The sequence below is a fragment of the Lampetra fluviatilis genome, chromosome 37, assembly GCF_964198595.1.
Source record: "Lampetra fluviatilis chromosome 37, kcLamFluv1.1, whole genome shotgun sequence".
Classification (NCBI taxonomy): domain Eukaryota; kingdom Metazoa; phylum Chordata; class Hyperoartia; order Petromyzontiformes; family Petromyzontidae; genus Lampetra; species Lampetra fluviatilis.
The window spans coordinates 3,685,198-3,966,503 of NC_136311.1; the positions used below are offsets into that span (position 1 = coordinate 3,685,198).

Consider the following 281,306-nt stretch of genomic DNA (forward strand, 5'->3'; position numbering starts at 1 on the left):
GGCAAACTCTGGGCAGCCCAAGGAGTCCTCGGTGACCTTGCTGTAGGGCCGGTGACGCCGCGTGCACCCAGTTCCGAAATTTCGGTGGTCAACAACTTGAAAACGTCCGTCCGGTTCTGACGGGACGAGGAGGACGGAGGGAGGAAAGGGGGGGGGCAAACGCAGTTTGTATGGGCAGAGCAGGCGAATCAACCAAAAAAACGCGAGCTCTACCTCTACCGAGCAAACCCTCCTATTGACGCTAAACCCCCACCGGCTCTTAGTAAGTTATTTTAGTTCCGTGTGTGTGTGTCTCTCTGTGTGTGAGAAAACGCATCCTCAGTGTGCGCTCACATGTTTAGCGGCCACCTGACCTCAGCCCGAACACGTGTTCCGTTCTGCTCACTCGCTTCCGGGTCGCAGGGCGGAGAGAGGGTGGGTGGAGTCCCCTGACGGGATTTTGGGGGGTGGGATCTGAGCCAATGAGAGGCCGGGTCTCGCGGTAAGGGGCGTGGTCTGATATAGAGGGGCGTGGTTTAATGCAGGAGAGGGGGGGCAGTGCCCGAAACGTCGCCAATTAATATTTGCAATACATTGCATTTATACACACATTTATGTGTTATTTTCTAAATTATTTGGTGACGCGGCCGTCGGCAGTGGTGCACAAGCACAATTAACAAAACAAAAGTTATATAAATAAATAACAGTGCCTATAAAATAAAAACTAAATTCATAATAGTCGAGGTTTGGGGGGAAAGGGGAGGGGGGATACCGATATCAATAACCCCGCCAATTCGCCGCTAAGTGACCGTGACCTCACCACGGCGACTGTGCCAGGCTGGGTGCACTTTGAGGTCGCCACGTCAAGTTGTCGAAGGCTCGCGCTGCTGACAGCAGCAGGAGGAGGAGGAGGTTCTCGGGGCCAGCAGCAATGGCCCTTCTCTTTCGCGAGCACATCTCGACGAACGCGCGTGAGTTTCGTTGCTAATAGGAATTGTTGTCGTTGTTGTTGTTGGAGTTTCCGAGTCGGAGCGAGCGAACGAGGTTCGTTGGGGGGGGAGGGGCCTCTTGGTGCGGAAGAGGCGGAGCCGCGGCTAATTTACATAAATAATTAACAGCCCAACCGGAAGTTGAGGGGAGGGTGGAAGAGAAGGGGGAGGGAGGATGTGGGGGGTGGTGGAAGAAAGTAGTCCCGACGCCGCGTGGAACACCCCCCCCCCTTTCCTCCTCGCAGAACGCAAACCGGCGGCGGCGGATCACGCGCCATTGCTTCGTGTATCGATTCATCGATCCGACTGGCCCCCGCATATTAAATCGATTCCTATCCAGCACGATAACATTCATCTGAATCGCGCGCGCGCGCGTGATTGGATTTATGATCGATCCACCCAAAACTTTATGCAAATTGTCTCCCCCGATTGCCTCTTGTTCCTAGGAACGAGAGGGATAACAAACGGGCAGAGAAGACGATCCGTGTTGTGACACAACGCACGAGATGGCGACAACAACAACAAAGCTTCGCGTATAAGAGAGAAACCCCAATAGCACGGACAATAGGGGAAAGGGATAACAAATGGACCCGTGGCACAATCACTCATAGCTGTCACAAACCCGCACTTTTTAACCTTACGGCGTACAGACTTTTCAAAGACGTCGTCTATTTGTGTCTCTCCCTTGTGATGGAACTTTATAGGGTGAACGTTGAGACTGATAAGGGCCACGGGGTGACCAATAAGGTCTGAATTGGCCTATAATAAGGTGGGGCACTGATACACAAACATGGTATACTAATAGGTTATTTGATTCTAATTGGGACTGTTAATCATTGCGTAATTAATGTCCACGATCATTTACAAATAATGTTTATTTAGAACGTATTTTTAAAACCCCGGTGTTTTTAACTCAGCTGTGGTCAAATGAGTCTTCTTCTTCGTCGTGTCCTCCTGTTCAGTCCATATAGTCGTGGAGCATGGATTAAACATTTAAAGTCACCCCTTCATCAGATATCCCCATGTAGGAATTTCCACAAATCGCAGGCACGAGGTCGAATCAACAGTTTGTTGTTGCTGTTGCGTGGGAGTCTCGACAGATTGCGACTATTCCATGGACTCGTTAGGGGGGTTTAATGTTCTGCAGTGGTTGTAAGCATTGCACCCAGGGATCGATTATTAACACCCACGAGTCTGTTCACATGTAAGGTGCGCCCTAGACGTGTCCTTAAATGCCTTCTTGTTTCGATTTAAAGCTTTCGTGACTGCAGGGATTCATATTCTTCGTTCTTTCGGTAAAGCCACGTATAAGGCAAATCATAAAGTAATAAAAATCAAACATTAAATTTCTAACGACGTTTCGATTGCAACACAAGCAATCATCATCAGGTGTGAAAACTACAGCCAAAAATGTTCTTGCTGTAGTTTTCACACCGGATGATGATTGCTTGTGTTGCAATCGAAACGTCGTGATCATCTTTATTATGTTTTATTTTGTATTACTTTATTATTTCCCTTCAAAGTGACTTTACCGAAAGAACCAAGAAAATGCCTTCTTCTTGTTGTTCCACGCTTCGCCACTTCTCAAGAATGGCCATGGATCGAAACGTTCTCCGAGTCAATCCCCTATTGCATACCAACCCCTAATCAGTTGCCAACCTTATTACAGATCAATTCAGATCTTATTGGTCACCCCGTGCCCTTATAAATCTCAACGTTCATCCTCCAGTCCCATCACAAGGGAGAAACACAAACAAATAAGACACAAACATCTTTTTTGTTTTTTTGACCGCATGGACCTGAAAAACTTATGGGTTTACAGGTTTTCTATTGTTGACCCGGCGTGATTGATGAAGAACGTGATGCAAACGTCGACACGCAAATAATTTAAACTTCATCATGAGCCATGATCAATCCACTGCTGGATTAATTCAGAATTCAGGCCCTCCCCCCAACCCTACCCCCATGCCATGCGATGTCACAATCCATCTGGCGCCTACCACGATTTCATCACTCCATCTCCATCGTAGACGATGTCTCTTGGGTGCCTTCTCTCATTTATCTATTTAGCCCATCGTCTCTTGTAGCCGTGACGTGTCTTAGCCAAGCCCGCATTTTTATCTTGTGGTTAAATACAATGTACCGTTTTTATTGACCGATTTAAAATGCTGAACATGTGCGTAAAAGAGGCGTATTGGTCACGGGATTCCTCCCGTATAAATATATATTATGATTCTGAATGACGTAATTAACCTGCTCATTTTTTTTCTAATTCGCGTTTTCCTTTCTGTATCTCGGTGATAATCCCAAGCATGAATCTATTCATGCCACCCAATAACCCAGTTTTTAAAAACTGTTTACTTTTTCACGTTCCTTTATCAAAAGTGGAAAATAAGTAGGTCACGTTTTTTGGGGCAATGATCTTTCTTCACAGCACACGGGCCGGGAGAGGTGTAATGAATACAACACAATGCTCTTTCTCTTGCAGCTAACAACACCCCCTTAAGTAATGCCTCGGACGGTCACACTCAAGTTTTAAAACTTTATAAAATGGTTTAAAAAAATACTTTTAGTTCCAGGCAAACGCTGCCATTATGTAACTCTACAATCAAAAGCGGGCTCACTTCCCAGACTACGCTTAACCCTTAAATGCAATTACATCACCTTTAAGTTTGTGTCGACCTTGTGCTGTGCCTGGTGTATATTTGTAATACGTATTTACTTTAACTTTACGGGACGCGAGGGAGGCAAATGGAGGGCGTTTAGTTTCATTACGAGCCCCTATGACGAAACCCATCAACCTCGTGCGAGACTGAATACACAACCTCGGTTACTCATTACCTACAGACGCCCGTCTATAGCCTGAGGATCGGAGGTTGCAGACGTGGCTTTAAAACTCGTGTGTATTCAACGGGAGCCACCGCTTGGTTGAAGGTTAATAGTAATAATTGTAAATGTTGTGGATTTGCTCTCCAACGCACCGGTTGATGCTGTACTAATAACGAATTGGCATGTTCTGTTTACGTGACTGAGACCCTTACTAATTGGCCGTCGGGTGGTGGCGGATTTCACGACACATTTATATTCACGCGATCTAACCCAAAATAAGTAATATATATATAAAAAAACACTTTTTTTTAAACACGCTTTAATTAAATGTACCGTACTAGTAATGGAAGAACTCCACGACTCGAGGAAGTGGCCCCGAAGCTTGCCATAACGTAAGGCACCGTGGTCAATTAGACCCAAGCCGAAACATAACATTTAAAACCATTTTTTTACAAATATAAGTTTTAGATTTTTTTTATGATAGAATATAGTATTGTCATCAGTATGACATAAGTATACCAAGTTTGCAGTCGATACCACATTGGGAAGTGGGTTAAAATTGAGTTACAAGATTTGAGGATACAACAACAGAGTGAGTTAAATAAAAGCGTAGAATAAACTAATTTATGGAAGAAGAAGAACAGCAACGGCGGGCTCGTTGTATATTTGCAATACAGAGGCGCATTGTGAGTTTCGATCTCCCGGTGCGGCATTTTAAACAATGGGAGTGAGTATTATTAGTATGCACTTATTCTTGGTTCTTTCGGTAAAGTCACGTAGAAGGGAAATACTAAAATGAAAATAAAACAATAAAATTCTCACGACGTTTCGATTGCAACACAAGCAATCACCATCAGGTGTGAAAACGATAGCAATACACTTTATTTATTTATTTCAAGTTGCACGCAACCAGTTGAACGCAACCATGTTGTGTGCAACTGAAAAGCTGTGATCGTGATGATCCTTGATTTCATTTCTGCAAAAAAAGTCGATAAACAATAAACGAGTTGGCCATGATAGTTGCACGACGATTTCGAGATAAAATTTGGTTGCGCAACTGATCGCTCGTGTGGTTTAAAAAAAATTAAATGTCCCCACCTGAAGAAGGACGCTTGTGTTGCGCCCGAAACGTCGTGATTTAATTTAGTTGTTTTCATTTATTGTATTTATTACCTACGTGACTTTACCGTTAAAACCAAAGAGTAGGAATATTTATATTTAAAATATATATTTTTAAATAAAACACTGTATAAGATTACATCTCTCTACCCACTCCCCCGAGATGAACCCCAGCTGAGTAACAAATACCCCTCAAGAGGGGCTCTCCGTGGCTCCCTCTAGTGGAGCAGCAATTCGTTTTTAGTTTATTATTATGGGAGCTGCTGCTGAAGCGGCGAAATGTCCGGCTGTACGATTTGCTTTTGTGCGGGCCGTTTAAATTTAATGGCATTTCAAGACGCATTGAGGAAAAGGCGGAGAATGAGAAGAAAAAAAAACCCAACACTTGGGTAGAAGGGAAGGATGGAGGTCAGGGCAGGGGAACGCGAAACTTGGCTGGGAGAGGAGAGAGCAACACGCAGTGCCACGAGCAAGACGAGCGGACGGCACGAGTTTCAGTCTAGACGTAAAAGTAATCAAAGTTAACAAAACTAAAATTTTTATTCAAAGCTTTCGTGACTGCAGGGATTCATATTCTTGGTTCTTTCGGTAAAGTCACAAAGAAGGGAAATAATAAAATAATAAAAAATACAAATATATTTATATTTCCCTTTTACGTGACTTTACCGAAAAAACTAAAATTGGTAGTGAAATGGGTTTGGGACGAGAGACGTTAAGGCGGGTGGGTCCACGTCTGAGCGATTAGTTGCGCGCAACCAGCTGCGCGCAACCAGCTGGACGCAACCAGTTGCACGCAACCAGTTGCACGCAACCAGCTGGACGCAACCAGTTACACGCAACCAGCTGGACGCAACCAGTTGCACGCAACCAGCTGCACGCAACCAGCTGCACGCAACCAGTTGCACGCAGCCATGTTGTGTGCAACTGAAAAGCTGCGATCGTCTTGATCCTTGATTTAATTTCTGCAACAAAACGCCGATAAACAATAAACGAGTTGGCCATGATAAAGTTGCACGACGATTTCGAGATCAAATTTGGTTGCGCAACTGATCGCTCGTTGTGGTTTTTGAAAATTTCAACGCGGCCTCTGTTAGCGGCCTCTAGTGGCGTCACGTGAAACGGCAACTCTCACGAAGATTCGTAGAATTCGAAGTTCAACACCGCTGACCATGGATCCTAGAGGATCGCTTTCACCGGCGCACAGTTAGTTAACAACCCTTAGAGGATCGCTTTTGTCGCGATCGCCAAACAACGTCGCGGTAAAACTTTAAACTTCTGAGACAAGCAACTCGTCTCCGTGTCCCTCACAACGTCGGCGGTCGTGTTTCAGTAACACGGACAAGCGTTTAGCCACAGTCCAACACTTCAATTCGCGTTTCATTTCTTTTTAGCGGGAAACCGCTCCTCTCTCGCGATATAGTCCCACGGCGCACGCGGACGCTTACAACCGCTACGTGCTGCGTGCGCAGGCCCCGCGCTGGCGAGGGGGGGGGGCAGCTCGAGCTGGGGGGGTGGCGCCGTGCTGGCAGATGGAGGAGGGCGGGGCTCGGGGGGTGTGGGATGAGGGGCGGGGCTCGTGTATCCTTCCGCGCGGCGCCTCCATGTTGATTCTCGAGGAACCGAGCGAGCGGCTCCCGGTAACAGCGTCAGCAGCAGCGGCAGAGGCGGCGGCGGCGACGACGACGGCGGCTTTATCATCGTCGACGGTGAAAGAACTCTTCAGCGATTCCCACAGAGCTCCTAGCAGCCCGGTGACCGACTCGTAAGCGTCATCGCTCACGATCAGCGCTCTAGTTTAGCCGTCGTAAGTGTCCCGAGCGCGGCGTTTCCTCTCCTGAGATTCTCTCGCGAACGAACGAGGGGAAGTCGACGAGATACTTTAATCATCATCATCGTTAGTAACCACCGTGTCACTACGTATTATCAGTAATACTGTTATTGTAGTTGTGGATTATTGTTTTAACCGCGCGCTAGTTGAATTTCGTTTACGTTCGGGGCAGTAGTGGTAGCAGTACAGTAAGTGTACATTAGACACAAAGAGAGGCGGTCGTGAGGCGCGTCGCGAGTCCATGTAGGAGGAGGGAGCATGAAGCCCGCCAGCGCTACCGCGTCCAGCCGCAAGGCCGGCACCTCCAGGCCCACGCCCGGCAGGTGAGCAGCACCGCGCACCTCCCCCACCCCCTAAACAACGTGGCGTCGTCGGAATGCCGCGAGTTTGTACGCCTGCCTGCGTATGCGTGTGCCCTATACTATCTGAGTGGCAAACAAAGGCGCGCGAGACTGGAGAAGAATGGCAAAATAAAGAAAAAATATTTAATTGTTTAATTAAATAACGTGTTTGGGGCCCACGGGCTAGGATTCGGCGCGCGTTGTATTTCGTAGACCGCATTGTGTGCTTCGGTTTAATTGGCGCTTCGCGAGTGGTGGCCGCCGCGCACGTGATGGGCGAGGCGGGCTCGTGATTGGCCGAGGGGGGAGTCCGGGGCCCAATGGGGTGCGCGCAAGCGCGTGTGCACTGGGGAATGTGGCGCCGCGCCGACGACCTCTGCAGAAATGAGGCTGCCGATTGCCGCCCCATAGCGGCTTCCCCGCGGGCCCCCTGACGCCGTGGGGGGGTGGGGGGCCGTGCCACGGTGCCCCCTACTAATGGGGCTTGTGGACAGGACCATTATATGTGATCTCTTTATACGGGTCCGCTGTTGATGGGAATTGTACGTTGGTGGGGACCCTGTTGTATCTGGCGGCTCGCAAGTAATGGGGCCGAACACGGACCCCTCTGTATGGGACCCCCTACATGCAAAATCCCTACACATGGCACCCCTGTACTACGGACCCCCTGAGAGTGGTACCCGGACAACCAGAATCCCGAAACGCAGATCACTACGTTAAGGATCTCTATTCATATGGCCTTAGTTCATGGTACATGGGATCATGAAACATAACCGCTCCCAATACGCGGAACGCCGGTATCCGGAACCCCTGCACCCGTTTCATCCCAGGACTCCCAACACTCGGGTCACTTAGAATCCCTCGGATAATTTTTTTTGCCAGCCTCCATCCCGGAAACCTTTCGACATGAACACCCAGTGCATCCATTTTGGGGCCCTCTATCCCTAGTGACGGTGACGCTAGATTACAGATACTGTACTAGATTGGGATATAACTTGAGACTGTTGTATTAGCCTCGCTACGAACTCGGTCTCTCAAGTTAGATTCCTTTCCATGGCTAATGAGCAGCCAGTTATCTGAACTGGTCTTGCTCCCCCCCCTCCCTCGCTAATTGTCGTGGTGAAAATGGTCATGCAACCAACACGATCGACAAGGCACAGAACCGCCTTCATCCAGCAGTGGATTGATAAAGGACTGTCTGAGTTTTCATTGTGTGAACCCGCCGACTTTTCCGCCTCCATCCTGCTACTCGCACATATTCACATCCCGACCACCGGGCCAGACCACCCATTGGCAATATACCGACTTGGGCCTGAATTTCAATTACACTCGGCTACCCCTGATGCCGTGGATGGGTTACAGCATTTACGTATAATTGTAGGCTGTTGCCTTTTTTCAAACGAGATACGTAACAAGATGATTCCAATTCGGTTACTATCCATAATTTCCCAGTAAATCCATCCCACGTTTTGTACCCCCGATACGCAAAAAAGGCATAAGATTGCTACACCCGGAACCTCTAATCAACGAGACTCCTAAAGCATGGGACATTTAGACAATATACCCCGTACATTCGGAGTACCTGAGCTCAGAACTCGTACATACTGGATGTTATGGGATTTCTTTACTCTGGGCCTCTACACTTTAGAATCTTACACACGGGACACCCCCCAACACCTGAGAGCTCCCTATGCATTTACAGGGATTCATCCCAGGTCCCTCCGTGAATCTAATAACTCGGGCCTTTCTATGGTTGGACGCAGCAGTTTATTGTTGAAATGAAACTTGCAGTGACTAATTAAATGTGAAATCTCTACATTCCGTGGGTCAGCAGAACATTGGCGTTGTATTTGTTGCGTGGCGGACCATTACATCTACTCTCCGTGTTTACTCTTTTTCAGGGGCCGTGGAAACAAAGGTCCTTCCCACTCGCCCGTAAGTTACTAGTTAGTAAACTCATGGTGATATGCTAATTATGATTCCTTGCTTTGGTATGAACGGCTCATGGTGGATTAGGCTGCTCTGAAATCCCACAGTGACCCCACTTGATGTGCAAATAGATGTTTCTCCTTCGTTGTTTTCCTTGGGATTGTAAAGTAAACGGAGGCATGGTTTTGTTCACACAGACATACGAAGGTGTTTACAACAATCCTCGCATGGTGCATGTGCTCACGTCTGTAGTGGTGAGTAGTGATGCAGCTGCATTCCATTTACTCTGTGACTATCCTGAATAGCTCTGTTTCAAATGAATGTGCTAGTGGTTATTTATAAGAATACATTTATTTGGGATGTACACACAAAACATTTGAGCAAGACAAAAATAGTAATCGTCATGTGGTATGTGTTCATCCACAAAGGAAAGCCCATCTGTAGTGTGGACAGTGTGCGATAAAAAATGTTCTTAAGCACCCTAAAAAAAGTGCCACCGTACTGTCCAGCTGGGTATCCGGCAGTCAATAAGATGAGCTGAGAAGCCAATTAAGCTGTAATTGGGCTTTCCAGCAGCCAACTGATAATTTGTTTCCTGGCAACAACATGATCAATGAGCCATGACATTTTAAAACTGTTTACTTTTTCACGTTCCTTGATCACAGTTGTGTTTTAGTTGAAGGTGTTTGCAAACCACAGATGATTGAGGCATGACATGATGAAAGTGCTCTTTGAAGGATAATTCAACTAAGTTGTTGTAGACCAATGGTAGGATTGTTCATGTATACAATTGTCATGCTACCTTTCTTAGGGTGCCAAGTGTGAACTGAAGGTGAAGAATGGAAAGGTTTACGATGGGATATTTAAAACTTTCAGCCCAAGGGTAAGCACTATTGTTTCTGTTCCTTATTCTAAATATAATGATTAATTAGAGGGTCGCGTCTTGTACCAGTAAAGATTGCTGCACATCAATATGGTGGATTTTAAACTGTATGAACAGTGGCTTTAAGTGATGATTTACAGAGTCTGGGAACATGGGCTTTTTGGCTTGGTGGATGGTCAATAAACATACAGGCTAGCACCCAAATGTTAAACCTTTAAGGGTTTTTGTTGGCTTTTCACTATTTGAAGTAATTTGTGTATCCTTAAGGATTTATAACAGTCCGAGTCACGCAGAGATAATTTGGAACTTCAAATATTTTCCTTCTAATTGTCTTGATTGGATTTTTTAATATCCTGTGTTGGAACTGTATATCTTTCCTCCTGCTATGTTTACATACCAACTGTGTGCATGGTGACCACCACTTACCAATTAAGAGGTGTAACACTCTAAAATACATTATTAATTCAGCCAGGGGGTACTGTCTAAATTTACACATGAAGTACATGGATTGCATTTTAATACTAATGCTCTTTAAATGCATTTAAACTGGTTATAGATTTGTGCTGAGTAAACACATCTGGTTGTGACAGATTTAAGTTGTCGTTGATTGTTTTTTTTGAGACGTTCGTGATGTGTGTTTCTGGGAATTAGCTGGAGCTAGTGTTGGATGCGGTGCATCTCAAGAGCCAAGACTCTACTGAGGTGGCGCCCAGACAAAGTGACATACGCCCGTCCGTCGTCTTCCACCACCCTGATGTGGTGCTGCTTCATTTCCGCGATGTCGACCTTAACTTCGCCGCAAGAGGTTCTACACGCACTCCGTTAACTCTTCACCACCGCACAGACGGGCACTCTGCTTGTTGCCTCCTCTCTGGGGCCATTTTCCTTCCTATTGTTACATTTAACAAATCAGGTTAAAGTTGTATCGTGTACAAATGTAATTTATCAATTTGATGAATGTATAGGTTTTAATATTTAAACTAAAATATTAAGAATACATTTAGTTTTATTCGTCAAAGCTGTGGTTTAGTCCCTCTTTAAGGACTGAGTCGTGTTGTGTTACATGCATGGGTGGCAGGAATTCCTCGATTCTTATGCCAACCTTTTTGTGTTCCTCTGTTTTGTGTCATTTTCCATCAGTGTCGTCTGACACAGGTAACACACTATGCCTGTGTCTCATTGCACTGCATGAATTTATTTGCTTTGTGGAGGATCACTCTATTCAACAAATCTATTGGTGAAATCATGATAAACATTTGGTATTGTACTTGATCACTTCACTAATTTTGATATTTAAAGGATGATTGCATTGGTTGTTTCCATTGCCTACATTTGCAGTTCACAATTGTCGGTGATTAATCTACAATTTTCCTGGTTGTTTATAGAGAATAATGAACGAGGTAATTGAACAAATATTGATTTCATTGGTTGAATTGCTGCATGTTTAGAAAATGAAATGAATGCCTTTGCAATCCTGTCTTATTTACTCTAGATACACCAACATTCGCGTTATCTTAGAGGCTGTAAGAGCAGATGCTTGGCTTTATTACTTGCCAGCCTTCGCATGCTTATTGACTTATCGTTTTCCTGGAAATAAGGGGTAAAAGCATTGGCAGGCATATCATGATTGATATGCTTGTTTATATTTGCTGCTATTTTCCATAGTAATAGCACGTTTTTGAATTTGTTACGTGAACTTTGTTCTTGTTCGGTTTGTAGACAACTTTACGGATGCTGGCATCAGCGGCAAGCTCAACGGAGAGCACAAGGAGCGCGAGTTGGAGCCCTGGATGGGTGGGGATAACAACAATGATGACGTCGCCCTTGACACGGACATGGTACATTGTGGGAGTGACCAACACTCATTATAAAATGTGCACATTCTTACAGGCTCCAATAGCCAGCAGTTTTTGTTTTCCTATCTGTGTGGTTGTTCGACTGTCGGTTCAGTTACCAGCTTTCTGGCATTCTCTTTGCCAATGAATGGAACAGGGACAACAGTGCCATGTGGTTGGATAACTGTTCTTGAGCACAGAATTTGTAAATTGCACAGACGTTAACACTGATGAGGTTTGAGAACTTTGGGATTTAAGTTACAAATGCACTTTTAATTGTGTGTTCAATCCTATGCTTTTAATATCTTTTTTTCACACCGGCATAGTTTGTTTATTTAATTGAACACAATTTCATGTTTTATGCCGACCTTTCAGTCAAATGGCTGGGACGCCACTGAGATGTTCCGCTGCAACGAGGAGGTTTATGGTGTAAAATCAACATACGACCACAGCCTTTCCAACTACACGTAAGCTTGCTACTACATGAATAGTAATTGACACCTTTCACTTTACTGCTGGATGAGGGTGCCTCCACAATATGATGGTCATGATGATTGTTTGACCCATATTTAAGCAGATTTGTCAGTTCTGGTTTGGCGGGGAGTGGGTGGGGGGCAAGGACCAGTTCAACATCTGAGTTGATAGCACAGTGATGTAACCCCTGTGCTACTGCTCTGCCAAACTATTTTTTTTTCTGAGACTAGTGCTGCCCACGCATTTGTGTGGGATACACAGCCGGGTGGGGTTGGGAGCAATGGCGGAGCCAGGATTTTCAGGTGGGGGGGGCAACCCCTCCAGCAATGAAAAATTATAGTTGTAAGTAAGGACTTGTCCCTTGCTTTTTATTTGACACGTGTGCGGCGATGGCACAGCCATCGATCGAGGGTCGAATTCGAACCGTGTGTGATCGGTATCACGCTCGGTGAAGGTATTCCTTCAGGGAAGTCGTGTACTGTATACGCAACTGCGCACAATTCTGTGAGTCACTTATAACTGCTTTGCCGTTACTTATTGCCAATTATGGACTCGGACTATTGTCCTATCATCTCATAGAGTCCCTGGCACGTAATAATATGCTACACAGTCGCAGTGGGGATCGCAAAATGCCGATTTATTACTAATAAACCCCAATGATCCGATCGAAATTATGGATTTCGATCGGATCATTGGGGGGGCACGTGCCACCTCACCCCCCCCCCCACTGCCTCTGCCAGTGCTTGGGGGGACATGCATGAACCCAGCTGAACACTTTCCCACCTGTGCAATAGTGTGATTAAGGAGGAAACTAAGAAATACCATTGGCTGATTGTGATCTAAAGCTGTATATTTAAATCCTACATTCTAAAGTGCTATGTAGGAGAAGTAAGCAGTTGTGTGAATTTTTTTAATGTTCACGATGTTTGTTGTCCAGCACGCCACTGGAAAGGGACGAGTCTGAAGAGTTCATGCGGAGACAGGCTCGCGCAACTCAACTCGCGCAGGAGATCGAATCGAACCCATCGTACCGTTCACGCGTGTCGCTCGAAAATGACGAGGGCCGCACGGAGGAGGAGCGCTTCAGTGCCGTACACCGGAACGCACCACCGCAGGGTGGCGAGCGTCCGCCTTATCGCTCGCGCGTTGTACTGCCCGTCAACGCCGGGGCGGATGGAGAAGACGGGCGTGCGGACGAGGAGCGGTACCCGTTGCCTCCGCGGGAGCGGCAGCCATATCGGTCCACCCGTAATCCCAACGAGAGCGACGACTGCCGGCAGGACGATGACAGATATGGCTCCCGGTCAGATCGACCCGGAGACCGCGACAGCCCAGGCTTTAACCATAGGTGTGCACATTTTTACAGTGGTAGCAACGCAGTTTCACGTATATCCCATTGAAACGTCGCACTTTTCTGTTTTATTGAATTGTACTTCTTCGTAGATTTCTCAAGTGTTTTTTAAAGTGTTAATTTGTACTTTAGGGTGAGAAGTTAATATACGGAGATTTGTCTTGTGAAGTGGGATGGTTATCACAAGGTGTGAGGGCATACTGAAACTGGATGTTTTTGTCTTTGGTGACTGCAGGGACGTAAAGTTCATGGGGCAGAGGCACCGGGACATGGCACGTGGCGGAATGAGGCCAGGCCAGTCACGTGGTGGGAGGCCTGGGCCTGCGCCACACCACTCGCCCAGGGGCAGTCCTTATCACCCACACAGCTACCCACACCCAGATCCCATCACCAGCCCAGGACCCGTGCTTAATGGAGGTAAGTTCTCCGCTCAACATGCATCTACTTTTCTGAGAGTGTGCATCTAAACCATCCTCTCCTGTTATGATGTGGTGTGTTCCCACAAACCCTTCTTTGACCCTCATCCTTTTCAGAAATTCATCACATTTTGCAATTGTATATTCTGTCCTTCACATTCTGATTGTTACTTTCCAAACAAATGCTTGTTTCCTTGCATGTACTTTTGCATTACATCCACAACTTCAGGGAAATCCCCCTTGTGTTGTGCATCCTTATTTTCTCTTGGTGTATTTTTAAAACATTTTATTTATTTATTTTTTGTTTCTTTCCATGCTGCTTCATGTCCCTTGCGCCACCCTGTCCCCTTCTCTCTGTGTCTGCGTTGCTGTCGAAACCCCCTTCCACTCCCCTCCTCCAGGCGTGTCCCTTCCTGCCCCCTGCCCATCACCCTCACGCCTGCCCGTACGCTATCCGGCAGGGGTGAACTCCCTGCCCCCCCGGGCACCCACCCCCTCTCGGCCCCCTTCACACCCTTCTGCGGCCGTCTACGGCCCTCCTCCTCCTCCCAAACGCGGCCCTACAGAAGGTAGTTAGTGCTTTTGCCTAGTGTTGTGGAGGGAAAAAACATTGACTCTACACAACAACACATTATTGTAAAAAAATCGAACTATAGTTTGACTTGGGTGAATAAAAAAAAGAAGCGGGTTTCCAAATATTAAAAAAATGTAGAAATGGATAAAAAGGGAAGTTAGACCTAAACCCAAGAAGTTGCTGGGTTAGTTCTGTCTCCAAAATGCAATAAGGCCATATTAACATCACTAAAACATTGCATGTGACAACTTAATGAGAGCAAGTGCTAGAAATTCTCAAGAGGCTCCATCGAACTGAAAATAAATAATCAATGGTTTCCACTAAACCTTTTCCATATCTCTACTACGCTCAATACAAAACAGTGCATTCAGTCCCTTTTCTCAAACAAGTCTGGCTTCAACAAATTATACATTTCTCAAAAAATCCTCATCTAATTGTACGCTGAGCAATGTTTTTTTGTGTTTAACCTTAAGATGGACGAATTATTCATGCAGCGAAGACAACCTTTTACGTTTGATTCCATAACGATTAATTCTTGCTGCCATTTGCTCTCAGGTGCACGGATGTCTCCAAAGGCCCAGCGTCCGGCTCGTTCCCTCCGAGGCATGGGCGGCCGGGGAGGGGGAGGCACCACACCCCCCATGGCAGGGGATCCTGGCCCCCACGTTGGCCTCCACGCGGGCCCGCACGTGGGCCACCACGGGCCCCCGGCCAACGCAGATCTCCCTGTGCCCTCGCAGCAGGGCCCCTCGCGGGGTGGCGCCAGCTGGTCTGCTGTCGTCAGCGGAGGTAATGCGCCCTATAAGTGGTAGCATTTTTCATTTGTACTCATGAGTAGTAACATGTTCAATTATAGAGTCAAACAACATGATGGAATTAATTTTATTACAAGAAATCGCTAGTCATTTTGATTTTTAAAAATCGGTTATTTTTCTCTCTAGTCATAGTAGAGCCTCTATTGGCGGCAGGGGTCATGCATATTATTGATCAAAAATAATAGATTCTCACACGATTTAATGTAGATATTGTGACCATGTAAATTTGTTTAAATAAATGAATATTTGCATTGTTAAATACCTATTACATTTTGTCATATTTATTTGTGCGTAATTACCTTGTTAAATAATGGGTCAAGTTGGTTAGAAGCCAACTAAAACTCCATGTGTTTTGTGAGTGCATCGCTCACCAGGATGGCCGTGCCGTCCCCTCCTACAGGTGCCACAAACCGCACGTCTCCCAAGTCCTACCGCCCACGCTCTCCCAAACCCGCCTCCCAGCCCCCATCCGGCCCCGCACCCAGTGCCCCCCAGGGTACTGTGACAGGCGTCCCCTACCCACCTCCTCCATCCCAGGGGGTGCCCAATGCCCCTACAGGCACGGCCACGCCCACGTCGCCCCCCAGGACAGGCCCTTCTGCACCATCTGCCCAGGAAAGCGGTCACATCCAGACAGTTCCGTCCTCTGCTCTTCCCAGCTCTGTTGTCCCTTCCGCAGTGCCCGTAAGGTTTGAAGGCACTGGACCCGAAGGTGAGTGTGAGATTCTTGAGAATTTCCGTTCATTTTTATGAACTAATTTACTGTTAAGGTGCAAAGCGTTAATGCTTTAGCTGTGTGTTTGTTATAATGGGGTCATAATAAATATTGTAAAAAAGATCAAATATGGCGTTTTATTTTATTGAGTTGTGTTATTAACAGTTCTGTAGAAATCGAGCTATATTCATAGGAGAGTTGCCCAAAACTTGGCAGATGAAAAAAAGGAAGAGCCTTCTGGGCCAAGGCAATGACATCACGAACCATGCATGCCTCTCGCCTCCTATAAACATATCTTTGGATATCCTACACTGTAACATAATTTCTCATGCTCAGACGTTAATGTTATTCATCTATTTAAATACTTAGTACGAAAAAAGCATGCTGTAAACCTTTAAGTTGTCCATGCAATGTACGTTATTTTTCTTGTCTGGGTCCCTTAGTTTTACTTGAACCTCGTGTATATTATTAATCCAGAACAGGTTTGCTTGCATGGTTGTGTTTGCGAGGTCAGGGGACTGCTGTACCTATCTGAAGCTCATTACGCAGTGTCACAGTAACCATCTGTATTACATGTAGATGCATCAGACTTAATGTAATATATTTTCCCAGGTAAGCCTCGCTTAGTATCAGATACCGTTTTTAACAGAGTTCAAAATTGGGATTTTAGTCAAATTAAGGAGTAATTTTGCTGAAGTTGATTTTTGTCTATAGATAACATCGGTGGAAAAATTGTAAACTGGTACCTGCCATCCTTCTCGTCCCTCTTCACGTTAAATAACCTATGTACACACTACGTACACTGCTGCAGTGTACATAGGTTATTTAACGTATTTACCGCCATGGAATGGAACAAAATATTCTTAACTTGAGAAATTCCTGTCGGGGCACGGAACTTAGTTCAGAAATAATTTTGATTGGCAACGCTTTGTGAATTATTATTTTGCATGTTGGGAGAAAAAGCAGTAGCAAGAGAAAGCCCATGCATTAGGGGGATAATCATCATCTGCCATGAGTTCTTAACTTGCTTTGCCTTAATACCATCCGACTACCTCGCAGCTCAGTGTTTTTTGTAGATTTGCAAATCTAAATAGACCACTAACCCTTGCCTTCAAAATGCTGGATAAAGCACACGATGCGTTCGTGATATTAAAATATTTCATGTGTATATCTTATATTATTTTTGTACCATCTTTTGTATTTCTGTAGTGAAAGAAGCTAAGCTCCTCGAACAAAGGGTTGTGGCAGTGTCTGCTGCTGTGAGCAAAGAAAATGTAAGACCCCCAGAGCAAGCATGCAGCAACCCTCAAGCTGGCTTCTCTAAACCACCCCCAAAAGGTATACGCACGTGTACGCTTTTCCCCCAAAACCATTGGTTACATTTCTTTTCAAATATCCAGTAATACTGCAGAGACGATGTATTTTAACGAATTTTAACTTGCGTCTTCAGTGGTTCCTGCACCTCTAATGCATCAAGACCATGACAAGAGCCGCATTCAAGTTAAAAAGGAGCTCAAAGAATTCCAGACCAAGTTTATCGTGAGTAAAACTGTTTAAAGTCTAATCATAATGTAATTGTCTTTCACCTTGAATGAAACGTATTTGCCACTACACTTACATCTTTGCCAAATGCGTACAATTTAACATCAACTCCAATGCTTATTGTGCATTCGTTCAACTCAAGCTGCATGCCATTAGTTGTGCTATGTAGCTCCAGGTGAATTCCTGATGTGTGGTTGTTTGTCTGCACAGCTCCAGTCTAGTACTGAAACGGAGGTTGACGCAACTTTGAGGGACAAGAGCCAACAGCCTGGCTTGCCTTTGGCAAGTGAAGTCAAATCTCAGCAACAACAGCAGCAGCAACAGCAGCATCCTCCTCAACCACAGCAGCAGCTGCCACCCCAACCACAGCAGCATCCGCCACCCCCAGGCATTCCTTCAATTGACCCCAGTGCTTGTGTGGAGACTGGGAACCCGAGTGGCCTGGCGAGGAGTGCTGAGGGAGTCAAGGCTGTTTCCATGGGGCCTCCTGGTAGCGCCACAGAGGACAAGGAGTGCAAAGTTGTGCCAGGGGCGACACCTGGTTCACTGGCATCTGGTTCAGTGAGCGACAAGATGGATGGCGAGGAGGGGGATAGGACAGGGGACGGCATGAATGAGTGAGTGCTGGAATATATGCTGGAATATATTTGTTAACTTTCATGCTGCTTAAATCTATCTTTATCTGCCTTATAGTTTATTGTACTTATCAAATGCCTGTAACAAATTACAGATTGACATTTTTGGTAAAGGAACAAATTGTGGTGAAGTGACCAGCTGACGTATTACAAACAATTTAGTATATAACAAATTTCATAGTTTTGGAGAAGGTAGTGGACATATATTTTTTAGCTTATGTATAACTACGTAACTTTACCGAAAGAACCAAGAATATGTATAACTTTTTGTAATTATTGATGTTCACAGCAATTCTGTTAAGAAGTCCACACTCAATCCGAATGCCAAGGAGTTTGTGCTTAACCCGAGTGCCAAGCCATTCGTACCTATGGTGAGTACCTCTAATTTGACTGCCTCTGCACGATCTTGCAGGAATTACTTGAATCCCAGAATATTGACCACCTCTTTTTAACTTCCACGAGCTGCATGTGAGAAATTAATTTGCTGAAAAGGTGCATTCATTTCTGGAGATTGGCACATTTCTGAGCAGTGTGTTTGGTATTGTTGTCGAGGTTAGCTAGTTGTGTGTGCTGACTTGATTCTTCTTCTGTCTACCAGACAAAACCAGCTACAACGCCAACTCCTCCACGACCCCAGACGCAACCCAGCCCCTCGGTGCTGGTGCAGCCGATTCCCGGCACGCCCGTTTACAGCCAGCAGCCTACACAGTACCTGCACTTCCCGCATACCATCCCTCCTGGCATGCAGGTCAGGGGACACACTACTGGGGGTGTGGTTACTGTACAAACCATACCTAGACAAACCCCTGTGTATTGTTGCACTCACTGTATTTCCACCACTGTCTCTTGAGGCATTTATGTTCTTGCTTTGTGAATTAAGTGCGTACGCTTTTGTAATTCCATAAAAATGCTAATCTTTATGGAAAATTATATATAATGGACTGCTTATCTCACTTAACAGGTTATAAACTGCTCCCTGTAATAACAAGCACAGCAGAGAAGCTCTTAACGTTTAAGTTACAAGTCATGTACATGTCTATGTTGATGCTTCACAGTAGAAATGTGGTATAATGTTTGTTGAGTTGGCAAGTGAAATGAGCTGTATATAGTAAGAGTTTGTAGGTCTTCCACCAGGGTGGATCCCTCTACCAGTACCAGCTGCCGCACTCCGTGCCCGTCAACCAAAACAAGCCGTACAGGACAGGTAAAGAGTTTGGGATGATGGGAATTATATTTTAAGAACACTTCACCTGAGGAGATTGATGGATTAATTACTAAATTGCATTAAGATTGGAACATATGCCTCGTGATGGTTTGTGATGTTTTGTTTAGGATTCAGAGTGTAGCATGGATCTTGCGTTTGATACATGTGCATGCATTTCCAGGGTCTGTGTCATCCCAACGGGGCGAACAGCACCATCCTCCCCCAACTGTCATGGTGCCGGCGCCGACAGCCAATGCCGCTGGGCCACCCCTGATTTCACCCTCGCCCTACACCTCCTACATCCAGTACCAGCCACAGTTGGTGCAGTATCCCTCGCAGGTACCCATGTGCATGGTGTAACCAGTCGTTACTACGCGTTTGGTTTTCAGCCTTTCACGATCATGTTGTGAAAATGTTACCTTTGTCTTTTAAACTATCGTGGCGTTTGTGAACTTATTTAAAAGTCAATGCTGTGTCTTTGCAGCCCGCGGCAGTGTACGGGCCCGTCCTCCAGGGTAACACGCGCCTCATGGCGGGGGCGGGGCATGGCCAGCCATCTCTGGTCTCCTCGGCACAGCAATACCAGCAGGCCGAGCAGCAGCACCCACAGGCAGTCTACAGTACGTCCTTGGCTCTCGCTGCACGACACTTAGGGGCCATGATCCACTGGGACAATTTCAGGGCAATCGTTGCCTACAATCATCACCAACAATGCATGAATCATGAGTGACGATGGCAACTTGGGTGGGCAACCGAAAGGAGAGTGACAGTTCTCTGTGAACAGTGTGTATGCTGAACGATTGATCTACAGACTGTAAATTAACCAGATGTTTAGTGATGGAGTAAGCCTAGTACCTAGTGATGATTTAAGTAATTCCTTTATGCAGTCCATTATTAGCAGACAGCCAGTCAATAAAATACTTATCAGAAATTCAATCGGAAGGCTTTTCTGTTCCATCCTCTAGATCCTAATTAGTGCAGGATTTGGAAGACACCATTTTTTTCAGGTGCAGAAAACATGGTGTTAGAGAGGCACGTGTGCTGTCTCTGAACTCATTCGAAGTTGTGCAGGCCCATTTCCCATTAATGGGCAGCTTGAATCCAAATCATTCGATTTTGGAAAGTTAGATTTTTACGATGGGAGATGCTTTTAAACAATTGCCAGTGATGATTGCCCTGAATTTTTTGTTCTGGATCCAATGGTGTCCAAGAAAGAACAGGACTCTTAGCCTGCTTTGAGTTTTAATAAAGTATAGATATTCTCAAGCATATAATGATTTGTATTCAATTGAAAGTCATCTGCAATATCAGTGTCGGTTGGGAAGCCGCTGAACTAGATAAGTTGATGAGTAATTGATCCTTATGGCGGTACCCCGGGGTAGCAAATAATACAAAATGGCCAAGGCAATTAAATATTTTATTTCTGGGACACACTTTCCAGGGGTGTACTTAACTCCGCGACTGGGGTACCAATCAATCCGAAATCAGTGCTACTCCGCGATGTCGAAACGAAGCGACGACAATTGCGCTGAAACCCTGAACGCTCGTATGCACCGTAGTGCGTCGTGTACAGCTCGTCGAGATGAGTCGATTGCCGCATCGTCGACCACCAATAGACTAAAAATTACTGCATCACGGACATTGTGCAAGAGCCGGGGTACTATGGTACCCCGGGGTACTGCCATAAGGTTCAATTGCAGCCTTGAGGAAAAAATGTATTTGGTGTATTACCTAATATTAGTTAATGTAGCTATTTTTATGTTAATTGTGGTTGAGGTCCTGCTAAACATGATTGATCAACTTGGAAAATAATCATGACTGCTGCGGACACTGCATGAATTTCAATTAATAAGAAAAAATTATACCACAATGCAGTAATGATAAGGAATTAATAAACCAATGTAATATCCTAATACTGTAAAAGTGTACTGGCATGATAACTGGAAATGAATGATCGTGACACACACAAACTTAATTTCTTGAATATTGTTATTATTCGCAGTACGAAGTGTAGATAATAATGGTGAACATGTAGCCTCATGTACCCATGTAATGGGCTCTCATTTTTTTTTTATTTTACACCTGTGAAAATTTTCCAACGATGATACATTGTTAATGTTTTTTTCAGTGTCTGGTCCAGTCCCTCAATCGTACCAACATGGGCCGATGCACCCTCACCACCCACAGCATCCTCAGCCCCCTGCCACCCCTACAGGCCAGCAGCCTGGTCGCCAGCACCCTGGCGCTCCCAGCCCTGCACAGGTAATCCTGCAGCAGTGCCAATACACCTTAACGCAGGCCACGATGCAGCACGGTTTAAATCAAATTTGAAGAGCAACATTGTGTTCAGTCTTTACAATTTTAGTCGTGGAGTCGCAATTTTGAAGAGTTCTTATTAAGTGTAGAGACTATTGAACATTTGAGTTAAGCTGTGATTACTGCTCTTCCTTAGTATTGGTGACATCTGTAAAGTGTGAAAAAGAGAATAGGGTGGTGCATCTCTTGTGAATGTTTGCCTAATAATTCTCTGCCTCTCTCTGACGGAATGCCAAACAGCACCCCTCGGGCCAGCCTCCTCCACACATGGGGAATCCTCAAGGACAAAGCATTTACCACGCAGCCCTGACCCCAACGCCACCCTCACTCACCCCAGGACCCAGCCCGCAGAGCCCCCAGACGAGTTACCCTCCCTCGCAGCAGCCTGTCTACGCCCTGCACCCTCAGTCCATGGGGCATCAGTACGCTGGGCACCCCCCACCACCACCACACATGGTATGGCCAGCCAATGAATGGATGGTAGTCTTCTGACTACCAAATTGTATGTCTGTTCGTCTGGCTTGTACGGGTGTGTGTGTGGTATGTGCGGTATTGAAAAGTGCTCTGAAATGTTCAATTTTTAACAGAATTTATCTCGAAATTGGTGGATAGTCAGCGGGTTGCTTGCGGTGTGGGTAAGTCTGGGCAGCATGGACGCAGCATAGAAGAGTAGGCCAACATATACCCCCTTTACTAGAGGCCTTTCTGCCAGCAATTACATGAGCGGAGGGGAGTAATGGATGTTTTGCGAAAGATTATTGAGGTGTGACCTTTGGTGCAAGCTGACATTTTTAATGTCTAAAATTTGCTTAAGAAAATATGGAAAATCTCTACGTAATTATAGCAATGTATCTGTGTCAATCCATGTGTATTATGCATTGATATAAAGCCAGCTAATGTTGTTCTTGTTTGGATTTGGGGGGTGTTGATTTTGCAACAGGCACACATGCAGGCTGGCATGGGCGGTGGACATCCCCAGCATGCGCATCCTACCCATCCTTCGCACCCCACGCAGGTCATGCTGATGCAGGCCAATCAGCACGGGGGTCACGGGGCACCGCCTTCAATCCCCGTCTCCTCCACAACGCACTACGCATATATGCCCCACCCTCAAGGTGTGTATGTGCTCCCGTACAACACAGCAACCAAATAATTAAACAGGTGGCCAGCTGGCATATGTATGTAAAGTGGTTGTGATGTCCAGAAGAAATATCACTGCTTATTCACTGCAGTTTGGTTCCTTACCAGGCTTTATAAAGAACTGAGGTCGTAGCAGCTTTAATTCGTATAATTCTAGAAAATAAATGTACGGATTTTGTTTGCATTACTCTAAATAATGGATGGTAAAGTGAATTCAAGAATGTTTCCTGGAGAGAAGCTTTGATGGGTCATGTTGCATGTTGATATTCCTCTATTTTTACTGTGCGCTTAAATTCTTTTCCACAGTGGCTCACCATCAACAGCCACAGATGCAATACCCACCCAGCCAGTAAAACAATGAACGGAAAAGTCTGCTACGTGAAATATTAATGACTACGTGTTCGCATAAACCGGCAGCCGAAGGACACGATTACGGACCTTAGAAGACGTATGAAACGCCACCACTGATGATGGAACCGAATATCCGCCAATGATGGAAGTTTGCTGGAAGTGAGATACATTTATCTGAACCTCAGCAACCACTAAGTTCTTAAGAATATGTTTATCAACTGCAAGATGCGTACCTTAGTGAATACATAATCAAAACCGACTAAAATGCCTCCTGTCCAGCTTTTGATTTAACTTTGAAATTAAGGGCCGTCTAAGAGTTGGACAATATGCAAACGCAAATGTCTGTGCTTCATTAGTTTGGTGGAAAGAACTTGGTTGAAACTGACACTAAAACTGGATGGTCATTCTTTTTGTTCGACATTTAATCATGTTCAGTTTTCGTGACAACAGAAAGCCTCGGTTTGTGGCCATGCATCATTTACAGACATCTTGACATCTCATGCCAAGATTGACAGAAAAAAAGAGACTTATTTAAACTACAAGGCCTGCAAATTGAAGGGCAACTCTGGAACATAATTTGGTAGCACAATTCCTCGGCCATTTTCATAAGAACAAATGATGAATCCGTCCAAAAATGTTTTCCAAGATACATGCAAAGGCCTCGACACGATGATCACAAGAGTTATATTCCTATGTCGCGAACACACTAATGGTTGACTCAGATGTTTGTATGGCAAGCTGTGCAGAGGCCACAACTGCGCGCATTGACGTGGCTAGCGATAAATTGCGTTGACGACCCCTTTTAGAAACTTTGCAGATTGTGGAAGCTGTGAAAGTAGACCTGTACAGAGCTTCTAGTTCTTTTCTGCTGCATAATACTAAAACATGAAACTGGAGTCTCATTATGTAGTAGGAACTGCTGGAAAAAAAATAAGTGCGACTGTTGCTTTTTTGGCATCCCTTCCCCCATGCTTGCTGAGGTGTTGTCCTGACACGCCTCCTTGTCGGTGTTGGAAACGTACTTCTTTTAATTGAAATAATTTCAAGGGTCTAAACGTAATCAGCTGTTACTTTCTTTTTTAGCAAAGTTGAAAAGCTTTCGCATAACATCCCTGCGCTTTTAACCAGTGTTCACTCGAGATGTGATAACCTACGTGGCTTCGAGCCGAGGGAGGTTGGAAAACATGTTTTTAAAGGACAGGCCGAGGTGAGAATTGTGCACTTTAAATCAATGGTTGGATACGCAGATCACTCTTGAGAGAGAGTGCTGCTTGTGGATGATTTTTTTTTGTCTCGAGTAGCCCCTAAGACTTAGGTCAGAGGATTAGTTATGGTCCTGCAGGATTCTATGACGTTTCCACCGCTGCTAAGACGACGTGGCGCTGTCAGGTGACTCGCTGTACTGTTCGTGTTGCTTGGCTTTTGCACTCCTGGCGCTGCGAGAACCTCGTGCTTCGGGAGGCTAAGAGTCTTGCCGGTTTGTGTGCGTGCGTGTGTGCATTGAGATGCTTGAAGAGATTTGATGCAGACTTGACAGACTTCTGACAAACAGTAGTAACTTGAAGCGAATCAGACTTTTTACGATGGGACGTTTTACTGCAGTTGAGGATAGAAATTAAAAAACTTTAAAAAATACCTAAAAAATCGAAAAAAATAAAATCTTAAACATCCCAACCAATGTGCATTTATTTGTGGTCTTTTGCCTGTTTGTAGCACTGGATTTTGAGTTTGCATTACTGGAATCTGCAGGACTATCGGAATATTCAAGGAAATGCATTACAATACAGGACAAGTTTCCTTTATTAAAATGTAAATTACACAATGCATGTTTGTATAAAATGTACAAAATCACCATAGATCACCTGCAGCTTTTTTGCACCTGTTTATGTAAGGTCACTTTAAAGCCAGTATGTGAGGGGCCAGTTCTGTAGTCTTCCGTTAACAAATGCATCAGTTTACACTTCATTGCAAAAGTTGTACCTCTGCTTTACAATGAAGACACTAAATGATGCTGGAACCTGTTAGGTATCCACACTTTCCCGATCCAAGTAGTGATTTAAGCATTTGCAATAATCCATACGAGCTTTGACCATACTAAACTGGGCAATGGGACAACTGAGAGGGCCTGGCACTTGGCTATCTTTAGCACAGATGTACAGTGCAAGCACCAGGCATGCAGATCCAATACATGCTCGAGCCCATCACTCGCTGGCCTTTCAAGCCAAAGTTAAGAAAAAATATAATTTCACAGTCAAATCCGATGCACAGCTGTGGCTAAACAATTACATATTAATTTCCTTGCACATGCAATACAACTTGAAACACCAAGAGCAAAACTGACTTTACACATTCACAAGAACAATACTCTACAAAGATAAAATAAAGTTCAATTACATGTTCCAGTTACAGGGGCGCGAGTGAAAAGTTTACATCTAAAATTCTCTTTCGTTCACTTGTTACTACAATGGATACATCTAAAGAATGTTTAACTACGACTACTGCTAATTGGGTGTTGGACACTTGCTTTGATTTTACACACGCAGTTTTAGCAAAGGCTTCTTCATTGCATAAGGTTGCCTCTGCCAAATGTAATGCGAAATGCACGTCTGACACCATAAAACACACGATGCGGTATTTGGCACCAGCACAAATGGTGACAGTAAGTGAAATTGAACAAAACTACACATTTAAATTCTGAAAACTTCAGAGCATCTGTGAACACTTCACAAATTAAGACGATGGGGGTTGCCCTTATGGTACTTTACACGTTTTCTGCAGATGCCTGAATGTATGGTGCTCCACTCAAAACAGTTAAGGCTTATTTCAGAAATGAGATTCATTTTGTTCACGAGTCTTCGTAACTGCAGCACAAGAGACTTGATTCCACAGTCCGTGGTAGTCGTCAGCTGAACTACTGTCTTTGGGGTGCAAGCAAAGCCTTGCCGTCACTGCCCTGCAGTGCATCCCCCCCCCCCCCCAGTCAGAACAATGCTTGCCCCTAGGTCAAATTACATTTGTAAACCATCAAACTTTGCTATAGGGTAAGTTACATACAGCTATCAGTTTTCTTACATTTTAATCCCTAAACTATGTACAGTCATCAAAACATTACTTGCAAATATGGCATTAAGCATTTTTTTCCTCGCGTTCTTTTATTTAACAAAAAACTCTTAGGAAAAGAATAAATACAGGATTCGTCCCCAAATTGGGCTTAATTACAACATGTATGCAGCAGTGGTAATACTACCATAAGGTGCTTGGATTTCAATGGTAACATACACGGTTACATACCCAAAAGCATTGGCTCTACTGCTGCTCATTACAAAACAATTTGGGCTAAAGTGCGTCACTCAAGCTTAAACCCTGGTTCTCCAGTTGAGCACAATCGCAGGCAAATACGCTCCATCTTGGGTTTTTGAAAGCAAAACTATAAGTTGAGTTTATGCCACTGTGGTTGATTATATTTTGAGCTTTGCCTGCAAATCCCCGGTTGGAGAAGATGGCTTGCTGGAAACACAAGTGCTACTCCAGAGGACACTCGGTAAACCTTTTACATGTTACCTGGGTTTAAAAAATGATGTTTTCCCATTTACAGATGAAGAATTGTACAACTGATGTCTGCCCTGATCAAAGCACCCAATTGCTCCCTCCGATAAGGCGTTACCATCGCTGTTACATTGGTCATCGGAGAGTGGAAAATGTGACAGCTGGCAGACACCTGCTGTTCCCAAATAGATAAGACATTGCAGCCTTGGTACTGTATATACAAGGGTTCGATGTTCATTGACATTAAAATGAAAAAAACACCACCGAGCTTCAGTCCAATTGTAGGTGCCACAACAACGGGCCAATGTGAAACTGGTGGAGGCCTGCACTTGTTATTCTGTATTGCTAAACTACAGCAATCACCTTCACAGATTGAAAACGAATTTCTTTAGAACTGCTTTTTACAATTCGTTTGTCATTTCCTCGCACCTCCGATGAGCATGGTTGGCTACGTACGGTGCGAAAGAAATTCAACGTATATACTAACAAATGTCAAAAAATCCAATGCAAGCTACCGCCTTATCGATATTCATTTTCCAAAAACGAAAGCTAAACAATGTATCGTGAAACAGATGTTATGGACGGTGGTTAAAAAATGGCAAGGAGAAACGTTTCATGGGTCAGGACTCGGCTTTCTGAATGCTACAACTGCCCTTCCACTTCACCTTAGCCCATTAAAGTATTTTCTCCACTGTCACCCACACTGTTCTTTATGCCCTTCGCCACATACACGACTCCCCAAGGATGGGCACTTTCAGGTCCTGAAGACGTGCACTGCCCGCACCACGTACTGCCGGCAGATAGGGCACTCGCTCATGCGCTTTCCGCACTTGGTGCACGTGACCATGTGGCCACACTCGAGCAGCACGCAGTCGATGGGTGCGTCCATGCAGATTTTGCAGGTGTTCTCATCCGGTGGCCCTCCGGTCAAGCCTGGAGTAAGGATGCAGCGGTTTTAACCATGGGTACATTATCCAGGGCTTCCACACTGCCCACGTTTCTCGTGTTAGCATTGTTCCAGACATCTGATGAAATGGCATGCAGTTGAGACATTCTTCACAATGCAATGGAAACTGCAAACAGCAGAGTTATGTAATACTTGACAATGAGAGACTTGTGAATAAGCTTCAGACTAGTCATGAAACTATTCATCCCCCCCCCATCTCGTTTCCCTGATTTTATTTTTCTGTCTTGTTATTACAGTTTGCTCCATTAGCCCACGTGTACCATTACTTTGATGTCTCATTTGTGAAAACATTTTCACAGGCATTATTTGATGCGTGTACCTTGCACAAATGCATGAGCAGAATTAATAGAACTATCATTACATGTCTCCTCATTAGCGTGATGAACAGGGGCACAGATTTTTTTTTCAAGTTTGCAGACTACTTTATCCACCACCTTTATTTCACCCTCTAGATCTGTTGCACACATATTTACAGACATCACTGATGACCTCGTTCAATTTGGTCCCAAGGTCAGAATTCACATGCAGACACAGAGACCAACACCACGCTGATTTACCCAAGTGTTCCTCTTAAGATTCGCCATTTCAATCAGTCATGATTTGCCCAGAGGAAAAAAAAAATCACAGCAGTTGGTTACAGCAGCAGAGTCATGCACGTAAGCCCACTCACCTAGCACTGCAGTTCCAACCTCCCCCGCTTCTGTTGCCAAGAATAAAAAAAAAAGAAACATTTAATGTACAATTGCTGAATTATGTATGAGGCCAAAAGTGTGATCCCCAGTGTAAAGGATAAGGATTTGTTTTTGATATAGCACTCTATACAGTGGGGCATCTCAACAGTGCTTTACAGCATGTCCCCATCTCACAAATTTGAAAGGGCACCCCTACTGGCAGTTGTCACTGAGCATAAGGTCACTCAGCACCTGGCCTGCAAACTGGCATTATTCTGCCAGTAGGGGGCGATAATTGCTGTCTAATTCAAATTAAATAATTGGCAGGTAATATTCAAATATGGCAAATTCTAAGTATAATATTTTATTACCACAACAATCACTGCTTTATACTTAAAATAAATGGATCAATCAGTCTTAATATTAATCCATAGAGATGAGCAAACAGCCCTATTAATGTCTATCCGCTCCACTAAACATCAAGTTCTGCAGGGATCATCGTTTTTCTACTCGGGTTGCGGTATGAGTGACCACCAAAGCTATAGGTGGATGATTGCTGGGTGTGGATAGATCAGATACGCAAACCAAAACAGTTGTAATTGCCAGTCAAGTCCCATGTTGATGTTTAGCAGGAAATTAATTATATCCAGTGGGTTACGGAGGTTGTATTTTGGCTTTGGTCCGCATCACACCGCGACCCTTTTCTTTTTTTATCACCGACTGAAACCGCAAGTCTGTCCACGCTCTCAGGCGGTCGTAGTGAGGGCGGGGAGGCTTGGGGGACATTACCTGTCTTGTCGAGTTGCCGGGTGTCGCGGTAGAGGCGGCGCACACGCTCCTCCAGCTCCCAGCGCTCGCAGCAGCCCTTGTAATCGACAAAGTTGCGCCGCAGCAGCGTCTTCATCTCGCGCACCGTGAGCGAGGCGGCGTCGTCCTCCATGGAGAGATCCGACAGTGAGATGCGCAGCAGGCCCACCGGCATCTGTGCCATGCCACACACGCAGTGGCAGTGGGGTGGGGGGAGAGGTGGAGATTAATTTTTCTTATTCCGGTTTTCCAAACGAATTCAAATTATTTGTGATGCTAACTTTACAGTGGGTGCATAAGCACAAATAACAAAACACATTCATCAACGACAGTGCAGTAAAAGTAAAAAAAATTGATACAATGAGCTTCTTCATAGCACATATAGAGGCGAGAGATTAAGTAAATAATCATTGAAGACTGCACATTTTCCGCTATACATAATGGGCCCTGGGAGAAATTTTATTTTAAGAACATTTCCAGATGAACAGTTTTAATTTAGTATATGAACAGACACCAATGAGTATTTAGAGTAAATTTCACAACCACTAACAAAGACACACATCCCCCATATAGCCTTAACAGAATAATTGGGCAAGTGCTGTTACCAAACATCTATTAAGGCCAGAACTACACAAGGGACTGGGTGGCCAGCACCACACCAGGCCGCCTTTGTCTCCCCAGTGCTGATGTTTACAGACCACATAATGCCGAGTCAACCTCGTGGAGGCCCAGGACCAGTACAGATATTCGCCACTTATGTTGGGCGGTGAGCAGGAATCTAACTTGCAGTGTGCCAACCACTAGACTACCAGTCCCCAACACATTCACTAATACACATACACACCTGTGTTTCTTCGTCTGCATCAATGTCTGCCACCAATGCATCTTCATCCCTCTCCACAGGCTCCTCCTGCCCAGTGCAATTCACAGGATATATGAGGGAAATTCCACTGTACAACTCAGCCACACATGGCTGGTTCGGCACAGCCCCGGCTAATACGGTGAAAGGTTATTTTTCAGCTACAGAAACCCAAGCTATGCCACTAATGTTACAGGCAATGAAAAAGTAAAGTTGCACGTATGTGACATGGTAAAGTTGTATCTTCATCAAAGTGTATTGATTTTTATTTCGATTTAAAGCTTTTGTGACTGCAGGGATTCATCTTCTTGGTTCTTTCGGTAAAGTCACGTAGAAAGGAAATAATAAATAATAAAAATACAATAATTCTCACGACGTTTCGGCCACAACGCAAGCAGCCGTCCTCAGGTGAAGAACAGGTCTGTCGAGAAGACAGCGTCTGTCTTCAGACAGCGTCTGTCTTCGTCGTGAGAATTATTTTATTATGTTTTATTTTTATTATTTCCTTTCTACGTGACTTTACCGAAAGAACCAAGTAGAAAAAGTGTATTGACTGACGTCATATATAATGAATGCATCATTGTCCCCACCCTCAGCCGTGCTTGGTCCTGGGCAATAATTTAATGTCTTGTGAGGCCAGAATATCACAGTTTGGTTTGAAAAATGGGTCAGTGTGATTGACAAGTCATGGCCAATCCAATCTCTTTGGTTAAACTCCCCTGTATTCATAAGCCAAGATCTACCGCTATAAAAAACATTTCAAAGCCACCTCTCCCAGGGGAAGCGCACCTGACTCGGTAGAATATTTTGGGCATGGAAACAAAAAGCAACCTATGATTTCAGCTGCCACTGTTAATATTCCAACAGAGGAGAGCACAATTACAGTTCAGGTTGACAATATGGTTCTATCCAGTGAATGTATCAGGTCCTTGAACCGATTACTTCTCTTCCACATTTAAAACCTAGCCATGCTGGGACCATGCTGGGACCATGCTGGGACCATGCTGGGACCATGCTGGGACCATGCTGGGACCATGCTGGGACCATGCTGGGACCATGCTGGGACCATGCTGGGACCATGCTGGGGATACGGATATTTTGTCAGGCCAGAGTAGCACAGCTTGGTTCCAGCTCAGCATGACAAATAGCCAGTGGAAAACTACCTGTACTGAACTCGGTTCGGATGTGCAGTGGAAAATGGTTATATACAATCCTGGGGATGTAGTGGTGGGCACCTCAGGCTGCGGTTCTACGTGTATGAAGGGCTGAGTGCTGGCTGGCTCCGTCTGCCGCACTGGCAAGGTGACCTGCTCGTCTGTTGCCGTTGCCGGCACCGGCGCAACTGGTCGCCGGTGCTGTAGAACCAGCTCCACCAGCTCTTCCTTCTCTCGACACGTCTCCATGGCGATGCCGTGCAGAGAGAGGTAATCTCGGAGGTCTTTCACCTATACAGGGACCAGGGGCACACGGCCAGAAAGTCTCTCGTTATCTTGTGTCATTTGGAAAAAACAATTAATTTACAAATGTAATGGTACCCTTTTGCTGCTGCTGTACTGTGGGTTTTGGTTGTTGCTTGTAAAACATAACTTTATCAATCAATTACGTAGTTATTTAAATGCATTATTGTAGCAGTATCCATTAAAACATGTAAACATTTCCTTGATAAAATGGCGTTTGTGAACACAACAGAAAATGTATACGTTTCTAAAAGTACCAAAATTATGACTCTGTGCTCACCTACTTGACAGGTTAACAAACTCGGTGATTACAGAACAAGTGTGCTGGATGGAAGTCAAACCTTTGCCCTCATGAGGTTATCCTTGCTGAAGGAGGTGGAATAGAGGAGGTTGCATGTCTGACAGAGTAGCCCGCACGCTTCCGTCTGCTGCAGGCAGTCACTGCAGAAGGAGTGCTGGCAGTCTGTGCACGCTTGCTGCACACAAAGATGTCCACTAAACCCTCGATTCAGCAGTTATAGAAGGCTTACATATGCGACGCACACAAAAAACATCACAGATCACCCCCCATTCAGCCTTACAGGGTATTAGCACCAGAAATCGAATTGAGGGGGTGGCATGGCCAGCACCACACCCCTGGCAACCTGTTTCCCCAGTGTTGACGTTAACACAGCAATTAATTGTTTAAGGATGAGTCAACTTCTGAGACAATGAGGATATGTTTATATTCCATTGACACTGTCAGCGAATTGTCAAGTGGAAACCAGGTTACACGAGGTTCGGAATCCGGTGTGCAAACCACTGTGCCACCACTCCCCAAATACACAAATTACATGATGAGGAACGACACTCCGTATGCCTCTTGCCAATCCGAAGCAGCACCAGTTAACAGGTACATAATCATCATCAGTCACCATAAATTCACTGGAGAATAAAAGCCTCCCCAAGCCATCACCATCTCTCATGGTACTGCAATACAAAAATCCACCTAGCTCCTGCACATGAGTCAATTAAATCGCTCCATATTCTTGGTGGACATCCAACAGGTACACTGCACACACAAATACAAGCGCTGGCCAGTACACACCATCTCGGGACCTATCCGCTCACCGTCACCACTTCTGGCACACTATCGACAGGTGTCACGCCACGCTATTGCGTCTTTTCCTTAATTTATCCGCGGCTGACCTGCATGCCTTGTTGCCGACACCTCCGGCAGCCGGGTGGCTGGGGAGTGGTGGCGGGATGCGCGGTTGGCGCAGGTGCGAAAATGGGGTTCTGGCACCCGAAGCGGCGTGACGACGAGCGGTTCATGGGGTGCGGGCGGACGTGCGGCGACGGGAAGCGAGTGTCGATGACTTCCTCCAGCAGACCGCAGCACGATGCTCCCATCTCGGCCCTCCTGTCGGACAAAGGATATTACCGCTTAGCAAATACAAAGGACGGTTGTCATCATTTGTCACATTAACACCGGTACAGCAGTGTGATTCACTCCATCGGGTTTTTCCCTCACCAGTAAAACGATTATATCTTTCATACTGGTTAACGTTTCCACAAAACTATACTTCCTGTTTATACCATTATACCGGTCGGTTGTATCGCATACTATCAATTTATTCATAAATCTTAAGTGAATTTAAATGACTTAATTGCAATTTCTGACCACTACAAAAAACACACAAACAGAATCACTGGATTCTGTTGCACCAGAAGCCACCATCATTGGCTTCCCCTGACAAAAATAAAAATCAATGAAGTCTCACAGCTGACAGCGACACATTGTGAGGGGGTCCCTACTGCCAGGGTAACAAGCAACAAAGTCCTGTCATTGTGCTCGTATTTGGCCCGCCACACTCCACTCCGACCTTTGGTTATGATAGACGTATCCACAGTGCCCAGGAAACAAGCACAACTCTGGCGTTCTCTCCAATGTGAGCTGGTGTGGATTAAGTTCTCACGTATGTGGTTTCACATCGTCCTGATCATCCCGATTAACTCCACTGTATGGTTTCCCTGGGCTCTATTACTCTATTAGCCAGCTTAGTTTGACCACAATTTCCACAGGACGCGGAAGGCTTGGGACGTAATTCGTCAAGCAAGGCCAGGTTCAGGTAAAAACCACCCCCCTGTGATACTGCAGCAATGACTGGAAAATCCAAAGACATTTAACCCTGGCCTGAGGCCGGGTTGTAGTAATACCCTTGGATGTTACACAAGTGCAGTTCACCGTGTACAATCGTTTTTCACAGAAATAAACTATTATCTGATATCGATATACACCGTCCTGTTTACCGTGCCAACTGTGAGACTGTCGTCACAGCAGGGTTAGATGTGCTGTGTCTGAGGACTTCCCCTAGCCGCTTCCCCTGTATTTTCGGTGATGGTGAATACAACGAGAAGACAGGATGACAACACATTTCCTGCGTGGCTGAGGATTAGTTCCACAGTCACTCGGGCTACACGGCTGCAGCTAATGCTTTCACCCCCCCCCATTCGCAGATGCCATTTGTGTGCGGCATCCTGTTGTCCTGTTGCGTCAGGTGCGACACAGGTGAAATTAGAGAGATCTGCCACAACCAGCTCGCACCGGATCTCATCGCCAGCTGGAAGTATGTCAGGTACATAATTGGGTAGGACGTAATTCAGACTGGGGGGTAGAATGTAATTCGGACTGGGAGCTACGTTTGTAGTAATGAAAGTCAAGTTAAACATTGTGTCAATAAGGCAGAGTAAATGAAGATGCATCAAACATGGAGTCAGACTGGAAATAATTATACTGATAGGGAGTCGGGCAGAGTAAGAGGATTGTGTAGGTATTATTTGAAGTGGAAAGGGAGGTAGTGACCATGGATGTAAGGTGAGCAGGGAGTCGAGAGAGAGAATCGGGGATTGTGTTTGGCAAGGAGTAAGACAGACTGGGAGTCAGTCAGGAACAAAGTAACTGGAACAGGTCATAATTGAAGCAGGGAGTTAATGGATCAGAGCTTAATTAAACAGACTTAAGCTGACAATAATTAAAATGGGTGAGGTAGGGGGGGTTAAATGAACAAGGGAGTCAGACAGGCAGGCAAATAAAAATTAAACTAGGGAATAAATGAAACAGTCAAGCAGGCAGATACCAGAAGCAGGGAGTTATTGAAGCAGCAAATACATTAATTAAAGAAGTAAATAAAATGGTTAATAATTTACGGCGGGGGAAGACTGGTAACACACTTTAAGCATGCCACTGTTTAAAGAAGACCTTCGGCAGATAACTGAATCCGGTTGACAATAAGTGAGGCAGGCAGGTGGATAGATAATTATTGAAGTTGGGCGTTCGTGACGCAGGGAGAAAGGCACGTAAAATTTAAACAAGCAGTGAATAACAGCAAGACGTTAGGCAATAACTGAAGGAGACAGACCAGCTATTATTAAATGACAATGCTGGGAGTCGTTTTCTCTCTCATAACCACGGCTTCCATGGCCTGTACGAGCTTCCCCTTACTACACCCGCAGCTACTGGGGGGGACCTCCCAACAACAATCACAGCAACAGCCACTACAGCAACAACACGATCACCACAACGAACTGATCACAATCACAGCAACAACCACCACAACGACAATATCATTAACATAAACAACCACATCTCTACAACGGCAGAAACAACCCCGACAGTAACTACGATCACTACTATAACAAACACAACAATAATCACAACATCAATGACAACCGCCACAGTAACAAGCAGCACAACCACAACATTCACAGCAACAACACCAACCACGACCACCACCAGCGCCACAGCAACAACAATCTAGATATCACGGCTAATAACCACCACCACCACAATCACAGCGATGACCACGACGAACCACACGAAACGCCACAAGAACAATCACAACCACACAACCATCACAACACTCGCAACAACCACAGCAACAATCACAACCACACAACCAACCGTCACAACGACAGCAACAATCACAACACAACCATCAACACACAACCATCAAAACACAACCACAGCACCAATCATAACCACAACAACCACAGCAACAACCACAAAACCAACCGTCACAACAACCACAGCAACAAACACAACAACCACAGCAACAATCACAACCCCAGAACCACAACAATCCAAACCACAACACTCGCAACCACTACGACAATCACAACCCCACAACCATCACAACACTCGCAACAACCACAGCAACAATCGCAACCACAACGACAATCACAACACTCGCAACAACCACAGCAACAATCACAACCACAACAATCGCAACCACAACCATCGCAACCACTACGACAATCACAACCACCACAACAACCACAATAACCACAATAATCACAATAACCACAACCACAACAACACTCACAACCACCACAACAATCACAATCACCACAACAATCACCACAACAATCACCACCACAACACTCACAACCACCACATCACAACAACAACCACCACATCACAACCACCACAACCATCACAACCACCTTTAACCGCGTTCGTGTTTAGATTCTCGCCGCGTCAACTTCCTCGTCTGCAGGCCCGGGGCCTCGGCTAGGCCGCTTCAGCTCTACGGCTCCTTCACCACCACCACCAAACGCCGTCACTCGTCGTGGTTCCTCTTGATTATTGTGTTGTTGCTGGTGCTGGTGATAGTGGTGGTGGTGGTGGGGCAGGGTTTGACGGGTGCCCACACCGCCTCTCACCTGGAGCCGCGGAGCGAGAGGGTTCGAGGGCGAGAGACGGAGGAGAGGCGGCGGCGGCGGTGGCCTCCAGCAGGAAAACCCCGCGGCGTGACGTCACGCGGGGCGGGGGGGGGTTGCGGGGGGGGGGTTGCGGGGGGGATTCCGGGGGGGGGGGTTGCGGGGGGGGATGACAATGGAATGAATCGAGTTGGGGTGATGGAGACAATGGGATGAGTTCGGGTGATGTGTGGTGGAGACAATGGGATGAGTTCGGGTGAGGGGTGGTGGAGACAATGGGATGAGTCGAGTCGGGGTGATGGAGACAATGGGATGAGTTCGGGTGATGGGTGATGGAGACAATGGGATGAGTTCGGGTGAGGGGTGGTGGAGACAATGGGATGAGTTCGGGTGAGGGGTGGTGGTGACAATGGGATGAGTTCGAGTCGGGGTGGTGGTGGAGCAGTAGGGTAGCGGTTAGTGTGCTGCACTCCCAGACCCCCGGCAATCCGAGTTCGATTCCCGCTCACGGCCAACACCGGTGACGATTATCTGAACACGGTCTGGGCATCCCCTAGGTTTACTCGGCCTCAAATGGGTACCCGGTGCAGTGTATAGTAAACATCGCCACTAGGGAGACAAAGGCGGTCGGGCGTGGTGCTAACCACCCACCCCCGTCGTGTGCGGTGCCGGCCTTCATAGGTGCTGCTCGCTAACAGCACTTGCCCCAACAGTCTGATAAGGCTATACAGGGGATCTTTGTCTTTGGTGGCGGCACTAGTAGGGTGTGATGTTGGTGATGTTGGTGATGGGGCTGTGATTGTAATGGTGGTGGGAGTGAGGACGGTATGGTTGATGGTGACTGTGAAGAGCTATGTTGCTGGTGACAAGGAGTGATGGTGCGGGGACTGGTGGGGGCTATAATATTTGCGGTAAAACGGTGTGTTGGGGATGGTGATGGGGGTAGAATGGTAGGGGTGGATTGTAGTGATAGGCTGTACTGCTCGTGGTGGTGATGGGTCTGTGATGGTTGTAGGGATGATTTATGGGGTAATGATCGTAGGGCGTGGAGATTGACGATATGGTGACGTTATGATGACGATGATGGGGGTGTAATGACGCTGTGCTGGTGGGGTGATAGTGTAGTGGTGGAAATAGAATGGTAGGAGTGGATTTATGATGGTTTGGTGGTGATAATAGGGATGTGATGATGGGGCTCATGGTGGTGGGACTCGGGTGGTGATGGGACAGTAATGGGGCTGGTTATGGAGATGGTGATGGGATTGTGATGGTGACGGTGGTTGTGGTAGAGGTGATTTTGATGGTCATAATGGAATTGGTGAGAACACTGCGATCAGAGTCATGGTGTCGTTAATCCGGGTGATTTTATTCAATAACTGAATTGTGACTCAGTGGTTGTTGGGGAGGGGTGAGATGATGTCTGGCTCATGTGGGTCATGGGATTGCACCAGTTGTGGGTTTACAGTCAGTCAATATGATGCATCTAAAATAAACCCATTGGGACGCATGACAAATCCAGTCTTTTGCAAGGGGGACATGGGATTTACAATGTCCAAAGCAACCCTTGGAATGGCACCGACACACACGAGGGTAAAAGTCGTTACAGCTCTCTTAAGGTCTCACAGGTTTTATGGCCTACCCTAAAACACATGTACAGCACAACCATGTAAACCTACGTAGTCATACGTGTTTTTAAGAGGCTTGCTATTCACTGCAGCAGACAAGGTTATGTATAATATCATTCCGTCGTTTGTACAGTTATAGTGCATCTAGATACATATTTGCATTATTACAGTTGGGTTTATATGTGCTACACATCCAAACTATTGTCGTAAAGGGGATTTCCTGCTCTAAATGAGCATTACTGTGGTTCTCGTCTCCTGATTACATGACGAGGCGGCTCAGATGACGGAGATGTGAGGGTCTTTCTGAGCCAATGGTGGCATTTCCTTATTCATATGGCGGGGGCGAATTTATCCATTTCACCACTGTCAACATCTACACAAAGTGGTACTCAATTGTATTTCACTGGCACCTATGTTGCATAAGCAGGTTAATAAACAGGGCTGTGGCATGAACGTATAGAGATGAACGAGGTCATAGGACAAGAATGTGTGGAGAAGACCAGGGAAATATACCCAACCATACTGGGGAAAATTCCAGGAAGAAAAATATATTTATTATTGAGTCAAGCTAACTTGATTTGAAGCTTTCGTGACTACAGGAATTACTCTTTGGTTCTTTCGGTAAAATCACGTAGAAAGACAATAAATTAAATTTGAATACGACGTTTCGATTGCAACACAAGCAGTCGTCATCAGGTAGAACTAAATTTGAGAGACAAAACAGACACGAAGACACAAGACAGACGCTTGTCCGTGTCTGTGTCTCTCTCAAATTTAGTTCTGCGCGATGACTGCTTGTGTTGCAATCGAAACGTCGTATTCTATTAAATTTATTTTCTTTCTACGTGACTTTACCGAAAGAACCAAAGAGTTGAGTCAAACTACTTTACTCTGCTGTGGTAATCCAATGAATGCCCCCATTCGCGGCAATATGGAAATTCCAGCCTGCCTCAGGGCCGCCAACATTTTGACTTTGCTGTGCTGGCATTGTACTGTACAGCTGTTGTCACCGAGGTGAAATACATGACCGTACAAAATCCACAACAGGTATCGAGAATGTCACAACGCAATCCCATGCACGTGTAGATATTAATTTGAGAGATCCATAAGAGGTTTTTTTTTGGTTAAATCACGAAAATATAAATGTGTCGTGAAACCCGCCACCGCCCGACAGCAAATTAGTAAGGTTTGTCACGTAAACAGAACATGCCAATTAGTTACTAGTCCAGCTAACCGGTGTGATGCAGAGTAAACCCACAACATTTACTAATCAGTTTCCCTGGTTTGGGAGGAGGGGGGAGGGCTTCGTCTAGCAGTGAATTGACCATGGGCGATGACCTTAAACGTGCTTCAATCAGGAGGCGAGATTAAACAAAACTATAGAATCGTTCCAGCCTGTTATTTGAACACATTATTTGGTGACACTGCTGCTGCTGCGTTGGTAGTAGTGCACAAGTACAAAAAAATACAAATATATCAACACCTTCGTCAACAACAAGAGAGAAAAATATATAAAATAGGTGACGTTTCAGGCAACAACAAGAGAGAAAAAAATATGTAAAATAGGCGACGTTTCAGGCAAGCATCCTTCTTTATGGCACATCTGTGGTGATGAATGTCATCACCACGTGACGCACAGCTGACGCCTCGCGTGAGCTCGTCACGTGGCGCGACCCAAGCGGCGCATGCGCACTGTGTGCCCCCCCCCCCATCGCCCCCCCCACCGGTCCCGTCGACTCACAAACACTGTGCGAGCACCCCTACGAAGTCGCACACTTGGGCATCGCCCAAGTAGTGCGCTCGTGCCATTGGTCGATTGACGTACACATCGGCGGATCGCGTCCAATCGTGCGCGAGCTCGCGGGTCACGTGCGCCGGCGCCGTCAACTAGAGCTTGCGCCAGGGGGGGGGTGTGGGGTGAGATCCTGGACGCGCTTCAAGGCGGAGGACGAGGAGGTGGCGGTAGTTGGGGTGGCAGCAGCGGCGGCGGCGGTATCAGCGAGGAGGCGGCGGCGATAGGGGAGCCTTGAACCCGGCGGCATGGCAGATCAGGCGATCGGCGGAGGGAACTGCGGGACAAATGTGGACGGTGAGTAGCGGGGGCCGCGGCGTGACGTGTAACCCCCTGTCATTCGCCCCAGCGCCCCTCCCGACCCGACCACCATGCGGCCTACCGCGTCTCGGCCGGCCGAGGTGCCCCAAGACCCGGCCGCCCCCACTAGTCCAGGTCGGTGATTCACCCCGGCGGTCGGGATCGTGTGGGTAGACCCGTGACCCGAGCGTAGTGCTCCGCGTGCTGTTTTATTTCCGGTTGTCATTCAATTGTGTTCTTTAAACATCGACCTTTGAAACGTTGCCGAGACGAAGCTCTCTGCGTCTAGTGGTATACAGGACATGGTGGATAAAAGCCGATACTGGACATATATGCATAATGTATTACATTTTCTATGTTATTTGACGGTAACGTTATTACTAATCGAGGGAATCTTCACCCAGTCCAAAGGCATTTGTGGAGGTTCCTTCTGCATTGCGATGTTTGGCCGGTTTCATTATCCGTTACGACTTTCGCTTCGTGGTTGAGGAAACCGGGTTACCTGGAGAGTGAGAAAAAAAAACTCCCACCTCTCATTCCAGCGAGATTTGAGAGTCTCACGATTCCCTACCTGGTCCATCAACTCATTCTGCCAAAGTTCTGAAATTGATAGCTCAGGCGGCAAGCGATTGCTGTTGCTTGGAAGCGATTCATGATTCGGCATCAGCCATGGTCAATCCGCTGCTGGATTGAGGCCTCCCTAAGCCATCTCCTGTACAAATACACCAAATAATCCTGCATTGTAAATTCAAGATTCAGGGTCTTGGAAATTATTAGATTAAGGCTCGAACTAAGCTAATTTGAGGCAATGGAAATAATACGCCGATTATAACCCAGCAAGATGCAAGACATTTATCTTGTACAGTACTCAATTCATGACAAATGTATTGCCCAGGCAGTAGGTGATGCTGTAGGTTTTTTTTACGCCAAAAGCTGAGACTGCGAGGTTCGTGGTCCAGGTGGTGATCAGGTCAAGCCTCGTAGCCTCACGTGGCAATTTAATGCCGATATGAATACTCGTCGTGCGCGGACGAGGGATATTCTGGGAGCTACAGGGAGACATCGGCAATCCACCATTAACTGCACCCACGTGTCATCGAAATATCAACTCAAAACGATCATGATGTGTGGTATGACTTTATGATAGTTTTTTTTATATGTTTCTTGTAGGGCCTTTGTAAACTTGAACTTGGAAATGTGTGAACATTTTGGTAGTCTGGTGATAAGATACGTTTCTTTAACTGCAGGGAATCTTCATGCAGTGTGGTTGCCACTATTGTAGGGCGGGGGAGTTTTGCTGTATTATTAAGCAACTTGCGAGGTGTGCCTTGGATACAGGATAATTGGAGCGAGGGTGCCGAGTTACAACGGCCAGGCAGAGTATATTATTCATGTCTGTAATACAGCACATGGTTCCAGCCACATTGGGGGGAGTTCACAGATAAGCAAGGTAGGACTAAACTTGTCTCAAGCCTCTCGAATAATGCCTCAAGTTTTGAATAACGATTCAATATGAAATGTTCCGAAAATCACAGAGCCTCTTCTTGGGGTAATTGCTGAAACCAACAATGACACTTTACAATACACAATGGAAGTTTATATTTTTAGCTCTTCATTAATTAATCATTGTATGAGAGACATTCGACGCTGTGTCGGTCAGAATCCTTGTTTGACCATATTTCACGATGCCAGTCAGTGCAAGTTGGTGAAGGGGTTGGGCCCAAGGGCTGGTGCTGATATCACGTTCCACTGATATTGGCCATAGCTGGGAATTGAACTTGGCTCCCCGGGTACATAGCACGGTGCGTTAACCACTGCGCCACTACCTTAATACTCATAATGGTTGTGTTATGTGAGGAGTCATTATGAGAAAGTATCAATTCTCTCACTGCTTTGGCGAGCGTGGGACAAGCGCTCATCACCATTGGCATCCCTGAGCCAGTGGTGGTAGGTAAATCATTTTCCTTGGCAGGGGCTAATCTTTCTATAGGACTGGTTGAGTTGGGGAGGCATTTCCTAACTGGGAGCTGAATAGCACTTCCGTATAGGACGTCAGGCAGGCAGCCACACTCAAACATGAACCTTATCGTTATAAAACAATAACTAACAATGTATATGGTTAACTTTTAGAGGTGACTGAGCATGCTAAAATTATAAATACAGTGTTGTCTCCTCACATTCCCCCACCTACCCAATTATTGCAACTCAGGTACTTGTAGTATTGATGGATATCATTTACAGGCCGTTTTGAAATGGTAGACCTAATGTTATCATGGGCTGGAGGTTCCCCACCCATTCTGTTTGTGTTCAATTCTTGTCACAGCCGTACGTCTGCTAACTATGATAATTCATGCGAAACGGTCAAAAGTGAGCAATCGGAGCAAAGCCAGGTTTTCACTGGAATTGTAAGAGGAGAGAATGAATGGCCCAAAGGCTCTTTGTGTTATAACAGATGATTTAGAACGCTTGTGATGCAATCATTATCTCGCGTCACGTCAGGACAAGATACTGTAATGTCAACAGGGTAGAGCTTTTTCACTTTCTCTTCAGCTGTAGCCAATGTTTGAGGGCAATGCTGCAGATTATTTAAAAGTAGGACACAAAATTAGCTTGGGAAAAACATTTACTTGTGAAGAGTGTAAGCAACTGGGGACATGTTGTCTTGTTCACTTCTGAGTGCGTATGACTATATGCACGTGGTTGTTCAGTTTTGTGGGATGAACACTATTAAAGGGTTATGGTTCTACTATGTATAACCACATGTTACCATTAATAGCAGCATAAGAGCTGTATATATCGCTTTACTGGCAAGGATCGTGTGGGTAATTTGCAGTGCAGTGTGTGTTGTTGGCTTGAGAGGCTTGTAGGGCAACCCTGTCCACAGTACTTTGTGTTTGAGCACAGCTTTTCATTCCTACAGTGAAACCTGACATGAATACACATTACAATGTTGATTTGTATATCATCTAAATTTTACCACTTCCCAGGACACTGTACAGAATGTTTGGCATAGTTATTTTATAGAGATCAAGAGTCGTGTCGTAGTCAGAAGGGAAAACGGCAAGATATTGATCTTGGACTGGAACAGGGGCAGGGAGTCCAAGGGTAACATTTACTTATGATGTGGATGTATTGCATGTAAGAATCGATAAATCATTACATGCATAATAAACCGAATACAAATAAGATTAACACACACTGGCACAACAGCAGTTCCATTTCCCATTTTACTCAATAATAACTTGGAATTTAACATTTTTATTCTTTGGTAAATTATTAACTCGTATTTCCATCCCCAACTCCTTTTGGCGTTCTACCCTGAACCCGCTTGCCCGGCGTAGGTCACGACCCCTAGGTGGGGTGTAATCAGAGGAGAGCCGCTCGGTGAGCCCTCTTTTGGAACCGTGCTGCTCACGATGGGAAATAAACCCAGACGATTGTGACAAGGGCCGTCTCATTAATTGACGATTCTAGAAACGTGTAGTGGTGTAGGCTGGCGAGTAGGGTGTGTGCTAGTCGACGCAGTGGATTGCTGCGTTTGCTGGCTGTGGGTGGATGTGCCCCTAACAATCGGTAAATTGCACTCATGGCCACAGCTAGACAAACCATTAAATAATACACGTGGCGTTACGATGCTGATGTAAAGTGCCTGCCCCAAGGCATGAGCATTAGACTTAATGTAATGGTGGGCCTCTGGTAACATGTAATGTGCAATTGATATTGGCTCTTAAACCATCATTGAAGATGATGAAAATACTTTTGGTTACTGCTTTTATGGCCCTGCCCCCTGTAAGGAATTTCATTAATTCGTGTGACAATTTTTGAACTTCTGGCCACGGTCTGTTATTGAAAATTGTTCTGAATATTTGATTATCTGGAAGAGAAAGTGTGAGTCGAAGCCAAGAGGACATAAGGACGTCAGCCAATGAGACGTAGTTAAGAAATCGGCTCATGTAAAGTGGATTATTATTATCTCAGGATCGTGAGATTGTGGGTATTGGAGGCCTTCATCCAGTGGTGAATTCACCATTGCTGCTGCTGATGATGATGATGAGAAAGTCCTCCGATGTCTTACAGTCTCCTCATATTTTTTTGTCTGTTAACTCATAATTGGAACATCGGTGCTCTAGAGAAGTCATGGCTGCTGCATAAGAGGGTGTTCGGTCTAGTGAGGCTGCCACAGTTTACTAGCCACAAATACAATTCAGCTGTTCGTAAAGCTGGGCTTGTACAGAACACCTGGTTAGTTGGAATGATGGCCGATGGTCAAGAATAACAGGGCAGTGGCAGTCAAGGAATGCGACGCGTCAGAGAGGACGTCCATCCGAGGATATGGAGTGATGAAGTCTGCTTGTGTACATAAGTGCTCGGTGGATTATTACAGTACAGAGATGGCGATGGTTTAAGGAGGCATTTATCCAGCAGTGGATTAACCACGGATGATGATAATGATGGTGAAATCAAACACACTCGGCATGTTCATTAACACTGCAATAACAGAACTGTATATACAATAGGTTGACATTTCAGACGGTGGTCCCTTTTTTAAAGCAGAGGGCAAAGAGACTGATTGGCATTGATGGAGCCTGCACTTTGCTGAACGTTGAGCCTCCTCGTAATGAAACATTCATGAGTGGGCCAACCAAGCTATACTCTTCGTAATCTAATCAGCCTGCTGAGTGATGATTTAATGCAGCCAGCAGAGCTTCTATTCAATTGCATCAAGCGCTCAATTCTCACACCTACACATCTGGGCACTAAAGGTATGCGAAGCATTTGGTAATTTTGAAAGAGTTATGTACAGTGCAGCACACTCGTCATGTCAATATCATAATCGTGAAATCCACTAAGTGTATGACAGGCCGCATAGCTAATGTCAAGGGTGTGCGCCTCGACAATCTGGTATGGCTGGATGTTTGGGAATGATGAGTGGGTGTAGTGCCTTGTCAAGTAGAGGCAAGTGTAAGTTCTCATGCGGGTAGAGTGGGTAGAGAGCTTCTCAGATTGTGCACGACACCACCACTTTTCCACGCAATACCACAATTGAGCGGGGGTGGCCGGTGATCAGTGAGCACTGTTGGGTACACTTATCAAGTTTATTTATTCCAGAAAACTGGACAACGGAGCTCTCGGTGCTAGATTACAGCAGTGAGAATGACAACATAGCAATGTTGCCATTCATTCTCTTGGGTCTCTCACAGCCAGCCCCTCGGTCATAATAAAATTCTGGCGGTCGGTCTGTTTCAGCAAGTCTAAGAGCCAGTTCACCGTGAATACATTAAATAACATCCACGCCAACGAGGTCTTTTTCTTCAACACTGCTTCCTCTTGTGTTCGTTCAGAACCGCTAAGCTGCTCGTGAATGCGCGGAGCAGAATTCCAGAGGAGAGTGCAGTTGGGACCGTAGAGCTCTCTGTTGATGGCTGCGACCAGAGTTGAGCTTTTCCTTGGGTTCAGGAACACCGTGTGATTGTAGACTATTCCCGAGCGTAGCAGAGTTTTCAGATGATACAGTGCGACCCACTACGGGGTTATTATTTATGTCGTTAGTTCAGGGGACACTAACCGCCAGATTGTTGGTTATGAAGTAAAATATCGCCATGGACGGAGAGATGTGCTGTCCCTATAATGCCCCTAGAGATGAGATTTTCTGAAGAATAGAGTTGCATGCCCTAGTCCTATCTTGATGGGCTGGTTTTAATGCATGCCTATTATTATGGAAAGTGGAAATGCCTATGCCACATGTTAAGGTGTGGATAGTAGGCATGTAATGATTCATTATGCTCATGATACATATATCGGATCATTGTGTAGTGACATAGTGCTAGCTGTTGGCGAAAAAGGGGAACTGCGGTGTACGGCATAACTGAAGTCAGCAGGCCACGATATACACTAGAGGGGGACATCTAGGGGAAAGGTCACAGAGGGGGGCCCATCGAAAGCCTCTGGAACCCGCGAGTAGGTTCCAGAGAGGGGGCGTGGCCGGGGCGGAGCGAGGCCCCGTTGAGAGTAAAAGAAGGGCCCCTGTGAGGGACCTCGGGGCTGTTGCTGGAAGTGGGATCGTCGTTACGATCTCGTCGCTGTCGTCTGGTCGCCATCGTCGCTGCCGCCTTCACTCGATATTGCGCTGCTCGATAGTTGTTGGCTGTCTCCGTTCAGCGCCGTCAGTGTTAGACGGTTAGTGTTGTGTGTAGGCTAGCAACAGTAATAGTGTGTACCCACGTAGAGTTGTGTATAGGCTAGCGACTGTAGAGTGTGTACCCACCTAGGGTGTATTATCCGGATGGTGATCATTAAATAAAAGAAGTGCCTCCAAGTTTTCCTGTCTCCGAGTTGAGTCACTACATTGGGCGTCAGAAGTGCTAAGAAAAAGAAAATTCTGATTTAAAGCTTTCGTGACTGCATGGATTCATATTCTTGGTTCTTTCGGTAAAGTCATGTAGAAGGGAAATAATAAAATAATAATAAAACATTACATTCTCACGACGTTTCGGCCACAACACAAGCAGCCGTCTTCAGGTGAAGAACAGGGCTGTTAGAAAGACATTCCTCTGTTGATATGCAAACTCCTTTGTCAAGGCTCTCTCCTCCTCCGACCCAGCTTAAAAATACGCTGCCAAGCTTAGCAGTGTTCATTAGGATGCTGTCTTTCCGACAGCCCTGTTCTTCACCTGAGGACGGCTGCTTGCGTTGTGGCCGAAACGTCGTGACAACTTTATTTGATTATGTTTTATTTTTATTATTTCCCTTCTACGTGACTTTACCAAAAGAACCAAGAATATAAAAGAAAATTCGTCATGTTAAAAGCAGCGAAAAGGAAGAGCCCACCGGTAGTGTCCTCGGAAGACGACGGGGACGTCACCCCACCAACAACCCCGGCATCCGTGACCCCGGTCATCTGTCCCGAGGCTGCGGCACCTGCGGAGCAGCGGGAGCAGGACACTGGCCCCTCGCTGCCGCCAGGCCGACAAGGGGTGGTGTATTATCCCGATGGTGATCATTAAATAAAAGAAGTGCCTCAAAGTCTTGCTCTCTCCGAGTTCGGTCACTATAATTTTATGGGAATCTATTATTTAAGAGGCATGCAAGTAACATTAAAATTTTATCCGAACTTTACGTACCAAACATTTCAAAAAGAAACCTGGTACAAACGAGTCTAAAAACAAGACGTAACCTGTTCTTGATTTGATTTATGACCCAGAATCACTTTAGTTCCTACAATAGCACTGAGGTTGGGTGCGGGAAGGTAAGTTGTCACAGGCCTCAACATGCCAAAATGTGAAAACTTAGTCCGTGTCTTCACTGTGACTTGCGACATGTGATTGAGTTTTTATCATTATCGGGGACCACCTGGGTCTCTCAGTCCCCATGATCACGGTCGAGATAACGGAACCCGGAGCAAAACGGCTCGAACAAGCCGCCCGTGCGTGTGTTTGTGTAAAACACACGGCCTCCTACCTCCCCTACTCTGTCGGTCTTCTCCGCCATATGAGGACAAAATGAGACCGTGGCTTCTCTTTAACTTCACGAAGCGGCCACTTTGAGAACGTCACCGCGTTAGACCCAACACAGGCCGCAGGCACTTTGACACGCCCAGGCTTATGCACTGCAAGCTGCTAGGAATGTGACTGCTCATGGATTTGTCATTTAAAAAAGGAATTTGAAGATGCACGCACCGAGCCGTGTTTGTGAGAATATTGTTTTATGAAAATTAAAACTGTAAAAGGAAGATAACCAGAGACAGAATATACAAATGCGATAGTGCAAGCAATACAAGAAGCAGTTAAGTTCACTTGTGCCCTCAAAATTGTAACAATTTGAAATGTAAAGTTGCATCATTATTCATTTGAACTAATTGTTTTGCTCAAGATACACGAGTGGAATTGTGCATGTGAGAATGTATTCTTGAAGATTTATGAAGATCATATGCAAACAATGGACATGTGTTATACTCATAAGATGTTTACGCTTATGGAGCAATATAAGACTTTGCAAGGTACAAGAATACACAGATGACAATGACAAATGATCGTGTAAAACACGATATTAAAAGTAATAGATCTGATCATTCAAAAGATTGCGTTGTTGGGTCAATTGTTACGTCCCAAGTTACAAGGCGTGGAATCGCCAGTCAAGGAACGCAGGTATCTGGCAATTGAAGACTATTCTGAGCCCTTGTGCTCTCACCTGGTTATACAAAAATAAACTTGAAACATGAACAATGGGTCAATATTTATATGCCCATGAGAGCCGCCACTCTTGAGGCTGCTCTGCGACTGAAGTTGTTTTTTCGATGGCTGCGAGTTACAAGGAGCCCTCCGCTGCCTTCACAGAGCTCCAGCGGCGCGTCCGCGAGCTGGAGGAGAGCCAGGCGTTGCTTCTTAAGGAGAAGCAGCAGCTGGAGACCGACTTCAGCCAGAAGAGAGCCAAGTTCAAGGAGCTGTACCTCGCCAAGGAAGGTGAGCAGACGGCATTAGACAGAGATGGCACGGACAGTGGTGGCATAGTCTGCTTTTCTGGCCGTTAAGTGGGGCCGCATGTTTCACCTTGGTACTGCACACAATGGAAAACGCATGACCTACTCACCCGTAATGCGCCCGGTATCATCTGATGCTGGAAGCTAAGTAGGGTTGAGCCTGGATAAGCGCTTGGAGGGGCGATCACAGTGCTGAACGGGCATTGTGTGCCGCGGGGGCCTATGCTTTGGGTAGCGAAAGGCAGAGTGGCACATTTCATTGTTGTATTCTACTTCTCTGCTGCGACGTCTATGCGATCTGCCTGTAGGGCTATATACCCCCCACAACCCGCGTGGTTTGTGGAGGCCGTCATCCAGCAGTGGATTGACAAAATGGCTGTATATGTGCGCACACTGCTCAGTGCTCGAAGTGCTAATTTTCCAAAGATTAATGAGGTTGAATATGATGTAAATGCATGCTCCTGGAGCCGGATGGTTGTAGTGGATGATCAGACAGTGGAAGTCTGCTTGTCAACTTTACAACAACTTTTGGATCCAGCAGAAGAAAATAAATGACGGCGAGGCATCGTAAAATCACCAACCATGTCCAAGATGATGTCTTAATATTGATATAACCTAATTTGGAGGCAGAAGGCTTCTAAGCAACAGCCAAGAGTGTGTAACCGCTGGCCGATGGTGACCAAGCACGTGTTGGTGTGTCCGCCGCGGCCGGCACACAGATGAACTGAAGCACAGCCAAGCACAGCTGACGACCGCGCAGGAGGAGGTGGAGAACATCAAAGCGGTCGCCACGGTGACGGAGAGCACCAAACAGGAGGCGCTGGACCACGTCCGCGGACAGTGGCAGGAGGAGGTGGCCTCGCTGCAAGCCGCCATGAAGGGTGAGTGTGTCGGAGCGTCGAGCTGGCACCGCCGAAATCCTGGGTTAAAATCCAGGCAGTGTGGTGAGTCCATGGTTTCAGCCTAGTTACAAAACACACATTACTAGATTTTTTTTGTTCTGCACCTAATTTGACTAAAACATATTAGTATGTCTCTCGTATGGTAGAGCTGGTGCTGCTGGACCAGATGTCACTTGAATGTTTTTCGGAGGTATCTCTGATATCCGTTTCTGCAGGCCGTTCTCGAACAAAGGGTTGCAATGCCCTGGGAGAGGAAATTGTAGGATAACATATTTTAGTGTTTTTGTAAGTTCACCCTTTGTGGCGAATGGTAGCTGTTGTTTTTCCTGTTATATGGGTGCTGGCCACACCACTTTCGTTTGTCAAGCCAGCCTTGATAGATGCTCGCTTACAGCACTTGCACCAACATCTTACATAGCTGTGGGGGAGATCTTTGTCTTTATTTGTGTCGAACTGGTCGATAACGTGGTGCGGGTGCCGTGCTGTGCGCGCGCCACAGAGACACTGGGAGACTACGAGATGCAGTGGCACGCGAAGCTGGATTCGGAGCGAGCGTCGTGGGCGCAGCACCGAGAGAGCTGGGAGCGCGAGCTGGCGGACCTCCGTCGGCAGCTGGCTGAGAGCACCCAGGAGGAGAACCTGGAGACGGAAATGAAGAAGGTACAATGGGGCAGGGTGGGCTGCAGGCACGCAGGTCCAGAGGGAGTGGGGTACGGGAGAGAAAGGAAGTGTTATATTAATTGTTAGAAATGCTATCCCTTGCAACCCATTGTCAATCCGTAGAGAGTATTTGGCTGCTATACATTTCCACGTAATATGACACTGTTGAGCTATCATTTGTGGCCAGGGCACTTCTGCAAAAGAGCTATCTGTACAGCTCAGTGGTCCTAACCTGATCAAATAAAAAATAGTTTCAAAGTTAAATTTACTGCTCGATTAAGGTCTCCCCATGCCGTGTCGGGGGGGGGGGGGAGGTTTGCACATTATGCTAACCACTCGTATCATTTAAATGACACAGCCAATGAACGACAGAACGTGGACTGAAATAAATGATGATAATGCTGCTGGTTATTTCTACAAATGTGGGGAAGGGTGGATGTTAATTAATCATAAATGCACTATTCAACAGAAGGAAATAAGCGATGATGAGGTGTGGTGACATCACCAGCATTGGGCACGATGATCTCTTCAGCTTATTGGTGGTGACACAGGAGCGCGAAAAGTGTTTTAGCGCCGAGGATGATGGTCGGCTTTACGAAGGGCAAATGAAGGAACGTTGACGATGTTGGCAAGCGGCGTTAATGGAGGGGGTCCACGTCTGGGACGTGCTCGTGGGAGGCGGATGACGAGAGCTGTCACCGTGGCAACCGCAGGCGCAGGAGGATGCGGAGAAGCTGCGCTCGGTCGTCATGCCGATGGAGCAGGAGATCTCAAGCCTTAAGTCGCGACTGACAGCCGCCCAGGAGCACGCGCGTCAGCTCGAAGACTCGCGGGTGAGCCCCTGTCCTCGTGCCGAGAACCCAAGCCCCCTGTCGTGCCATGGGATCGATGGCAGAGCCTGCACATAGGCACTGTGTAAGTCCCCGCTGGCGAGACAATTTGAGCTTTGTGCGTCGCTGCGCTCCAACCACTGCCCATCCATCCCCAGGTATCGCAGACAGCGTCGCAGGCGGAGGAGGCCGAGTCTCGCGAGGAACTGGGCGATAAGGTGCGTGCTCCGCTTGCTGCTCTCTCTACTTGGCCTGCGCGAGAATCCGCGCATTTTACTCACCGACTCTGTGTGCGCGTCTGACGCCGCCCGTAACTCCTTCCGCTGGGGCTGCCCCCGCTCTTTGTCTCCTCCTCGTGCGCCGTGGCCAGGTGAAGGAGCTGAACCATTACCTGGAGACGGAGAAGGCGTGCCGCACCGACCTGGAGATGTACGTGGCCGTACTCAACACGCAGAAGACCGTGCTGCAGGAGGACGCCGAGAGGCTGCGTCGCGAGCTGCACGAGGGTACGCATCCCGACACGCCATTTCGTGTGGCAGACGGCCAGTCTGACAGTGGTGTCGTAGTTGAACAGTCGCGTAATCGCGTCACCGTGTTCTAAGTATGTTGCTTAGCACGTGATTGCCAATGCTGGAATCGGCACACGTTGGGTTTGAGGGGTAACTCGGCTTATGGAGAGGTGCGTGTGTGCGTGCCGCGCAGTGTGCCGTCTCTTGGAGCTGGAGAAGCAGCAGCACGCGCAGCTCAAGCAGACGTGGCACCGTGCCAACGACCAGTTCCTGGAGAGCCAGCGTGCGCTGGTGCGTGACGCACGGCGTCTGCAGGCGGTGCTCACCGCAGAGCAGCTGCGGCAGGTGGAGGTGCGCCGGCGCAAGGAGCAGGTGCTGCCACCACCACCGTTGTTACCAACATCACTCTGCCACTGCCAACAGTGCTGCCACCGCCACCACCACCGTTGTTACCAACATCACTCTGCCACTGCCAACAGTGCTGCCAACGCCACCTCCACACCACCACCATTAACACCATTATCACTACTACTACCACCTTCACCATCATACCCACCATTGTCTCCACCATACCCACTATCATCCCCACCACTATCATCCCCACCACCATCAACGCCAAAACCACCACCGCCAATACCACCTCTACCACTGTCACCATCACCAATGCTGTGGTTACCACCATTACCACAATCACCACCACTACCATCATCACCACAGTAGCACTTCCTGACTTCCCATCTGGGAGGTTTTCTGGCAGTTGGGTCTGGTTAGCTGGTTGGCTTAGATTACTGTATGTGTGTGGGGCTACATTCTGGGCAGCAGAGGGCAGTATAGCGGAATCAGTTGTGCTGTAATTTCATGCACTCATGCTCCTCATCTTCCCCAACCCACACTGACAAATCTGATGAAGTATGGTCAAATTACCCCCACCACCCGGAGGGAATGATTAACAAGTTACATGTAGGTCTATATTCAGATTAGTTTACCAGAAAATAGTTGAGTTGATGTGTGGTGGATTACTTCAGTGCCACTGTTAAACTTTCTGAGTTCACTAAACTGCGGCCGATGGTCTCTGCTCAGTGTTTCTGCAATCGCACGCTCGGCCTTCTTTGAGTTTTCCACTCTTGAAGGCCGTAGTGGGCGGGTCTGCCGTGAGACGTGCAGATGCCATTTAATGTGGACCACAGTGTCCAAGGTAGATTAAATGCCGGAGGTACTTTTGTGAGATTATGTAAACACTTTGATTGACACACAAACAGACCTTACCTGTACAGGTTAAGTAAACTTCTGAGAGATTATTGGGCCTTAACAAGTGAACTTTATTTAAATGATGCCCCCTCTGCTTGCGAGGAGCAGTTATTATTGAGTGTTTGCGTGGTCACGATTGACTGCCTTTTCATAAAGAATCAAAAGTCAAACGTGTTATTCGCTTTTTCGCGTGGACACGTGGTGCTATAAGCGTGCGTGCGTGTGCGGCCGTGCACGTGTGCAATGTCAGGTGGAGGAGAAGAGGGAGCAGGAGAAGAGGCAGAAAGTTAAAGCTGCTGCGGCGAGCGTCACCAATGAATCCCACCCAAAGTCCAGCCTCTCTGCTTCTGTGGACGACGTAAGCTGCCGGGGCGCCTCACACGGAAATCCAAATGTTTCATATAATGACTGAAAATGAGTCCGAAGTCTCTCTCTCAGGGGGGGGTCTTTTATTGGGATGTTTGGCCAACGCCAATGACATTGTAGGTTTTGAGTTATGGGAGGAAACTGAAGAGCCCAGAGGAAGCCCAGGCAGAACAGGGAGACGACGTACAAACTGTGCAGCGAAAATTCCGGAGTCGAACTCGGGTCGTCCTTGCTGTGAGGCACAAGTGTTAGCACTGCGCCACCCTGCCGCCCTGCCGCCCTGCCACCCGAGTACAAATTCACACATCCAAACGACCTGACCAATGAACCGCCCGCACCCAATGCGGTATTTGTGCTTGGTGTAACAAATTTTCACTTGTATAAGAATCTGATGTAGGAAGTACTGTATTTAGGCACCACTAATTGAAGTACAGTAAAACCTTGGATTGCGAGCATAATTCGTTCCGGAAACGTGTTTGTAATTCAAAGCACTGGTGTATCAATTGTGATCACGTGACGCTCGGCAGACAAAGCGTACACACGTACTACTCGTATTGCAAGACCTCAATCGTTTATCAAATTAATATTTATTTAAAAAATTGCTCATCTTGAAAAACACTTGCAGACCAAGTTACTCGCAATCCAAGGTTTTACTGTACTTTAAAATGTAAAAAAACGTGAACCATATTCTCCCAATTATAAGATGCTGTGGGAGAGCAAGACATGCTCCAAACTTGTACCCAGTGTCAAGAAAGTTATATAAATGTGGTCTCGCACACACACACTTACCAGATTACAAGACGCACTTCCAACTTTTGTTTTAAAATGTGGGGGGGGGGAATTGTGTCTTGTCATCTAGAGAAATACGGTAATATTTCACGTGTTACAAAATCTTTACGGTTGATTTGACAGGTGCGAACGCCGCTGCCGCAGTCCGCGAGCCCGGGCAGCGACGGCTTGCGGCGCGTGCAGTCGTCCGACAGTCTGGGGGCGAGGGTGGTCGTGGAAGGGTCAGAGGCCAGGGAGCACGCGTTGCCACCCCCGGACCCGAACGGCGCCCAGGCCGCCCTTCCCCACGAGCATCTGACGGCGGCGGAGAAATCTGGCTCCGACAGCAACCTCGACGAGATGGACTTTGGCCCCATGGTGAGCGCCGACCTGGACCTCGAAGGCTTCGACACTTCGTCCGTCACGTCCGAGCTGTCCAACTTCATCCCGGACGGCGCTCACTCGATGATGTCGATGGCGCCGCACGTGGAGGCCCTGGGTGCCAGTTCGGTTGACGGGGGCGCTGCCGTGGTGCAGGGGCCCGCAGGGTTCATGCTGACGAGGGCGCAGGAGCTGTCCATCAAGGCCCGCACGCCCGAGCAGGAGGAGACCGCCTCGCTGCTCTCCACCGTCACCATGGTCTCCACGGAGACACTGTGCGCTCTGCCTGATGGGTACCGGTTGGTCAGCGAGCGGGAATGGGACCTCTTGCAGGAGGAGGTGAGATCATTGCGCCTCTGCGTTCGTGGTTAATCGCCCAATCTGATTTAATCGCAACACCTTCATGATGAATGCCCTATCGGGCATGTTTATTTTTTTGGCTGCCACTGCTTTCAGTGATTCGGCTTTCGCAGGACACATCGCTAGATGGGATAATCCGGTGGAGATTTTACGATGAAAGCATCTCTGGTGCAGGTGCTGGGTGGCAGCAGGATTGTGAGAGATGGCAACTGATTTAGCGAGGTCTTCACCCAACAGTGGGTTGATCACCGCTGATAACGCTTGTGTATAGTAGTTGCGCTTGACATGGTTGTCCTCCCCAAGCCGTCGCCACTACCTCTCACGAGCCTGGCAAGCTGAGCACTGGAGCTCTGTGTGGGTCCTGACGGTGTGGTGGTGCCACCGTGCGTCTCTTCGCTCCGGCTTGCAGGTGCAGAAAGCGGCGAGCAATTTCGGGCGCCCGTGTGACATGTGCTCCAACTACGAGCAGCAGCTCCAGACCATACAGGCGCAGGAGGCGGACACCAGGGACCAGGTGTGATGCCCTCTTGATTGGTGGCTCTAAACACAGTACTTTTCCCTGTAGTGCTCGTGGTGTTGTATTTGTGCCTATTTCCTTTTTCCAAATACACGTTACCTGTCCCATTTGCTGCGAGACCGTTATCCGTGCCTTCATCTCGTTTTGCCTAAACTACCGCAACGATCTCCTTTTAAGGTCTCCCCTATATCTCGCCTCAACTCAATATGATGCTCCACAACACCACCGTAAATTTCGATCACACGGCCCATCCTCGGATCCCTCCACTGGTCCCCAATCCATTCAACTAGAAATTGGCCAGCAACATTTTAAAGATCGCCCAGCCTCGGTGAGCTTTGCCGTCTCTCCGGCAGCTCTCGCCCCCGTGCAGTGTCACTCGCCCGAGGACGACCGTGCCGCTCGCGGCTCGTCGCGACGTCGCCCCTCGGGAGGCCTCGTCGACTTTCGCGTGTAACCGATGGCGGTGGCTGTTTACACGTTGCAGTTGAAGAGACTGCACACCATGCTGCGCCAGGCCAACGAGCAACTGGAGAAGGTGGGCAAAGAGCGCGACGAGCTGGAGGACGCATCTCGCCGCTCCGCAGAGGATTGTGCGCAGCAGGTATGCCACCTCGTTGCACCTCTTCTGAGGCTGTAATGCACCGGAGCCCGTGAATGATGCCCGGCCGTGATAGACCCAACGCAGAATATTCCTGGGTTTGATCTTCCACGAAGCTTATCGTTCACTCTCAATCGCATCCACTGCACAACCATGGCAGATGCAGATACCCGATGCACAAATTGAAAAGTAAAAAGTCTCCAGTGTGCGACGGTGGTCATCCAGAACGGACCGTACAACATATAACAACACAATGTCCGATCCACAAATACAAAGGAGACCTCAGCGATACGATCTGCTGCTCCTGACGCGGTTGTCTGGCTTGAGCACCTGAATGTGAAATTGTAGTTGTTGCTCTGCATCTACATCAGCCACACGAAAGAGACCAAAGTCGGTTAAGGCAGTTGTCGTCGCCACTTGCGACCGTTGCTGCCACGTTTTTGGTTGTAGCAAAAATGTAGTTGCCCGTTTCTGTACAGATCTGATTGATGCTTCCCCCAGATGAGAAGAGGTCACATAACCACCCCGAGGTTTTTGTGCTGTGTAGACCAATAATTGCTCATGGAATACACTCTTCAGCATCCCTGTGTCAAGTTTCCAGAGTTAATTCTCATGGTAAATGCCCCTGTTGATGACCGTTGCTGATAACGACTGGAATCGTATTGCATGAGTGTGTTAAGGCTTTTTTTAAGGTGCCTAATCTCTGCACTTTCGTTGAAATATTAAGTTGTGTACTTTATTGAAAGCTGAAACAAATTGTAAAAAAATGTTCATATTGAAATGGGCAATTTATGAAATATACAGCAACCATTTGATTTCCAGGAGCAGTCCTATGAGAGGTTCAGATTTGCCGGGACAGATAATTAGCAGGTCGAGTGCTGTCATTTGTTGGGCGTGGGCTTAGCCCATCCTGGTTCTTGCTATTGCTGCAGGGTCAAGTGTCAATTTTATTTTGTTTAACCTTGGCAAGGAGTCAAGAGGCCAGGAAAGAGGAGACTCATTCGCATCGTGACCTGGGTCACCACCATGACAAAAGGAAAAAAAAACTAGTTAAGTACAGCAATGGAGCAAACAGAAATGAAAACAAAAACAACTTCATCACTGAGGAAGCAAAAACACTGCACGAACACAAATCAATGCCACATAATTAACTCCCTGCAGCGAAAGTAAGCTGGGGCAGATTATCCCTTGACTGATCTGAGTACAGTTACAAATAAAGTTACCGAAATATTAAACGAACATAAGGTGACCATTGTACTAACATGTAAACAGACAAGGATATGGCGCTGTTGCTGATGGTGCTACTGGAGCCACTGACTGGGGCCCCTCTTTTCAGATCGTTGCGCTCACGGAGCAGTGCCGCACGGCGGAGGCTCTGCTACAGGAGCTGCAGCAGAAGTTTGTGGAAACTCAGCAGAAGGCCTTGGAGCAGCTGGTACGCGCTTACGGGACATGCCGAGCAAACGCACTTTACTCAACGCGCTTAAGATTGACGATGCACTGCGTGAACTGAAGGCATAACGAATAACGAAATGCAAATAATTGTCGCGATTTATGGTGGCGATTCGATTAAAGAATCTCACCATTCCACCCTTAGTCAAAACATCGGCTCGCCGAGCCTTTACCGACCGTCTGACCCACAGAATAGCAGTTAAACAACTCGTCCCTGTAGAGCGAGAATTCCACCGTGCCGTCGCTCAAGAGGGCGCCACCACGCCTCCCCGTGCTCTGTGTGCCCGGCAGGCGGTGCTGGCGAGGTCGCGCGAGCAGGTGGCCGAGGAGCTGCGGCGGCTGCAGGCGGACAACGACAGCCTGCAAGGCAAGCACTCGGTGCACCAGTCCCTGCTGCAGGCCGAGGGCTTCATCATGCCATCCGTGGTGCAGGTGAGCAGCGTCGAGAATGCGGACGAAAGGGGGCGGGAGCGCATCGTCGCCCATCAGCCTAGATGACGGCAACATGCCGTAGTGCGATCGTGATATGCCGGACAGCCCCTAAAAACCCGTCCGTGCATAGCTACACATTGGTAGTCTGATGAAATGGCCACACATCTTTTGAGCTGGTGGTCTGTAGAAGACTAAATGGTTATGCGCTTTTAAATATAAATTGAAAACTAATTTCTTAAGAACTACTTTGTGTTTAGTTAGTTGTCCTTCCCCCCCCCCCCACCTCCGATTAGCATGGTTGACTACGTACGGCGCGAAAGAAGTTGAACATACGTACATAGATAAGTTACATCCTCCACTGAGCAAAACGGTGGTTCTGCCCCGTGGGTGTAGGAGCTGCAGGCGCTGGTGTCGCAGTACCGGCGGGACGTGGTGGCGGTGCGCACGGCGTGCGAGCATGCGGAGGAACGGCTCCGCGCAGAGATCCTCTTCCTGCGCGAGCAGCTGACGGCCGAGCAGGGCACCAAGGACAACCTGGAGTCGACACTACAGCTCGAGATCGACACCTACAAGGAGGAGATCGGTACCGTCCGCTTCTGTCCATCTTGTGTCATCCACGTAACTGAGGGTTGATGCCCATGACAGATGCTTTCCATCTTGGCACTGTTCAGCGTCTCTCACGGAGAGTCCCATACAAGGGATCCTTTTCCTCCCCTTCCTCTCTTCCCTTCCACATTCCCTTGCAAAATCATCTTTGTCTTATCTTCAACATGACCCTCTTCGGATGTTCAGCCATTCTCTATCAGCGGATGCTTACTGACAAGTATTAAAACAGACAGCGTTCCCTCGTGTAGTCTACACAGACTGTTGGAGAAAGTGCTCTTGGTGAGCACCGATGAAGGCTAGAATGGCGCACGAGGTGGTGGTGGTGGTGGTGTGGCCAGCACAGTCCCTGGCCACCTTTGTCTCCCCATTGCTCATGTTCATACCGCGCACCAATATCACGAGGCGGCATTCTGAACAGCGATCTCAATTTCAAAGTGATTAAAATCTAAGGGTGCTGCATGTGGGCTGTTCGTTGGATGGGGCAGACTCGTGTATAGTCTGGTATCATGTCGGAGGAGGGCCTCTGAATTCATGACTTGACATCCCTTAAAATTCATATTTTATCCGTTTTAATAAATACTGAAATATTGAGATGACAAAAATGGGGCTTAATTTGTTGCTATCCATCGCGTGACACTTAACGTTGCCTGGAATTCATTAAAACTACGCGTTCCAAAGAACCACAAATACTGTTTGCGCCTGTGTCTTTGTCACCCGGCCGTTCTGATCATACTGTCCTTTCTTCTCGCCTGTTCTTGCGTTCCTTGCTCTCTGATCCGTATGGATTGGCCCAGATGTCTTAGAAGGTAACCACGGAGTTTCTTTACCTTTGCTTTTGCAAGCGGCAGTGCTCGTCTAGCCAGGCGTGCCTGACCGTACCCGTCCATGTGCTTTTTCGCAGCCTCCATCACGAGCATCCGCACCGAGGTGGAACGACTAAAGAGCTTGAAGGAGGAGGTGCGTGTTCACACAGGTGCCATGCACGGTGACATTGCCTTGCCCTGGCCAGGCAAAGTGTGCCATAAAAATACACCGGTTATAAACGGGACGCTGCGCATCCACGCGCGTCAGTTTGAGGACACACTGTTATTACCACGTGGTCCGGCATGTCTGTCTGTCCGGTGGCGTTGCTGCAGTCGTCGAAGTTGTTATATAAGTTGTCGTGGCGGTGCCGTGTGCGCCACACAGCTAGAGAAGTCCGTGCAGGAGAAGAGCCAGCAGCTGGAGCGGCTTGAGCAGGCGCGGCGACAGCTGGAGGGGCAGCATCGCGAGGAGCACGCGCAGAGGGTGAGCGACGCACTCGCAGATACACACATCGCGGGGAGCTCCAGCTCCGGTGGGTGATACGCACACTCGGAGCTCCACACTCCCTGGGAATGTGATGCAGGGGTCAGTGGTAGCCAACCGTGCTGATTGGAGGTGACTTTTAAAAACCAAATAATAATGGTCTAAAAAACACATTGTGGTTTCTCCCCCAAATAGACATCTTTCAGTTGTTAATTTAAAGTGCAATAACATTTACTTTTTGTACTTTTTATCGAAACTTTTAAATAAAATGTACATTAAAATATGAATGACAGGGCCACTTCATTGACGAAAAATTATGACTATAGATCCCAACTTGGCAAAACAATATTGAACTTTGTCAAACTGGAAAAGATAGGGACGAGAGGGAGGGGGGAAACGAATAAACTCGTGACAGTGTAACCCGTGAACGCGCAGCCAATCCTACCCGCTTTACCCAGAATGCACTTGCGCGCGGGCCTCTGTCCACAGCTCAAGCTGGAGGAAGTGGTCCGAGAGGAGAAGAGCAAGACCCAGCGATTGCAGAATGAGCTGGACACGAGCGAGCAGGTGCAGAGGGACTTTGTGAAGCTCTCCCAAACACTACAGGTGAGACTGAGCATGCCGCCACACGCTGCTGGCCAGGCGAGTCCAGGATGGGCCTGTCGTGAGTGAGCTCCGGTCTCTCCCGCGTTGACCCTTGGGCCGTGTGGATTTTGTAGGAGTCCAGGTGGGTGAATTCGGTAGAAACAAGCGACAGTTCTTATCACACACGACGTTGGGACACGAGCAAGTGGCCAGTGTCTGAAGGGGCGTGCGGTGAATGCATTTATTTAGAATTGTCCTTTCCCCCAAAATAAATAATACGGTGCAATTTATAGATGCTCTACGATACAGTGGGGTTAGAGTTGTGTCGGAGACGGTCATCGGTAGAGGAAAAAAAGTAAGGTCTTGGAAAGGATGTTCAGCAAAATGCGTGGTTCATTTTTTATGTATTTTAGAAAATACAATAAACATGGCAAATGTCTCGAGCAAAAAGATAATCGTGAAAGGTGCTGTTGGCGCCGCACCATAATAATTGTTTCTGCCGTGTTTCCACGCAGGTGCAACTCGAACGGATCCGTCAGATGGAGTCAATGGAGCAGGTTCGCGAGATCCTAAACAGCACTGACCTGTCGGACGTTAGCCAGCTCCCCGACACGTGACGCTGTGCTCGCACCCCTCCCGTCCAGCACCTCCGTTCCGGCTCGTGAACCCGGCCCTCCCGCGGTGGCGGCGTGAGTCTCCGAAAAGATGAATCTCGGCGAAGCAACCGGACTTGGGTGGTTCCCCACTCGCCGATGACCTGGACTGCGATGGGACCTTGTTGTTGCGCGAGTGGGCGGGCGGGCAATATGGAGGAGCCCGAGTCACCGACCCCTGCACGCACTTACACTAGACTGACCGTGCCGGTTCTGCCACTCAAGTCAGCCCCATTAAGGTCGGAGGAGTCAAAGAAACCCGACGACAAAATTCTCGCCTTGGCAGTTTGTGGCGGTGACGTTGGGAGCACAGGCCCGAGAGCGCTGCACTCATTCTCTGCGTGTGGTTCCCCTCTTCGGCCCACCTGCCTTGGCCCCTCTTAAATACATTTTCCTTACCTCGTGACATTATTGGGAGTAGTGCGTGGGAAGGATGGTAAAACTGCTATGTAATTTATTTAACTCTAATGATGTGTTGACGCGTAAAACTGATTGCTCTTCCGCTCCATCGCCGAAGCCAACGCACTCTGGCTCCGTCTCGTCTTAATCCGGCCACGAAGTCAGCGTCGTGACATCGCCCCGGTGCGCACGTGTGTGCGGCAACGTTTGCTCCACTGAGCAGCGTTTTCGGTGAATGTGAAGCTCATCCTAACGATGCTGCCGTTCTTGTGCAATTCGGACGGTTTTCCTCGACTATGCGGTGCCCCAGTACATCCGTGTTCCCTGGTGTAGATACTGATTGTTGCATTTGTGGGGTTTTTGATGGAACGGCATTGACAGCACTGTTAAGAGTCACTATACCCTATTGGGCTAAAGGCCACAGGCACTTAACACATGGGTGTGGTGGCGGTCAAAACGTTTGGAAGATGAGAAAGTGAGCTTCACCGATTCTAACGTTCAGCTAAATTTAAAGCTCCGTATTCATGTAACAATCGCACAGTTCTGCATGACCATGAAGAGGAGCGTCTACAGGGAAATGCGTAGTAATAAGTGCACACAATATCACACAAGGGGTTGTACAAAGGTTTTAAATGCAGGGCACTGGATGCATTCGCCGACTAATGATTTAATCAAGTAGCCCCAAGCCTCGTCGCTTGTTCTGTAATGTGATTCACACGCACGAGCTTGGCACAAATGCAAGAAGGCGATTAATCATATTGTCAGTTTGCCGTTTTCTAACCGCGTTGACCGCCCTTCGTGGGTCCCGTGCTGTTAAGAGGGGGGGGTAGGGGAAGCCGTGTGTAGGGGTCAGGTCTTGACCCTTTCGACAGGCGATTGTGTAACCCATGGACGCCCTCCCCCACTGCACATGCTCCCGTGCCCCCCAGGGAGAAATCTGACAAGTTACATTCAGATAACCCATGTTTTGCTGAATTGGTACTGAAATATGTAAAAATGGTATCTGTAAGTGTCCTGTAGTCCTCGCAAGAAAAATAAACATGTACCACACATTGCATGTTGGGTCATCCCAGTGCCGAAAACTGGCAGTGATGAGTATGTGCAACTCATGTCACAGGTTCACGCCGATGGTGGAAATGATTGTTTAATCTCCTCTTGTTGCTAATTAAGGCATCTGCACATTTTATCCAAAATCAACATTCAACTTAACGCACCAACGCTTGATTTTGGGAACCTTTTACCCTACCATTGGTTTTCTATCAATAAAATATTTATGGAATCCGATTCTGCTCAGGTCCTCGTTGGCATCGAATAAAGTCCGCTTCGTGATGCGTGTTGATCACTTATCGTGGTCTTACATGTTGCATGGCGGTTCGTCACGCGACAAGAATTGTTGGAATGCACAGCACCACTTTGGGTAAAAGAGGTCACTCGAAGTGGTCTCTGAAGTGTGTACTGTATGTGACAATACGTCCAAGGGCCAAATTCTTTAACATGGTGTGTTGGTATTCTGCGAAGTCCCCAACGGACACTTCATCTCGTGTCACAATGCCAGATTTTAATCTGGAGCAGATGTCTAACTTCTAACACCCAAAATCACCCACACTGGTGCCAGGGGAAGGAGAGAGACGTCTCCGAACATTACGTTCCATGCCAGGCGCGCGCACACAAAGTGGTGGTCGTGGCCGCAAGGCGTTGTTTCGGAACGGGGCGCCGTTCCCATCCCGCACGGCCTGCGTATCCTGCAGATGCGTGGGCACTCGAGCGAGTCGTGGTGCGGCTTGAAGCCAGTGAGATTTCACAACTGGCTTGGGAAAGTGAACTGTTTGCTCAACTCGCTGTCGCGTGACCCACGGTGATAGCGCAGCGGAAGCTGACCCCAGAGCAGCCATGCAGCACGTGGCCCTGGACACCGCGAAAGCATCGAGTCACTACTGCTGACGGCCGGATGTTTTGCCATTTCCTTCCCTGCCACCCGCATGCTTTCGAATAACAACCATTGGGACACTGCGCAGATGCGGCGGCCGCTTGGCACGCGACACTGGTGAGGCAACGATGGTGAGAGTTGAACAAAAAGGTCGCGACCGTTACGTGTTGTATAACAATGTTCCTTGTTTTGAAGGATTAGGCAACAGCGCTTCTCGCCCCGAGAGGCATGGGAGGGAGGGAGGGTGGCGGCAACGTGGACACCGTGCAGGATCAATTTCAAATGGGCTATGGGAACGGACAGCATTGTGTCGCAGTGACAGAAAAAAACACGACTGCTCTGCAACGTGAAATGCGTGGCCAACGAACAAAACACTTAAGACGCTACGTGAAACCAATGCCTGACTGCAAAGACAAATGTCCCCCGTGTAGCCTTCACAAACTTTTGGGGCAAGTGCTGTTAGCGAGCACCTATGAATGCCGCCACGGCACATGAGGGCGGTGGGTGGCCAACACCACGCCCGGCCCCCTTTGTCTCCCCAGTGGCGATGTTTACACCGCACCAGGTACTCGTTTGAGGCCGAGTCGACCTAGGGGGGGGGGGGCCCGGGACCGGTTCAAATAATCGTCACCGGTGTTGGCCGTGAGCGAGAATCGAACCCGGGTCGCCGGGTTCAGTAGCGCACCGCGCTAACCGCTGCACCGCCGCTCCCCACAAAACACTCGGACGCGACATGAAACGTCGGACCAACGGCGCGTGTTTGGAATCGTTGGGCCCCCCGCATCCCCCCGCCAACGCTCCACGCTTACCGAGTTACCAACACGAACCAACTTGCCTGGCCAAGCAACAACTGAAAGTCGGTGTAACTTACGTGCCCCTGCTTAATTTGTCTTTCGATGATTTACCTTTAAAAAAAGTCTGGCCGTGTCTCGCACCCCCCCCCTAATCCAGGGGATGTGTGGATGAACTCGAGGTTAAAGAGCCACTGGCGTAGAGTTTACAATGGGCCTGGCGGGATCGGGGATACGTTTTCCGAGTTGTGCCCCCACGTTTAGAATGGACATCACGTGTTGGGGATATTTAGATTATTTGGCTGCTATAGATCTCCACGTGATAAGCCACTTCGTTGAGCTATCGTTTGTGATGACCAGATCGCTTTTGAAAGAGACGCTAAGAGCTATCCTGTGAGATAAAAAAATTTGTTTACTTTTGTTTGTATATTTTTTAATGTTTACATTTCCTATACTTTGCACTCCTGTAACGGGTTCCGGAGACATTTGTAGAGGTAACTTCTTTATTACAATACAACACTCCCAACAGTCCTGATACTCTGTTACAACCTAGGTACACAGCCTAGGTACACAGCCTAGATACTCTACTCTGGCTACGCTCTGGAACTCGCCCTCACAAGGTCGTAGAGTCGGGAGTTCCAGAGTCCCACCACTGGCTCTCACAACATCCCAGGGTCCTCAGATGGCTGGTCTTGTGTCTTGGGTCTTGAGCTACGACTGGCCCTGATCGTCCAGGGAGCTCCCCTTTTATGCCTAGTCCAACGAGGGGTGGGGCCGTGTGCGCCACCAGACATCCCACAGAGCACACACAGCCCCCCCCCCGTTGGCGGCGCCAAGAGGCTTAAGCGCCTGGGAACCCAACGCCTGGCGCCAAGAGGCTTAAGCGCCTGGTCCGCCCAGGGTCCCAGAGCCCCCAGCAGCCCCTCCCTTCTTATGTCACTACATTACTCCCCTCTATGTAGCCTCCAGCCGACCCGGCTGTCAAAAAAAAATACAATTGTACAATAAATTATTTGTTAACCATCAGAATGAGTGTGTGACAAATCAAGAAAAAAAAAATGAGAAGAAAGCGCCTCTCCCCCTCCTGTGGTCACCGATGCAGAACAACACTGTATAAACACATAAATGCAGGATGAACGCACGCCCCAATCGCCCACTATACATGATGGCAAGGTGAGTGGTGTCGCATTGGGACGAGAGTTCGTGGGCGGGGGTCATGAAAATCGTTTGAGTTGAGCGAGTCCGAGTGGCAGGTCCATCGGTCGCGACGGAGGCGGGAGGGGACCGACGACCCGCTGTTGCGCTTGTGTCCTGGGTCGCTGATCCCGCGGGCAAGCTTGTTCCCGCTGGGTCGGCCGTGGCGGGTTTCATTCCCAAGCCACCTGAGGGCGGAACAGCGGGACCTGCCCGAGAGTTAGAAGCAGCATCATCGCGGCGCGGCTCGTCAGACATGTCGCGCTCTCGGCCCCGGAGAAGTGAAGGAGGTGTGTAGGGTTGAATGTAAGGTTTTAGACGTGACAGGTGCACGAACCAACGTCGCTTGCCATGCTGGATCCTGACACACTGCGGGCGGAGAACGCGAATAATAACAACCGGGCCTCTCCAAGGCTTAAGCAGTTTTGAGGAAGTAGCCAATGGTACCTGCGGGCAGTGGAGCCAGGCGCGATCCCACTTCTGACACCAAATGTAATGGGTTCTGGAGACACTTGTAGAGGTAACTTATTTATTACAATACAACACTCCAACAGTCCTGATACTCTGTTACAACCTAGGTACACAGCCTAGGTACACAGCCTAGGTACACAGCCTAGGTACACAGCCTAGGTACACAGCCTAGGTACACAGCCTAGGTACACAGCCTAGGTACACAGCCTAGGTACACAGCCTAGGTACACAGCCTAGGTACACAGCCTAGGTACACAGCCTAGGTACACAGCCTAGGTACACAGCCTAGGTACACAGCCTAGGTACACAGCCTAGGTACACAGCCTAGGTACACAGCCTAGGTACACAGCCTAGGTACACAGCCTAGGTACACAGCCTAGATACTCTACTCTGGCTACGCTCTGGAACTCGCCCTCACAAGGTCGTAGAGTCGGGAGTTCCAGAGTCCCACCACTGGCTCACACAACATCCCAGGGTCCTCAGATGGCTGGTCTTGTGTCTTGGGTCTTGAGCTACGACTGGCCCTGATCGTCCAGGGAGCTCCCCTTTTATGCCTAGTCCAACAAGGGGTGGGGCCGTGTGCGCCACCAGACATCCCACAGAGCACACACAGCCCCCCCCCCCCCGTTGGCGGCGCCAAGAGGCTTAATCGCCTGGGAACCCAATGCCTGGCGCCAAGAGGCTTAAGCGTCTGGACCCGCCTGGGAACCGAGCGCCTGGTGCCAAGAGGCTTAAGCGCCTGGTCCGCCCAGGGTCCCAGAGCCCCCAGCAGCCCCTCCCTTCTTATGTCACTACACTCCTATCGTGTTTTTGCATGTGTTGTAACATTCTGACCTGCCCCACCTGGACATTTGTGAAAAAGAGCTTTATTACTCATCGGATTCCTCCAGTATTCTGATTCAGTTCTATCTTGATTTGAAGCTTTCGTGACTGCAGGAATCCATACTCCTTGGTTCTTTCGGTAAAGTCACGTAGGTAGAAAAATTATAGATCAAGACGTTTCGATCGAAACACAAGCAATCGTCATCAGATGGGACAACCACATCAAGAAATCATACATTCACGGGACGGGGACGAGTCTATTCGCAGGACAACAACTGTTGATCTTATGAGTAACGTTGTTCTTCATCTTGGTATTTTCCTTACCACACGTGGAGTCTGCTCTCCTGGTCCCAAGTTCTCCACTAAATCCCCTCCCTGGCCATCTCCACAAGCACCCCAGAGCCCCGACGTATCCTGGTCACAGTACTGTGCTCGTAATGGAGGAGAGGTGTGCACTCAGATATAGAAGAGAATGAAGATGCACTTCGCCAGTACACACAGGACATGATTCGAGCCCACACGCCGCTGCACAAGCTACACTTTATTTGTGTATTATTCAACAGTCTCAATATATGTTTTGCAAGCGCTGAGCGTTGTTAGCCTAACACATATGTACGGTAAACGAATTATTAAACTGGAAGACGTATTATTCTAAACCTTGTCCAGGATACGCAATGCAGAGATAACCTGGGTAGACCTAAGTGCCATTGATGAAAGGGAGTTGCTGTTCATGTGAAGTGAAGGTTTGGGAGAGTGAGTGAACTCACTTAGGACTAATTATTTAGGTGGGCAAGGCATGTGTGGTGTCGGCGCCAGAACCAGCAATGCTGATGCTCACACACTCCACCATGTGAGCCTAAAGGCTTGGTAAACAAAAATGATTTTGTATTTGCGCCATTTTATCGCACCAGGCTATTACGAAAGAAGGTGCTACGTTCCACAGGCGGTTCGCAGTAGGGGACAATGCCGATTTGCGGGTATTTTTTGCAAAATTTGTCACATTTGAAGAACGGTGACGCTGGCAAACAGCATAGGGAAGGCCCAAATCGGGCACAAATTTCAGCTATGATGATGCCCAACATACGCATTGATATGACTGTGATCAATGGCGTCATAGCTCAGTGCAACAACATTTTTGCTGACGCTTTCCTTAGCTGCATGAACATCTTGGTGCCAGGTATTATCAAGAGCGGATGGCAAATACCCATAGTTCAGTGCTTCGGAGACAAGGGTACCCACATGAAGTAGACACCGCGTGTACATTTCTGACTTTAGCTTTATTTTGCCAAGTGCTAGGTATTTAATCCTGGCCCACGCTACATTGTCCCCATAGATGGAGACATCTTTGTTATGATAGGTTGTTAGACTTAAGTGTACGAGTTCAATGCAATGTATTTATCGTTAGAAAGTATTGTTATTCAAATCACAAAGCGTTAAAACAATGTTACATTAGTTATGCAAGTACATACAATTCCTGTAATAAGCATTACGCTGTATAAAATTAAATTATTATCGTCCATATTATTCTCTGGACTTTTTCTGATGTCGGGAGCTTGACTGTTTCCTGTCACCCCATGTGGTTCGTGTTGTGTTCACCTCCGTACCCTGTATCGTGTCCGTGTTGTGTCTCTGGTGTCCTCTCTCTCGTTAATGTTGTGTTCACCTCTGTGTTGCATCTCTGCGGTGTGTCGTACCAGTTCTGATGCTCAATGTGGTTCGCAATGTTCAGTGTTTAGAGAAGTAATTTGCACGAATTAAGCTAAATTAAATTGAATTATTAAAGTTGCACATCTTGTTTCATTGATAATAAGGCAGAATCACTACAGTCCTTCCCATATCTCATTTACCTCCACAAATACCTTGTGGCAATCGTAGACATGTCCGGGTGCTCGTTTAGGAAATGTAAGGAAGCGAATGAGAGGCCCTGCTGGCAGTCTTCCACCGCTAAATGTGATCACGGCCCACCCCCCCAAGCGGGCCTCACGGGGGTGAGGAAGGTCTGGCCTTGGTCAGCAGCTCCAGCTCCTGGCACAGCGTCTCGTGGCGGAACGCCACGCGGATGGGTGCCACGTTGCTCTTGGTGGCGTCGTTCCCTTCGGGCCCCTCCTCCAGGTACTTGTCGCCCAGGAACTCGCGCTTTTCCTGCACGGAGTCAACAGCAGATGTCTTTACGTGTACAGTACAGTATATCACGGTCGCTGAGCAGAGGGCCCAAAGGCCCAAAAGCCCTTCCTGCGACATCAAATTTTCGGATCCATTCCAAACACATTTTTCTTGGATTGTACTGAATGTGCTGTTGTGTGTGGGGGACTGCTGTGCCACGTGCTGCCATTTGCTGAGCTGCCGTGCCACGTGCTGCTCTGCGCTGGGCTGCCGTGCCACGTGTTGCTGTGTGCGGGGCTGCCGTGCCACGTGTTGCTGTGTGTGGGGCTGCCGTGCCACGTGTTGCTGTGTGCGGAGCTGCCATGCCACGTGTTGCTTTGTGCGGGGCTCCCGTGCCACGTGTTGCTGTGTGCGGAGCTGCCGTGCCACGTGTTGCTGTGTGCGGGGCTGCCGTGCTACGTGCTGCTGTGCGCGGGGCTGCCGTGCCACGTTCTGCTGTGTGCGGGGCTGCCGTGCCACGTGCTGCTGTGTGCGGGGCTGCCGTGCCACGTGTTGCTGTGTGCGGGGTTGCCGTGCCACGTGTTGCTGTGTGCGGGGTTGCCGTGCCACGTGTTGCTGTGTGTGGAGCTGCCGTGCCGCGTGTTGCTGTGTGCGGGGCTGCCGTGCCGCGTGTTGCTGTGTGCGGGGCTGCCGTGCCGTGCGCCGCTGCGGTTACCATGTGGGAGAGGCCGCTCTGCCGCACGCTGTTGCTGGCGATCTCGCACAGGTCGCACGTGCTCAGCTTCCAGAAGTGCGCCGCCGTCGCGTACTCCTCCACCAGCGCCTCCTGCTCGCGCCACCGCACCCCACACCCCACACCCTCGTCATTGCCGCTTGGGCTGATCTCGCTCAAGCTTGTAACCGCCCCCTGCTCCCTTATCCTCGTGCGGCTCGTCGTTACCATGCAGGCCACTTGTTGCGTTAATTTATCGTTATGCCGCTCATCACCACCTGGGCCACTCCGTAAAGCTCATTACCATTTGGGACGCTCCCTGCTGTTCATTGCTGCCATGGATAAAATTGGTTTGGAAAGCCAATAGGCCGATGGCCTAAACGTGTATTTACGTGTGGCGGCACAGAATAGAGTTATGCGTATATTTATTTTCGTCAATCACATCGGCCAGTGTTCGCAGGCCACTGGTGGCCCCTGGGGGCCTTTAGTGCGGCCCCTGACGTGCGGCCCCCGACAATACACTAATGGTGAACACATCCCATGCAGGCAGTGTGGCGGCCCTCACACTGAATGTGCCCCCCCATTGAAAATTAGTGAAGAACACGAACATTCTCCATCAGCTGGCAACCATTACAATTGTGCAAATGTCACCGAAAGTTGGTTTGTTAACGATTCTTGAGTGACGAGGCCGTAATTGCCTCTGGTTTCTCTGGAAAGAGCTGTAACATCTGTAAGGGGCGGCCGCCTGCGTTACCTGCGTGAAGTGGAACTGCAGGGGGTCATCCGAGGACAGGGAGACCGTGAGGCCCTTGTGGTAGAAGTCGAGGAAAGGGTTGCGCGAGTACTCGAGGAAGAGGCTGTTGTTGCTGATGGGCGACATGGCGATGGGAATCTGGCACAGGTAGTACAGGTACTGCAGCACGGGACTCTGCGACGGGGGGGGGGGGGAGGGGCGGGGGACAGCGGGTGGACAATCCATCCGTCAGTTCGCTCAGACAGCTGGGGTCCGCAACGACCTCTGCTTGTGACCTCGTCCCAAGTCTTATTGGCAGGAGCGGGCATGGAGCAACTGATGTATCCAGCAGAGGCGAGGTCTCGACCAAGTCGGTGAAGCACACAGTAATAGGTTTTTACCCTTTTATCTGGCAACAAAACTGGTAAATGCTTACCCCGAGCTCTCAACACTCTGATGGTGCGTTGTCTTTGAGTTGTGCACCTTTTAGCGTCATCTGGTCCAACACCATGTGAGACTGGGCTCTAAGAAAAGCTGTCTCGGGTGTGGACCAATCAATTTCAAGGACAGTGCATACATTATCAGAGTTGTCTTTTTGTTTGCATTTTGACCGCAAGTGTTGTGGTTAATGCAAAAATGATCCCTTGTAAAAAGGTTTCAGTTTTGTTGCCAGATAAAAGGGTAAAAACCTATTACTATATCTTGCTACTGGCAAAGGAGGTCTCATAATCGGTGAATCACGTCTGCCTGATATGCCCTCACTGCTGAGCGTGAGGGCTGTATGATCTCAGTGGTGAGCAGCGAGAGCTTCGTGAGCAGGGGTAGATTCGTCCCGAGCGTGCGATGTGTTGTTGTCCGAATTGCACGTCAATGTCCTGAAGCCCCGTCACGTCGTTCTTGACAGCTGTCCACCCACACAGATCCGTGTGTACAAGTGTGCAGATAAATGTGACGTGCGCAGGGTGCTTTTCTTCAGCTGATGGTTAGCCAAAAGACTGAGCAGAAATTTTCAGAGAGTACAACAAAACCATTGTGTGTTTTTGTACATCGATCGCTTTGAAGTGGCATCAGTATCGATTTTAAACTTGTTTCCAAGAGAAATGAAGACTTCGAGTTGATATTGTTTAACCAGGCACGAGTCTCGTTTGCCAGAGTGACCTGGTTGTTCCTCGGAGGTGGAATGTGGGGTGGTTCTGACCTTGCTGAGGTTGATGCCGTGCGAGATGTTGTCGGAGGTGAGGAAGGAGTCGGCCAAATGTGCGACAGAGCCAGCCTCACCACAGTGCGGCCGGAACACAAACGTGTTCATGTTGCACAGTCTGTTCGCACAGCAGCAGTAGGGGTCATGTGTGAGCAGACATCATCTATACACGTGTGTGTGTATGTGCTTATTATGCGTGCGAGTGTGTTTACGTAAGTAGATATGTGAGTGGGAGGTGGTGTATAGGTTTTTTTAAGATCGCGTAAATATAAATGTGTCGTTAAACCCGCCGCCACCACCCGACACAGCCAATTCGTAAGGTTTGTCACGTAAACAGAACGTGCCGATTCGTTACTCATACAGCACACCGGTGTGTTGTAGAGCAAATTCACAAGATTTACGTTCTGAGATCTGAGTACGACGTTTCGCCAGTAATTACAATTAGCCTCATCAGGCGACAGCCAGATTATGTGAAGAAATCCTGTTTCCATCCTTAAATAGAGGGGTACATGTGATGACATCACTTGTGAGCCCTTCATAAACATTGCAATGGGTATCCATTGCCGGTTGGTATTATTCATATGGTAATCAGTGTACATTATTCATGTTCTTTTTCCTCCTGTCGTTTGCGTGCATTCAAATAGCAGTATCTGTTAATGTCTGCGTACACATAATCCCTATTGATGTATGGTGACCTGTATGGTGGTGTCATATTTAGAACCCGAGTTAGATTCCTGCTAATGGCCAATATCAGTGGTCATTATCTGAATGATCCTGGGCCTCCCCTAGGGTTGATTGACCCTTAAAAATGAATCCCAGGTGCGCCGTTTAAACATCAGCATAAAGGCGGCTGGGCGTGAGACTGCCCTAACCCGTCCTGTCATGCTTCGTGACCACCTTTTATTTTCCTTCATTTTTTGTTCATGAATGAATGTAGTCATGATTTAGAATGTTTGTTTTACATTATCAACCAGTTCCCTATTCCTGTAACCTGTAAAGCACATGTACCGCTACTTGCTGTTTGTATCGTGACCTATGAAACCACGATTGTAACTAAGATCCAGAACTGTACGACATTTACCGTCGCAGGACGCTTCTTGGACCCTTCCTGCTGAAATCTGAAAAGCTGAACAAGATCTCACTTAACTCTAGATTTAAAGTTTTCTTACTCTTTGGTTTTTTCAGTAAAGTCACGTAGGTAAAAAATGTAAATAAATTAAATCACGACGTTTCGGAGGCAACACAAGCTTCCGTCTTCAGGTGGAACCGTCACAGCAAAATTACTGATACAGTAAAAAACCAAAGAGTAAGATCTCACTTACAGCACCTGCCCCACCAGTCTGTAATGGCTACCTGGGGGACCTGTGCCTTTTGTGTTTTGTGCAGCAAACGTGCACGCTCGCTTCCCCGTTTCACCTCCCACGCCCCCCCGCCCCCCCGCCCCCCCCACCTCCCGCCTGCACCTGCGGCGCGTGACCCTGTCGCTCGAAGGGCACCGCTCACCTGCGCAGCTGGTTGAGCACGGCCACGTTGGCGAACATGTAGTAGACGTAGTAGGAGTACGGGGGGTTCTCCGCACTCGTCCACTCCTCGGGGGCCGGGCTGTCCGGCAGGAACAGCCCCTCGGCCAACGACTCGTCGCTCACAGAGTCGAACCCCGTCACCTGCGGTTCACGAGCGAAACGGGAGACTTCTTAGGCGGTGGAGGCGCAAGCGTGGATCAAAGTGGTGCGTGGCGGGATGGTGGGCGCAGTGGGGATGATTGTTCCTCGCGCTGAGAAGGGCCCGGGTTCGATTCCCGACCGGGAAACTTTCCCCCTGCTCTGCATGGATTTCGTTCCCATAGGTAAAAGAACACACAATGCCACTAGCAGTGACAAAAATATCACAATCCTGAGAAATGTCGTGCAAACATCTCAATTGAGATGACACACAGCAACATCGCCCCCCTACTGCGAGAACTTGGCAGGGCCCCCATTAAAAGAACAATAAATATATAATAAACGAATACGATTCACATTAATTTGAAGAATCTAAAAATTAGTGCCGATATATGAATATTTGTACGACCTTGAAATATATACTTTTATGTATTTGTACATGATCTGAAAATTCAGCAACCCTTAAGTTATCCTTTTTTTATTCGAAACTCATCCCGAGCAGTAACTAACAACAGCTGTTTTTGGAATGTAATGGCAGTCACTTTTGGTCTTGAGGAAAAAATGATTGATGGCGGTAACAGAACTCTACGGCAGTAAATAGGGTTTGGTTACGGGGGTCTCATGCATCGGCCTGGAGCCAAGTGGATTTTCTCTTCGCCGCGCCGGTCGCTATGCAGCGCCACCGCTGCCGCTGCTGCCGCTGCTGCTGCGGAGGAGGAGGAGGAGGCACGTACGTGCTGGAGGAAGTTGTGCAGGGTCGGGTTGGAGTCCGGGTTGAGGGTCACCTCGAACAACGGCAGAAAGATGTTCTCCAGCATCGCCCCGAAACTCGGGATGATGCTCCTCGTGCGGAAAATATGACTGCGAGCGAGCACAGCGAGAGGTGAATGATTCAAACAGCCCGGCAAGCCGGTGCATTCGAGGAGCCTGCCGTTTTACCAGGGATTAAAAGACAAAAATAAACGTTTCCGTGGAAACACGCACGCACAAGTACCAACGGACAGACGTGTCATGCCTGTACTAAAATGCCGATTGTACTAAATGTTATATATATTTATTGTTATATTGATATACTTTTGAATAGTATTTTATTGCCAATGTTGGACAAAATATACAGAGATCTGAGCATTGGTACTGGTGAGCCGTGGTGAGTTTATTAGTGATTTGATGAGGGGTTTTGTATTTTTGTAGAAACACGTGCAGTGCCCATGTACAGATGGACGGACGGACACACAATTTCCTCGCAAAGCAATAAGTGGCCTGTCGGCTCCATTTAAAAAAACAGGTGCGATATTTACAGACAACAAAAAATAGGGTTCCTTTCCTGTAGTCCAGAGGTCGCCGGAGTTGAAAGGATGGTGCAAGTTTCTTAATTCCCCACCGATGACTGTCCACGCAGCAATTATAAATGGGTACACCAGAGGAAGTCGATCCGTAGGTCACATGTGGTGGGCAAAAGTGTGGGTACTCTCACCTCTTCTAAGTTGTCGAGCCACCAAAGAAACGAGGCCACTCACGAGAGGGACTGAGCAGTGGCATGAGTAATAAATTATAGGGCTGCACCCTTTTCTTTTTACTGGAGTCCAATTCTGCATATTACACTGGGATCTGAGACATTGCTGAGAGCATCGTACATGTAATGCGGTGGCCACGTAGCATGCATGCAAGGCTTGTGGATGGCAGTCGTGCCTTCCTGCTGTTTGCGAGCAGCACGCCTTTGCGCCAAGTTAAATAGAATTGTTTCCAACCTGCACACATTCTCCTGCTGTGATGGGGTTTCTCATCAACGCAAAAAAAGTGTTGTATCTTGAAGTGAAACGTTATTTCGTACTCAAATGAGCATCGAGGCTGTGTTCTTCTCCTCTTTAGGTGGCGCTCATTAAAATGGCACCAGCCACTCTGGAACGCTATGCCACTGCACACGCACAGCATCCAAGCACAATCTGCTTTCAAGCGGCAGCTCAAGACTCTCACCTGTTCAGGATCTCACCTGTTCAGGCAGTCACTTATGTTTGGCTCACCCGTTCAGGCTCTCACCTGTTGAGGCTGCATACAAGGGACGTTGTTGACCTCTTGACTCTGCACCTCCCGAGTTCTCGGTCGAACATTGCGTCCGATTCGCGAATCATGCGCGTGCTGATTGCGTTTTTCTTATCATTATAAAGTTATACTTCATGTTCGCTGTGAGAGTCGACGAACGAGCGAGGCACCGAGCGAGCGAGCGAGCGAGCGGACGTACTAGATGCGCGGAACCTGGATGACCCAGCGCAGGTGGGGCGAGTAGACCTGGTGCTGCTCGAACCAGCCGGCCAGCTTCTCCCAGTCCCCCCGCGAGCGGCCGTACACCGACATGCGTGGCTCCGCGTACTGGTAGCGGCTCGCCTCCAGACGCCGGCCCACATTCTGCGGCGTGGCCCCGCACCAAGAGAGACGGTAAAACAAAAAGTAAGTCAAAGCGATTTCCTGCTCCAGCGAACACCGAGGCATTGGTGCTCAACCTAGAGCCCCGAGCTGTTGGTGGACGTTCCTAATTCTCATGGCGGGGGCGAGTCTATCCACAGGACAAGCACAGTTGAATTCCCCACAGAGTGTTACTCGTTCAATTAACCGCAGAGGAAAGATGATGGGCTGAGTCAACCCCTCCCCCCTCCCAGGATTTGAACTCGCAACCTTCTGATTGCGAGCCGCTCACTCTATCGCTGGGTTACTTAGTTGATACGACAGCATGGATGGATGAGTAAGAGAGAGGGTGTGTGTGTGCGCATCTGTGTTGGTGTGCGTGCGATCGTATACTTGCTGCTTGTACATCCAAAGCCTGGTGCTCCATGTACATATTCCTTTCTAGGATTGTGCCCTGCCCAAGCCCACTTCTTTTTAAAATCAATAATAATAATAAATATTTTACAGCCGTTTATCAGCCCACGGGTACACTACAGGTGATTTGGTCACAGGCTACTACTGGCGAAATGTCTCATTGTCAAGACGACGCGTCTCCGCGTGCGCCGCCTGTGGTGTCGTGTGTGCTGTGCGCGAGAGTCTCCGTGCCTTCACGAGCATCGCAAAGTATTTTCCGCTCATGTGGTTGTTGGTCTTGAGGAAGACGTTGCGCAGCTCGCTGGAGCCCAGCGGGTTGTACTTGTCATTGAAGCGGTCGAATCGCTGGAACGTGTCGCGGTCCTGCGCGAGACACGCCAGCCGTCGCCGCGGTTCCGTGATTCCCCTCGAGCACACAGCGTTGCTCATCAACTCCCCCACCAAATAAAAGATGGTTAAATTCAACAATTCAATAACATTTATTTACACGAACCAATATTAACCAGGGCGACTGCGGGCCGAGAACGCTGAAACGTCTGCAACAAAGCGGCAAACGCTCTCCCGCTCGGCCACGTCGACACCCCTGCTTAAACAGTTTGTTGATGGTTCATTCATTAAACAACAACTTGTCAAGAGAGGCTACCATCCGTGCGCATGTGTACCGCACCACGTGCACGTCCAGGTTGTCCAGGTCGATGGAGTCGCTGCGTAGGTGCAGCTGCGCGAAGAGCTCGGCCAGCGTGAGCTCGCGGCCGTCGGGACCGCGCGACACGGGGACGCCCTCCTCGCGTGCGCTCCGCATCATCTGCAGCAGCTCCCGCGCTGTCATGCACGCCGCCGCGTGGATGTGCGTGTCCACCTGCCCCACAGAGACAAAGGCGAAGAATGATCGCCCATGTAGCCTGCACAGGCCGTCGGGGCAAGCGCGTTTGCAAACACCTAATGAAGGCTGGCATGGCGCACGAGAGCGTGGGGTGCAGCCAGCCATAAACGAGGTGCTGTATTCACTTAAGGCTGAGGCGTCAACCTCGGGGAGGCTCGCGATCGGTGCAGATATTTGCCACCGATGTTCGCCGTGAGCGGGAATCAAACTCGGGCCGTTGGGTTCAAAGCACTCACCACCGCACCACCGCTCCCACCTAGCCCGCACACAAACAATGCGACTGCTCAAGATGAGTGGCAGGCGGATACGGATGGCCTCTACATCAGTGATGGTGTGTGCTCAGCATTGGCCCTGGTTCAAGGGATTCAACTCCCCCTCCCCCTGTTCATATTCGCTCCCCTCTTGGTAGTCCGGTGCCCGAGCCTCCCCAGCCCTTGGGCTATGGTGCAGTTGTGCGGCCTGCACCAAAGTACAAGACCACGAGAGGGTGGGCACCGTACCTTCACCACGTTCTCAAAGTCGCGGCAGCCGTCCACCTTGAGCTGGATCATCTCGGCCAACTCGTTCGTCATCTGATGAACCTGAAACTTGGCGGCCAGGAGCTTGAGGCGTCGTTGGCAGAATGTCTTGCTGCAGACACAAACACGCAGACACAACGGGAAGGAGAGAAACATCTCCGAACATCAAGCCCCATGGCAGTGCAGCACACGTCAAGTGATCTCGCCGTACCTCGCTGATCTCATCAAGGGGCACAAACCACCATCGTGCGGAACTCCGGTCATCCTCGCAGCATTGGCTCTTGGCTGCTGGCCATCGAACAAAGATGGCCGCCACGTCGTGCGCTTTCAGATGCGCTTCTGCGGCCGTCTGGAACGCTCCCCCTTCCGATATTAGGAAGCCACTGGAGCTATGCACTTTTAAATCATTTAGAGTGAAAACTAATTTCTTTAGCACCGCTTTTTGTGTTTAGTTTGTTGTCCTTCACCCCGCACCTCCGATTGGCACGGATGGCTGCGTACGGTGCAAAAGAAGTTCAACATGCATACATACAAGTGGCGTCGGGGCTGCAGGCGTTTCAGCAGGGGGTGACGTTCCCATTCTGCACAGTCTGCATATCCTGTAGGTGCACTGGCACTCGAGCGAATCACGGTACAGCTTGAAGCCTGAGAGATTTCACAACGGGCTTAGGGAAGTGAACTGGTTGCTCAACTTGCTGTAGCGTGACCCACGGTGGTATCGGAGCGGAAGCCGACCCTAGAGCAGCCATGCAGCATGTGCCCTGGACGCCTCGAAAGCATCGAGTCACTGCTGAGGCCGGATGTTTTGCCATTCCCTTCCCTGCCACCCATATGCCCTCAAAACATATAACGATGATTATTGCAAGCAGTTCTGGTGAGGCAATGGTTGTACCAATTAATTTAAAACCGAGTGCGCTGTCATGGAAATCCTTCATTGAGGAGTGTTATTCTATACCCTTGTGTTGCTTTGGCCGAGGAGGGACATTCTTATCGCTGAATAACTATTTCTTACAAATGGACATTTTAGACCTGACACCCAAAAAATAATAACCTCCTCTTGTGAATCATGTCACACTTTTAAGCCCGATTAAACAACCGTTTCCTCCGAAGGGAACCGGTTCAATACCAGTATGGGACTCAATTGTGTAACATCTTTAATCATCGATGAAACAGTATATCATTACATATTTTAAAATGTGTATATTTTATACGGTATTTTATTTGCATTTTTTACAAGGTTGTTTTTATCCTTACATAGTTTTTGTTCCTGGAATAATTTCATTCTCTTTCAAAAAATGTAATCGGAACTGATTTACTGCTGCCATCTTGACAGCACCCTGTGGGAATTGCTACGTGCATCTCAAGGGTGTGTGCTGGTAACATAAAAGATTACTAACAAATAGGATTGTTACACAGAGAGAGGGTCACGGGTGACTCACAGGGGCCCATCCTGCACAAGACCGAGCAGCACCCCCAGGTCGCTGAGGTGGGAGGACAGGCCGATGGTCGCGTCGCAGGGCAGGGCCCAGGCTTGGCCGTCCTCCTGGGCCTTCTCATCGGCGTAGAGGACGGCCACCCCACGCACCATGGCCACGCGGCTCGGTAGGGTCAGCGCGGCCGGGGTCACTGGGGACGGCGTGGCCGCATCGGCGGCCTCAACCGCCGTCATGTCCACCGTCGCGAAAGCTGCACAGTTGTTGAAATCATCATCATCATCATCTTAATTGTTATCACAGTACTGAAAGATGTCCACTCTAACTTTATACTGCTTATAACTCGAGAACAAAAAGTAGTAGAAGGATGAATGAGCCACCAAACATTTGCAAGCAAAAAATCCCTCCAAAATGCAACGTGGCTTTTTGAGAGGAAATGAGCTAACTTTGACCTGGAGAGCAAGCACAAATGTTTTAAACCAGTGAAAAAATAACTCTGCAACGACCACCTCACTGCCATCTGCCAGTCAAGAGATTGAGTGCACAATGCCGTGTGCAGGGACAAGGTGAGGAGGGAGATGAGGGACTGTGCTTTCTGCGTCCATGGGACCATTCCTTTTAAATTAAAATGAAGCATCAAGTAGGTTGTACAGACATGTGCGGAGTGCATGTATATAAGCAATCCCCGATGCGAGGCCGATGCCCATCCAAGCACAGTCTGGGCCCTGCTGAATGAACTAACGAGATTGGGTGCATTCTGGGTGATTTGAGCATCGGCTTGTAACAAGCATCTGCCTGCAGTGCCAGTCCCCATTCAGCTTGTGTGTCGGGCAGTGGCAAGGAGACACGGTGGCAAATCCAAGGGCGGGGTGGGGAAAATTTCCTTCCCCCCAGAAAAAAGATGCCTTGATTGTTTTTTATGAGTGTCGAGCCCTATCGTTTTTTTAAACCCAAACATTTCAGGTCCGCCCCCCCCCCCCACTCCACTGCCATCTTGGGAAATTTCAAGATTCATGCCCGGCGCTCAACCCTGACGGGGGAGCTCGTGCGATGCGGACCGCAGGCCTCGCCGTGCGCACCTGGGTAACCGTTGGGCAGGCCGTCTTCCGTGCCACAGCCGTCCACTTTGTCTCCCGGCGGCCGCAAGAAGCGCGTGGCGGTGCGTGGGAAACGCTGCAGTGAGGCCGCCATGCGCTCCTGCCGCGCTCGCATGGCTCCCATCAGCTTGGCCGCAATGTCCTGCAGCTCGGCTGGCCTCACCTGGGACAGGAGAGGGCAGGTGGTGGGCACAGAGGACTTCTGTGTGAGCAGACAACTTAAAAGAGGCCTTCATCTAGCAGTGGATTGATCATGGCTGGTGACTGTCTTTGCGAGCAGATGGTCTGTAATCAATAAAGTCCCTCGGTATTCATTCACAGTTGTGTTTTCCACTGCTGTCCCTCAAACAATTACAGTATTTGCCTTTGTTTGGCAAACTTGTGAATGACTCTTTTGCTCACAATTCCCTCTTACCCAACTGTCTGCCTTCTCCGTTATGTTCATCGATTATTAACTGGAGTTATCGTTCCCATTGCTGTAATTACGGTCATCAGTAAATCCTAAGTGGTGAATATATTACTCGGTTATAGTTACCATCCACTGTACCATGTTCAATCTGTGTATATTCCTTGCTATGCCACATCAGAGACATGGACATTGATGAAGCAAACGGAACCAATGCTGAGGGTGGTGAGGGTGCCAGGATGATTGGAGTCGGTATAACTATTAAAACGAAACTTGTATTTATTTTACCAGGTAAGGCCCACTGAGCTATGTAGCTTTTTCAGAAGCGATCTGGCCACAAATGATAGCCCAACAAAGTGGTTTATCATATGGAAATTTATAGCAGCAGCTATGATTCGAAATGTGGAGGGAAAAACCGGAGGACCCGGAGAAAAATCTATGCGACCACAGGGAGAGGGGAGACATGCAAAATTAAAATATACAGGAGTCGGGGTCGAGATCGAACCCACGACCTCCTCTATACCAGGCGAGGAAGTTAACAACTCCTTGTCACCGTGGCGCCCCTGTATCCACACACAAAGAACCTCACCTCTCCGTCTCCCCGGGGTGAGACCGAAGGGACTGAGTCAAATATGTACATCTCCTCTGCCTTGCAGGGATTAAATCAATAATAATGTGATTTATCGGAAATGTTTTGAGATTGTGTTCTGGGGTATGAGGACGAAACGGATTTATTTTAATGTATTTTCTCAGCGATTATTTTTCCCTGTTATGTGCATGTTTCTCGTTATTTATATATTAACTTTTTTTTATTTGCGAAGTAGTGGGGTTTTATTATTGTATCTTAATTTGGAGCTTTCGTGACCGCAGGAATTACTCTTTGGTTCTTTCGATAAAGTCACGTATAAAGATAAAAATAATAAATTAAATACCAGTATTTTTGTTGTACGGAACTGGATAAATCCACCTTTGAACTGTATTCAGGTGTGACTGTTTCTCATACTCGAGTCAATTTGAAATATGAATTTTAATCAAGGCTGCCTAAATCTCAAATCTAAAATGATTTCATTGAAACGCGATGGGGGGGGGGGGGGAGTGGGGAGTCTGCTGCACCAACCCAGGTAACATCCGCGGCGCTGTCTCCCGTGATGACAACCCGGTGGAAAGACGTGGTGGACAGTGACGAGGAGGGTAGACACAGGGATGCGGAGGAGGCCTCGGGGTTGATCGTGTCTGGCTCATCCCAGGTATTGGACTTGTGCTGCAGCAGGAAGCTTCTCGCCTCGCTCCCGGGGAAGTGCTCCTGCACGGGTTGCAGGGAGCAGCCCCCCGCGGCCAGACCCCGGTACGCGTTTGTCAAGGCCGCCCCCGTGTCCCGCGCCTCCATCGTGGCTCGGTGGGGGATTCTGGAGAGAACACAAGAGACAGACGGAGGGGATGGATCACCGATACGGCCGAGTGGGGACTCGCTTAAAACAACTGAGGTGTGGCTCACCTGTGCAAAATGTGGGCTCTTGGGGTCTGGATTCTGAATGAAGCCTGGGCGAGTCGAGATGGAAGTTACCTGTAGTTGTGCAAGCAGGGGGTGTCTCACCTGTATAGGTGAGACGTGAAGGCTGGCCCACCTGTGCAGGTGAGGGCTGTCGGGGATTCCACGTGAAAAGCCATCACCCCCGCGTCATGTCTAAAAGACGCTACCCAATACGTGGGGGCACGTCAAGGCACGTGGACCTCACATGCCCGTGTGTGTGTGCGTGAGAACCACAATTGGGGGCTTGTATTGTTTTGACAGGCGTCAGTTGTGTACCGTATTGGGGCTGCTGATGATGCTGTTATGTGTTCGCTGCTGTCTTCTGTGTGGTCATTGGTGTTGTTTTCAGTCTCGTGTATGAATGCGTGTCATGCGTTGTATGTAACTGTGTGCTGTGGGTGTTGTTGAGTGTCTTGTGTACAGTATTGCATTGTGTTTTGTGATGTGTTGCGTCATCTGTATTTCACGCACCGTGCGTGTTGCATCGTGTCTCGTGTGTGTATTTAAAAAAAACACTTGGGCTATGCACTTTTAAATCTAGAATTGAAAACTAATTTCTTTAGAACTGATTTTTCTGTTTAGCTTGTTGTTATTCTCAGCACCTCCAATTAGCACGGTTGGTTCCGTGCGAAACTAGTTCAACAAACACAATCATGCCCATTGCAATGCGCCGTGCGTTGTTCGCATCGCGTGCCTTGCGTTGTCAGGCGTCGCGTGTTGACTTGCGTATTCGTCGAGTACTTGCGCACATTGTGTACATGTCAACCCCATGGAGTTCAATTCGGTGGTTTCACTGGCTGGGAAAAATCACCCCCCCCCCCCCCACTTGGGAAAAATCTCCCCCCTGGGAACCTCCCTGGGAAAAATCCCCCTCCCCCCTGGGCAACCCCCCCCCCCCCCCCTTGGGATACCCCCCCCCCCCCTGGAAAAAATCCCCACCCTGGGAACACCCCTGGGAAAAATTTATGTTATTATTTCTATTATTAAAATTTTTATTATTTATTTTTTCCTACGTGACTTTACCGAAAAAACCTAAGAGGGTGTTTATTGTTGCTGTTGTCCAGCGCAATCGCATTGAAGCGCACGCGCTAGATGCGCGTCTCGTGTCACGCGGTGGTTCGTCTCGGGTCACGGCTGTTTGTGTTTGTTGCGGTTTTATTTGTTTTGGCCTCTCCGCGAAAAGTTGTTTCGCTCAGGCCTTCTTGATCACTTCTCTGTCGTAGGGATCGTGTGCGAAACAAACAAAACGCTACACCAGCGAGCTGGCAGGGAGCCGCAGCGAGGCAAGTGCGCCATGCGGTTTCAATCGCGCACGTCGTCATTCGGCGACAGTTCTCTGTACGCTCATTTAGATTTTCTGTACGCCGATTTCATTTTCTTTTGGAATTTAGTCTCGGGCCTCTGGAAGGACAGAGGGGCGCTGCTGATGCGTTGTTTGGTGATGCCGTTGCGATGGCCGTGGTGCACGATTCAGACTAAAAAAACCCCGACTCAACACAATCGCCAGTATCACGGTATTGGCGATTGGCTTTAAAGGGGAAATACTGGCCTTGAAAGGTACAAAAAACGATAATGTACACACATATAACGAACGTGTCTTCATCGCACATACATACGCACGCTTTCTATTAAAGCCACGGCGGTCTAACGCAAGCAAGACTCTGGGCCGGTTTCGACATTCCACGTTTCATCAACAGCCAGGGTTGAACCAACGCTGTGGAATTGCAAAATGTCAAGGTCCCTTGCCTGTGCTAGATGTCAAACATAGAGGGGGGGATAAGTCCTCGTCATCCCCAAAATTATACACAACAATAGTTTCTTCACCACGCTGAACCGCCGATTGACAGCCATTAGATGAAGTCATCTGTATTAATAGAACGCTGCCAATAAGTCTGGGCCATAAATAGTGCCTGCAGCTAGTTTAGCTTTAGCTGAGCTAACTTGCAAACGACGCGGATCTCACCTCGGAATGCCGGAGGAAGTTGCGACGAGATTCGTGTCCTCGTTTCGCCGGTTGCGCGCACGCACGCACGCACGTGTGCGAGAATGGAGTCAGCTGTGTGGGGCTTTAATAGCCGCAGGGCGGTGGAAGTTCCTTCTCTGCGTAGACCCCGCCTCTTGTACCAGCGGAGGATGAGAGACACAGATGGACTCCCCCCCCTTTCTTATTCTCTGTTCCTCCAACTGCCTTTCAGTTACAGCTCGCGGTGTGGTCGCGTGAACCTCGTTGTCACCCACCCACGGTGGCGGTGTTTGAATGTTCGCCGTGGTTTTTGTCACCATGGGCCGTGGTTTTTGTCACCATGGGCCGTGCCCGAGAAAGTGTTTTTCACTTGAGGAGTACGCCTGGTGGGTATCTGAATCGTCGCGGGAGAATCCACGAAGCGGTCGTGACTGTGTGGTCCGTGGATTGAGATACAATACACGTACAGCACAAGTATATACACATGAACTTAATACATCATGTCAACCCCTTATCAGTGGCCCCACCTTATTACGGACAAATTCACAGACTTTATTGGTCACCCCGTGCCCCTTATACATCTCAAAGTTCATCCTACAAAGTCCCATCACACGGGAGAAAGACAAATAGACGATTTTTTAAACTAAATTTCCCTGTGCAAGAACACGTGTAAAACTGCATGGGTTGACAGGTATGGAACTTAAGAGGTTCATACACGGAGATCCGCAAACATAAGCACCAATTTCATCACATAGGGCCCATCGACCGGTTGCATAAACACACAGCCTCACAGAACGAGACACCCATAGACTCACATCGAGATCCGTTGACTTGAAGACTTCTTCCTTTGTACGGCTGGGAGATGATCAACAAATCTTATCCAGAGGTTGGCCAGTGAGCCCGGGACACGGCTTCTTGGTAGTAAGTAGCCTGGTGAACGGTTGCAATGCTGCCGGCGAATGATGGTAGCGGGGCAATGACGCTGCTATTTGGTCTGTGGTTTGTAACGTGTTGACCCACACTGTAGGTTTATTTTTAATTTTTCCGCACAGCATCTGCCGGGCCTTGGCTGAGGTTACACGAGAGAGGGGCTCACGGTGAGTGAGGAGAGGTGGACGGGCGATGAGTGTCAAGCGACGCTGCGTGCTGATTGAATTGCATTCCCGCAAGGACTTGGAAGAGGGTTGGGTGGAAAAGTCGTAAAACCTGTCTCAATATACAATGCCATGTTGATTTACACAGCGCTGCCTAAACGCGCCCGCATCTCTCGACGCCGCACAGATACAGTCGAGCACGTTTACTTCACAAAGATCCAGGTAACTCCGCCCCAGGTAGAGGGGGGGGAGGTAATGACTTGAATAGGAGTCGGAGGTCGGCAGCACGGATGGCTTGGGGGGGTGGTAAAGGTAGTTCCAGGCAATGAGGGCAACAGAGAAGAACGACCCTAGGACTTTAAGAGAAAGCACGTGGAGGTTGGTAGATGAGAGAGGAAGAGGTCGGAGAGTGCGCAGAGGGGAGTAGAGCGAGATGGGAGGCTGGATGATAGGAGTGGAGTGAGATGAGAGCGGTGCGGTAGGAGAGTGCGCGGAGTAGTGAGATGAACGGGTAGGCAGGGACATGCCCTAACCCTATATACATACTACGTTTGGGTTGCATGCGCATACATGCAGGTATAATTGTTTTTGTACATAAATCTGAGCAGCGGGTCGACTCAAGTCTACCATCTTTCCTGGATCAATAATGTTAAGTACTGTACTATTGTGTAACGTTATCGAAAAGAATGTTGAATTTCCACTCAACAGATGAACGCTCCCCCTCACGCTCACTTGAGCAGGAAACCACTTTTACTGAAAAAAATATTATATAAATGCCTAAACATTTATTCCAAAGGGAAGTGGCCAAGATGACCAATACTTTAGTTTTGAAAGCGTTGTGCTATGAAGGGCAATGGCCCAAAAATTGCCGATTGTAACCTTTTAAGGTAATGTTATTGACAAATGTAGTTTGTTGTTTCTGGATAGATTGCTATCTTTTTTTATTTTGCTAGGTCAGGCCCACTGAGCTCTATAGCTATTTTTCAAATGCAACCAGGTCACAAAATGATAGCTCAATGAAGTGACTTATGTGGAAATGTATAGCAGCCAAATAATCTAAATGCATGTTTCCAAATGTGGAGGGAAAATACGGAGAAAAATCATCACGACCATAGGGAGAGCATGCAAACTCCAAATACACAGTGTCAAAAGTTGGGATCGAACTCCCGACATCCAAGTTGGGATCGAACTCCCGACATCTTGCCTCAGCCCCATAACCAATGACTGTACAAAACCCCCCACAATTTAAGTGTTTCACTTATATTCAAGCTCTGTGAAGTAAAACAAACTTTTTTTTATTATCATTCGACAACCAGTTCTTACAGGACATGTGAGAAAGTGCAGCATCTTGTGTAGTGAAGAAGCAATTGTTGAGACCCCAGAAATAGTTGTGATGTCAACTTCCAAATTCCATTACATATGCTTCACCACTTTCGACGAAAACATTTTGCAAGTGGAAATGTGTCTCTTCACATGAAGTACGATGACACTGTTACCAAGTGCGAAGGGGAGAAAAAACAACACAAAACCCGGTGCTTGGGAGAAAAGTCATTGCCATAAACGGGGTAAAGCTTGTGAAATTCGATAACTGTAACGATTGAGTTCAGAATTCAATACGAGTACGGACTCTGGTTTCAGGGTTTGTTGAACCAGATATTACTGTATTATACAAGTGAACCTTATGGCGGTACCCCGGGGTACCATAGTATCCCGGCTCTCGCATAATGTCCGTGATGCAGTCATTTTTAGTCTGTTGATGATCGGCGATGCGGCAATCGACTCATCTCGACGAGCTGTACACGATGCACCACCACGGTGAGTACGAGCGTTCAGGGTTTCAGCACAATTGTTCTCGCTGCGTTTCGACATCGCGGGGTAGCACCGATTTTGGATTGGTTGGTACCCCAGTCGCGAAGTTAAGTACATACACCCCTGGAAAAAAATAGTGTCCGAGAAATAAAACATTTAATTGCCTCGGCCATTTTGTATTATTTGGTACCCCGGGGTACCGCCATAAGGATCATGTATAAAATACAGTGACAGGCTTGTCAATGTTTATTTATTTAAAGTACAAGAGGTCATAAAACCGTTACATAATTGCATACTTGAGACTTTGAACTCGTCTAGGAAAACAACAGACTTATGTTGGGAGTAAACCACTCATAGCTGTAACATACATTTTATTCAGTGCCATTTTGGTCACTGTTACAACAATCACATCAGACATTCCCAGATGGCTCAATCAGGAGCTGCCATTCTCAACAGCATCTGACGCAAGAACACAGAGTGATAAATGTGAAAGTGTTCGTTAGCCTTGTACACAGTAGGGGAAAGTGCTGGTAGAAAGCAGCTATTTGAGGTCCAAACACAACCCAAAAGGTTCGATGGTAAAATAAAAAAAAAATCGATTTATACATATATACTTTATAAGGCTCCCATGTGTTCGTTTTTCATGCTCCGAATCTTCCAAATACTATGCAGAACATTTTCACGGAAGGGGTGGGGGCAGGCACGTGCCGTGGTTGTGCTTATGGTTGTGGTTAGAATGCAGTTATGGCTGCGATTATGATGTTATTATGGTTGCAGTTGTGGTTAAAATGCCCTTATGGTTGTGATTTCGTCCCAATTTTTGTTGTCATGGTTGTGGTTATAGTGTGGTAATAATTGTAATGTAGTTATGGTTGTGGTTATATGGTGGTTGTGATTGGATTGTGATGGTTGTGGTGAAGCTTGTGGTTATCAGGTTGTTGTGATTATGGTTATAGTAACAATGTGGTTGCAATTATATGTTGACTTGTGGTTGAGCTTAAATTGTAGTTTTGCTTATATTTTGTTTATGGTATGTGGTTGTGATGAATGTGGTTACATTTAAAAACATTGCATTGACAAACAGTAACGAAAGAGGCTGATTAGGACTGGTAAACATTCGTTCTCCAACACAACACTGGTACACTCGTGGGATCGATGGCAAAACTTCAGAATTATAATCCAGCCTTGCCTTGGCTGGGCACACAATTCAGCAGCGACAGTTTGAAGTCTACGTAATGGCGTATATTACCAATTATTTGCCATCACATGACCCGCACATCGATGAGGTCGCCATCCTCCAGGTCGAGCTCGTGGGGCGTGCTGGTGCCATCAAGGTCCTCTCCGTCAAGCAGAAACATCAAACGTTGCTTGCCCGACCCCACCGACGCTGTGTACTTCTCCATCAACACGCTCAGGGGCTCCGTCTGGATTTAAGGGGTAGGGATGTCACCACCAAGGAATTTATCTTCAGCTTTTATACAAGGGGAGAAAATAATGCATACTCGCACATTATGTACTGCTTCCCAACTTAATCTGGTGTTTAATTACCAAAAATGAAGTTAGATATAAGCCGCACAAGATGGATTTGTCAAGCATCATCCGCAGTGTGATGTCAAGAAATGTTGCACGAAATTACGTCATCGCCTTGGTCACCAAGGATAATCCTATTTGCACTGGTATTTATAGCCACAATTTTATAAACTACTAGCAGGAAGTACCCGGCGTTGCCCGGGGGAAAAATATATTACAAAACTTGTCTTCTCTTAAAAACATAACATATACAAATACTAAGCTATTGTGAAAGCCCGGCGTTCCGTTTGTCCATTTGCCCGTCAACAAAATTATAAGCGGCTTCTAGAAGTCCCGAATCAAAAATAATTAGAAAGTGGGGGGTAAATAGTTGATCTAAAAGGTTTCCGAAAATTGTCGACCCCCCCCCCCGTAGGCATATATACCTACACACCCTATATACAATAGATTGAGTAGTATATACTGACTCTATAGTAGTATCTGCAGACTCTGTAGTTGTAGCTACTAACTGTAGTGGTATCTACTGACTGGAGTATTATTGACTGACTATACTAGTATCTACCGACTCTACGGTAGTATCTACCGACTATAGTAGTAACTACTAACTCTGCAGGAGTATCTGCTGACTATAGCAGTATCTACTGACCGTAGTAGTATCTGGTATCTGACTGTATAGTATCTACTGACTGTAGCAGTATCTACTGACTATAATAGTATCTGCCGACTCTATAGGAGTATCAATCAACTCCATAGTATTAAATACTGACTCTATAGTAGTATCTGCAGACTCTATAGCTGCCACCGCATTCACTTGCAATTGCTGTGGCAAGGATTGGCCTTCTAAATAATTCTAGGCGCTGGAAAACCTACAGCTGACCTCATAAGGCGCAAAATAATTGTTTCTCGAGACACAGGCCTATTGATTGATTGATCGTAGTAGTATCTGCTGACTATAGTAGTGTGGCGGTCAAGATAGACACACGCCCCACAACCTAGGGGAGGGGTAGGTACCGGTCTGAACCGGTCCGAACCGGTCGGGCAAGAGGCGGTTGGAACCGCTCTGAGGGGAGGGGGCTGGCGAGAGCTGGGGGCCCCCAGAACCCCCGCCCCTCAGAGAGAGGGAGTATATAAGACGGCTCCCGGAGAGCGGGAGTTAGTTCATCTCAAGCTGAAGCAAGAAGCCGCTCGAAGACCCTGGACCCCAAGCCACCGATGTCCTCTGACAGGGCCGGGCTGAGCGGGGTGCCAGTGTGGGTTAGCCTCCCCTAGGCTAAAGAGCCGTAGGGCTTGAGTAGACAGTGTGGTTAGAATAGCCCGGAGGCTGTACCTCCCTAGGTTGTGGTAAAGGGGCCATTCCCCAGTGTGTCAAGATGTCGTAACTGTTAGTGAATAAAAGCGTGTGGCCTCTAAGAAGTCTCCTTCAAGAACATTACAGTAGTATCTGCAGACTCTACAGCAGTATCTTGCTGACTCTATAGTCATATCTACTGACTGCAGCAGTATATAGTGACTATAGTGGTATCTACTGACTGTAGTAGCAACTACTGACTCTACAGTAGTATTTACTGAATCTATTGTAGTATCTATTTACTCTATTGTAGTATCTACTGACGATAGTAGTAACTACTAACTCTATAGTAGTATCTGCTGACTATATAGCAGAATCTGCTGACTCTATAGGAGCATCTGCCGACTGCAGTAGTAGCTCCCGACTCTACAATAGTATGTACCGACTCTATAGTCGTAACTACTGACTCTATAGTAGTATCTAGTGACTGCAGTAGTATCTACTGACTGTACTAGCAACTACTGACTCTACAGTAGTATCTACTGAATCTATTGTAGTATCTATTTACTCTATTGTAGTATCTACTGACGATAGTAGTAACTACTAACTCTATAGTAGTATCTGCTGACTATATAGCAGAATCTGCTGACTCTATAGGAGCATCTGCCGACTGCAGTAGTATCTCCCGACTCTACAATAGTATGTACCGACTCTATAGTCGTAACTAGTGACTCTATAGTAGTATCTAGTGACTCTGCAGTAGTATCTACTGACTGTAGTAGCAACTACTGACTCTACAGTAGTATCTACTGAATCTATTGTAGTATCTATTTACTCTATTGTAGTATCTACTGACGATAGTAGTAACAACTAACTCTATAGTAGTATCTGCTGACTATATAGCAGAATCTTCTGACTCTATAGGAGCATCTGCCGACTGCAGTAGTATCTCCCGACTCTACAATAGTATGTACCGACTCTATAGTCGTAACTACTGACTCTTAGTAGTATCTAGTGACTCTGCAGTAGTATCTACTGACTGTAGTAGTATCTACCGACTATAATAGGATCTATCGATTGGAGAATAGTATCTATCGACTCTATAGCAGTATCTACTAACTTTACAGTAATATATACTCCTGACTATAGTAGTAGCTACTAACTCTATAGTATGTACCAACTATAGTCGTAACTACTGATTCTATAGTAGTATCTCGTAACTCTACAGTAGTTTCTACAGACAGCAGTAGTATCTACCGACTTTATAGCAGTATCTACTAACTTCAGAGTGCCGTGGTGAGGCCTAGTCCCGCGGAGTGTCATCGGCCTTGGCGAGATTGTCCAGCCGGCCAAGGTGGCACCTTGGCCGCCTAGGGCTGGGCTGCTACCTCCCCCCCCCCACCATCCCCCCACCCACTCTACAGTAGTAGCCGCTGGCGTCCCGGAGGCGAGCGACGTGGTCCCGCTCTGACTCCACACACTGACCCTGAGCTCTCTTCCGCCTTCCCTTATATCCCCTGGCCTACGTCACCAATCCCCGCCTACAGCCACGCCCCCTCACGAACCTTCTAGATGGTTACTTCCCCAGAGCCTTCTGAGCTCCGCCCCTAACCTCGGCCCATCCCTCTGATTGGGTGATGGCCCAAGCGGCGGAGCCTATCCACTGATCGGGGCTTGTCGGAGAGCTCTCGTATTACAGTAGTATCTAGCGGCTCTATAGTAGTAACTGCAAACATTGGGGTGGGGGGGGAGAAGAGGATATAACACTTTGAAGAATTTACCTCAGTGTTGTGTTTTTTTTGCGTTTTTAACGTGTATGATAATTTTTCCCTGTCCCCACCGAGTCAGCGTTCTCACGCATGTGCAGATGCGTGCGTTGGCGCTGCCCTCAGCGTATAAAAGGAATACATTGTTAATTTAACTACTTTAAACTTGATGGATGGTAAAAACGAATAGCACTTTTTCGTTCTGGGGCTTATTGTGTGGTATCCGGGTACTTTTTTGATACATAAACCCCACAGTTTGTCAGTTAAAAGCGTCACAAAGGTGTGTACACACACAGACAGGCAGACAAAAATTACTTTTATATAAAAGATTTAGATAAATTTTGCCGGTTTCCTCTCAGGTAAGTCCCGAATAGCAAAACAACCTTATAGTAACATTGCATTCATATTGGATGATCTTTACAATAATTATTGTGACATGTTACAGACAGAGCTAATGCAATGATGCATTCAAGCTAAGTTTGAAATCAATAAAAGCACACTATATTTGTTTTCTAAATATAAACTGTAGTTTAGGGGCTAATTGCTATCTCTTTGTTTTTAGCTTCTTCCATAGGGGGAGACTACTATGTTCCACATTTATATTTCTCTGTATTCCTATCTCTACCACAACCACAAGCCCCACAACAATTTTGATGTCAAATTAAAGATAAAACTGTGCTATAGAAAAGTGATTTTTTTTGCTGAAAAAATGTGCAAGTTTACCTCAAAATTATTTACAAAAGAAATATCCACAGCTGCAAATATGTAGTTGCGCCCATGAATAAATAAAGAGCACACACGCACCAACATCCGGTTGTGCGTGTCTGCATCTGGATAATAAAGTTGCGCTCAGTGCTTTTAAGGGTCCCCTTAATAGCTCACGTGCACTCAGTTTCATAGCATGCTGCAGACTTCCATTAACAAGCAAACACCAAGTACAGTATTACTTATCTCCCCATGTCCACCACGGTAGACATCCTCTGCATTTAACTATTATTATTAAAGTAAATTGGTATTGACATTATCATGTGTAGTTTACATATCTTCAGTATTCATAATGAGCCTGTCAAATTTGAGCAATGCATCCTAAGCGTTGACTGGGAGAAATGTCCCAAGTAGTCCTAAGTAGCTGTCCTAAGCAGCTGTCATTTAAAATTGTATCCCAACTGTGCTATCAGCATCGTGCTATGAGACATATAAATGTAAAGTTTAGACAACTTGAGTGCACAATAAAATTGTGGTGTAAATTATACAGAATTTGCTTAATAAACTTAATAAAACATGCTGGAGGAACACAATAACATATTATTTTTTGATAAACTTCATGGAATGTTTAAAAAAAATCAGACTATGCAATGATAAACATTTAACTTTGAGACAAAAGTCAATTTAGTGCTAGTTTGTGTCGAACAAAAGACTCCATACCTTGCCGATGGTTATAATCTGGGTTGAGTTTTTCTCTGTGCTCTGCACTTTCAGAGCGATGGCATTAGCAGGCTTATGTGTGGGTCCTTCTCGAGCCGGGGCTGATTTTGTGATGATGCATTCTGTAATAAAGGTGGAAACATCATACATTATTCAGTGTACAAAATAAGGCCTCAGTGGGTCAAGATCAAATGGGCTTCAATGTTCTCTGCTGTGGCTCATGCGAATTCATGTATAATGTTACCAAGTTTCAAGTGTCACTCGTATGTAAAGAAGAAACCCGAAGACACGGTGATTCAAAAATATTCATAATTTAGTGAAAACCACAGTCCGCTAATGTGTGGCGAGTGGCAAGCCACAGATGCATGCAGTACGTGCCAGTGTGACTCACCGATAATGTCGGTGATGGACAGCTGGACTGACAAGGGCGTGTCAGTGGGAGAGATCTCCTTTTCATGTAGGAAGAGGCTCACCCTCGCAGGTTCCACCTCCAAGGTGATAGCAATGTGGCTTATGACGGAATGGAAGCACTCGTCCTGAGGCCACAGCAATGCACCACAAAACAGGATAATTAATCAAAGCTGCTTGATCGAGTCATGCCTGGCAGATAAGTTACAAGTAAACATATAAATCTTGACTTAAAGCTTTCGTGACTGCAGGAATTGATATTCTTTGGGTCTTTCGGTAAAGTCAAGTAGATGGTTGAAAGAAAATAACAAAAAACTACGACGTTTCAATCACAACCCAAGCGATCGTCAGTGAGTCATCCCTCTTTCCTCCTGATGACTATCGCTTGTGTTGTGATCTAAACGTCGTAGTTTTTTGTTATTTTCTTTGAACCATCTACGTGACTTTACCGAAAGACCCAAAGAATAAGTAAACATATATTTAGATGTACAAGGGAATCGTTTGCTTCTGTGAAATGAAAAATACAAAGTAGGTACCCCGCTCCATCTTATCGTCTCTACCATTAACTCACCCACCTACAAACTGGACCGATTTATTTCTGAGACTCTGCTTCCTTCCAAGGGGAAGTCCACCTCAGCTGTACTTAACTCAGCTCACTTGGTTTCTCTAATCAAGGACATCTCACTGTCTCCAGATGATTTGCTTGTCAGTTTCAATGTAGTCTCTCTGTTCACCAATGTACCTGTACCTGACACCATTGCAATCATTGAAGACTTGGTCCAAAAAGGACTGAATCCTGATGTACCAACTTTGGTAAGGCACTGCCTTGCCAACACATACTTCACCTGGAATGGTACATTCTACAAAAAAATGAGGGTACCCCAATAGGTTCTCCCTTATCGCCAGTGGTAGCAAATGTTTTCATGGAGAAATTTGAGACAGATGCCATCCAGACATCCACCCTACGTCCTTCCTTGTGGAAGAGATGCGTGGATGACACATTCGTCATTTGGCCACATGGCCTGCCAGCACTGAATCAATTTCTCAACCACATCAATTCTATACACCAGTCTATCAAATTCACCATAGAAGTGGAAAAAGATGGCAAGCTACCATTCCTGGATGTTTTGATCGAGAAGAGACCTGATGGCTCATTGGGACATTCCGTCTACAGGAAAGCCACCCACATGGATTCCTATCTAAAGCCTGACTCCCACCACCATCCAGCCCAGAAGAATTCCCTCATCAAAAAACTACACTATAGAGCCCGTTGCATTTCCAACCAGCACCACCTAGCCAGTGAGTTGGAGCACCTACACCAAGCCCTCAGGATGAACGGATATTCGGACCGTACAATCTGCAAAGCTGTCTCCCCAACCATGTGGAGACAACCTTCGGAGGATCCAACCAAAACCATCACTTTACAATCTTAATTTTAGAACTTTCGTGACTGCAGGAATTATTATTTGGTTCTTTCGGTTACATAGCAGGGGTTACCAAAAATATTTCCAAATCTTAAACAAACACAAGATCCAAGTTCGTTTCAACACAGTACACAAAATCCGTGATTTAATCCCATCTATAAAGGATGTGATTCCTGACATGCAATACCCTGGTGTCTACAAACTGAGTTGTGGTTGCGGCAGCAGTAACATTGGGGAAACGAAACGACATGTCTCGGACCGCGTTTGTGAACACAAGGCAGATCTGAAACACGGTAGGACCAATACCTCTGCCGTTGCTGATCATTGTTTTAACGCTGTGGGCTCACACGAAATTGATTTTTCCAAGACAGAGGTACTCTGCAAACCTACCGGCTACCTTCAGAGATTTGTTCATGAAGCCATCCAGATATATACACACAGACACAACTTCAACCGAGAGGAAGGACGCTATTAACCAGGTAAAGTCTTAACTGACTGTGATGTTTCCATCCTACCTGGCTATGTCAGCTGTTATTTCCGACTCTCTGTCTCTCTCTCTATGCCTCTCTCTTAGATCTCTCATGCTCACATGTCCTTTGCATTGCACTCTCATTCCTTTGGATTGCACTCTCATGCTCACATGCCCTTTGGATTGCACCCATTGGGTTGCACTCATGCCTTTGGATTGCACCACTCTCAGATTTTAGATTAACATGCTAATCTCTCACATTAACATAGCCACTTCCGTGCCCTCGTCGAGGAGGCCGCTCTCCGATCTTAGTTACATGCTAATTTCTCACATTAACATCACTAGCCCTGCCCACTTCTTTACGACCCTTGGGCTACACCCATTTCAAAACTTTTAAACAGTCTGCCTCAGTACCAGATCATGCTTTCCCACCTGATGACGGACGCTTGTGTTGCGCCCGAAACGTCGTGATTTATTTTATTTTATACCGTGACTTTACCGAAAGAACCAAAGAGTAGAGAAATACAAACTCAAATCAATTTAGTAAAAACTTGTAAATAAAGAGCGTTCATTAGGAAAACAATATTTCTGTATAGGTTTCACAGTTGCACTGTATAGGCATAATATCCAATGTTTTACTCCCCAGCATATGAGGTACAACCCAGAAACATCAGACAAAAACACATAACTGGAATCACAGTTAAAATAAAGACACTCCGAGACATACTTCACTCCTGGTAAGGCAAAGCATTAATTTACCATTTTGGAAACGTGAGGTGGATCAGAGGTCAATACATACATGTAAAAGCTTGATCCGGTGAACTTTGCTTTGGCAGCGGACCTTAGCAGTGACCTCCTCCTTAGGAGCGTCAGGTGGAGGAACCAGTGAGAATGAGTCATCCAGGCCACTTGTGTCCACCTCACTCCGGCAAGCACTCAGCAAACGATCCACTTCCCTGTGGTAGCAGAATCGCAGTGGCCTCAAGTGACAATGCAGCAGGGTGTTCACGTTTCCTGCATCCACACGCCATTATTACCAGAAATATAATCTGCATAGTAATGCAGACCGAAACCTGAAGGGCACAAATATGCGAGTGCATTGACAGATCAGTATGACCACGCAAAGAGGAATGCTCACAACATTTTGGAGTCAAGGCTTCCCCTGGGTCTCTGTTGGCCGCGAGTCCGAGGTGCTGGTGGAGATGGTGGGGCTGGGGAATTATTCTTCCATGAGTCTCTACCAACAAGGAGACACAAATAATAGAAAACAAAAGAAAAGCGTTAATTTACAAATTAGAGCGACACAAATGTGAGGTAAAAAGGGTTTAAAAAATTGTCTTCAAGTAAATTCTCTCTATTCCATTGTTCACTGTCTTGTTAGTGCTCCAGCTTGACATGTATGCCTGAAAATGTTGGCACTGATGGCTTCTCCAGCACCACAAATAGTTGACAGAAATGTAAAAAAAATGGTTAAGTTTTAACATTAAAGTTGGACACATTCTCCTATACTCACTCTTCTTGACTGAGGTCCTCATCCGAATCAGAAATACAGATGAAATTAGTCTTTGACTTGGGTACACACTTCATTTTCTTCACTGGTGGGCATGACTCGGTGTCAATTATTTCCAAATCCAGATAATCTTTTTGCTTCTCGTCAATGTCTCCAAAGCAGGGGTGGCCAACCTGTTAACATTCGAAGAGTCAAAAAGTACTTATGAGTTCTGGAAAGAGCCAAGTGTATATATAAGTATATATATAGACAGTTTTCAGCACAGCACAGGAGACATTCATTTATTCTTTGCTACCGTGATAGTATGCTCTCCGTTATGCCCTTTCGATAGAGCCGCATGTGTTGGATTAAAGAGCCGTATGCAGCTCGGGAGACTCCAGTTGGCCACCGCTGATCCAAAGAGATGAAGGTCACATTTTACCTTCGTTGAGAAAACAAAGGTGCGTCACAGATTAACATCCTCTTTGGACAAACGCACACCGGACAGCGCAGCAGAGGAAGAGATCACTTAAACCCAATGCTTTGCTTAACATTGACTGATGTTCAACGATGCACTACTTCTTTCGTGTCAGTGGCCCATGTAGAAATCTTCCTTGGCTACTGCATTTTTTGTCAGTCTGATGGATTTATAATACAATAACTTGTATTAAGAAGTAAAGGTCACGGTGGACTGCGCAGATTGCATACTCTTTGTTCGAAAGAGAACTCCCTGAAATATTATTCTGTTGTGTATGTTTTTGTAAGAACTTCAGGCAGTGTTAATTCCTAAGGGAATGAGATGACCTTAGTCTGTACATTTCCTTGGTTTTACATGGTGTACAGTGCACCTGGTACATGGCATATATTATACTGGTAGGAACGAAGTGGACCAGACACCAATAGATTATATCGTCCGTCCGTTTGTCCGTCCGTCCGTGTATCAACATCGCCCCCTACTGCAAACACTTGGCATGACCCTACAAAAACCTTTAGACTCAGTGACGCTATCCTGGTAGCAACATCGCCTCCTACTGCAAACACTTGGCATGACCCTACAAAAACCTTTAGACTCAGTGACGCTATCCTGGCTAAACAAGTGTAACATTCCCTTATAATTCCCTCAGATAGCTTTTAATTAAAACATTTAAATTAATGAGGCTTTCCTGGCTAAACAAGTGTAACATTCCCTTATAATTCCCTGAGATAGCTTTAAATTAAAACTTTGAAATTAAATAAAAAACTCACAGCGCCCTAATAATTCCCTGAGATAGCTTTTAATTAAAACTTTGAAGTTAAATAAAAAAACTCACAGCGCCCTAAAGCCTACAGCTAGGCCTAAAGCCTAGAACTAGGCCTGAAACTCTCCCTTCGTATCGTACCCCCGCGTGTGTGAAAGGGAGTTATGTTTAACAATGTTACATTCCCTCATGTTTTTAAATAGAAACATTTAAATTTAAAGCTTTTACATAAATCATTAAAACATTTAAATTAAAAATTAACTCACAGCGCCCTAAAGCCTACAGCTAGGCCTAAAGCCTAGAACTAGGCCTCAATCTCTCCCTTCGTATCGTCCGATTAGGTGTAGCAACATCGCCCCCCTACTGCAAACACTTGGCAGGACCCTACAAAAACCTTTTGACTCAGTGGGGCTTTCCTGGCTTAACAAGTGTAATAATACATTATGTTTATATTCTTTGGTTATTCGTTCCTACCAGCCCACCCCGCAGGGTCCTGTTTAACAGTATGAGAAGTGGCTGGGTGGCTCAGACAGGTAATATCAGATCAGAGCACTCAACTGCTATTATTGATATCCTCAGTCTGAATCCAGTTTTATTCCACTTGTGATTTCACAGGATTCTCAATAATAGCAGGTCGATGGTTTTAACTTAATTACCAATAAATGCAAAATCAACCCATGATATGCAATTTGGTTTTCACTTCATTTATCACATTCTATTTACGTTTGATTTCAATGTGACAAGCATCTCCATTAGCAGGGCATGTGAGACGCTCGTGTGGACAGAAGGCACTTGGAGGGGCCTCTGTGACTTCCATCTTCTGGAGGGCATTCTCTATAGCAGCGGTCTCCAACCTTTTTGGCACCTAGGACCGGTTTCATGGAAGACAATTTTTTCACGGACCGGGGGGGGGGTCATCATTCAGTCTTTCCCCCTTTTCAAAGAAGCTTTCCAACGACGTTTGTTTTTTTACTCATTTTGGCTAGGATTAGCTTGTGGGCTTAACAAAACTGTGACTGAGACAAGTGCACAGTGCGGGAAAGAAGCGCGGACAGAAGTGGTAAATAAAACAATGGGGGCGGGCCACGCGCGGACTCACCGCTCACTTCCTGCTGTGCGGCCCGGTTCCTAACAGGCCGCGGACCGGTACCAGTCCGCGGCCCGGGAGTTGGGGACCCCTGCTCTATAGCATGGGGTGGGCGATTTAATTCTCTGTGAGAACGCAAATGTTCATCTTCTTGGTTCTTTCGGTAAAGTCACGTAGAAGGGAAATAATAAAATAATAAAAATACAACATCATAAAATAAAATTCTCACGATGTTTCGGCCACAACACAAGCAGCAGAGGACGGCTGCTTGTGTTGTGGCCGAAACGTCGTGAAAATTGTATTTTATTATGTAAAATCTTTATTATTTTATTATTTCCCTTCTACGTGACTTTACCGAAAGAACCAAGAAGATGAATCCCTGCAGTCACGAAAGCTTTAAATCGAAACACAAATGTTCTTGTCGCCTGACATGCAACTGGAAGCATGACGGGAACCTAATCAGGATGGCGAAAAGGCGCAGTAAAGAAGTAGATGTGATCCATAATATGGTTTCAACTTAGTTGTAATTACTTACTTGTACAGCACACCGGTGTGTTAAGAGAGCCAAGCCACAACATTTAAAATCTGAGTACTGGCAAAATGTCGTATAGTAAAGCCTTGGATTGCGAGTAACTTGGTCTGCGAGTATTTTGCAACATGAGCAATTTTTTAAAATAAATATTAATTTGATAAACGACCGAGGTCTTGCAATACGAGTAGTACGTATACGCTTTGTCTGCCAAGCGTCACGTGATCACAACTGATATACGAGTGCTTTGATATATGAGTGCTTTGGATTACAAACACGTTTCCGGAACGAATTATGCTCGCAATCCAAGGTTTTACTGTACTCAGATTTTAAATATTGTGGCTTGGCTCTCCAACACATCAATGTGCTGTACTAGTAACGAATTGGCATGTTCTGTTTACGTGACAAACCTTACTAATTTGCTGTGTACGGGTGGTGGCGGGTTTGACGACACATTTATATATTTACGCCATATAACCCAACAACAAAAAACCTGTATTATGGATGATATTGGTCGCGAAAGCCTACGCGTTAAAAGCAAGCAGATGTGATTTTGCGTGGCACTCGTGGGTGAACGCTCACCGATGGCCCCTGACCAGCACCCACCACGGGCCGCCGCTGGCTTCTCAGCATCCGCCCAGGTGGCCGTGGGGGGCTCAGGCTACCTGCCTCCTCGTCCTTTTGGGGGGGGGGGTTAGAGAACACACGGAGGGGTAGGGATCAGTCCACAAACTCGGTCTCTCCGCCATGCAACACGCATGGGCTCTCATTCCTGCGAAGCGATACTCCGATAGATTTGTGGGAATTATTCACCCACTTTGGGGGGGTGCTTCAAGGTGAGCGGGACATTGGCAAGTAGAGACTTTGTGGAGCTATTTCTCCAAGAGTTCTGGTTTCTGCCCGCATGAAGCCTAAATACTCGTTTAGAATTTAAAGTGGCCATATCAGAATCAGAAAGGGTTTTATTCGCCATGAAAGTTCGCACAGACAAGGAATTTACTTTGGCAGGAAGGTGCATACATTCCACATATAGGAATCTTAAATCTTAAATAAGTGGTATACAAGTCTAACTATACTAAAGGTACAAAGTCTAACTAATATTAAGGAGCTAAAGTATGTAAACATTTAATAAAATAAAATCTAAAATATACAATAGCTATAATATACAATATAAAATTATAAAAATGCTTCGTACTCTACTGACACGACTAATTTCACAACAATGATGGTTCATGTTTGTCTTTTTTTCTCTTGGAAAGTATCACCAAGTCTCAATACGTTCACGAGACGCCTGCATTGATTCGAATATATGATCCTTATGGCGGTACCCCGGGGTTTCCAGGGTAATCACGGGGGTTCCATAGTAACCCCGGGGTTTCCAGGGTAACCCCCGGGGTTCCATAGACGAGCTGTACACGATGCACAATAAAAATTATAATTTTTCGATAACGGATTTTTTTTATATTTTTTTATTTAAAGCTTTCGTGACTGCGGGGATTCCTATTCTTGGTTCTTTCAGTAAAGTCACGTAGAAGGGAAATAATAAAAATATAAAACAATAAAAAATTATCACATCACGGAGTAGCACTGATTTCGGATTGATTGGTTAAGTACACACCACTGGAAAAAATTGTGTCCCAGAAATAAAATATATTTAATTGCCTCGCGAACGTATTGAGGCTTGGTGATACTTTCCGAGGAAAAAAAAGACATTAACCATCATTGTTGTGAAATTAGTCGCGTCAGTACAGTATGAGGCTTCATAACATTTAGTTATTTGGAGCAGAAAGTTGCCCCCACGTGGAATTTTCACTACTGGCTGGATGCCCACAGCCTAATAGACAATAAAATCATTTGTAAGAAACAATGTATTAGACCATCCAATTACGCAAAATATGATTTCAGTACGACACTTAGACGAAAACGTCAATTTATCACATTCTATTTCCGTTTGATTTCAATGTGACAAGCATCTCCATTAGCAGGGCATGTGAGACGCTCGTGTGGACAGAAGGCACTTGGAGGGGCCTCTGTGACTTCCATCTTCTGGAGGGCATTCTCTATAGCAGCGGTCTCCAACCTTTTTGGCACCTAGGACCGGTTTCATGGAAGACAATTTTTTCACGGACCGGGGGGGGGGTCATCATTCAGTCTTTCCCCCTTTTCAAAGAAGCTTTCCAACGACGTTTGTTTTTTTACTCATTTTGGCTAGGATTAGCTTGTGGGCTTAACAAAACTGTGACTGAGACAAGTGCACAGTGCGGGAAAGAAGCGCGGACAGAAGTGGTAAATAAAACAATGGGGGCGGGCCACGCGCGGACTCACCGCTCACTTCCTGCTGTGCGGCCCGGTTCCTAACAGGCCGCGGACCGGTACCAGTCCGCGGCCCGGGAGTTGGGGACCCCTGCTCTATAGCATGGGGTGGGCGATTTAATTCTCTGTGAGAACGCAAATGTTCATCTTCTTGGTTCTTTCGGTAAAGTCACGTAGAAGGGAAATAATAAAATAATAAAAATACAACATCATAAAATAAAATTCTCACGATGTTTCGGCCACAACACAAGCAGCAGAGGACGGCTGCTTGTGTTGTGGCCGAAACGTCGTGAAAATTGTATTTTATTATGTAAAATCTTTATTATTTTATTATTTCCCTTCTACGTGACTTTACCGAAAGAACCAAGAAGATGAATCCCTGCAGTCACGAAAGCTTTAAATCGAAACACAAATGTTCTTGTCGCCTGACATGCAACTGGAAGCATGACGGGAACCTAATCAGGATGGCGAAAAGGCGCAGTAAAGAAGTAGATGTGATCCATAATATGGTTTCAACTTAGTTGTAATTACTTACTTGTACAGCACACCGGTGTGTTAAGAGAGCCAAGCCACAACATTTAAAATCTGAGTACTGGCAAAATGTCGTATAGTAAAGCCTTGGATTGCGAGTAACTTGGTCTGCGAGTATTTTGCAACATGAGCAATTTTTTAAAATAAATATTAATTTGATAAACGACCGAGGTCTTGCAATACGAGTAGTACGTATACGCTTTGTCTGCCAAGCGTCACGTGATCACAACTGATATACGAGTGCTTTGATATATGAGTGCTTTGGATTACAAACACGTTTCCGGAACGAATTATGCTCGCAATCCAAGGTTTTACTGTACTCAGATTTTAAATATTGTGGCTTGGCTCTCCAACACATCAATGTGCTGTACTAGTAACGAATTGGCATGTTCTGTTTACGTGACAAACCTTACTAATTTGCTGTGTACGGGTGGTGGCGGGTTTGACGACACATTTATATATTTACGCCATATAACCCAACAACAAAAAACCTGTATTATGGATATTGGTCGCGAAAGCCTACGCGTTAAAAGCAAGCAGATGTGATTTTGCGTGGCACTCGTGGGTGAACGCTCACCGATGGCCCCTGACCAGCACCCACCACGGGCCGCCGCTGGCTTCTCAGCATCCGCCCAGGTGGCCGTGGGGGGCTCAGGCTACCTGCCTCCTCGTCCTTTTGGGGGGGGGGGTTAGAGAACACACGGAGGGGTAGGGATCAGTCCACAAACTCGGTCTCTCCGCCATGCAACACGCATGGGCTCTCATTCCTGCGAAGCGATACTCCGATAGATTTGTGGGAATTATTCACCCACTTTGGGGGGGTGCTTCAAGGTGAGCGGGACATTGGCAAGTAGAGACTTTGTGGAGCTATTTCTCCAAGAGTTCTGGTTTCTGCCCGCATGAAGCCTAAATACTCGTTTAGAATTTAAAGTGGCCATATCAGAATCAGAAAGGGTTTTATTCGCCATGAAAGTTCGCACAGACAAGGAATTTACTTTGGCAGGAAGGTGCATACATTCAACATATAGGAATCTTAAATCTTAAATAAGTGGTATACAAGTCTAACTATACTAAAGGTACAAAGTCTAACTAATATTAAGGAGCTAAAGTATGTAAACATTTAATAAAATAAAATCTAAAATATACAATAGCTATAATATACAATATAAAATTATAAAAATGCTTCGTACTCTACTGACACGACTAATTTCACAACAATGATGGTTCATGTTTGTCTTTTTTTCTCTTGGAAAGTATCACCAAGTCTCAATACGTTCACGAGACGCCTGCATTGATTCGAATATATGATCCTTATGGCGGTACCCCGGGGTTTCCAGGGTAACCACGGGGGTTCCATAGTAACCCCGGGGTTTCCATAGTAACCCCCGGGGTTCCATAGACGAGCTGTACACGATGCACAATAAAAATTATAATTTTTCGATAACGGATTTTTTTATATTTTTTTATTTAAAGCTTTCGTGACTGCGGGGATTCCTATTCTTGGTTCTTTCAGTAAAGTCACGTAGAAGGGAAATAATAAAAATATAAAACAATAAAAAATTATCACATCACGGAGTAGCACTGATTTCGGATTGATTGGTTAAGTACACACCACTGGAAAAAATTGTGTCCCAGAAATAAAATATATTTAATTGCCTCGCGAACGTATTGAGGCTTGGTGATACTTTCCGAGGAAAAAAAAGACATTAACCATCATTGTTGTGAAATTAGTCGTGTCAGTACAGTATGAGGCTTCATAACATTTAGTTATTTGGAGCAGAAAGTTGCCTCCACGTGGAATTTTCACTACTGGCTGGATGCCCACAGCCTAATAGAAAATAAAATCATTTGTAAGAAACAATGTATTAGACCATCCAATTACGCAAAATATGATTTCAGTACGACACTTAGACGAAAACGTCAATGCCAATTAACGCAAACATGTTTGTGATTGCGCATGTTTGTATACGAACTGAAGTTGCATGTTTTGTTCGCCGTCGTCGCTTCATATTTCGACACCAACGCCAACAGACGTTGATAACCTGATGTAACTATCGCTCGTGTTATAATCAATCTCAATTACAAGGGATGCGAACGCGTTAGTTTAGTCGTGCGCGTTCTCGACGTGTTTTTTCGTCTTCGTTGTAATCTCTATTTTCAAAGACGACGCAGCGAGTGTGCGCTGACAATCCATGAGCAAACTATGACTTGTGTGCGTACTCAAGCCGAATTATGAACGAAAAACAACCGCGCCAAGCTGAACAAATCCGCGGTTCGACCGCGCCGCTCTTGACTTTTGGCGGCAAACTCCCCCATCGACTCACCGGTTCCGCCGCGGCCATCTTTTACCCTGGCCAAGTCTCGCGAGACCTCCACGTGACTCTCGCGAGACTTGGCGAGGCAGCCCAACATGGCGGCGGCGGCGGACGGTGAGCGGTTCGCCGATTGCGAGCGGAGGGAACGCGGCGGGGAAGAGCGGGGAGGGAGATTGTCCTTTGGTGCAACTCCGCGAGTTCGTCCATCGTGGCGGGACCCGCAGGCTGCTTTAGCGGGGTTAATCAGGGCGCCGTTTCGGGGGCAGCGGGGGGGGGAATTACTTTGTAAAGGCCGACAAGTCGGCGCCGCCGTCTTCCGGGGACGCGCCGTTTAGATTCCGTAGCGCGGGCGCGCGCAGCTGCTGCTCCGCGCGCCTTCCGATTGGCTGCGAGCGCGCGCGCGGGTGGGGTTGAGGCGTCGCGCAGCCAATGGGATGCGGCCCAAGGGGCGTGCTCGCCTATCCGCGCTGGGGTTTACAATGCGGGAGTGAGGGGGGGGGGTGATCCCGTTATAGTTGGCACAGTCGGGGGGGGGGGCACAGGTGGTAGTGCATCGGTCATCTCAGTCAGCTCAGTCAGTCATCTCAGTCATCTCATCTCACGCAGTCATCTCACTCAGTCAGCTTACTCGGTCATCTCACTCAGCTCACTCAGTCATCTCACTCACTCAGCTCACTCAGTCATCTCACTCAGCTCACTCAGTCATCTCACTCAGTCATCTCAGTCAATCAGCTCACACAGTCATCTGAGTCAGCTTACTCAGTCATCTCACTCAGTCATCTCAGTCAATCAGCTCACACAGTCTTCTGAGTCAGCTTACTCAGTCATCTCATTCAGTCATCTCACTCATCTCACTCAGTCATCTCAGTCAGTCATTTCATTCATCTCACTCAGTCATCTCAGTCATCTCACTCATCTCACTCAGTCATCTCAGTCAGTCATCTCACTCATCTCACTCAGTCATCTCACTCATCTCTCTCAGTCATCTCACTCATCTCGGTCATCTCACTCAGTCATCTCACTCAGTCATCTCACTCATCTCAGTCATCTCACTCAGTCATCTCACTCATCTCACTCAGTCATCTCAGTTATCTCACTCAACTCACTCTGTCATCTCACTCATCTCACGCAGTCATCTCAGCCATTTCACTCAGTCGACCCATGGCACCTGGGTCTGTCCCGTAACCTCCTCCTGCCAGCGGGCGTTCGACACTTCACGTGGCCTTAACGTGCACCTAGCCTGGCACGAGCGCCGTGGTGACGTCACCGGCACTTAGTGGCGAATGGCGCTTATTGTTGTTGATCCCCTTATAATTGAGCGATTTTAAACTCGCGGCCTCCATACCTGTCAACCCATACGGTTTAAGCCGTATTCTTGTACAGGGAAATTGAGTTTTCAAGTCCATCCGGCGTACAGGCGTTTCAATATTTGTGTGTGTTTCTCCCTTGTGATGGGACTTGGTAGGATGAACGCTGAGACCAATAAGGTCTGAATTAGTCTGTACTAAGGTAGGCATTCATAAGGGATTTGACAAGTACGGTTCCTCGTTGCAATAGACTTTCCTACACACCCACCCGTTACATACAACTCGAGGTTATCACCTGTTCCTCAGTCACAACTCCACTCTCATTGCGAATATTTTATCAGAATGTGTATTTGTACTGGAGGAATCCGGTGAGCTCTTGTTTTTACAGACGTCCAGTCGTTTAACAGATGTACAGCTGTGTAATAGCAGCTCTAGACTCTAATCATTCACAGGTTCCGACTGCCCGGTTCCTCAATCACAACTTGAGACCCAACCGATAAATCACCTGCCCCAGACTCTTCAAATTCACGGCTCTAGACTGCCCTTTTCCTCAACTGCAGCGATAGACTGAAGTTTTCGCTCATTACAACTGTGGATTGCACCATTTTTGTCCCTGGGTAGTAAGTGTTATTATTTATTACTTATGCCTAAAAAGTGTAGAAAATGGCTATTATTCCTTACAAACTTTGCTTTTGTGACCGGGACTTTACGTGAAGGAATGACACAAATGCACACGTTTTCTCATTGAAAATAGGTCAATTTCAAAATATCACTTTCCTGGTCACAAAAGCAAAGTTTGTGGGGAATAATAGCAATTTTCTGTACTTTTGACGCATAAGCAATTAGGAAAAAAGACTACCCAAGGACAAATTTGTTTTTGTTACAGAGTGTTGTCACTTGTTCCTCAGTCGTAGGACTAGACTCTCGCCTGCCATTTAGTTTCAACTCAAATAATTGCGTATTCCTTAATTTCTGTGTGACCGTTTGCCCTGATCCTGAATCTGAACGCTCCGTCTTGATCTGCTCTCATATGAGAACTCTGCATTCTTGTCTACTCTGAACGATAAAGCACTTTTCCATGTTTTACCCTCGCATACATTTTTTATAAGTATGAATAATGGCCTCAACAGTATATTCTTTGAATAAGGAAGTTATGATTCTCCTCGCAGGTGCAGGATGGAAACCACACGTTTGTGGTTTGGGATAAGGAAACAGGAGTGGCGCAGAAAACTTTTCTTGCTGCATTACTTCCTGGCTTTTCTTTTTACAAAAGCTCCTGTGTTAGTCTTGACGCAGAGTCTCTGTTGTCTGCCACAGGCTCTTATTTCTGGCTTCCCTTGTGCATTCTTGCCTACTGGACACAACTTTATAATGGTCCGTTTAAATAGCTGGGCATTCATTGGTCTTGGTCTCAGATCTGCTACATTGCCAAGCCCCAGTGCTAATGCTGCTGCTGCCTCTGTTGCCGCTGTTGGTCGCAGGGGAAGATGTGGCCAAGCTGCAGAAGCACCTGGCGCTTCTGCGGCAGGAGTACGTGAAACTCCAGCAGAAGCTGACGGAAACGGAACGCAGGTGCGCTCACCTGGCAGCCGCGTCGGGCCAGGGCGAGCGCGCCGACGACTTCATCTCACGGCTGCTCGCGTTCGTCGCAGACCTCTACCGCAGCGAGCTCTACAGGTGCGCGTGCGTCGTCGTCATCATCATCGAAAAAATAATCACAGCACTCCTCTTAATCATCAGCCGTGGTCAAAAGTCCTCCTCTCCATCCCCTGCAGAGCGCCCACCGTCAACAATTATTTATACCCTGCCTCGCATGCAGTAGATCTCGAGCTGCCAGAACGAATGTGTGTTTCGGATAATGCTTCGGGAAGGAAGTTATTGCAGACCAAATGCCACGTTCAGAAATACACTATAGACCAGGGGTCGGCAACCTGTGGCTCGGGAGCTGCACGCGGCTCTTTAAGGACTGCTTCATGACGTTGTTTATTAAGGACCCACCGGCTCATATTCACATGCATTGCGGCTCTTGAAATATAGTTTTTTTTTTACAAATTGGTTTGCCGACCTCTGGTATAGACAATATACTCAACAGGAATGTAAAAGCTAAACTATGCTTGCGGGACACACTTCAGTGTCCTGACGGGTAAGACCCAGGTCTAGTGTACGTGGTTGTATAATTACTCAAGCCTGTTTGACAATAAAGTTGCAATCATTGACTCACGGACAATTTACTGTATCCAGGTAGGATTAAAGCAAGGCTGGTTTTGACTTTATCAGAAAGCGCCATTGGTGGATGGATTCAATGATATCTTATTTTGGTGTTTAAACAACTGCCTTACCTGTCTATTTACTTTGTAGCAGCTTCGGGTGCTTGGTGTCAGTGTGTACATCTCACCCTCACTGTTTCCAGTGACCTGCAGGTGAAGCTCAAAGAGCAGGCAATGCCAGGACACAAGTTCGTCTTCGCAGCGCGCAGCGACCTGTGGAGCATGAGCAGCATGGCCTCCTCCGACACGCTCGATCTGTCGGGTACGACACGATCCCCAATCGCGTTTCACCCTTGTGCTTCCGAATCCCGCATTAACAAATCTGTCAGCCAGGATGGGGACTTTCAAATTTCTTTGGCGGGCCATACAGTAACACACACCCCAGTCACTCCTGTCCTTGTAAGAGACCTCTTACAGTGGCAGAAGTGACTGGGTCTGATGAAATGGGAAACAGCATTGTTGTCAGGTTTAAATTATTCCCCTCTCGTACCAGATTAGTGCAGCTAAGGTGCTTGCAGTGAGGGATACATATTATTTTCAGACTGTTTCGAATTGGTTGGCCTCATATGGCCACGGGCCGCTCGGAAATTAAGTCACAAGCTCTAAGCAACAAGGTTTTGATGGGGATGCTGTCCCAAGATAACAACTAACTGTTGATGAGATCCAGATGGTTACAACCGGTCTAGAGGTTTTTCTTTTAAACAAATGTTGCTTGATAATATTGGTCTGGAAAGCCAACATGCTGCTGGACTAAAACTATTTATATGTGGAGCCCAAAAACAGAATTCTGCTTCAGATTTTTTATCTGCATGTTGCTGCTGCTGATGCTGCTGTGGACATTCCGGTGGCAGGCATCGACGAGGAGGTTGCGGTGGCAATGCTGCGGTGGGTGTACACGGAGGACGTGGATACAGCTGGCAAGGGAGAGGCCTTCCTCACCGAGCTCATGAAGCTGGGCAGTCAGTACAAGCTGACGCCATTGCGGGAGCGGTGAGTCGGCACGAGCACCGCCCTGCGCGTTCCCGCTAAGCGGGTGCTGACGGTGTTTACAGATTACGTGATGGCTCTCGAGGCTCTTGCGGGCTTTTGCTGTAGTCCATAGCATTTTCCACTCTAGTTGTACCTGGAAACGAAAAACCATTGTTTGAATTCACTGATGGGTGAGGGCCTTCTCATGCAATCCTGCAAGTCGGTAATTTAAACGTACTTCACCCTATTGAGTGCTGGTTAGTGAAGGCGAGGAACACAACAATTGACTTTACTGCAGTCTTCTGCTGCCCATGATGTAGCAACGCACCAGTCGATAACATATGTCTTATGCTTCGTGGTCTCCTATCTAAGGATGATACAGACTCAATACTGCTTCGGAGATCTCACAAGATTATGCGTGATTTGGTTATTGGCCTATTGTTCAGTTTAACACGTAGGCTTTCGCGACCAATATTCATAATGAAAGTTTTTGGGTTAGATCGCTTAAGTATAAATGTGTCGTAACCCTCCACCACCCGACACAGCCTTTTAGTAAAGGCTTTGTCACATAAACAAATGCCAATTAGTTACTACTTCAGCCCATCGGTGTGTTGGAGAGTAAATCCACAACATTTACAATTTGAGTAGTACGACTTTTCGCTGGTAATTACATCCAGCATCATCGGGCGATTTGCCAGAATAGTGAAGTAATCCACCTGCTTCAGGTCTTAAATAGAGCAGGACGACGTCATCATGGAACCAAATCAGGTGCAGAGATTAGAGGCGGAGGAGGAGGGGAGGGGAGTTATTGTAATTATCTAATAGATTAGTAATCGGTGAATTAGTATGTGTTTCCTCTATAAGGAATTGTAATTGTAAGATGTATTACTTAATGATACGCTTACAGGCCGCATTAAGCCTGTAGCTGTCAGAGCGGTTAAAATAATTTTTATTTCTCTCAATTTCAATGGATTCTTGAAATATTCTTGGCCAGTCATAATTAGTTTTACACAACACTTCAACGTTATCAAAATCAATTGAGTGTCCTTTTTGACGAGCATGTTCTGCGACTGCCGACAGTTGTGTTTGAGAGTATATTTATTTGGTGTTTTTTTTATCTTGCGCTAATGTTACGTCCCGTCTGTTCAATATAGCATCTGCCAGATAAGCAATGAATCCGATACACACCTTCTGTTTATAACTTAGGTGATTCATCTTTAGTACAAGATACTAGTTATTCAATCTTGTGTACCCTGCCAAATCTTGTGTACCATGCCAAATCTCTTGTGTACCCTGCCAAATCTTGTGTACCATGCCAAATCTCGTCCCACTTCCACAGCCTCAGGCAGACCATCTCTAACCCCGCCCTCTTACCCTGAGGCTGCACCCATCTCAGGCCTATATAAGACCTTGTTTCAGTAGCTTTCTCTCTTTCTCACCTGAAGACGGTCGCTTGTGTTGCGATCGAAACATCGTGATTTATTCATTTTCTATCTACGTGACTTTACCGAAAGAACCAAAGAGTATGGATTCCTGCAGTCACGAAAGCTTCAAATTAAGATGGAAAGGGAGTGTGTTATTTACCTCCATTTCCATGGTGAACTGGATGGCCGGGTTTTGTGAATTGAGATGATTTAGAAATGCATTAAGTGTATTTTTACCATGTGGCCAGACAACCAAAGTGTCATCTATATATCTTAACCAAAAATATGGTTTTAATGTACTTGAAGCAAGTGCTCTTGCTTCAAAGTTTTCCATGTACAGATTTGCTATAGCAGGACATAAAGAAGAGCTCATTGCTGTTATTTTCTTTTGTTTAAAGAAATAACTTCTCCATAAAGAAATAAGTGTTATTTCGACAAGGATCAGCTAGTTTTGGAATATAAGAGCCGGGCAGGGGGGGGTTTGGGGTAGTAACCTACAAGCTGGCTGCTCTCTCTGCCTGGCAGGTCTGAGAAAGCCATCATGTCCTCGGTGACGGTGAGGAACTGCATCCGCTACTACCAGACCGCCGAGGAGCTGGGCGCCACTTCCCTGCTTAACTACTGCGCGGAGATCATTGCCAGCCACTGGGTATGGTGTTGGGAGACTCCACTACCAGTTTTATTTGGGTTGCGTAAAATTTTAATTGTGGAACAATAAAATGACACGGTGATCCAATTGGTTGTCAAATAACTGATCGGCATTGAGCCGTGGCTGACACATGGTGTGTGTGTGGGCACAGGATGACCTGCGAGCAGAGGATTTCAGCAGCATAACGGCCCCACTCCTCTACAAGATGTTCAAGTCGAAGACCGACTTCCCGCTGCACCAGGCCATCAAGGCCGAGCGTGAGGACGTCGTGTTTCTCTACCTCATCGAGTACGACTCACAGGTGCTGCCCATGTTTGTTTGTTACCGTCATCATTGTCATCACGATGAGATCAGCACTTTCTGGATACGTAGAGTCTGAGTGTTGTGTGTGCGTGTTTACAAGAGCAGGGGAACATAGCGAAGTGGTTAACGATGTGCTATAAATCTGGCGACATCAGTTTCAGCGCTGCATATTTTAATTGACTATGCCTTAATTGAATACCAGTATGGTGTGTAAACATTAGCACTGTGTAGACAAAGGCAGACAGGTGTGGTGCTGAACTCACCACCCCCTCGTTCTCGTGCACCGTTTAAGCCTTCATCGGTGCTGGCTAACCGTACTTGCCTTAAGAACCTAAGTAGGTTACACGGGGAATCTTTGTGTCTGTTCACTCCTACATACTTCCTCTTTATGGTCGCTTATAAACAGGCGTTTTATTCCCACACTTCCACACCCATGTGCGTGCGTATTGCGTGAAGCTCCCGGACAAGCTGGATGAGGCTGACCTGGCGGGCAAGCTACCGCTGGAGTTGGCGCTGGAGCGGCGACTGGAGAGCATTGCCACAACGCTCGTGACACATCGCGCCGACGTGGAGCGACCCAACAGCGAGGGCTGCACACTGCTGCACCGTGCCATCACACGCGGTATGCATCGGGTGCGCTGGTGGGCATGCCACCACCATGTGCCATGCAACGTGCTTAATCTTGATAATTGGTTCTTTACCCTTCTATCTGGCAACAAAACTGACACCTTTTTTACAAGGAGTCATGTTTGCATAGACCGCAATACCTGCAGTCATAATACAAACAAAAGAACATAACTCTGATAATGTGCACTGTCCTTAAAGTTGATTAAAGTTGACAGTGCACATTATCAGAGTTATGTTCTTTTGTTTGTATTATGACTGCAGGTATTGCGGTCTATGCAAACATGACTCCTTGTAAAAAAGGTGTCAGTTTTGTTGCCAGATAGAAGGGTAAAGAACCAATTATCATATTTTTACTGGCAAATGAGGTTCCCATAGTGTGCTTAATCTTGTCCCATTGGGGTTACGTGTTTAAAATGTTATGCTGGTTGTGCTATCGGCGGCGGTACGTCGTGAGACAAAGAATCTACTTTTCAAGTTTCATTTATTAGGTAGAGCCCTGTGAGCCATGCAGCTCTTAAGTCGGGTGCAACCGCAACAAACAAAATATGAACACAGAACATCTTAAAGTGACGACGCGTAACAGAAGCATCCTGGAATAAACCAGCAAATATTCCAAAAAAACTGTATTAAAACGCTGTCTGCAAAAATCACAATGTGGTGCAAGTCAACAATAAAAACCATTAGACAATTTAGATTAACCATATGTTTTCGAATCGCCAAAATAAAGCTATAAAAACAATGTAACAACAGTAAAACTTGGGATCTCTCAGAGCCGTGCAACGCTTCGTGTTGTAGTATGGCCCACAGAAACAGATACCACAGGGCTACCACTGAGATCCTTTCAAGTTCCGCACAGTCGGGGCCATCACTCTCCAACCTTCCCGACCACATGAGAGTAATGTTTGCTTGCGTGAAAATCAACCCGATGTTTTCAGCTTTTTAGGGCTGGAATTTAGCCTAAATGAACTGCGGAACTAAATATAGTGTTGCGTTTAATTTTTTTATGTGCAGTCACTGCTGACCTGCATACAGGCCTTATTGTCGGCGCTATTTGTTTTTCTTTGTGACGTCAAACGGCCACGACGGCAGGCGACGAGTTCTCGGCGGCGTTCCTGATCCGGCACGGGGCGTTTGCCAACGCGGCGACGGTGCAGGGCCAGGAGACGCCGCTGCACCTGGTGTCCTCGCGCTCTGCTCACGACGCTAGCGGTCCCGGCATGGTGCTCATCGCTAACGCTCTCCTAGAGGCCGGCGCCAACCCCAACACCCAGGATTCCTCTGGCCGGTCCGTACTCACCTCTGTTTGCATCATAATTGCAGCCTTTCATCGTCATTATTCGTGCTCAGGATCGACCTGGACCTGCTTAACCGTGATGGAGATATGGCTGGCACTGCGGCGGCCTGAGGCCAAGGAGCCAGGCTGGTCAGAGGGGCAGACTGGACAGCACTCCCTTAACGGCAACACCTTCTGCCCTCTTGTCCTTCACCCTGCGGAGCGATTCATTGAATTGGCACAAATCAGGGGCACAATTCGATGTAAAATTTTCTTTATTTTGTCTCTTTGCAATCGTCTCATTGGCCTCATATCTCTCTTTTTGTCTCATTTTTACATTTGTTCCATTGGCCTAAATTTTACATTTGCATAAACATAAATATTTTGTGTAAATGTAAAACTTTATTTTACACTCACAATTATATGCTTGAAATCGATGCGTTGTTACATGTCTAATCAGCAGCCCTTGATTGGATGAGGACATTGCCTTGTCCAAGAGTTCGAAGTGTCTCTGAGCTCACACACGCGATGAGCAGGACTTGTCTACATTGATAATCCTGAGCCAGTGGTGGAGATTCTACATTCCTGTGCTTCGGGCCAGTGTGTTACAACCACAACCACTTGATTTCTCACAAAGCAATACATAGTTTAACCCTAGGATGCAATCCCGTTTGCAAGAGACCCTGCAATGATGCCTTGGGTTTATATATCTTAGCCTCTTGCTTGACCTTGTGCAACACATTTCAAATCGAATTACTTAAAGGAATCTATGAGTGATCTGTTGTGAGCAGGCGCATGTGATTGCTTGTATGGGTTTTTCAGACCAAACCTGTATAGCATTTCAGGTTTGCATCCTAGGCTTAATGGTCCCTGAGGGATGTAGGTTGAAGTTGATCTACGACCAAGATTGCACTTGTGACCTCCCATTTGTGATTCGGACACTGTTGCGTTGCAACTTTGGCGCATCCTGTTAAGGGCGGCATCGTTTTAATCACCCGTACGGTGCCTTGAAATATGAATGAACGCAGTGGCCATTATTGTGCATTAATGGTAAGTGGCAGCGCTGAGATATTCAAGCTATTGCTTGTGGCGAAGCTGTAATGCAAGGGTGGGGGAAATATTTCCTTACTGAGGGCCGCCGAATAGGACGTTCAGATACTTTTGGTGGGCCACATATCTTGTTGATGGTAAACTTCGATCACGCGACGGTTGTATGCATATGCTTTTTGCACAGAACTGTGTATAAGACATGTGACTGAGCACGCTGCAATTAGCACTGTACTGCTGGCAGACCAAAACATTCCGCTCCAGTACCCAGTCAGTGCAGCTAAGATGGATGAATATCGTTTGCGGGTTTTTTTCAAGTGGTATGCCTCATGTGGCCCCGGGGCATATGAAATGAAGTCGCACACCATAGGTTCCCTGCCCTAACGGATGTGGCGCCTCACGGGTGATGTGGAAGGAGTGTAATCTTCAATGCTGTGCCTGGGCCCCTATGGGGGCTGTTGATGGTACTCGACCAGTCTACCATTCGTATCGATTTTGCCGATGTGTCATTGATTTTGTCCAGGATGAGAGATGGGAAGAGCCTAACAAAAACACACACCATGAAAGGCTGCATGCACTGTATCACGAAACATTACCTCATCACCAGTCAGAGCAGCCATCTCATTGTTACTATTAGGGGTGTAGTTACACATCAATCCATACTGAATCTTAAACCAATGTATTATTGGTTAATGTCACCCCTTCAGCCTCTAGAAGTACTTACTTCACCACTCTTCAAAAAACAATTAGTTCCTGAATCAAATAACTACCGTGAACCGCTGTTCCACTCATTCATATTATAAATTCACTGAGTTATTTTTTTTATATTCAGGAATAACATAACAAAGTCATAATTGTAAATGTGGAAGAAGCATAGTGCTGTCGGCTCCAGTCGCGTGTGTGAACTCCAGAACATAATCTGGACTGGGAGTTTCAGTCGGAGGAGAGTATGGTGCCCCTGAGCTTGTCCAAACACCGATATCGAGTTACGATGTTGGACTGCCACAAGAGTTTGTAATTGTGCAGGTGTGGATTAAAGAGCTTATTTGATTTGTCTCCCCTCTCCTCGGGTAACAGGACGCCTCTACACAGAGCGATCGTGGCCGGGAATGAAGCTGTCTTCAGCCTCCTGCTGCAGTGCAAGCAGTAAGCCGTATGTTTGAATTTCCATTTTTTTTTAAGTGGTTTAGACCGAGGTGGCCGGGTATCTCAAGACGCCAGAGTGCTAAGCTGACCGTTGAAAACCTGGGTTCCAATCCAGGTAGCTGCCTTTGATTAAATCGGTTATTGGTATAATAAGTGTATGGTTTAAGCCTAATTACCAATACTTCCCCATAACTGTACCAATGAACTTAAAGGAGATGCAACCCAATAAAACAGCTGTTGTCTATACACATTCAAGCTGTGTATCCGTGGCTGTTCAACACAAGTTTGAAGTTGATTTAATGAGAAACAAATGATTTTGAAATCACAGTTATAAACATTGCAGCTCAGTGCGTCCTTCCATTGGAAGCCTTGACTTCGCCTTCTTGCGCTTGTCGCAGCTCTTGCCGTCGTTATTGATGCCTCCAGTTGTCCACCCGTCATTTGTGCCCAGGATCGACCTGGAGCTGCGTAACCGTGACGGTGACACGGCACTGTGGCTGGCGCTGCGGTGCCCCGTGGCCGAGGAGCCAGGCTGGCCGGAGGGGCAGGCCGGGCAGCACGCCCTCAACGGCGATGCCTTCTCTTCCCAGTGCTTGGCTGCCCGGCTCATTGCCAGGGGCAGCAACGCCGATGCTTCTGACATCAAAACCGGTGCGCGACAGGGATCAAAGAGAAAGACTTGTTTTATTACTGGGAGTTTAACTTAGGTTGGTAATGGTGGTTATCCAAAGCACATCTCTCCGATGTGTTTTTTGGTTGTGCCGCATGTTGTTCGGCATGATAGCAAGTTCCTGAACATGGAGAAAAACGTTGTATGGGTTCATCTTCTTGGTTCTTTCGGTAAAGTCACGTAGAAAGAAAGTAATAAAATAATAAAAAATAAAACATAATAAAATTATGAGAATTATTTTATTATGTTTAATTTTTATTATTTTATTACTTCCCTTATTATGTTTTATTTTTATTATTTTATTACTTCTACGTGACTTTACCGAAAGAACCAAGAAGATGAATCCCTGCAGTCACGAAAGCTATAAATCGAAATTGTATGGGTTGCCGATTGACACGCTTCACAATTCAGAAACGCTAAGGAGATCTACGCAGCACAACCGCAAAAACCTACGCACGTAAAATTCGTGATCTGATCCCATCTGTGAAGGATGTGATCCCTGACATGCAATACCCCGGTGTCTACAAACTAAGTTGTGCCTGCGGCAGTAGTTACATTGGAGAAACCACGCAACATGCCTCAGACCGTGTTCGTGAACACAAGGCGGATCTGAAAAACGGGAGGAGTAATACCTCTGCCGTAACTGATCATTGTTTTAACGCTGTGGGCACACATGACATTGATTTCTCCAAGACGAAGGTACTATGCAAACCCACTGGCTATCAACAAAGATTTGTTCATGAAGCCATCGAGATATATAAACATAGTCGTGGGGTTACATTAACAGATTGACATGCTAATCTCTAGCAATACAATGGCCGAGGTATATTCCTTTTAAATTCCATCTCTAGCCCCGCCCACTTATCCTTGGGTTGTACTCATCTCAAACCTATATAACCTCTTGCTGTAGTAGTTCTCTAGCTATATTTCTCCTGCCTCAGCAGTTCACCTGCTGTATTTTTTCACCTGAAGACGATTGCTTGTGTTGCGATCGAAACGTCGTGATTGTTTATTATTTTTCTATCTACGTGACTTTACCGAAAGACCCAAAGACGACGCAGTAGTGTCTGGAGAATACACCAATCGGTGATGACTGTGGATGCTTCAAAGGGCTTACAAAAATGCATCTTTGCGTAAGATCTAAAGCACAGATTCGTGTGCCTGCACTTCCTGCCTGTGGTGCAGGTAATAGCCTGCTGCAGCGGGCAGCAGCAGCAGGCAGCGAGTCCGCCACGCTTTTTCTGGTGGCTCATGGAGCCTCCATCAACCACACCAACTCCAGGGTGAGGACATGCGTCGTGCTCTCATGCAGTGTAATTGCCGCAGCGAATAGGAATAGGTTTTTATGGACTGGGGTTGTTGTCTGGTTAATGAGCATACCATTTCCATGCGTGTGAACAGTGTGGGATAGAGTTTGCGTTAGCGACGTGGTTAGTGCTATGGCAGCACGATTCCAGTGCAGTGGTTTTTCACACCAATCAGGGGTAAATCTACAAACCTTTTTTAATTGGTCGATTAGTAGATTACTACGCTCATGATAAATGTCAGATTATCTGTAAATTTTCAAATTTCACCTTTTTGTTAGTGGTATTCATGAGAAAGAACAAATGAGATGGACAGGAACAACATTACAAACGAGACAGAACGTAAGAAACAAATACTTGATTGGAATTGTGACCTCTAATCGTGACAGTTAATTGAATCACAGTGGGTAAGAAATATTACCTGCTTGTAAACAAATCCTCCACCTGTACATCATCGAAAATTACAAATGCAAAATGTGTTTTGCATCGTCTCACAGGGGGAAACGCCGCTCCACACTGCATGCCACTTCGGCCTGGCGCAGCTCACGGCCGAACTGCTGCACCGTGGCGCCAACCCCAACGCTCAAACCGGGCCCGCATCTGCACCGAGTCAGAGTCAGACACCAAGCCTGGTGCCGGTGATGGACAGGGAGTCCGGGCAGGCGGCAGGGGAGACTTCGAGCGATGCTGCCGCGGTTAAGGGACCGGGGTCGGGTGACGAGATGCACGCGCAGACGCCGCTTCACCTCGCTATTTACCACAACCATCCAGAGGTGGTGGCAGTCTTCCTGGAGCAAAAAGGTGCGCCGAGGTGCCGTGCAGGCAGAGATTGTTTGACGCGTTAGAGCAGTGGCTCTGTGGTTGTGCAGCCATTTAGTGTCAATTTATACAAAAACATTAGGGTGGCAGCACCTGCACGATTTTTCTATTTCATGAATGATAGATGCAAGCCATTGATGATGTCCGTATCACACACCTGTCACAATTATACAGATACATTTTTCAGACTTTCTACTGATGGGTGTTCATGAATGTTTTCGTCTAACATTTGTTGCTGTTCTCTCACTGTTCAGCAAATGCGCTGAATGGTGTAAACAACTTGCAGATCATCCCGGACTTTAGCCTCAAGGACTCGAAGGAGCAGACTGTGCTGGGATTAGCCCTGTGGACCGGTGAGTCTCGTGAAACACAGGCCCCGCCGTGGTCATACACCTGTTCCATTTCTGCTTTTGGGAACTTAGGGTTGGTCTGAGGCTTGCGGCTGGGACTGTCATGTCCGAGTCTTGTGCTCCATGCGCCCAGTTTTTCCGGTGCTTATCCTTGTGTCATGGTTTAGGAATGCACAAGATCGCGGCCCAGCTGCTTGGCTCAGGAGCGGCAATCAACGAGCGCTCGTCGGACGGGCAGACCCTGCTCCACGCCGCCATCCTCAAGCGCAACAGCGACGGCGCTCTCTTTCTGCTGGAACACAACGCCGACATCAACATTCGGTGAGGGGGCCCGGGTGGCACCATGCCGACAGCGGTGTTTGCGGCAAACGATACATTAAGAATACAGTAATCCCTCGCCACTTCGCGGTTCAAGTTTCGCAGCCTCAGTGCATCGCGGATTTTTCGAACTGATTTAAAGGCCTCATTATACCTGTGCAGTAACACCATCATCATCATCGTTCATCATCACATTCATCGAACTGCACAGGTCTGTCATCGTCGTCATAGTCATCGTCATTGTCATCGTCATTGTCGTCATTACTGGAGTCAAGTCTCAAGATACTACTGTCATTGGTGAGTGTAGAACACCATAATACGTATCGTATGAGAGAGAGAGTGAATGTATAATATTAAGGTTTTATAATTAAATAGATTTAAGTAAAATATATATAAAGTATAAATATACATATTTTAAACATTCTGGTACCCACACACACATATACGGAAATTCCTAGGGGGCCAATCCTACTTCGGGGATTTTCACCAATCGCGAGGGGTTCCGGTCCCCATTAACCGCGATAAACGAGGGATCACTGTAATATTGTTCGTAATTCATTGGTGGCTTATTGAGCCAGTATCGTGTCAGAGCAATTATCCGGCCCTGCTGAGAGCTTGGTTTGGAACGATCCTGAATTCAACTCCGCTGTCTTGCCTTTGTGTGCGTGCGTCCCTCCCCCGTCGCGGCGCCTGCGATGCTACAGCACGGCGGAGGGGCAGACGCCGCTGCAGCTCGCCATACGCCAGCAGCTGCCCCTGGTGGTGGACGCTCTGTGCACGCGCGGCGCCGACATGACCGTGCGCGACCCCGCCGGGGACCCCCCGCTCTGGGTGGCGCTGCAGGGGGGCAACGACGACATCGCTTCCACCCTGGTATCTGCCGCCGCTGTGTGATGGTTCCTCCCCCGCTGTGGCAGTCGTGGGGGTTATTTGACCATACTTTACCACGTTGGTCAGTGCGGGTTGGTGAAGGCGGAGATCATAGACATGGAAACGTAAAGTACAATGGTTCTCAACCCGTGGAAGAAAGCCCCACGTAAGCCTCGTATATAAAACCTTTCAGGGAGGGCGCAGGCTACGGCATGGATAGCAGAACTTTCGAAGGAGAATTATGAGAAAGACATTTTGAAAACAAAACACGCAAATACACAAAATAAACAAATTCCTTACGTCGACGTATGATTTCTCTGCGTTGCAGCCTTGGTAACCTTAGTTGTGTTTTGGGGCTTGGGGGGGGGGTTCACAGGGACCAGTGGTCTTGATTGGGTGGCCCCCATATGAATAAGGTTGAGAACCACTGCAGTAGTACACCAGTGTATGTTGCTGCACTGCCCTCTACTGCCACCATGTAGCCCTCAGCTCTACGTCGACCTGTTCAAGAATAGTGGTCTTCATTTAAATATATGATGAGATAGAGCAGATTACGGGTGACTTCAATGCTGGTCATTTTAATAAAGGAAACACGAATTATTGCTGCTGTTGATAAGATGGCTATTTCACCAGTGAAGGATAATCAGTGGTCTCCGGCCCCATGGTGAGCACGCAGGCAGTCCTGCATGTGACCTGTGTCCGTGTTCCGCTGTGTGCCCAGGTGCGACACGGCTGTGACGCTACCTGCTGGGGCCCCGGGCCAGGAGGCTGCCAGCAGACCCTGCTGCACCGCGCCATTGACGAAAACAACGAGAAGATCGCCTGCTTCCTGATCCGCAGGTGCGGGCTCGCGTACCCATGCCTTCCCTTGCCCATGTCGCGTCATTGCACAACATCAGGCAGGATAATTATATCTCAATAAAATATAGCAGCATTTGTGCTTTATTCATGTACGTATTTGGCTGCTATAAATTTCCACGTGATAAGCCACTTCGTTGAGCAATCGTCTTTGGCCAAGTCGCTTCTGAAAAAGAGCAGCTCAGTGGGCCTTACCTGGTGAAATAAAAGTAGTTTTAGTTTCGTTTAAGTGCCTGGCATTGAGGTCAAAATGTCCCGTCGTTTCTCCCAGCTCTCCCTCGCTGAAGAGACTTGGCTGACTACGGTGCTCACCTGGATGGATACAATGAGCTGCAATTGCTGCTAGAGAGCAGTGCAGCAATGTTAATTGTTCTATTGTACTGTACTTCTGTCCCTCCATGTCTTCACCATCCTGCACAATCCAGCATGGTGAAGTATGGTCAAACAAGATTGCTCTGCGATGTTGAATTTGGTGCTTGGCGTTTGTGCCCATACCAAGCAGAGATGGGCAAAATATACTCAAGTAATGTTTAGTTGAAGCATATAATCAATTTACCATGGCTCACGTAAATTAGCCACAAATGACCTTCGTTGTGTTTTTTAAACGCCAATTGCATACGTAGATTACGTGTAATTGAGATACTGCCCGTCTCTGCCCGTCTCTGCCCACGCATAAAGTGATTGTGATCGAGACGGCCCAAGGCGGCCGGGCCTCAAGGGTGAAGGTCAGGAGGAGGCACGCGACGGGCAGACTCCGCTGCACCTGGCGGCCACGTGGGGCCTGGAGGAGGTGGTGCAGTGTCTACTGGAGTACAGAGCCAATGTCAACATGCAGGTGTGTGTCGTGGGCTTGTGGGGATTAACCAAGAGCTATTTTTTTCCCGTGGTCGATTACTCCAGTCTGCAATCACGCCAGACTTAGTTTGAACTTCCACTCGTGAAGGCAGTGGGCTGATCTGCCATGAGATGTGCGGACAGCAAGATAATGAATTGTCATCATTCGTAGTTGTGATTGATTCAATAATTGATTATTTTTCACGTCTAAATTCGATACACCTATCGTGAGAGTAAGTATTTCTTTTAATCTGCGTGGCATGCCTAGTACGTAGTTTGCGGGTGTGCGTGATACTGGCGCTGTTGAGTTGAGCTGCTAAGCCTTTAGGTCTCTAGGTTATTGGGTGCAATTCTCATGTTGGTGGAGGATTATTTAAGGCTTGTGACATGCTCCATCTAGGAGTTTTTCCATTTGCTCCGCCAAGACAATGAGTGTCCTACCAGGGCCGTGTGTCCCTCTGCCAACATTTTAATCGGAGAAAGAGGGACAAATGCATGCTTTCTTCACTTCCTTCAAGTGAGTCTTTTTGTTGACTCCTCGGTGAAGAATAATGTAACTTAAAACCGCCTTTTAAGTATACATTTTATATTGATTATTCTATGCACATGATAAGTAAAGAGATTCATTAATATACTGTGCCAAGTCATTCGGTGATGTGGGCTGGCAGATGTTCTCTGCTGGGGCTCTGTTAAGGATTAAAGTGCTACTGTGTAAATTGTGCCTGCAGCACATTGGCAGAAGTTGAAAAAATGACACAATGTGTCCCAAATTTTAGTTTCTTTCGGTAAAGTCATGTAGATAGAAAACAAAAATCGAAATTAAAAGCAAAAAACCCACGATGTTTCGATCGCAAAACAAGCGAAACGTCGTGGGTTTTTTGCTTTTAATTTAGATTTTTGCTTTCTATCTACGTGACTTTACCGAAAGAAACAAGAATATGAATTCCTGCAGTCACGAACGTTTTAAGTCTAAATGTGTCTCAACTCAATGAATGAAAGTGTGAGATTGCTTTGCGGTGCTCCATACCAGATGACGTTGCACTCCATCAATCAATACACGTGACGGCACAATTTACCGTGTGTGTTGACATGGTGGGGGGAGTCCTTCATCTAGCAGTGGATTGGCAAAGGGCCGTACGTTTCGTTCATTATCTTCACAAGTTTAAATTATTGTTAAGATTTTACCGCCCGTGACGTATTGCAGGATGCTGAGGGCCGCACACCCTTGCACATCGCCATCAGCAACCAGCACGATGTCATCATCGCATTGCTGCTGTCCCACCCTGAGCTGCGGCTGGGTGCTCGTGACCGCCAAGGCCAGACGCCATTTGCCTGCGCCATGACGTACAAGAACAATCGTGCTGCAGACGCCATCCTCAAGCGCGAGCCCACCGCCGCTGAGCAGGTGAGTGCCCCAACGCAGCATCCCCCGCCGGTTAATAGAATCTTGAGATTAGAGATGGGCTCTTTGATTATACAAGGAATTGATTTCTCTATAGAATATAGAATTGATTTTCTTGGCTTTTTCGGTAAAGTCACGTAGAAGGGAAATAAGACAGCGTCCCCTCATTGGGACGCTGTCTTTCTGACAGCTCTGTTTCTTCACCTGAGGACGGCTGCTTGTGTTGTGGCCGAAACGTCGTAAGAATTTTTATTTTATTAAGTTTTATTTTTATTATTTTATTATTTCCCTTCTACGTGACTTTACCGAAAGAACCAAGAAGATGAATCCCTGCAGTCACGAAAGCTTTAAATCGAAATTGAATTGATTATTCAACTGGATGCTGCCTGAACAGACTAGAATTGCATTCCAAAGGTCGCCGGTTCAATTCTATATGCCCCTTTGGCAGTTGAAACAATGCATACATTTATTACATCTCCCACTTCTGTTCACCCATTAATACAAACTGGTACTGCATGGTTAGTTCACAGCGTTGGGCTGGCCGATGTACTAGCGACACGGGGAACAGACCTAAGACAGCAATGTGATGGGATAAAGTGTAGCTTTTCCTACTTCCTCCACAAGACGTTTGAAAGAAAGTAAATTTCTAAATAGAACGGTCAAATTTTGATGAAACCTGACACGTGCCTCGTTTCAGGTCGACAACAAGGGACGCAACTTCCTGCACGTGGCGGTGCAAAACTCGGACATCGAGAGCGTCTTGTTCCTCATCAGTGTGAGCGCCAACGTGAACTCGCGCGTGCAGGATTCCACGGGCCTCACGCCGCTGCACCTCGCAACGCAGGGCGGCTCCGAGATCATCGTGCGCAACTTGGTACGCCCACTGCGTCGTGACACAATCCCCCCCACCCCCACTTACTACCGTGTGGGTGGCCATGTGCCCCCCGGTGCATTAGTACGCACACCCCCACTTGGCGCTCGTGGACCTCGTAAGGGCCGTGTCAAGCGCAGGTTAAATTAAGAGCAGCAAACACGAGGGGGCAGGACTGTTGTGTTTGTGGAGCAGAGGAATTATATTAATTAGGCATTTAATAATTCCTGCAATTCAATGGATTGTCAAGATTCTGGTTCACAATTCAATTCAAGATTTAAAATATATACAGTACCATCTAATTTCAATTTAAAATCAAAACACATAGAATAAACGCAGTGTTTATTATTACATACTTGGATTTGCGATCGTTATGTATTTTTTTCCAAACTAAAGATAGGAACATTGTGGGGGGGCACAACTGGTGTGTTGGTTTGGCATGTTTAAGGTTGTGGCATCGTGCGCGCCGGTCCGTGTCGTTGCGTTGCCGTCCGTCGGTGCAGCTGCTGGCGGGAGCGAACGTACGCGAGCTGACCAAGAACCGGCAGACGGCGCTTCACTTGGCGGCACAGCTGGACCTGCCGTCCATCTGCTCTGTGCTGATTGAGAACAGCACCGACTTTAGCGCCTGCGACGACAACGGCAACAACGGTGAGGGCACGGTGACACGTGTTCATTGTCTTTGCGTTGCTGCCCCATTGCTGTACTGCCATCTCCTGGCTACTTGACAGCCGCAAGCCTACAAAACTTGGTTTTCCCAGGCCGTTTCCCATCCAGGTGTTAACCAGGCTCAATGATGCTTAGCCTCAGAGATCCGATGAGATCAGTCGCATTCAGGGTGATTTACTTGTCGGTGAAAATGCTCACATGAATGCTCGCTTGTTCGCAAAGCTTGAATTCTGCATAATACCTTACTTCCACTACAAGCCCACAGGTGAGCATATTCACAAGTAATATGAACATGCGGCCAATGTCATTAATATTAATTTGGTTTTACATTGGTTTAGATTGAAACTGATGAGAAATTTCACTTGTGCGTTCAGCAAGCAACCTTTCAGTTTCTATGAAAACCGAAAAGCGCAGGCACTTTGCGTGGTACCGCTGAAGAGGGGGTAGGGTTTTTAGGAGTCCTGTGCATGCTGTACTAGCGCATTCATACTCTCCTCCTTGCCGTCGGTTTTCCAGCGCTGCACCTCGCTGTCATGCACGGCCGCCTCAACGTGGTCCGCGTCCTTCTCACCGAGTCCAGCATCGACGCTGAAGCCTTCAACTTGCGGTGAGAGACACGGACGCCCTCCTCCCCACCACTAGCCCGCTCACCAAATCGGACTTACCTGGCCACGCTGGCTTTGGAGCCTCCACGCTCCCACTTTGCGTGATTCCATGCCATGTGGCGGCTGTTTATGCGCAGAGGCCAGAGCCCCATGCACGTGCTGGGCCTGTACGGCAAGGAGAATGCGGCTGCCATTTTCGAGCTCTTTCTCGAGTGCATGCCGGAGTACCCACTGGACAAGCCGGACATTGAGGGCCACACGGGTGAGCACGCCTCATGCCTCAATGCTACTCATTCAGCTCTTCCTTAGCAGACTACGGTCGTGCGTTAGTGGTGGGTAAGGGGGTGGTGGGGGTCATTGTGGGTGGCTGTCCTGCGTGCCACAGACACAAAAGTTGCAAGTGTTGTACATAAAGTGGATGTGGTGAGAACTAATTACATTGATAAGAACCTTTCCACAACCTTAGCCTGCAGTCATCTACAAGTAAGAACAAAGCTCTCCCATGTGGCCTACATAGATAGTTGGGGCAAGCTCTGTTTGCAAGCACATACTAAGGTCTGCAAAGTGCACAAGGGAGTGGTTTGGTCATCACCACACCTGACTGCCTTTCTTTTGGTAGTGCTGATGTTTACACAGTGCACTAGCTATTTAATGCTGCGTCCACTTCGAGGAGTCTCCTAACGATTTGAAATATTTGACACTGATTAAAGCTTTGACTGAGATACTAAATTTGGTTGCTAAGATTCGGAGTGCAGTGTGCGAACCGTTATGCCACTATTTCCCACAGTTTACACACACACTCCACACACACACTCAATGCAAAACCCCAGCATGAGAACAGCTGAGCGGTTTAATGATTGCATGGTCATGGCGCGCAGTTCTGCTGTTGGCGTACATGAAGGGCAACGGGAACCTTTGCCGCGCCGTGGTGCGGGCGGGCGCGCGTCTCGGCCTTACGAACTCGCAGGGAGTAAACATCTTCAACTACCAGGTCGCCACCAAGCAGCTTCTCTTCCGTCTACTCGGTATGAAGAAACCTAACTCATTGTGCAGCAGACTTGCTCGTATTCACCTTTCTCCGCATTCATAATGACTGTGATTTGCTGTAGGTGTAAGTCATTTTTTTGTTGGAACAGTAGGAGGCACAGGTGGTGCATCTGCCGGTCATCTTAGTCGGTCAACCTATGGCACCTGGGTCTGTCCCGTAACCTCCTGCCAGTGGGCGTTCAACTCCACGTGGCCCTAAAGTGCACATAGCCTGGCGCAAGTGCCATGGTGATGTCACGGCCACTTAGTGGCGAATGGCGGTTGTTGTTGTACTCTTAGGTTTTTTTTTGGTAAAGTCACGTAGGAAAAAAATTAATAATAATAAAATTATAATAAATGAAAATAACTCAATTAAATCACGACATTTCGGAGGAAACACAAGTCTCCGACTTCAGGTGGGACCGTCACAGCTAAATTTACTGTATCAAGTGAAGGGAAATCCAAGAGACAAGATCTAAGGGGAGGGGGGAGGAGCTTATTTAAATGTGGTTGTCAGGGACTGGGAGGTGGGGGGGGGGCTAGAAGGGAAGGTACAAGTGAATAACCTCCACAGGGGTTGTGTAAGTAATTATTTCTGAACTTGTGGGCTGTTCCACTCCGGTGTCATCCCTGGGCAGACATGCTGTCCAAGGAGCCTCCATGGTGCGATGGTTCTAACTGCTACGAGTGTGCGGCCAAGTTTGGAGTGACCACGCGCAAGCACCACTGGTGAGTCTTTCGTAACCAGTGTTAATTTAGTCGAAAGACAATCCGTGGAGTTTTTGTCAAGTCCAAAGTCTGTGGATTTAATTTAGTCATTAAATGGTGACTGACACTGGATGCACTATCAATTCCGTCATATTTTATCTCGTGGTTGAGAGTGTGGATGCTAAGGGTAGGAAGTATGGAGTGGGAGCAGAGAGAGAGAGGCAGGAGATTTTGTGAATGCACTAACCTGTGACCTTGTCTTTTTACGTGTGTTCCCACCACAGCCGGCATTGCGGCCGACTTCTGTGCAACCGCTGCTCGGCCAAAGAAATTCCCATCATTAAATTCGACCTCAACAAGCCTGTGCGCGTTTGCGACATCTGCTTTGATGTGCTGACGCTTGGTGGCGTCTCCTAGCAAAGCCCCTCTTCCAATAACCACTGTCCCCCACAACATTACCCCCACTCCGCCAAGCCTCCTGCCCAACCCCTCTCCCTTGCCAACAACACTTCTTCCATTCCAGCCGTCCCCTAACCTTGCTTACTATTGTAAGAGCCATACCAGTGGATGTCTGTGTGCCACCAGCATCCCGCCACACTGCCCGCTGCTTAAAGCTGCTAGTCGCTAGTATGCTGCGGCATGTGCCTGGGCACACAGTGATGTATAGTGCAGACTTTTTTCAGCCAGGATATTGACAGCCTGTGCAATCGTCCCACGCTCAGGCCTCCTCTCTAACACCCTCTTCAGCCTCATTGTCTCTGTAAAGAGAGAGACCAGTGTTTGTAATTATGTTTTTGCATTCCAGTTGAGTGCCCTGTAGGTGCAGTGGCATGATGGGTATCAAATACGTAGTGTGATGGAGGCACAGTTTAGGTGTGGGAATCTGCTGTGTTACAACCCACATGTACTTCCTACGCACAAATCACTTCCTTTGAACTGTCTTAACTTAGAATGAGCTGTTGTTGCAGGCTTGAGATGACCTAACTAACCCTTATACCAATTGTAGCCTCAAGTAACCTGATCAGTCACTTAAATGCTAATGTTGCTTTGGTAAACAATGGTAACAGCGGTAAGCACTATCATGTATGAGAATGCAACTAAGCTGCAGTAAGCAGATTTGCTTGAGATCTCTGTAAAGCTGAACCAATTTGTAGTGACGTTTTGCAACCTTGAATCACGTTCTGATGGCGACCGTATTAACACTAATAGCGTAACAGTACTGTACTCTGCTTCCACTTTTAGTCAGTGTTGCATCTGGGTGGGTGTGCCCCTGTGAGCCACCGATAGCCTCATCATGACAAAGAGTTGCGTTTTCATGCAAGGATGACCCTCTTCACAGAAAGCCCATGGTGGCTTTGCACCTCCGATTAGCACGGTTGGCTATGTACAGTGGGAAAGCAGTTCAACATCCATACATGTGCAAGCAGTTTTGGGCAGAAATGGCTGGAATGGTGACTAGCTATTTGTTTGAATCTGCTCTGCACACTGCTGTGATCTTTTCATGTAATCGGTGTCAGACTGTCGTGTGTGTGTGTGTCTTCTGAAATTTACTGTTAGTGCTGTACCATGTTCGAAATTTAAAAAGCAGGTCCAGGCTGACCGACACCACGGCTCAATGAGACACAAACCAGAAGTGATGGAAAGTGATTCCGCTGTCCCGTTGTCAAATTTCGGATCGGCTCCGTTTCAACCACAAATCAAATTGATATTGAATCATTTCCGTTTTTTCGTACATCCTTTAGCTCATCAAAATGTTGCCAATCTTGTGCTTCGCTTTTGTCGTGTACGGCACACTAGCCAGTGTTTTGCAAAGTGACACTTTGATAATACTTTCAATGGAGGGACTGAACACACATCATGATAACCCCCATACAAACGGCACAATAAAACCCCGTGGCTTTTGTGTGCTCTACCTCGTAGATTGAATTTTCAATACAATAATTGGTAACCCATCTGTTTTTTTTTTATATCTTAAACTATAAATCTCAGCACAATTAAAACAAAATACTGTGAATAAAAAAAAATGCAAATCTATTCGTGAGTAACTTTGGGTGGCCCCTTATGATGCAGTGTCTTGCTATAACTGCTTTGGCCATTCTCAGACCCCAGGACTCGCCCGATGACACTACCCTTACTCTGGCTACCATCGCCCGAGGGTGGATCATCAGTCTGCTGGGGAGGCACAGCACCGATAGCCGAGGGTGGGCTGCACTGTGATGTATCTGCCCCCCCCCACTCTAGAAATGCTACTTCATCTAAAAAATTCTGAAACATATGTTGTGATTGTCATCTTCAGGGTGAAGTGGGAAAATGTTATAAATAAACTTTGTTTTTGTGTTATTGATGACGGTAGCACATTTTGCAGATGGCTGAAATGGTTGAGATAAGCCTTGGCTCGAGGGACCACCCTACCCCACTCCCCTCCCAACCACCTCCTCTCGCCAATGAACTGTTCTGAAGAAACATGAACTCCCTCCGTCAACCCAAAGAAACTTAATTTTTTTATTCTGTGATTGCGCAATCTCGCCCATCTGACCACCATACATAGCAAGTGTTATGGGCTGCTGGGCTACGCTGTTGGGCAGACAACAAAATGGTCGATGAGACTGTCCTCGTATGCTCCAACGTCTTTGCCTCCCCCCCGCCTCTCGCCAAACCCCTTTGACCAGCGTGGTAAAGTATGGTAAAATAACCTCCCAACAATTTGCATGGCATGGGGAGGGCCTTCAGCTGTGGATTAACAAAAGGCTGTATGTGTCAACAAGATACGATCTCATGTTCGCACTAATGCTTCTGAAAATGGTTCTATTCCAATGTAACTGGCAAACAATGTTCGTACACAAACCATGTTGCACTCTGGGTAAAAGCACAAACAGAATTCAGTTCTGTCTTCATATATATAAACTAGTTTTAGTCCATCAGCCTCTTGGCTTTGCAGACAATATTATCAAGTATTATTTGTTTAAGCAAGAAAACCGGACCGGTTTTGACCTGATGTACTCAGCTTTTATATATCCGGCATGTGGAGACAGAAAGGAGTTCTGTTTATATTTCAATCTGATAACTTGACAACCCGGCAGCTTTGTAAAAGAGCAAGCGATGGCTGGAGCCAGTCAGTGATTACAGGTATTGTTGGAAGCAACTTCTTGGGTTGACGGCCGGTAGTTGCTGTATTTGAAGTGCCAGGCAGAGAAGACTTACGCAACTAACACTCGGATTCTTTAAACTGTGCGTGGCTGCTCTAACCCACAATTCCGTGGTTGCTGTATTGACGAGTAGTATTTCTATTGTTTGTTTATTCCAAGAATAATGAGTTTGCACTTGTATAAACCATGATATGTTTTTGTTGCGATTTGTAATCTTTTTTTGTTGTCCAATGTAGCTGATTTATATGTAACCGTTAACAGAGAGACACTGCATAAATCGATTTTATGACTCTCAAGTTGTGCGTTCATTGGCATATACACCCCACCTGGGCAAGGGCTTTGTCGGCCCTCCGTCCCTGTGAATGTTTGCTTATGGAGATCGTATGCATGCACATTACTGTATGGTGAACTTCTTTCGAACCGTACGTAGAGGTGCGAGATCGAAGTAAATATGGGTAAACCCCCACTCACAAGATAAATAATGGTATTGCTTTGAAAAGTGCAGCTACTATTCATTCTTGTATTGATTCATCTATATTCCTAACTCAATGTGACTACCTCCTGATTAATAAATAATAGAAATTTAAATAAACTAGGGACAATATAAATTGTGTAATGTAAATACTGTACTGTATTACAACTGCACAACCTTTGTCTCGCTCTAGGCTGGTCACCAAGTGGCATAATGGAGATGTTGTGGACCCTGGTATTATTTTAAATAGTGCCTATTTTTAAATCCTTTATATTAAGTTCGCTTGCTTGCTTAGGACCGTGCAAATCTTTCGGTCGTTTTTTAACCCACTTCCCGTGATCCAATCGAGCTGACATTTTCCACACAGACTCGTTGTGCGTGACAATTACTGTTCGTGAAATTTTATTTCAAAATTTTACACTTTTTAGGACAAAAATATTATATTTATTTACCAATTGCTTAATGGTGCAATGCAATCATCTGACCCATAGGTGTCAGCCATCTCAAGCCAGAGGACGAGAGGACTCTAGCCGCCACGCATATAAAGGATTTATAGTGAAAAACTTTGTTTTTACGGGTTATACTTATTGTGTGTCAAGTATTTAATTGCAGAAAATGTATTACAGAATGCAACAGCAGGTTCAACGTAACATACGTTATGACCCAATCCTTGGCAGTTACACCTATTCGAAAACTTGAGGTTACATTCCAAAAAAAGTTTTTGGGACTTTTAAGAATAAACACGTTCGGGAAGTTGGCAGAAAGCACTTTGGGGGGCTTTTTTCTTAAACGTAATGTTATGGTCTTTAAACTATATAATTCATACTTTGTTTTACTGTACTCCAAATGTGATCTCATTGTTTAATGATGACAAAAATATTATTTGGTATTTGAACATAGACACAGACAATTAGTAAGGTTTGTCACGTAAACAGAACATCCCAATTCGTTACTAGTACAGCAACAACACCGGTGTGTTAGAGAGCAAATCCACAACATTTACATTCTGAGTGACAAACCTTACTAATACGCAATATAATCCAAAACAACTATACTATGAACTTGTTTGAGTGTTAGTGTAACACGTAGTAGTAGTAGGCTTTCGCGACCAATATCATCCGTAAGTTTTTTGTGTTAGGTTTCGTAAATATAGATGTGTCGTTAAACCCGCCACCACCCGACACAGCCAATTGTAAATGTTTGTGGATTTTCTCTCCAACACACCGGTGTGCTGTACTCGTAACGAATTGGCACGTTTTGCCCGATCTAACCCAAAAAAAAACCACTATATTATGATGAATAATACTGCCTACGAAAGCCCCCTATCACCACCACGTGTTAAACTGGTCATTTAAATCCCAACGTGCCACTCAAACCTTCCCCTGAGTAAGATGGCCTCCGGGGGAAGGGGGGGGGAGGAGCCTCAACGCGAGCACGCGCCCCCATTGGTCCAACGGCTGCAGCCAATCGGAGGCGTTCATACTTCCTGGTGCGCATGCGCGGTGGCCTCGTGGGGGGTGGAGGGTGGAGGAGGTTGACGCCGCCACTTGGACATCGGCGTTAGCGGCGTCGGCCTCGCGGATTTTCGTCGGGATTCCTTCGCTCCCTGGGAATTTTCCTCTCTCTCGCCTACTTTATTTACCCGCCCGCCCGCCCGCTCTCAAGGGAATACACCTCTGCCGCTCTCACGAGGCTTCTTGCTGTACCAGCGGAAGTGTCGGGACGCCACAAGCGAGTTCAGTGTAGACAGGTGAGTGGGGGGGTGGTGGAGGTGAGGGCGTGAGGAAGCTGTCCGGGTGACGAGGCGGGGTGGACATGGCGAGAGAAGTTTGTATTATTAATGGTGAGTAAGCGTGGGGTAGGGGGAGTGGAGTCTCCTCACCAAGGAGTGACGAGCAGTGAACAGCTTAAGGGGCTTATCCGCGCTGATTGGGGATTGAGAACTGACACGGGGTGGACGTGGGGAAGGTAATTCAGCAGGGGGTGAGTAAGGGTGGACGTGCCTCATCAAGGATGACGAGGTGTGTGTGTCTGTGGCCGGGGATGCCGAGTTGAGAAATCTCACCGCGAGTCCACGGTGATGATTAAACAGTTGACTGGGTGAGCTGAGCACGTCTGGCTCAGGGTGCTCTGCAATGAAGACACGTGGCCAGGGATGATTGAGAACCACTTAGGGAGACAGAGACCCCATCAATGATAGCGTGGGGGGTGACTTGCGGTGGATAGACCATGACCAGGGGGGATGATAGGAGATGGAGATCGAACAAGGGTTGACCAGGGGGGTGGGGGGGGCAGATGCCTGACCGACCACGTACGGCAGAGCCAGGTGAGTGACGCCGACTCTGTGAGGCCACCCCGCCGACTTTGTGAGGCCACCCCGCCGACTCTGTGAGGCCACCCCGCCGACTCTGTGAGGCCACCCCGCCGACTCTGTGAGGCCACCCCGCCGACTCTGTGAGGCCACCCCGCCGACTCTGTGAGGCCACCCCGCCGACTCTGTGAGGCCACCCCGCCGACTCTGTGAGGCCACCCCGCCGACTCTGTGAGGCCACCCCGCCGACTCTGTGAGGCCACCCCGCCGACTCTGTGAGGCCACCCCGCCGACTCTGTGAGGCCACCCCGCCGACTCTGTGAGGCCACCCCGCCGACTCTGTGAGGCCACCCCGCCGACTCTGTGAGGCCACCCCGCCGACTCTGTGAGGCCACCCCGCCGACTCTGTGAGGCCACCCCGCCGACTCTGTGAGGCCACCCCGCCGACTCTGTGAGGCCACCCCGCCGACTCTGTGAGGCCACCCCGCCGACTCTGTGAGGCCACCCCGACTCTGTGAGGCCACCCCGACTCTGTGAGGCCACCCCGACTCTGTGAGGCCACCCCGACTCCGTGAGGCCACCCCGACTCTGTGAGGCCACCCCGTAGCGCTCATCGGCCTCGCCGAGTCCCACAGGACCCAGCTCGGCGAAGTGGCCACGGGGCCTAGATTTGTGAAGAGAACGGGCGGGCGGGCATGGCAAGTCGTTGTTTGACGGTGAATTCCAGCGGCGTTGGTTGCCGTGATGGCGGGTGGGTGTTTGTGCATGCGTTGTTCAGTGGTGGTGTGTGTCGGTGATGGTTGATGATGATGATGATGTTGTTGTTGATGGGCGGTGATGTTACCGCTCGCGGTGATGGTGTTCGTGGGTCAAAGGTTGTGGCGATGATGTTGGTGGTGTTCGAGGGCGTGACTAGTGGCGGTTGTGTTGGGGGAGTAGGTGTGGTGTTTATGTTTGTTGACCCAACATGTTTATTGTAAATGCAATGTTCACGCGACAACGCACGTGTTATGAAGTAAGTGCCATTTAGTGTGTGCATTTTCTCATACTTGGACTGTACATTATCGATTAATTATGTGTAATTTTGCTATTTGTCCGTTGAAGGAATGCAGACTACAGCGGTGTACTGTATGGTGCATACTCTGGTTTGCACGGCCACAATCGCACTACTGTGGCTTGTCTTTAGTTTTCCATTCATGAAGGAGATGTGCGCATCGGTCTCTTGATGTTATTATGCGGTTGATGGTTACACTAGTGTCTTCGAGGAATGTCAGAGCCAAGAGGTGAGATATAATTTAGGAAATAGGGATTGTTTTTATATATTTTTTCAGAGAGTGGCAGGAAAGAGGAACAGAAGGCTACAGGGCAGAGGGGCAAGGTGCTTAAGTCATGTGTGTCGGGCTTTATTTAAAATATTAAGTTGATATTCGTCAGTTTAACACGTAGGCGTTCGCGACCAATATTATTCATAATAAACGTTTTTGGGTTAGATCGCGTTATTTATAAATGTGTCGTAACCCTCCACCACCCGACACGGCCAATCGGCAAAAAAAGTGTCACGTTGACAATGGACAAATAGTTCACTGCTTTAGCCCACCGGTGTGTTGAAGCGTGAAACCACAACATTTACAATTTTTGAGTACGACGTTTCGCTGGTGATTGCCTTCAGCATCATCGGGCAATTCGCCAAAATGGTGAGGCTCTGCTCTAGCTCCCGGTCTTAAATAGAGCAGCAGCAGGGTGACGTCATCATTTAACTCTTCGTCTTTAGTATTTTATTTTTTAGTAACACTTTGCCTTCATTGCCATGTATTGATATACAACCCGGGCAAAATTTTAGCCGGATCTGTTTGGGTCAGCATCCCATAAAATATTTCCAGACCTGGCACACCACATCCAGTATAACTCTTGCTAAGGCTGTGACTACTAGTCATGTACAAACCTCAGACCACCAACAATGAACATTGAATGCTTAAATGTATTGTTTATAACCGGTGAGAGCCAAAAGTTGTTCCGCCGCTTCTAAACGCCGTTCCTCATCGTTCTAGAGTTTCGCCGGCGCTATTCGTGACATCACTGCGAGCGGCCCCTCCGGACGGATGGCGCCACCGCCGCCACCGTCTTGACTTTTCCACGAGCCCGCGTCTCTTCCGGGGCCACGCCGCTGAACTGACGATGGTGGCGGCAGTGCTGACGGCGACATCGACGAGCCTGGGACCGATATGGCGAGCGCGGGGCAGGGAGTGACGGCGCGTGGGAACGGCAGCAGGGACGGGCCAGCTGCGGCGGGGACCGGCCGCGCCATGAACGGGGTGGAGGGGCCACAGATCGACCGCTTCGGCTTCATTGTCGAGGGCTCCGATGGCAGCACAGGGTGCGTTGCTCGGGCCCACGTGATGGCGCGCGGCGAGAGTAGCCGGGATCATAATAATCGTACTGATGCGCTTTATTTCAAGTGCCTCTCTGAGTCTCATAGCCCTTTGTCAGGAGGGTCCTGCTACATTGCAATGTGGTGTTCAGCATGATGATATCCGACGTTTCGCTCCACATCCCAGGGGCTTTTTTTATATTCATAATTTCTAACCGATGAGAGCCAATCTCCAAATACCTCTCTTCGTCGTTACTAATTGAACAGCTCAATTTATTTTCAGTTCAGTTCCGAATATTTTCAGTTCAGCTCAACAGTTTTTGGTATATGGAGGTAACCAGAGGACCCGGAACCTGGCATGCGTATGTGGTGGTACCACACTCAAAGCTCCACACAGATAGATTGAGGAATCCTTTGGCATACCACCATCTCCTGGTCACCTCGTAGCCTGTGCTATCCTGGCGGGATGCATTTAAATATTTGTGCATCACCGGTGTTTGTTGCACCACATGAAGTGTTGCCAGTGCATCTAAATTCACGAATGTGGCTATGTTCAGCGTGTACAGCGTTGACCTCTCTCCCAAGCGTATAGCCGGATCTAGAATCACACTGCCTTGCAGAGTGCAGTGTTTTATTCACTTAGAGATCCTGGATTGAAAGTATTGTGATAGTCAATGCTGCGCTCGTTTGGACACGTGTTTCAAACACCAGCCCTTGTTAGACCTGGGATCAATTTGAACTACATTTACACCAACATCGTTAGCTGAAATTACAAATACATTGTAATCAAAGTTAAATTGTAATTGCAGTTCATTGCGAATTAGACAATTCCAATTGTAACTGACCCTAGGTCTGGTTCCAGTATTCTAAGAGCTACTGTGCCCCCCACCCCACCACGTCTTGATGAATGATAATGTTTTTGTTCGTACCATGTACTTTGTTATGATAATTAATCAAAATGAACACGTGCATAAAATGTCCATGATTAAAAACAATTATTTAAACGCTAGATTTGAAGTGCATATCGCAAAGCACGAGATTCAATTCTACTCCATGAATCAATGCCTGCTGACTGCTGTTAATTCCTTGCTGGAAAGTGCGGGGTGCAGAATGCACCGGGGGCCACATTATGACTGCGATCCGCGCGCTTCTACGGGCGAGATGTACCTCGCGCGCGATTAATGCCAGACTGTGCGGGATGTAGGTCAGTGGCTGCTTGCCGCACACCCCTCCTCCTCCCTGACTGCTGCGGTGTTTACCCCCAGGATAACCCGCCAGCACGCATTTACGTTTGATCGCATCTGTGATATTATTGTTTCACCACACAAAAACGTGCTGATACATATAAACCCCCCGCCTCCCCCCTGTAATGCCACCACAACCTCACTGTCAGCGTTTTAAAAACACTGCATAAATAGTTGCCGGGTACATGCGGCATTGTTCAGTTAGCAATGAGACCATTTTAACCACGATTTTTTTTTCCATTAAAAGATTTATTTTAACCTTGGCCGAGCCCCGCATATCGGTACAAGGGGGGCCAATTGTCGGCCGTCCGGTGACATGGCAGCATCGAGATTGGTTTCCACAGGCGAGAGAGTCTGCTGAAACCAGATGGCTTAGCGGATATTGGTTTAGCCATTGGCATTCAGTGTGGCACAGCATCTCTATTTCTCTCTTTCCAAACCCTTCTGTTTTAATTCAGCTTCACAACGATTAAGACTCCAGGATGAAGCTGGTTTTTACGGCATTTATTTTGTTCGCTTGCCCGTTTAGTCGGCGTGAAGCAGCTTGCGCGGGGACGTGCGTGGGCAACCTAGAATAGCCACTGCAGCACATGGGGGGGCAGAGAAGGGACCCCTCTGCTCTTGCTGCCCGGGAAACTGGGAGCTGAATGAGTGCTGCTAAATCCGGCGCCAGAAAGTGCTTGTGCTGCCAAGCGGATGCCGCCGCACACTGGCTGCTCGGTTTTGAAAGCGTCTCCGATTTCGCTGCTGGCATGTTGCTGCATTGCTTGCAGTCGAGGCTGGCCTGTGCCTGCCACGCGCGGGAATTTTTAACCCAAGTTCCGACGTAGGAAGGGAGTATAGAAGGGCTCTTGGGACTTTGTGGTGGTTGCAACATGATTTGGTGGTGGTGGTTGTGTAAAGTGATGCGTGACTGCAGTTGCAGTGTTTCCAGTGTGCGAGCAACCCCGCAACTTCTATACAGCCCTAGATGAAGGCCTCCCAAACCATCACAATATTCACAATATAAACAATATAAAACGCAAGTGTCACCGAAGGGTTTTACACATTCTCTTTGTGCGAGTTGATTGGTGCCTGGTTGTGAAAGAAGCGCTGCACTCTGACCCTGGTGACGCACCATTGGCGGACAGCGTAGAGATATCACGCGTGTCGCATCGCTCCAGGAAGCCGAGACAAAGCAGCACTTCCCTTTGCGTATTGTTACATTTTCCAAATCTTCCCTTGCAGCGGGTGGCAAAGGCTCCGGGAGCTTATTTATAGCCTTCTGCTGTGAAGCATCTTGAGCAAACACAAAGGTTGTGCTTTGCTAGGCCCATGACATCTGCACTGACAACAGCAGCACCTTGCAAAATCTTCAGCGATCAAAGCTGCCTGCTGCTTGTTTGTTTCCAGTGCAATGGAAAGGAAGCTTCCTTGTGCTGCGTGTGGGTTGTTTAAGGGGATAGCGTGTGCCCCACCCCCCCATGCGCCCCCCATGGCTATTATTTTTGTCATTTTTTTGCCTTTCCAATTTTTATCCCGTTTTTTCTATGGGCGTCATGAAATGAAGAATGTATCCATCAATTACAAAACAGTGCACCGTTTGTGTTTTTGAATGGTCTGCAGAAGCAGATATCACAGACCTGCCTCTGAAATCGCTTCAAGTGACCTCTGGTTTACACATTAGTAGGCAGCACCACACCATCTGCCATATGAGAGTAATGTTTGATCGCATAACAGTGAAACCACTTTTTTTATCTCTCAGTACTATCGTTTAGTCAAATTAATTGCCGGAAAAAATTAGCACGATCGATTTTTTTTATTGTTGCTGACAGGGGCTGAAACCATCAAATCACTGCACCTGAGAAACTGATGCAATCCCTGGCAGCCGCCTTGGATTCAAACTCCATGACCTTAGCAGAGCCAGCTCAGTGCCCTGAACTCTGAGCCCCCTGGTCACCTTGGGGCTGCATGTAATGATATTTGGCACCGACAGGATTGGTGGCCACTACCGCTCTGCACGGTAATGCCCCCAACCATGCCGTGCTATCTCATCTGCTATGGGCCGATTGGTTTCAACCCGGCCGGGCCCCATCTCAGGTGGGTAACCGCCAACTGAAATAGGCGTCCAAAAAAAAATCTGCTGCTCCTTGCATTTCACGCGGGTTTTTTTAGGCTTTTAACTGCAATCGGCTCTGATCTTCTTTGATCTCTTAATGTGGGTACTTTGATACCAGAAAAATCTTGATAAAAGTTCAGGTTTAGCACTCAGTTGTATTTTCGTTTTGCACCGTGCATTGTACAGCACGATTTATGACGTGCTGCAAACTAATTCAGGATCTGAATTGATGAAGTTCCCAGCGCATGGATACGGTGCGGAAGAACACGCGGTACAACCCGAAAACAAATCGGAGAGCCGTGTACAGCACAACCGCGAACAATCTAAGCAGGAGAAATAAAAAATGTTATGCGAGACATTTAAATTCACCCAAGCTCATTAACTAGATTTATTGGTTGTCAATTACTGCTAGAACTGTGGAGGAGGGAGTTTAAGAGGTGTGGTTTCATGTGCAAGAGTAACGAGTATTGTGCAGATAATCCTGTACTGATTGCAGGAGTTTCCGTCAGTTCCATTAACTTCCATAGGACTGAGCTCTCACACTCCCTGCAAGTGATTTTCCCTACAAATGTCACTTTACATTAATCATCATCAGGTCACTGCTGCTGAGGTTATTAAACTGTATGGAAAAACAACTGAAACTAAAAGAAAAATGCAGTTTGGGAAGGGGGTATTTATTGGCTAAGGTCTGTCCATTTCATAGTGTTACCATCTCACTGCTTTAAGCAATGAATATTATTTATTGTTCAATTTAGATGACTTCTGTGTATGCTGAGAGCTGTGTTGAGATTGGGATTTTAGTTTGTGTCATTCTTGTGTTACTGTACTGATGTGGTATGCTACATCTCACTTTACAGGGGGGCTGTGCTCTTGAAATACGGCGCATAACTCAAAATCGCGTAAATTAAATGTAATTTTCTCCAAAGAAATAACGGAAATGGAGTTAGGGAGAGCACGCGATCGAACTTCATTCTTACGTCTACATATTTCACTGGTTACAGTACATATTATATTTACAATACTACCATACATATATTAAATATATAGTAACAACCTATTTAAAGAAAGAACATCATAAAAAATACAAAAATATTTTGAACACTAAGTGAGATGCTTACTGCACATTGGTAGGAATGTGTGCACAAGACCAAGTTCACGTGGACAAGATCTTGAAAATGGCACGCGAGAAGGAGATGCTGATGCTGCCCGTGCTTGTGGTTGTCGTACTACACCTCAGGCAGCATCGCCACTGAACTTTACTGCCTGACTTAACAATTGGCTCGTTCTATTCATCGTGCCCAAAGCGCTGGAGCGCGGTTTTTTCAATAACAGTGCGTGCATAACAAAAATAAGTTGTCTATTAATCTTAACGCGCTATTTCAAAAGCGCGTTACGTAGACGCGCATAAAACGCGGGGCGACTGTAATGTGTTGTTGTAGGGAGCTTTGCTTACGTGTTGTTATTGTGCGTTGCTTTATTCTTCGATTTAAAGCTTTCGTGACTGCAGGGATTCATCTTCTTGGTTCTTTCGGTAAAGTCACGTGGAAGGGAAGTAATAAAATAATAAAAATAATAATTATTATGTTTAATTTTATAAATAATAAAAATAAAACATAATCATTATTATGTTTTATTATAATTATTATGTATTATTTTTATTATTTTATTATTTCCCTTCTACGTGACTTTACCGAAAGAACCAAGAAGATGCTTTATTCTTGCCTCAATGTCGGGAGTGTGTCGGTGTGCTCACGCGTCGCTGCGTGTTTCGTCGTGTTCGCAGGGCGCTCGCGATGCCCGTGGACGTGCTGCGCCAGAGGGAGCTGAAGTGGCTGGAGATGCTGCGCTACTGGGACAAGTGGATCACCAAGGGCTACAAGAAGGTGAGTATCTAGATTTGAAGTTCTCGTGACTGCAGGGATCCATAACAAGGTGAGTGTGCCGCCCGGCACAGAGCTCACCGCTGCTGCCAACCCCACAAACAAACCGTGGCCACGGGCGTGGTGTAGCAGTGGGGAAGAGGGCTGAGCGCTTTAAGGGTGGAGCACACTAAGCGACCAAACACCAGTCCTGACCAGAGGTCGCAAACGGGTTTTGATTCCTTACCCGTACCTGTACCCGGCCGGGTACAGGTAGCCGTATCCTACCCGTACCCTACCCGAAATGAGTGACAAATGGTTACTCACCAATGACTCACGGCCTACCCGTACCCGGCCGCACCAGGGTCGCAAACGGCTACCCGTACCCGGCCGGGTATGGGTAGCCGGGTATCGGGTAGGGTACGGGTATCGGGTACCCATTTGCGACCTCTGGTCCTGACTCACAACCAACTATCCAAACAGCCAATAGTACTCGCCCTCCTGCTGACCCTAAGCCTAACGAACTGGTCAGCTCACCACTTGTAGTAGGCCTTCCATGGACCATAACCTTAACTCTCATCTCATAGCCTATTGGCTAATGAAAGCGAATTAATCTCTGTTAACAACTACGGTAATACATATTGGTTTTTGTTTGGCCACTTGGTAGTTTTGTGTCAAATGTATCGTCATTAACCCTCCACCACCCAACAAGATTGTTGTGTTCAGAAAGAGATTGTATTACACTTGCAAATGCATTTTATCTAATTCTGGCCAATGAAGCTCCTCAACGGTGGCTTCAGACTTTTCCTGACCACCACTCCACTGCGCACTGCGTATACAAAATATATGAAAATTTCTATTGCTAAAGTTTTGCCAGCTCAGGTTTGCATTGACAAGTGAAATATTTGGTTTGGGTACATGGGCTGCCCAGGATAGCGGCATCAGCACATGCCGGACGTGTAACGATTACAAACGCTGACGCCGGTTTGCGTCGCAGAACCCGGTTGCCTTGTGTCATCGCTCTGATGGTGGAATTACAAATCGGCAGTCCACCAACCGCTACAGTGCGCAGCAGTGCGCAAAACCATGCGGTAAATTGTAAATCGTGCACGTACACAGTCCAACAACGGAGCTCGGGGGTAACCCAGTCACACTTGAAATTACGTTATTACTTATTCTCCCAACAAACTGTTCCACTTCCTCAAAGGAGGGGACCCGGTTGGGGTTCTCTGGTTTTTGGTCTCTGATTTGACTCTTTACCCTCCCCTTCATCGTAAGTTTCCGCGTGGGCGGGCGCGAGCCGTGCGCGTGTGACGGTTGTACTGTGCTTCCGTGTGTGTGCTCGTGTGTTACCGGGGTGTAACAATGCACCGATTCATCGATAATTAAGCTCACCATAACATGCAATGGATCGGGTGCGTAACGGCGGATCCACTCACGAATGATGGTTGCATAACTGATCACTTTGGAATGGACGTGACTGCAGAGTCCTCGTTTATCATGTGTGTTTTGTTGTGTTGTATGTACTCCGTTCACATGACCCCCCCCCCCTCCGGCCACTAGAGGCTGTTCTATCCAGCAGAGTGTTTAAAATAAAAATGCTTCGTAATTTGTTGAATTGTGCTCGTCCGTGAGTGATGTGACCAGCCAGTGAATCCACGCGTGTGTCTGCATCATGCTGGAAGAGTGGTCAGGGAGTCACATCGCCAAACGGCTAACGTTGACCGTTTAAATTGTTTTTGGTTTTCTGCTTTCACGTGGTGCCAATCTCTCCATGGGCGAGCTGAGGAAGTCTGATAGCCCCAACCCCCATCAGGGCTGTTCCCCTGTTTGTGCTGATATGCCACCGCAATGCTTCCTTGCTGAGGCTGCTAAAGCCCTGTTAGCGCATTGCCGGCGGTAATCTCTAATGGAACACAGGACAGAATTAGCAGCTCGTTAAGAGATGGCTACTTACGAGGCCACGGCAGAGAACTGGTTTACTGCGAGGCACATTCGGTCGTCCGTATCGACCGCACAACGATTTGCGTTTTATATATATAAACACAATGAAATGAAATTGAATGTGATTGGATTGTTACAGCTCCAGATTCGTTTTTCCATTGGGAAATGTTTCAAACTATTTGTATTATGTTTCATGTAATTATAATGCTGATGTGCAGTCTTTTATCGAGCCGCTGCTGGATAAAGACCTTTCCACGCCATTGCGGTAAAGGGGTCGTTTGACCATACTTCACCACGCTGACCAGTGCGGGTTGGTGAAGTGTAATAGGGGCAGCCGGGACCGCTGGTCTTCGCCATGGCCGGTGATTGAATTCCGCTTGTCATGTTTATCGAGTACCGCTACACAAATATTATCACATGTCCATTGAAATCATTATTAATTATAGTAATACGCTTTATTAAAATTGATTCCCTTGACTTCAGCAGTAAATGAATGAGAGTACAGTACTTATAGAATTGAACACAGCACCGTGGCTTTCACCTCTGACCCTCTGGACGCCATTATTGAGCTTGAGGCTAAATATACACGTGCAGTGTCCGAACGGGAAATGTTAACTGCATATCAGAGCCTCCAGGAGAGACCACAAGGGAAATCACATGCTGCTGTATGTCCATGTATATACATATATGCATGCGTACATATATGCACCCAACATACACAAAATGCAACACATACACACACATACGAGTACAGCCCTTGTATCAATCCAATGCTCGATGAGGGCCTTGTCATGCCATGCAGATTGTGGGGATTATTTGATGATACCTCACCATGGCTGGTCAGTGCTGATGGGAAATGTGACAGCATAGAATCGCAGTACAACAACGCATTTTTTTCGAATGCCCTCCATCTAGCTCCCCAGCCATCTATGACAACCTGTTTGCACTTGGTGGTCACCCATTCATGCACTGTCCAAGCTCACACTTGCTTAACTTCCAAGGTCTGATGAAATTGGGTGCGTTCTGGGCAATTTGTCCTTAGGATTTTGTCAAAGGGGGGTTTAAAAGTCGTGAGAGCAGTGGTTGGTTGCGTAAAATACTTTCTTGCCTTGCTTCCTCTTGCGCAGCTGTAGAGAACACGTTATGGGAACGCTCCACATGTTTTACGGAACTCGCAAGAGAGATTATTAGGCGTATATGCTTACTCTGAGAGTAACGGATTGAACAACTTGTTTGTATCGTGGTGCAACAATGTGCGTTTTCTCTGCTAAGGGCGCAAGGGAAATGGGTGGTGTGGGGGGGGGTGGAAATGGGTGGTGTGGGGGGGGTGGAAATGGGCCTGACGCGGGTGGCATGACTTTTCACTCCTCGAGATGGTCACGGAGCCCTGCTGCACTCTGCGCGAACACACGTTAGCAAGCCCCACCGCCTACTGTACCTTCCTCTGCTGCCTGCTGCGTAAGAGTCTGCAGTTGAACGATGCGTCGCTCTATCGATTGATGTTGATCCTCAAGCTCACGATAGACGCATCGAATCGTGTATTCAAAACCTTTTTATTTGTGTACGTTCAGGCACAAGACCTTGTAATCTGTTTATGACGCCAGTTTGTAATGTATTCACGATTTCACGGCAACACTGACAGCCATTGGGAGCGCTAACCATGCACCGCAATACTAAGAAAAATAATCATTTCTTCGATGTCGAATGTTTGTGTAATCACGAGAGTGCGGCTCCTGTTGCCGAGCACGGGCACAAAGACCCAAAACGCCAAGCAACCAGCAAAAAACAGCAGTTTGTAAATTGTAATAGATCATTATTGACACGTTTGTGGCATTAAACAAGGTTGTCATAAGGGCTCGGGAAAGGAGACGATGGGAAGGCCTTCCAAATTAGGGGCAGTGCGAGGGGAAGACGAAAAGTCTTGTGACCTGCAAGTGTGGTGGTTGATTACAGTGTGGCTGAGATTGTTATGGATGGTGTTGGTTTCTTGAGTCGAGCTCTTGCCGCGTGTCATATCCTCACACTCTCGGTTGCATCCCAATGAGAATAATTTGGCAGCGCAGGGCACGCCAGCGCCGTTAATGTGAAACGTCACCGGCCCTCGAGGGGACCATTCCTCCGTCGCTGCCAGTCGTCGGCGATCGCCCGTTTTTAATCTCGGCAGCTGAGACTCGCGAGCGAGTCCATCGCAGCAGCGCCGGTTTGCAGGAGCAACGAGACAGCTGTACGACGGCTCTCGTCTTAAAGGGGCACTGTTCATGGTCTGCGTCACTACTTCTTCGTTGCCAGATTTTCAACAGAGCCGGGCTTTCATTCGCTATGGCGCCACCGCCTAGGTCACGGGGCGCTGGGGGCACGGTTCCCCTGCTACCGAGACTCCAGGTCGCGTAGGCGGTCGGCGTCCACGCTGCTGATTCCCTGCCCTTTTTTAAATCCTAACTCTGAGAGCTTTCTTTTTTTTAGCCTCTGACTGGCTCCTTTGTGATTATTACACCTGTTTACACAGGAGAGCCTTGCTGAGGCTGGTGAAATTTTTTCAAGAGTGCCCGGCCGATCGCAGTAGGGGAAAATTATTACTATTTGGATTGCAATTGAGTCATTCGCGGTGTAGTTTACTTCAAATTCGGAAAATTTGGACCATGACACCGGCACGTAGTCCTTTTTTGGTTAATACGCACACAATATTAATCAGGGTGGCCACTGGTTTCGAACCGTGGACATTTGCAACACGCGGCGAACACGCTTCCGCTGTGTCACCGCCGTCTCCTCTTCTTTGCACATTTCTGAACAATTAAACTGTATATGCATCCTTTCCTGAACTCCCTGCGAAGCACACGCCCGACTGTTTGGTACAGCATCTTGACGTGCAGTTAGATTTGGATGCTCGGTAAATGCAAATTGCTGTGCAATTGTATTACGATTGCAGAAATTGACGAAGCTTTGGCGGTTGATTAAAACATTGTCAGTTGTGGTTAGCGGGTATCTTATGAGCTGTGACAAATGCATTAAAATTATTCAGGACCTTAGTAATTTATTACTAAGGTCCTGTTACATTGGGACGTTTGGTCAATGACTCTTCATGAGCGTGTTGCCTGCAAGAGGAAACAGGGCGACCAAGTGGCCACATCGGCTCATGGAGTGACCGTCCTGGCAGATGTTGCATGGGGAGCCAGTGACTCAATCGTACAAGGCGGCACACCGTACGAGGAAGATTCTTGAACGTGGACTTTAACAGGGGGGAGGGTATCGGCTGTGTGGTCAAGAGGGGGTGGGGGGGTGGAGTTCCCGACAGTAGTTTCAAGTTCATTTTGTTTAACCAGGTTGAGTGCTCTTGCAAGAGTCACCATGGGTCATGAAAATGACGCCAATAAAGCAAAGTAAAAGAAAGTAGGGGCAGCAGCAGAGGAGGAGTCCCCTCCCAATGAGCTAAAACTGTTGGCGTCGACAGGAAACACGCATTGCTTCTCATCGCCATGGAAGAACAGTTTCCAGTCCGTTGTGAGGTTCCGTGCTGCCAATGAATAAGTGACTTAGGGCTCGTTTTGAATGGAGTGACAAAATTGGCTATGACCTTAGTGTTGCTGTTTTCTGGTCATGCATTTCCTTGTTGGGTTTAGTCATTCGCTTGCTGTCCTCTTTTATACCGGGAAAATCTGTACACTGGGGCAAATGTATACATTGAGGCATCGGGGTCTTAGCACCGTGTTTATCAAGTCACTTAATTAATTACGTAAAACACCACGGTAATAACTGACTGCGCCTTTTCGCTAAACATAAATGTTAGCTGCTGATCCATACAGGGAATGTGAGAATCCTTACCGAGGAGATCAATGAAAAAGGTCGCTCTGGCTGAATTTTAGGCATATTTAAACCCCTCCCCTGAACTTCTTGAGTCTATATGTGCTTTCGTCAAGAGAGTAAGCACAGCGGTGCTAAAAGTTACCAATCCAAACAGTGACGTAACATACTGATGTTTATAATGGGACCTTTTTTGCCATTATCAAAGTATGGAAAATAAGAATAGATTTTACCCTATCTGGCAATAAAACAGGTGTTCAAACGCCAAATAGATAAATTTTGCAAGGAATACAGTTTGCATTGGTGATTATCGTCCTTCCAAAAGAAATCTATTTGGTGTTTGAACATCTTAACACGGGTTTTATTGCCAGAAAGGGGAAAACCTATTCTTATTTTAATACTGGTCTGTGCTTGCTATTTTCATACACCTTTGCAACTTGTTCTTGTACGTGAACATATGTACGTAATCAAAGTTTGTGTAAGTGTGACCAAGTAATGGTATTATCCAGGAAAGCCTTAAGGCTATTTCTCAGGCGGGTCCTGTATTGGGATGTTTGGCCAATTCCGTTTTAGTGACTGTTTTTACGCTTATCCTGGGTGTTTTGTTAAACTTGCAATCTGGTGATGGTGTCACCTTAACAGCACTGCTGAGGGAGGCAAAGAGAAGCCACCTCCACCATCCTTCCCTAGGCCTGGCTCTAGGATCCCAGTGTGGAGAGCGTTATTACGTGTTGAAGAGGGGGCAGTGGGAGCATATGGGAGGCAGGGAGCTTGAGCCATGGATATGCCCTTGATGTGACAACTGAAGGGACACCTTGGGGCAAACAAACAAACCAGAGAGATAATGCAACAGGAGAGACGGTGTAAACGAGACCAGGTAGAATTAGCGCTGGAATCAAACGATGATTCAAGGTTAATCATCATTACACCTATAATATGCACGTCGCGCACTCTGCATGGCGTACACACTTGAGTACAAGTACCGTATTGCCACCCTTGTGTGCAGGTAAAGCTGCGGTGCCGGAAGGGCATCCCCCCGTCCTTGCGGGCCCGTGCCTGGGAGCATCTATCTGGCAGCAAGTACATCATGGAGCAGATGCCCGGCAAGTTTGAGGTGCGTGCCATCGCGCCCCTGCGCATTTGATATTCACACCAAACTTGTGGTGGCGCAAGACTTGTCACGAAGGCGAAATGTTTCGCAGACGAGTAATAGACTATTTAATTAACTTAACCACGCTTGTTTAATTCTTGCAGTAGGGAGCGATGTTGCTGCTGTGTGTGATCTCATTTGAGTATTTTGCAGGTAATTTTTCAGCGTTGGGATGTTTGTCCAACACAAGTTAAATTGTGTGTTTTTTTAGCTATGGGAGGAAACTGGCTACACCAGAGGAAATCCATGCAGATCAGTTGGAGAGCATAACAAACTACACTTAGGCACTTGAGGTGGGAATTGAGCCCAGGCACTTGTTGCTCTGAGGCATTATTTCTGCCATTGCACCACCCTGCCACCCCGGTTTACCAGTAGGAGACGTGTTGTTATGTAATTTTACCAAAATACGTAATTTACCAGCAGTTTTTTTTTATGGTTAAAACTCCCACAGTGTTAACCAGGGCGGTGGCTGAGCTTGAAGCGTGCAGCTCTGTAAGAAGCGGCAAATACACGACCACTCGAGCCTGTCACCACACGATGACCTGGGGTTCGCGTCCATCGCCACCGGAATTCACACACGCAACCTGGCACTCGCAACAAAACTCTGATCAGCCTTCCCATGCCATGCTGTCGAAACCCGAGTAGCCAATTCCACAGTCACAAAACTAACCACAGCAACCACCGCCTCCCGCGGCCAAGGGATGGCCGCATTGTTTGTGAGTGTGCCGTGGCTGTGAGGCTGCCTTTTTTTTATTTTACTTCTCCCAATTTATATTCCAGTAGTGTTGTCAGTGTCATGTTATGAGACGATGGAATTTCCTTTTGGAACTCTGTAGCTAGCGGTGCATCACCTGGAACAGCTCCATTAGACGATATCACAGAACGACTTCAGAGGTTATTTCATTCAGTCCATTTGTGCATGCTATGGGCACACGCTTTTTATGATCTGCAAATAGTCTTCTTTGCATTTCAATCAAATTTAAATGTTTAACTGTCGGTGCAAAAATGTTGCCAAAGTAAGAGAAAGACGCAATTGAATGGTTTGGTTTTTGTTGTATTGGGATTGGTGACCAGACTGAGATGTTCTTCTCACAACTCAGTTTCATCACAGGTGGCCGAAACCCAGAGTTGAACCTATGACCTCGTTGGTGCCAGCTCATCACTTTGACCCCTAAGACACTGACTGGGGTGGACCACCTTTATAAGGCTGCATTTAAAAAATAACATTTTGTAATCTTGCCCCAGTTCATGGAACTTGTGCTATTGGCATCATGTAATGATATGAAGTAACCATTTGCATCTCTCGCAGACCAGTGTGACTTGTTGCGTAAGAGAAGAGCTCATCGAAGCAGATCTCACAGAGCTACCTCTGACATTGGAGGTTATATAAAATCGAATCTTTGCTCTTTAGTGGCCATGTCTAATCACCTTTTGAGCCGAGCCGACGTTAACGAGTGCCCCGTGTATGTGGCTCGTCTCCGCAGGAATTGGATAAGCTACCTGGGGACCCCAAGTGGCTGGAGGTCATCCAGAAGGACCTGCACCGACAGTTCCCCTTCCACGAGCTCTTCCGTGCCAAGGGAGGCCAGGGGTGGGTCCCGAGCTCCAGCATCACGTGCTCCGCTCGCCCGATTTTCTGCGCTGGGTTTTGCCGTGTGCGGATGTCGCGTTTGCCTGACTTGGGGAACGGACGTGTAACGACGCGTCGACTCGTCAATAAGAAACCGATTCATCTTCTTGGTTCTTTCGAAACCGATTATCTAGCTCGTGGACATGTTAAAATGTTACTTGGAGTAAAAAAATATACATTCTTGAATAAGTTAATTGCATCATAAAATCGTGAATGGTGAGGTTTTATACCTGCTTATAAATGCAAGTTGTACATAGAAGCAATTAATCGTGCAATTAATGTTGGCACATCTGGCACGCAACTCAGCGTGTCCCCTCTGGTGTGGTGCGAGAGGATTTGCATTTATTTAAGCACAGTCAGCCCTTACACATCTTCAGTCTTTGTGCCCACTGGCATAATACAAATGTTTTATTGGGTGATGCAATCAAGGTCATGAGCCGCGGATGTGGCTATTTGTGTCTCGAGTCAAAAGACTTGCTACCACGTAGGTGTTCATGGTTGGGCTAACTGCATAAGCTCCCAGCACGTGGGGCGATACGGATGTCACGCCGTACAACACACGGTACAACCCGATAACACACTAGCGGGCGAAATATTTGTTTTTGGTTCAAAGCAGTTTTACAAATGATTGACGTTGTTAACCGTCTTGAAGTATTTTCGTGACGGCGCGTAAAACCTGTTCCATAAAATGTTACACCCGGTTATGCGAGGCACGCGGCGTGCAGCACTGCAGCTGGACTACTTTCTTGCTAGTTTTATTGTTTGTGTTAATTGGTGGTACAGGTGAGGCTTGTCAGGTATCCGCACGTCTGTCGTTTACCGTCTGCTCTGCGTGTGCTGTGTCGTCACCTAGGCAACAGGACCTGTTCCGCGTACTCAAGGCCTACACCGTCTACCGCCCAGAGGAGGGGTACTGCCAGGGACAGGCCCCGGTCGCCGCCGTGCTGCTCATGCACATGCCGGCCGAGGTTGGGCACCGCACCCGGCCCCACTCTCCCACAGATTTTCCACCTCTGTCGTTGACTTTATAACTGCTGCTGCTGCTGAACTGAGTAAGGCTCCATGTGTGAGACTGCGTTTGCTGCCTTTGCAGGAAGCATTCTGGTGCTTTGTGCAGATCTGCGAGAAATACCTTCCGGGTTACTACAGTGCTGGGCTGGTGAGTTGAGGACCTCTGCTGGTGATTCGGTAACACAGTCGCTATCCTGCACGTGCCACGCCCAGTATTGGCATCACTACATACTCGCACGCTTTCATGCTCGCTGACCCATTACACACCATCTATCTCTCCCGCCCACTCCACACCTACCCGCTCACTTGCTGGCTAGACCTACGTGCATGCTTTAAGCGCACGCACTGGTTACACACCTCGTGCACTCGCTCGCCCACTCCACATCTGTCGTCTTGCACACCGTCTACACACTTGCACGCCAGCTACACATTTACAAGCTGTCCCACGACTACGTTCTCGCACACTCGTTCTACAGTGTGCGCACACTCGCTCTACTTTTCTGCACACCCCCACACTCTGGCACATCGTCTCCAAACCAAGTCTCAGATGGCCACTCCACGTATATGCACTGGCACACAATGACTGCACGCGCGCATACACCCACTGATCGCATGTGCATGCGTCGTCACCCTGCCCCCCCCCCCACCATCGCCCCCCATGTAGGAGTCGCTGCAGCTGGACGGCGAGATCCTCTTTGCGCTGCTGCGGAAGGTGTCGCTCATTGGCTACCGCCACCTGAAATGGCACAGCGTGGACCCCGTGCTCTACATGACAGAGTGGTTCATGTGCGTCTTCTCGCGCACACTGCCCTGGGACTCGGTGCTGCGCGTCTGGGACATGTTCTTCTGCGAAGGTGGGTGGGTGGGCGAGTGGTGGCGCCGGTCGTTTAACCCGCACACACCTGGGGACGGCGTGGTGTTGATGTGCGGTGGCGCAGGGCAGTGGAGGAGCTCCACGGCCGCTCATGGTTCCTGCACGGGTAATTGTGGGGACATAGCGATGCACCGATGTGTTGACCTGGATTCTTACAATCGGAGTATAAGCTTAAAATTGTTCGTGATTCGAAAGTTTATAACACTTTAGACCATAGAGTTGTCAATGTAATTACACCCTATAATCCTCTTCCCTGTCGACCTCCGACTCATTCTTAATCTCGATTACCCCTATGATTGCATTCCCACTTGGTGATGCTCAGTACTGATTGATGTTTGCCCAAGTACAAACATTGTTTACGAGTTTGTTAGACGTGTATGATGCATTGGTCGACATTACGGTAAAACCTTAATTCATAAAATAAATTACAAAAAAATTAACTTTAATAAAATCACAACTCCAAATTATTGGTGAAAGTCAATGAAATATTGGAGCCGGTGAATCATTTGCTCCGTACTCGTTTATTCTTCGGTGGTTTTATTTTCTACTGTAAATATTTATCATGGAAATTTTAGCTTGTATTTGCACGGCAAGCCAGATTTTCCTTCAGAAGCCACACTTTGCCTTTGTGGACTCTCACCTGGTCATCAGCTATTTCTAAATAACTGTGCGGGCATGTGTGTGCGCGTGCATGCGTGGGCAGGCGTCAAGACGATGTTCCGCGTGGGGCTGGTACTGCTGCGCCACGCGCTCGGCAGCTCGGAGAGGGTGCGCATGTGCCCGGGCCTCTACGAGACCATGGAGCAGTTGAAGAACATCCCTCATGAGCAGCTGCACGAGGAGTACCTCGTGCGAGCGGTACGTAGGCCCTCTGCCCACTGGGACATCGGGTCAGCTCCGCTCTCCCCAGGCATCTCCGGTCCCAGCAGAGATCGTTGGCCTAATGGGCGGCAGTAACTGCAGCATTGCCATCATCCAAACACTGACGGAGGGGAAACAACCATGAGGTTGCGCAACCCAGGGAAACACACACGTGGGCGGTGAGAGGTTTCATTTGTGTTTTTGTAAATATTTTTTTACTCAAGGTTTTGATCGGACTGAAAAGATCAGAAGAATCAGAATGGCTGAGGTGTCATCTAGTGAAGCATGATGATATTCGGGAGTTCTACCACAGTGACATTATTAGTCATATTTTACAATACTGTGAGAGGTGGCGATGGCTTGACATTGAGCGGTTACTGTAATTGATCATGGCTAATAATGATTATATACAGCTACAGGAGGTGGTTTCCTACACTTATTCTGCTCTGGATAATCTCTTCTAAATTTGGGGCAAATCATTTAGGGTACTGAATGGTGATCCCTATGATTAAAGGTAAAAATTACTGACGTATAGTCTCTTACAATTGAGGCGAAGTAAAACTCACGAATTACTCACCTTTGAGCACTTGCTGAATCTAATGCTCAAAATATCCACTCTTGAACATCTTAGGGCATTTGCAGAGATAGCACACGGCTGATATATAGAAAGATGTGGTCTCCTTTTGTCATCTTGTTCCTGATTTTGAACCTCTTCCGCCCATCACGCTTTCACTTTTCTACCTCGCCTTCCATCTTTCTAGCTATTCTGTTGTTGTCTAGATCACAACTAGGGGGGTGCGGTCCCTATTACACAAATTTCTGTGGTCGTCTGAACGGCAGTGCACCCTGGTTCCTGGCCTTTCTGTGCTCGTTGAAAATAAGCTCTTTTTTTTTAAGATCCTGGAGCTGGACATCTCGGAGATGGACATCGAGAAGGAGCACGCGGTGCAGCTGCAGCGCTGGATCGAGTCGCGCGGGGAGCCGAGCCACTCGTCGACGCACCGCCTGCACGGGGCTCGTGCCGTCCGCCAGGAGCTGGAGTTCCAGCGCGAGGCGCTGCGCCTGGCGCGGCGCGCCCACCACAAGGAGACGACGGGCTACTCGCCGCCTCCCTCGCCGACGCCGAGCATCACCAGCACGCTCAGCACCCTCAGCACCATGAGCACCATGAGCCAGAGGCGTGGCAAGAGTGAGTTGGCACCCCTACCGGCTCGCGCCACCTGTAAAGTTGTTACAATTTAGCCTGAGCTTTTAACATTCTGATCTTGATAATAAACCAAATCTATCTACATATTTGCCCACGTGACAACTTGATTTGATTGGCTTTCTCAATTACCTGAATTGAGATAATTGGATTAACAATCATGCCCTTTGAGATGGAGCGGTGGTGAAGTTTGGTCAGACAACCTCCATGGCCAAACACGGCTTAGAGAGGCCTTCATCCAGCATTGGAATGGCAAGGGATATAAATGATTTACTTTATAAATCCATATGCTAACCATCATCATTTACAAATGTTTACTACCCTATTTACTGTGATTTCATTGTCTTGCAATGCCAACATTTTATAATGCAAGGTTAGTGTGAGTGCCTTGTGGAGTTGAGTCCTGTGCAGTGAGATTGTCATGTACAGGAAGTCCTCGACATACAAATGGCCCCTGCAACTTATGAACCAGCATCCATGAATATTAAAAAACGCTAACTTACAATGCGAAGTTGCACTTGCAAACTGAACCATAGAACTATTTTCTTCTCCACAAGATGTAATTGAGTCGGCATCGCGCTGGGAGTGTTCGTGTGCACGTGTATGCACGCATGTGTGCCAAAATGTTGCGTCTTGCTAACGGCCAACACCAGTAACGATTATCTGAACCAGTCCTGAGCCTACCTAGGTCGATTGAGCCTTAAATTAGTACCCAGTGCAATGTATAAACATCATCACTAGGGAGACAAAGGCGTTCGGGCGTGGTGCTGGCCACCCACTCGTGTACCGTTCCAGCCTTCATAATTGCTACTCCCTAACAGCACTTGCTCCTAGTCTAAGGCTATACGGATTGGGGGGGTCTTTGTGAGCAAGTGTGGGGAGGGAGCGATAATGCAATGGTTAGCGTCCTGTGCTACCAACCTGGCGACCAAAGTGTGATTATCTGAATAGGACGTGGGGCTCCCCTAGGTCGACTCAGCCTCAAAAGAGTACCTGGTTCAGTGTGTAAACATTGCAACTAGGGAGACAAAGGCAGCCGGGCATGGCGCTGGCCACTTACCCCCTCGTGTGCCATGCCGGCCTTCATAATTGCTACTCCCAATAGCGCTTGCCCCAACACCCTGTTAAGGCCATACGGTGGTTCAGTCGTTGGGGTGTGTGTGGGGAGCGGTAGTGTAGTGGTTAGCGCGCTGCGCTACGAACCCGGCCAACCCGAGTTAAATTCCTGCTCACGGCCAACACCAGTGACGATTCTCTGAACCGGTCGTGGGTCTCCCCTAGGTCGACTCGGCCTTAAATGAGTACCTGGTGCGATGTGTAAATATCCCCACTGGGGAGACAAAGGCGGCCGGGCGTGGTGCTGTCCACCCACCCCCTCGTGTGCCGTGCTGGCCTTCATAGGTGGTACTCGCTAACAGCACTTGCCCCAAGTCTGTTAAGGCTATACGGGGGATCTTTGTCTTGTTGTGTGCTTGTGGGTGCGCGCGTGCCCTGTGTGTGTGCAATTGTGGTGACTCATTGCCCCCCTTACGACAAGCAAGCCAGCATCAGGACTCAAGGTCAGTGAATTTTTTTTATTTGTTACGTACTATGCAGTATTTTTTTTAGTGTTGCATGCACATGTACAATATTTAATTACGAGTTTAACAATGCCTTTCTCTTTGTTGGACTATAGCATATTTCATAATGCTGACTGTATGAGCATTTAAATACAATGCATTGTGTTCCAACCTACGAACCGTTCGAGCGAATTAGGTTCGTAAGCCGAGGACTGCCCGTACTCACTACCACCATGCAGTGGGCAGCGAGTATTCCTTGATATGAAAAAGCAAATTCCATGTGCGGTGAGCACCCCATGGTGCCTGTGTATTGGGTCCTGTGGTGTGAGTAGAGCGTGACGTGTGGAGTCATTGGCATGTCTGGTGAACTACGAAGTGGCGTTGATGCTTGTATTGTGGTTTTGTCAGTATCCATGTTCCGGGAGAAAGAGCTCCAGCGCATCCTGCGGAACAGAGACAAGGAGAACGAGAAGGAGAGGAAGCGGATGGAAAAGGAGGAAGAGAAAGAGCGAGCCCGGTGGAGAGAGCAGGAGAGGCAGAGGGCAAAGGAGCTAGAAAAGCAGACGGCCAAGCAAAAGGAGCTGGACAGGCAGAGAGCGAAGGAGCTGGAACAAGAGCAAGTGAGAGAGAAGGAAATGGCAAAGAAAATCCCCAAAGGCAAGGAAGTGGAGGGCATGAAACAGAAAGGTAAGGAAAAGGAGGAAAAATCCAAAGAAAAACCTTCGGATGATCACATCGACATCCCCAAAATCAAGGTGACAGTACCCGAAACGAGCAGCCCATCAAGCGTGCAGCAAGAGCAGCAACGACGGTCGTCCTCGCCAATTGTCCAAGACAAAAGCCCACGCACCCCGGAACCCAAAGTGGCGTCTCCGTCAACAAGCAAAGACAAAGTGAAGTTACCCAGCGGGGGCATCCGCATTCCGCAAATCACACTCTCGCCCGTCAAGGACAATAAAAAACCACCCCTCAGCCCGGCATCTGCCAAACTACGCGCGGCAGCAATGCCAACGTCGCCAGGTGCCAGGCCCGGCTCCTCACGGGACATCTCTCCAGCAACCTCGCAGAAACCCACTCATCCGGACCCCAACATCCCCGAGCCAGAGCCCAGCTCAGTGGTGCAGAGCACAGGACGTATTTCCTGTGCGATGGAGGAGACCTACCTCTGACTGCGCTTCACGGAACCCGAGTCCAGTTGTCACATTTTAAACAGTGAAATACACACAATGAGTAGCTGCCGAAATTGGAGGTGAACACAAAAGGAATAAGGATTATGCTTTTGTGGAGAGACGGAGGTTTGGCGTCGGCTTTCGAGTCAAAATATTTGTTCTGATCAAATTCGTTGCGCAAGGGACTGACAGTATTAGCAGTCGTGAAGAGCTTTGGCTAGTGTGGACATGGTTCCGTCTTGCTGCTTTGAGATACTGAAGGGCGAGTAGTTTTGTGCAAGTTTTTTTTATTCAGTGGTTTTTATTGTAAAGGTCTATTTTACGTCTTCTGAGGTGTGCACATGTGACTTTAGGTCATCCTACTGATCCTAGACGGTAACGTTATTAAATGTGCGTAGCCAAGGGTTTTTTTTTTACTTTTCATTTTTTAATAATAAAACCAAGTTATACCCAACATTTAGATTTGAAATGTGTTGCATAAGCTTTTGCCATAAACATAGGTTACCGTTTCTGTTTACAAACTAAAGTAATCATTCAGAATATGCTTGCAACATCTAAGGATAGCAAAATCCACCCAGGATGATGTAGATACCCACTCTGTCTGTGCCAGTTCACAACCTTGCATTCAGCCTATTGCTCATCTTCCAGCGAGGGTTGTTGTCAAGCTTGCAAGTGGGAGATGACACCTAATTTTCCAGTGCAATTGTTTTTGACTTGTGATTACCAGATTTGAGCATTCTTCATAGCGCGTGTAATTTCTCACCAGTGTGGAGGACTAGCATTGGTTTCTACTGTTTTCAGTGGTGTACAATTTTTATAAGGCCAGACTTTTAAGTATTGTTTGCCATGGTTCTAGTTACATTGGCACTTGTCAAATACTGTCTTGAATGTAACTATGTTGGCACTATTGTTTATTTAATCTTTCTGATGGGAGATAAAATTTGATTTGAAATAATTAATAGAATTGTTTATTTACAAAAGAACAAATATTTTATGTTTTGGACACTAATGCAGCTTTGTGTCATGCTGAAAGGCCCAAATCTCATGTATATTGTTGTGTACTGTATATGAAAGTTACACAAACTGTAGACTATATATAGTATTGCAGGTAAATATGCGCCTAATTTCCATCTCTGAAGAGACCCCTCCACCTGGTGTTGGACCCAGCAGTGGAGTGGAGAAAATGGGAGCTCACCCAGTCCTTGTAGTTAAGGCCTCTTAAGTTGGGAATTGGTTCCAATGCCCATTTGACTGGAAGTAAAACAAAATATTTAAACATTTCATATCCTTTGCATTACTGGCTTTGTAGGGAAAATGTTAGCCAGTTGTAATTAGTATTAAAAAGGGACCAGCATTCACTTGTAAATGCACTGGACTGGTTAGAATGAGATTATTTAATGTGTGCATACCACGATGGATCTGAACCCTTTAATTAAAGAAAACAATAAGAATGTTGTTTCCGTTTAGTTTCTACTTGTATTTGCATTGCACAAAACAAATGTGTAAGAGTTACAAAGACAGCTCTGCAAATTCTATTGTGGAAGTTGACATGGGGCAGTTCTCATGCAAGCACAGGTATGTACCTGTGGAACGCATGCAGTCAACAGTTTCTGCGTGCACTTTCCATACTCATCTGTCAAAAGGTTAACAATTTATTCCACAGCATTTTTATTCGCAGAGCAAACCAAGTTGATACAAAACACTCCCAAACAAATATAACAAAAACAAACTGGCTATGAGGTGCATGTTCCAATGACCAGTTGTATCAAATTTGGGCCATATATGCTGCTGTCAGTCCAACAGATAACGCAGGGTTGCTTTAAAACAGTCACCCGGATTAACCAAGGTGCAATTCCAAGAGCTTTTACACAAACCGTGTAAATGGCACTTTCTGTGGCAACTAAATGTATTATCTTTTTCAGTCCACTAGTTAAACAAGTCTTTCAGGAAGCAAGTTTAATATTATTGCCACAATCCACTCAGGATATATAGCCCAGGGCAGAAAATTACCTCTTCGTTTGGAATTTAAACATTTAACTTTTCCCCCCACATTTAAGGCATTTTTGCACCTTGCCTCGACAAACAAAAAAAATGTTGGACTGTTGACAAAGGTAAGAGTTTAATAACTTGAGAAATGAACCACATGACGCATACAACACTTATCCAGAATCCGTCTACAACATAAAATAATCTCACATTGAGCAAATTGTTACAGTGGATAATCGATATTTCGCAATGCTCTACAAGTACTACAGCTTCCGCGTTTACTCAGGGCTGTTGCTAGTCATGTTTCCAACAGATTTTAAATACCCGAACCTTGCAAATATGTTAAAATTATTAAGCAAATACCACGCCTGTTGGCGGGGAGCATGTTTCATGCATTGTGAAAGCTGAAACTAGAGTTCGTTGCTTTTGTAAGGAAGGGGAGTTTCAACGCTCATGGGCTAGACGCCGTGTCGTGTGTGGTGGGCATGAACCAGCTGCAGTGGAGGAGAGGCCGGGATGCTGCCGCCTATAGAACTAGACCGCACGCGCGAGACGAGCTTGCCGGTGGTGATGCACACGGAGGTCACAGGTCATCTTCTTCGTCGGGCAAAGCGGTCGCCTGGGCAACCTGCACGAGAAGCCACACACCCGTGAGATCTGTGCAGCCATCCCAAATCATTGCATTAGCCCAGACTGCGTCCAATGTAAAAACGATCAGGTAGATGCTCGCCCCACCACCCCCTTACCTTGAGGTCTTCCTCGTACTGTGCCACCAGCTGGGGGTCCATCTGCACCTCCGGTGGGGCCAGCGCAGGCATGGCCACAAACTCCAGGTTGGGGTCTCCGATCAGCTTGCGCGCCAGCCACAGGAACGGCTTCTCAAAGTTGTAGTTGCTCTTGGCCGAGATGTCATAATACTGAATTGAAATGAAGAGATCGTTAAGCATGGCCTGTAACATTCCATGAACATGTGAATATAAACAAAGCAAAAGTCACGTGTTTTTTTTTAGCAGTATGAAATGTCATGTAATGACGCCATCTTATGTCACCGTCATCCTAAATGTTGTTTTATATTGAGTAAATCTTTAAGAGCCTTACCATAATACCATGTCACAGCTTGCAAATATTCACTCTTTCAACTTTGGAAAGATTTGATAAACATTCCAGGAGTTGGCCATTCAGGTGTTGAGCAATGTACAAACCTGTAGGTTTTTCTTGCGGTGGAAGACAATGGCCTTGGCCTTTACTTTACGGTCCTTGATGTCCACCTTGTTGCCGCACAGGACGATGGGGATATTCTCACAAACCCGCACCAAGTCACGGTGCCAGTTCGGCACGTTCTTGTACGTCACACGTGACGTCACGTCGAACATGATGATGGCGCACTGACCTAGGGGAGCACACACTAAGTTAAAATGTGCAAGGTTCTTCAAGCTTAAACCAAAATGGTTGAATTTTCCAACTTAATAACATTTATTATAAGACGTGTTTAAAATCAAAGCATATTTTTAGATTTTCAAGCTCCACCAAGATTTTTCATTAAGTTCAGCCAAGTGCTTTTTTTCCTTTATATACCACAGCTTCAAACTTTACTTGCAGTCTTCATGTTGTATTTATTTTGACCCAACTCTCAATGGGCCTGCACATTTATACAACGCTTTTCAATCTATTTGCAGAAGATGAAGTTAATATTGGAAACAAAAAGACACACCCTGGATGTAGTAACCGTCACGCAGGCCACCAAACTTTTCCTGGCCGGCTGTGTCCCACACGTTGAATTTTATAGCTCCACGGTTGGTATGAAACACCAGGGGATGCACCTCCACGCCCAGTGTAGCTGTGGAAAGAACCCGCAGTCAGTATTGATCACCATTTTTCTCCCAATAGTGACATTGCATTTGTGAGTACCACCTCAGTTGGGAACATCTTTTGTAGTTTAAATTTCCTGATGTGGCCAAGAAAAGTGAATTGTGATAAAAACACTTTGAATGAGTTAACACATCCCGTCACGGAGCAGTTCGTAAAGAGCATCATGCGGCTCTGGAGCCACAGGTTGCCCGACTCCTGCCTTAGATGGTAACAATATTGGCTCTAGCCCATGGACTACGGGTTGAACACGACTGCAGATGCACTCAGCAAACAGGCAAATGCCTTCAGTAGAAAACTAACCCCTACCCCCCCTTCAATTTGACCAAGTGTCAGAAAATGGGGTTGTGGTTTGATTTCATAATCTAGTCATTTTTACGATATTTGTAATACTTAGTTCGCTCATTTGTAATTATCAGCTTAATTAACATCAATTTCAGAGGTTTTAATATTTTTACTGAACAATTAAAACGTCATTTCCCAAGTTAAGCCCATTCTTTGAGCAAAGCAGCCCTTTTTTGAGGGGCGACTCGGTGCATCAGGAACATTAGAATCATTAAGCGAATCGATGCTTTCAGTACACGTCGAGCAGAGAAGGGTACTTACCAACATACTTCTTCTCAAACTCTCCCGTGAGGTGGCGTTTCACAAATGTGGTCTTGCCGGTACCTCCATCTCCTACCAGCACCAACTGTTGGCAAAACCACCCATAATGATACACAAAAAAACATATAACCATTCAAGCACAAGTCTCACTTTTTTCCCTAAAAAAAAGATCCTGAATTGAAAGGTTTGCCCAAATGGCATTGTTTTTTTTGGCCACGTGGGATGACAAGAGCACTCAGGGTTCTACTCAACAGCCCATCGGAGCAGCTTACACGTCGTGGGCTATCGAAACCCCATCCGGTACTACGGTGCTGCCACAGGGGAAGTATGATCGAGTCGGGGGCCCTCCTCCTTCAGCTTGTGGCGATGGCACACCGGGTCACATTCGCCCACACGGTTTCGTCACACGAAGCACTTCAGCCGCGTCACTGCTCCCCAACTACTCCCCCTTATTCCACGTGGAGATAACAAACATCATACCCCAGTGCTCTTTATTGTAAAGGCCGCGGGGGCTACTGGCGGCTCCTGGTGGCCTTTAATGCGGCCCCCGATACACAAATGTGCCGTCACACCCCACTGGTTTCAAATGTATAGCGGCCCTCACACCGATGATGTCTTAACGGCTGATTTAAGACGCTGTGTGTGTAGCCACTTGCCTTGAACTGTACTTGGGGTTCCTCGTGTGCAGCCATACTTTATATCACCTGCACGTGTCACACAGATATTGGATGTTAAATACCGTTAAACAGCAGGAACGATTAAACCAAAACATATTGTAGCTACAGCACATAGGCCTGTACGAAATTAACACTTTGGTTAAGTCAACCGCGTTATTATAACGTTATATTGTGACATGTGCCATCCTACCGTACGGTTTAACGCATTTAATTTCAGTTTGTTACATTACCGCCCGTGCTACAATGGAGCACATGGGCGCAACTTTAGATTTTCCCTCAATTACACTAGAGTCGGACAAGTTATGTATCTACAAATAGCCATTCACGTGTATAGGTCACACTTTACTTTTTACCGCCTAAATTATGTTACACTCAACTCCATTCACCACATGCAGTGAATGCACTTCCCGCCTTTGCCATCGGCAAACCGGAGCGCCCAGACCCGGGGCCTCGGCCCAACGCCACACAAATCCCATCCAAAGCAGCGGCTCCCCGCGACAACCACAAAGCCGCAACAAGCTCCAGGACGCGAGGGTGGTGCGGGACCAGGGCGCCCCGCGGGCAGGCTGAACGACCAGGCAAGGCGGGAGGGCCCGAGTTTGAATGACGGCCTAGTCCCGCTCAACAAACTGCGGCGTCTATAGAGCCGCCTCGCAGATTCTAGGAGCAGGTATGAGAGCTCGCTCGGCACGACTCCCATTAAGGTTCGTGCGCCAATACCGGTTGTAATGGTAACGGTATCGAGGGCGGAAAAGACAACCGTGACGGTGGTCGCGATGATGGGGGGAAAAAAGGGCGCCATTCCAACCGGGCCCAGTGAAGAGCGCCCGTGGGTCCCCCTCCGCCCGCGCCTCGCACGCGAATCGAGGGTGAAATCCCCGAGGAATTAGCGCGGCATTGCGTCGAAGGGATTCTAAACCCATCGACAATAATCGGCGGTCCCGTACCGAGGGTTCCCGCGGCAAGGATGATGACGGATGGCAGCAACCTACCTGGCTGGAAGCGAACACTGCAGATGCAGATGGGGGCAGCAGAAATGGCGGCGGGCGAAGCGGCGCGCTTTCGGATATCCCGGTAGTGACGTCACGCGGAGCGCGCGCGTTCCCGCGTGCCCCACCCCCACACATCCCCACCCCCCACACATCCCCCACCCCCCACACATCCCCACCCCCCACACATCCCCCACCCCCCACACATCCCCCACCCCCACACATCACCCACCCCCCACACACCCCCCACCCCCACACATCCCCCACCCCCCACACACCCCCCACCCCCACACATCCCCCACCCCCCACACACCCCCACCCCCCACACCCCCCCACACATCCCCCACCCCCACACATCCCCCACCAGCCACACATCCCCCACCCCCCACACACCCCCCACCCCCCACACATCCCCCACCCCCCACACACATCCCCCCACACACATCCCCACCCCTCCACACATTCCCCCCCTCCACACACCCCCCCGTTCTCCACACATCACCCCCCCTCCACACATCCCCCCCCCCCTCCACACACCCCCCACCCCCACACATCCCCCACCCCCCACACATCCCCCCCCCTCCACACACCCCCCACCCCCACACATCCTCCACCCCCTACACACATCCCCCCCCCTCCACACATCCCCCCCCCCCTCCACACATCCCCCCCCCCCTCCACACATCCCCCCCCCACCACACATCCCCCCCCCCTCCACACATCCCCCCCATCCACACCCCCCCCCCCACCACACACACCCCCCTCCACCCCCCCCCACCACACACACCCCCCTACCACACATCCCCCCCCCACCACACATCCCCCCCCCCCTCCACACATCTCCCCCCCTCCACACCCCCACCCCTCCACACAACCTCCACCACCTACACATCCCCCACACACCCCCCCGAAAATGGACCACGACGGCCTTGACTCCTTGGTCCTCGAGAAGATGTTGGGACTCGCCAAAGACCTTCATACTGTGCTCCCCGCCGAGGACGGAAAGGTGTCTTTGCTCAAGATCACCAGGTGCATACAGGCGCAGTAGACCCTGCAACGTGACAGGGTGTTGGTGACATGCTCTACGTCTTCCGCGGAACTCGGGGCCCACTCGGACGAGGAGCCTGCTCCCGCGTGCTCGCCGCATCAGCGGAGCAGCAATCGTCGGGGTGACGGCGATCGGTGGCGGGTCGACCGGCGGCGGGCGAGGTCTGTTTCGTCCCAGTCCAGCAGTAGAAGGGTCACCTGCTACAACTGCGGCCTACTGGGGCACGTCCAATCGGGCTGCCGGGTTCCTCGACGGCGGCTCCCGGGACGTCCGCCTTCCTACGACTCCCTGCTTGAGTCGCGGCGCACCTCACACTCGGCCCCGGGGTTCACTTCACCCATCGGGGGGGTCCGATTTGCGTCGGGGTTACGAGTGGTTTCGGGGGGAGTCGGTGCGTGTTCGCCATGCGCGGTCGTTCCGACCGGATCAGTGGTCGGAGCTGGCACATCAAGTGGTTGCGGCGACCGCGGGGTCGTCGGCTGTGCTTGGGTTCATTGAGGGGGTTGAAATTTGCATGCTTGTTGACACCGGCACGTCTTCAACCATTATTTCCGACCTCATTTACAATATTTTGCACCCCCGGTGTCGGGTTTTGGAGCTGGTGGATACTCTGTTTCGCCGCCAACGGCGGATCATTGGGGATAATCGGTCAGATTCCCCATGGAAGTGGAGAAATATGTCAAACTACCATTCTTAGATGTTCTGTTTGAGAAGAGACCTGATGGATCCTTGGGACATTCTGTTTACAGGAAAGCCACCCACACAGATTCCTACTTGAAACCTGATTCCCACCACCACCACCCGGTTAAAATAATTCTCTCATCAAAACACTATACCACAGAGCTCATGGCATCTCTGACCAACACCACCTGGCCAGTGAATTAAAACATGTACATCGGGCCCTCAAGATGAACGGATACTCTGACCGTACTATCCGCCAAGCTGTTTCTCCCACCATACAGAAACAACCACTTGAAACTCCGATCAAAACCATCACGTTGCCATACATAGCAGGAGTGACCAAAAAGATCTACAAAATTCTAAACAAACATAAGATCCAAGTCCGATTCAGTACAGTACATAAAATCCGTGATCAAATCCCATCTGTAAAAGATGTCATTCCTGACTTGCAATACCCTGGAGTCTATAAACTGAGTTGCAGCTGTGGTGATTGTTACATTGGGGAAACGAAACGTCATGTCTCCGATCGTGTCCGCGAGCACAAGTCAGATCTGAAACACGGCAAAATTTAGTTTTCCGCCGTTGCCGATCATTGCTACAACGCTGTGGGCTCTCATGATATTGTCTTTTCCGAGACCAAGGTGCTCTGCAAACCTTCTAGCTACCATCAGAGGTGGGATAAAGTCATTGTTATGCAAGTCCAAGTCGAGTCGCAAGTCATCAAATTCATGACTCGAGTCTGACTCGAGTCCAAGTCACATGACTCGAGTCCACATCTCATAGGTGGGACAAAGTCATTGTTATGCAAGTCCAAGTCGAGTCGCAAGTCATCAAATTCATGACTCGAGTCTGACTCGAGTCCAAGTCACATGACTCGAGTCCACACCTCTGGCTACCATCATAGGTTTGTACACGAAGCCATCCAGATATACAAACACAGACATAACTTCAACCATGATGATGGGTACAAACTGAGTAATCATTGGAAAGATGTCATTAACCATGTAAAAAAGATGTAACTACACATATTTGTACCATCTTATTTGACAGGCACTATTTTACTTTACCGAGTGTTGACATCCCCAGCGTTTAACAGCGCTGCTTTCTTGTATTTGGATTGTCAGCCAACACCGGTTAAGTCGAGGTGCACCGATGGTTCTCTTTTTGCCCCGCCCACCCCCCAACACGTTCCATTCATTGGCTACCACATTCAGATAAGCCCCTCCCCCCTCCTCCCCCCTTAACTTGTATTTAAGAGCTTGTCTCTTGGAATTTTGCCCCACTTGATACAGTAAATCCAGCTGTGACGGTCCCACCTGATGACGGAGACTTGTGTTGCCTCCGAAACGTCGTGATTTATAATTTCATTTCTATTATTATTTCTATTATTGTATTATTTATTTTTACCTACGTGACTTTACCGAAAAAAACCTAAGAGTATGGATCCTTGCAGTCACGAAAGCTTCAAATCTAGAAGTATTATCAAACTAATACAAGTCGCCCGACCAACTAGGCCCCGTTGCCGTGGCGACGCGACGCGCTTTGCGACAGTTTCGCGACGTCGGGCGCCGTAAAGCAGCGAGGCCACATTCGGCGGCGCGATGGAGGCGTTCAATGTGGACACGGGCGAGGCCGTGTACCGCTCCAGCGACCCCGTGAAGAACTTCAAACTCCGGTGTTTATCGTCGTTACCATCATCGGCACCGTCATCATTATCATCAATGATCAACCATCATCATCAACAATTTTTTCTCCGTCCATACCACCACCACCACCATCATCATCGCTCAACCATGCTCGCTCCATATCTGCATCGTCCCCCGTCTCCACCACCCTCCACCATCACCACCGATTTGTCCCCATCATCATCATCACCAGACTTGGTCAGTTCCCATTGCCATAAGTTGCCCAGTCAACATCATCGCCATCGACAACCCCTGATTTGTAACCATCGTCACAATCGCTGTGCTTCTTGCTTGGTTCCATCACTGCTCCCTTCCGTCTGGGTCCATCCCTTGTTTATGGGATGGTGGTGATGGTGGTGGTGAGGAGAAAGGACCTTTGGTATTGTACGTGGTATGTCAAGAGGAAAGGCCACTTGTAAGTGCCTGGAGGTGCGTGTTGAAGCGTGCCCCACACACAAGATATATAGTTGGACCATCCACAGAGGGGGAAAGTCGAGAGTTCAAATCCTGGTTGGAGGTTAACTCAGCCCCATCGTCTCTCCGGGATTGATACAATTATTACCACTTTGTGGGGAAATCAACCGTGGTTGCCTTATGGAGAGACTCGCCCCCGCCACCTCATTTTTCGATTTAAAGCCTTCGTGGCTGCAGGGATTCATATTCTTGGTTCTTTCGGTAAAGTCACGTAGAAGGGGAAAATTTTTAATACAAATAAAACAGTAAAATAGTTTTTATTGTTTTATTTTTATTATTAATAAAACATAAAATTTTTGTATTGATTTTTTTAAATAATTTTATTATTTACCTTCTACGTGACTTTACCGAAAGAACCAAGAAGACGACACCACCTCGTTGTTTATTTGAAGACGTATCAACGCCGTTGGTACGGAAACGGTTCCTCAACACCTGGTATAGACACTAGGTGAGTGCAATGCACAGATGTGGGGGCCGGTTCTCTCTTATGCTCGCCTCACCCTCTGTGGCACCAGGATTCGCCTGAGCAAGGTGACGTCTGCCTCCGGGCTGGCCAAGCACGTGCGGGATGAGGAGCTGGCAAGGGGCGCAGGGGGAGAGGGCATCATGGAGATGCAGAGCCTGGCGGCCCGTGCTCCCGGTGAGCGGCCCACGTGCATCTGTGTCATGGTCCAAAACTCACGATTTTTTGAATAAATTACTCGCAAATTATTTCATTGGGGAGCCACGTGGCAACATCGCCCACCCAACTGTTAGACTCGTGTCCATTTTGCTGTCTGGCACTGCGTTCGTCTTTTTTCCGCAAAGGGACAGCTGCCACCGGGCGTCCCATGTTGCAGGGCACCTCAATATGTGCTGTGGTGTAAACATTAAGCGATCGTGATAGTAACGGTACAGCTGGCGTTTGTGACACTGCGCTTTAAACCAAGGCATTTTACATTTTGAGAGGTTGATGTCAAGATTTAAAGATTGTTTCCCTTTGACGTGGCAGATGAAGGCAACTGTTTGACAAAAGACTGACTTTTAATGTGCTGGCCCAGATGGGGCCACTGGAATTAAGTCGGATAATGAGGAGGAAGTGGTTACGGTGAGCCTCCAAGAGAAGCTCTTCAGCCAGGTAAGCCAAATCGGTTACCCACACTGGCAGAGCCAGTGGGGGGGGGGGTGGGGTGGCACGTGCCCTCCCCAATGATCCGATCGAAATCCCTAATTTTGATCGGATCATTGTGGTTTATTAGTAAAAAAAATCGGCATTTTGCGACCTCCACTGCCACGAGGTAGAATATTATTACGTGCCAGGGACTCTATGAGATGATAGGACAATAGTCTGAGTCCATAATTGGCAATAAGTAATGGCAAAGCAGTTATAAGTGACTCACAGAATTGTGCGTAGTTGCGTATGCAGTACACGACTTCTCTGAAGGCAAACACCTTCAGTGAGCGCGATGCCGATCACACACGGTTCGAATTCGTCCCTCGATCGATGGCTGTGCCATCGCCGCACACACGTCGAATACAAAGCAAGGGACAAGTCCTTACTTACTAACAACTCCTATCATTTTTCATTGCTGGAGGTGTTTCTCCCCCTACCTGAAAATCCTGGCTCCGCCATTGGTTACCCAAACCAATCAAGTTAACCGATTAGTCTCATAAGTTTCCTTTATTTGGATCCGGGTGAGAGACCATTGCGCAGTACAATTAAAAAAAACTTTCCCAACTTTCACTTACCAGCATGGTGAAGTATGGTCAAATAACACAACTGCATGATGTGGGGAGGCCCTCATCCAACAGCATATGGACAAACGGATGGCATATGTTCATTGAGAGTCAATTGTGAAATAACAAGGATACGTTTTGTATTCACATAAGGAAATAAAAACGTTCATAACTTAATTTGCACAAAGGTTGTTTCACAGTTACCGTTGTTTAAATTAATTGCTGTGTAATAACACAAAAATTATATTCTGTTGTTTGTAGTTTTATGATTTATTTTATTTTGTTTGGCCTTTTGAAAGCACGAGTACGATTTGTACATCAACGATGCAAGCTGCCTGAGCCCCCTGGATCGGCAGTACCACTTAGAGATTCTGAAGCTGGAGAAAGCGGGCGGCCGCAAAAACAAACGCATCTTCACCTACACCGACTCCGATCGCTTCACCAATATACAGGAGGTATGGCCATGTGGCTCAGTGTCGAGCACGCGCTGCACAATGCAAGGGTTGTGAGTTCAAATGAACACCACTTGTTTCACATTTTATTCACCCTAAAGGGATGATGGGCTGAGTCAACCTCCAACCAATTCTAGATTTGAAGTTTTCGTGATTGCAAGGATCCATACTCTTTGGTTCTTTCGGTAAAGTCACGTAGGTAATAAAAATAAAATAAAAATGAAAATAACTAAATTAAATCACGACGTTTCGGAAGCAACACAAGCCTCCGTCATCAGGTAGGACAGCCACAGCAAGAAATAATTTGCCTTATATAATATCTTGTTAATATCTTGTTATGAGCAGCTCTTGTCCACTCCAGAAAATTATTTCTTGCTGTGGCTGTCCTACCTGATGACGGAGGCTTGTGTTGCTTCCGAAACGTCGTGATTTAATTGAGTTATTTTTATTTAATTGTTATTTTTTTAAAAATCTTTTTTTTTCCCACCTACGTGACTTTACCAAAAGAACCACAGAGTATAAACCTCCAACCAAGTTTTTAACTCGCAACCTTCCGATTGCGAGCCACTCGAGTCAACATTGGTCGCCTTATGGATAGACTGGATGCTGCCATAGGATTGGGGAATCCCTTCCTCTGGTTAAGGGCTGGAAACAGGAGATAAGCTCCACCTCATTGCCCATTTGAGCAGGAAATCTCTTTGACTTTTGCTTGGCCTACATGGAAGAGGGACTGCTTAGGAATTAATAACATGATCATTTCTATACTTGCCATCTTTATTAACTTAAGCTGTAGAATGCTTTGAAAATCAGTATGGAGTAAAAAGTAAAAGAAACTGGCAATGTGTACTGTTCATATCTGTGTGGTTGCCAATTAGTATGCATTACTACTCTATAAGAGCGGCACATCACAAGTTTCAGTGGATATATAAAAAATGGTGGAGCCGGAGTCGACACACTATTCTTTAAACCGTACGACCTGAATTCGACTTCCAGCCATGGCTAACATCGGTGATGAGTTTTTTCTGAACCAATCCTGGATGACCACCCTTCACCAACCCACACTGACTTGCCTTCGTGGTAAAGTATGGTTTCAAATAGTCCCAATGAATGACGGGAGTATGAGTGGGGGATCATTGAGGAATGTGGTTGTTGCAGCAAACGGGCGGCTATGGGGTTGGAGAATCATCATTCCTGAGTGACAGAATGACCATGGTCCGAAGGAGACGGCAGGACAGACGCTACATGTGAGTTTAACGTTCTAAGCTGTAAATATTTGAATGTTTCAGATCAAACTATGCTCCCCACAGCTCTACCAACCCACACCAGCGTGGTTAGTAGGGAGGCCCTCATCCAGCAGTGGGTTGACAAGAGAGCTGTACATGTACATGTGTTAATATAGAATGAGTATTGAGATTTGTGAATTGTTGATAAGCTGGTAGATGAGGTTTACTTTTACGTGTATATCTGTTACATATTCTTTGGGTATTTCGGTAAAGTCACGTAGATTGGTTCAAAGAAAATAACAAAAAACTACAACGTTTCGATCGCAACACAAGTGGTCGTTAACAGCAAAAAGGGGGTTAGCTTCTAAAGACAACTGCTTATAAAGGTTTTAAATGGGCGTAGCCCAAATGTCAGCAGCCAATGGCAATGCAAGTTGTGGGCAGTGACTGTGGTGGTGATGGACTTTCCACCAATCAAAGGGCTGCCAGGCAAAAATTAGCATGTCAATGCAAGATCGCCGAGCATCCTCCATGGCGAGTGGGCCAAGGTGGCTACGCTAATGTGCGAGATTAGCATGTTAATGGGAGAGATGAGCATGTTAATGTGCGAGATCAGCGTGTTAATGCGGGATCGTGAAGCAGCAGCCTCGAGGATGGCACGCGAGGTAGCTGTGTACATTAACATAGCCACCTTGGCGCACACTCGCCGTGAAGGATGATCGGCGATCTTGCATTGACATGCTAATTTTTGCCTGGCAGCCCTTTGATTGGTGGAAAGCCCACCACCGCTGCGGTCGCTGCCCACCACTTGCATTGGCATTGGCTGCTGACATTTGGGCTACGCCCATTTCAAACCTTTCTAAGCAGTCGTCTTTAGAAGCTAACCCCCCTTTTCCTGATGACGACCGCTTGTGTTGCGATCGAAACGTCGTAGTTTTTTGTTATTTTCTTTGAACCTGTCTACATGACTTTACTGAAAGACCCAAAGAATATGAATTCTTGCAGTCACGAAAGCTTTAAGTCAAGATTTATATATGTAACAATTTTTCCAATACTTTAGTCAGGCGGTGGTGGCACATGCCTGCGATACACCACTGGAGGCAAGGGTTGGTTGATCACACAAATGTTGTGAAACCTTTCCGTGGGTGGCGAGGCGCCATGCCCTGGCTTGCCGGGAGAATGCGATTCAGCGAAGTGCGGACTAATATAATCTGTTCTATATATATGGGATAGTATTGTTTCCACATGCGTTTGTTTTCTCTGGGTGCCTCCCACATATATAAACACTCAATAATTGGCTGAAAACATCTGCATATATAGGTACTTCCGTGTTTTCTGATTGTGCAACATTGTGAGATGCAATTTTCCTGAATTACCCTATATAAAGCACTCATTAATATTATTCTTAAAATGTCATTTGAAATGTTATATAAATTGGATCTTGCTTGCAGGGAAGGCCTGATCCCAAAGTCGCAGATTATCACGTGGGAGCCAACAGATGACTTCAAGCGCCACAACCACATCATCAGCACCCCAGTGCAAACCATGTACATCATGGCGGACCTGGGTCCACATGGCAGGTGAGACGCTGCTCCTCGTAAACAACTGAGACGTTGTGCCACATGGACGACATGCAAGCCTTTGCTCACAGGCCCCGAGCTAATCGTGTAATAGACAAAGATCCCCCATATTCCCTTAACATACTTTTGGGGCAAGTGCTGTTAGCAAGCACCTATGAAGGCTGGCCCGGCACACGAGGGGGTGGGTGGCAAACACCACGCCTGGCCTTCTTCGTCTCCCACGTGGCGATGTTTACACACGCCACCAGGTACTCGGTTAAAGCTGAATCGACCATATCGTCACTGGTGTTGGCCGTGAGCATGGATCGAACTCCGATTGATGGGTTTGTCGCTACACTACCACTCAATTTTATCAGTGTCGCGCGCACACACGCGCGTGGTAGTGACAACTATCTCACACTAGTGGGCGTACGAGAGAGCATGTTTGATAATTATGCGGCTGATACATGTTGCTGATACGTGTATTCTAAACTTGTATTGAAAAACAATTTAATTCAGTTTGTGTTTATTTAACATCTAAATGTGACTGGATCTCAAAATGTTGTACCAGTGGGGAGGACAAGCACATGGAGATAATTTAGAGTGAGATTAGTTGAATACATTTTATTTTATTCCGAACACAATTTATAATGGCAAAAAACTACGTGTGCTATGTGGGATACCTGAGTTGACTCCACTCAACTAGCAGGAGGCTGCTTAAGTAACTTCTTGCTGTTGTTGTGGTTCTTGCTTGTCTCTGATGTCAGGTTGGGGCAGGAGGAAAATGAGGTTGTTCTGTGTACAGTGAAAGTGGTTGGAAATGGGGTCATTACCATCAAGCCTGACTTCAGTGGCTGCAAGGGCCCTTACAGGTGAGTGCTCCACATTTTTGCTACTTGCCAAGTCACGACACGCAGATACATTTGGTCTATGAAAGGCAACTAAATGTCATCCACAATTGAGCAGAGCTTGAGAGCTTGTGGATGTGTACAAGTGTGTGTGTGTGGTGATGCCGTGGGGAGCAGTAGCATAGTGGTTAGTGCACTACGCTACCACTTTGGTTGCCCGAGTTCGATTCCTGACCGCAGCAAACATCAGTGGTGATTATCTCAGCCTAAAATGAGTACCTGTTCCTTTATGTAAATATCAGCACTAGGGAGACAAAGGCGGTCAAGCATGATGCTGACCAGACCACTCCCTCTTGCATTGTGACAGGTTATATTGGTGCTCGGTAACAGCACTTAGTCTGTCACGGCTACACGGGAGAACTTTTTGTCTTTGTGGACATGCCATGCCAGGATCGAGGTGGACGCGGAGAGGAGGGAAGTATGGAAGTACACGTTGGACCATGCCTCCAACCCCATCCGGCCCGACGAGCGCGAGCGGGAGCAGCGCATGTATCGCGACGTGCGTGTCCCCGCAGTGACCATGCACTAACGCCCCGTGGCTTTACGTAGCATCCAACTTCAATCTAAGATACTGTCGAGAAACAATGGGCATGTTTGTTTTGTAGAGGGATGCGGTCACTCGTATGTTGCTATGAGATTCTATGGGTCTTTGTGAGTCTGTGGGTCCCTATGCAGGTATATGGGTTGCTATGTGAGTCTGTTGGTTCCTTATGTGAGTCTTTGGACCACTGCATCAGTTTGGATAATACAATGTGAATTTGTATAGAATCTAAATGCATCCACATCTCATGATGCTGGACAGAGACCGTGAGCATGTATATGTTACGTAGAAAGGCTGTTAGTCATAGACATAGGTATAACATTTTGAGCTTGGCTTTGAACATGGCCAGTGCGGAGACAGCACAGATGGCTGGGGAAAGCGAGTTTGAGACTATGACAGTAGCGAAAGATGATGAATGACCTCACACTGACCTGAAAGTTAACCCTTGTGTGATGCAAGCACACGGATGTTTCTAATTTTGTCAAATGTGTAATCCATTGCAGCTGTACACTCGGCACACAGAGTACCTGACCAGTCTGGTGGGCAGCGAGTTTGAGATGGTGAGTATTGGAATGATCATATTCTTAAAATCACATTTCAGCCTTTGACCCAAATCACCCTGAATGTGCCCGATCTCATCGAATCTTGGAAGCTAATCAAGTTGAACATGGATAGCGATTAGGTGGGTGACCACCATGCATGTTAGGTTGTTATAGGCTCAGGGCTGCAGGGCTGCACAGTGGTCAGGAGAAGGCAGTGCAACAAAATACATGGTTGCACTTCACTTCTATGCAAATATGTCTACGCTCCCTGCCTTAATCCACCCACAATGGCCAACGTGGTGAAGTGTGGTCAAATAACCACCACGACCCTCATGGTGTGGAGGTTGACGGTGGATTGACGAAAGGTTGTACATGAGAATAGGTTTTCCCTTTTTTCTGTTTTATATTTTTATTGTTTCCCTTCTACGTGACTTTACCGAAAGAACCAAGAATACAAAACAGGTGTTAAGGTGTTGAAACACCAAACTGAAACCTTTTACAAGGAACCTTTTACAAGGAATCAGAAGACATGGTTTCGGCTTGGTGTTTTAACATCTTAACAACTGTTTTGTTGCCAGAAAAAAGGAGAAAACTTATTCTCATATTTTGGTACTGGCAAAGGGGAGGTCCCATGATGAAGGTTGTACATGTGCAAGAAGTTGAAATATACGTGTATTCTAGGTTTAATATATTAGATTTTTGACGCTCTTGTGTTTTGTGCTCTTCCAGCCACCGCCCGGGATACTGAGGCTGGTTGTCAATGGGGAAATTGGTGAGTTGCCAGTGACCTTTCCTGTGTTGTGTGATGTTTCCTGCAAGGTGTGAGACTTTAACAATAACATAGCATTGCTGTTCTGCAAAGTGATGTCCTCTGTCCTTTGCTCCAGTGTCCGCAAAAGACTTTGAATACGACAACCTCTCCGTACGCATGTTTGTGGAAATGCCCACAAGTAAGTCGTTGGTGCTAACAGGGATTAATTTTTCCCTGCATATTTTACAAGTTGCTTGTTTTATCGTGCGTTCTGTTCTGGGCTCTCACCCTTCTATGTATATGAGGAATGGCCGTTATTGATTCTTAAATATATGTACCGACACTATTTAAGTCTTAAGTATTTATAAGGGGGGCCGAGACCCCAGCAACCTCCCCGACTCTATGGGGCTGCTCCATGGCGCTGTTGTATGGGTTGTGTTTTCTGCTTCAGACTGGTCAAGCAACCCGAATGAGCAACTGTTCTGGGTGACTCATACTTGCGCAACCAAGTCAACGAACAAGGTATGCCCTTGGCTAAAGACTCCTTTCACCTTTACTTTTTAAACAAAGTATAATTCAAACATGTCATTACATTTTTTTTTACTTTGGTGGTATTATATTGTTCAACAGGTGGAGTTTGACGGTGATTACCGTATATTATTAGTGCAAGAAGGCTGTGTATCCAGGCAGTGTACCCGGTGGTGATGGTGGAATGTGTTTCTGTGTTGTGGCCAGAACAATGTGGCCCATTTCTCTTTCCCATTCAGCTTTGAAGCCTTCTTCAAGAAGGAAGATGAGAGTGATGGTGAGCTATTCATTCAATTCATTGTTACATGCCAACTGTATAAATCATAGCGCTGCCCTGTCGTGGTCTCCTAGGTGCCAACTAGCCAGCTACTTTACCCAGCTAACAGGGAATTGTGGGTAGTGTGTCAGTATCTGAAGGTGGATTGGGATGTTTGGATAATTCCATTAATGATTTTTGGGCTTCATGTGGAAGGACACCAGAGTGCCTGGAGAGAACCCACCACATACCAGGGGATGATAACACTCAAAGCTTCGCAGAGATGGATTTGGTCAATCGGGCATTCCCCGATCCAATTACTAATCAGGCTCAAGTTTTGCTTAGCTTCTGAGGTCGGACAAGATCGGGTGCATTCAGGTCGATTTGGTTATAAGTTGGAGTATGATTCTTGCGACTGGGATTGAGAAGTCCTTTCACACGCTGTCTCATGTGCAGCCTCCCTACCCCAGTGGCCGATCCTGTACATGGAGGTCATCTCCGTGGACTTTTGGCACCGGTACCGCACGGAAGGCTACAGCTACCTGCTGATACCCAGCATGCCTGGTACGCTCCATGGTCCTTTGATGCAGCCTTCACACATCAAAGAGCAGTTTACTGGCATCGTGCCCAGTCGCGTCTTGTTAACAAAATGATGAAATTGTGCGCAGGCTACAGCGAGATCGTGTGCCAGGCGTGGCGCCCAGTCCAGCCCGGACTGACATCTGAGTTGAGGAGGTTTTTCATCGGCGGGTTCGATGAACTCGAGGATCCCACCTATGTGGCGATCCCCTCTACCTTTCAGGTCCTCCCCACCTCACTCACGGTTTCCCAAACTCCAGTTCTTGCAACCCGGTCCATCCACATTTACCAGTATTATACATTCTACAGATTGTGAACGGTGCTGTCACAACGTCGCACGTGCTTTATTGCAACTGACGTCATTTATTATTGTAGGCGATGAAAGCATATTCATACAACCAATTACACTGTGTGATGTACACTGTGAGTTAAGGCTGCGCAACTAGGCCAGGGTTTCCCAAGTACCTGTTATTGTGACTCACCACAGTCTCATCACCTTTCCACACTCAGAAAAGTTCTACATTTACAACATATACACATCAATAGATGTGATAACGCTAACATCTCTTGCCCCAACAGCCTATGTAGGCTACTCGGGGATCTCTGGCTTTGTTGTATAATGTGTGATTTGTGTGTGTTTGCGTATCATCTGCTGTGTTGTTACAGGGAGACAAGCTGAGCAGGTATGGCTTCAAGACTGAGACCACGGGAAGCATCACTGTAAAGCTGCACTGCATACAGCAGTCCAGGTGAGCGTCACAGCACACCGTCTTCCTATTGGCACTGACTTGAGTGAGAAAAAACATCACCTGCAGAAAAGTAAACTCCGTCTTACACTACAATAATAACACTATAACACCACCCACTGCACCCAACCTATTAGTGAGGGTCGTATGAACACATGCTTTTTTTGTAATCATCATCATGATTGTCATCGTCAGCATTGGGTTATCCACTGCGAGATGAAGGCCACCTCACATTGTCATCATCTCTCCCGGTCATGCGATGGCACAATCCAGCCACAATGCGCAAGAGTTATTTTCATCGCTCCCTCTCTTTTGTGGTTTTCTCGAGTGTGGCCCCCTTCCTTGGCTGCCTTTCTATCACCAGCCTCGTCCCTTGGCGAGCATTCTTTCTAACGGTAGTAATTATGCACCAAGGATGCAACCCAATATACTCATAGTTGTTAATCGTATAGCCACATACATAGACTGTGTGTCCTAGGCTGCCAAACATATGTTTCCAACTTGATTAATGAAAATTCGCCAAACATCCCAATGCGGGACCCTCCTGAAAAATAATCTTGAGACTTTTTTGGGTGAAGAGGATAATTAAATATATGATCAACAATAAGTATAAGATATCTTATTGGGTTATGTCTTTTTTAATAAGAAATATAATGCCATTGTACAATGTGGTTTGGATTTATATAGTGTCTAAATGTGACCGCATCTCATTTTTACAACACCATGAAAACAGTTTAATGCATGCGACTGCGACACTTTGCAAACGGTGTACATTTCACCTCGTTGCTGGGTTTTTTCTTTGTTTGGTTTGGTTCCTCGCAGGGCATTTCAGGACACGAACAACTCAAAGCAGAGGATGTCAAGTGTGCTGGATCGGCTGGGTGGCTACAGCCAGCAAAGTTCCATTCACAACGTGCTGGGTAAGGCAGCAGCGACACGTGGAAGCGGTTACGGGGATAAATCCTAGTCTGCCTGGAGAAGCGTGCCTCAATCTAGACATGTGGAACAGGTTATTGGAATAACTTGGTCTGTCCATCATGAGACGCCTTTTCCTTTGTAGCTGCGGTTCACACCGCAAACCATTGTAACAACACCACAAAGTTGCAAAGGGTACCCCGATGCCTTTTGATGAAAGCAATATGCTACACATGCAAAAGTAAATCAGACCACACAGACATTACAGCATGGCTACACACCGAAAGCACACTTGCGGTAAAATACAAATGTAATCGTGTCACTCGTAACTAATTGCAATCGCATAATCACAGAACAATGCATTCGTGATTATTATTGAGTCCTGGTCTCAAGTCTTACGTATTAATGTTTAAGTCTTGTTTTGTGTTGGTGATTTTGGGTATAGATGTTGGAAACGTTCCAGAAAAAAAATGTTTATAAAATAGTTTGAACAAGTTATTACGTATACACGTTTGTATTGCGGTTTCTGCAGAAGCATTCCAGCGCGCACGACACAGGATGCAGGCCTCTCGTGATACGCTGCCCGCCAACCTCATCACGAACCTGCAAGCAATGACGACTGCAGACAGCACCACCTAGTCTCATTGGAGATCCGTCAGCCATCGTTATCAGCGTGTAGTGATGCATCAGTTGATGATTCTTAATCTTATGATAAATGCATCGAATTATGCGCATGCATGATAATCGATGTTTGTCTATATTTTTGTTGCCGTATGTAGTAGTTTTACGTTACTCCATCAGCCACTAAAAGCGCTATGATTCACCTGCAATACAAATAATAACAGATGTTTGCATTGTTTTTAGTCTTGATTGGTATTTTCATTATTTATGTCTCGTTTGTACAGTTTTGTTCTTCACTGGCCTCAATATAGTGTAGACATAATTGTAATACATTTGTATGAATAGAAACGAATACATTCGAACAGACATTTTGATTGATTGGAAGTATATAAATTCACTCTTAATTACGTTCTAACAGACATTTTGATTGATTGTAAGTATATACATCCACTCTTAATTACGTTCCGAACAATAACGCAGTCACCTTCAATACCTGCCACGGGCACATCTTCAACATATTTTCCACATTCGTGTTCTGGAAAATACAAGCCTCCCTTTGAGCGGGAGGGATAAAACACCGCGGATGAATTACACAAGTGCAAGATTCAACTGTCCTGTCGGTTTGGCGAGCTTCCAGTACGGAAATTAAGGGAAAACCGCAATCTGTTCCGGATCTGTCTTCACTGGCATTGGATTGACGCTGAGCATGTGGAGGTGAAGTCTCATTTAGAAATGACTGCTAAGCTAAAGTATGCATTGTTAGTTATTCCAGAAGCATTGCCTGCCTTTTAGTGTAACACACTAACTCGTAACTTTGCGTCAATTAACAGCTGCTTATATTAGAGCGGAGTGTGAAAGATTTTAATTATTCCACTGAGCCTTGTCTTTAGTAATGTCCATTACACATGCACTCGTTATCAGTTGACATGTAATTTACAGTGGTTTGTCAATGTAATGATGGATGTAGGGTTCCCCATACTGTGTTGATCTTGGTGGTTTTGTGACCATACTTCACCATGCTGGTCAGTGTGGATTGGTGAAGTGGGAAACTTGCCACTGATATCCGTGGCCAGGAGTTTAACTAGGGTCGTTGGGCTCAGTGCTGTGCAACAATCACTACACCAAATGCAACTTGTTTTAGTTTGCCATGTATTTTGTATTATTGATATTTCCGAAATAGATTGCATATGTTTTTATTTGTAAAGAATAAAGCAATTTCTTACAACTTTTTGTCTTTTTTTATTACAATATCATTTAGTGAAAGCAGTTCATCATCCCAAGGGCTCCGATTGGGGCATGCGTAAGTATTTGCCTGTACAAAACAATAATTTACAGCCCTTGGTCAATCCATTGTTGGATAAAGGCCTCCCCACGCCTGTATCAGACGTAAATTGGTAAAAAAAAAATCTTATCAGCTTCAAATTGCACCAGCCATCACTTGCTATGAACGTGATATTACATAAACATCTGATGCAATTAAATCACAAGGAGTTTGCGAGGATGAATAAAAGACGCGTCAAAAGGGTCATTAATCTCAATGGGATAATGGTTAAACAAAGAAGAATGTGAATACCCTCGCCTAATTGATAAAGTTGGCATGCTGTAATCAATGTGAGTGGGGTGTCGTGGTTATTTTAAGTCAAATATCAATTGGTTTAGCATACTCTTATATAAGCGCACAACTTTATCTGTGATGAACACTGCACTTTCCGTCGTTTTCATGCAGGGGGCGCTGCAAACCTACGTGCCCCCTGCATGAACGACGGAGGCACAGGGACAGACGTTCGATTACGTTGGAATCGATCTGCAGACGGCGGTCTTCTCGCACGGCCAGCAGCTCTGTGTCGCCTTATATCGATCCCGCAATCCCAAACAGGTGACAGTCCGCATCGAACCGAACCCCCAGCAAGGACATCTACTTAACGACGAGAGAAAATTCACACGAAATGTCGTTTTCAATGAAGTCTTCCAGATGTAAAATTATATCAGCTTTCAATAAAGAAATACAATTATCTAATTCAAAACAATACAATTCAAATGTTTAATTTAAAACTTTTAAACGGAGCTTGCGTGAATGCGTCATTCGTGTGCAATTTTTGTGTGACTTTCGTGGCCGAAGGCCTTAAATGTGTTTTTATAAAACACTTCATATGGACGAGAGGTAAACCAAGTGTTACCCTTTATTTAATGATACGTAATCTTAATGAACCCGCAAAGGATCAATATCAATTAGCTCGCACGGTTAAAGGAGGCGGTACATCTCAATGGACCCAAATGATTAAATATTGTTGAAAGCAATAATACATCGTAATAGGCTCGCATGTTTCTGTAATAAAGTCAATAGCCTTACGTAAATAACCATACGGTTAAATAAAGGATACCAATGACTCGCGTAAGTGAAATAACATAACAATGGACCTACACGGTTGAGTGAGGATAATAAAACGAGGTAAATCTCACAAAGGTCTCGCGAGGTTGAATAATAAATAATACGATGTAATCATCCACGATCTAACGTGGTTGAATAAAGGAATTAATGGACTCACTCGCAAAGTTGAAATAACGATTACAGTACAGAACTTTATTCAGAAACTTCACACAACGCACACCAAACAAAATAATTAACAATTGTATATTGACTTAAAGCTTTCGTGACTGCAGGAATTCAATATATATTTGGGTCTTTCGGTAAAGTCACGTAGATAGGTTCAAATAAAATAACCATCTCCGTGATTTTACCGAAAGACCCAAAGACACTGAATGACTAATTATATTCAAGCACCTGCGATTAATCTCAACGGTCTGGCGTGGCATTCACAATGAAAGATTCGAACAATAACGTGAATAAAAATTATTATTATAATTATTATCAAGATGAGCAGTGGTGGTGGTGCGAGGGGTGTGAGAAGGGGGGGTGTGGGGGGGGGTGTGAGGAAGAGGAGTGTGAGGGGGTGTGGGGGGGGTGTGAGAAGGGGGGGGTGTGGGGGGGGTGTGGGGGGGGGTGTGAGGAGGGGGAGAGTGAGGGGGGGGTGTGAGGGGGGTTTTGAGGAGGGGGCGGGGGGGGGGGGTGAGGGGGGGCGGGGGGGGGGGTGAGGGGGGGCGGGGGGGGGTGAGGGGGGGCGAGAGGTGGGAGGGGGGGTGAGGAGGGTGGTTGAGGAAGGGGTGTGAGGGGGGGGGGGTGTGAGGGGGGGGGTGTGAGGGGGGGGGTGTGAGGGGGGGGGTGTGAGGGGGGGATGCGAGGGGGGGATGCGAGGGGGGGATGCGAGGGGGGGGTGCGAGGGGGGGGTGCGAGGGGGGTGCGAGGGGTGGGCGAGGGTGGGTGTGAGGAGGGGGGTGTGAGGGGGGGGTGTGAGGGGGGGTGTGAGGGGAGGGGTGCGGGGGGGATGTAAGGGGAGGGGTGCGGGGGGGATGTGAGGGGAGGGGTGCGGGGGGGGATGTGAGGGGAGGGGTGCGGGGGGGGATGTAAGGGGAGGGGTGCGGGGGGGGTTCGTGACTTCTCGCGAGACTTGGCCGAGACGAGAGGAGCCCGGGCCCCGTTTGAAGATGGCGGCAAACGCGGACGAGTCCGAGTGAGTGAAGCCAACGCTGCTGCTGCTGCTGCTGTTGTTGTTGCTGCTGTTGTTGTTGTTGCAACAACGACGACGACGAGAAGAAGCTGTTGCGGATGATGATGATGGTGGAGAGGCCTTCTAGCCCCCCCCCCCTTTCGTCGGCGTAGTTTTAATTGCAATGAGCGAGTGCCGGGAGGCTGCGAGTCGGCGGGTTTGATTTGAATTGTGCGAACGAGAGGAGGGAGCGGTTTGATTGTTCATCATCATCATTGTGGTGATGGTGGTGTTCATTATCATTGTGGTGGTGATGGTGGTGGTGTTCATCATCATTGTGGTGGTGGTGATGGTGGTGGTGTTCATCATTGTGGTGGTGGTGAGGATGATGTGGTGAAGGGATGATGAGATGATTGAGCAGATTGGAGGTGAGGGGATGATGATGAGAGGTTTGATGATCGTTACGATGAGGTTATTGGTGGCGATGGGATGGTTGGCTGGGTGATTACGATGAGGTTGACGGTGGTTGAGGGGTTGATGTTGATGATGATGGGGGTGATAATGAGATGGGGTGGTGATGAGATGGGGGTTATGATACGATGGGGGTGATGATGAGATGGGGTGGTGATGAGATGGTTGATCAGTCTTGAGTGGTGTGATTTTTGCACGGTATTGGTGTTGTGCGAGGAGTTTTGGATTGTGTGTCAAAGTTGTACCATGTCTGGGTTTAGTATATTTGGCGTGTATACAGATTTGGCGTGTGGTTTTGTATGGAATGTGGTGTTTATGTTGAATGTGGGGTGTGCGTGGTGTATGTGTTGCTGCTTTTAATGTGGGTAGTTTTGTAAGGCGTGTAGTTTTGTATGGTGTGCATGTTGTATGTGTGTTGTATGTGTGTTGTATGTGATTTGCTGTATTGTGGTGTTTTGGCTTCATGTGCAGCTCTGTGCAGTGCGCCGAAGCGGATCTCATGCCGGTGGAAGTTGACAATTCCTGCATACAGGTGAAGTTTCCAAAGATAAAACTTTATATTTACATTCTACATTGTGTATGGTGTAATTGTACTTGATCTAATGCACGTATGTAGTTGCATTGCTTTGTATGTGCCACTTGATAGCCTGGGCACCGTTCCACACGCAATGTTCCATCTCCAGGGATTATCCAGTTAATATATTTATTTATTATTATTATTACGTAGTATTAAATTACTGTAATCTGACCAAATAATCATTACCAACATTTAGTAATAACGGAGCGGTAGCCAAGGAATTAAATTTGTCCGAGACTGCGTCCACCGAGATGAGATGGAGCGACAAACTCGGCTCTTGGATTATCTCTCAAGGTCTTGAGATAAAGCAGCTGCTTAGGGGAAGACGTCATCCAACAGTGGGTTGACCATGGCTGAAGATGTTATATATACACGTGTGTGTTTATGTGCGCGAGAGAGCCCATTGAGACGAAAAAAGTGAAACCGGAGTTACAAAAAGGCTCCCAAATATAAAGCAAAGTACAACAATCTGTAACGATTGCTCATAGTGCAACAAAATGCCCGATGCCACTGGAATGCATTCTAATGAACCCGGGGCAGGGCATGGACTGAGAAGAAAGGCGGGCCCGTGTTTGCGTTCCGTCTGGTGTCTGGAAGTGCCCAGAGTCGCCATTCTTTGGATGCAGTCACCGTGATCTGCTGTGGTATTTGAGGCCAGTTTTCACCAGATGTAAACAAACTATACCAAGTGACTTCCTAATGTGGTGAATATCTCCTGTGGTCAGCTGTAACTAACGCCAAATACTGGGCAGTAATAACTCGTGAATGTCCTTTACCCAGGAACGTTTCACGAGTCTCAAAACTCTTATCAGGATAGTGTTGCCTACTACATTGGGATGTTTAGCAATTTCCATACATTAGTATTTGGTATGTGTGAGGGAAACAAGAGAGTACAAGGAAACCCATGCATATGAGGGGGTAACACTCAAAGCTCCACACAGGTTAATTCAAAAATAATTTGCTGTACTGCCATCTCCTGTTCACCTGGTCACGTCGCAGCCAACGCCTGTCATCCTCATAACTGAGCGGATTATGTCCATGGATGCTTTCAATATTTTGCGATCTTCATGGCGGGTTCCATCCAATTACATGATGACGTCACCCTGATGCTGCTCTATATAAGACCGGAAGCAACAGGAGAGCTTCACCATTCTTGCTCGATGAAGCTGATTGTAATTATCAGCGAAACGTCGTACTCAAATTTTAAAATGCTGTTGATTCTCTCTTCAGCACACCGGTGGGCTAAAGAAGTGAATTTTTTTGTCCTTTGAAAAACGTGACACATTTTTACTGTTTGGCCATGTCGGGTGGTGGAGGGTTACGACACATTTATAAATAACGCGATCTGACCCAAAAACCTATATTATGAATAATATTGGTCGCGAAAGCCTACGTGTTAAATTGGGTTCCATCCAATTCCTCACATTGTCCCACCAAACGAATCCTTCCTCTACCTTTCCAGGTACTTAACAGGCTCAATCGCTGTTTTCCAGGAGACGGTGGAGGAGGTGGGGGCCGCTTCGGAAGATGACCCCGTGAGGAACCTGGGCCAGGTGGAGCTGCAGTGCGGCATCTGCCTCAAGTGGTTCACAGCCGAGAGCTTCGACATCGACACGTCGTGAGTGGCACATGGGTTGCACACATTCTCGCGATTGGCGCGCGCTGCCTATTTTGACACTCCATCGTGCGGTGGGCTGTATAATACGTAACCTGCATTGCTGTGCCCTTTTATTCGCCGCATTTTGCTTCGTCGTTAATCTCAAGTTGGTGCTCCTGTTGCTTTGCTGCCCAAACATTCGCAGGAATTGCTTGCCGTTTATTACCAACTATGTCTTCCACTGCAACATCTGCCACCACAGTGGCAACACGTACTTCCTGAGGAAACAGGCCAGTGAGTGCACGCAGGGGGTGGGGGGGTGGGGGGTGAGCCGTGGGCAGAAGGGACCGGCACTGGTCTCATGAGGCACATGCACTGAGTATTAAAAAAAGGCCACACTTGTGTTTAGACTAAAATCTTAATATGCACACCTACAGTACTGATGCTGTCATTAACTCGACATTAATTAAACTATGACAGTTTTAACCCTGCAATCCAGCCCTGGGTCCAAGAGATCCTGCACGATGTCTCTTAGTTGAGCTTGTACAAGTTATTTCACATTGCAAAAAGGGATCAAAAAGCCACCTTTTGTTTTTAACTAAAAAAAATAACCTCTCGTGGAGGTCCTTTCCACCAACCGTGTTGTGAGAGAAATTTCAAGGTTGCACCTTTACCCAATTATTTTTTTACGAGAAAACATTCATAATTGCTTGCATATGGGTTGTAAGGCATTTCGGGGATTCATCCTATGGTAAAAACTGAAGTGTCCTGACACTTTATATCAGTGGGAGGTGGATTTATCCTTTGGCTATTTTTAGTCCGTGATAGAAGTTCCACATTGATGTGTTGGGGGCGAGTCTGTCCATTTTAACAAACGCTTATCTTCAGCCCTCGTCAGGCAGTGCTTATTCTATTTATCCTGCAAGGATTAAGAGCAGCGCTGATCGTAGCTATAAGATTAAAAACTTATAGCAATAACAATGGCATGATACTGCGGCAAAATAATAATAACAGCTGCAGTTTTGGAAAATCTGGGCCGACATATAGGTCTGTGCGCATGGCTCAAGATAAAGTAATGTAGCACTGGCAAGTTGGTGATGCTCAGCACGGGGGTGTGTACGTGTGTGTGCGTACTTGTGCGTCAGCTCTCAAGGAGATGTGCCTCACTTCCCTCGCCAACCTAACCTGGAAGTCGCGCACACAGGACGAGCACCCGAAAACCATGTTCTCCAAAGAGAAGGTGATCCCTAATGATCTGACCATTCTGATGCTCTGAACGAGACCATATGATGAAATTTGCCCCGTCAGTGTTAATTTGTGTCTTCTGGCACGTGTTTGATGTGGTGGCGTTCCATTGGCTTCTCTTTACAACAGGACATCATTCCATTCATCGACAACTACTGGGAGTGTCTGACCATTCGGCCGCGGCCTAACAAGCTCACCTGGCCAAACAACATTGTCAAAGCAATGGTAAGGGCATGTGAGATGGGCAGAGCGTAATTTAAACATTTTTGTCTGAGTTGATGACCCCAAAATTATTTCCACACCCGACACAATTCATCGAGTGTGCATCTCGTGAAGGCTGTGGGCACTATTCACGTTCCTACTTTAGTATACCAGGGGCCCATAAAGTATTTGATGGAACATTAAACAATGGGCATAGGCTGTGTGGCAGGTTGGGAAGGTTGACTGGTAGTCACTAGTTATGTAACTACTGTATTCGCCCTCCCAACAGCTGTTTGATAGATACATTGTCACGATTCCCAGTAACTGTTTTAATTCAAGAATCTCTCATTTTTGCCATCTCCTTTGTAGCTTTTATTTTTTCAGTTAACTTTTATTCACTCCACTACACCGAATGTAGCATTGCCATATCATATGCATGTAATTGTTTTATAGATCGATAATTATAATGATTTATTTTCAAGATGTACCATTCTATGAATCTCTTGTGAGTGTAAAATGGATATTAATCTGAATCTGGGCAATATTTTGCCTTTGAGACATGAGTAACTTATCGGTGGGAGCTTAAACCATACAGACTGTCAATAGCATACACGGAATGTGATACCAAACACTAAATGGCTAGCATTCCAACAGATAACCCTCCTGAAAAGAGATTCGGTGAGACTTTCCTGAGCAAATAATCACCATTATTACGATCATACAAATGAGCTAAAACAGAATTGCAATCGATATGCTGGTCGTGTCTTGTTTACCGTCCGGCCTGACAGAGCAAGGAGCGCGATGTATTTTTGGTGAAGGAGGGCCCAGACCCTGGCAGTCGGGAGCTTGAAGGAGACTACCCCAAGTTTGGCCTCCTGGATCAGGTATGTATGTACGGATGACCCCTGACTTACGACGGCTCGACTTGCGACTCCCTGCTTTTACGACCTTTCTTATAGTAAAACCCCAACAGTAACGACCAAAACTCGTTTATTCAACCGCCTAACGACTGCTACCGACGCAGAGCCGATTGGCAACGCATTTACGCATGTCAGGCAATGAGTCAGCGCCATCAGGTGACGAGTCTGCGCATTTCATGCATTTCATGCATTTCATGCGCAGACTCTTGCACCGTATGCGTATGTAGAGTATGCCCGACAGTCTGGAGCTGCGCCTAGAGTGAACGCACCTCTTTTGCAACGCTCTTCACATTTTGTACATTTTCCTAAAATTTAGAATTTGTTTCCGCCTTTCACTGTCAAAGAAGAGGAAATGTGATGCACGTGCAGAAAAGCACTTACGGATTTTCAAATGTAAGTCTTTGTGTTTACTTAATAAATGTTTGTAAAAGTTAAGTTACAGTAAATGTTTGTTGGGGTTATTTTCATTTATTTTCTTGGCCAATTTTGTTATTTTTATGGTAGGTAATGGGTTTCCAAGAACGGAACCCCAATGTATAACATTACGCCTTATGGGAAATAAGGGTTCGACTTACGATGGTTCAACTTGCGACAATCGTCCAGGAACCAATTAGGTTGTAGGTTCGGAGGTCACCTGTATGTGTGAACTTCTTTCACACTTGACGTAGCCAACCATGCTACAAGTGACCTGAACACAGTCTTCGTGTAGTTGGTGACCCTTGCAGATCACTTCAAAGACACCTCCACACTCCAGATGACCGATGTTGTTGTTTTCTTTGTTACAGATATGTTGAGCCTCGAAAAAACGAATTACTGCTACTGGTTTATAGTTCATTGTGTTTCTCTTTCTGTCAATGTACTTCCAAGCATTCATTATACGATGTTTTTTGCGCACTTTTGAAAACACAAGTAGCTTATAGACCCGATATGGACCGTAAGTATGCTCGGACAGGATGCATTGTTAGCAGGGATGATGGCTGGCAGTCAAGACTAGCAACGGAGTGGGGAGCCAAAGAAGAGAACACGCCTGAGTGAACATCCACCACATGGATGGAGTGATGAAGTGAGCTCCTGCGGAAGTTTTCTGCGGATTGTTACATTTCAGGACTGCGAGAGATGACGACAGCTCGGGGAAGTCTTCGTTCAGCAGTGCGTTGATCATTATTGCTGATTTATGATGAATTTATATTTCACTATGGATGTTTGACTTTTGTCTACCCAGGACCTCGGAAGCATTGGCCCAACGTATGACACGCAGAAGCAGGTTGTGCCCGTGGCCAGTGGGGGTGTTAATGGTGAGTCGCACCTTGCTGGCAGCAGTTGATGTATTTTTGCGTTTTTCAAATAAACGTCTTAACTTGTATTGTATTGGTAATGCAGTACAAAAGGGTTGAGCTGTGTATTTTGTGTAATTTCAGGCCGAACCCTAACCCCAACCCCAGGAAGCGTGCAGGTTGGTGTTGGGAAGGGGCGCGGAGCCAAGCGCAAGCAGGAAGGAGCGACCGGCAATACGTCCAAGCGCACAAGAAAGTGAGTGGGCATGCGCTTCAATCAACCTCCTCATTGTGCTTTGCTCATCATAAATTGACCTTTATCTCTTGGGTCATCTATTTTATACCATGTGTCCTTAGTTTAACTTTTGGGTTTTGGTTACATATTGCTTTGCCATTTGGGCTTTGTTTATGGTTTTTGGTTTGTTTTAACATTCCATTATTGCTATTGGCTCTGTGTCATGATACTAAGAAAATGCCATTCATAACTTTTGCAAAGAGCAGTGTGTTTGTGTATTGCTCATCCTCGTGCTACGTTTGGTTCTCAGAATTACAAATACACATCTTTGAATAAATAATTCGTATTAAGATATATTGCTTAAGACCAAACCACTGGGAATGTATCCAATCCCATCATATCTGGGAAGCTAAGTGTGATTGCGCCCTCCGGAAACAGATTGCCTTCGGCAGCTGTGGTGCCACATTGTGGGCAGCAGAGGGCATTGCAACACAATCCGCTGTGCATGGTGCTATACTCCCTCTTCGATGCCCCTCCTTCACCATCTTGCAATGTCCAGCGAACTGAACTACAGTCGGATAACCCACAAGATACCTGCACAGTGTGGCGATGCCCTCATCTGGCAATGGTTTAACCTGTACACGTAGTATGACACTCAACCGGGTGAGGTTGAGCTGGCTGTAATGATGTACAGTAAAACCTTGGATTGCGAGTAACTTGGTCTGCGAGTGTTTTGGAAGACGAACACATTTTTAAAATAAATATTAATTTGATAAACGAGCGAGGTCTTGCAATAGGAGTAGTACGTATACGCTTTGTCGGCCGAGCGTCACGTGATCACAACTGATATACCAGTGCTTTGATATACGAGTGCTTTGGATTACAAACACATTTCCGGAACGAATTATGCTCGCAATCCAAGGTTTTAATGTACTCTTGTCTTCGTTAACGCTCCTCGCAGCGACCCGCTGTTCCAGTCGCAGCGTCTGCCCCCCCATGGCTACCCACTGGAGCACCCATTCAACAAGGACGGCTATCGCTACATCCTGGCGGAGCCCGACCCCCACGCGCCCGACCCCGAGAGGATTGAGCTGGATTCCTGGGCCGGGAAGCCGATCCCCGGGGATCTGTACCGCGCATGCCTCTACGAGCGCGTGCTGCTCGCGCTGCACGACCGCGGTGAGACCGCTGGTGGCCCGCACACAAACCTGAGTCCAGCGCTCCACAGGAGCTGCGTGCTGGGTGTTTTAATTATTGAATGAGTTAGAGAAAAATAATGCTTGCAGGTGGATTGTGTAACTATTTCCAATGTGCATTTGTTTGAGTCTTAAGGAGTTCTGAAGGGTGGTGCCCAGGACCAGTTCAGATACCACTTCATGTTAGCTCTCGCCAGAAGTCGACCTCAAGTCACCGGGTTCACAGTTTAATTTGCTAACCACTGTTCCACCACTCCATCCTGTGGAGTTTTAAAGAATGTTAAATAAAGTAAGATATCTTGGCGGAACAATACAATGTTGTGGAGTCTGAGAAGGTTCTCACCTGGCTATATACATTTCACCAGCCAAATATTTAATTGGCTCTTGGGAAAGTAATAAAATCCTTTTATTTATCAACTCATTCATCTCATCCTCCGCTTGTGCCGCAGCTCCCCAGCTGAAGATATCCGACGACCGTCTGACGGTGACGGGCGAGAAGGGCTACGCGACGGTGCGTGCGTCGCATGGCGTGCGCCGTGGAGCCTGGTTCTTCGAGGTGCGCGTCGACACGCTGCCGGCCGACACAGCTGCCCGGCTGGGCTGGAGCCAGAGCCTCGGTACCTATCCCCATTTCCCCCTCCTCCACCACACCTCTCGAGCTGGGCTATCCGATTATTTATGCAATGCAATACAGACTATCTGTCCGATTAAGCGACCAATCAGATATCACAAAAGTAGCTGTGGAAAAAAAATATCTGTACGCAGGAGCTAAATGCACTGTGGCAGTGCAGGACCGTGAGTGATGGTGGCATGTGGTGGCCTTCATCCAGCAGTGGATAGAACGTGGCTTATGATGATGATGGTGTAGAGACGTCATATATTTGACAAATGGATTTTAGTGACATTTTTTGTAATGGTAAAATAAGATGTTTTTATAGGCTCAAATTGCCGTTAGTTTGTATCCAAGTGGGCACGTGTGTGCGAAATGTATCCGATGCCGGGCTTGTTTTTTCTCCTTCCAGGTAACCTGCAGGCTCCACTTGGCTTCGACAAGTTCAGCTACTCGTGGCGCAGCAAGAAGGGGACCAAGTTCCACCAGTCGCGTGGGAAGCACTACTCCGAGGGCTACGAGCAGGGAGATACGCTGGGCTTCTATATCGACCTGCCCGATGACACGGTCACCGCCAATGCCCTGCCCGACACCTACAAGGACAAGGTGTTGTGGCCACGTGCACCACCTGCTCTCCATCCCGATATGCCCTATGCCTGTGTGTGGGGAGTTACACTGGGGTGTAGAGGTGGTGTCGTGGTTAGCACAATGCAGCATGTACTGGGCGAACCGAGTTTGATTTCCGAGCATGGCCCATATCAGTGGATTTGAAACGGTCTTGGGCCTCCCCAAATCTTTACTCAGCCTTAAAAGAGTGCCTGGTATGTATGTTGAACTTCTTTTGTACCATACGTAGCCAACTGTGCTACGTACGTTGTATAAATAGCATCGGGGACGTGAAGGCAGCCGCACATGGTGCGCCGTTCTGGCCCTAATAGGTGCTCATTAACAGCACTTTCCCTCGCAGCCTATGTAGACTACACATGAGATCTTAAGGAGTCACACTACCTTGGTGATGAATGCCAACCCTCATTTGCTGTGTTGTGATGCAGAAAGCCAAATTGTTATGGCAACTCAGTATGTGTCATATGGGTTTATGATGATATTGTGGCAAGTAGTTTGACACGAACTAAATTTGTATTACAACTGCTTTGTGCACAGGCCTTGATCAAATTCAAAAGCTACCTCTACTTTGAGGAGAAAGATTTGGTGGAAAAAGCAGAAAAGGACTTGCGGCAGACTCCGGGCAGTAAGGTATGTGGTGACAGGCATTGGGCAGATCTTGCACATTCAGTGTGTTTGTTTAAGCCTTTGTCCACACTTGGTGGTTATTTAACCATGTGTCTTATCATTCTCAAATACAGAGGTACAAGTCGGATTGATTTTTTTGTGAAGTTTTGGACTGCAGTTATGAGAGTTTTTTTTCACAAAGATGACTTCTGCATTTTTTTTTATTCTATAGACTTAGTTCAAATGTTTTAATATTTGATATCACCTGAGGTGGCATATTATTTTTTTACAGAACTAAATGTAATAATATTATAGCCGAATTGTCATTTATTGGTCATGAAACAAAATCCGTACCTCCCTAAAAGTTTCATCACCTCAGGTGGAAACCTATTTCTGCTCCAGCCCATGCACTAATTGTGATGTTGTGTTTGTGTGTGGTAGATCACTTTCTTTAAGAACGGAAAGAGCCAGGGAGTTGCGTGGGAGGATGTGTTTGAAGGCGTCTACTTTCCAGCCATATCCCTCTATCGCAACTGCACAGTACGTCTCACGAATGTCAGCCTACTCTTACGTTGTCATTTTGCTTCTGCAGTGAACTTATACCCGAATAAAGAGCATAACTCAAAGTAACAACAAAGTATCTTCAGATGGCTGCATATAGATGCTAAACAAATGGTAAATCTAATAGGTTTTTAAAAATGTCACCGATAGAAAGAATTATATTTTGGTCGAAATGTCATAATCTTATATTACTCTCGGTGATGGTGTATAAAAATTAGTTGGCGTTTTCCATTTACCAATTATTTTATGCTAAATTAAAAAACCATGAATTTATAGTTCATGCTCAACTGTATCGACTACAATAACTAAAATGTAGATTTATTTACAACAACATGCAACATCACCTCGAAATGTTGTACATCGTTGGGGACACTCGGGAAAGGGGTGAAGAAAAAAAATAAAGATCTTAATTCTGGTCTTTATAAAATGAGAATGTAATTGGCCATACTAACATATGTTTAGGCAGAGGGAATTCCAGACAGTAGGGGCAGCAGAGGAGAAGGAACAATCATGTGTGACATTGTTATTGGAGAATGGAGGAGGGTCTTAAGTCTGGACAGTACAAATATCGAGGGTGAAGGAATGCCATACAGTAGGGGGAGCAGAGGAGAAGGCACGGCTATTGGAGAGCTAACTAATCAGAAACAGAGTCAAACAGTGGTGTGGGAAGGTGTTTGGTGCAGTGACCTGGTCCCCAACGGTAGTGCATTCACCACTTGTTGCAAAAGGGGTTCAAGGGGGAATCTGGCGGGCTATTCCGATTAATATTGTAGGTGTGTTAACCTTAGAATATGCACCGCCTGCTTCACCGTGGACATTAAAGATTCCGACACGTCCTTATAAAAGAGTTAGGCCATTGTGTGCCGACGTCATGGTCAAAATAAATAAAAATAACAACATGAAAATCACTTGCTTGGCATTACACTTAGCAACATCGCCCCCTCCGGTGAAACTTCTGCAGACTACGTGAAACGTAGCACCTTCCTTCATGATATATCCTTGCAGTGTAAGAATGGAGCGGAACGCTAAATGTACTAAATCATACGTCTTGTTCCTGGAATTAATAAGCGAGAGGGAATCGGCAGTGCAGACGACGAAGCGGAAAGGAATTGCAGACTATAGGGGGTAGCATAAGATTAGAAGCAACTGCATGCAGTTTTCTCTCATAGACAAGTGTTCGCCATACGCTGGGCTCGTGATTCTTTTCCTTGGCGGCGGTGAGGGTGTTCTGCACAGTGGCGGCTGCTGTGTGGAGGGAACACTGGAGTGCAAGTTTAGCAGTGACGTTTAACCCCACATGTCTTTCTTGCAAATGCCAACGATTCCATGGAGATTGTCTCTGCCCCTCCAGGTGTCCATTAACTTCGGACCGCACTTCAAGTACCCACCAAAGGGGCTTGATTTTCAGCCGGTGAGTTGCGCGTTTTCTGAACGAAAAATTTTAGGGGATAATTTGTCTCTTGGCAAATTACTTTTTAACAAGTGGTGTTTTATAACAGTGATGTGCCCCCCTCCCTCCCGCCCCCCATCGATGCCCTGGGACTCATGGGTGCTGCTCTGACTGACCCAGCTTTCCCTGAGGCTCATTGTTGTTTGGTGCTGGCACTCAATTGATTTGCTTAAGGTTGTGCTGCAGCATTGCTCTCTCTCTCTTTTTTCTGACGTTTCCCTGGCCTGGCTCCCACAACACGTCTTTTACACTATTGTGTTCTATGTCATTTTTGTATAAGCTCTTCCATTTAGATGATGTATAAATTCAAATTGTCCATGCGTGTGTGTGTGTGTTTGCATGCACCTGTACGCTTATGCCTGGCAGGTGAGTGATATGGGCCGTCGTGCCGTGGTGGAGCACAGTCTGGCCGACCTTCTCTTCCACACGGAGACTGAGGTGGACGGGAGGCGCAGCCCCGCATGGGAGCAGTAGCTGACGGCTCACTGGCTCACGATGACTCACGACCCCTATCGCCACCGTAGCCGCCCGGGAGTCATGCAGAGCACTTGCAAGAGAAGCAGTCGTAAGAGCGTGGGTGCGGGGGGGAGGAAGTGTTGCCCCACCCAGCACCTTTATTGGGAGTTGTGACCTCATACACTTCGGTTCAAGCGTTTGGGGGTTCAGGGGAAGCGAGGCACAAAGCAGAAAGGGGAATGACTGTGGAAGGGCTGGAGTACTTTAGGAAGTAGGTGGTGAAGGGAAACGGGCGAGAGAATCCCACTTGGGAGGAGTAGGTCATAGGGCAAGCGGGACCGGATGCTGAACCTGTGGTGCATTTTTGTATTTTGAGAAAAGACTTTGTGCGGCGTCGGCACTTATAGTGGACTAAGGTAGGCAGACGCGGGAGAGAGCGGTGCTCGATATGGGCTTAGCTTAGAGGGTTTGGTGTCTAGATGGGAGAGATGGGGATTAGCAATTAAGTCAGGTACATTTATTCAGATCCTCTTCCAAATAAGTGGCAGGTCTGGCTGGCTGAACGCAGGTGCAGGTGCTCCTGGGAATGTAGTTGAATTGTTTAAACCTCATTTATCGGTCACCTTCCAATTTCTGATTTTGTTGTGACTCTTCTGAAATGACTGTGTTGCCTTAATTAGTAAAACGTGAAAGATAGGCCAACCTTTCCAACAGATGACTTGAAGAAACAAATGTCTTGTGAAATACACAGGAGTTTTAATGTAGTCCGTGCAACCGTGCACTATTAATGTGTGCCTACTGGCGGTTTGGCTATTAGCTTAGCGTAACTTATTCACTCACGGAGGGGGGTGGGGGCAGTCATTTCAGAGTGAAGTTTTAATCTCACTACGTAGGGTGTTGCTGTGCTCCCTCTGACACAGGTTTGCGCTCCAGCTGCCTTGAACAAGGGAGGGTTTCATTGACAGATACCTCATTTCAGTTTAACATTACGTTTCCTGCTACTACAATGGCTGTACTGTTACTGAAAATCTATGTATTTATTGATCCATGTAGACTACAGTGCTCGGTTACGAGATACCTGTAGCAGCACACGCATCGCCAGGCAACATTTTTACTTGTAGGCGTTTGCCGAAGTTGTGCAACGTCCTCCGTCTTCTGTTTAAAAAAAAGGCTGCAGTCTTGAATGTCTTATGCCGCTCCAGCAGTAACAATGAAACATTAAAGTGTGAGCTGTATTGAGAGTAGCCAAAGATAAGCCTTTGCTAGTATTTGTACATTGGTGTTGAGCTGTTTGGGGAAGTCCTCTCGGATGACAACTCGCTTCTATTTCCCGTATCCTCAGACCCTTGTATATACAGTAGTAACATTATGTTTCAAACACCACCAACACGGTTTCGTATAGGATCCACAAAGTTGTCTGGTAGTCGGGTCCCCCTAGTTTAATTAAATAATGGGATTGGCGTTCCAAGTAGCAGTGTTAAGCCAATTTAAACAAAACCTGGTATTGTAAAAAGTATATACATTTCATTAAGTGTCACTGGTAATAAGTCTGACTATGGGGAGATATGTGAAGGCCTTTTGTTTTTAAGATGGAACCACCATTGTATTGTCTGAAATATGTGTTACAGTGCCACGACAGCGTCTATATACATGTTTTAAAAAACACTATTAATAGGGTAGGTGAATTTCAGGTTATGTCCCAATTGACGCTGCAGGCATAGCACGTGGAGCGCGTTTGCCCATGTCGTCTGATTTCAAACTGTTGGGGCGCAAGACCGAACATGCGATCTGAGCGTTGAAAATGTTCTGGCATGCCTTGTTGCCTGAAGCGACCCTTGGGATTTAACCCAAACATGTCGCATGCCCAACCGGCAAATGTTGTGCGACCATCGGTGCTTCTGTTTTCCATTTGCCTGGGTTTTATAACGAGCAAGGGAAACCTCGGAGGTCCGAGAGGGCGTGTGTCTTGGCTGCCACCGCCGCCAACTTATAATGTTCTGCCAGCGCAGAAGCAGGGCTGCAGTGCACGGTGCTGGCCTTGCCGACGCGCATTCCAGCGTCATAGTGTTACGCAGTCTGCGACTTAGCAGTGTCTAACTCTTCCATGTATTATATTGGTGGTGTATTTGAAGGTCACCAGTTCACAATGAAGGAAGGCAGTGTGTTTTTTTTAAAAAATGCGTTCGCGTACACGTTACTACTGTTGTACACTATTCAGGTGTCGATTATGGCTGTCTCGTGTGCATTTTTGCTGGGCGTGAAATGTCGATGTTGAAATGAAACAGTTGCCTCGACATAAGTGGTCCAATAATGTACTTTTGCTTAAAAACGCACAAAGTGAAATAAACGTGAGCAGATGGGGAACACAAGGTAATGCCTGGCGTGCTGGCTGGTGGTGTTTCAAAGCAGTGGTTCTCTATTCCAGCTCTCACGACAGTGGTATGGTAAAGCAACCCATGCAAGATGAAAGGAAATTACCGTAATGCCATTTATGTATCCAGGTAAGTATCATTTGAGTCTCAAGACTTTTCCAGGATGGTCCTGTACTAGGATGTTTATTATTTTGCTTTTGAAGGTGAGCCAGAGGTATCTGAAAACACTGCATTTGAGGCGATAACTTGCAAACAAGAACTGCATATACTGTACGTTATAAACCTACTTGCTGCTCTGCTATGAAGTAGCGCTACCTCCTTTTAATCTGCAGATTGGGATATTTTGCACATGCTGCTCTATGCATAATCCACCAACCCTACAACCTCCAGAGCATCTGATTCCAGCTGTGCGCCTCCATGCCTGACCCAAAGGGGTTCCCCAGCACGGCTACTGCTGGTATTACTGTTGGTGGTGGTATTCTTGTTGGTGATGCTATTCCTGCTGATGCTGCTACTTCTTGGTTCTTTCGGTAAAGTCACGTAGAAGGAAAATAATAAAAATAAAACATAATAAAATAATTCTCTCACGACGTTTCGGCCACAACGCAAGCAGCCGTCTTCAGGTGGAGAACAGGTCTGTCGAGAAGGCAGAGTCTGAATGTTCTTCTCGACAGACCTGTTCTCCACCTGAAGATGGCTGCTTGCGTTGTGGCCGAAACGTCGTGAGAATTATTTTATGATGTTTTATTTTAATTATTTTCCTTCTACGTGACTTTACTGAAAGAACCAAGAAGATGAATCCCTGCAGTCACGAAAGCTTTAAATCGAAAAGAGATGCTGCTACTGTTATCACTGTTCGTGGTGCTGTTTGTGCTGCTACTGGTGTTGTTACTGTTGCTGCTGTTGCTACACCAATACACGTGGCCCGACCATGGCCAGGGGCGGACCTGGGGAGTCACCAGAGCCTCTCCCTCCGTTGCCACACCCTGCACAGCTGTTCAGCCTAAGTGGATTAAAGGTAAACACTCCACAAAAACAGCTCTTACAGTGTAGATTCCTGTCCAACGCCGTGTGTCCAGGGTTGCCCAAGACAATTGTAAGGCTTTGTTATCGAAAATATTCAAATCATGGCGGAGGCACTCTAATCAGCAATCTGTTGACACGATTGACATTGGATTCAACGTTACGTTTGTGAGTGTCTTCCTCTTAAAATCAGGTGAAAGTTGTCCAGCAATTGATTCTGCCACTGCTGGCCAGACGTCTGGAAACAAGTGAGAAATACCCATCACACGCAACTTACCCATGCCATGGTCTAACTCTGGTTCTTAACTTGGGGAGCACGCACCCCCTGGGGATGCGAGGACATGGCAACATTTCTTCGAAGGTAAATAATCGAAACAAATGGAGCACGGGCACATAAGCACAACTATGCTTTGTTTAATCAAACTTGGGTATGAACATGCTTGTTTTATAGATTGAGAACCAAGGTCGTGCAACGCTGCAGTGAAGGTTAAACACCTACTGCTCTAACTTTGTGCATTCCGTTTATCCTGCTGGGTGGACAGGCGGGGGGCAGAGGGGCGGTAGATTAATAACCTTGCACCATTGTTTAAACTGCCGTGCCGGGAGATCGAATTGAACTTGACGACCTGTGGATTGCAAGTACTGTACTGTGGCGCTCTGGCAGCAACCAGGTTAAGAATGTAGTTTAGTTGAAACGTAATTTGCACGGTAAACTTCATGTACCTCCTTGGTGGAAAGGCAATTCCCATCAATACCTGGCGAGAGAAAAAAACCCCCAGACATTGTCATCGTAATTATTTATGCCAAGTTGATTTTTTTTTACTCCAAATGCCCGGAAAAGTGACTTCCACCACCGCATGAATGAGGGGGCCCTGTGAACAGCCACGCACAAACACCCCCCATACATTCCCTGCAGAGGAATCGCTTTAATTGGACCAAGTAACGTGGGGTGCGTGCTGGGAATGACATTAATTGGCAGTCCAACTTAATCGGAGCAGACCTGTCCACCCACCTACAATTTTGAACCGTGGTTGGTGAATCGCACAGAGATGGCCCGAAACTGTGAGCCTCCCATCAGGTGGCCAGATAATAGCAGTACAGCAAGTAGGTATCATTTATAGCACAGTACGTATAAGTGTAATTGAGTTATCCCACGGTGTGCGTGGGATTTTCTCCCGGTACTCGGCTTCTTCCCACGTGCAATCTAGTCATGATTTAAACAGGAACTTTTGCCAAACTTCCCACTGTAGGGCTCTAAAAAAAGCGACTAGAGACTCAATCCCATTGCAGATTATTTTACCTTTTAAAGTCCGTCTCCCTGCTCAAACGAGCAACCGGATGCAGCTTGTTTCTGCTGGTGTCCCTGAGCCAGTGGTGGAAATTCCACATTCCTATGGCAGGGAATATATTTGTAACACGCATTCCAGTTGTCCTGGCTTACACGAAGGACGATGAATAAAGTACTGTCAAGGGCCGCTGTCCCTGCAGGGAGACGTGAGCAAGGGAGAGCAGGAGCTGTCGGGCATAAAGGCAGGGGGAGAGCCACGCTTGTATTGTAAAAGTAAAACGCGGTTGAACTTACTCTAGATGGCTCCACCCTAGCAGAGCTCATGCCTCCCCAAACGGACCAACTCTGATCAAAACACGGAAGGGCAGGGGAAGAGGAGGCGCAGGACGGGGGAGGAGGGAGGAGGAAATTAATTGAACGACGTTGGGTGGAGGCGAGGCGTGGATTCGGGGACTGTGGGGGGTTGAGACTGCCTCTTCCTCCTCCTCCCTCGACTCCGCCAAGACGGGAGGAGCACGCAGCTCCATCTGGGGCTGAGCCAGGCGACGCGTCGTCCTATAGAAGAGAGTTCTGCACTCCGAGCTCGTGAGTCAGTAGGGGAGAAAGAGGCACGGAGGAAGCAGAAAGTTGCAGCTGTGCAGAGCACGCACGGCGCAGCAATCGTAAGCGCAGGGGGTTCCTGCGGACGGCAGCGCAAGAGGGGAGGCGGAGTGGCGGAGGCGATGGATAACTCTTACGTTAAAGAGGCGAAGGAGGTCCTGGCCCATTTCGGGGTGGACGAGACCAAGGGGCTGTCGCAAGACGAGGTGGTGATTCTGCGAAAAAAGCACGGTCCCAACGGTGGGTGAGGTGTCCGTGCGTGCGTGCGTGGTGTGGGTGCGTGGGTTTCCTGCACGGGTGTGCGCGCATACGATTGGTGGTGTGTGACTTTCTACACGGTGTGTGTGTGTGCGCGCGTGTGTGTGTGTTACTCTTCGTCACGACTGCGCGTGTCCTGCACGGGTGTGTGCGCGTGTGCTTGAGCCGCGTTTACGCGAGCGAAAATCCCGGCAGGGAATGTCAAGAGCGCTTGACGGGCTCCCGTCATGTGAATGTGGAATTCCCGCCGTCGAGTTCGCGTCGAGGCCGGAAAGCTCCGTCTGAGGGGGGGGGGGGCTCTTCTCTCTCGAGTTGTTTACGAGTCCAAGTGCGAGCGCGTGCGGTGGCGCTCTGCGTGCGCATGAGACGCGTGTGGGGAGCGGTGGCGCGGTGGTTAGCGCACTGCGCTCGACGAACCCGTCGACCGGAGGTCAATTCCAGGCCGCGGGCCAACGTCGGTGGCGAGTGATGTTTGAACCCGAACTGGGCCTCTCCTCGGTCTACTCGGCCTTAAAACGAGTGCCTGGCGCAGTGTGTGAACATCAGCATTGAGGAGACAAAGGCGGCCGGGCGTGGGGCTGGCCACCCACCCCCTCCTGTGTCTTCCCGGCCTTCATAGGTGCTCGCTAATAGCACTTGCCCCAAAAGTCTGATAAAGCTATCCGGGGAGTCTTTGTGTATGTACGTGTGGCTGTGTGTGTGTGTGCTGCGTTTGTTGTAGCTGCGTATATCTTTGTCCGTGTGTGTGCGTGTCTTGTGTGTACGTGTGTGTATCGCTGCGTGTGTGTACGTGTGTGTGTGTGTGTCGCTGCGTGTGTGTGTACGTGTTGGTGCGTTGCTGGCCACCCACCCACCTCCTCTTACGCCTTGGCAGCCTCAATAGTTGCTCACTCAGAGCACTTGCCCCAAACGGCGTGTTAAGGAAATACGGGGACAGGGGGAGGTGGTGGGAGGCTCTTTGTCTTTGTGCTTGACGAGGTGTGTGTACGTGTGTACATGTGTGTGTGTGTCGCCGAGTGTGTGTGTGCGTGTGTGTGTGTACGTGTGTACGTGTGTGTGTGGCTGGCTCTGCCATGTCAACCTGAGCGGGGGAGTCGAACCTGAACTCCGTGGGGCTTCGCGTCACTCCGCCTCGGGGCTGGGGGGGGCAGTGCGGCCACACCTGGGCACATTCCTGCCCCCCCCAGCCACCACACCACGCCCTGCGTCTGAAGAGCGGGGGGGGGGACACGCGGGGGGCTCCCGGTGGCGCAGGCTTCGCTCGGGCGTGCCTGGAATGTTTGGCGTGGATGTGTGTGAATGTGTGTGGATGTGTGTACACGCGGCGTGCGTGTTGTCTGTGTGGGAAGGGGGGGGGTTAAGCGCTGCGCTACGAACCCGGCGGCCCGAGTTCGATTCCCGCTCCACGAGCACCACAAGTGGCGATTATATGAAGCGGAACTGGGCCTCCCGTAGGTCGACTCAGCCTCGAATGAGTCGTGGGGTGTAAATATCGCCACTGGAGAGATAAAGGCGGCCGGGCGTATTGCTGGCCAACCATCTCGTGTGCCGTTCCGGCCTTAATAGGTGCTCGCTAACAGCACTTGCCCCAACAGTCTGCTCGGGGTATGAAGGGGGATCTTTTGTCTTTGTGTGTGGAGCGGTGGCGCAGTGGTTGCGCTGTGAACCCGGCGACCCGAACGGCTCGCGGCGAACATCTGTGACGAATTTCTGCACCGGTCCCGGGCCCTCCACTCGGTCGACTCGGTCTAAAAAAACAACACGAGTACCTTGGTGCGATGTGTCGGTCACTAGGGAGACAAAGGCGGCCGTGGGATGGACTATAGTTCCGCCCTCGTGTGCCGTGTTGCTCTCCATGTGTGCTCGCTAACAGCAACTTGCCACCACCAACAACAACAGCAGCAGCAGCAGCAGCCTGTGTTGGGGGGATCTTCTTCGTCTCTGTATTTGGGTCCACACACACAAACCCCAAACAGAGTCGAGTGAAAGTGTGTACGTGGGAGGGTGCGCGTGAGTGTGAACGTGAGAGAGCCTTTGAATTTGACTTCACTTCAGGATGGCATTTAGAAGCGCACCTAGCCTGGCACAATCGCAGTGGCGCGGGTGGATGTACACAATGAGAACGTGTCGATATTTATTTTACTTTTATTAATTATTTTTTTTTACCTACGTGACTTTACCGAAAAAACCTAAGAATATGAATCCTTGCAGTCACGAAAGCTTCAAATCTAGAAGAACGTGTCGACACCGCGTATACACCCACACTCTCCACGTATACGCACATCACGATGTGTACGTTGTGGCGTGTGTGTGTGTGAACGCGCGTGTACATGTGTGTGTGTGTGCATATGTGATTGTACCAGCGCGTCTGTGCGTGAGTACTGTGTGTGGTCGCGTGCCTGTGTGCTTTGCGTGGGAGTGGTGGTGCAGCGGTTAGCGCGCCGCCCTACGAACCCGGTCACCCGAGTTTGATTACCGCTCACGCCGACCAACACCAATGAGACGATGATATGCTCTTTGGTTCTTTCGGTAAAGTCACGTATAAAGAGAAAATAATAAATTAAATACTAGCATACGACGTTTCGATTGCAACACAAGCAATCATCATCAGGTATAAATGAAATAGAAACACAAATCTAGTATACTTAGAAATGTAATGTAATACAACAGAGAGTCGGATAACATAACAGTCATCACCTTACCTGGTTGATTACGTTCTTCCTGAGAATGCAAAATTTGAGAGAGAGATGAAACACAGAACCAGAGACATATAGACAGACATATAAGTAGAGACAGATATCACAGAGATACATAGAGAGAGACGTACATAGGCACACAGATGATATGAGCCGGTCTTGGGCCTCCCCGAGGTCGACTTTCGTGCGGTGTGTAAACATCTCCACTGGAGAGACAAAGGCGGCCTTGCGCGGTGCTGCCCACCCACCACCCCCTCGTGTGCAGTGCCGGCCTTCGTAGGTGTTACTCGCTAACAGCACTTGCCCCAACAGTCTGTTAAGGCTACACGGGGGAGCTTTGTCTTTGGGTAAAAGTTCAATTTCTGCTTCCGGCCAATATTGGTGACATTTCTCTGAACCGGCCTCCTCTAAGTCAACTCGGCCTTAAACGAATACCTGGTGGAAACAAAGGCGGTCACCTACCCCCTTGACCTTTGAGGTGGTTGCTAAGAGTCTGTTAAAGGCTGTATGGAGGATATGTGTGTCTTTGTGGTGCGTGTACACACGTGCCACCTCTAGATCCTGCAACCCAGCACCTGCATGGGAGCCGATTTCATCGCTCCGTCTCCTCGGGTCACGTTCCATTTCGTCCTTCGACCACCAATCACCATTCTAGCCCGAACCTACGTACGGTGCGAAAGAAGTTAAACGTACATGCATAGCTGTGACGTGGCCTGCCCAAGCCCATGATAATCACATCACGGGACTCATCCCACAGTGATCCATCAACCCCGTGTCTCAGTGCTGGCCCCGGGGGGGGGGCCTGAAGGCTTGCTGCCCCTCCCTATTTATGTGGCGCAATTCCACAAACGAGTTTTTGTGTTTGTGGTTTTTTTCTCCTCTGAGAAAAAAAAAACGCGCATTACATAATCATAATCACGCATCCTCATCATCGGCAGCATTTCATAACCTGCCCTCTCAACACTTGTGATGTCACTGATGGGCAAATGTAATGTGTATATTTGTGGAGTTACACGTAGTGTGTAAACGTGATGTGCGCACGTGCTCTCGTGTGTACGCGTGGCGGTGTGTACAGATGCTGTGGTGTGTAGACGTTGCGTGGTGTATACACGTGGCGGGTTGTGGGCACGTGGCCTGATGTCCACGAGGTGCGGTACACGCAGCTCGCCAGAATCTCAGTCCCACATTTCCTGGCTTTTCAAAGAACGACCCAACAATTGACACCATCCCGGCCGTCTCCCTCCTGCGTGCGCTTGAATGGCAGACCGCCTGCCCGTACCGGATGTGGTACCGGGTGTCACAGGTTTGGCCTGCGACGTGGCAGTTCGTACACGAGATGATGGCGAGTGGCTGCACTGGATTCATGACTTTATCTGTGCGGAGCGTTGCGTTGCGACACTCCCTTCGTACGCGTGGTGGGTTTTCTCAGGGCAACTCTGGCCTCCTTCCACGCGAAAGCCAAACGCGTACCTTTCTAAAGCTGGCCAAACGTAGCAGGACCCTTCCTGAAAAAACAAGTCTTTACACTCAGGATTTCATGGGCAGCGAAAGGGCGTTATCATTGATTTGGAGAGAATACTGCCTGGCTGACACGGAGTGTCAGCGTAAGGTACTACCACTCCTGCCACGACAGTGCATGCCTTTCCATAATAGTCCTATATTCTCCAGTACAGTACTGTCTTTGAGGACATCTGGTAACCCTAAAGCATTATTCGCGCATGCGTGATGCACTCCACCGCGTGTACGCAGCTATCACGAGGACGAAGGAGGGCGAGATGGATACGGCAGGAATGCCAAAATAATTTCTGAGCTGTTCCGGCTGAAATTAAGGGCTGGAAATAAGCACGCCGTCCCGCGGCCAACGCGGCGTTGGGGAGGCCCTCGACCAGCAGTGGGTTGGCAAATAGGCTGCACGTTGACTTGGATGCAGTGGCAGATTAAGCTCATACGGGGCCTGTAGCATATGTTATAAAGGGGCCCTAAATAAAAAATAATAATAAAACAAATGTTTAACTTGCATAGTAAAGTATTTGATTTTCTCATTTCCTATACAGCCAGATAATACCTTAAACACCCAGTCGTTCAAAAAGTTGAAGGCAGTATAGTACTATAGTAATAGAGCAAGTGCAGAATCACTGAACCGGAATTGATAGCTTGAAAGCATTTAGCGTGGGGCCCTTGAAAGTGCCAGGCTACTTGTGCTACTGGGATAATCCGGCACTGCCTGGATGGTTGGTTGGTAGGGGAGAGAACCAGAAACCCACCTCGTATGAAGACGCGACCACAACCCACGTCAAATTATCGTGCGGTGGCTATTTTAGGAACTCGAAGGTCCGGGACCCGCCCTGACCGGCACGCGGACTTTTGGGCGTGGTGCCAAATGAGAGCTCTCAGTTGAATACTCTGCGAATCAGAAGAGCCACATCGTAACTGAATAATACCATCCTAGTAATAATAACAATCGTGCACGTGGGAACACCATCACTTTACAACACTAACGTCTACACACAAACAAAAGCACCGAGCCTTTGTGAAAGTATGCAAACATAAACCCATCGGCAGCAGTTCTGATGAAGTGCATTATGGGTCTCTTATATGAGGTGACCATCAACAAAACATCTGAGCTAATGTGACCGACCGACGGTCGTGACGAGTCCATGGACCAATACCACACGCACATGTATTTATTGGCGCCATCAGGGTCGGCAAAACGTTGCATCGTATCAACATCTTTACATCGCCGATAAAAAAAAATATTTTATTACAATCGGCAATAACCTTTTTGATAAGGAACTTATCGCACAATCCACTTTGATTTGCTAAATACGGAAACCGCTCTGTTATCGCTAAATGTTTGCCGCTACCCGCGCGGTGCTAAATACTGGTGTGGCTCGTCGATTGGAAGCTTTCTGAGCCCCCCTTCACCACCACCACCAGCATCAGCAGTAGCAGCCTGCCTACGTGCTGTATTCTGTGAGCGTTCGAGTTGATTTGTTTTGGTGAACCAGCTGAGAACTCCGGAGACCGGTATAGAGAGTCACCCGAGATCACCAACATTACAAAAAAAACGCAAATTTAAAAAAAATGAAGCACAACATTGGAGTTGAAGAGAAATCAGCCACAGAAACAAACTTGCAACACGCACGAGGAATCGAAACCCGTTTTGGACAAGCATGAAATCGGTGTTAAATGAAAGTTAATTATCAAACTCCCTGCAGCGCACGACGGCTCGGGCAGATTTATTTTTAGAACTGACCACGGTGCAATATACTAAATTAAGTTGAAAGAACTTCAATTATTAAACTGATATAGGTGACTACAGTATTACTATGTAAACAAAGGATACATGTCAGAGGCGCGTGTTGACTGCATAGAGTGTGTTCACACTCACCTGCAGACCCGCCCATACCGCACATCTATGAAAAAAAGCTTCATAGCATATCGGATTCCTTCTCCAGTCTAAATAAATCTTCTGATTCCGTGTATGACTGATGTTGTGTGTGTGTGGTCTGGCTGTGTGTGCTCTGTTTAAATAGACCGTATGTGAATGTGTGTGCAGTGGCCGTGTGTTTTACTGTGGGTGTTCGCTGAACGTGAGTAGGTGTGTGTGTGTAAACATCGCCAGTGAGGAGACAAAGGCGGTCGAGCGTAATCCTGGCCACCCCCACCCCCTTGTGTGCCATTCCGGCCTTCGTAGGCGAAACTCGCTAACTGCATTTGCCCCAAAAGTATGTTGAAGGCTACAAGGGGGATCTTTGTCTTGTGTTGACCCACGGGCACACGATTTTGTGGCTTGTGGGTGTCTCTCAGATCGAAAACAGTTTGAGAGCATTCATCCAAATTGTCGCTGTCCCTGGAGTTTCTCGTTGCCATTTCGATTAAATGCGTGCGTCTCGTAGCCAAATGTGGTTGTCTCTTACCCTTGTTCAACACTATATATATACACAACATCTAAATTGTCTCTTCGTCCTGAGCCTATGGAGCAACAGCACACCTCACCCAAGTGGGATGCTTGTGAAACGATTGCCACATATATAATTGGAATGAGTAATACATGAATAGCGTAGATTACAATGGAGGCGGTTTTTTTGTATTTTAACGAAAGCCACGTTCTGCTCGGACAAGTGTGGGGATGGCGCTTGACATGGAGGGTGCCAGTCTGGGCAAATAAACGAACGCTAACGACTGCATTGGGGCCGTCCATAAACGACGTCACGCACCTAGGGGGGGGGGGGGTCAGACATTTGTGACGATGTGTGACGAGGGGGTTGGGGGTTTGAGAAATGTGACGTCACATCGAAATGCGCAATTTTAAATAAATATAGACAACACGTTCTACTTAATTAAATAGACTTTTTAATAAATGTTTTTTCCTACAACATCAGAGTGCATCGCCACATTAAATACGCACTACAATGACAATAGTTTAAAGCGATTTGAGGGGCGGGGGGCAGAGCTTTGTGACGTCATATTTTAAGGGGGGGGGTCTGACTTTTTGTGACGCCGTGTGACGAGGGGGGGGGGGTCAAAAATCGTCCAAAATCGCGTGACGTCATTTATGGACGGCCCCATTGGCAAACTTGACGCAAAATGGTACGAATATGCATGGACCCTGAGTCGAGCATTACGAGTTACTACAGCTCCGCTTTGCACGAAAACTTGTGTGTAGGTGTGTGTCTACTGTATGGGGAGCGGTGGCGCAGTGGTTAGGACACTGCGCTACGAATCCGGTGACCCGAGTTCGATTTCCGCTCACGTCTAACACAGGTGACGGACGTCTGAACCGGCCCGGGCCCTCACCTAGGTCGACTCAGCCTTAAATTAGCACCCGGTGTGGTGTGTAAACATCTGTACTGGGAAGACAAAGGCGGTCTGCGCGTGGTGTTTGTCACCCACCCGCTCGCGTTCCGCGCTGGTTCTCAATAGGCGCTCGCTAACTGCACTTTTCTCAATGCGGTGTTTTTTTTTTGCCGGCTATCTGGGGGATCTTTGTCTTTGTGTCTTATAAAGCGTGGTGAATGTAATTGCTGTCGCCAGCCGGGGGGGGGGGGTGAGGGGGGTCCCGCGTTCTCTCGCCGCCCCCCCTCCCCACGTTGCTATTTGTGAAACAAGGCGATGCTGTTTGCATTGCGCCGCTAATTCGCGCGCGTTTGCCCCATTACGCCTAATGAGGCGTGAGCTCACTGGCGGCACGCACTCGGTCAGTCACTCACCCGGTGTCTCTCCCCTCTTCCTCCTCCCCCTCCTCCTCCTCCTGCTGCTGCCTGACCCGCACCGCGCGTGCCTCGCCGGGAACAGAGCTCCCAGCGGAAGAAGGTGAGCGAGCTGCAGTGTACACACACACACGTGCACGTACACACGCACGTACACACTCACATGCGCACGTACACAAACACGCGCACGTACGAACACGCATGCACACACGCACGTACACACTCGCACGCTTACGTACACACTCGCACGCACGTACACACACGCATGTACACTAACACGCGCACGTACGAACACGCATGCACACACGCACGTACACACTCGCACGCACGTACACACTCGCACGCACGTACACACTAACACGCTTACGTACACACTCACAAGCAGGTACACACGCGCACGTACGTACACTAACACGCGCACGTACGAATACGCATGCACACACACACGTACACACTCACACGTGTACGCATGCACAAACGAGAGTGTGCATTAACGCACGCATGCACTAATGCACTTACGCATTCACGCACTTGCACACGAACACACACTAACACACGACACAACGACAACTATGCCCATCGGCACACGTGCTGACACATGCAGAGTGCACGAGGGGGTGGGCTTGGCCGGATATCACGCTCGGGCCGCCGCTGCCTCCCCAGCGGTGATATTCGCACAACCTTGAGGGTGGCACGGCTCACCTGCAACTGATCTGTTGTTCTTCTTGGTTCTTTCGGTAAAGTCACGTAGAAGGGAAATAATAAAATAATAAAAATAAAACATAATAAAATAATTCTCACGACGTTTCGGCCACAACGCAAGTGGCCATTCAGACGCTGTCTCCCCGACAGACCTGGTCTTCACCTGAGGACGGCTGCTTGCGTTGTGGCCGAAACGTCGTGAGAATTATTTTATTATGTTTTATTTTTATTATTGTATTACTTCCCTTCTACGTGACTTTACCGAAAGAACCAAGAAGATGAATCCCTGCAGTCACGAAAGCTTTAACATCGACATTTTTATCTGTTGTTGTTCACCTTTGGGAATTCTTCCTGGGAGGCTGGAATAGTGCGGTGCAGGGATGACAGAGCGTGCGCTCGGTGCAATTGTGGTTATGCCGTTACCCTATGGCTGCAGGGTTTTGGTAGTACATGTTGTTTATGTCATTTATTGTGAAAATTCCGTCACAGTTCCTATGATCACTGTTTCATTGCTTTCATGGCTTTATTTTTGTGATTTCGAAAAGTTTATTCGTTTAGCCATGTTTGTTTGTTGTAGTACGGAGTAAGACTGATGGCCTTAATCTAAGTTGTCTTGTGGTTGTTGTTGTTTGACTTGCATCCCACTGGGATTTTTTCACACAGCTTTGGTGTACGGTGTTTTTTCTGCAATATTTTGCTGTCTTTTCTTGGATTTTCTGTTTGTACTTAGTCACATATTCACTTTAAGATGTTTTCTTGTTCATGTTTTTGTTTTTTGTTTGTTGCGGTTGCACCCGATTCAAGAGCCGAATGGCTCACAGGGCTATACCTAATAAATTCACTTGAACTTGACCGAGTCAAGTTCAGCCAAGGGATAAACCCGGATCAGTATTCCGAGGATTCAAATGCACCGCTGGCCCGTGATCCCTTTTTAATGCTTTGTGCATTCACCAGATTCCGAGGCTGTGTGTGTGTGCGTGCATGATGCGCGTGCCCCATTGCGTGTACCTCTGTCATCCGTGTGTGTGCGCGCGCGTCTATGTGCGTGTGGGGGGAGCGGTAGTGTAGCGGTTAGCGTGCTGCGCTACGAACCCGGCGACCAGAGTTCGATTCCCGTTCACGGCCAACACCGGTAACGTTTATCTGAACCGGTCCTGGGCCTCCCCTAGATCGACTGGGCCTCAAATGAGTTCCTGGTGCGGTGTGTAAAACATCGCCACTAGGGAGACAAAGGCGGCCGGGCGTGGTGCTGGCCACTAATCCCCTCGTCTGCCGTGCCGGCCTTAAAAGGTGCTCGCTAACAGCACTTACCCCAACAGTATGTTAAGGCTATACGGGGGATCTTTGTGTCTTTGTTGTGCGCGTGTGTGCACAGGCAAGACGCTATGGGAGCTGGTGGCCGAGCAGTTCCAGAACCTCCTGGTGCGAATTCTTCTCCTCGCCGCCACGGTCTCCTTCGTAAGTCCCCGTTGATGTTTTCATCTCGCTGTGCGCAGCGACGCATTCTCCGAGGCGGTCACCTGACGTGGGAGTGGTCCGACTGCGTGCGTTCTCGTGGATTGTTCGCTGTACAGCTGTCCGACACGTTTTCGGGTCCCGTGCCCGACGTTTCGAACCACGTTGCTAGAAGCTTCTACAGACATGGGTGTCATTGGAGAGTGTTGGGAGCGGTCCGATTTGAAGCTGCGGTCATAAACGCTCGCAGGGTCTCCCTGCTCCAACGAGCGTCGTGGTGGTGGTGGTGCTCGTCTCTCCTGGCGGTCGTGGAAATTCCACATTCTTATGGCAGTGGCTGTCATTTTTCGAGTGGGATCACTGCGTTTGACTTCTCACATGAGAGTAAAATACAAACCACAAACCATCAGCCCACTTCACTTGAGTAACAGACGGCTGAAACCCGGATTCGAACTCGGGTTTATCGGCAGGGCTGGCTCAGTGGCCGTGACCCCTGAACCACTCGGCTCACGACTTTCCGATTGCGAGTCGTGCTACTCTGCCCGAAGCAACTTCCACCCGCGGGTTCACACAGGCGCAGGGCTTCGTTTCAGCCGGACTAGCGACCCAGAAAATATTTCCGCGCCCCGGCCCACCGCATTCGTCATCGCTCTCGCACCGGCTGTGGTTTACCAGGAAGGCGCCACCTCCTCCTCCACTCTCCATGCAGACCCGCAACATGTTCCGTGAGATGTGAAGCAAGCCCTGGTCAGGTCTGTGCATCACAGGGTGACCCCCGTGAGCCTTGCCCCAGTCGTGCCGAGTACATATTTGAAAAAAAAATAATTTTGAAAATTAATTTCTTTAAAGCAGTTTTTCGTGTTTAGTTTGTTTGTCCTTCCCGCATGCGTCCGATTAGCACGATTGGCCATGTACGGCGCGAAAGAAGTTGAGCAGACATACATTTTAAACGTCGTGCTCACAGACTCGGGACAACGATCCCGGCGCCTCTCCTGCTGCGAGGGCGACCTCGCCAAGTGGGGACGGCCTCGTGGGACGCCGCTAACCGAATGATTGCCAACCCCTTCCACTCCAGTGCGCTCGGCGTGAGTGCTGAGCCGTGAAGCGCCGAGGAAATGAAACGGACGTCGCATGGCTTCAGCGTCGCACCGCGCTGTGCAAAGGTTGGCAGCGGCGCCACTGGACCCGTGAGCCGGAGGTCGCTGGTTCCGATTCCATCTCCCGGCGTGGCAGTTGAAATTACGGGGGGCAAGTTTCTTAACTCCCTCCCCCCCCGTGCCCCCTCCTCCACCGCCACCTATGTCCACCCAGCGGTGTGGATAGACACACCGCAGTCGAGTCAATGGGTAGGCCGCGTGTGGTGGGGTGACGTGCGGGCGTCCGCACATCTTGGCAGGCGTCTGTCCAGCGCGGAAGAGTAGGCCGAGCATACCGTGTAGACCAGAGGAGGGGCTCTCTTACGAGTTCCCTCTTAGCGGAAGGCCCCTTCCGCCAGCGGTGGCGCGAGCGTGGAATTGCAGGGCAGCGCCTTTGCCCCTCGCACCCACGTGCTCATCGCAGCGACGCGCCGCGACGACGCTGCTCTCCACGGGTCGTCGTTTCAGCTGACGGCGGCGGCACGGGAAGGCGACGCCCGTACGACGATGAATTATTCACGGAGCGCTGGGCTAAGGGGGCTACGACCCTGCGCGTATCGCACTCCCCCCCTCACCCCCAGGCTGTGGCACCTCTCCAGTTACCGCACCCATCGCCTCATCTCTCCTCAACGCGTCTCAATTCACCTCGCCTGAACTCGCCACACCTGGGCCGAGCAGTTCCACGCCCCCGAGCCGCGTTAATAATTGAGTGGAAAACACCACCAGCGGTGCCGCGAGTGAATGTATGTGTGTGTAATTAAAGTTACGCACACACGGTAGTGTCGTGGTTAGCGCGCTGCGCTATAAATCCGACGGCCAGAGTTCGATTACCGCTCGCGGCCACCAACACCAACGACGATTATGCGAACCGGTCTTGGACCTCCCCTCGGTCGACTCTGGTGCGGTGTGTAAACATCGCCATTGGGGATACAAAGGCGGTTTTGCCATGCCAGATGTCTGCGCGTGTCTATGTGCGTGTGGGGAGTGATAGTTGTAGCGGTTAGCGCGCTGCGCTACGAACCTGGCGACCAGAGTTCGATTCCCGCCTATGGCCAACACCAGTGATGATTATCTGAACAGGTCCTGGGCCTCCCCTAGGTCGACTCGGCCTCAAATGAGTACCTGGTGCAGTGTGTAAACGTCGCCACTGGGGAGACAAAGGCGGTCAGGCGTAGTGCTGGCCACCCACCCCCTCGTGGGCTCTGCCGGCTTTCATAGGCGCTCGCTTAACAGCACTTGCCCCGATAGCCAATTAATTACAGGCTATACGGTGGGATCTTTGTCTTGTGATGTACGTACACACGTGTGTGGACACTGGCGACCGTGTGTCGCCTGTGTGGCAGCTGAGGGATCTGGCAGAAGGAAGGAAGCAATGGCGAGGCGGGAGGGGAACATTGCCGGCGCTGTTCGTCATCGCCTCTCTTGGCAAAACCAAGTTCGCTCGGTTTTGTCAAAGCGGTGATCCGTGTTACAGGAATGAGCCGCGGGGAGGATCTCGGTGAAACAAAGGAAGTTACAGCAGCGTTGCGGCACACCGAGGAGCAAACACATCGCAGGGAAACGACATGCAAATGACGCGCCGTTCACGCAACACCGGCGCAAGGCGATGCGCGTCGTCGCCGCCGTCGCACCGAGGCCGTGGGCCACGCGTGCTGGCCACGGAGCGCACCGCAAGGGCGCGTGGCCACGGAGCGCATCGCAAGGGCACGTGGCCACGGAGCGCATCGCAAGGGCACGTGGCCACGGAGCGCACCGCAAGGGCGCGTGGCTACGGAGCGCACCGCAAGGGCACGTGGCCACGGAGCGCACCGCAAGGGCACGTGGCCGCGGAGCGCACCGCAAGGGCACGTGGCCGCGGAGCGCACCGCAAGGGCACGTGGCCACGGAGCGCATCGCAAGGGCACGTGGCCACGGAGCGCACCGCAAGGGCACGTGGCCACGGAGCGCATCGCAAGGGCACGTGGCTACGGAGCGCACCGCAAGGGCACGTGGCCACGGAGCGCACCGCAAGGGCACGTGGCCACGGAGCGCATCGCAAGGGCACGTGGCCGCGGAGCGCACCGCAAGGGCACGTGGCCGCGGAGCGCACCGCAAGGGCACGTGGCCACGGAGCGCACCGCAAGGGCACGTGGCCACGGAGCGCATCGCAAGGGCACGTGGCCACGGAGCGCACCGCAAGGGCACGTGGCCACGGAGCGCATCGCAAGGGCACGTGGCTACGGAGCGCATCGCAAGGGCACGTGGCCACGGAGCGCATCGCAAGGGCACGTGGCTACGGAGCGCATCGCAAGGGCACGTGGCTACGGAGCGCATCGCAAGGGCACGTGGCCACGGAGCGCATCGCAAGGGCACGTGGCCACGGAGCGCATCGCAAGGGCACGTGGCTACGGAGCGCATCGCAAGGGCACGTGGCCACGGAGCGCATCGCAAGGGCACGTGGCCACGGAGCGCACCGCAAGGGCACGTGGCCACGGAGCGCATCGCAAGGGCACGTGGCCACGGAGCGCACCGCAAGGGCACGTGGCCACGGAGCGCACCGCAAGGGCACGTGGCCACGGAGCGCACCGCAAGGGCACGTGGCCGCGGAGCGCACCGCAAGGGCACGTGGCCACGGAGCGCATCGCAAGGGCACGTGGCCACGGAGCGCACCGCAAGGGCACGTGGCCACGGAGCGCACCGCAAGGGCACGTGGCCGCGGAGCGCACCGCAAGGGCACGTGGCCACGGAGCGCATCGCAAGGGCACGTGGCCACGGAGCGCACCGCAAGGGCACGTGGCTACGGAGCGCATCGCAAGGGCACGTGGCCACGGAGCGCATCGCAATGGCACGTGGCCGCGGAGCGCATCGCAAGGGCACGTGGCCACGGAGCGCACCGCAAGGGCACGTGGCTACGGAGCGCATCGCAAGGGCACGTGGCTACGGAGCGCATCGCAAGGGCACGTGGCCACGGAGCGCATCGCAAGGGCACGTGGCTACGGAGCGCATCGCAAGGGCACGTGGCTACGGAGCGCATCGCAAGGGCACGTGGCCACGGAGCGCATCGCAAGGGCACGTGGCCACGGAGCGCATCGCAAGGGCACGTGGCCACGGAGCGCATCGCAAGGGCACGTGGCCACGGAGCGCATCGCAAGGGCACGTGGCCACGGAGCGCATCGCAAGGGCACGTGGCTACGGAGCGCATCGCAAGGGCACGTGGCTACGGAGCGCATCGCAAGGGCACGTGGCCACGGAGCGCATCGCAAGGGCACGTGGCCACGGAGCGCACCGCAAGGGCACGTGGCCACGGAGCGCGAGCGCGCGGTTCGCTCGCCACGTGTGCACCAGCTGGGGGTTCTTAAATGAAGTGAAGGAATTTTCAAAAGGGCCAGGGAAGGGGCGAAGGAGGGATTTCAGTCGAAGCCACGAAGCGAGAGCTCCTTCCGAATGTGATCAACGCGGAGGGTCGAGAAGCGTGGAAGGACGGATGGGATGCGAGAGGAAGGCCGAGGATTGAGGATGGCGAGGCTGCTGCAGGAGCTGAAGGAAGAGGGTGGGGAGGGGGGTGGCGTTTGTGGGAATGAAGTCAGAGAATGGGGGGCAGGGTGGAGAAGGTGGCAGCCAAGTCCATGCTGTAAACGCCGAGCTCCAGCGAAGGGGCGGTGGGGCTCTGAGTGTGCGAGGGGAGCGGCTTCGTGGGAAATGAAATGGAAATGATTGAAAGTCGCTCATCTGCTCTCCACAGCCCCGGGCCAGTGGTGTAAAGTCCACATTCCTATGGAGGGTGGTGCGTCTATTCATAGGACGCCCTGAGGTGACTCACCGCAAGTGGCGGGGCCCTTGACCGTCACTGAGGGATGATGGGCTGAGTCGACCTTCTGAGTTGACCTTCACTGAGGGATGATGGGGCTGAGTCAACCTTCACTGAGGGATGATGGGCTGAATCAACCTTCACTGAGGGATGATGGGGCTGAGTCAACCTTCACTGAGGGATGATGGGCTGAGTCGACCTTTACTGAGGGATGATGGGCTGAGTCGGCCTTCTGAGTTGACCTTCACTGAGGGATGATGGGGCTGAGTCAACCTTCACTGAGGGATGATGGGCTGAGTCGGCCTTCTGAGTCGACCTTCACTCAGCGTAACTTGTGTGGGTTCTGAGTGCCGTGGGTTGGAGTGTCGAGGTCGAGCTCGTGGCTGGCTGGTTGGGGCAAGGCTACCACCATTAGAGGCCGTTCGGCAAAATGTTTACCGATAGAAATAAAATAAGTCATATTTAAAAGAAACTTTTTTTAAGCACGCTTTAATGAAATGTACCGTACTAGTAATGGAAGAACTCCACGACTCCAGGAAGTGGCCCCGAAGCTTGCCACAACGTAATGGACCGTGGGCAATTACAGTCAACGTCAACGTGAGTTGACTGTGGATAATTAGACCCAAGCCGGAAACATAACACATAAAAAAGATCGTTTAAAATTATATATTTTTAATTTTTAATGATAGAATATAGTATTGTCATCAGTAAGACATAAGTATACCAAGTTTGCAGTCGATACCGCATTGGGAAGTGGGTAAAAATTGAGTTACAAGATTTGAGGATACAACAACAGACAGAATGAGTTAATAAAAAGCGTGTAATAAAGTGTGTGGCTCGTGAGTTAGGGTGAGGGGGCGAGCTCGCACTCGATTGGCCGGTGTCGCTTCTCGTCGACCTAACGCTCTACCCCGCAGAGCGAGGCCCTGGCAGGTTGTTATCTGTGCGTGGCGTCCCCAGCCCCCCTCTCCCCTCCCACCCTTGCCCCCTCGCCGCTAATAAGACGCCAGCCCTCGCCGTGTTTGTCTTTCCAGCGCAGGGCGATAGCGGCTGTTTGTTCCAGGCACTCATCCGTTGCTCAGGGTGGAGCCTCCGGAGCAATAACCTCGCTCCCCGCCTCCCCCATAGCGCTTGGCAGTGCTGTCACCTCGCGAGGTGGTTAATTAAGAGCCGGGCGACAATTGCCTCTGCAAACAGAGCTCCGAGTAGAAGTTTCCACGTGCACGTGTGTCTGTATGTGTGTGACTGTGTGTGTGTGTCTGTGTGTGTGTGTGTGACTGTGTCTGTGTGTGTGTGACTGTGTCTGTGTGTGACTGTGTCTGTGTGTGTGTGACTGTGTGTGTGTGACTGTGTGTGTGTGTGTGACTGTATGTGTGTGTGACTGTGTGTGTGTGTGACTGTGTGTGTGTGTGACTGTGTGTGTGTGTGACTGTGTGTGTGTCCGTTAAGGCTATATGGGGGATCTTTATCTTTGTTTGTGTGGGTGGGGAGCGGTGGTGTAGCGGTTAGCGCGCTGCGCTGCGAAATCCGTCGACCCGAGTTCGATTCTCGCCTATGGCCAACACCAGTGAAGATTTTCTGAACCGGTCCTGGGCCTCCTCTAGGTCGACTCAGCCTGAAATTTGTACCTGGTGCGGTGTGTAAACATCGTCACTGGGGAGACAAAGGCGTCCGGGCGTGGTGCTGGCCACCCACCCCCCTCGTGTGCCGTGCCGGCCTCCATAGGTGCTCGCTAACAGCACTTGCCCCAGCAGTCTATTAAGCCTATATGGGCGATCTTTGTCTTTGTGTATCTGTGTATACATGTGCATCTGTGTGCATGTGTTCACGGCTCTGCGCGTGTGTCGTGGCTTCCAGGTGCTGGCGTGGTTCGAGGAGGGCGAGGAGACCATCACGGCGTTCGTGGAGCCGTTCGTCATCCTCCTCATCCTCATCGCCAACGCCATCGTTGGGGTCTGGCAGGTGGGTCCCCCCCCCCCGCCCCCCCCCCCACTATCCATCCACTAATCATCAAGAGGGGAAGTTGCAACAGAGCCAGGGCAGAGGGCACGCCAAATGCAGGCAGCTCCCACCGTGACTCATTCCGTGTGGTGTTTAGCGTTTGTTTTAAAGTTTGTTTAACATTGCCCGAGTCGTGCCCCCCCCCCCACTCAAGTTTTGTCATTTCCTGGACCGTTCTATCGGTGTCACATTGCTCACGAGACGAAAGACTCCGTTCGCAATTCTCACACAGCAGTGTGGGCCCGCGTGTCGGAGAATGGCCTGCTGAAGCGGACACCACAGAGCTACCTCTGAGATCCCTTACAAGTGACCCCTGGTCCACACAGCAGGGGGCAGCACTTTCCCGGGCCCGCGCCACACATTCGTGGGGCCACGACCGCAGCGTGTGAACGTCACCTGACCACGTCGACTCGTGGATTCTGGGCTTCGTGACCCCCAAATCCTAAATCCCGTATCCACCTCCCCGCGCCTCCCCCCTTCCCCACCACATAGGAGCGTAATGCTGAGGGTGCCATCGAGGCGCTGAAAGAGTATGAGCCCGAGATGGGCAAGGTGTACCGCCAGGACCGGCGCATCCTGCAGCTCGTGAAGGCCCGAGACCTCGTGCCCGGCGACATCGTGGAGATCGCCGGTGAGAGGCGGCGATGCAGAGTAACCGTGACCCCTAGCCGTGACCCCTAGCCGTAACCTCCAGCTGTGATCCCCAACCATGCCCCCTAGCCGTGACCCCTGACTGTGACCCCTAACTGTGACCACGACCCCAACTCCAATCCTACAGGGTCATTGTTAGCTCTTGGGGTTTAGAGCTCTCATTTCATTAGTACTAACCTTTGTTCTAACCATAGCCATGACCCTAACCATCATCTTGATCTAATCCAGACCCGGACCATGACCTTTAGTCTAACAATAATAGCTGTCTCCAGCCCTAACGCTAACACTAACCTCACCTTGAACCTTAATTCCAAACGTGATCTTAACTTATTTTTTGCCTCACCTCTAACCTTAACCCATGACCTAAATCTTAATCATGACAAATTCTAACCATGACCCCTATCTTTAATTCTAACCATGACCCCTATCTTTAATTCTAACCATGACCCCTATCTTTAATTCTAACCATGACCCCTATCTTTAATTCTAACCATGACCCCTATCTTTAATTCTAACCATGACCCCTATCTTTAATTCTAACCATTACCCCTAGCACTGATCAGGCAGAGGGGGAAAACGTCGGCGAGGGGGCGTGGGTGGGCACTGATGTGGCACGAATGTGGCACGAGCGTGCTGCATAGATGTTACCGTGACGATTCGGCGAGCAGTGGAGACTCTCACCACCACCATCACCACCACAATCACCGTGTGCCGTGCCTCGCCAGCGCCTGGCTTGTACCACCAGAACCTTGCGAACGTGGCACCGAGCCGCTCGCTTCCCTGCCAGAACGTCTGCTTTGAATTTTGGGTATCTCGTGTCTGTGCAGGCGAGGATTTTAAAGGAGGGAGGGAGGGAGGAAGGGAGGGTGGGCAGGAGAAGAGGAGAGTGGGGGAAGAGGGGAGGGGGGGTGGGAGTTGAGTGCCTGCAGCATCGCACGCCCCACGGTGTCCGTGGGCCGGGGGCGCAGACCTCCTTGTCGCTGCGTCGCGGCTTCCCGCTGGGGGTCGTGACCCCGCAGTTCCCGCCAGTGAATCCCGGAGGTCGTGCCGGTGCAGGAAACTTGGGGCGCACCCTGAGGTCTCCCCCTTCCCAGCGCGGTGTGGAAACGCTCCATTCTGCACCGGGGGCTTTCCCGACGCCGCCGGAAACTGCCGGGTTCCGGCGGCCGCCCCGCGTCGCCGTTGCTAATCGCCGGCTCGGCTGCCCGAGCCGGGCGGTTCCATCTCCTCCGAGGGACGTCGCTTAGACCTGGAGTGGGATATGGCCAAGGCGGGCGGTGCGTGTAGTCGGGAAGGGGCTGCGGGGGAGGGGGGAAGGGGGTGGAGGAGGGCGAGCGATGGTGAGATCCTATTGCGGCAGCTGCTGCGATGCCCAACCACTGTGCACGCGGAGCGTCCTGCTGCTGCTGATCCTGTTGCTGATGCTGCTGCTGCTGATGCTGCTGATGCTGATGCTGCTGCTGCTGATGCTGCTGCTGCTGATGCTGCTGCTGCTGATCCTGTTGCTGCTGCTGCTGCTGCTGATGCTGCTGCTGATGCTGCTGTTGCTGATCCTGTTGCTGCTGCTGCTGCTGCTGCTGATGCTGCTGATGCTGCTGCTGCTGCTGATGCTGCACATTGGTGCTGCTCATCCGGGACGTGAGCTTCAATAACAGCAGTGGGAGACCCAAACCAACATCCTGGCAGGGAACGGACGATTGCGAGGCCGGGCATGGGAGAGTCACCAAAGTTGGTGGTTGTGATGGTCACAGCCATCAGGAGAACTCTGGGAAAGGAAGAAGGGAGCTGGAGGAGGAAAATGTGGGGAAGATGAGCAATGGAGGGTGAGGGCGAGGAGACGGGTAGGATGATGAGGAAGAGAGAGTAATGAGGAGGAGATGGGAAAGGGGAGAAGTGGGGAGGGGGGAGGATTGGGTGAGGAGGAGGAGATAAGGGGAGGGCAAGCAGAGGCGATGAAAAGGAATGGAAGGTGAGGAGGCGGGGGGGCTGAGATGGTGGTGAGGGATCAGTGAGGGTGCCCGGCTCACGTTCTGTGTGGGCTGGCGCCCTCTGTGCCACCCTCTGTGTCACCCTCTACCTTCACCACCGCTGCTGTTGGCTGCCACTGCTCATCGCTTGGCGATCCGACAGGGCTGGTGAGGGTGGGAGGGCTGGGGAGGGTGGGAGGGAGGGGGAGGGGAGGGGGGAGGGGAGGGGGGAACCAGGGCAACCCGGCCACGTGTTGCTCAACCGCATTCTGCCAAAACCACCGGGTGTTAGCGCTGGTTATATAAATATTACACTGGGGGGAAATGGAGGGACTCGAATGCGCATGAATTCTATATTTATCGCGCATTTCGCGATGTGGGAGTTGGCGTATATTTTCGACTTATTTATCAGATGGCCGAAGGGACGGCGGAGCGTAAACTGAAGAATTATTTTGTCGAAAAGGACGCGACGGCTGCGGGTGGATACGACTGAGTTTCTGCTGCTTCTGCTGCCATCATTGTTTGCTGTCGGATGTTGCTGCTCAAGTTGCCACCCCTGAGCTACGAAAAACCCATGACCCATCATGGGATTGAAGACGAAAATCTCACAAGACCGGAAGAGGGGAGAGCCGCAAGTGATGGCATCGTCTTGAGTGGTGCATTTACCGGGACTTTCAACGTCCCTGGGGAGATTTTCCCTGTGCAGCAGCAGCAGCAGCAGCTCCTTCCCGAACAGAAAGAGAATCCCGGGAAAACCATGACAGGTGTTCGCCCCACCTGCTGTTCCCGTTGTTGTCTCTCGATGCCGGGGGAGGAGAGAGCAGCAACAGTGCTATTATCAATAATTATAATAATTACAATAACAGCAACTATCGGGTGTTAAGTTTCACAGAAAGCCCACGGGGGCTTCGCACCTCCGATTAGCACGGTTGGCTACGTACGGTGCGAAAGAAGTCGCACGTACGCGCGTGGCGCTGAACCACACGGCAGCCGACCGTGCAGCACAACCGCGAAAACCAACGCGGCGACGAGAAGTCAGCTCGTGGCACGGGGATATCACAAGCTCCGCGCCGCATTTTCGACGTCAACGGGCAGAGAGAGGTGCCGCCACGGAAGTCGCCTGGAGCTGAGCCACGGAGATAACGGACCCTCGCGCCGCCGCCGCCACCACCGTCGGCGGTTCGTGGAAACCGGCTCAACCGCCCTCATTCCCCCGGCCGGCCCCGAACCCGGAGGGCCAGACGCGAATTTCGAACGAACGGATAAACAAACAAGAACCCGCGGCTCGCACGCCCGTCGGCGTATCACCCGATTGGTCAAATAACATTTTGGGCAGAACACCTCGACTCCGTAGGGGTCAGAGGTCAGAGGGCTGCGATCGTGAGGTCGACCTGTGATTAAACTGGGTCCTTAAGTGTAGCAGGTCGGTGGTTCCAGGTCAGTCGCCAACGACTGCGCAACAGCACACGTAGCATTTCATTGGGTTTTTGCGACAAATTTTTGGGAAATTTCATTTCTGAGAGTACAACAACGTCAGTTTGACTTTCTTGCAACCAACGTTGCTCTTGGCGGCAGAGCGGGTGGTAAAATTCTGCCCCTTACCATGTGGGGGCCACATGTCGCTTTAAGAGACCTCAGAGGTAGCTCTGTGATATAAATTTCCGTGGGCAGGTTGCGAGCATGAAGAAGGCTCATACTGCTCTGAAAAGAAAGACTTAATATATACTGTATGTATTAAAAAAAAAATCATGAAGAAGTTTTACCACAGTGTCTGATGATTTGAACAAAGTCCTTTGCTAGTTTACCCAGGAGTCTCAAGACTCGTTCTCACGAGGATCCTGCTACTACTTTGGAGTGTTTGGTTAATTTCTTTAGTGAGAGTTTTTGTTTAGATTGTGAGGGGGAAACTAGCGTGGGCCAGAGAAACCCCGCAGCTCATCCAAGGGCAGAACACTCGACCTCAGCTACTTGTTGTCAGCCACCTACTTTCTGTACTGCTCGAAGCAAGTGCCTGTTCACCACGCTGCCATGGCTGAGATCCTCACAGCTCCACGGTTATCTCGGTGCGGTTCGCAAGCCTGACCGCCTCCTGATTGCTGGATTACCAGGCGAGGGTTTAATTCCTGAAAAAAAAAAATGCCTTAAAAGACAACAAAGTGACACGAAACCGAAGCCTGTCCGCGTCTCACGTCGTCCGCACCCGCTGGGAGTTGTGGCTCGTGAAGATTTGGAGAGATAAGCTGGCGTTGTTGTGATGCTGCTGCTGCTGTTGTGTTAGCAGCAGTGCACAAGCACAAGCAACTAAAAACTTGAAACATTCATTAATGACAACACCGCGGTCCTCTGGCTGTCGTCTGATGATGCTCGTTGTAATTACCAGCGAAACGTCGTCGTACTCGGACTGTAAATGTTGTGGGTTTACTCTCCAACACACCGGTGTGCTTAACTAGTAACGAATTGGCATGTTTAGTTTACGTGACAAACACTTACTGATTGGCTGTGTCGGGCGGTGGTGGGTTAACGACACAATTAATATTTACGCGATCTAACCCAAAAAAAAAACATCGTGGTGGACAATCTAAAATATAGAAAATATATATGGTGACGTTTCGGCCTCAGCACATTGTTTGCATAATCTGCTACGAATAAGTGTTAAGAATTGTTATTTGACCAACATGCAAAGTTTTTTCATGAAGCGATGAAGACGAGTGATTAGAATGAAAGATAAGCGAGAGACGGGCGAGGGAGCTGTAGACACGAGGAAGCTGCAGACGAGAGATGAGTGAGATAAACGAGAGAGAGCTGTGAGAACTTGAGAGGCAATAGATACAGATTCTTGGCCACATGCACGGGCATTATGCACTCGCCAATTTTATTGTGGTCAACTAGAAATGATAGTTGAAGACCACTGCCCTTCATTATGCTGCCTGTCCTCACTTGCTCTGCCACCCCCCCCCGCTCCCCTCCCAGTGGGTGACAAGGTTCCGGCCGACGTGAGGCTCACCTCCATCAAGTCAACCACGCTCAGGGTGGACCAGTCCATTCTGACAGGTATGGCGGCGGCGGGGGGGGCACAGCTATGCTGACCGTCACAGTGACTCACAGCAACGTGTGGCCTTTGCTTTACCGCTTATTCTGGGTCACGGGTCGAGTCACGTTCACGATGACAATTATGGGCATCGTCGTCGTCGTCAGTCATGTTTTATCCACTGCTGGACGAATCCCTCTCCTCATTGTCGTCACTCCCCATGCGGGGTGCCGTGATCCCACAATAAACGTGGCTGCAGCACGCGATCCGCTTTCGTCGCTCCGTCTCCGTTGTGGATGTTCTCCCTGGGCGTGTTCTCTCCTTTGCCTGTCAATGGATCACCATTCTCATAAAACGTATGCAAATCCAGAGGCGTCGTGCCGACTGATGAGGAAAGCAAGTGGGCTCGTGCCGGACACGTCGCGGTTTGAGGGGACGGCGGTCAGTGGTCGAGACTAACAAAGGAGTGGCAGGACCAGGAGGGAGCGCGCCCAAAGGCGGGCACGTCCCCCGCAGAGATGGAAGTGATAAAATGAGCTCGCGTGCAGGAGCCCGACGGATCGTTGCACCGCAGAACAGTGAGGGATGGCGACGACTCGGGGAGGGCTTCATCCAGCAGTAGATAGAGCACGGGGGGGGGGGGGGATGATGACGATGAGGCGGGAGGAGGGAGGGTGATATTGGGATATGGAACGATCCAATGTGCGTCAGCTGATTGAATAACTTTATTTTTTTTAAAGAATTGATTCATTAAGAGCAGAGGTAATCGAGTGCACATTAATTGGGAGTCGCGTGACAGCCGAGGGGCGATGCAGGCGACTGTCGGGGTCTCTTTCCCTGCCCCAGCGCCGCGTGCGTGTCTGCATGTGCGTGCGCGTGCTACGCGGCCGCTTGTTTGTTTGATTCCCTATCAGACCCCGGGGTTTCTGTTTCACGGTCGCCACCACAAGTATTCCCGCGCGGTTGCCCGCCGCCAACGTCCAATATTTTGAATCGTCCAATGGGGAGCGCTCGTGGCTGCCGGGTCGGCGGGGGCGGCAGACTCCACCCCGGGTTTTCCAGCCTCCTGCGATGCGCACACACACACACACGTGCACACACGCGCACACGTGCACACACACGCATGCGCACACATGCACACACACACGCACGCGCGCGCACACACGCACGCGCACGCACGCACGCACGGGGGTGGGTGGAGACGTTATTTGAGTTATTAGAACGTGCAGCATCAGTGACTTAATCTGATATTTGCTGCAACGGAGAGAAGCGTGAAATCCACGCACCTTTCAGGGAGAACCGGTCTTGCGAGGGCATTTCGGCAAACGGGTGATGGAACTTGGACGTATCGCCATCTAGATCGCGGTATTTGACTATTCCGCTAGCGTTAGACGTGTCACCTGCTATCGGGTCACCCCTGCCCCTGGCTCCATGTGTGATTCTGAGCTCCTCAGCGCGGAGTACAAGGGAGCTCCAGCGCGGGGCTCTCGAGTTCCAGCGATCAATGTTTTACTTTTTGCCGGTGCCAAAGTACAAAAGAACAAATCTCCTGGTCCTTATCTCCTTCCCGGCCCGACGTGTCGTGAACCCGGGAGGACCCAAGTTGGTCACGTGCGCCGCCCGGGTCGCGCGCACCAACGCGGCTCGCTGCCTTCCGCAAAGCCAAAAAGTCAACGCTGGAAGAGGAGACAAACTCGAACTAAACAAACACTGAAGTTCCGTACAACCGCGCGTGGGTGTCCGGCGTTGGGGCTGCGCATCTCCCCCGCTTCGCTGTTCCGGTTGCACGGCGCGTCGCTCGGCACCGTGTCCGAACCTTTCACTCCCGATCCCGTTCCTGAGGAAGCTCCCTGGCACGCGGAGCGAAACGTCGGACGCGGTGCCCCGTACGATGCGCGGCACAACCCCTAAAGCACGGAGCTACGAGGTTCAGCCCTGGGGATGTGGCCATTGGCCAGATCGATGAGGTTACCGCCACGAAATCGACGCAAGCTCCGTCCCATTGTCTGTGCGTTCCTGCATGCAAAGCGACTGGCAGTGCGACGCTAACAATTGGCATGAGCACACAGGCAAAGTGGTCAAGGGGCAGATCTGGAATTACTCGCTCGCGCCTCTGTTGGCGGAAGGTTTCCTGCGCTCGTCGGCCCTCTCGCGAGCCTCTCCAGGGGGTATTTGACCTCCGATCCCACGCTGCCCTGAAGTCTCGTAAGAGGTTGGAATGCCCACATTCTACCCCACCACACGCGATTTGCCGGTCAGATTACGGTCGATAGTTACGATTGTAATTACATGAAGTCCCATGTGTAAGGCCAGTGCCCATGTGTGGACTGTACGTGGCCCACACGTGTTGCCAATGTCTCATGATTGTCCTGTGTGTGCTCTGCTTGGTGTTACTGTGTCCTGTGTGTGTGTCTCTCTCTTTTATCCCGTACGTGTCTCACGCATGATGCCTGTGTCCCGCGCGTGCCCCACGCGTGTCCCGCACGCATGTCGCGCACGCATGTCCCATCGTACTCTGTCCGTCTCCGTGTCCCGTGTGCAGGAGAGTCCATATCCGTGATCAAGCACACGGACGCGATCCCTGACCCCCGTGCCGTCAACCAGGACAAGAAGAACATGCTGTTCTCCGTGCGTCTCGCTCCTCCCATCGCTCACGCACCACACAGCCCTCCTGCTGCCCTTTGGGGCAGCACGTGCTGCCCTCTATTTTCACTGCTGAGCTGCCTGATACGAGTCTGACACTTTGTTTATGATACAAAAAAAAGACTTCACAATTAATCAGGAGCACGAAAGTGACAAACACCCATTCTCACCCGAACCACCGAGAAATCTCTCTCTTCCCATAACCATGCCAACCACAAATAAACTCCCGTTCCAAGCAACAGCAGGAGAAATATATTTTTTCTGGAGACCAGCCCTGTATGGTTCCTGCTGAAATCAAACCCGATGCTGCTGCTGCTGATGATGATGATACCCGTGCCATCCCAGGGCACTAACATCGCGGCGGGACGTGCGGTGGGCGTGGTGGTGGCCACGGGCGTCCACACGGAGATCGGCAAGATCCGCGACGCCATGGTCTCCACGCATCAGGACAAGACGCCGCTGCAGCAGAAGCTGGACGAGTTCGGCAAGCAGCTGTCCAAGGTGCTGACCGGCACGCGGCACAACCGCCACCAGCACCACCACGGCACAACCACCACGTGACACAACTGCCACCAGTCCCACCTTCATGACACGACCGCTACCACCACCACAGCACAACCGCCACGTGGCACAACGGCAACCACAGCACAACCGCCACCACCACCACCACCATGGCACAACCACGCTCATGGGCCAAATTAATCCGCAGCACGGCAGGGGATGCGAGGAGCGGTGATGCGGTAAGATGGTAGCGACGGCGTAAGCCTATGTTGGTCGCCGCCAAACATCCATTCCCGCGACTTTCGGTTCCCCGGCTCGGGGGAGAGGTTTTTTGTCACCGCGGTAACCGCGTCCCCCTCTCCCCGCAGGTCATCTCGTTCGTGTGCGTTGCCGTGTGGCTCATCAACATCGGCCACTTCAGCGACCCTGTGCACGGCGGCTCGTGGCTGCGCGGCGCCGTCTACTACTTCAAGATCGCCGTGGCGCTGGCCGTGGCCGCCATCCCCGAGGGCCTCCCCGCCGTGATCACCACGTGCCTGGCGCTGGGCACGATGCGCATGGCCAAGAAGAACGCCATCGTGCGCAGCCTGCCCTCCGTCGAGACGCTCGGATGCACCTCGGTCATCTGCTCCGACAAGACGGGCACGCTCACCACCAACCAGATGAGCGTGTGCCGGGTGAGTGTGGGGGGGGGGGGGCGGAGCTGGGGGGGGGGCTGGCATTAGTTTGTAAATTAAAAAAAAATAACAATAAGCTCAGATGGGTGGGGTAGTACTAGAGTAATAAATGCCTGCATCTATAGCTACTGAATAAGCAGACTCGGTGAGCGTTGCGCGTCTCTTGCAGATGTTCATCCTCGACAGCGTGGAGGGGGAGTCGTGCTCACTGCACGAGTTCAGCATCAGCGGCTGCACCTACACGCCCGAGGGAGAAGTGTGAGTGCCGACCCGCCCGCTCGCTCGCTCGCCCACCCGCTCTCCCTCACCCACCGCCTCTTTCTCACTCGCCCGTCCACTCATCCACTGTTTTTATTGCTTACAAACTCAAGCACTAACTTGCTCACTCAAAGGTTGTCTCATTCACCCGCTCGCTCACTAACTCACTCACTTGCTCAACCATTTACATACCCGACCACTCGCTTAACCCACACACTCTCACGCTCACCCAAGTCACCCATCTACTTGCAGACGCTCTCTCACTTGCTCACTCATTCATCCACACACTCTCTCACTTGCTCATTCATTCATCCACACACTCGCTCACTTGCTCACTCATTCATCCACACACTCGCTCACTTGCTCACTCATTCATCCACACACTCGCTCACTCATTCATCCACACACTCGCTCGCTTGCTCGCCGATTCAGCGGCCTGTTGTTCCCGTGCTCGCGCGCAGATCGAAGGAGAAAATTGTTGTGCAGACGGGGAAGTACGATGGCCTTGTGGAGCTCGCCACCATCTGCACGCTCTGCAACGACTCTTCGCTCGACTATAACGAGGTGCCCCATCCCTCGTCGTTAACGAGGTGTACCGTCTGCCCCGACGGTAACACGGTCCCCCCCCCCGCGCCCGCCCCCCATCTCACATTGCAACGTCCGTTGACCCCGCGCGTTTCATTGTCTCTGTCCGTCGTGCGTGCCCCGGCTCGGACGGCGTTTGCCAATTTTGGCGTTGAACGGCCGCTCTAATTTCCGTTGGCAAACAAACAACAAACAGAGAAGCCGGCGCGGCGTCGTCGCCCCGATCCGCTCGCGGGTTCCCGGTGGCCGTGAACGCGGGCTGAGCCGTGGCGCCGTGGCGACGAGCGAGAGCGATCGGCATCGCGGCGACGATCGCGGCGACGATCGCGATGCCGCTCCGTGTGGTCGCCCGCTGCCTCCCACTCCCTCCTCCGCGCTTGTCCCCCAGCGGCGGATGGGAGCAATCATAAAATTTGTTTAATTTTTTTACGAGATGGTTTACTTTCGGTTGGATTATCTCGAGATTAAATCTGTTATTTTTGTAACTTTCCGTCCGAGTTTTTATTTTTGTAACAAGAACACGACGGGCCCTGAAGTTGAGCCGAGCGACGCTATTGAGGGCACGTCTCTCATACCCGGTGACCTCGTGACCTCTCACGATGGTCCGTGCAGCTACCTGATGAACCCGGACCACGTGGTGCACTCCCTGTTTCCCTCTGTCCACCCAGCAGTATAAGTGCATGTGCGCCACAGTTAGTCTCATTTTAACTCGCTTGTGGTGGGGTAAAGTGTGGGTTGCTCCCACCTCTTTCGAGACTCGTTGGCCAGCGTGGCAGACCAGTGACTCTCCAGAGCTCCCTTTAGTAGAGGCCCTTCCGCCAGCAGTAGCGTGAGCGAGAGATTGCAGGGCCGCGGCTTTATGTTATTTAGTTTCACCAGGTGAGAATTCACGAGACCACGAGTAGCCTCCTTTGTGTGAGCGACCCGGGTCGCAAGAGCGACCAAAAGGAATCAAACTAAATGTCCAAAAGACCTTGCCGAGGCCCGGTTTCGTCCTAGCTTGGTTCTGCCGTGGGAATCTGGGCCCGAGCTCACTGGCTCGGTTTCATGAATCGGGCCGGCGCCACCTGTTGACCCGGTGGTTGTGGGAACGCGTTGCGTGCGTGCGTGCGTGTGACGCTCCAGGCTAAGAGCATCTACGAGAAGGTGGGCGAGGCGACGGAGACGGCGCTCGTTTGCCTCGTGGAGAAGATGAACGTGTTCGGCACCGAGCTGAAGGGGCTGAACAAGGTGGAGCGAGCGAACACGTGCAACAATGTGAGGGCTCGCTCGCGCCACCGCCAGCGCACACGGCACCACCACTGCGCACATCGCAACCACCATCGCACACGGCACCACCGCCACCGCCAGCGCACATGCATCACCACCACTGCGCACATCGCAACCACCATCGCACACGGCACCACCGCACACACGCCATTACCACCACCATCATGCATGTCACACACATCACCACTGCACATGGCACCACCGCCACCACCAGCGCACATGCATCACCACCACTGCGCACATCGCAACCACCATCGCACACGGCATCACCACCACCACCGCACACGGCACCACCGCACACACGTCATTACCACCACCATCATGCATGTCACACACATCACCACTGCACACGGGAGCACTGCCATCACACACATCACTACCGCACACATCACCACACCCATCGCACACATCACCACTCTGCCATCATCACTGCGACCGCTATCACCGCCACCATCACTGCCACCATCACAACCACCACCAATATCACAATGCCAACCCACATTATCGCAGTCATCGCCATCATCATAACCATTGTTACTCCCAACGCCACCATTTCCGCCATCACCACTGTGGATTAAGGCCTTGCCACGCCGTGTCGGTCATGCGTGTTGCCTGACCATACTTCACCACGCTGGTCTGTGCGGGTTGGTGGTTTCCTGCTGTCGTCGGTTCTGAACCTCGTTACGTGTGTGCGTGTGTGTGCGGCGACGCCTCCAGGTCATCAAGCAGCTCATGAAGAAGGAGTTCACGCTTGAGTTTTCCCGCGACCGCAAGTCCATGTCGGTTTACTGCGTGCCGAGCGGCAGCAGCGGCAAGTTTCAGGGCCCCCGCATGTTCGTCAAGGTGAGAGCCGTTGCCCCGCGGCGACGACACAAAGGAGACACGGGATGACAAGACAACGCTTTCAATCAAATCTCATTTTGAGCCAATTAATGTATCGATTCAGCTCCCTTTAACCCCACGTGCGATGCTGGGCTTGCCTGTCCCTGTCTCTCACTTACAATCTCTGCGATGGCTCCCGCTGTCTCGTTCTGTCTATTTCGCTCGGAGGTGTCCGATATTCGAACAGCCGCGGCACGTGCACGCGGCACGTGCCACGTTGCCTTCGTTGGCGCGCCCCGCCGCCCACTCCTGACGGCGTTCCCGGCACCGTCTCCCCGCAGGCGGCCACCGAGAGCTGTGCCACCGACCGAATTCGTGTCAGATCGTTCGCGCTTGGCTGACGCCACGACACTCGCCCCGACCGGTCGAGCGACACTCGGCTCATTCCTCCTGCAGGAAATCAATTAAATAAACACCCTCGGCTCCTCGAGGGGGATTAGCTTTCCGTCAACGTCTCAGGAGGCGGATCCTATTATTTAAAAACATTTTTATATCGCGCCCGGCGAGGTGAACCGGTTAGACGATGCCCGTTCCGGGAGCAACGCCGTGTGGCTTCGTCGCCACCCACCTGCGCTCGAGCGCGCACGTTGAGCCGCGCGCCGATGCGTCGACCTCTCCCGGGTGAAATCGATCGCCGCGGTTACGTGCGTGGGATCGCGCGTGTAGGAATCGATGACTTGGGATTTACGCAGCTACGCGTGGCAATATTTGACGTTGAGGCCGATGGAGCGCGAGAGACGGACGCTGCGGAGGAGAGGAAATGCGCGAACACGAGACGCGGAGCGGGTGAATGAGACAGAGCGAAGGAGACGGTGCCATCGAGGCAAACAATACCAACAAGGAGTTAAAAAGTAAAAATGAGGCACACAGTAAATATGAGACTGTAAACGATACGAACAATAATTGATTCCTGGTTTGCATCAGGGCCTTCAATCTTGTACATTGATCGGATCACTGGGGTTGAATCGTGATTCCGCTGTCAGCCCAGCCCACGTGACTCCACTCCACGATCATGTGACTCAACTCTGATCCCCGCGCGACTCCACTTGTAGTCGCGCGATTCCACTCTTGTTCCGCGTGACACCCCCCCCCCCCCGCGATCGCGCCACTCCGCTCCATGCCCACGTGACCCCTTGCCACCCCCCCTCCGGTCGTGCGTGCGTGAGCAGGGTGCCCCCGAGGGCGTGGTGGAGCGCTGCACCCACGTGCGCGTCGGCTCCACCAAGGTGCCGCTCACACCGGGTGTGCGGAGCAAGATCCTGGCGACGATCCGCGAGTACGGCACGGGGCGCGACACGCTGCGCTGCCTGGCGCTCGCTACGCGCGACTCCCCCCCCAGACCCGAGGACATGAAGCTGGAGGACTCAACGTATTTCGCCAAGTATGAGGCAGGTGGCACACGGGGGGGGGGGGGGGGGGACATGACACTATTTTGTTTTATTTTTACCAGGTAAGTTCCCGCTGAGCTATAGAGCTCTTCTTTTCAGAAGCGACCTGGCCACCAAATGATAACTCGACTAAGTGGTTTATCATCGTGTGGAAATTCATCGCAGCCAAACACTCTGAACACATGATTCTAAATTTGGAGGGAAAAATCGGAGGACCCGGAGAAAAATCCACGTGACCACGGGGAGAAAATGCAAACTCCAAATATACAGTCAGGGTTAACTACCTCGCCTGGTATACGACCTCCTGTATACCAGGCGAGGAAGTTAACATCTCACCACCACTGCGCTCCAACACAAGGACACCTGCACCTGGGCATCTCAACACAGACAGACCTGGCCATTTAAAGCTTTCGTGACTGCAGGTATTCATATTCTTGGTTCTTTCGGTAAAGTCACGTAGAAGGGAAATAATATAATAATAATAATAAACTCTACTCATCTTGGTATCTAAAAACACATCACATTTTTGTACCCAGTCACTTCGTCAGCTGTGCAAACATCCCTCTTTGGATCTGGGAATCCAGCCACATTTGCTTGCAGTGATCTAGGCCCAGATCCAATGCACCACCCTGATACCCCACCATGTAAAGCATTGACAAATGTCTTGCCATCCCACTATGTAAAACATTCACAACCAGCACCCCTGCCAATCAGTCTCCCAGCCACCTACCCACCCTGCCACCCCCTGCCTCTTTGCCCACTTACCACTAAGCCAATCTGTCATTCAGACACCCAGCCATCCAGCCACCATACCACCCTGCCTCTTTACCACTCTCCCACCATACCACCCTGCCACCAAGCCTTTCCGCCACTCAAATTTCCACCCTCCTCACTCTCTCTCGCACGTCACGTGAGTGAAAAATCGCGACCGCCGACCCCTAACCCCTGACCCCTGACCCCCCCCCCTGCCGGCCCCACCCTCGGACAGGTGGACCTGACGTTCGTGGGCGTGGTGGCGATGCTGGACCCCCCGCGAAGCGAGGTGTCGCACTCGATCGCGCTGTGCCGCGAGGCGGGCATCCGCGTCATGATGATCACCGGCGACAACAAGGGCACCGCCGTGGCAATCTGCCGCCGCATCGGCATCTTCGGCGAGGACGAGAACGTGGAGGGGCGCGCCTACACGGGCCGCGAGTTCGACGACCTCCCGGTGGAGCAGCAGCGCCAGGCCGTGCAGCGCGCCTGCTGCTTCGCGCGCGTCGAGCCCGCACACAAGTCCAAGATCGTGCAGTACCTGCAGTCCTTCAACGAGATCACAGCCATGGTGCGAGGCGCCCGACGAATGTCGATGCTACCGTTGTCACCGCCGCCGCCACCACCGCCACCACCTACGTCACCACTGCTGTCACCACCATCACCACCGCCATCACCGCCATCACCACCGCCGCCACCACCGCCATCACCACCGCCATCACCACCGCCACCACCACCGTCACCACCACCGCCATCACCACCGCCATCACCACCGCCATCACCATCGCCGCCGCAACCACCACCACTTGAGAAATTCTCGCTGGGGCTGTTAAAAAAAACGAATAGGCTTTACCCCGGTTAAAATATTAAAACACCAAATAGACACCTATTGCAAGTCTGCATTGACCACACATACTTGTGGTAAACAAAGCAAACAAACACGTTTTGGTATTGTATGCATGGTCATTGACAATGATTGGCCAACATCAGTTCGGCCTCCTCTGCGGTGTTTGAACATCTTAACCCCTCCTGTATTCTTGCCGGAAAAGCTAAAGCATATTATTTTTTCATTATCTAGATAGATATAGGGCCGATGTTTTGATTGTTTTTGCTTTACTGTTAACCGCGTGAAATAAATCGGTAAAATAATGGCCACCGCTTTACCGCACGTACAGAAACGTCTCTCGCAACTGACGTGACGCGTCTCGCTGTTAAACCGAGAAATGGAGGCAGCTGCGGGGGTGGCGTGTTGTAATGGTTAGAACGCTAGACTCACCACGTCGGTCGTGGCGGTTGTGTGACCATACTTCACCATGCTGGTCAGTGCGGTTTGGTGCAGGGTGGGAGCATGGGACCGGTTCAGCTATCTATCACCCATGTTGGCCAAAAGGGTGAAAATCAAACTTAGGTCGCCGGCATCATAACGCGGTGCGCTAACCAACTATGTCACCGTTCCCCACTCACCCGCGCGCACGTGCGCACATGCAGACGGGCGACGGCGTGAACGACGCCCCGGCGCTCAAGAAAGCCGAGATTGGCATCGCCATGGGCTCCGGCACGGCCGTGGCCAAGTCGGCGTCCGAGATGGTGCTCGCCGACGACAACTTTGCGTCGATCGTGGCGGCCGTGGAGGAGGGGCGCGCCATCTACAACAACATGAAGCAGTTCATCCGCTACCTCATCTCCTCCAACGTGGGCGAGGTGGTGTGGTGAGCGGCACGCACGCCCACTCGCCCACTCGCCCCACCGGGCACTCGCTCGCTGCACTCGCCTGCCTGCCGCTCGCGCCGACCGGCTGCCGCATGAGCACCGGATACGCGCTCGCACGTACTCGGATACCATAACAGATAGTCGCATACTCGTAATGAATGGACATGAGGCGCGGTGACGATGCGTCGATTCAACAATTGAGAGGGGTTTGTTAGGCTCGCGTCACATGCATCCAATTGCGTGCGTTCGTGTGTGGGAGTAAATTATTCGCGATTCATGCTAAGAAACGACTCCCCGCAAGACAGTGAAAACGGCGACCGTGAATTTTGTTCACTCATGGAGTCGCTGGGGATGCGATTCGTTACTCACCAGATACCACACTCGTAACACACCCGCTCCATCCTCTCTCTGTCCCCACAACCTTTACTCTCCACGACTCTCCAACTTCATGACCTCTTGCTAATGAATTCCAGTTCTTACCCTCTCCCTGGCTGCCTGACACTGTCTCCCCTTCTGACCCTCGACCTCCAGTGCTCGACCGCCCCTGACCACGCTCTCTCCCTCTGTGTTTCTGTGCGTCCCTCTTTGAACCCTTGAACCCCCGACCCCAGCATCTTCCTGACGGCCGCCCTGGGCTTCCCCGAGGCGCTGATCCCCGTGCAGCTGCTGTGGGTGAACCTGGTGACGGACGGCCTCCCGGCCACCGCCCTCGGCTTCAACCCTCCCGACCTGGACATCATGAACAGGCCTCCTCGCAGCCCCAAGGAGGGCCTCATCAGCGGCTGGCTCTTCTTCAGATACATGGCCATCGGAGGTCAGAGGTCGCATGCGCGTGTCACCACTAACCGGCAACTACTGGCACCACCGGCACCACCTGAGACCACCGGAGTCGATAGACAGCATGTTTTTAAATCTTTTATATTAAGTTCGCTTGCTTGCTTACGACCGTGCTAATCTTTCGGTCGTTTTTTAACCCACTTCCCGTGATCCAATCGAGCTGACATTTTCCACACAGACTCGTTGTGCGTGACAATTAATGTTCGTGAAAATTTTTTTCCAAAATTTTACACTTTTTAGGACAAACATATTTTAATTTAATTACCAATTGCTTAATGGTGCAATGCAATCATCTGACCCATAGGTGGCAGCCATCTCAAGCCAGAGGACGAGAGGACTCTAGCCGCCACGCATATAAAGGATTTATAGTGAAAAACTTTGTTTTTACGGGTTATACTTGTTTTATTTATCTACCGTCCTGCCAAGGTGGCCGAGCGTCATGGCTAGCGGCTTGCAATTGTAAGGTTGCGAATTAAAATCCTGATTGGGAGGGTTGACTCGGCTCATCATTCCTCCAGGGTCGATAACAATAGTACCAAGTTTTGGGGAAGTCAACGGCAGTTTTACTCTGAATAGACTGGCCCCTGTCACGCGAATGTGGAATTTTCTATACTCGCTCGGGGCTGTAAATTTGAGCAGGGAATCAACTTTTGACCGTAGGATAACAAAACATGAGCCGACAACAAGCCTCCTTCCCATTTTTGTCCCTCCACATGCAACATGTTATCCACTTAAAACCGGATAAAAGTATCTCGGGGTGATTTCCATAAATTGTGCGTGAATGCCCAATGCTTAGAAATCGATCAAATCCGAGGAACCTCCGGCGCCGCTGGCAAATTTGCTCGCGAGCAAATGTTGTGGCAGAAAACAAAAACGATGCCTCCTCCTTATCCTCTTCCTCCTCGCTTGATTTCTCACTGAATATTGTCTGGGTCCCTGGCAAACCAGTGGGGACCAATGTGCAGGCACAGCGAGAGGCAAACTGGATGTTGTGTGCCGGATAGAAAAATACATCTCTGCTCCTCCTCTCACTCTGGTTGTGTCCCGGTGGCACTTTGGTGAGATCGCCACCACGTCAGGTGCTGAGAGTATTTGACTTGACTAGTCATCAGCATCTTGATCATCATCCCTCTGTGGTTCACAAATTGAGTAGCGCTTTGTGGGAAGACGGTAGTGGGTTTACCACGACGGGACAAACCCTTGCCATGCGAATGTGGAATTACCAGCAACTGCCTTGGAGCTGACGAGTGCCTCCCGCGGCGTGCTGGTCGGGGTGGAGAGCAGAGGTCGCAAACGGGTTTTGATTCCTTACCCGTACCCGTACCCGGCCGCACCAGGGTCGCAAACGGGTACCCGTACCCGGCCGGGTACGGGTACCCGTTCCCTACCCGTACCCTACCCGAAATGAGTGACAAACGGTGACTCACCAGTGACTTACGGCCTACCCGTACCCGGCCGCACCAGGGTCGCAAACGGCTAGCCGTACCCGGCCGGGTACGGCTAGCCGGGTATCGGGTAGGGTACGGGTATCGGGTACCCGGTTGCGACCTCTGGTGGAGAGACGGCCTCGCCCCGGCCTTCCCTGTGCGCTCCGGCTCCGTGCGCAAAACATCCAGCAAGGGGCGTCATTTCCTCAGCGTGGCTTCGCGCGAGGCGGTTGTCCGACACCGTTTGACAATCGGTTCATGTTCTACACTACGTATACGGCCCGCGAAATCATTTGGTGTGGCCCTGCCAAGGCAACCGCAGGCGGGACTCTAAATTCAATCAATCTCGGAGCAAACCTGGAAAAGCAGTTGCGAGTAGCAACATCATCAATACCGGCTAACATCACACGCCTCACAAAAGAGAAGCAGTTCCAGCCATCACATTAGGGGTGTGAGTTAATTAAATGTTTGACCAAATATAACGGGCTAATTTTTAAGTTGATCATTTTGTATGGCCCGCGAATGATGTTCTAAATATCCAAATGGCCCTCGGCAGAAAAAAGGTCCCCGACCCCTGCGCTACAGCGATCTCTCGACTACCGCGGTTGCAGACGCGTTCCTCAAAAGCGCCGCGTCGGCCGAACACCGCGTGAAGCGAGGAATTGCAGATGAGGAATCACGCGTGCACGATGAGGGTACCCCGCCACGTACCGCATCACTGATGACGGTGACTGTGATGGGGTGTAACTGATGATGGTGGTGGTGGTGAGACTGTCCATGACGACGACGACGATGTGACCGGCCACGGTGATGTGATGATGGTAACCGCCGTGGCGATGGTAACCGTGGCGTTGGTAACCGTGGCGATGGTACTTGCAGTGTACGTGGGGTTCGCGACGGTGGGCGCGGCCGCCTGGTGGTTCCTGATTGCCGACGACGGGCCGCACCTCACCTTCTACCAGCTGGCGAGTCCCCGCCCACCAACGCCCCCCCCACCAACCCCCCCCCCACCAATCCACCCCACCAACCCCCTCCCACCAACCCCCCCACCAACGCCCCCCCCCACCAACCCACTCCACCAATCCCCACCAACCTCCCCCTACCAATCTCCCCCCCACCAACCCACCCCACCAATCCCTACCAACCCCCCTCACCAACCCCCCCCCCCTATCAATCTCCCCCCCCCCCCCACCAACCCCCCCACCAACCCCCCCACCAACCCCTAGTGAGTCGTGGCTTTCTAGGTGCTCGCTCACAACACTTGCCCCAACAGCCTGTTAAGGCTATATGGGGGGATCTTTGTTTTTGTGCGTGTGTGCGTGTGTCTGTGTGTGCGTCTGTCTGTGTGTCTGTGTGTGCGTTGTGTGTGTGCGTGTGTGTGTCTGTGTGTGCGTGTGTCTGTGTGTCTGTGTGTGTGCGTGTGTGTGTCTGTGTGTGCGTGTGTGCGTTGTGTGTGTGTGTCTGTGTGTGCGTTGTGTGTGTGTCTGTGTGTGCGTGTGTCTGTGTGTTTGTGTGTGCGTGTGTGTGCGTGTGTGTGTCTGTGTGTCTGTGTGTCTGTGTGTGCGTTGTGTGCGTTGTGTGTGTGTCTGTGTGTGCGTGTGTGCGTACTCGCGTCCGTGCGGCGCGTGCAGAGCCACTTCACCCAGTGCCGCGTGGAGGACCCGCTGTTCGAGAGCGTCGGGAGCTGCGAGATCTTCGACTCTCCCATCCCCATGACGATGGCGCTGTCCGTGCTCGTCACCATCGAGATGTGCAATGCCCTCAACAGGTGCCACGTGCATCCCACTGCCCAGTGAACAAAGATCGCCCCGTGTAGCCTTCACAGACTGTTGGGGCAAGTGCTCTGAGCGAGTAGCAACCTATGAAGGCCGGCACGGCACACGAGGGGGTGGGTGGCCAGCACCACGCCTGGCTGCCTTTGTCTCCCCAGTGACGATGTTTACACACCGCACCAGGTACTCATTTGAGGTTTAGTCGACCTAGGGGAAACCAGGACCGGTTCAGATAATCGTCACCGGTGTTGGCCGTGAACGGGAATCGAACTCGGGTCGCCGGGTTCATTAGCGTCGCGCGCTAACCGCTGCGCCACCGCTCCCCTAAAATGTTGGTGTATACCACATGCGCCACACACACCGCTACTCACTACACACCCCGCTACTCGCTACACACCCCGCTACTCGCTACACACCCCGCTACTCGCTACACACCCCGCTACTCACTACACACACCACTCACCACACCCCGCTACTCGCTACACACACCACTACTCACTACACACACCACTCACCACACACCGCTACTCGCTCCACACACCGCTATTAGCTACATACACCGCTACTCGCTACACACACCACTCACCACTCACTGTCGCCCCCCCCCCCCCACCATGTGCAGCCTGTCCGAGAACCAGTCCCTGCTGCGCATGCCCCCCTGGGTGAACCCGTGGCTGCTGGGGGCCATCTGCCTCTCCATGTCGCTGCATTTCCTCATCATGTATGTGGGGCCGCTGCCGGTACGAGCATGCACACACACACACATACACGTGCACACACACACACACACACGCGCACACACACACACATACACGTGCACACACACGCGCACACACACACGCGCACACACACACACGTGCACACACACACCCACACGCGCACACACACGCGCACACACACACGCGCACACACACACACACACGTGCACACACACACACGCACGCGCACACACACGTGCACGCGCACACACACGTGCACACACACACGCACGTGCACACACACACACACGCGCACACACACACGCACGCACACACACACACGCGCACACACACACGCGCACACACACACACACGCGCACACACACGTGCACACATACGTGCACACACACGTGCACACACACACGCACACACAGCCAGCGACACACATAGCAACACACAGAGTGACACACAGAGCGACACATAACAATCTGCATACAACAACCGCCATTCGCCACTAAGTGGCGGTGATGTCACCACGGCGCTTGTGCCAGGCTATGTGCACGTTAAGGCCTTAACGTGGCTTAATCTACATAGACACAGCGACATACACACGCACACAGCGACTACCTACATAATCTGATGTACACACATGCATGCACACACACGCAGAGATCTACATCCAGCGATACACACACACACACAGAAAACACACAAAACGACATGCACCCCGAGCAACAAGAACTTTGATAAGAATAATCTTAACAGAAGCTATTAGCCACTAAGTGGTCGTGACGTCACCACAGCGCGAGTCCCAGTGTGAGTACACTGTACACACACAGGGGCCCTTCAGCCAGCAGTGGCACGATCAGGAATTCTGCCCATCCCGCCATGCTCTCAACAACAAACATAAAACGCCTCATTCTTTGGTTCTTTCGGTAAAGTCACGTATAAAGATAAAATAATAAATTAAATACTAGCATACGACGTTTCGATTGCAACACAAGCAATCATCATCAGGTATAAATGAAATAGAAACACAAATCTAGTATACAGTACTTAGAAATGTAATGTAATACAACAGAGAGTCGGATAACATAACAGTCAACACCCTACCTGGTTGATTACGTTCTTCCTGAGAATGCTTGTGTTGCAATCGAAACGTCGTATGCTAGTATTGAATTTATTATTTTATCTTTATACGTGACTTTACCGAAAGAACCAAAGAGTAATTCCTGCAGTCACGAAAGCTCCGAATTAAGAAAAAACGCCTCTTCAGCACCACCATCATCATCATCACCATCCATTGTCTATCCACTGCTGGATGAAGCCCTCGTCATGCTCACCGTGGCTGTCCACCCCCCACCGTCTCTGCAGCTGGTGTTCCAGGTGCGACCCCTGACCCTGACCCAGTGGGCCATGGTGCTCAAGATCTCGCTGCCCGTGCTGCTCCTCGACGAATCGATGAAGTTCGTCGCGAGGAACTTCCTGGACCGTGAGTTCGCTCGGCCGCCCCGCGCGCCCCCCTCGCTCTGACCCCCCCTGACCTGTGACGGCACCTGTTTGTTTTTTTTCTTCCGTTTGAAGGTTTCAAACGCAAAAGACAAATAGGTGGGGTGCTTTTCTCGTCGCGCGCCCAGGCCGTGCGCTGCCGCGCCGCCTGGCGCGCATTTGAAGCGCCGTTGATGAGCATTAAAATAACAAGTAAACCCGTAAAAACAAAGTATTTCACTATAAATCCTTTATATGTGTGGCGGCTAGAGTCCTCTCATCCTCTGGCTTGAGATGGCTGCCACCTATGGGTCAGATGATTGTCTGGCAGCATTAAACAATTGGTAATTAAATATTTGAAAAAATTTCCCTAAACAGTGTAAACATTTTTTTTGGCGAAAATGCATTGTCACACACAACGAGTCTGTGTGCAAAATGTCAGCTCGATTGGATCACGGGAAGTGGGTTAAAAAACGACCGAAAGATTTGCACGGTCCTAAGCAAGCAAGCGAACTTAATATAAATGATTTAAAAATGTCAGGTCGCCGACAGCTGTTCAGTCGTAGTGCCAATATGGCAAAGACGTTCTGTTGTTGTACGTGCGGTTGATGGTAGATGATCCGTGGGCAGATTTATCTGGGTCGTTGATGAGACGTTCTTGCGCGCTGGTTTTGTTGTTGGCTGCTCCTCACTCGCCGAGGGTCAGCAACTCGGTAACCCCCGTAATGGAGAACTCGCCGAATAATTAGTGGTGTAACGATGTCGTAACAATGCATCGTTTGATCGATTCGCATCGGATTGTTACGCACCGCATAGAGGCTGCGTGTCCGCGTCTGCGGAGCCATGAAGTGAGCTTTATTTTGTCTTCCTAAAAAAAACCCTGTTTTTTTTTTCCAAAAATCCCGTTTCAGCTCCATCGCCCATGAAAGACGCAAGCAAGTAGACGGAGGAGGAGGAGCGAGGACCGAGGCTGGCGGCGCGGGCGGACGCCGCCCGAGCGAGTGTGGCGTTGCTTTTCGTGTTATTCTTGTTTTTTTGCTCTCGGGTGGAAAATGCTTTCGGTTGGGTTTGGCGACGCCGCGGCAGTGTCGCCGTGCCGCCGCACGGGATTGTGGGCCGACCCCGGGGCGTGGGTCACGTGACAAGGAAACATTCCTCGGGGTTTTTGTGATCTTTGCAAATGTCTCCGGTTAATTTTAGGTTTCAAAGTTTTAAATGGCTCACCTCAAGCTGAGAACAAAATATGTTTTTCTCTAAGTTTGACCACCCTCTCCCCCACCAGCGCCAGCTGCTTGGGTGGATACTCAGCTGTGATTGGAGTTTGCATAAAATTCGTTTCCCAGTCACCACGGAAACTCTTTCTCGCCACCAAAAGAAAATTTGTCCCCAGCGCGAAACCGTGGGCGAGTCGACGTGGTGGTGGCGGAGGAGCCGGGAGTGACACGACGAGATAGGGAGCCGACGATGGCGGAGCAGAGCGAGGTTTAGTTTGGCTACGTACGGTGCAAAAGAAGTTCAACCGCACGTGCGTACGGTTTTGTTTGCGTGGGTCGTGCGAGGAGCAGCGTTGAGACCACCGTGAAAAGGAAAGTGACTCGAGTTGACATGGCTTCGCCACCTCTCACCCAGATCATCGCGCTGCGTCTCGGCAATGCTGAGATTTGTTTGTGCATTCCTCCAGCGAGAACGCGGCTTATAGCGTCGCGCCTCGTCAACTCGCGCGTACCGTTGGTCGCCCGCGTGTACGTTGCGCGTATAAATTGTGTAACGACCACGGCGTTTACGAAACGTCCGCCGGATGTGCCAAAGCAAATGAAGACCGCATTCCCATTTCGCCCTTAACAGTGACGCAAAACGCAGGCCACTCCCCCAGGTTTTGTTTTCTAAATCCATATCGGGCCCAAATTGCATCGGTGCATATTTACATTCACAGGTGTATGCTTGCATGCGATAACAAAATTCCTATTTGGCAGTGCTACTTCGTTACGCGAATGAAGATGCTATCGTTTATTTATTTGAATAAGCGGTGGGGGTTCGCGTCGAGGCCTTTCCAGCAGAGCCGTGGCAGTCGAGGTTCGACTCCCTGTGGCAGGACCTCAGAGCTCACACAGCCAGTGAATGCCCTTGATCATAACCGGGTGAGAGCCCAATTGACGTGCTTGTTTGTGCCTTCAGCAATGGAGAGCTGGGTACAGGCAGCCAGATCCCGAAGGGCCGTGGGTTTTGATTGAAATGGTGGTTGACCTTTGGGGACCCGTGGCTTACAATTGATAAAAAGTGGTTAACCTTGGTGATGATAGTAATTGACCCCTAGGGACCCAGGGGTAATGACTGATAACACTTGTTGACCTTTGCGCATCTGTAGTTGGTGATAATGGTTGTTGACCTTTATGGACCAATGGATGATAGATTACAGTGGTTGACGTCTATTAGCACGGGAGCGTGCGTGCGTGCGTAGCGAGAAAAACACTTAGCAGCGTGAATATTTTGGTTTGTGTTTTTTCGTCATTGGTAAAACGTGTGTGTGTTTTTTTTAAAGAATGGAACTCTTTATACAGCGCTTTATAAACGTGTTTGCGGCGTTGATTCGGTGAAAACAGAAACAGGTGACAGGAGGTGCTCAAGGGACATGGAGATGGCACCACGGGAGTGGCAGCCGGCGGTGTCGCCAGTAGTTTTTACGCAAAGGTCGGGGGGGTGGGGGGGGGGCTGCACCACTACAACAATTGCCAAACGTTGAGGCCCATTTCTACCACGTCGTATCAGGGCAACGGTGGCAGCAGTGGCACCGCTGTACCTGTGCCAATGTCAAGGAGGGGCAAATACACCCCCCCCCCCACACCCCCGCCATGTGGCCCTGTGCCCATGCAGTGATGCTATTTGGGGTACGTTTGGTGGTGTTTACCTGCGATGTTCTTAATGGGATAAAACCAAACACCAACATTGCCCCCACTCGCATGCCGCCCCCACCCCCGGGGCCCCATTGCCCGCAGTGACCAAGACGCCGAGTTACAACGAGGCGGAGAAATTCTACCCGGGGGTGGGTGGGAGAAAGAGGAGCCCCCCCCCCCCCCCCAATTCATCGCTTGCAGCAGGGCCCACGCCACCCACACGCCGTGCCACCGCCTGTGCCACCGCCTGTGCCCCCCGTTCCGCCACGCGTGGTGATGGTTTTGTGCCATTAGTCTGTTCCGCTCGCGCGGGGGGGTGGCGGGGGGGGGGCTCCTCTTGGTGCGAGAAGGGAACCGCGGGCGAGCGGCGCGGTTTTCGTTTTTTTTATGTTTCGTCTTAGACTTTCTTTTGTTCGTTTGTTAATTTAATCCTGGGATAAAAAAAATATAATAAAAAAAAACGTGTCCTACCCGGAGGCTCGCACGCTGCTTGTCTTGGTGTCTTCCCCGCCCCCCCCCCCCTTCGGCACTCCGTGGTCGCCGCGGCGGTGGTGAAAATAGCGTCTCGGGAGAGAACTGCCGCTGTCAATCACAACTGGGTTTCGAGACTCAAGGGGCGCGGTGATGGGTGCGATCGTGGGTGCGACACACAACTATTTAGGGTGGAATGGTGGCAGATCACGCCCCCCCCTCCAGTCCTCTCCCTCCCCTACACGGCGATTGCCAAACCCCGTAAGCAGGGCCGGATTAAGATGTTGTAGGCGCCTGGGCTACAGGGTACTGTGAGGGCCCCCCTGTAATATTTTCAAAAGGAAAAAAAGTTAAAGAAAAATTACAATTATTTTTACGAGGCTAACAAACCAAATTCAGCATTCACAAATGAAGCAACTTTTCACTTAATCTCTGGAGGCCCTCCAGCTGGAGGAGGCCACTGGGCTGTAGCCCCGAAAGCCCCGTGCCTTCATCCGGCCCTGCCCCTAAGCCACGCGGCCACGTCTTGACGCAAACTCTTAGGTTTTTTTAAAATCCTTTATATTAAGTTAACTTGCTTGCTTGCTTGCGCGCTTACGACCGTGCAAATCTTTCGGTCGTTTTTTAACCCACTTCCCGTGATCCAATCGAGCTTGGTATTTTGCACACAGACTCGTTGTGCGTGACAATTTATTTTCGTGAAAATTTTTTTCCAAAATTTTACACTTTTTAGGAAAAAAAAAATTATATTTAATTACCAATTGCTTAATGGTGGCAGGCAATCATCTGACCCATAGGTGGCAGCCATCTCAAGCCAGAGGACGAGAGGACTCTAGCCGCCCGTTTCAAAGACCAATGTGGGCTGGGTTGTGGCCCATTGAACACGCATATAAAGGATTTATAGTGAAAAACTTAGTTTTTACGGGTTAATTTTTTCCGGTAAAGTCACGTAGGTAAAAAATAAAATTAAAAGTTAATAAAAGTAATAATGGAAATAAAATAAAATAATAAATCACGACGTTTCGGAGGCAACACAAGTCTCCGTCATCCGGTGGGACCGTCACAGCTAAAATGACTGCATCAAGTGAAATCTAGAAATCCAGAATGAATACCTCTTGACGCCTAACTTAATGAGCTGCTCCTATCGCCGGCACGACGGCGATAGGAGGAGCAGGAGGTGTGTGGTGTTCACGCCAGGAAATGTGGCGCAGTTTCTTAAGTCGCTGACAAAAGCACCACGAATGCGCCAAAAGGCCTCTTCGTAGCTCGGAAGCTAAGCAGCGGTTTATCCCGATCAGCCGTTGGATCGGAGATTGCCTCCGAGTATCGGCTGGGATTTCGCGGTGGCTAGATGGAATCTCTCCCTCGTCTGGTATGCGGAGGACGTGGGTTCAATCCCGACTCTAGCCATGCGTGAATATTTGGAGGTTGGATGTTCTCCCCGTGGTCGCGTGGATTTTTCTCCCGGTTCCTGCGGGTTTGCGCTCCACATTTGGAAACACGCGTTTAGATTATTTGGCTGCTACTATACATTCCCACGTGTAAATGTGTAATGAATGATACAAGCCACTTCGACGAGCTATCACGTGTAGCCAGGTCGCCTCTGGCTACACTCCGTCTGCTGGGAGCTGCTGGGTGATTCTATAGAGTTTAGTTCTCGACGAAGATTCCCAGCACGTGGAGCGGAACGTTGGACATCGTGCCCAACGACACGCGGTACGCCCCGAAAACACATTGAAGGGCTAGTACTCGGTGTTGGGCCCTCTTGGCAATGAGTCTTGAGACCTGAGCTCTTGTGGATTAATGAAGAACACGGCTATCACGAGCAAACACTTCCATGTGGAACAATGGTGTGTGTGGGGGGGGGGGCTATCTTAGACCCTGGCCTCACCACACAGGGGTGGAAGGGGGGCCCTGGAGTGGGACTTTGCTTACCGTGGGGGGCAAATATCAACCCAGTGTGGGAGTTAGGGGGGCGGGGGGGCTCGGTCCTCCCACGACGCTACGAGGCTTGGGGGGTGGAATAGGGGGGCACCAGATGTTGTCTCGATCAGTAGAGCCGCGAGGGAGCACCCTGCAGACCCCCCACCCCCTCCTCTCACTCCTTCGGGTCGCGCTGTGCCCTTCGGGCCTTATGGGGATAAAAAGGCGCCCGTTGCTAAACATAGGCGGGGAAGACACGGCGCCCAGGGCTTTATAACCGCGCTGCCCGGGCCAGATCCTTCGACCCGCCCTGTCCTCTCTGTCCTCAAGTTGCTCCTGTCAGCTCCCGGACTCTCCCGGCCTCAACCGCAGCAGAGATGGTGAGTGACGGCGCCTGCACCCTGCACGCGCACACCTGCATCCGAGTCTCACCGACCGAAGTTCACCGTCCGATTCTCACCAAGCGAATATCATCATCCGAAAGCTCAACCTTCGAAGCTTCCCTTTTGAAGCCCTCCGCCTGAATCTCATTTTAATGTTGTCATCTGAAGCGCTCCGTCTGAAGCTGCCCATACGAAACTCACGATCCGCGCTCCTACATCTTCAGCCTCACAAATCACGTGCACTCTGCACTGCGTAACATCTACCCGTGCTCTGCCATCGTCACGGCTGCACTGCGTGACCTGCACACTTTCTCCAGACCTGTTCATTCGTTCAATCTGAGTTATGTTCACCGGCACACACCTATGTTCACATCTACCCGCACTACCCAATCTCATACACACCATACTCCAAGCACACGCGCACGCAATCACATGCACACACTCCGAATCATACACCTAATTACATACACTTAACTCACACACTCAAAATTCACGCATGACTTGAACTTCCCAAACACACACACTTCAAACACACACGATCCTCTTGCAAAATTTCTAAAAACGCACACACGCGCTCACCCAAACCCACATGCCCCCGCCCCTCCCACTCGCATTCATGAATTCATCCTGACTTCTACCCAACCAACCGCCCACGCACACACAAACTACATCAGTCATCTACACATAATCGTTTCCACCTGTCCACTTGTCATCAAATCCACTGTCGGAGATGATGAGACACGGAGCCTGAGCCACATGGACATGAAACATGACACAGGAAGACACAAGGACGTGGGAATAAGGGACATTGGAGAGGAGAACACGGGACGAGGCATGGGGACATAAGATATGGGACACAGTAACATGGAACTTGAGACAAGATGACATGGGAGACGGCGACATGGCACATGAAACACAAGGACATTGAACATGAGACAGAGAGACACGGGACATGAGACACCGGGACACGAGACACAGATACCTGGAACATGAGAGATAGGGACATGGACAGAGGGACATGGACATGGGGAACACTGGACATGAGACAGCAAGACACTGGGACATGGACAAGGGGACATGGGGACACGGTTGCGCCTCGCTAATCCGACCCCGTGACCTCCCAGGCACCCAAGCGCGCAAAGAAGAAGATGGACAGCTCCAACGTGTTCTCCATGTTTGACCAGACGCAGATCCAGGAGTTCAAGGAGGTGAGTGACGCATACCCACAACACGCACTCACAACACGCACACAAACACCAAGATCCCACCCCCATAGCCTTCACGGGCTTTTGGGGCAAGTGCTGTTAGCGAGCGCCTATTAAGGAACCAGAAAACGAGGAGGTGGGTGGTTAGCACCATGCTTGGCGGCCTTTGTGTCAAAGGTGCTTGCTTGCAGCATTTGTCCCCAACAGTCTGTTGAAGGCTACACGGAAGATGTCTTCTGTGTGCGTGTGGTCGTAAAAATACATGTTCACGTATGAATATAGTATGTTATGCTGCTGCTTTAGCAGTGGTGCACACGCACAAACGACAACAACTCAGAGCATTCGTTGATAACACCGTGGCCTTAGACAAGAAACAGTCTAAAAATAGGCGACGTTTCGGGCAACGACCCTTATTCACTAGCACGTACATAAAGAGCTTAAATAGTGTAGCGTGGATACGCGGTGGAGACTCCAATCAAATTTCCTGATGAACAGATTTTTTAAAATGGCATGTGAAAACAGTGACCTGTTAGTAGCTGTTGAGTAACGGGACAAACCCTTCGGCGAAGAGATCCGTGCCATTGTTCAGGAATCTCATGGCCGAGCTGCCTGCTTGATATTTGGGAGTGGCTTGGTGCCCCTCTGAATGGGCGATGTGCGGCGGGGAGGCTGGAGGGGTTGGGAGGGGGAACAGAAAGAGCTGGGGACCTGTAACTGGATAGGGGACAGAGGAGGGAGCAGGGTGGTGGAGCAGGGACGGTGGAAAGAGAATAGGAGAGACGAGAAGGGAGGAAAATAATCTGGGAGTAGGAAACAAGAAGGGGAAAATGGGAGAGACGAGAGGGAGATTGAGGACCTGGGAGAGAGGAGGGGAAGGAGCGGAAGAGACGAGGGGAGCTGCAACTCTGAGATAAATTCGGAGACCTGGGGGAGGGAACAGGTGAACCGTGCACGACACAGAAGACCCGAGAAATATCTGTACAATAGGCGATGTGTCAGGCCTTTTTTCATAACCAATCGATCAATGTCGCCTTTTCATTTTGAAAAGGCAGTGGTATTGATTAATGTGTTGATTTTTTATTGTTATTTGTGCACCACTGCCTAACGCAGTGTCGCCAAACATTGCGTTTGAGAAAGAGCAATGTTATTCTGAGAGGGAGCAGCCGAAAGAACATGGGTGGCATGGGACACCCGGGAGCGAGGGACATTTGGAACTGGGGGGATGGGGGGGGTACGTGAGGACAGAGGCAGCCATCGAGGGTGGGGGTTTGGAGGACACTGGGACGTCAACCCCCACCCACCGAACCCGCTGTGGGCCCCGGGGTCTCGTGGGCTCTGTGCCAAAAAAGGGCCCCTCGGTGGTCACGGGCACCGGGGGGAGGGGGGGGTTGTCTTAGGAGACACACCCTGTGCCTTGATCCCTTGCGTCTGTAAGGGGATACTGGCGCCCCTGAGAGACCCCTAACACTCAGAGCCACCCCCTCCGTGCGCTGCGGTCTGGAATTCGCTCAACCCCCGATCACGCCCCTCTCTACCGAGCTTGGTTTTAGAGGAAGAGTTTGAGGAGGTGGCCGTGAGGCTCATCGGGGGTCAGAGGCACTCAGCTGACCCCGCTGAGATCACGAGGCCAAATCTTATAATAAAACATTAAGGCGAGTCGCTGAGAACAGGCACCAAGAGACTAATCGTTGTGGCCAGCAACAACGAGCGCTGCCAAAGTTGCAATCGATAGGAGTGTAGCGCGTTGCTTGAAATGTGCGAGGGTGTAAGAGCTTGGGAAATGAGACTACGACGGGAGGAGGGAATTCCAACGTGGAGCAGTGCGAGGGAAGAAGCAGACATAGAAGCGTCGTGGCCTGTAGTGTGGTGAGTGGGTGGGTGGATGAGTGGGTGGATGAGTGGGCGGGTCGGTGAGTGGGTCGGTGAGTGGGTGGATGAGTGGGTGGATGAGTGAGTGGGCGTGTTGTTGTAGCCTCCAGTGTGTTGGTTGAACACAGGTATGGATGAGACGACAAAAATGTTTGCTGGACAGAGTCCTCAACATGGGTGGGGAGGAGTCAATGTGTGAAGTTCACAGGAACATTATCCACGGTGGTAGCGATAGATGAGAGACAGGTGATCAAACTGGGTTCTCAAGTGCATCTAGTTACATGGATACCCACGGATATATGTAGAGATAATTCTAGATTTACACGGAGATACATAGACTCCTACAGCGTGTGTGTATGTGTTGAGATGGCTGTACTATAGGCGTGTGTGCATCTTTTCACACTCAGGCCTTCACCCTGATCGATCAGAACCGGGACGGCTTCATTGACAAGAACGACCTCCGGGACACCTTCGGTGCTCTGGGTATGACATAGGCAACAACAACAGCAACCACTAACACCACTTCCCTAAGCACGACCATTACCACAAATATCATCATAATCATCATGCCATGATGAATGAAACACGGTCACCACAAATGCTATTAATTATCCCATATTAGTGACACACAACCACCACAATTGCGAACTTAAATTTTTTTATCTACGGATTTCTCAATTGCCCCTAACGTGAAAACCTCCTGATAAAGAGGCTTGAGACTCGGTAAGGCTTCCCCGGGTAAATAAATGGCATTTAACTTTTAAGGTGAGTTTCATCATAACCTCGTGCGCCTGGACATCTTGTTCTGAGTAGGGTTTATATTGGACCCGTAAAATATTTCCACACATGGCACACCACATCCAGTATGCCTCGAGATGTAGGCCGTGGCTGCTCGCTCACGTGCCACCTCCACGAGTCTACCAGCGACCAGGCTAGACATTCACTGGCTATCGTTGTCCACTCAGGCCGTCTGAACGTGAAGAATGAGGAACTGGAAGAAATGGTCAAGGAGGCCCCGGGTGCCATCAACTTCACCGTCTTCCTCAACATGTTCGGCGAGAAGCTGAAAGGTGAGAGCGTGGAGGCAGCGAGGTTCCTTCCCCCCCCCCGGGGGTTTAACTGCTGCCCCCTGGTGATGCGGGTCAGGGGTCAGAGGGCTCAACCAGCACCGCTGAGATCCGAGGTTCAGATCTGGGTGTCGGATGCCTGCGGTTGCACTGGTTGATGGTCTCAGCCTAATTATTAATGACTGCTCAAGAAACATTATCTAAAATTTGGCTTCTCAATTTATTCGGATAAATTCTAACTGTGAGTCTAAGATAATATGGTGGTTTGTCAGCCCCCCCACCTCTCCAATGTGAGAAGTAATCGACCTTTCCACTGTCTTGTCTCCCTCCCCTCACTTCTCCAGGCTCCGACCCTGAGGAGGTTATTCTTGCTGCCTTCAAGGTCTTCGATCCCCAGGCCACAGGCGTCGTGAAGAAGGCCTAGTGAGTCCCTCTCGTCTCCTGCAGAGCCGTGCCAGAGTGTCGCGTGGCAGACGCATCTATCTCCATTCACACCACTTGGCAATTAAGAATATCCCACGGTCCACATGCGGTCACTACTGCCAGTTCGACCGTTGAAATCTATTAGTTTCTGTGTGAGTATATGGGTGTCTATGCGAGTTTGAGGGTCTCTATGGAACAAGTTGTTTTTTTGTCGACGCCTGTGTTTCCGTCGTATTGTTGATTTGTGCCTGTCTTTGTCATAGTTGTTGACGGTGTCTGTGGTTATAGCGATGGTGATAATAGTCTTTCTGTGGCTTCTATTTCTATATCGGTACATTCGTTGTGTTTGTGGTGTTTGCGTCTCATTGCCGATTGTGTTTGTGTTCCAGCATCACCGAGATGTTGACGACACAGGCCGACAAGTTCTCCAAGGAGGAGGTGATGTCTAAACACGCAATTCACACAGCTGCACCAGGCCCCACAGGTCTAAGGGGCCCAGTCACCAGATTACGAAGAGGGGGGAAATTGGGCAGGAGGCCACATGTCATTCCCTGCAGCAGGGCCCATGCCAACCAGGCTAATCCATTGGAGGAACACTGCCTTCAATTGTCTACCTGTCTCTGGCCTCCTGATAATAATAGACAATTACTCAACAGGACTTTCACATCACACTTAGTTTTTCGCAACCAATATGTTTCATCCCTGAAATATGGGTAATGCCGCGTCATAATCTGGGCAAGTTTGTGTCGAAAGACACACAAACAATAGTAATTGGCAGGTTAAACGCTCTAATTAATTTTGCTATGTCGGGTTGGTGGAGTGTTTTTCGACACAAATTTGTCCAGATCATTACGAAGCCTGATCCAAGAAATCGATCACGAAGTCCACATTGTGCCCGGCGTGGTCAAGCCGAATGCGAACCCTTACCGCTGATTGACCGAGGTTCCTCTCAAATTGTCGCTCCTCTCACGATGCCAGGTTGACCATATGTTCAGCGCCTTCCCTCCCGATGTGGCCGGCAACCTGGACTACAAGAACCTCTGCTACGTCATCACCCACGGCGAGGACAAGGACAGCGAATAAACTGGACACGCGAGAGTCACGTGGAACACACCTGGGTGGCACGTGGAACACCTGTCTGCGAGGCACACACCTGGCGGGCGTGTGGAGCACGCCTGGCACGACGCAGCATGGCAGCCAGAGTCACCTAGCCTGGCACCCTGCGATTGTCCCGGCGTGTGGCCCGCATGCATGTGACCGCGTGCAAGCGATTTGGCACTTAAGATTTAAAGAGAGGTCTAAAGTAACGATGGTAATAATTATCAGATGTTACTGAAATAAAACGAGTCCACCCGACGGTATTGCACTGGTCATCGTGTGAAGCTGTAGGATAATAAAGTGAAATAATTTACAAAAGCGGAGCGACTGGCTGCTTGTTTTGCATGCACACGACAGGTACACTCAGACAGCACACCTGGGTGACACCCTACCTCCGTGTATACCTGGATACCTTACCTCTATACCAAGGCCGTAATTATAATAGTTTTAGGGGGGACACATCCCCCCCCCCAATATTAAAATATGCTCAAAATGTCCCCCCCAATATATTGCTATAAAATAGATTTCTGTTTATATTGTGGTTATGGTTGTACTTTATTAATCCCTAATCTCTGCCATTACATACAATGAAACAAGAAAAGGTAAAAAAGAAAAAAACTGAGAAATATAATACAATACACTATTAGACATTATTGTAAAAAAGAGATGAAAAGTGTATCCCATGTGTTAGTGAAATTTTTAATATTTTAGGCAGTAAATGGCAGGAAATTAGTATTCAAATTTAGATTTGGTCCTCCCCAATGTTTAATTCCATGGCTACGGCCTTGCTCTATACATACCTACAGCTCTCCCGACGGGTTGTTGGGCTGCACCGTGTGTTGTTTGACATGTCGGACAATTTGCTCGCGCATGCTGGCAGCGTATTCAGTTCCCGAGAGAGATATACAACACAACCGTGAACATCTTCACAGTTTAACGCGTAAGCTTTCGCGACCAGCATTATTCATTATAAGTTGCTTGGGTTAGATCGCCTCTGATCTCGAAACCTGATGGGGTTCAACAATGATGACGTAATCCTGCACTCTTTAAGACCGGAAGCAGGTGGATGGCTTCACGATTCTGGCAAATCGCCCGAAGATGCTGGATGTAATTGCCAGCGAAACGTCGTACTCAAATTTTAAATGTTGTGGATTCACTCTTCAAACACACCGATGGGCTGAAGAAGTAACTAATTGGCGTTTTGTTAACGTGACACTTGGCCATGTCGGTTGGTGGAAGGTTGCGATACATTTATAATAACGCGATCTAACCCAAAAACCTTTATTATGAAACATCTACACGGTAGGTTTACCTACCTACCTGCCCACCAAACTCATTATCATCCGCCATGATATATCGACTGCTAAACGAAGACTTCCCAAACTGTCACCAGCTCTCATTGTCCTGTGATGCACCTACCTTCCTAATGTTATCATGAACACTTATTTGGGATCACTATCACACACGTACTCTACAGTATAGTATTATAATAGCACCACCGACCTGTCTATCTGCCGCATACCCACCTGCTTACACAATTGCCTGTCAGCTAACCTTCCTAGCTGCCGATCTACCTACTTACCATGCTATGCCGAGGGCTGTCAGTGTCTCAATTCACGTACGCTAATGTCAAGATGAGACGAAACAGGGTCTGGGACAACTTTAGCTTGGGCTTTAACCTATAATCCTGGAATTTACTTCGTGGTCTTTGGCAGTGCGGCGAGATGCTAGTGGTTAAAGACACAGCTTAAACACGAGAATAGTTGGCAGTGCCATGGATTCTTGAACCTATCTGCGTGGTCTCCACTGGTTATCCTCTTGTATGCAGGGTTGGTATTCTCCAGATTCATGGGTTTCGTCGCACATGGAGGGACACTTTCGTGAATGGTATCGACCAAACGGCCCCAATGTAGCAAGCACCCTTCTGAATACGTCTTGAGACTCAAAAGAGGCATTTCTGGCTTAAAGGAAGGCCATTATGATTTGTATTAGGGGCCGTCCATTATTGACGTCACGCACCTGGGGTGGGGGGGGGTCAGACATTTGTGACGATGTGTGACGAGGGGCGGGGGTTGAGAAATGTGACGTCACATCAAAATGCGCAACTTTAAATAAATATAGACAACACGTTCTACTTAATTAAATAGACTTTTTTTAAATAAATGTTTTCTCCTACAACATCAGAGTGCAGCGCCACATTAAATACGCACGACAATGACAATAGTTTAAAGCGATTTGAAGCATTTTTTCATTTTTTGGGGGGGGGGGGGGGGCTCTGACTTTTTGTGACGCCGTGTGACGACGGAGAGGGGGGGGTCAAAAATCGTCCAAAATCGCGTGACGTCATTTATGGACGGTCCCTTATTGGAACTGTTAGGCCAGATTAAAAACACATCCTATTCTTGCCCACTCTTATAAAAGGACTGGCGTGAAATTTTGTTTAACTAATTGGATTGGCATCGTTGAGTGCTTGTGAATTTAAAATCGTGTTTTTCTATGGTAAGTGGCGATTGAGGTGATTGCCCTACATTAATCGAGAACCATGATGCTGTACTGCCCTGAGCGGACGCCACCGTGGAGTTGGTCTTGCATACCACGCTGAAGGAAACCCAACGAGTCAGGGTGAATTGAAACCACTGCCAGGTCCTTTGTTGTATAAACGAATGCTGCTGAAAAATATGGGTACAGAAGGCCATTAGGCTCACGGACAAAACGGGTGAAATTCATACTGTTGGGTTTTTTCGGTAAATTCACGTAAAAGAAAATAAAAATAAATGAAAATAACTTAATTAAATCACGACGTTTCGGAGGCAACACAAGTCTCCGTCTTCAGGTGGGACCGTCACAGCCAGATTTACTGTATCAAGTGAGTTAATTTGGCTGTGACGGTCCCACCTGAAGACGGAGACTTGTGTTGCCTCCGAAACGTCGTGATTTATTTGAGTTATTTCCATGTAGTATTATTTTATTTTATTTTTATTTTTTTGCCTACGTGACTTTACCGAAAAAACCCAAGAGTAGGAATCCTTGCAGTCACGAAAGCTTCAAATCTAGAAGGGTAAAATTCACTCGTTAGTTTGATGATTGGACTATAAATTTCGATTTAAAGATTTCGTGACTGCAGGGATTCATATTCGTGGTTCTTTCGGTAAAGTCACGTAGCAGAAAAATAATAAAATAATTATTTAAATAAAACGAGAACATTTTCACGACGTTTCGATTGCAACACAAGCAATCATCATCAGGTGTGAAAACCGCAGCAAGAGATTTTTCTTTATTATTTCCCTTCTACGTGACTTTACCGAAAGAACCAAAAATATGATTGGACTATACTTAGAGTTGTTCCGTTGTTGTTAACACTACAACGTCAGCTTTCCGTTGCTTGGATAACCGAAACGTGAATTATCATCATCAGCCAAGGTCTATCGACCGCTGGATGAAGGCATTCCCATTGCGTTGTCAGCCATGGCTTTTGTTCAACCATACTTCACCAAGCTGGTCAGTCTGGGTTGGTTATAGGTTAGGTGGGGCGACGGTGTAAAATGAGTGTTAAATTATCTTATTTGCTATACTGCTATATCTTATTTGACCGCACAATGTGTAATTTGGCAATACACATTACACTGGCACATTACAAGCCGGGTAATGGCGGGATGACGTCACAAAAAAGATTGCGTGCTGTGCGCGATGACGTCAGGCATGGGGCGGCACGCGATGACTTCACACGCAAAGCTGAAGGCGACGAGCTGGCGTGATGACGTCACAAAGAGGGTGGCACGAGCAAGGAGCGTGACGCCATCCCCTCACTCCTGTCGTGTTTTTGTACTGATTGTTGTTGTAACGTTCTTACCCGTCCCGACTGGACATCTGTGAAAAAATTAGCTTCATAGCTCATCGGATTCCTCCCGCAGCATAAATAAATTGAGTGACAATAAGATACCGTGCGTGATGACGTTATCGAGTCCACCGCGCGATGACGTCACGCGAGACCACCGCGCGATGACGTCGCGCGAGACCACCGCGCGATGACGTCGCGCGAGACCACCGCGCGATGACGTCGCGCTAGACCACCGCGCGATGACGTCACGCCAGTCCACCGCGTGAAGGGGGGCACATGACGTCACGGTGTTTTGGTTCCGGGCCGCGGTGACCACGTAGGCGACATGGCGGCCCCGCTCGCCTCGGCCCTCCGCTGTTGGCGGAGCTTCGATCTCCAGCAGCTGCAGGTGCGAGACAGTCAGTCAGCAGCCAGCCGCCACCCCCGGGGTGAGGGGGGCCACGTTGCCGTTAGAACGAGTAAATACTTCGTGGGAAGCCGCCCGTGGGTTGGTCAGTGGAGAGATACTCACTGGTCCCCCGTCATAGGAACGTGGAATGCGCAGCATCGGTTCGGGGTTGCCATGACGATATCGCAGGTTCCGTCCTCGCCGCCAGCTGTTGTCGCCAGCCCTTTTAGTTAACCCGGTGTTTGTCCCTCAACCCACGTCCTAAGTTCGGTTTTCCCATAACCTTGCCCCATAACCCTATCAGTTATTCCAACCTTACAGAACCTTGATTTATCCCAATATTAACACACCCCCTAGCTCCAGCCTTAACTTTAACTGTGTACAAAACTCTATTCAGACTCAACCTGTACCTCCAACTTGAACTCTATTCCCAAGTCCAACCATAACCCCGTCCTTACCTCCAAAGCTTAACCCCAAACCCAAACTCTAACCTTTACATTACGTTTATCCCTCAGTTATTTCAACATTTCCATAAATTTAAATGTACTCAAACTTTACTCTCCACCGGTTATATCTCTTACTGCAACCTTACTCTCACCCCAAAATACCCCGAGTTTGAATTTCACCCGACCATTAAGCCGACCTATAACTCCAATATCAGCCATACCCAAAACTCGATCTCCTAACTTTAACCTTATCTTCACACGAACGCCTAATTCCTTGTCCAATTTTCACCTTAACCCCAAAACCCTATCCCAACTCCCAAGCAAGCCCAATTCCCACCATTATACCTGCCCTGTCCACTTAAGAAAGACACTACCTCCATCGTGGTGGCGCGGTTGGCACAGACAGAGGTGTGGAAAGATAGGTGTATTTAACATACATGTATTTAGGGGACAGTGGACATTGATGCCATGGTCAGTCAGTGAGTGAGCAGACGCTGGTGCCAATGATTTTTTCATATGGTCAACAGAGCTGCATTGTGTCAATTAGCTTTTTTTAATTAGGTAAAACCCCCCTATATGTATACTCTTTGGTTCTTTCGGTAAAGTCACGTAGAAAGAAGATACATTAAATAATAGCATACGACGTTTCGATTGCAACACAAAGCAATCATCATCAGGTACAAAGGAAAGAGAAAACATAACATAGTAAACTTAGAAATATAATGCAATACAACACAGAGAGCGGGCTAACATAACAGTCAACACCCTACTGTTTGAGATGTTTATCAACTAATGTGCCGACTTGTTAAATGTGAGGTATCAGCCCATTGACTAATTGGTGTTTATTCTCCTACAAAGATTAACCGTAGCTGTTCGGTTGTATTTACTTAGCCCAAACCTCCCTTGAAGATGTGGACTTCTGGTCTTAATTGTCTCTTACATTCTCCTTAAGTAAAGTGATTGAATTCATGAATAAATGAAATAATAATAGAACCATCTGCAATATATACGAGCATCATGTGAGCTGACCAGGGTAAAGTAATACAGGAATGGACTTATGTTTCCCTATCCGTGTTGGGAGCTGGGTGTTGCCTTCTCAATCAGCGTTGTTGTTCTCCAGGCACTCTGGAGTTCTCCCACGTGTCAATATGGGCTTGGTCAAACATCCCAGTGTAGCAGGACCCTGGGTATGTGGCCATCATGCATAAAACTGTCTAGACTGCTGCAAGGCTGCATTAGCAGCAGAGTATATTTACTGCTCTATGCTCCAACGTCTGGGCTCCCCACCTTCACCAACCCGCGCTGACCAGTGTGGTAAAGTATGGTCAAATAAACCCCACAACCCTCATGGGGTGAGAACGGCCCTCATCCAGTACTGGACTGGCAAACAAGCTGCACATGCACATCACTATTATTGTTTTCTTCGTGGTTTTGGTTGTAACAACTGAGTGATGCTGAACCTCTTTAATGCTGGACGATGACCACATGCAGCGCGAGTTGGACCAGACGGCGGCAGAGCTCGCGATCCGCCAAGACGACAGTGAGCAGTCGCGCCGCCGCCTCATCGACCAGAGCCGCGATTTCAAGAAGAACACGCCCGAGGTGCGAGCAGGGACCCAACAGGGCCTCTCTCTCCGTTGAAACCAGGAGTCTCTTCTCGATTCAACGGGGTCTCTGTCTGAGCCGCATGGTTCTCTCCCCCTGTGAGGGGGTCGCTTCCTGACACTGGTAGCACAAGAACAGGAGTCTCTTCTTGAGCCATCGAGTCTCCCTGAATAATGCGGGTCTGTCCATTCGAGCCATTGACTCTCTCTCTTACCCCTTTTCTACTGGCACATCTGAGCCACACCAGTGCAGGCCACTCAGGACACCACAGGTGGTTTTACATTGGTCATTTGGCTTGTAGCTGGAACCAAATCTTGACACGCTGGCTTCACAAGAAATATAAGTCTGGTTCGGGGCCAAGCAGGGCCAGGGGAGGGGGTAATGACGCGTTTGTTGCATGTGATGTCAGCGGCACAGCTCAGCCTCTGCATTGGAAAAACGGCTCTACGGGCTGGCTCAGCACATCCCTGGCTCAGTTGTACGGTGGAAAAGATGTATGTCTGAGCACATACCGAAGTATCTTGTCGGTAATCTTTGGTTACTGACTGTTGGGTTTTTTAAAGTATAATGTGTTAATGACACCATTTATTTTCATGCGCCCAAACAGAAAATGTCATTCAATGTTGAGACTCCCCCTCGTATTCGGTCGGTCGAGCGAGTTTGAGTGAGTGAGTAACCCTCCCTCGTGCCTCCGTTGTTTTGCAGGAGCTGAGGAAGCAGGTTGCTCCGCTGCTGAAGAGTTTTCAGGGCGAGGTATGCGTTGCCTGCAGAGCGAGAACCTCACACACTGAACTGCTGCTGATTAGTCAGCAGCAGTTCAAATACCAATGCTTTCCAGTCAGTCATGTCACGGTCAACTCTGGTGGCCGAGCACACCTATTTATTCATTGATGCATTATACAGGTAGGAACAACAGTTCCACACTGCCCACCAGGGATTATTTGTCTGTCGTGCATAGCCACGCCCTCGATTTGTATTTCATAGAGCGCTTCGGGTTGGCTCAGCACCACATGACGCTCCGCCCCACGCAGCTTGCGCCGCGTGACACGGATCGCACGAATGCGCTGTCCAACCAAGTTCCTACCTGCCCACTCCGAAGGAACGTGTTTGTGGAAAAGCCTGGACCAATGCAGCAGGCGTTTTTCTGCTTTATATTTTTAATATACAAACATTTTGTCAGTCCACTGCTGAATGAAAGCCTCCTCATGCCATGTTGCTGGTCAGTGTGGGTTGTTGTGAAGTGGGGAAGCCAGGAATGGTTCAGATGTCTCCACTAATTTTAGCCGTTGTTGGGAATGAAACCCACTTGGTTTATAGAGCACTGTGCCACCGATTAAATCCTTTATACTTTATATGAGTTGCCTTAAAAGTTTTGCTTTTATTGTCCAATTGTTTTATCTGTATCTCGTCCTACAAAAGATTTGCTTTGGGATTTCATATAAGAAGGAATGCAGTACTTTATCAGTTTAACACGTAGGCTGTCGCGACCAATAGTATTCATAATAAAAGTTTTTGGGTTAGATCGCGTTATTTATAAATGTGTCGTAACCCTCTACCACCCGACACGGCCAAACAGTAAAATATGTGTCACGTTTACAAAAGACAAATAGTTAACTACTTTAGCCCACCAGTGTGTTGAAGAGTGATTCAACATCATTTACAATTTTTAGTACGACGTTTTGCTGGTAATTACATCATCCAGCATCATCTGGCAATTTTCCAGAATGGTGAAGCCCTCCACTTGCTCCCGGTCTTAAATAGAGCGGCACAGTGACGTCATCATTCAACCCAATCTGGTGCAGTGATTTTAAGCGGAGAGGGGGAGGGTATTGTAATTTAATAATAGATTGGTAATCATTCAATTGTTATTAATTAGTATTTGTTTCCCCTATAAGGAATTGTAGTTGTAATATTTTTTTTTTATAATACGCTTCCAGGCCGCACTAAGCGATAAAAGTTATTGGTATTTCTCTCAATTTCAGTGGATTCTCTAATTAGTCTTGGCCAGTAATAATTCGTTTTACACAACACTTCAACGTTATCAAAATCAATTGAGTGTCCTTGTTGACACCGTACCTTGTGTTGCCCTGAATAAAAAGTGTTTGTTGCATATCAGTAAAACCAACACATTGAATTCAGAGAGCTGAAATAAGTCCAATTAAGCAAGAACAGGAAAAAGAATACATGAATTTGAGGTTAAAGATTTAAAATACCGTTAAGTGAAGTAGTCTTGGGCACAACACGTAAAGCGATGGTGGCCAGTTCCCGAAAATAACTACCGAGTGGTAGGAGGGAAGGCGCACGAGATGACTTCCACCGTGGAGATGGGGCTGTCGGAATGTCAACTTTAGCATGGCACTTGAAAAACTATGGGCGGCTGAAACGTGGATTCAAACCCAGGAACCTGGTACCGTATCGGTGTCTCTGACGCGCTATTAGCTGCCTAAGCAATGCGTTCACCTGGCTTATAGATGTCACACACCACACTGCGTATTTGGTAATGTACTTATGCAGCTGTCTCGATTATATCAAGGGCAATTTTTAAGTATTGTTCTTCAATTGGTAATAAAAATAATGCAAGCAGTGTCAGTGTTTTGACACCGTAGATGATGGTACTCAGTATAGCCCAAGTAAGGACAGCTGGCTTACTCAGCGAAAACAGAATCCTTTATTTTTATCCCGAGTCACATATATATATACACACTCACGTAGTCACTCATAAACTTTGAAGGAGTCGAGATGAAATCGATACTAGATGTCACTGACCCCTGCCAACTGTGGTTATATAAAACCCGAGTGTAAATCAAGTATCTTTTGCTTAGCATTGCGTGTTATTAGCTCTAATAAGGATCCAGAGACATTTTCCATTGTTGGACATCAGGATGGCCAAGTAACATGGATGAGGGTTAGACACCCGTGTCCAAGGGGCGTGTGTTTGGCCCAGATGACCCCAGCTGTTGATTTTAAATCATTACACACTGTCAATACATCCTCGTACCGGTTTGCTGCTTTAGTTGTTTACAAATCATGTGCTCTGAAACGGAAAGCAAAATATATAAAAGAACACGGTGTGCTCACAGCTATAGTGATATAAAAATGCTCTGGCTTTAATCTGGAGTGTACCGAAATAAACGAATGGCTTTAATATGTATCACATTTACAATACAGTTTGGACTTAAATAGCAAAAAACAGTGCGACTTGTGCATCTTGGGGAAGCCAGAGGTATATAAAATATCATCAACCATGGTCTATCTGCTGCTGGACGAAGGCCGCCCATCCAGCTTCTGTGCACACGGTGATTTGAGCGCTTTATCTCCGCGGTGGATGCACTCTCTGGCGTGCTCCCTCCTTTGGCTGCCACTGTCATGAGTCTCGATCGAGGGACGTCGTCCCTTCTAGCGACGTGTTTTGCCCAAGCCCACTTACTTTTATCAACAGCGAGTATGATGTGCTGTATAAAAAATTAATTCGGCATTACGTATAGTATTTACAAAACCCTTGATGCTGAAGTGCGTCACTTTAATTGCCCTCACAATATGAATAAACGGCCGAACCTGAGATGAAAAGATACCCGAATAAAAAACACGAGGCATGTTATTTTTCCACTTGCGCATACAAACCTTGACACTCAAACATGACACTGACAAAAAAGAACCCTGCCTTGGCAAATGGGAGCCCCGGGCAAGTGAGAGTGAGCATACTGCGTTGGCACATGTGAGGAGAGTGCACATTCTATGGGGGCTTAGCGCCTGTGCCCGTCTGTCACAGCAACACGGACACCAGTGACCATAGTGGTCACTGGAGTGTAAGACGGTGGGGTGGCCTCGATAAAAGCACAAACGGTAAGAACCACGTCAGAATTTCATCACTCAAAACGATTCGAGGACGATCTGTGTCTGCCTTTATGGTCCTGAGCTAGTGGTGTAAATTCCACATTACTATGGTGAGCATCAATCTTTTTGAGAACAACTATCATGTGGGCAAGATGAGTTCTGATGTAACAGGTGAACACATTTGGCCATCCCCAAATCCTACATTTACAAACTAGTGGGATTTCAAACCAACTGGACACTTAAGATAAAGTACAGCTAAATCTACAGCAACACGTTCAGAATTCCTTGGATGGCCTTGATCATTGCCATGTGCATGGCCTTGATAATTTAGCCATCACCGCATTACTGAGCAGCCAATAAATTCTCGGGTATGTCCGAGCAAGCGAATGCCTGCAGAACTTGGCAATTGCTGGTGCTGGCAGCGCAGCACAAGTTTGATCGCGGCTGCTTACCGCGGTTGCCTGTCACCCTTTGCATTGCGCCAGCGTACGTGTCGCTGGGATTTTTGCTCCATGGGGGGCGCAAAGTGGTATTAGCACCATGGGCGCTGGAATGGCAGTTTTCACGTTGCCGGTTGCCGGTGACGGGGGAATTTCATGCACACGCTAAGCCGCACAGCAACAGCTTACGTGAAAGCATTTAACGGGCTTTGCAGGTGTGAAGTTGTTCATCACGGCAGTGTGAATTGTCCTCTCCCTTGGGCCTCTCGTTGTTACTTTATTCCTTGTGACTAACTGGCAAAGCGTGTCATTGGTGACAACTAAATTGACCAGTTGCGTGAAGTATGGTCAAACAAGCCACATGACTGAAATGGCATGGGGAGGCTATCCATCAGTGGATTGATAAGGGTTGTGAAGTATATGGAATTATATTGCTCACACGCCATCATCTGCTTACCTCTACTGTTCACAGGTTGGGTGGCTTGTACTGTTTTCTTGGAGTGTCTCATATGCCTATGACCTACAATTTACCAGATTGAGTCAGATGTCAGAAGCTAAGCAGAATTTTACCCATGGACAATGCTTGGATGGACAACCACCATGCCAGGTGGTCATAGGCAGCTGTTGCCCTTTGCTTCTATGCTACGACATCTATGCTGCCCGCCCTTACCAACCCACACTGACGGTGTAGCGGATATGTTCGAGTAACCCCCACAACCTGAACAGCTTGGGGAGGCCTTCATTCAGATCGGGATTGCCAAACGGACTGCAAATGTACGTGTGGTCCATGCTGGTTCAGAATAGTGATTTTCTCAATTGAGCATTGAGATGGTCATCTTCTGTTTACAGCCCTGGTCCTGTGGTAGAAATGATGGGGGGGGGGGGTGAGTGTCATATTGACAACTACTGGTGACATTTCCCACAAATTAGTACTCATTTGTATCCACCCCGGCAGGATGGTGTGTTGAGCCGATCTGCGGCTAACTGCTGAGCTACCTGGCCAAATTGAGAATAACATTCATGTAAAACTCACAAGTTGCGTATTTCGGTCACAGTTGGCCATCTTTTCCTTAAGGCGCTACCCGTGCAGTGAGCTCTGTGCGCGTGTGGGAGTTCCAGTCGGTGTGTGTGTGTGTGTGAACTCAGATCGATGCGCTCAGCAAGAGGAGCAAGGAGGCCGAGACGGCCTTCTTGAATGTCTACAAGCGGTTTATCGATGTGCCCGGTAAGGTGACAGCAAGATTGACGCTTGCTTGATTGACTCTCCGTTGTCATTTATTTGGAGTAATTATAGTAATCGACATCAAGATGTCTTCATGGCCAAAGCCGTTGATGCCACAACACCACACCGGCAATTTCTACTGTCTGCCAGATTCCGCAGATGCTGCACCATAGAGACACGATGTCCCAAGATTTTCCCTATCTTGGAATAGTGTCCTTAACAAGAAATCCCTCACTTGAGGGATCTCGCTACATTGCAATGTTGAGCCAATTCTGTTCATGAGTCTTTGGCTTTGTGTGGGAGGAAATTGGAGAATCTGGAGAAAACCCATCACACTCAAAGCTACACTCACACACAGTCAAGAATACATTTCTTCACTGCCACTTCCCGTCCACCTTAAACTAAGCCGATGTATGATAATTTGAAGACTGTAATCTAAAAGATGTTCAAGTAATCAGTTTACAGTATTTTAAAAATACAAAATATATGATTACATATAATATGAATCAAATATGCCCGTGTAAGACGGCTGATAGAACTCTGGTTCCCAATTTGAAAGTTGTTTGTTAAAGGCCTAATGCACAGGGATTGTGGAACCAGTTTGTTGAGTCTTGTTAAGTTTCAGAATGAACCAGACAAATCACTCCACCAACTCCCATTTGCCATGCATCACATGATCTATGCACTGGGCTGCCACCTTTTTTGTGGCTCTTTGACATGTGAAAGTCACTGTTCACGTTGTGAGAGCTATTTAAATTAGGAAACATGATGCCACTGTCCAATGTATTGGGTTTCCAATTAAATTTGCTCCTAAGTTGCCAGAGCTAAGAAAAGAAATTGACTTGTCTCTGTTCCCTATCCTGCCTGCTATCCTAATTACCCCCTTCATTCCAGACCCTGTGGGGGTCCTGGAGGTGGCGATGCAGCTGCAGCAGAAGGTGCAGCGGCTGAACGATGTTGAGATGGAAAACCAGAAGCTGCGTGAGACTTTGGAGGAGTACAACAAGGAGTTTGCACACGTCAAGAACCAGGGTGAGCCTGCGTGTAGAGCCGTGCCACATAGCTTACCGTCCACTCTTCTCCAAGAAGGCGCACCAGTGGTGGAGAATCATATCCTTCATCATTATCGTCAGCCATTGTCTAGCCACTGCTGGATGGAAGCCTCCCCACAGCGTCACCATTCTTCCTGCACAAGAACTCATCTCATCACTCCATCTCCATGGTGATTGTCCTCTTGGACACCATTCCTCCCTTTGGCTGCACACTCCGGTGGCCAACTTGGAATTTTTAGATACCTTTAGCGGGCCACACATGAACGTCCACCTTGGCGCTATTCAATAATAATGCGAAAAAGTTAATTGCTTGTCGACTGAGTATTAACAGGCCCTTGCAATGACAGATTGGGTTCGAGACGAGGGTTGGTTCTCGTACTTGGTTATCTGGTTGGTTATGGTTAGATGCAGGGCTGGTAGTCATATTTGGTTTGCTAGAGGGTTATCATTTTAGCATTAGTGGCTGGTTGGCTGATGGATTAGCCAATTGGTTAGCTTGTGTGCAGCGTCACCAAACTTTCCTGCCTTCCTTCCCCATTCCATAGTACGAACCTTTGCAGCGATTGACCGCTTATTCACTGTCAGTGTTTCCCACCGCTGTGAGACACGCGCAATGCTTCGGCGTCCCCCCACCCCGGATGCGTGTGTGTACACTTGGCGCGTGGCGCTCAAACCTCGCCGTCCTCTTTTCCCCCCGTCCTCTCCCCCCACTCTCCTCGCGCCCCTAGAGGTGACGATTAAGGCGCTAAAGGATCGGATCCGTGAGTACGAGCAGACGGCCGGGGCTCGTGTCGAGACCCTCGCCCTGGAGCGCGAGCAGAAGATACGCGGAGAGTACGATGAGAGGGAGAGGTGCGTGTCGAACCAGGGAGCACCCGGGGATGGAGGTTTAACTCGGGTTGACAATTTTGCACGACCTGCATGAGCGTTGCCTGTCACAAAATCACCCGGAAACGCATGCGATCACGTCAGATCTCGCAGGTTTGTGTCTAGGTATCGCTGAGAAGGGAAACCTGCTGTGCACAGACTGGTTGTCGTAGGGTCCGCGTGGCGAGGTGGTGGTCAGCAATGGACGGTGCAGCAGTATGTACATTATAATTCCTCGTCACAGCCATCTCTGAGACACACTTAAGCGGTTGTCCTTTCGCTACATTGTCCCCACCTGAAGAAGGACGCTTGTGTTGCGCCCGAAACGTCATGATTTAATTTAGTTGTTTTTCATTTATTTTATTTTTTACCTACGTGACTTTACCGAATAGAACCAAAGAGTATGAATCCTTGCAGTCACGAAAACTTCAAATTTAGAAATATACATTGTCGTACTGTTCTATGCTTCCACGTCCGTGCTGCCCGCCTTTACCAACCTGCGCTGACCAGCGTGGTGAAGTATTGTCAAACAATCCGCACGGTGTTGGGAGGCCCTCATCCAGCAGTGGATTGACAGAGGGGCTGTAGATGTACAAGCACCAGCATTAGTGTGGTGCGCAAACAGGTCGCCTAGCGCGGGGCAGGAGCAGCGATTGGCTCTCGTGTTTTTTCTTTTTGGTTCTTTTGGTAAAGTCACGTAGAATGTAAATAATAAAATAATAAAAATTTAAACATAATAAAATAATTCTCACGACAGACCTGTTCTCCACCTGAGGACGGCTACTTGCGTTGTGGCCGAAACGTCGTGAGAATTATTTAATTATGTTTTATTTTTATTATTTTATTATTTCCATTTTACGTGACTTTACCGAAAGAACCAAGAAGATGAATCCCTGCAGTCACGAAAGCTTTAAATCGAAATTTGGCTCTCGTGTTGTCTCCCGTGGTGTCAGGCTGCTCCAGGAGGACCAGCAGATGCTGCGCAAGAAGCTGGGGGAGGCCGAGGTGCGCGTGAGCATCCTGCAGAGTGGTGGGTCACACCAATAACGGTCGCCATCATGGTTCAGCTTAATTTTTGGCCTTAATGTTCTGCAAGGCTTTACAAGGAAGAATCACCGTTACTTCGTGATAGCCCTTGTGCTACATGAATGGAGCAAAATACAAAATGTCTTTGCTATTTATCCATGAAGGCCTCACTGAATCTCAAGCGTTTTTTTCTCAGAAGGGTCCTGTTATATTGGGATGTTTGCGCAATGCTTTTTTAAACGATCGTTTTGCTTCATGCAGGAGGAAACCGGGGTACCTACACTCACACGGGTCAGGAACACGTTTGCTGTACTGCCATCTCCTGGCGTTCTTTTGCCCAGCAAGGCTAAAAGTGCTTGGCATTATACCCATAGAAAACCCACATTAAAGGGTGCTAAAGTTCTAGTCTCCACGCATATAGATTCAAGAATATAGTGCTGTACTGCCATCTTCTGGCCACCTCGCAGTACCATGCCTACAACAGATTGTATTCCCAGATCGTCTACTAAACCACCAGACTCAACGCTGCTTAGGTTTCGAGATCTCACGAGATGAGGTGATGTGGTTGTAAGGCCTGTCTTGTTCCCCACGCCCCTCCTCATGCTGGGGGGCATGTTGCCCCTGCTTGATGACCCCCTGTGCTGTCCCCGGTATGTCCCTGGCAGTTTGCGTTGTGTGACGAGGCCTCCGTGTCATCAAACGCAGTGTTTCACAACTCCAGTCATCGCGATCTCCCCCACAGTCCACATTATTGCGATTACCCAATTTTTTACATTCATATGCAGGTTAAGCCAATGCACTGCATGCACCTCACAGGGGTCTGCACCGTGTTCCTAACAATGTGAATCTTGCAGCAATGGAATCGACGCAGGCGGAACTCTTCGACCTGAAAGCCAAATATGATGAAGAAATTGCCGCTAAGTAAGAATCGTTTCTGTCAAAAAAACACTTTATTGACATTGTTGAGAAGATGATTATGTTGGTGTTGTTTTTTCTGCACCGTCCCACTTTTGCCGATTTCACTTTTTGAACAGATCAGCAACCCCCCAGAGGGTGCCTGATCGTCATGGGCAGTGAACACTGCTGAGTCCGACACGTAAATAAATATCCATAAAAATAAACAAGTAATTTACAGATCTTTGTCAAACCACTTACACAAAGTGCTGTCAGTCTATTGACTCAATCCCAAGTTGGTTGTAAGAGTTGTTTAACCATACTTCATCTGCTCGTCAGTGCGGGTTGTTAAAGGTAATGGGCATCGCTCCCCACTGATGATAGCCATGGCCGGGAATCGTATCCCGGCACACTTAACGACAGCACCACCACTCCACTCACATGAATCAATCTTCATGAACATTCTAAAACCCGTGTTTAATCTCCCAACTTCTCGTTGTGTACAGGGCAGACGAGGCAGAGATCATTATGATGGATTTGGAGAGAGCCAATCAGGTGAGGGATTTAACAAGACATTAGACTCGACTTGTTTGGATTGTATTTACTGTGTACGGCTGTGACAGCATGCGTGCTTGTGGTGCCCACTTGCACAGTTATCGGAGTGGGTGCATTATGGTATGCTTGTTGGTAGTTTGGCCTACGTAGCTTAGGCTGCCATATGCTGTCTTAGGTCGGCATAGGGTTGCTTAGATTGTCTTGCCAACGTTGGCTGTTGTAGGCCAAAGACTGAAGACAAGCTTATGTGGGTATTGGCTTGCGTAGGTTGGCTTAGGCTTGCTTAGGCTGTTTCATGGTGGAATTCGCGGTAAACGGCTGCACTAGGCTGGTTTAGGTTGTTATAGGTTTTGGTTTAGACTAATATAGGCGAGCTTAGGTTGTCTTACGCCGATGTCGGCTAGCTTAAGCTGGCATTGGCTGATGTAGTCCAGCTTAGGCTAGGCTTCGGCTTTTAGAAGGCCCAGGCTGGTTGGCCCAGGCTGGTTAGCTCCAATCGCCAAGGCTAGCTCGGGGTTGCTGAACTTGTTCCTCTCACTCACTGCGCACAGAGGGCAGAGGCGGCTCAGAGGCAGGTGGAGAGCCTGAAGGAGCAGCTGTCAGCAGGCGGCGGCGTCCGCCCACAGGCGGATGCGGGCGGTTCGACGGTAAGCGTCTCAAATGTTTCTCGCCCTGGGGTCGCGCCGGAATAATATTTGTTCGCGGGGTAACAAATAATTGTCAAGTAAACATTCAGAACTGATATTCGGAAACGAAATATTCGCCGGGGAAACGGATATTCGTTGACGCGTTTTCCCCCGCGCTGTGCAGGCGCCGCTGGGGGATTCGCAGGCCCGCTTGGCCCTCGACCACGAGCTGGCAGCCAAGGAGCGGGAGGTGGCGCAGCTGGTGGATGACGTGCAGCGCCTGCAGGCGGCACTCGGGCAGCAGCGAGAGAGCGGCGCCAGCCACGTGGCGCGTCTAGAGCAGCAGCTGGCGGCACGTGACCACACGGCCAAGGTGGGTTCACGCACAAGCAACAGGCTTCAATTTAAAGCTTTCGTGACTGCAGGGATTCATCTTCTTGGTTCTTTCGGTAAAGTCACGTAGAAGGGAAATAGTAAAATAATAAAAATAAAACATAATAAATAATTCTCACGACGTTTCGGCCACAACGCAAGCAGCCGTTCTCAGGTGAAGAACAGGTCTGTCGGGAAGACAGCGTCTGGGGTGTTTCATTCAGACGCTGTCTTCCCGACAGACCTGTTCTTCACCTGAGGACGGCTGCTTGCGTTATGGCCGAAACGTCGTGAGAATTATTTTATTATGTTTTATTTTTATTATTTTATTATTTCCCTTATACGTGACTTTACCGAAAGAACCAAGAAGAAGCAACAGGCTGTTGGGGTCAGTGCTGTTCGCGAGCACTTTGGAAGGTTGGCCCGGCACATGAGGGGATGGTGTGGCCAAATTATGTCTGCCCCCATTTGTTTCCCCAGTGATTACAATTTACAGACCGGACTAGGTTCTTGTTTACTAAGTTTACTTCTGAAACTGAACACAGCGTTCTGGGCTATAAACCCAGGTCACCGGGTTCGTAGTGCAGTGCACTACAATTATAACACTTCACGCATACTCTCAATACGCATCGGTAGAGCCTCACCACCCACAGGTGAGATCTCTTCAAGTATACCTAGCCTGTGACCAGTCTGGTGAAGGATGGATAAATTACCCCCACAACCCACAAAGTGTGGGCCGACCCTCATCCAATAGTGGACTGACAAAGGGCTGTACATGTACATTGCTCCAGAAGGCCTATCAGTTGATAATGTAACATGTTATCTCCTTCCCATGAGCTGCATATAACGAGTATGGTGAAACATACATTCTTGACTGAGCAATGTAACTACGCATTGGCATGCGTCAATTTACCACGGTGAGAATGTGGGATAAAATACTATATACAATACAATGTATGCAACATAAAATACAACACAGCATGTAAATACAACCGCACCTCCAGACACTGTGAAGTCACTTGTAAAGCTACGAGCGGCAGGCGTGCGGGTGGCGGGCGTGTGGGTGGCGGGCGTGTGGGTGGCGGGCGTGTGGGTGGCGGGTGGCGGGTGTACGCGTGGTGGGCGAGTGGGTGGCGGGCGTCTGGGTGGCGAGCGTGTGGGTGGCGGGTGGCGGGTGTACGCGTGGTGGGCGAGTGGGTGGCGGGCGTGTGGGTGGCGGGCGTGTGGGTGGCGGGTGTACGCGTGGTGGGCGAGTGGGTGGCGGGCGTCTGGGTGGCGAGCGTGTGGGTGGCGGGCGTGTGGGTGACGGGCGAGTGGGTGGCGGGCGTGTGGGTGGCGGGCGTGTGGGTGACGGGCGAGTGGGTGGCGGGCGAGTGGGTGGCGGGCGTGTGGGTGGCGGGCGAGTGGGTGGCGGGCGAGTGGGTGGCGGGCGAGTGGGTGGCGGGCGTGTGGGTGGCGGGCGTGTGGGTGGCGGGCGAGTGGGTGGCGGGCGTGTGGGTGGCGGGCGTCTGGGTGGCGGGCGTCTGGGTGGCGGGCGAGTGGGTGGCGGGCGTGTGGGTGGCGGGCGAGTGGGTGGCGGGCGTGTGGGTGGCGGGCGTGTGGGTGGCGGGCGTCTGGGTGGCGGGCGTCTGGGTGGCGGGCGTCTGGGTGGCGGGCGTGTGGGTGGCGGGCGTGTGGGTGGCGGGCGTGTGGGTGGCGGGCGTGTGGGTGACGGGCGTGTGGGTGGCAGGTGGCGGGTGTGCGTGTGGTGGGCGAGTAGGTGGCGGGCGTCTGGGTGGCGAGCGTGTGGGTGGCGGGTGTGTGGGTGGCGGGCGTGTGGGTGGCGGGCGTCTGGGTAGCGGGCGTGTGGGTGACGGGCGTCTGAGTGGCGGGCGTGTGGGTGGCGGGCGTGTGGGTGGCGGGCGTGTGGGTGACGGGCGTGTGGGTGGCGGGCGTGTGGGTGGCGGGTGGCGGGTGTGCGCGTGGTGGGTGAGTGGGTGGCGGGCGTGTGGGTGGCGGGTGGCGGGCGTCTGGGTGGCGGGCGTGTGGGTGGCGGGCGAGTGGGTGGCGGGCGTGCGGGTGGCGGGCGTCTGGGTGGCGAGCGTGTGGGTGGCGGGTGTGTGGGTGACGGGCGAGTGGGTGGCGGGCGTCTGGGTGGCGGGCGTGTGGGTGACGGGCGTCTGGGTGGCGGGCGTGTGGGTGGCGGGCGTGTGGGTGGCGGGCGTGTGGGTGGCGGGCGTCTGGGTGGCGGGCGTGTGGGTGGCGGGCGTGTGGGTGGCGGGCGTGTGGGTGGCGGGCGTGTGGGTGGCGGGCGTGTGGGTGACGGGCGTGTGGGTGACGGGCGTGTGGGTGACGGGCGTGTGGGTGGCGGGCGTGTGGGTGGCAGGTGGCGGGTGTGCGCGTGGTGGGCGAGTAGGTGGCGGGCGTCTGGGTGGCGAGCGTGTGGGTGGCGGGTGTGTGGGTGACGGGCGAGTGGGTGGCGGGCGTGTGGGTGGCGGGTGTCTGGGTGGCGGGCGTCTGGGTGGCGGGCGTGTGGGTGACGGGCGTCTGGGTGGCGGGCGTGTGGGTGACGGGCGTGTGGGTGGCGGGCGTGTGGGTGGCGGGTGGCGGGTGTGCGCGTGGTGGGCGAGTGGGTGGCAGGCGTGTGGGTGGCGGGTGGCGGGCGTCTGGGTGGCGGGCGTGTGGGTGGCGGGCGAGTGGGTGGCGGGCGTGCGGGTGGCGGGCGTCTGGGTGGCGGGCGTGTGGGTGGCGGGCGTGTGGGTGGCGGGCGTGTGGGTGATGGGCGTGTGGGTGGGCGAGGCGCCCTCGTCTGGCTGCTCGACGACGAGGCACCAGCGAACGATGCTCCATGTGGTTCTTTTGCAGAAACTGGAGGAGCAGCTCAAGGCCCAGGCTGACTACAGCGTGATCAAGTCTGAGCTCAAGTGAGGCCCCGCTCGGTCCTCTAGTGTTGCACGACATAAAGTGACCACACAACTTTTATATTGGCGTCCAGATCGTATATTTAAAACGATCATGAAGGACATCAGCGTCACATTGTATGATCACTTATGTCGCCCAACACTCGTGCTTGTGTGTATGAGTGTGGGAACGGTAATGATGAAACTGCAGTACGCGGACAAATCTCATGCATACAGGGGGTGACGCACGTTGGTTCACACACCCAGTTGCTGTATCTGTTTCCTTTCAGCTTGGCCAACTTTTAAGAGTTTTACAAATCTGCATGGTCCGTCCACTGTTGGTCCCAAAGTCCTGAGTCACAGCCTGTCAGCAAATTGCTTCACTTGCACCCACGAGGCTTTTAAAAATACCTTTACACATGTCAAACCTGGTCACCTTTGTATGAGAGCGATATATTAGATTTTTTTTTATCATGTTCTTTTTAATGTCGTTGTCCATTGTGTTCTGTCTTTCTTTTTTGAAGCATCCTCAAGTCGATGGAATTCTCTTCTTCGCTGGATAAATCTGAAGCCCAGGTGAGATCCTAAGCTCTGCTCCCCGTGACCATTCTCAACCTGCGGAAGCTCTGCTCAGTGAGGCTGCGGCCGCGACAGACTGGTGCACGATCGTTTCCCGCAGGAATCCAAACCTCTGGAGGTGTTGCTGCTGGAGAAGAACCGCGCCCTTCAGTCGGAAAACACCACCCTGCGCATCGGGAACACCGAGCTCAACGGTGAGCATGGTGGATACCTGCAGCAGCGACAGCAGAGCAGAGGGGTGATGTGGTGGTGCAGTAGTTAGCGCACTGCGCTAAGAACCCGGCGACCTGAATAACTCCTTGGTCACAGTAACATCAGTGGCAGGTGATACGTTAATCGATCTACCGTGTGCCTCGCTAATAACGAGCTGAACAGTGAGCATGGTGGCGATTCTCTGGGGAGATATGGGAGGATGTTTGCCTCCTCGCAGTGAACGGCGGTGGAGTAGAGTGGTGGCGTGGTAGTTACCGCAATGCGCTATGAACCCGGCGACCTAAGTTTGATTCCTGACCACCGGCTACCAAGTCCGTAAACAGATTCCCCAAATCACGAACACAAATTACGCTGGATCCTGTTTGATTCAGCATCCCGACTTCATGACGGGCCAGGGCCTTTGGGGTCAAGCGCCCCCTCGTGGCCTGCTAGGTGGTCATGGAGATTCTTGTCCTTGTCAGTGCGCTTCTCGGAGCTACAGGAGCAACACAGCGAGGCGGTTAAAGTGGGGGCGGAACAGAAGCAGCTGATTATCCAACTGGAGCACGACCTTTCAACCCTGCACAGTATGGGGTCCATCCCCCGGCCTGACGCTGAGGTGACCTTCAACAGACGAGCTCGTCACGTCTCTCACAACGATTCGAACGGCGCAGATGTTTGCTATCACCTCTCTCTGGTCAGCTGTGGTCACCCAGATACACGTGCATTGCGTCCGTGGCTGGCGACGCCTCCACTCACCGTTCTTGTCCTCCGTGTGTGCATCGTCTCTTGCAGGGCACCGAGTACACCAGTCCGCTCCAGGAGAACGTGTCGGATCCAGTCCGCGAAGCCAGCTCTAGATTTTTTGGTGAGAAGTGATAGCATGCGTTGTCATCCGGTGCAGCGCACTGAGTAAGCATAGCCCGCAGCTGACCCTTGCTGACCTTGCTGGGCCCTGTGTTACTCCGGCAGCGCCGGCCGCAAGGGGGGAGGCGCCGTCGTCGCCGTCCGTGGAGCTGCCCCCGGGGCAGGTGGACTCACTGCTCTCAATCATCTCCAGTCAGCGCGAGCGCTTCCGCCTGAGGAACCAGGAGCTCGAGTCGGTACGATCGCCTCCGGTACCGATGGCCGTAGCAATGAGAGCGACCACCCCAGCACCTGCCGCGCGCAGGCAATCGCCGGCACCCACATGTGCGTGCTCGTGCATCTACTTGTGCGCATGCTTGTGCAGGAGGCGCGGATGCACCAGCAGACGGTACAGGCGTTGCACGCAGAGCTGGATAATCTCCGCGCTGACAACGTGAAGCTCTACGAGAAGATCAAGTTCCTCCAGAGCTACCCCGGGCGTGTGAGTACGGCCGCCCCCCCCCCCGTCTCATTCCTCTTCCCAGCCACTGTAGCACAAATTAGTGCATCCCTGTTAAATAGTGCTGCAGCCAGTAAGTTTCTTCTTGGGCATAATTTCAGCCAGATCTGTCTTGTTTGTTGACTCGGAAAAAATATTTCTTCACCCATCACACCACATCCAGTATACCTCTTGGTATGACCGACTACTAATCACCTGCCATCTCCAATCGACCATCGACCCAGAAAATATTCGGTGATAAATTACGCTCTGGGTACCTCTATCCCTTACACCAGGGGTGGGGAACGTCCGGCCCGCGGGCCGTATGAGGCCCGCAAAATCATTTGATCTGGCCCTGCCAAGCCAACCGCAGGCGGGACTCGAAATTAAATAAATCTAGTAGCAAACCTGGAAAAGCAGTTGCGAGTAGCAACATCATCAATACCAGCTAACATCACACGCCTCACCAAAGAGAAGCAGTTTCAGCCATCACATTAGGGGTGTGAGTTAATTAAATGTTTGACCAAATATAACAGGCAAATTTTTAAGTTGATAATTGTGTATGGCCCGCGAATGATGTTCTAAATATCCAAATGGCCCTTGGCAGAAACATGGTTCCCCACCCCTGCGCTACGCAAACCATATTTATCCCTTTTTTCCCCATACACGGTTATGTCATGGCCACGAACCCTACCCAATACCACACCCTGTAAATCCCAAAACGATTAAGATTGGCAAACCTGAGCTCAATTACAAATGTAATTTTGCAATTCCTAATGAATGTGCAATCACAGTGCATTTGTTCATTTAATTTCAGATGGCATTGCTATTGGTTTGTCATTACGATTGATCCCGTGTCTGACGGATGTTGCCGGAAGTGTTGTGTAATTACAGTCGCCAGCAAAGGGGCTAGCCGGACATGGCGAGCACGACGGGATTTTTGTAACGATCGCAAAGCGTGCGGCGTAGCGCTGCTGTGTGACGCGGGGTCGTGTCGCGCTGTTGCAGGGCGCGCGGGAGGACGACACGGAGCAGCGCTACTCGACGCAGTACGAGGAGCGGCTCGACCCCTTCGCCTCCTTTGGCCGTAGGGTGCGTCCGCAGGATTCTCTCTCTCTGCCTTGAGTGGCTCAAAAAAATAAACCATGTGGATTTTTTTTTGGGATATCCCCACTGTAGAGATGAATTAAGAGGTAAGTGGCTCACCGCTACCCTCTCTCGTCTACAGGAGCGCCAGAGGAAGTACATGAGCCTGAGCCCCTGGGACAAAGCAACACTGAGCATGGTAAGCGTCAGCAGGCCGGCAGGGTGGAGCTTGGGAACAGTTTCACGTGGGGTCCGGGGTGTCATGTGTTCATTGGGGGCATGCGGCATGCTGTGAGTCACCTTGCAATGCCGTGTGTATAATCAGTGCTATGCTGCATGTATTGGTGATATGCTGCGTATTATCATGGGACCTTTTTGCCAGTACTGGCAGTACTGGCTAAAAAGGTCCAATGATATAGCTGCTCACCCCGAGCTATGAATGCTCTCGCACGTGCATTGTCTTTGTATTGTTCGCCTTTTAGCGTTCTCTGGCCTGACACTTGTGAGACTAGGCCATAAAGAAGGCTGTCTCTGGTGTAGGCCAATCAGTTGCAAAGACAATGCCATATATTATCAGAGCATGTTTTGTTTGCATGTTCACCACAAGTACTTATGGTTAATGCAGACTTCATTCGTTGCAAAAGATATATATTTGGTGTTTGAACATCTTAACACCTGTTTTATTGCCAGAAGGAGTACAGCCTATTCTTATTATGCTGTGTATTATTAGGATGTGCTGTGTGTCATGGGGTGTGCCTTCTCGTCTGTCCTGTGTGTCATCATGGGGCGGTGTGCTGTGTATTAATTAGTGGTGTGCTGTGTGTTATGGCCATGCTATGTGTGCATGTGCTGTGAGCCACAAAGTTGCATCACTGTGCTGTTTACACAGGCTGAGGTCTTGTGTTTGTGCAATGCTTTTAAAGGGGCACCCCACGGTTGTATTTTGTTTCTCCTCTGCAGGGCCGGTTCATTTTGTCCAACAAGGTGGCACGAACCTTTGCCTTCTTCTACACGGTGCTCTTGCACTGCCTCGTGTTTCTGGTGAGGCTTCGGGAGTCTTCTTGCTTATAGCCGCGTGACTAGCGCCTCGTATGTCTATGCGCAGATTAGTTTGGCAGGAAATTGCTTCAGTTGATGAGTGGCGGATTGCATTGCGTCAATGCCTCAGTTGAATTTTCAGAGTTCACTGTGCTTTACTGTTATGTGGTCAATGGACTGGTCGGTGTTTTTGCACTTGCAAGGTGGACTGTGAGGTTCCGCTTGTGAAATTCGTGGTGAACGGATCTGCCGTGAGACATACAGTTTTGAATGAATGTGGACCATCAGCTGTCTGATGTGTTTTCGGGTTGTACCATACATTGTTTGGCATCACATCTAACATTTCACTCCTAAACTGAAGAATCTCGCAGCACATGGAGGGAAATGTCAGACCTGATGCCGAACAACACTTGGTACAACCGAAAAACACATCTGCGAGCCATACAGCACAACAGCGAAAGCCCTGCAGAGTAGTAATGTGGTCCATTGTTTTCAAGGTTGAGTCACTGAAAGAGTGTATGTCCACATCTGCCAAACAACCGGCACATGCCGGAAATGCACAACCATCCTCGGTAGTAAAGCTCATTGCGGTTGACCCCCTCCCCACATCCCCATCTCCGTGTGTCGTCAGGTACTGTACAAGACGGCATGGAGCGAGAGCGTGGGCAGGGACTGCGCCGCGTACTGTGCCAAGAGGTGAGCGTCCAGACGGCACGAGACACGTGGCACAGTTGTGCCTGGCGCTGTGAACCTGGGGCATAGCTATCGAGTGTGCAGACACTGCAGCTAGCCGGACTGGGGGCCCATGGGCTGGAGGGGGGGGGCATGCTCTGGCCTACGTGGGAGGTGGGTGGGAGGTGGTGAATTAGACAGCGGCTGGCCCATTTCCTTCTTCTTGCACCCAGGGCCCATGCCAACCATGGTACTACCACCATTGTGAGCACCAAAATTGTAAGCTAAACAACAAGTCAAAAGGGACCTTGGAGAAATGCTAGAGGTGGGTTTAGGGTTGTGGGTAGTGGTGGTAATTTTAGTGGCTGGTTGGTTAGGGGCAAGGCCGTAATTATAATATATATTGGGGGGGACACATCCACCCCAATATTCATATATTCTCAAAATGTCCACCCCAATATATTGCTATTAAAAATATTTAAAAAAAGAATTGCTATGCTATGTAAATAAAAACAACAATGTGCTAAACCTTGGCCACAATATCTGGACTTGTCTTCATATCAATCAATGCATAGATTTCTGTTTATATGATTACGGTTGTACTTTATTAATCCCCAATCTCAAATATTACATGCAATGAAACAAGAAATGGTAAAAAAGTAAAAACAAGAGTAATGTAATACAATACACTATTAGACATTATTGTAAAAAAAAAAATTTAAGTCCATCCCATGTGTTAGTGATTTTTTAAATATATTTTTAGGCAGGAAATGGCAGGAAATGAGTTTTCAAATTTAGATATTTTTCTGGGTTGGGACCCCCAGACCCCCTGGAAGATTTGGTCCCCCCAATGTTGACTCCATGGCTATGGCCTTGGTTAGGGGTAGGATTGCTTCTCGTGGCTTGTTGGTCTAGTAGTTTAGAAGTAGGGTTAGTGTTGATTGGCTCGTGCGCTGTGCCCTCAAACTGCTTGCCTCGATTTCCCATTCCATTTAGCAGCCTTTGTATAATGATATGGCCACTTTGAATTTCTGGCGTTCACAACGTCTCGTGAAGCATTGAGTCCCCACAGACTTGCGACCATCAACCATTGGAGGCGGCTTCATGCAGCCATTGACGTCACATGCACACGCAGGCCTGGAAAAAAACACCCTTCACTGTGCTTGTGTTGCGTTTATTGCAGGTACTCCGACCACCTCCACAAGTTCCACGAGAAAGATGCTGAAGGAATTTAGTGTGTGCCTGGGAGTTGGAGCCCAGAGGTCCAAAGTCAAGGGAGAGGCACTGCTGTTCAGCATTTCGTCTGGGGCTACACGGAGCTGTGGTTGCTCCTGACTGTGGTTTTTGGCTCCTGTCCGCCGCACCTGATACGTTTCACCACTCGTCTCACTCTCCCACTCATTAATTACTCCTCACATCACTTGTCTTCTTGTTTCAGAACACATTCCGTGAAATTGTTGAAGAGGACAGCTGGTCCTTCAGTCGGGGTAGAGTCAGTTCACATCGACTTAAAATCTCCCTTAATCGTACCAACCACGTGAGAGTTCAGGGTTTCTTGAACTTCAATCCTCGCACTTAAATAAGCGTCTCCTACTACTTTCCATCCAGTGTTTTCTACCATTACATAGTTAAGATCAAGTCATTTCTGCTCTGCCAGAGATACGAATGGGTTCTTCATCTCGTGATATGCCACCGATAGCACATTTGGGATAATTTTGGAGAAATGGACACGAACATTAGGTACAAAATATCAAGTCATTACAATTCGCAAGTTTTTAATCATGAAAATTATCTGGTGTAGCGCCAGTAAGCGAGCATGAACCACTCCCCAGTTACACACCATTTCCACTGGCACGTCCGAGCCACGCCAACACGAGGACCTCAGCTTGACTATTTGCCAAGCTGAGCCAGAACCGAATCATGAAACTCTGGCCTCGCTAAATATCTGAACATCTGAATCTGGTCTTCTTGGTTCTTTCGGTAAAGTCACGTAGAAGGGAAATAATAAAATAATAAAAATAAACCAATTAAATTAAAATTATCACGACGTTTCGGCCACAACACAAGCAGCCGTCCTCAGTTGAAAAAACAGCTGTCGGAAAGACAGCGTCCCAATGAACACCGCCCAAGCTTGGCAGCATATATTTAAGCTGGGTCGGGGGAGGAGAGCACCTAGACAAAGGAGTTTACATATCAACAGCGGAATTAAGCAAAACAAAATCTGAATCTGGCTCGGGGCAAAGCAGGGCTAGGGGCTGGGTGAATAATTTTCGGCATACATTGTGATTCGACTTACCATTGCATGCGATGTTCGTGGCGCGGCTGGGCCTGGCTCGGCTTCTGGGGCGGAAAAACAACCTGCCGCATCCTGAGCTTAACGGTTATTTGGCTCCGGTCGTAGAAGTGAACCAAATGTCAGACTCCAGGCTGTTAGCGAGTCACTCCCAAGTTTTGCTGACTGCGATGCTTCTTTGCTGCTTCTGAGCGCTTCACCAGAAGTGTTGGCCGAGGTGATTGTGTTTGGAGATTTGGGGTCGGTTCCGAGGGTGACTCCCATTGCGCTGTTCCATCATGCATCGTTTAGTGGGCGGTGTAATTTTAGCTGGTTATGTTGACCACTCCTGTTTGCATCATACGATATGGTCTTTGCCATACAAATTGTATATTGCAGATTTGGTGCACTTACATTAAATGTATTAACTCTTGTGGGTCAAGTGTGTGCATGGTGGCAAGGCTGCCCAGAGGTTCCTGGAGACCGGGGTAGAATGCCATGGTGTGGGGATCCCTTGTGAAATAAACAAAATAAACCACTCCTGTTTTGGGGGCCTCTTCTGTGCGAGTCCTAGGGAACATTGCCCCCTTTTGCCCCCTCCTGAGCGGCACTGGTGATTGGTGGTGAGCTTGCAGTCACTCGCACCACGGGATGGGATGAGGATACGTGCTTTGCCGTGGTCACACCCACACTGGCTGGTCGTCTGGCCACAAAAGACGGTGTCTCCACACTAGGTCACAATTCGTAAAGCGTCTCAATGCAACCGCATCTCAAGAAGCTCTAGACACTAGGACGTGCTTCAGTATATTCAAATGATTACTAATGTGAATCAACACAGCGTATGTGAGACATTTGCATAAGCTTTCTTTTTTATTTTGACACTCGGTTAATTTGGACACGAAAATATATACACACGCAAGATGTTTAGAATTGGCGGTTAGGAGACTATCCTTTTTCGATTAGTCCTATGCCCACGTGGGCCGTACTTTCAGATCTATATTTTAGATTAGCTCTACATCATGTGGTGCGTTGGTCACTTGGGACACAGCAATTATCAGGCGCGTGGAGTGAGCGCGAAACAACCCCAACATCAGAATCGCGACGAATTACCCGTTTCAACAACCAATGTCCATGTTTCACCTGGAGCTAGGCGGTTCTCGCGACAGATCTGACGAAACCCACAAGTCCCCGCGGACGGCCAACTTGATAGTGCCGCGATGGGCCTGTATCGATCAAAGTAGAGCACGGGGTTCAGAGGAGTGTCTGCCATTCTTGCACGGTGGCCAAACTAATGGATGCGTCTTGACCCCCAACTTGTATCTGAATAGACGATAGATGTACTCTAATGTGGCTTGGTAAACCGATCAGCTGATGTGGAGGTGCTCATGTCAAAGTGAGTTCCTGCTTAAACGAGCATTGAGGTGGGGGTGTTCATCTCCTGTTTACACCCCTGCAGAGCCAGTGGTGAAAATCCCACGTTCTTATAGTGGGAGTGGGTTTGTCAAACCAACCTCTGTTGGCTTCCCTACAAAGTGCTACTGGTGGATGAAGGACCGATTAGAACCCAAACTAGAATTTTAACTCGCAACCTTCCATAGCTCATTCCACCACGTGACCGGTATACCCAGTGGGAACGTGACTACCAACGTTGGGCAAACGTTCTCCGTGCGATTATTGGTTCGGCGCCGCTTACAGATGATGGGTCATTTTATTGCGGACACTGACTGGGGAGGATGGAGACTTGCTTGGGGGAGGGAAGCCTTCGTCCAGCAGTGGAACGATCGCGGCCGATAACGCAACCGCGGTTGGGGAACGCGCGCGTTTACAGAACCCAGAACCGAAGTTGCAATCCGGCCGAATGCTGACCGCGCAGGAAGCACGCGGCGGCACTGATAAGGAGACTACAGGCAACTCGGGCGTGTTCTCCGGATTAATGTACAACTCGGGATGGTGGGTGTGCGTGTAGTACGGCAAGAGGTTTGTTTAATAGATGTTCTTAGGTTTTTTCGGTAAAGTCACGTAGGTAAAAAAATAATAATAAAATAATAATAATAATAAATGAAAATAACTATCTTAAATCACGACGTTTCGGAGGCAACACAAGTCTCCGTCTTCAGGTGGGACCGTCAGCCAAATTTACTGTATGATACAGTACATTTGCTTATTTTCTTTTATTTTATTATTAATATTTTTTACCTACGTGACTTTACCGAAAAAACCTAAGAATATGAATTATTGCAGTCACGAAAGCTTCAAATCTAGAATTTTTAATAGATGTTTTTTTTTTGTTTAGATCGCGTAAATAATAGAGGTTGTGTGGTTATTTACGCGATCTAACCAAAAAACAACTTCTTATGGATCATTTTGGTTTCGAAAGCCTACGTGTTGAACAGGTTTAAGTTTATTGACACCGGGCACGCGTTTGGGGGGGGGGGTCATGCTTGCCGGAGCGTCTTATAATCCGGACAACTCGGTCGTCACTGCGGGGGTTGGATTAGGCCTCGGCAAGGTAAGGTAATTGTACCCTTTTTACCGGGTAAAATGGTAAAGGGTAAAGGTGTCGACATGCCAAGGGGTAAGGGTAAAGGGTAGGGTAAAAGGTAGGCTCGTTGCTTTTTAAATCCTTTATATTAAGTTTGCTTGCGCGCTTACGACCGTGCAAATCTTTCGGTCGTTTTTTAACCCACTTCCCGTGATTCAATCGAGCTGACATTTTCCACACAGACTCGTTGTGCGTGACAATTAATGTTCGTGAAAATTTTTTCCAAAATTTTACACTTTTAAGAAATAAATAAATTATATTTAATTACCAATTGCTTAATGGTGGCAGGCAATCATCTGACCCATAGGTGGCAGCCATCTCAAGCCAGAGGACGAGAGGACTCTAGCCGCCACGAATATAAAGGATTTATAGTGAAAAACTTTGTTTTTACGGGTTATACTTGTTACCTGGTAAAATGGTAAAGGTAAAGGTGTCGACATGCCAAGGGGTAAGGGTAAAAGGTAGGGTCAAAGGTAGGCTCGTTGCTTTTTACCTTTTACCTTACCTGCTAAAGGGTAAAAGGTAGGGTAGAGTGATTGTATTGTGGTAAGGTAAAAGATAGGGTAAAGGTAGGCTCGTTGTTTTTACACTTTTACCTTACCTTGCCATGGCCTAGTTGGGATGCAGTAACCATCGATTCGAATAATATCGATCCCATTAAGACGACAACACGCGTGAATGGCATCGTTTGGTTAAATATGCACCTGGTTTTTGTTCGTCGATTTGTATATACGCAATACACTACAGGATGCGTAGTGGGTTCGCATGATCCTCTGCACCCACGAGATTTCGCTGTGCAGTATTCAGCAATTATTTTTAAAACACAAATATTCGATTCTTGAAATGGACTCGCATCACCCAATCGCGATTCATTACATCCTCTCTACTGATGCCATTTAAAGGACCGTCCCATTAATTTGCAGACGTGTCGATCCACTGCTGGATGAGAGCTTCCCAGAGCCGGTCCAGCCACTAAGCGACCCTTGCAATTGCAAAGGGCCCCGTGGCCAGCAGATGGCCCCCTAGAGTCACTGCTAGCTAGTGGATGAAAAAAATCATACATCAAAGGGGCCTCCAACCAAATTTTGCTTAGGGCCCCCAAAGGTCTAGGGTCGGTTCTGGGGCTTCCCCACCGTGTGCGGCGCAAGGATGGCACAGTCGGGTTTTTTACAATCGGGTTTAATTGCCTTTTTATATTAAACCCGATCATCTGAGATTGGGAGAAATTCGATTTAATTGGTTCTAATTGCGGCATCCGAGCGGAACTTCTCAACGATGGGCTTCATCCATTCCAAGCTAAGGAACTCACTGGCGCCCACGATTGTGGAGAAGCTCGTGTTCATCAAGACCAACCTACCCGCATTCTACGACTACCCCGTGCCCGACAGCCCCGAGTACGATAGCAGCACCGACGAGGAAGCAGCCTAAGCCTTGGATCAGAGTTTCGTATTCATTAAACCAGGTTTTAATTCCCCGAAATCGGGTTTAATTGTATTAAAGAAAAAACCCGATGCCTGTCGCTGGAAAAATCGGGTTTTTTCCCACTCATGGTGCGGCGTCGATCGTGAGGCTTCTTAGACCATACTTCACCGCGCTGGTCAGCCCGGGTTGGTAAAGGAACACGGTAGATGTGCCTTCATTGTTTTAACAATGTCAAGCGATGGAGACCTATTCGTCAGAGCAGACCGGGTCATGGACAAAATCTCCTGGACGCGCAGTGAAGGTGATTACCAACAACATCCACTCTGTCCACGAACTCACGCTACGTGACCAACGTGGTGAAGTATACCCACGCGGCGTGGGGGGACTTCATCCAGCAGTGGATTGGCAAAGGGCTGCGAAACGTCGTCATCCCCATTGTCACGAGTCAAAACTATGGGCCGGTTTCGATCTACTGGGTTTCAAGAGCAGAGATAGGCCCCGTCAAAGCCAGTGGTCTGTGTTACGAGGTGTGAAAGGCACGGGGCCTTTGTCTTATAGGGGGCCGTCCATAAATGACGTCACGCACCTGGGGGGGGGGGGGGGTCAGACATTTGTGACGATGTGTGACGAGGGGGGGGGGTTTGAGAAATGTGACGTCACATCAAAATGCGCAACTTTAAATAAATATAGACAACACGTTCTACTTAATTAAATAGACTTTTTAATAAATGTTTTCTCCTACAACAGAGTGCAGTGCCACATTAAATACACACTACATTGACAATAGTTTAAAGCGATTTGAAGCATGTTTTTTTTTCAAAATGGAAATATAGTTTGGGGGTGGGGGGCAGAGCTCTGTGACGTCATATTTGAGGGGGGGGGGGTCTGACGTTCTGTGACGCCGTGTGACGAGGGGGGGGGGGTCAAAATCGTCAAAAATCGCGTGACGTCATTTATGGACAGCCCCTAGGCAGCAGGCCGTGGGAGGTCCTGGGATAAGTCCGCGAAGTTCTGCAATTATAAGTTGTGCAGCGTTGACCAATGCGTTTGGGCCCATGCAGATATTTGACTCTTTTAACTCAAACGTCGAGGAGATTAATGGTTAACGAGGATGTGTTCGACACGACCCCCCGCATGTTGACTCGGCTTTCAGCAGGTGCACAGGTGAGTGGCTTGGGAGGGCGAGGGTCGCGGTTTAAGGGAGGCGACTCGCGAGGTCTCCACTCGGCACGGACGCCCTCCCACGCAGAGCTCGCCTCCTTCACCTGCCACGCACACCTCACTACCTGAACCTCCCACACGGACCTCACTACATGAACCTCCCACACGGATCTCGCATCCTTCACCTGCCTTGTGAGCCTCACCACCTGCCACACAGACTACACCTCCCACCACCCCATCTACTCTTCACCTCCACCAATACCAATAACCCCGCTGTTCGCCACAAAGTGACGGTGACGTCACCATGGCGCCTGTGCCCCCCCCCCAAACAGAATATATCCCTATTCATAATAATATATAAGAATATATCCCTACTCTTTGGTTCTTTCGGCAAAGTCACGTAGGTGACTTGAGGACGACCGCTTGTGTTGCGAACGAAACGTCGTGATTTATTTTAATTTCTACCCACGTGACTTTACCGAAAGTACCAAAGAGTATGGATTCCTTGCAGTCACGAAAACTTCAAATCAAGATTAGCTTATATCCCGCCCACTCCTACACAAGGCTCCGCCCACTCCTACACAAAGCCCCGCCCACTCCTACACAAGGCTCCGCCCACTCCTACACAAAGCC

General features: G+C 48.8%; 14 protein-coding genes across 26 annotated transcripts in view; 9 read left to right on the forward strand and 5 right to left on the reverse strand.

Moving 5' to 3' along the window:
- Window positions 1-378, reverse strand: part of MTO1 (mitochondrial tRNA translation optimization 1) — an 11,345-nt gene extending 10,967 nt beyond the window's left edge. The window contains exons 1-2 of the mRNA XM_078873926.1: window positions 334-378; window positions 1-116 (exon numbers count right to left, since the gene is read on the reverse strand). The exon at window positions 1-116 is cut by the window's left edge and continues 45 nt beyond it. The gene's annotated coding sequence lies outside the window, so the exon portion shown is untranslated. The remainder of the gene's footprint in view (window positions 117-333) is intronic.
- Window positions 379-6,485: 6,107 nt separating this feature from the next.
- LOC144945253 (ataxin-2-like protein) lies at window positions 6,486-24,984 on the forward strand. 4 transcript variants are annotated; one of them, XM_078873623.1, is made up of 25 exons: window positions 6,486-7,067; window positions 8,987-9,020; window positions 9,212-9,268; window positions 9,826-9,897; window positions 10,549-10,702; window positions 11,038-11,052; window positions 11,617-11,735; window positions 12,108-12,199; window positions 13,144-13,554; window positions 13,793-13,974; window positions 14,375-14,542; window positions 15,103-15,336; window positions 15,763-16,074; window positions 17,287-17,415; window positions 17,528-17,616; window positions 17,830-18,236; window positions 18,544-18,625; window positions 18,853-19,002; window positions 19,389-19,458; window positions 19,640-19,797; window positions 19,943-20,078; window positions 21,587-21,720; window positions 22,015-22,230; window positions 22,715-22,889; window positions 23,221-24,984. In XM_078873623.1, exons 1-25 carry the CDS (start codon window positions 7,003-7,005, stop codon window positions 23,265-23,267), a joined length of 3,708 nt encoding a protein of 1,235 aa, XP_078729749.1. In that variant the 5' UTR covers window positions 6,486-7,002; the 3' UTR covers window positions 23,268-24,984. The 4 variants fall into 4 exon arrangements, with proteins under 4 accessions (XP_078729749.1, XP_078729750.1, XP_078729748.1 ...); XM_078873622.1 differs by having other exon boundaries at window positions 6,487-7,067; window positions 19,377-19,458; window positions 23,221-24,983; XM_078873624.1 differs by lacking the exon at window positions 11,038-11,052 and having other exon boundaries at window positions 19,377-19,458; window positions 23,221-24,983.
- Window positions 24,985-25,041: 57 nt separating this feature from the next.
- On the reverse strand, window positions 25,042-36,379 carry LOC144945254 (E3 ubiquitin-protein ligase rififylin-like). 3 transcript variants are annotated; one of them, XM_078873629.1, is made up of 8 exons: window positions 36,277-36,379; window positions 32,761-32,974; window positions 31,914-32,048; window positions 31,423-31,560; window positions 30,101-30,166; window positions 29,239-29,431; window positions 28,449-28,478; window positions 25,042-27,744 (listed from the first exon to the last, which is right to left on the reverse strand). In XM_078873629.1, exons 2-8 carry the CDS (start codon window positions 32,962-32,964, stop codon window positions 27,566-27,568), a joined length of 945 nt encoding a protein of 314 aa, XP_078729755.1. In that variant the 5' UTR covers window positions 32,965-32,974; window positions 36,277-36,379; the 3' UTR covers window positions 25,042-27,565. The 3 variants fall into 3 exon arrangements, with proteins under 3 accessions (XP_078729755.1, XP_078729753.1, XP_078729754.1); XM_078873627.1 differs by having other exon boundaries at window positions 31,351-31,560; XM_078873628.1 differs by lacking the exon at window positions 28,449-28,478 and having other exon boundaries at window positions 31,351-31,560.
- A 3,442-nt stretch (window positions 36,380-39,821) lies between these two features.
- RABEP1 (rabaptin, RAB GTPase binding effector protein 1) lies at window positions 39,822-62,274 on the forward strand. 5 transcript variants are annotated; one of them, XM_078873630.1, is made up of 20 exons: window positions 39,822-39,987; window positions 48,324-48,449; window positions 49,186-49,410; window positions 49,868-50,028; window positions 50,742-50,861; window positions 51,017-51,076; window positions 51,229-51,364; window positions 51,561-51,739; window positions 52,866-52,973; window positions 53,894-54,469; window positions 54,900-55,004; window positions 55,492-55,608; window positions 56,942-57,040; window positions 57,349-57,489; window positions 57,883-58,072; window positions 58,890-58,901; window positions 58,997-59,052; window positions 59,284-59,382; window positions 59,872-59,988; window positions 60,483-62,274. In XM_078873630.1, the coding sequence occupies exons 1-20, from the start codon at window positions 39,939-39,941 to the stop codon at window positions 60,582-60,584; spliced, it is 2,778 nt and encodes a 925-aa protein (XP_078729756.1). In that variant the 5' UTR covers window positions 39,822-39,938; the 3' UTR covers window positions 60,585-62,274. The 5 variants fall into 5 exon arrangements, with proteins under 5 accessions (XP_078729756.1, XP_078729758.1, XP_078729757.1 ...); XM_078873632.1 differs by having other exon boundaries at window positions 49,186-49,347; window positions 60,483-62,272; XM_078873631.1 differs by lacking the exon at window positions 58,890-58,901 and having other exon boundaries at window positions 60,483-62,273.
- Window positions 62,275-66,750: 4,476 nt separating this feature from the next.
- On the reverse strand, window positions 66,751-83,343 carry LOC144945257 (AMP deaminase 3-like). The gene is made up of 14 exons (XM_078873635.1): window positions 83,280-83,343; window positions 80,903-81,191; window positions 79,362-79,542; window positions 78,289-78,535; window positions 76,832-76,961; window positions 76,116-76,307; window positions 75,680-75,811; window positions 74,874-75,037; window positions 73,369-73,495; window positions 72,477-72,637; window positions 70,971-71,091; window positions 69,794-69,967; window positions 69,043-69,153; window positions 66,751-68,366 (listed from the first exon to the last, which is right to left on the reverse strand). Exons 2-14 carry the CDS (start codon window positions 81,170-81,172, stop codon window positions 68,205-68,207), a joined length of 2,172 nt encoding a protein of 723 aa, XP_078729761.1. The 5' UTR covers window positions 81,173-81,191; window positions 83,280-83,343; the 3' UTR covers window positions 66,751-68,204.
- A 3,197-nt stretch (window positions 83,344-86,540) lies between these two features.
- Window positions 86,541-99,516, reverse strand: LOC144945258 (NFATC2-interacting protein-like). 2 transcript variants are annotated; one of them, XM_078873636.1, is made up of 7 exons: window positions 99,418-99,510; window positions 96,006-96,175; window positions 95,631-95,729; window positions 95,292-95,448; window positions 92,583-92,727; window positions 92,192-92,313; window positions 86,541-87,606 (listed from the first exon to the last, which is right to left on the reverse strand). In XM_078873636.1, the coding sequence occupies exons 1-7, from the start codon at window positions 99,466-99,468 to the stop codon at window positions 87,445-87,447; spliced, it is 906 nt and encodes a 301-aa protein (XP_078729762.1). In that variant the 5' UTR covers window positions 99,469-99,510; the 3' UTR covers window positions 86,541-87,444. The 2 variants fall into 2 exon arrangements, with proteins under 2 accessions (XP_078729762.1, XP_078729763.1); XM_078873637.1 differs by lacking the exon at window positions 96,006-96,175 and having other exon boundaries at window positions 99,418-99,516.
- A 4,554-nt stretch (window positions 99,517-104,070) lies between these two features.
- On the forward strand, window positions 104,071-128,655 carry ANKFY1 (ankyrin repeat and FYVE domain containing 1). Its single transcript, XM_078873638.1, has 25 exons — window positions 104,071-104,108; window positions 106,783-106,978; window positions 107,712-107,830; window positions 108,420-108,558; window positions 110,487-110,610; window positions 110,762-110,911; window positions 111,370-111,535; window positions 112,630-112,825; window positions 114,938-115,006; window positions 115,458-115,657; window positions 116,862-116,959; window positions 117,478-117,781; window positions 118,054-118,152; window positions 118,317-118,470; window positions 119,172-119,340; window positions 120,059-120,177; window positions 120,874-121,030; window positions 122,234-122,434; window positions 123,129-123,305; window positions 123,806-123,953; window positions 124,488-124,578; window positions 124,714-124,838; window positions 125,455-125,601; window positions 126,241-126,331; window positions 126,595-128,655. Exons 1-25 carry the CDS (start codon window positions 104,090-104,092, stop codon window positions 126,725-126,727), a joined length of 3,591 nt encoding a protein of 1,196 aa, XP_078729764.1. The 5' UTR covers window positions 104,071-104,089; the 3' UTR covers window positions 126,728-128,655.
- Window positions 128,656-131,436: 2,781 nt separating this feature from the next.
- Window positions 131,437-156,448, forward strand: LOC144945260 (TBC1 domain family member 10A-like). Its single transcript, XM_078873640.1, has 11 exons — window positions 131,437-131,678; window positions 134,288-134,613; window positions 139,733-139,832; window positions 146,557-146,664; window positions 148,185-148,291; window positions 149,184-149,298; window positions 149,424-149,489; window positions 150,006-150,195; window positions 150,919-151,073; window positions 151,974-152,265; window positions 154,248-156,448. Exons 2-11 carry the CDS (start codon window positions 134,462-134,464, stop codon window positions 155,006-155,008), a joined length of 2,046 nt encoding a protein of 681 aa, XP_078729766.1. The 5' UTR covers window positions 131,437-131,678; window positions 134,288-134,461; the 3' UTR covers window positions 155,009-156,448.
- A 199-nt stretch (window positions 156,449-156,647) lies between these two features.
- On the reverse strand, window positions 156,648-161,232 carry RAN (RAN, member RAS oncogene family). The gene is made up of 7 exons (XM_078873641.1): window positions 161,136-161,232; window positions 160,123-160,170; window positions 159,467-159,551; window positions 158,706-158,831; window positions 158,197-158,384; window positions 157,741-157,911; window positions 156,648-157,622 (listed from the first exon to the last, which is right to left on the reverse strand). The coding sequence occupies exons 2-7, from the start codon at window positions 160,156-160,158 to the stop codon at window positions 157,578-157,580; spliced, it is 651 nt and encodes a 216-aa protein (XP_078729767.1). The 5' UTR covers window positions 160,159-160,170; window positions 161,136-161,232; the 3' UTR covers window positions 156,648-157,577.
- Window positions 161,233-164,423: 3,191 nt separating this feature from the next.
- On the forward strand, window positions 164,424-177,573 carry MKS1 (MKS transition zone complex subunit 1). 2 transcript variants are annotated; one of them, XM_078873642.1, is made up of 18 exons: window positions 164,424-164,536; window positions 165,536-165,660; window positions 166,061-166,137; window positions 167,036-167,191; window positions 168,344-168,432; window positions 169,863-169,991; window positions 170,738-170,842; window positions 171,269-171,377; window positions 171,923-171,979; window positions 172,691-172,733; window positions 172,849-172,911; window positions 173,164-173,234; window positions 173,448-173,517; window positions 173,953-174,060; window positions 174,165-174,298; window positions 174,742-174,824; window positions 175,644-175,741; window positions 176,269-177,573. In XM_078873642.1, the coding sequence occupies exons 1-18, from the start codon at window positions 164,463-164,465 to the stop codon at window positions 176,373-176,375; spliced, it is 1,698 nt and encodes a 565-aa protein (XP_078729768.1). In that variant the 5' UTR covers window positions 164,424-164,462; the 3' UTR covers window positions 176,376-177,573. The 2 variants fall into 2 exon arrangements, with proteins under 2 accessions (XP_078729768.1, XP_078729769.1); XM_078873643.1 differs by lacking the exon at window positions 166,061-166,137 and having other exon boundaries at window positions 164,447-164,536.
- A 2,281-nt stretch (window positions 177,574-179,854) lies between these two features.
- Window positions 179,855-194,374, forward strand: LOC144945263 (set1/Ash2 histone methyltransferase complex subunit ASH2-like). 2 transcript variants are annotated; one of them, XM_078873644.1, is made up of 16 exons: window positions 179,855-179,926; window positions 180,845-180,905; window positions 182,444-182,568; window positions 182,753-182,841; window positions 183,693-183,787; window positions 183,922-184,017; window positions 184,782-184,877; window positions 186,136-186,208; window positions 186,332-186,443; window positions 187,384-187,601; window positions 188,068-188,235; window positions 188,641-188,834; window positions 189,390-189,482; window positions 189,900-189,998; window positions 191,371-191,430; window positions 191,836-194,374. In XM_078873644.1, exons 1-16 carry the CDS (start codon window positions 179,901-179,903, stop codon window positions 191,941-191,943), a joined length of 1,713 nt encoding a protein of 570 aa, XP_078729770.1. In that variant the 5' UTR covers window positions 179,855-179,900; the 3' UTR covers window positions 191,944-194,374. The 2 variants fall into 2 exon arrangements, with proteins under 2 accessions (XP_078729770.1, XP_078729771.1); XM_078873645.1 differs by lacking the exons at window positions 179,855-179,926; window positions 180,845-180,905; window positions 182,753-182,841 and having other exon boundaries at window positions 182,441-182,568.
- Window positions 194,375-197,016: 2,642 nt separating this feature from the next.
- Window positions 197,017-240,350, forward strand: LOC144945264 (sarcoplasmic/endoplasmic reticulum calcium ATPase 1-like). Its single transcript, XM_078873646.1, has 22 exons — window positions 197,017-197,448; window positions 205,461-205,478; window positions 207,453-207,535; window positions 214,313-214,417; window positions 214,949-215,087; window positions 220,045-220,125; window positions 222,645-222,730; window positions 223,091-223,246; window positions 223,615-223,923; window positions 224,093-224,181; window positions 224,643-224,745; window positions 225,892-226,023; window positions 226,753-226,878; window positions 228,087-228,305; window positions 229,294-229,629; window positions 230,547-230,767; window positions 231,380-231,582; window positions 233,912-233,997; window positions 234,664-234,800; window positions 235,427-235,544; window positions 236,877-236,994; window positions 237,902-240,350. Exons 1-22 carry the CDS (start codon window positions 197,331-197,333, stop codon window positions 237,931-237,933), a joined length of 3,015 nt encoding a protein of 1,004 aa, XP_078729772.1. The 5' UTR covers window positions 197,017-197,330; the 3' UTR covers window positions 237,934-240,350.
- Window positions 240,351-242,543: 2,193 nt separating this feature from the next.
- Window positions 242,544-248,611, forward strand: LOC144945408 (myosin regulatory light chain 2, ventricular/cardiac muscle isoform-like). Its single transcript, XM_078873927.1, has 7 exons — window positions 242,544-242,655; window positions 243,783-243,866; window positions 246,140-246,215; window positions 246,698-246,802; window positions 247,144-247,222; window positions 247,612-247,660; window positions 248,201-248,611. Exons 1-7 carry the CDS (start codon window positions 242,653-242,655, stop codon window positions 248,303-248,305), a joined length of 501 nt encoding a protein of 166 aa, XP_078730053.1. The 5' UTR covers window positions 242,544-242,652; the 3' UTR covers window positions 248,306-248,611.
- A 3,822-nt stretch (window positions 248,612-252,433) lies between these two features.
- Window positions 252,434-276,135, forward strand: CUX1 (cut like homeobox 1). Its single transcript, XM_078873647.1, has 23 exons — window positions 252,434-252,546; window positions 254,484-254,594; window positions 255,303-255,350; window positions 260,018-260,096; window positions 260,988-261,125; window positions 261,874-261,997; window positions 262,966-263,042; window positions 263,893-263,959; window positions 264,439-264,487; window positions 265,039-265,134; window positions 265,298-265,486; window positions 268,330-268,388; window positions 268,889-268,940; window positions 269,044-269,137; window positions 269,618-269,754; window positions 269,931-270,003; window positions 270,108-270,238; window positions 270,367-270,483; window positions 271,489-271,572; window positions 271,709-271,765; window positions 272,527-272,607; window positions 273,236-273,300; window positions 274,460-276,135. Exons 1-23 carry the CDS (start codon window positions 252,484-252,486, stop codon window positions 274,509-274,511), a joined length of 2,043 nt encoding a protein of 680 aa, XP_078729773.1. The 5' UTR covers window positions 252,434-252,483; the 3' UTR covers window positions 274,512-276,135.
- Window positions 276,136-281,306: the final 5,171 nt, after the last annotated feature.

Bases quoted from the DNA above. Each gene is read 5' to 3' on its own strand.
- LOC144945408 (XM_078873927.1), top strand. The intron at 243,867-246,139 runs GTGAGTGACGCA...TTTCACACTCAG, and splicing joins AGATCCAGGAGTTCAAGGAG to GCCTTCACCCTGATCGATCA. The intron at 247,661-248,200 runs GTGATGTCTAAA...TCACGATGCCAG, and splicing joins ACAAGTTCTCCAAGGAGGAG to GTTGACCATATGTTCAGCGC.
- LOC144945260 (XM_078873640.1), top strand. From the start codon at position 134,462: ATGGCGAGCGCGGGGCAGGGAGTGACGGCGCGTGGGAACGGCAGCAGG. The intron at 151,074-151,973 runs GTACGTAGGCCC...TTTTTTTTTAAG, and splicing joins AGGAGTACCTCGTGCGAGCG to ATCCTGGAGCTGGACATCTC. The intron at 152,266-154,247 runs GTGAGTTGGCAC...TGGTTTTGTCAG, and splicing joins GAGCCAGAGGCGTGGCAAGA to TATCCATGTTCCGGGAGAAA.
- LOC144945253 (XM_078873622.1), top strand. From the start codon at position 7,003: ATGAAGCCCGCCAGCGCTACCGCGTCCAGCCGCAAGGCCGGCACCTCC. The intron at 9,269-9,825 runs GTGAGTAGTGAT...TACCTTTCTTAG, and splicing joins ATGTGCTCACGTCTGTAGTG to GGTGCCAAGTGTGAACTGAA. The intron at 18,237-18,543 runs GTGAGTGCTGGA...TGATGTTCACAG, and splicing joins ACAGGGGACGGCATGAATGA to CAATTCTGTTAAGAAGTCCA.
- CUX1 (XM_078873647.1), top strand. From the start codon at position 252,484: ATGGCGGCCCCGCTCGCCTCGGCCCTCCGCTGTTGGCGGAGCTTCGAT. The intron at 260,097-260,987 runs GTAAGGTGACAG...CCTTCATTCCAG, and splicing joins GCGGTTTATCGATGTGCCCG to ACCCTGTGGGGGTCCTGGAG. The intron at 270,239-270,366 runs GTACGATCGCCT...ATGCTTGTGCAG, and splicing joins GGAACCAGGAGCTCGAGTCG to GAGGCGCGGATGCACCAGCA.
- LOC144945264 (XM_078873646.1), top strand. From the start codon at position 197,331: ATGGATAACTCTTACGTTAAAGAGGCGAAGGAGGTCCTGGCCCATTTC. The intron at 207,536-214,312 runs GTAAGTCCCCGT...CGTGGCTTCCAG, and splicing joins TCGCCGCCACGGTCTCCTTC to GTGCTGGCGTGGTTCGAGGA. The intron at 220,126-222,644 runs GTATGGCGGCGG...TCCCGTGTGCAG, and splicing joins GGACCAGTCCATTCTGACAG to GAGAGTCCATATCCGTGATC.
- LOC144945254 (XM_078873627.1), bottom strand. From the start codon at position 32,964: ATGGGAGCATCGTGCTGCGGTCTGCTGGAGGAAGTCATCGACACTCGC. The intron at 29,432-30,100 runs GTGTGTATGTGT...GGCATGGCACAG, and splicing joins ATGCAGACGAAGAAACACAG to ATGCCGGTGGGCCTGCTGCG. The intron at 27,745-28,448 runs GTGAGTGGGCTT...TCCTTACTCCAG, and splicing joins GGTTGGAACTGCAGTGCTAG to GCTTGACCGGAGGGCCACCG.
- ANKFY1 (XM_078873638.1), top strand. The intron at 107,831-108,419 runs GTACGACACGAT...TTCCGGTGGCAG, and splicing joins CGACACGCTCGATCTGTCGG to GCATCGACGAGGAGGTTGCG. The intron at 126,332-126,594 runs GTGAGTCTTTCG...TTCCCACCACAG, and splicing joins ACCACGCGCAAGCACCACTG to CCGGCATTGCGGCCGACTTC.
- LOC144945257 (XM_078873635.1), bottom strand. From the start codon at position 81,172: ATGGAGGCGCGGGACACGGGGGCGGCCTTGACAAACGCGTACCGGGGT. The intron at 75,812-76,115 runs GTGCGGTACACA...TGTCTCGCGCAG, and splicing joins ACAACCTGGACGTGCACGTG to GACCGCGACACGTTCCAGCG. The intron at 73,496-74,873 runs GTACGTCCGCTC...GCTCGCTCGCAG, and splicing joins ATCCAGGTTCCGCGCATCTA to TCATATTTTCCGCACGAGGA.
- LOC144945263 (XM_078873644.1), top strand. From the start codon at position 179,901: ATGGCGGCAAACGCGGACGAGTCCGA. The intron at 180,906-182,443 runs GTGAAGTTTCCA...GCTGTTTTCCAG, and splicing joins TTGACAATTCCTGCATACAG to GAGACGGTGGAGGAGGTGGG. The intron at 187,602-188,067 runs GTGAGACCGCTG...CTTGTGCCGCAG, and splicing joins GCTCGCGCTGCACGACCGCG to CTCCCCAGCTGAAGATATCC.
- MKS1 (XM_078873642.1), top strand. From the start codon at position 164,463: ATGGAGGCGTTCAATGTGGACACGGGCGAGGCCGTGTACCGCTCCAGC. The intron at 168,433-169,862 runs GTGAGTTTAACG...TCTTGCTTGCAG, and splicing joins CGGCAGGACAGACGCTACAT to GGAAGGCCTGATCCCAAAGT. The intron at 169,992-170,737 runs GTGAGACGCTGC...CTCTGATGTCAG, and splicing joins GACCTGGGTCCACATGGCAG to GTTGGGGCAGGAGGAAAATG.
- LOC144945258 (XM_078873636.1), bottom strand. From the start codon at position 99,468: ATGCTGAGAAGCCAGCGGCGGCCCGTGGTGGGTGCTGGTCAGGGGCCA. The intron at 95,730-96,005 runs GTGAGTATAGGA...CCTTGTTGGTAG, and splicing joins GAGGACCTCAGTCAAGAAGA to AGACTCATGGAAGAATAATT. The intron at 92,728-95,291 runs GTATGTATTGAC...CTGTGGCCTCAG, and splicing joins ACCGGATCAAGCTTTTACAT to GACGAGTGCTTCCATTCCGT.
- RABEP1 (XM_078873630.1), top strand. From the start codon at position 39,939: ATGGCAGATCAGGCGATCGGCGGAGGGAACTGCGGGACAAATGTGGAC. The intron at 51,740-52,865 runs GTGCTGCCACCA...GTGCAATGTCAG, and splicing joins TGCGCCGGCGCAAGGAGCAG to GTGGAGGAGAAGAGGGAGCA. The intron at 55,609-56,941 runs GTATGCCACCTC...CCCTCTTTTCAG, and splicing joins CAGAGGATTGTGCGCAGCAG to ATCGTTGCGCTCACGGAGCA.
- RAN (XM_078873641.1), bottom strand. From the start codon at position 160,158: ATGGCTGCACACGAGGAACCCCAAGTACAGTTCAAG. The intron at 157,912-158,196 runs GTTTGTACATTG...ATTTCAATTCAG, and splicing joins ACCGCAAGAAAAACCTACAG to TATTATGACATCTCGGCCAA. The intron at 157,623-157,740 runs GTAAGGGGGTGG...CTTCTCGTGCAG, and splicing joins AGTACGAGGAAGACCTCAAG to GTTGCCCAGGCGACCGCTTT.